This window comes from Gigantopelta aegis, chromosome 14 (assembly GCF_016097555.1).
Source record: "Gigantopelta aegis isolate Gae_Host chromosome 14, Gae_host_genome, whole genome shotgun sequence".
NCBI lineage: Eukaryota > Metazoa > Mollusca > Gastropoda > Neomphalida > Peltospiridae > Gigantopelta > Gigantopelta aegis.
The window spans coordinates 52,994,186-53,232,749 of record NC_054712.1 but is presented as its reverse complement, the minus strand read 5'-3'; the positions used below and the strand labels follow the sequence as shown (position 1 = coordinate 53,232,749).

Here is a 238,564-nt window from a genome sequence, read left to right as displayed (position 1 = left end):
GTTGTTCCAAAAAATAATAGATTTGTACATACTAAATTATTTTAGATGAAAATCAATATTTCAATGTCACTCAATGCGTAGGTTACAGAGATATACATATTCTAAGCAATAAAATATAACTTAATTGTAATTTTAATACCGTAAAATATTTTATTTGCAAAAAAACTTTTAATATGGCAACAAACTCAGGATAGTCCATTTGACCTTCAAACAGAGCCTTATGAATACATGTTGAATCTCAGAAATTTTTTAACTCTGTGCTTCCAGTATTGATCAACATAACAAAAGGTGATAAATAGAGATTATTATACGAGCTTGTTTGTCATACTGATTTTACTAAACAAGTGTCAGGATTCTTGTATTGTGCTAAAAAGGGGTAATACGTGAATCCTGACACTAATCTGGTTTGCAACTCTGGTTTGCATACAATACTCCTGTAATGTGTTTAATTATGCGACACCTTGACTGGGCGAAAACATGGAGGGTGTACACACACATATATACACATACACCCTGTTAACAGACACGGATTATCCTTTCTCATGTACTTTAAAATATAGCAGCATCAACATCTACATTTCATACTCACCCTTTTCAAAGTTCTGTATCTGCCCCTGCCTCGTACAGTAGCTGTTGAATACCATTTTGGTATCCTATTAAGTGTTTTGTTGCAACTTTCAAAGTATTTAGCATTTTTGTTATCGAGATACTTTATTACATAAATACATGTATTAGTGCTATTATAAACTTTTTACGATTTGTTACGATCATTTAATTTGTTTTTATGGAATAGTTCTCCATCAAAAATGCTCCATTTTATAACTACTTAGTCGGTGTCTTTATTTTGATATAACTGTTGTATATTATGCAGTGCACAATTGTGGGCTGGAAAATTATAGTGCTACGAAGACACTGTTAAGATGTATAGCAAGCCAAACACGAATCCAGTGAGATTCGCCACATGCACCAAATACCGGTAAAACAGAAGTATTTACATTTTATTTAGAATATTCATTTTCATATACCTAAAGTGGTTTTTGTAAAACCCCAAAATCCATTTTTCATAATTCTAAAAATACACGTTCGTCTGAGTACTAATGGTTATCGAGACGAGCTCTTGTTATTTTTAACACTATTTCCCCATTGTTGAAAAACAAATTTCAAACATCAGACCTCGCCATTTAAGGGGAGCTATCACTCTTGCTCCCCATCACTCCCCTGAGACTAGTTCAAGGAGAGTCATTTTTTAGCTCCCCTTAGTATGTGAATTTATATTAGTATCAATATGATATCTTAAATGGCTCTCCAAAATGTAAGTTAGAGGAGCAATTAATCATGTCGAGGTCTGAAATATATAATATTGTTATTAATTTGAGGTATTGGTTTACATTTTCTGTTTTTGGGGGTGTGTTTTTTTATTTTATATTTAGTTATAAAATGCCAGAAGGTATGTATTACCTTGAAGCATACTTTAGGAGACAATCAGACAGAGTCCAGTATCAGTTTTCAGAGTGTTTGGCTCGCTTAAACTTGAGTACTGCTATGTTGGTATTTTTGGGGCTGAAATTCTTTTCGGACATTCGGTCCCAATAAGCTAAAAATTCTGCTGCTGCTGAACAAAACATGATTATAAATTATAATCATTACATTAAAAAAAAAAAAAAAAACTTTATGAGTAAGTATAATGGCAAAATAACTGCCGGTCCAACAGGGTGGCAGGTGAAAAAAAATATTCCAGCCCATATTGATGGCACAAACCAGTCGGCACAGCGGTATTTCGATCCTGTTACTATATTAATTCTTTCTGAGATATTTTTTGTAATTACTGATTTACAAGTTTTCTTGTCAACTTTTAAGACTATATTTATCGTTTTGTAAATAATGTTCTCTTCATTTAAGTTAAATAATTAAACAATATTTACATATACATGTATTTATAGTAGTTGTGTGGGTTTATGTAAATATTCTTTTAAAATTTATAGATTGTATGTGATTTTTCTCTTCTTTTTTTTTTTTAAGTTCGTCATTTGTTGTTATAGTATAAATTATATACAAGTTACAGCTAAACTGGTTCATTGAATTGTTTTGAAGTAGCTTTATCCAAGTTTTGTTATAAACTGTTTGTAGTGAGATTTATATATTTTTCTGTCTTTTTATAAACATTTCCAACCATAATCTATAATCAGGAAGCCGGAGGTTTGCTGGGAGATTTTTAGCCATTGGCTGTTGGGCTGTTCGGATCAGTACACTGTTCCAGGGGGGAATGCTATTAATTAGAGTTCAGGTTAAGTATTTTAAAATGTGTTTTTAAATTTAATTTAATTTTGACCTCAGATATAAAAATTGTAATACCCAATATAGAAAATTAGGGCCTAACATGCAGAGAAAATAATTATTTGCTGAAACAAGCAAATCTCTATATAAGTTTGATAATGCTACTTTAATACAGATTGTTTGCAATGTACTTACAGAAGTTTAGAATATGCTTTCATAATATCCACATTCAGATATTTCCATTCACGTCATGTAGCTAGCTGCCTGTCTTTTTCCCTATAAACATTTAGAGACTGGAATTGTAGTTTTAAATTGTTGAAAATCGTTAAATTCATGCCAAATTTATAAAGCCGGGGGGGTTGGTTGATTTTTAATGTAGGTGTTTAAGTATTGTGCTTTATTTTTCTATCTTTATTTTGTCCTTCCTTGCTTTAGTTGAGTTGAACATTATTAAAATGTTCATTTATAAAATGGTGTGTTCAAGCAAAAGTCTATTCTTATTCAAATTATAAAAAAATATTACATGTATAGATCTAATAGTAATACTGTAATAATAATATCCTTAAGATATTACTTGCTTACCTAACTGATCCATTTTTAATAGTTGGTCTCTAGGTTGGTTATTTTGTTTTTATTTTTATACGCCCATCTATGATGGGTTGTTTTATGGTATGGCATTGTCCGTCTGTTCATCTGTTAACGTTTTCTTGTCCAGACCATATCTTGCATCTATATAGATGCATACAGGACCATCAAACCTCACATGTAGGAGCAACTTGGGATGGTGGTTGGTCCAAAACAAACTGTTTATCCATCACATTGCAAAAATTTCATATAATTAGACTTGAATCATACCCATAACATTCATTAATTTAGATATGGTTTTCCATCAAACTCCTGGTGGGTGTATCATGTACCTCACCGGTACTCTTATTCATTAAATATGTTACAAAGAATTGTTGTTATTATTGCAAACAAGAAACAAGTTGAGTCAATGTTAATGAATCGGTAGTTTTATAGCAAATGTTCAGATGGGAGTTTTGGGGGTGTTTTATTATTATTATTCTCAAGGATGTCCTTTTATGGATAAGATTCTAAATATGTTGCAGATAATTGTTTGTTATTATTGCAAACAAGAAACAAGTCCAGGCAATTTTAATGAGTCAGTGGTATTATAACAAATGTTTGGGTGGGGTTTTTTTGTTCATTTTTATTTTATTTTTTTCAGGGGGGGGGGGAGGGGGGAGGTGTTGGGGTTTTTTGTTTTAAATTCTCAAGGTTTTGATGGCTAAGATTCTTTTTCTACAATTATAATCTGCTATTCTGTCAGTAAATGTTTTTCATTACATATAGTACATAACGACATCATGACACAACTTTGGACAGCTTATCATTAACTTTTGGATACATTTTTGCTATTTCACATACTTTTCGTAATATGTTGAAACTATAAAATGTTTTTACTTTCAGTGCAATAAAATTGAGTACCGTAGTCAGAATCATTAATTTAAATGCTCAATAAAGAAAAACATAAAAATAAATATATACATGTATCTTGGTCTTGGTTTTGTGTTTTAATTAATGTACAGTGAAACCCCTCTAAACCGGACACCCTTAGGGACCAAGACAAATGTCTGGTTTAAGAGGTAATCAGTTTAGAGAGTTCTGTTCTGTACTGGTTTTTAAAAAGGGACTCTGTAAAATGTTCGGTTTTGAGGGAATTACGGTTTACAGAGGGTCCCGTCTTTAGAGGTTTCACTGTATATACTTATTATATAACCTATATGGCAGCAGATAGTATATACAAATGTATTATATTACCTGCGCCATATAGGTTACTCCTACCAAATATACATATAACACATTGTCACAGGGATCCTATAATACCCGTAACTGATTAAACACGACTGTCCAAATATCTCTCCTAACTGTATATCTATTAGATCTCTCTGTAACGGGCGGTTATACCCACTTGTGGCTCATCTAGGTATGATCAGAGATACGATCTTATATAAAGTATATATTATTATAGCACGTTAGTTCACTAGAAAACACAACAAAACAATACACTTTGGAATCTGTATTAACCTACGCTGACAAATGTACTGCCGCAGTAGTTAATTAATAACAACAATAATAACAACCCAGAACTGATCACTTAATTAGTTAATCTCTAGGTGTCTAGTTTATACAATATGCTAATCACTTCACCGTGACACAACACCCACACGTGTGATAATTGAGAAACGCTGCCAGGAGAACTTAATTAATAAAGGAATTTACAACTATTCTTGGTTATTTTTAATACCGAACCCTTACTACTCATTCAGTAACCTTGTAACACAGAATCAATCTGGGTTATAACAATAAAGACAATTACAATAGGTCCTCTATGGACTGGTTAAGCTTTTTATAATTATTTATACGTTTTCCAGGTTTCTCCGATAGGCTAAACGAATCGGTGTCAGCGTTGGGTTCCAAGCGCACCATCTTGGCTTACGGTATTGGTACCGTTGGAAGGTTCTGACAAATGGAAACAGTGTCTGGTTTCAACGTAGTCAACTTGTATCGCTGGGGTTTCAAGTCTGCTAGTTTTGGTTCTTGACGTCATAATTGAGTGACTCTCAATTTGGACCGGTAAGTACTGGAAAATCTTTATTTTTTTTTTAGGCAGTCTGTAATAACCTTTTAGCAATTGATGACTTTTCTAACCCTTCAGGAGGTTTTACACATAGTCTCATTAACCCTTGGTGCCACAAATAGGGCCGAAATACCTGTTCTGCAATGGTTTAATGGGAATGTACAGCAGCACCTTATCCCCTGGTTTAAATTCCCGACTCCTAGCCTTTCCTATCAAACACTGATTTTTTTTTGCTCTGAGCATGGCTCATTGCTTCCTAGCCTTCCTATCAAACACTGATTTTATTTTGCTCTGAGCATGGCCTCAGCGTTGCTTCCTAGCTTTCCTTCTAACTCTCTTATCATTAATACTCCCTTGTCCATATCATAACCGACATCTGATCCTCCATCTCATACCAATGTAGTGCGAGCTGCCAACAATTTTGGATCAGCCCCCTGCTCTAGAATTAACTCTTGTCTATTACAAGGTAAAATCCCCTCTATCAAACACAACTGGGCGGGAGATCAACAGGTTCCACCCATTAATCCCTCAGGTTGACTATCTACCATTTTACTGATAACCTATCTCACTCCAATTTCATGGCTCACACATGTATCAGATTACAGATATCCTCTGGGTATCGTGTTACGCCTACTGGTAGCCCTAGTCCTTTTACACACGCAATATAATCTCATCACCTCACACTCTTCTATGGTACATTGATTAACATTGGTCACATTTCGGCTGACAACACTGACTAGTCAAATATACCCACAACAAAATGTATCACAACACCCATAATGACTGGTCCCGTCACAAACTGTAACCGGACAACCATATTTTCTCCAGTAACTAGGTAAAGCCAAACTAGGTGCTGTATCTACCAGCTAAACAACTTTGACGTTATAAATGACTACTCCGGTATCTCTATAGATAGAATTGCCGTAGGACTCAATTCTTGTCATAACAGTGGACACATACGGGTTTACTTTCTCTGCCATACTAACCATACTGCGGAGCTGACCTCACTAAAAACCGCCATGCGCATTATCGCGTTTCTTTTTAAAACAATCCCGGACAGGCTCACAATTTTCACTCCTGTCACGGGGATCCTATAATACCCGTAACTGAATGAAACACGACTGTCCAAATATCTCTCCTAACTGTATATCTATTAGATCTCTCTGTAACGGGCGGTTATACCCGCTTGTGGCTCGTCTAGGTATGATCAGAGATACGATCTTATATAAAGTATATATTATTATAGCACGTTTAGTTCACTAGAAAACACAACAAAACACAATACACTTTGGAATCTGTATTAACCTACGCTGACAAATGTACTGCCGCAGTAGTTAATTAATAACAACAATAATAACAACCCAGAACTGATCACTTAATTAGTTAATCTCTAGGTGTCTAGTTTACACAATATGCTAATCACTTCACCGTGACACAACACCCACACGTGTGACAATTGAGAAACGCTGCCAGGAGAACTTAATTAATAAAGGAATTACAACTCTATTCCTAACTGGTTAATTTTTAATTAACCCTTACTACTCGTTCAATAACGTGTAATAATTGAGAAACGCTTCCAGGAGAACTTAATTAATAAAGGAATTACAACTCTATTCCTAACTGGTTAATTTTTAATTAACCCTTACTACTCATTCAGTAACCTTGTAACACAGAATTAATACTGGTACCTATCAAAATAAAGACAATAACCTACAGTTTACCTAGGTCCTCTAGGATGACTGGTTAAGCTTTTTATAATTATTTAGGACAGTGAGCCTACAGATTACTGCGACAGATGACCGGCAGCACCGTCTAAATAATATTGGTATAATACAGTATTAAAATATTTAAAGTCACATCAATCACATCAAGGTTATACAACAGAGCAGAAAATAAAATTATTTACCAGTCCGGACGGACAGCGATCCCCTGGAGCCTTCCTATGTTTCTCCTCGATATCTCTCAAATCCTAGCTATTTATTCAAAACTCTCAGAGACAGCGAATATCGCCTGGGGGTACAAGGCGGTACCTCACGTATCATGTGGATTTTCCACAGCCACCACGCCGGCATATTTTTCTCTGATCGTCGGACTGGCTGTTGCCATTTGCCAAAATCACGGTTGTAAAAGCCGCACTCGCAGAGGTATTACGTAACTACTGGCCACATGGCCTCCACAGCTGGACTAAGTGCATATTGGAATGCACGGTCGCGCGAAGGTATTACGTAACAAATTGCCCATCTGGGCTAAGTGCATTTGGAACTGCACACGGCCTTCTAAAACAATTAATATCGCCACAGGCGAAAAGAAATTAAGAGCATGTACCGTCACACACATCCTTTATATTATACATGTACCAGTACTGTAGCACTGTTTTGGGAAGAGGGAGGAGAGAAAAAAAAACAGTTAAGAAGAAGATCCATTAAACATTTACCGGTGTGTTATTCAGTATATATGGTGTGGTGGTTTCCTGACTACAAGAGTGAGACGTAGCCCAGTGGTAAAGCGGTTGGTTTGGGATCAATCCCCATCTCACATTTCTCACTCCAGCCAGTGCATCACGACTGGTACATCAAAGGTTGTGGTATATGCTATCCTCTTTATGGGATGGTGCATATAAAAGAACCCTTGCTGCTAATCAAACGGAGTAGCCCATGAAGTGGCAAAAGTGGGTTTCCTCCCTCAATATATGTGTGGTCCTTAACCATATGTCCGATGCCATATAACCATAAATGAAATGTGTTGAGTGTGTCATTAAATGAACCATTTCCTTCCTGACCACAGGTTTGTGTGATGTGTCTAGTGTGGTTGTGTAGTAGGCTTGCAACCTTCTCACTTTCAGCGGCAGCCGCGGGATAGTCTGACAAGGTGAAAAGAGGGCAGATGCACGTAAGTCAACTCTTCCAGTACATAACCTCTCCACAGACAAGACTCCCTCTGTGCTCCCTGCTCTCACAGCTTGGCACACCATGGTAACTAGACCCTCGCGGACCTAGGCTAAATTGAGAGAGGTCTCGGAGAGGCTGGAGCCCCACAACTGATCGGTGTATGGATATGCTCCGACACTCGCTAATCCAGTCACAAATACGGATAAATAGACTACCAGACGGAGGGCGTAAGTTAAGAAAGTCTGTCTGTCTAGGACAAGGAAAACTCCAAATCAACCCTGTGCTTCCTGAGTAGGATCTTGATCCAGGAGTTACATTTGAGGTAACCCCTACAGAAAACCTAAAGAGCTGAAGTCTGAGGTACTAGGCCACTGGTGCTCTTCAGAAAACCATGGTACCAAGCAAAATTGCGCGACGGTCATCAAGCTTTTCTAATACACACCCAGCCCAGGTGCGGAGGCCATGTGGCGAGTAGTTACGTAATACCTCCACGAGTGCTGTTTTTACAACCGTGATTTGGCGACGATGGCGACAGCCAGTCTGACGATCAGAGAAAAATATACCGACTCTGGGAGAGGTGGAATATCAGATGATACGTGAGGTACCGCTTTGTACCCCCAGGCGATATTCGCTGTCTCTGAGAGTTTTGAATAAATAGCTGGGGTTTAGAGATATCTGGGAGAACCATAGGAAGGTATCCCGGGGGAACGTTGTCCGTCCGGACTTTGCTAAATATATTATTTCTGCTCTGTTGTATAACCTTGATGTGATTGATGTGACTTTAAATATTTTAATACTGTATTATACCAATATTCTTTAGACAGTGTCTTCGGTCAACTGACGAAGTAAATCGTAGACTTTTTGTTGTAACATTATACGAGTATTTGGTAATATAAAGCTTAGCCAGTCATCCTAGAAGACCTAGGTAAACTGTAGGTTATTGTCTTTATTGTGATAGGTACCAGTATTAATTCTGTGTTACAAGGTTACTGAATGAGTAGTTAAGGTTAATTAAAAATTAACCAGTTAGGAATAGTGTTGTAATTCCTTTATTAATTAAGTTCCCCTGGAAGCGTTTCTCCATTATCACACGTGTGTGTGTCAGCGTTTCTCAATTATCACACGTGTGGTGTTGTGTCACGGTGAAGTGATTAGCATATTGTGTAAACTAGACACCTAGAGATTAACTAATTAAGTGATCAGTTCTGGGTTGTTATTATTGTTGTTATTAATTAACTACTGTGGCAGTACATTTGTCAGCGTAGGTTAATACAGATTCCAAAGTGTATTGTGTTTTTGTTGTGTTTTCTAGTGAACTAAACGTGCTATATAATATATACTTTATATAAGATCGTATCTCTGATCATACCTAGACGAGCCAACGCGGGTATATACTGCCTGTTACAGAGAGATCTAATAGTTATACAGTTCATACAGTTAGGAGAGATATTTGGATAATCATGTTTTATTCAGTTACGGGTATTATAGAATCCCCGTGACAGTTATTGATACTTAACTTTGTATATACATAAACTCTTTTGGTGATATTTGCTCAAAATGGGATCAATTTAAAAACTGGTAGGCAGTAAGTGTACCTCAAAATAGCCAGTTGTGGAAATTAAAATGAATGTTAAAAGTACGACAGGAAATTTATATATTGGAAAATTTATTTCATCATGTTATATAAATTTTTTTTATCTATTAATCAAAACAGCCAATTTAGCTTGAGGGCTGTGTTTTCTTTTAATACACTTAAAAGGCTTCAAAGAAATTATCAGTTACTTAGTGCACTACACTTGGTGTGCAAGGTGAATACCAAATTGAGCTTTTAGCCAGGTGATTTATTGCCAGATTTATATTTTCAAGCAAATGTATGTACTACATTTTTATTACATTTAACTTGTAGTTTTATGTCATAATAATCTTGAACACAGTAAACTTGTAACAATAAATAAGATAGAGAGAGACAGGGGGAGACAGAGAGAGAGAGAGAGAGAGAGAGAGAGAGAGAGAGAGAGAGAGAGAGAGAGAGAGAGAGAGAGAGAGAGAGAGAGAGAGAGAGAGAGAGAGAGAGAGAGAGAGAGAGAGAGACACACACACACACACACACACAGAGAGAGAGAGAGAGAGAGACACACACACACACAGAGAGAGAGAGAGAGAGAGAGAGAGAGAGAGAGAGAGAGAGAGACAGATAGAGACAGACAGAGAGAGACAGATAGAGACAGACAGAGAGAGAGAGAGAGTACTGGGTATCTTTAACATGCCCATGTACCACTAAGGTTTCAGGCATGTCTGTCACTGCCAGGTCTCTGGATAGCCAGGTGTGATACAAAAAAAAATTAATGCACGGGTGATAAAATATCCAAGAACTTTTAAAGTGACTGATCCTAGTTTTTAAACACTACGGCACATTTTTCACTATTAAAACCAGTTTTAATCATTAAAATCAGATATTGCTAAGATTTTTAGGTTATCCATTTTGATGCAGCCAAATGTTTCTGGTTAATCTGGTGTTTCTAATAACACAAAATGTATTTTTAATATTGTTTCAAACATGTATACCTCTCAGAAGTAGCAGTATAATGGAGATGAGCTTTAATTTAGTTTTTAAGGTTATTTCCTCCTTTTAGTGTCATAAACTCTTTCTTCTTCTTTTTTCACTGTTGTAACTTTATCCAAATGTGATACAAGTTTGTTGATAAACCAAACACAGTGTCCATTTTCATGGGATGAAACTAGGGTTTGTGACTTTACGATTAAACATGTTGTATGTTTGACAGAAGAGTAAAGGAATCGTTTTTAAATAAGATATTTCAGTTCATTTTTCTGCCTAAAATATCAGTGGTTCTATACTAAATGTGTTTCTTATTGTCCTAGTGTATGTACTAAATGTAGTTAAAACTATATTTTATTTCCCAGTATATATTTTTCCATATACACTAAATTATTGGAAGGAAGGAAAGAAATGTTTTATTTAATGATGCTCTCAACACATTTTATTTTTCAGTTATATGGCATTGGACATATGGTTAAGTACCACACAGATATTGAGGGTGAAACCCCAGTCGCCACTTCATGGGCTACTCTTTTCGATTAACAGCAGGTGATCTTTTATATGCACCATCCCATAGACTGGAAAAGGATAGTACATACCACAGCCATTGATGTACCGGTCGTAGTGCACTAGCTGGAGCGAGAAATAAAATTATTGGAAGACCAAATGCAGTTTGGGCTACTTACAAACATTAGAATGATGAGAAATACACTAAACATACAGATGCTGATAAACTGATATTCTAAACAAGAAACTATATTTAGTATGTAAATTTAGTCATTAAACTATTTTTATCAGTTGGAAACATCTCTCACAGTGGCAGCAAACTCAGCACAGTCTCTTTAATGAAAGCAACATCCAGGAAGTTGGATATGATTTAATCTTAAATCTCTGCTTAAATCAACGTTCTCAGCATTAATAAATAATGTCCGAGAAATTATGGCAAATTTGCATTTTGTTAACACTAAAAAACAATTAAATATACATAAATCTGACAGAATATAATAATACTTCCCCCATTCTCTACTTTCACATTACCCACTGACAAGATCCAGAATACAAAGTCTGTTTTGTTTAATGACACCACTAGGGTGTGTTGTAGCATAAACAGAATTCTCTATTTGTGTTTTTAATATGTAACATATCAACCTTGTCCAGTTTATCAGCATTTGTCTTGGCAGAACCTCAACAAATACTGATTAACATATTTTCCATAATAAAAAACCCACCTACTGAATTTTTATTTTACTATTTTCTTCTGTAGATTATGTTAGAATATAATTTAGGTAATGGTAAAATATAAAATATTAATAACACGATGATATGATTTTTTTCTTTTTGCTTAAAGGCACACTATCTCTATCACTGATATTATCAGTTTGCATGTGCTATTTTTTCACCACTTTTACATTATTTAGGTCTAGCCTACTTGTCAGTTATAAGTACACATTTAATTAATCAATCCTACAATTAATCTTTGCATAATTAATGCAAGGATATCAAATTGTAATGTGCAGCCAATTTAATACGAAGCCTCTCAATATTTTATATACTCGTAGAGCCAGGACATAGACCACTGGTAAGGCAATCACCTAATGTGTGGTAGGTTTAATATTGATTTCCGAAATGGGTCCATTGGGCTATTTTTCATTATATCTAATGCTCCACAACTGGTGTAACAAAGGCTGTGGTATGTACCATCCTGTCTGTGGGATACTGCATATATAAAAGATTGCCTGCTGCCCTATCAGAAAGAATAGCCCATTGTGTGGTGGAAGCAGGTTTCCTCTCTCATTATCTGTGTTGTTCTTAACCATATAACCTTACATACATGTATACCATGCATATAATAATAAAAAAAATTAAAATAATATTTGGATAGTGGGCCCCAGTGGGGTGTTATTGTGGGGTTTTTTTCCTTCAAATTACTGGTAGGATATACATATATTATATTTGTTTGCACATAATCACCCCCCCCCCCCCCCCTCCTCCCGGCATCTTTATACTGATTCCAGTAATAATATTATACTATATAAATTATAATGTTATATTTTTATAACATCTTTTATGATTTTGTTTTGCCCTTGTTACCAGTTTGCCAGAGTCATTTCACTTTTTTTTTTTAAAGATTTATAAATAAGGAAAGAAAAGGAACAATAACCCAATAACACCCCCTCCACCCAAATATTATTTTAATAGTATTTTGTGTACATTTGATAGATGTTTGGCTGTGTAAAAGCTGCAAATTTCTTTTCTCACTAGTCCAAGTGCCAAAAATACCATACATGTATGTCAAATACTAAGTACTAAAGTACCTATACTACAGGATCTGCGGAGTCTCTTTAAACAGACATTCTTCTTGTTTCCTATTTGTTGATGCAAAAATAAGCTTAGCTACATGAATTTATTGTCTTATTGGGACAGGAAACTTAGCTACATGGAATAAGAAAACATTTGTATTTATGATAACTCAGTTTTTTTGCATGTTTTCTTAGGTACAGAACTAGTACAGTGTCAAAGACTGTCAGCTAGAAGCCATTCTGGGGGGTTTGTTTTTATGGATTGATTTCTGATTTACTGTCTTTGATGTTGGGACATTTATAAATGGACAAGCAGACCCCCCATACAAAATGGAAAAAATTAAGACATTAATTGGCTTTGTGCCAGGGAGTAGAGAAGAAGGAAGAGAGAGAGAAGGGTGAGCAGATGGCAGACCTTTTTGGGGTTTCACTGCGATGATTGTTCCTTAGTAAAAAAAAAAAGTAACATGGTGTCAGATGAGTCAGATGTTGAAGTTACATGAGATACAAGTGAATATCACCGAACTGTACAATTGCCGAACTTGGAAGTTGGTTTTACAACGGGTTTGTTTTACATAATTGGATGATAATATATTTCCAAGCGATCCTTTGATGCCTTTGCATGTCGTGTATTGGCTATCGGTAATAGTCTTTTAGACATTTATCAAATGCCTTTTCGATGAAGCGTTACCAGTACTCTGAACACGTCTACCAGTCCAGTTTTCAATGAAACCAGGGGCGAGGTACTCAGCTATTATCACTTCGGCATCACAGGAGTAATTTCTAATAAATCCTTTCACTCTATTTTGTTATACAACACATTGATGAAATTTTTAAGTTTGCAGTTACCAAAATAATATGGTAACAGGTCGTTTCGCCCTTATTACTAGTTCACCCAAGTCGTTTTGACCAGGGTTGATTCGTACTCTAACCGAGTCGTTTCGCCCCATGTTTCGATTCACACTAATTTTTATTTTGTTAATAAAGTACATTTATTCATTGATTTGTCCTATATCCATTGATTTTTAGATGTCACACATTGCATGTTTATATTTACAGATAATACAAATAATATTATAATTTTGTTTATTTCCAGTATCATTTACTCAAGCCATATACATGAAATACGTACAGGCCTTAGATAATATATAGACAATGTATTCACATTAATAATTAATTTATGAAGTCACACTGCATGCTACTGATGTGCTGTGGTTTCTTATTAAATATACCGGTACTACATTTCCTTTTAGTGGGGGTGCTGAACTGAACTTGCCTGAATGACATGTGACGGGACCATTTTTTTTTTAGTTGGCGGGAATGGCAGCTGAACTGAACTTGCCTGAATGACATGTGACGTCAAGACCATCCTTGCCCGAATGGCCAGACAATTTTTGCCCGAATAGATACGCTTATGAATTGGCCCATATTGTTTCACTACTGCAATCTGTATTCCAAAAACACTTTAAGTGGAACATTTTAAAAACATTAAAGTATAGTTATTAGTGGTGTGAATGTATATTGTCCCAAACTGTGACCCATGACTGGTATATAAAACCCCACGATATTTGCTGTCCTGTGTGGAGAAGTGTATACTTAGTAATAATGCTGCTAATGGAAAACCGTCAATTACCAAATGGTTGACATCCAATAGCTGATTAATTTATCAATGTGCTCTAGTGGTGTCATAAAGCAAAAATAAATTTTAACTTAAAAGGCATTCACAGCATCCAGGTAAGTTTGAAGACTGAATTTTAATAAAAGGCATTCACAGCATCCAGGTAAGTTTGAAGACTGATAATAAAATGTTCATCTCCAACAAAAAAAATCCTGCTCGCCCCCACTTGGGATTTTGGTGTATCCTTTTTTAAAATATCGACAAGGGAAAAAAAACAACAATGACTACGTTTGTAGGTAAAATAGGTCATGTGATCACTAACACCCATGTATATTAATCAACGTCATCTTTACTGTCTAACATTAATATTTGGGGTGGGGCGAACTGGCTTGGAGAGGAAACGTCTGGTACCCAAGCCATTGACGATAATTTGTTTTAAAAAGTCATAATAAAGTTTTATGTAAATTCACAGACATTGTACTCCACAATGATTATCACTTCTGAAAAAAATATTAATACAAAATAATAATTTTACTCCCATTTTGCAGTTGGTCCGAATTAATGTTAGTCACGAAAAACCGTACCACACGTACACACCTTACCTACGTATATTAAGCATACGGTACAACAAACAAGAAATAAAACAAAATTTCGATCTGCACGTCAGTTTCTACGGAAAGAGTTCCTTATTTTCCCCACTATTGGGGTATTGAATTACTGGATTACGAAATATAAACATTATGTTGGTTTTATAGAACAAATTGTTTTAAAAGATATTGTATATAACTATCGCTAACCCTAACCCTAACCTTAAACTATTTCTAACAAATATTTCTTTAAAATCGTTATGGGGAAAATAAGGAACTCATGCCGTTTCTACTTATTTTTATTTCGTTTCATAATTAATGCAAGTTGAATACGCTGTATTTTGATGTTATTTGTTTATTTTTAATTGTGTACAAAAACTACTTGCTAGACTGGTTTCCTTTTTCACGTAGGACCCTATTTTCGTGTGGCAGGTGACTTCACCTTGAAGCCTCATTGTTAAGTTGACCAACTTTGTCATGATTAGACAACATACAATGTTAATGTTCTGTCCTAAAACATTCCTTTCCTTTCCCTACACATGTATATGTTTTATGCCCAAGATCACTACTCACAGGAGTAATTTTTAGAAACGAACATTCAACACCACCCTAATGAATGTAAAATGTGATCTAAAAATGGCCCCCTCCCTCGTTAGACCCGATCCTTTCTGGCAGTCTTTTTTCCAGCCGTCTAAGGTGCCAAGGCCACACATAGCAGGGCATAGGAGATGCAAAATAATAATAAAAAACCTAAATTTAAAAAGTGCCCTTTTTTGTTTAAAAAGGTTCTTTATTTTTCTTTACATTTTAGCGATTTGGGTTTTTTCCAACTTGAGAAAATCATAAACCATAGTTCCCCTTCCTTCCCGATTATTTTTTACTGCCACAACACTCACACATAGCTATTTTATGCTAGATATGCCTATACAATAAAAAAACACAGCTAAAATGACCACAATTAAAGTTTGTTTTGTTTAACAATACCACTGGAGCACATTGATTAATTTTATCATCGGCTATTGGATGTCAAATGTTTAGTAATTTCGACACATAGTCATCAGAGGACATGCACTTTCTGTCAGACAGGAAAGCACATACCACAGCCTTTGTCCAGTTGTGCTGCACTAGCTGGAACAAGAAAAACCACAATCAATTGAATGGATCCACTGAAGTGGTTCGATCCTGCAACACAAGCACCTCGAGCAAGCACTCAATCGACAGCTAATCCCATCCTCCACCCCCAACCACTATTAAGAAGCCACCTGCATATACAGGCCACTTTGAATCAGTCTAATATAGTAAAATAAATGTACCTGTATTATGCAGCCATATGTTTTTAAAAGTATCATTTTAAAATACAGAAGGTAGCTTCTAAACCAATTACAAATTCCTATATCTCACAAATTGTTTTACAATTGTGAAAAAGAAAAGACAAAATTCTTCATCTGAAACTATTTAATCTCATCATGACAGGCAATGGGTTACAAATGGAATATATATATATATATATCACATAGGTATATCAACTATCCAGGTTCCACATTTGAATATTTGTTATTTTCTTGTAAATAAACAAAACAAAACCATACTATAATTATAACTACAACACAATATTCATGTAGTTGATAATGGTATCATACAAGTACAAGTACAAGTACAAAGACCGGTTGTACCCAGAACCCTGGTAAAACTATCAGACTGTTTCAGAAGGTAAGGCAAAAAATATATATACCGACATCCAAAAGAAACTTTACATACATAAAATTTGAATAATTTGATAAATATTGTTGCTAATTGAAAAGAACCTATTTAGAAACCACATTACAAATACTTTGCATGTATCACATTGTGACGTTTAAATGTTGAACTTCATGATACTTTCCTGGCCCATGGTACCATCTGTTGATTTTTAATAATGTTTCAACCTTGTAAAGTTTCTTTTAGATGTCGGTATATATAATTATATAGTTAGTCTCTGGTCAAACCACAGTGCCAAAATTGATGCTGCAATGTTGTTGGGTTTTTGGTTCTGTTCTGGGGGTTCATTTTGAACAGCATGGATTGGACAGAAAAGGTAGTTATGTTGGGGTTTTTTTTATGTCCTCCTCGTCTGCCTTGGTCTCTCTTCATTGGCCTTGGTTCCCTCTCGTTTGCCTTCATACCATAAATGCTTTTCATCACATTTTCCATATATAACCAAGACAACTAAGGGACATACCTTAGTTTTTAAACACTAAGATATATTTTTGACTATTGGAGCCGTTTTTGATAATGAAATCATACTTTACTTAGATTTTATTGTTTAGATTATCAATTTCCGTACATTCAAAGTGTCTTTGGACATCCTGGTGTTTTTAATATCACAAAATGCATTTCTCTTATTTTTAAAAATGCACGTGCGTCTGAGAAGCAACAGTTTTGGAGTCAAGTTTTAGTCCATTTTCAGAGGGTATTTCACCATTTGAAAGTAACAGACTCATGTTTCAATCAATTGCAACTTTATCCAAATGTGTTTCAGGTTTGTAGATTAACTAAACTTAGTGTTAATTTCCACGAGTTGAAAACACATGTAGGGTATGTCCCTTTAATAATGACTTCGACTTTATCCCCAAATGACCTCATTTGGACCCAAAATGTCAGTGTGTCACAATATTATTAGTTGAGAAGACATATCATTATTTTTGGTACAGATAGTGGTGTTGTAGCTACTGTAAGAAATCTAAAACAAATTAAAATGATGTGCAGTCAAAATCAGCATGTGCACACTGACCAGAGACCAGCAATAAATACATTTTGTGCCTGAATCGTTTTATAGACAAAGTAATGAATATGAATTAATGTTATTAACATCTCATAATCTCTACAGGTTTACTTGTAAGTTGTTAATCGCCTTGAAATGTTCCTGCATTCATAATACAAGTAAAATGAGAGATACTGTTGACAAAAATATATAACAGCGTATGTATATATGAACATGTACATGTATCACCAACATATAGTCCTTCTTATTACAAAGCTGGGCAAAAACTGAGATCATAAAAAACCACAACCATTTAAGCTTTATGTATAGAACATACAAAATGTGAAATTTATAACTGACAATTGGTTTTCTGCAATAAACATCACCATTATAGCAGTGGGAAGCATAAGTAGAACAATTTTTTTTTTTTTTTTTACTATCTTCAAATATTTACCTAGGTAAAGTATTGATGCTTAATTTAACTGATATTGTAACAAAATTGTTATTAAAGTGGCAAACCTACGTTACCATTGTACATGTATAACATAGCTTCCCAATGCAAAATACAAACAAGTAATCATGTTTTCACTATCGGTGTATATGGTCAACAATTTCTTTAAATACAATCCTTAGGCCAAAGAAAAATATATATAGTCAATCTCTGGTCAGATACCAAGGCAAATGAGGGAACCAAGGCAGACAAGGACGACCTAAAAAATATAAAAAACATTTTCTGTGCAATCCATGCTTTAAAACATCCCCATATCAGTTCTGGCCCTGTTCCACGAAGCGATCTTAGCACTAAGATCACATTAGTGCATAATGTAGCCATGCACTTAGGTGATCTTAGGGCTAAGATCATTTTGTAGAACGGGGCCAGAACTGATACGGGGATGTTTTAAAGCATGGATTGCACAGAAAATGTGGAGGTTTTTTTTTTCTGTCCTCCTTGTCTGCCTTGGTTCCCTCATTTGCCTTGGTACCCTAAATTCTTTCCTTCACATTTTCTACACAGACAAGGCAACGTTTATGACCTTGGACTTTGCCTCCAAATGTTTTAAAAAAACAAGCCCTGCTACTCATTTGGAACAGAACCTGTTTTTACAGAGATGATGCATTGCAGTATTATTATTTGAGACCTCACAACATTATTTGTGGTAGAGATGGCAGTGTTAAAGCTAACATGGGAAATTTGAAGAACAAAAATGTAGACACACAGGTTCAGAATCGAAGCAAGCTGACAAGAGACTAGCAATATATATTTTATATATATATATAAATATATATATATATATATATATATATATATTTAGCCTTACACCAAACAGTGAAAAAGGCATCCTTCATTTTGAACACTAATGGTGATTTAAATACATATTCATGTGACCTAGATTAACCAAATAAAATAAGGGAAGAAAAATGTCTAAAATCTATACTAATAAAAATATTAATATATGTACATGTGTTGTATTTATCATTTCATCAATTTGTTCAATTATGCCTTACTACTATAATTTGTTCACTTGTATGGGTGAAATACTGCAATTTAATCAGTAGTTTTAATTAGTCAATAAATCATTAAATTTTTTGATACCAAGAAATGTATTTATCAATAAATACCAATCTTAATATAATAAAAATTGGAATGAATTCTTGAAACCAAGAAATGGATTAAATTTACTTATTATCCCAGCGGTCACTCATAACAGAGAAAATATTTCCCATATTTTCTCAGTGAGAAATATTCTGCATTGGTCTAGCGAACAATACTATCGGACGATTTGACGCCTACAAACCAATGACCTTGTCGGTACTAAATATGACGTCATTATGATTTGGTAAGCACATAAAAGAGTTTGCATTTATGACTCTGTTTTTGGTGTTAAATGTATAACAAAATGTCATTTTAATGCAATTCATTACAGACTTTTTACCAGAATAAAGAGATTTTTAAAAATGATTTATGAACTTGATTAAATTGCAAAGTTATAGCAATACCCAGAACAGTACGTAAAGTGGTTTACATCATTTCTATGTATGTGTTGAAAATAAAGGCTTTTAGAGAAAAAATAGCTGAGGTAATAAATAGATTAATGAACTCAGTACCAGTTATTATAAAATTTATGTTCTTTGTGAAACATTTTTTAGTTGTCACTCGCTACAGCTTGTGATAACTCAGGGCATAAATTTAATAATAACTGGTAACACCGTTTATTATCCTTTATTTAATAAATAGTACACCCAAATACATATAGGAAGTTTGTACTGAGATTCAAGCCACCACGGTAAAACTGTAAAATGTCATCAAACCCTTATTATTCCTTGTAAAATGTAACATTTGTCATGTCAAATGTTAATCTCCATTCTCTGATTGACAATACATATATTTTGTATTACATTTACAAAGACATACTAATATATAATATATATCATAAAATGTTGTATTGAAACTAACAAGGATAGAAAAGGAAAGTTTGTTCAAATTACAAATATTTGGTGTCTCAACTATTTTGACACATGGTTTAGCATGAGAGAGGAAATCCATGTTGCTAAACAGATAATTCTTACCCAAAGGGATCTTTTATATGCATTTCTCCATGGACAGGATGATACATACCACAGCCTTTGATGTATTAGGATGGGGGAAAAAAGCCAAGTTTTACGTTGATCAATCCAAGACCAATTACACCTGAGGCTATATCGTATCTCTGAAATGAACAAATTTAAAGTAGGCATCTGGTATGTACTTACAGGGAATAACTGGTTACTGTCTTAAGATTCAACAAATGATTTAAAGAGTATGTTCATTGAAAATCTACTCACAAATACTAGTCGAGTCGGGCTTATGTCACGTGACCTACATGTATATTTGTGGTCAGTGACCGAAAATCTAGAGAGTTATCTAGTCATCATATCTTGCCAATGAATAGAGTGATTGCAGGATAAATCAGACTACTTGCTACATGTAAACCGAGACAAAACAGCTTAACAATTTAGCATTGTATTTTAATGACATGACAGTTATGTAATTCATTTTGAACAGAAAATCTCCTGTTACTTGTACCTCAATTAAAGAATTAAATTAACAGACTACTTACTATACTAAGGCCCTTCTGTAGGAAGACTGCCATTCCAGATACTGGAATGGCAGATACTGATTAGACAAACCTAAGTCTGCACAAGACAGATCTCATAGCATATTTAATTAGTTGTGTTAACACATGATCAATGATCACTGGTCAAACTGTCCAAGATATCAGGGACTTCTGTCCAACAGTACAGCAACATGTAGTTCAATGGTAGAGCGCTTGCTTGAGGTGCAATACAGTGGCAGATCCAGAAAATCCATTTAGGGAGGACCCCATTGACATGTGACCGAAGGCCACAAACATTCCTGAAGGGGTTCCATGGATTCTCCAATGTATTTTTTTTTTTTTTTAAATAACTCTGTCACAATATTTATGTGGGCCTGGGCCACTGCCCCACCCCTTAGATCTGCTACTGTGATAGGCTGTAGTACTGATCACACCACCTCTTGGATCTGCTACTGTGATTGGCTGTAGTACTGATCACACCACCCCTTGGATCTGCTACCGTGATAGGCTGTAGTACTGATCACACCACCCCTTGGATCTGCTACTGTGATAGGCTGTAGTACTGATCACACCACCCCTTGGATCTGCTACTGTGATAGGCTGTAGTACTGATCACACCACCCCTTGGATCTGCTACTGTGATAGGCTGTAGTACTGATCACACCACCCCTTGGATCTGCTACTGTGATAGGCTGTAGTACTGATCACACTTGCTGGAACCATTGGTGTTTGTTTTGGTCTATGACCAGGGACCACTCTGCCCCACCCCTTGGATCTGCTACTGTGATAGGCTGTAATACTGATCACACTTGCTGGAACCATTGGTGTTTGTTTTGGTCTATGACCAGGGACCACTCTGCCCTAGCCATATTAGCCTATTGCTACTTTTTATATGTAGTGGTTACAACATTTAGTCTTTGGCCAAAAAACATTTTCTATAAATTAATAATAAAAATTCTTTTTTTTAAAGGAAATACTCTATTTGAAAGTGGGCTAAACCAAAATTTGTTGTTCCATCAAATGCTGTGGTATATGTTTTTCTGTCTTGGAAAGTGCATATAAGATTCCTTGCTGTTAATTAAACAGAGCATGCAGAAACAAATGACAACTTTTCCACCAACAACTAATTAAAACACATATTTACAAAGTTTATATACATAAATGTGTAACAGAAATAAAAGTAAATTATTAACATCATGTCATTAAAATACGAATTAGAACACATCAAAATATAACGAGGAAGCACACGAAAATAATGACTGTTCACAAAGGCACTAGTAGTTGGTCAGATTTAGAAAAACAAGTGGATTCAATTGTCATATTGAACCAACTATTGCAGTTCCAAGGTTGTAAAAACTAAAAATAGTTTTTGTTATTACAATGAAAACTCTTCTAAACCTCTCACACGACCAAGTAAAAAAACAGAGAAGGTTTTAAGGGTATCCAGTTTTGAGAGGTTAAGTTCTGCATCAGTATTTATAAAAGGGTTGTGGAAAACATGTTTTGGAGGGAATTCTGGTTTACAGAAAGTATCGTTTTAAGGAGTTTCACTGTATTTAAGGAGTATCACTGGGTTTTTTTAAAAAGCACCATGTATCAATACTTCTCATATTTATAAAATTTATTTCATTTAAGCATACTATTTAATTTTTTGGACTTTAGAAAAACACCCAAATGTGTTATAATGACAGTTTCAGTTGTCCCACATGTCAATTTTTTTTTTTTCAATAAGTAAAAAAATATTAATACTATGATATTGGCAAAATAAAAAAAAAAACAAAAAAAAAAAGCCACCCAAAATGAAAATAAAATAAAAATGAGGTTAACTAAAAAAACCAAAACAATTTGAGCAACATGGAAATTACCCTGGACCAAAAATATGATAAACTTTGAAAGTTTTGAAACAGATGTTACGCTGAGCTTTCCACCAAAGAACAAGTTCAGAAACAGTTTTCGAATAGCACTAAAATCCAGAATTCCGGTAAAATCTGGAAGATTTTTAAATTTCAGCAATATGACTGATCTTGGAAAAAATTAAATTGAGTTCAGTATACTGGCACGAGGATGCCCATGAAAAACAAATGAAATCAAAGGATGATTTACAAACCAGGGCCCATATTTTCAAAGCAATCTTAGCACTCGTAAAAACCATTGTTGGCTGTCACGTCACAATAGCACACACCATATGACAACACTGTCAACAATGGTTTTACAATTTCACAGTGCTAAGATTACTTTTAAAATATGACCCTTGGTAGCCACTGTGTTTATGCCCCACCTGAAGGCAATGGGAGATTTTAGACTGAAGTACCATCTCCAACCCAGAGAGACAGAAAGAGAGTACACTAAATGTAGTCACTGTGTTTATGCCCCACCTGAAGGCAATAGGAGATTTTAGACTGAAGTACCATCTCCAACCCAGAGAGACAGAAAGAGAGTACACTAAATCTAGTCACTGTGTTTATGCCCCACCTGAAGGCAATAGGAGATTTTAGACTGAAGTACCATCTCCAACCCAGAGAGACAGAAAGAGAGTACACTAAATGTAGTCACTGTGTTTATGCCCCACCTGAAGGCAATGGGAGATTTTAGACTGAAGTACCATCTCCAACCCAGAGAGACAGAAAGAGAGTACACTAAATGTAGTCACTGTGTTTATGCCCCACCTGAAGGCAATGGGAGATTTTAGACTGAAGTACCATCTCCAACCCAGAGAGACAGAAAGAGAGTACACTAAATGTAGTCACTGTGTTTATGCCCCACCTGAAGGCAATAGGAGATTTTAGACTGAAGTACCATCTCCAACCCAGAGAGACAGAAAGAGAGTACACTAAATCTAGTCACTGTGTTTATGCCCCACCTGAAGGCAATAGGAGATTTTAGACTGAAGTACCATCTCCAACCCAGAGAGACAGAAAGAGAGTACACTAAATGTAGTCACTGTGTTTATGCCCCACCTGAAGGCAATGGGAGATTTTAGACTGAAGTACCATCTCCAACCCAGAGAGACAGAAAGAGAGTACACTAAATGTAGTCACTGTGTTTATGCCCCACCTGAAGGCAATGGGAGATTTTAGACTGAAGTACCATCTCCAACCCAGAGACACAGAAAGAGAGTACACTAAATGTAGTCACTGTGTTTATGCCCCACCTGAAGGCAATGGGAGATTTTAGACTGAAGTACCATCTCCAACCCAGAGAGACAGAAAGAGAGTACACTAAATGTAGTCACTGTGTTTATGCCCCACCTGAAGGCAATGGGAGATTTTAGACTGAAGTACCATCTCCAACCCAGAGACACAGAAAGAGAGTACACTAAATGTAGTCACTGTGTTTATGCCCCACCTGAAGGCAATAGGAGATTTTAGACTGAAGTACCATCTCCAACCCAGAGACACAGAAAGAGAGTACACTAAATGTAGTCACTGTGTTTATGCCCCACCTGAAGGCAATAGGAGATTTTAGACTGAAGTACCATCTCCAACCCAGAGAGACAGAAAGAGAGTACACTAAATGTAGTCACTGTGTTTATGCCCCACTTGAAGGCAATAGGAGATTTTAGACTGAAGTACCATCTCCAACCCAGAGACACAGAAAGAGAGTACACTAAATGTAGTCACTGTGTATGCCCCACCTGAAGGCAATAGGAGATTTTAGACTGAAGTACCATCTCCAACCCAGAGACACAGAAAGAGAGTACACTAAATGTAGTCACTGTGTTTATGCCCCACCTGAAGGCAATAGGAGATTTTAGACTGAAGTACCATCTCCAACCCAGAGACACAGAAAGAGAGTGCACTAAATATAGGAACTGTAATGAAAATGAAGTTTTGAGTGAGAAATCTTTAAGTACACAAACTTTACAGGTTCGGTCATGGGTGTTTTACAGATGTGTGCTACTTACACCATGGGGTACAATTACCCAGTATATATTTCAGATTTTAGGTACCCAGGGCTCCTCAACTGCTATCATTCAAAGTGAAGCATGGTCCTTTTAAGAAGTCCCATACCTAATGCCAATTTTAACATTCACTTCATTGTTAATGTACAAGTTTTTGATGTGTTAAAAAAACAAAACAAAAACCATTCGACTCAGTTTTACATGTTGGTTGTGTTTTTGGTCCTTTTTTTTTTTAAAGCATGACTAACAAGCACCAACAAAAATGAGATAAATGTTGAAACTTATGAAAATGAAGCTTCAAGACTGCAAAATGACTTATTGTAATATGATTGCAGTATGGAAAAAAAAATGGTTGTAATGTACAACTATGAAAAATGAATTACTGTAATGTATGACTATGGAAAATGGATGATTGATTGTAATGTATGACTAGCACAACAGCAATCAAAAACAAGGACGACCATGAAGAATTAATAACCAGCACATGTATGACATTGAAAGCTTAAATGAAAACAAATAAAGTATATTACAAACAAATCCCAATGTACAAGAGACAATTCATGTATTGTGCATTACGACTAGTAAGAACACAGAAGATAGAGAGCCAACTTGATGTTTTTTAAAAAGAGTTCTTCCAGAGCGGACAACCAGAACTGGTTATGTCCACCGTTTGCAAAAATGTTAGTAGTGTACTATTGTTCCATCTTGTGGTTCTTTTTTCAATGTCGTTTTTATTTTTATTTATTTATTTTTGGTGGGAGGTTTATATATAACAGGAGTGATGCAAAAACGTCATAGATTGTTTTGTTTAATGACACCACTGGAGCACATTGATTTAATAATCATCAGCTATTCATATTCGATATTCTGATATGTAGTCTTAAAGGAAATCTACTACATTTTTTCCATTAGCAGCATGGGATTTTTTTATAGGCAGGATAGTACATACCAGTTGTGGAGCACTGGTTGAGATGGGAAAAACCCAATCAGTCTGCCAAGCAAGTGCTCTATGGACTGAGCTAGACCCGCTCTCTGTGGGTGAATGATGAAAAACTAAATAATTTAAATAAATAAAACAGTTTCCTTTTTGGATTTTTCAGTTTTTAAAACGTTAAAACTTGTATATGTTTTATAAAAGGTTTAAAGTTTGTTAGTTTTGTTCAATGACACCACTAGAGCACATTGATTTATTAATCATCATCGGCTATTGGATGTCAAACATTTGGTAATCTTGACACATTTTTCCATTAGCAGCAAGAGATCTTTTATATGCACTCTCCCACAGACAGGACAGCACATACCATGGCCTTTGAATACCAGTTGTGGTGTACTGGCTGGAATGAGAAATAGCCCGATGGGTTTTCATGAAAGGTTAAGTATGGACATATCCAGATCTGGTTGTTAGCCGTAACATGTAGCTGTGTATTTTGATAAGAGATACTAGTCACAAAGTACACTGAATAATAATGACAGATGTGCGTAACATGTTTTTATATCAAATCGCACCTGAATAGATGGAAACGTAAAAACAAGTAAAAATGTTTCAACAAGGCATAACCAAAACAATGTAAAGTACATAGAACTTTGATGTACTCATGAATAACCAAGTGCATTATGACATAACAACATACAGCTCAAAACAACTTAGTACCTATATTTTTTTATTACATCTTGCATGGCTAAATATTCTGTTTAATGTCAGAATAAGGTTTTGGTTTTTTTTTTAAAATACTTATTATGTTATTGTAACCATGTGGGTTTTATTGTTTTAATGATTGTATTATGCACAACGCACATGCACCTAAACCTTTGGCCATGAACTGTAGGGACATGCATTTACCTGTCTTTACATGTGACCTCTGACCAGGGACAGTGACGATCAACCGATAGACTGGGCAGCTGTGTTTGACCCAGTTGGTGGCTATTCATTGTCCATTCCTTTACCTGTCACGAGCTGCACAGGCCACGCACCACTCTCGATCTACTTTAATCGTACACTGGGATAATTGGTGAATTATATTTCTACTTTTCTAATTCACTTTACTATTTTACTAACATATAAAGTATACTTTATAAATTACAAATAAGGTTTAAATAAATAACTACTTCAATCAATATTTAGGGTGTACACTACCAAATCAAATCCCATAGACAACAATAGTAACATATACGGCTAAAACTCCTACCTGCAACCGACATAAACGCCACGGATATAAATACTACCACCCCTTACACTTAAAGTGAATCAGAAAAAAATGGGGGTCAAGCTGCTCGTTTCTGAGAAAACGAGTAGCGTCTATGACTACCCTAGTTTCACACAAAATTTGAGTACTTTTTTTTACAGGTACCCCATACCTGTTTCAAGCACAAGGCTACTTGACACATTGGTACTAGATGAAATAAAATTGCACATTTATTTTACCCAGATGAAACTATTATTTTTTACAACCAACACACTCACATTTATAACCAATCACAGGACTTGTGGTGTTCACTTCTCTATCAAAAGTTCGGTGCACCTCGAACTTTGACCCAGCCGGAAGTTATTTGGTATTGTACTACCTATACTGATAACATACATTTTTCAAAAAGTGTCCAGCTATGTGTCTTTATGACAACCAGGATCTGGTGTATTCTGACAACCTCACTGAAACTGTTGTTTCTACAGTGCAACCTAATATAATGTACCCCTCAAAAAGCATATATATTGCATATAGTTTTGTACAAATGCAATATGTCATATTAAACAACAAAATGTTTTAAAATAAAACTCCTGAAGATATTTACTTTCAGTTGGGTGTGTGTACTCAGGTATATATGTAGAGACAACAAAGATAGTCAGAGTACCTCTACCCCTTTAAAGAATTCCATTAAAACACATGCACTTGATTGACCCCTAGATTATGAAGACCTTAACAGGCACATCAAAGAAATATCAGTATTAAAAAAATACACTGTCTGAGGAAGGAAACACAAACATGACTGTACCTGTATGAAGTAATGACTTAATGTCCTGCACATCACTGTTGGAAGAAAATCCTGTATGCTGGGTGTGGGTGTCTTCAAGTTACCAGGTGTGGGAATTTCAAATCCATCGGCCATGCTGATTTTCATAATGAACCATCAAAACCAATGGCAGCCACCAATATTCCTGACTATATTTTATTTATAGCCTACTGTAGTTGGAGGTTTTAATAGTTGTGATATCTGGAATAATCATGCAGCTTTAACACATTTATTTTTGATTAATTACCGAAAAAAACTATTTTTAAATGACAAAATTACCCGAACATCTATTTTCTTGCATTATTTTCTAATCCGGATGAATACAATATGTACATTAGATGTATTCCTACAATCTGTAATCCAGCATTTTATTTAGTTAGTAACATTAGGTAATACAGCTTTAACAATAAAATAAATTATCAACTTAATCCAAGGCAGATAATCAAATCTGAAAAAATTGGTTCTGAATCTAGCATAAACTCAAAATGCTCTTCATGAGAGCTAACTAAGTGATTATTAAGAAACAAAAATGATCTGGAGATCTAAGTATATGTTTAACAACCTTATTGTTATGTACAAATAAGAACAGAAGGCACAATAGTGACAACAAATTTAATTATGTTTTTGGTAAAGTTTTTCTTCAAATTTATTTTAAATTTTGCATAAAGCTACAAATTTGTCTAAAATATAACTTAGCACCCTATAAATATGTCAAAATGACAATAAAAATCAACTTCTTTACAAATTTGAGTTTTCAGAATTTCATACATAAAAAATTAACAATGTTAATAGAAACTAAAGACATTAACCCACTATTGGCACATGCTATTTTTAATATAAAAATAAATTGCTATTAAAATCTTAGTTCAGGTTGCCTATATATAATACCATATTTAAGAGCAGTTGTATATGGCAAGTCAAATACCATGTAAAAAGAAATTATTGAAATCTTTACAGTATGAATTATAGGCCAAAACCAACTTTTCTTCAGTGCTAACTTTGATTCAAACTCCATTCAGAGCCATGTACAGAGATTATTGTCAAGGTCAAGGTCATTGTGAACTTGCATGATCGAGTGATGGCTAATTAATCAACCAGTATAGTTTAATTAAATAAAATGACAAAATCATAATATTTTTTATTATGCACTGAATATGTGCTATAGGGTGTACACTACCAAATCAAATCCCATAGACGACAATAGTAACATATACGGCTAAAACTCCTACCTGCAACGTATCAACCGACATAAACGCCACGGATATAAATACTACTACCCCTTACACTTAAAGTGAATCAGAAAAAAATGGGGGTCAAGCTGCTTGTTTCTGAGATAACGGGTAGCGTCTATGACTACCCTAGTTTCGCACAAAATTTGAGTACTTTTTTGTACAGGTACCCCATACATGTTTCAAGCACAAGGCTACTTGACACATTGGTACTAGATGAAATAAAATTGCATATTTATTTTACCCAGATGAAACTATTATTTTTTACAACCAACACACTCACATTTATAACCAATCACAGGACTTGTGGTGTTCACTTCTCTATCAAAAGTTTGGTGCACCTCGAACTTTGACCCAGCCAGAAGTTATTTGGTATTGTACTACCTATACTTTGATAAAGGAATAAACTGAATTAATGTAAGTATTAGAATTTGGGCGTGGAAGTTAGGCTGTAACAATAATGGATATTCCTATAGCCAAGCTATTATTAAATGAGTTATTGTTTTAGAAATGTTTGTGAATAGTGTGTGTGTGTGTATAATAAATTACAATGGTATTAGTTTTATTCTACTTGTTTCTTGTAGACGTTTCGGCGGTTTTGGTGTTACCGCCCTAAAGCCCACAGCTAAAGGTACTGGTATTTCAGTGTCTAGGTAACCGTATTACCTGAGGATAATGTTTTGTGCATCTTACTTTTATTTTATTATACTATATATCGCCATATGTGTACTTGTTATTAGTTGTAAATAATGATTTAAGATTAACAGTGATTGATTAATGTTCAGTCGTTTAACGTACGGTAATTCTTTACTGTATATTATGCCTATATTTGAAGCGATGTTAAATATTGCTCAGTGTATGGTTCTTTCTTTTGTTTAAGTGATATGCTATGATCTGTAGATAGTAACTAGACTGCAGAGTGTATTTATATATATTTTAATGTGTTTTTATATGGTCTTTTATGACTGTTTATGTATAGTTGCGATTGTATTTTAATAATGCCATTTTTGCTTATAGGGTTTATTCGACTATATAACCATATTCTCTGGAATAAAGAACCCTATCTATACCAATCTTCACCGAGTCAGTTGTCTTTTCGGGGAAGTAACATTATTATGAGGTAATAATTATTTTTACATATAATTATCACCAATATGATTCAAAATAACTATGCTTGTATTGAAGTGGTATGTCTGAATTTAGCGGTTATTCATGTCACATATCATCGGATCTGAATAAATGTCACTTTCTTGTACTTTCATGAAAGTGGCGACAGTGGCTTTCCTCCCTCAATATCTGTGTGGTCCTTAAACATACGTCTGATGCCATGTAACCATACATATAATGTGTTGAGTGCATCGTTAAATAAAACATTTCTTTCCTTGTACTTTCATGGGGCCATATTGTTTAAAACTTGTTTATTGGGTCATTAGGACATTATAGTCACTGCCATTTTGGATCAGGCCTGTGTCCATTATATTTATCAGGACATAATTATGATGTGCAATGGAAGTCTGTCCAAGGTTCCATAATTATTAAATAAGAGGATGGACACTCTTCTATCCTTCCATTGTTTAATAACAACCAAAGTTTATGACAATGTTTTTCTCTCTGTTAAGGAGATTACATACTTCTCAGTGAACTGTAGATTCATATTTAGTATTACTTCATAATGACATAATAATTTATAAAAATTAAATTTTGACATTATAACTAAAATATTTAACTGTGCAAGTCGTAATAAAATAATATTGGTGTTCCTTGGATTCTTTTGACATCCCATTCAAATAAACAATGAAAACCCACAGAAAATACAATTTGTAAACAACCTGACACCTTATCAAAAACAACATGCTTTAAACAAAATAACAACATAATATATTGTACATATAAATGCTTGGCATTTCAATGTCTGAATTCACATCATTTTGATTAAGACCTTTAGAGCTGAAGTTCTTAATTGGCCTCATTGGTGCCCCCAATGCCAAATAAACTAAGTAAAAATGTGTTAAGTAAAAATGTGTTGAGTGTGTCACTAATAGAACCTTTTTTCTTTTTTTTTAGTGGTTCAATAGTGTTTCCATTAGACTTAAAGCCAGTCGGCACTGTATTAATGGTGAGTTAAACACAGATATTCAATATCGGACCTGTTTATTAACCATATTTCATATCATCATTACACCATTGACAAGTTGCATTATTTAAATGACATGGGTCAGGGTCAAGTATATTCCAACTACTGGTCAACTACTTCTGTTGACTAGTGATTTTAAAAATAATTTTCAGCCCTGGAGTGCACCACTCATAAAAAAAAAAATATACGAGGCCACTACACAAATATCTCTCTATGTGCAGGGCTCGAACTTAAGAATTTGTTTCCCACAGAAACTTTTAAAAGAACTGCCATGGGTGAAACAACAATTTTGAGCCTGCCAATGGAAATGTTTTTTTAAGTGACATTTGCAGAAAATAAACATGACTGAAAGGTTATTTTCCTGTGTGTAGACATATTTCAAATGTTAAATATTGGCAGATAATATATACCAGGTGTATACATTTTGCAATTATTGAGGAGCTTTACCAACCGCACAATTTATATCTCAATTACGGTAATTGCCGTTAAGTTTGAGCCCTGTATGTGTCTTATTTCCTGAGTTGAATGTCCAGAACAACATGTTTGAAACTTAACTGGATATAAGCATGGTTAAAAAACATATACATAACACAGACATGGTTATACAGTTACACAAAGAAACAAAATGGAAGAACATTTTGAGCAACTGACAAACACTTTCAATACACTATTGTTCCATTACAAATAATGCCTCAAAAGAAATATAATTTTTTTGTGTAAATTTATTAATGCATAATAGTCACAAATTGCATAAAATGGTTTTGCTATGCTACACAATGTGTTTAAACTAAATTAACAACTGTTATACATTGATAAATTCACATAAAAAATAAAGTCTTATTATTATCATAAATAAGATTATATCGTTTGAAATACACATAAATAAGTTTCTATTTTCAATGTCATGATCTATTTTCTGCAATGATGTAATTTTCTCGGGATAACATTCAGCTATTTAGTGAAGTCACCCAGTCAGAATCAGGTGAATTGTGTAACAGCAGACATTTTTTAATTATGTACCACATGTACAGGAGTAACACTACTCCAAAATCATCGCTTTTATTCAACATTTACAATGTTATTCGCCAAATGTAAATTGAGGCTGAAATTGGGCCATAATTTAAGAACAAACTTCATTTGGCCACAAAGCCAAACAAAATTCAGCAACAGTATTGCTTTTCCACCTTAAACCCCACTAATATTAACATTTCAGCAACAATCTTTTAATGATTTTTTTGTTTAATTATTAATTAACCAACAATAAAAAAATTACTTTCTTAATGGAACATAAAAAGAGAGATGCATTTATAACACAATGTAAAAATGTATAATCTTAAATTTATAAATAGTGTATAATTTAAAAATGCTCACAGCCTTTTTTTTGTTTAAATGCACAATTTTCAAGCTCATGTTTGTTAGTGTGTGTGTGTACTTTTAATCAGTTTACTGGCAGTGCTATTAATGTAACTTGTGGGATTTTTTTTTTTACTGTAACTAAGGACAAGTGGTCATTTCCAACAACAGGTGTCACTGTTGTACGAAACTGGGCGGCAGTAAACATTGTGAGAGGTCGACAAGGTCACAAGATTGATGGGCCTCTGTTCCTAGGAACTCTCTTCTCCCGAAACCATAAACAATTTCTGGCCTAGTTTTGTCAGGCTGGCTGCAAAATAAAATCAAACATATGTTTATTCTGACACAAAACAGTTCATAAATATTTATTCTGACACCAAAACAACTTTTAAACATAAATATGGTAAATGTTAAATCCCCAAGTTGTCACTTCTGAAGTCACTCAGGTTTTATGTGTTTTAGTTGATGGGCAATTTTGTTCTTTATTAATATAAACAGACAATTAAGTTAGGCTCTATATAGTTCTTTTTAAGTGGCATTTTAAAAAATGTTTTCTAATAAATGACAATAAAAGAAACGTTTATATAATTATTGCCAAGTGACATTTTCCCACTGTCCTACCTAGTGCACCACAACTGGTATATCAAAGGTCGTGGTATGTGCTATCCTGTCTGTGGCATGGTGCATATACAAGATCCTTTGCTACTAATAGAAAATGTAGCAGGTTTTCTCTATAAGACTATACATGTCAGATTTACCAAATGTTTGACATCCAATAGCCGATGATTAATAAATCAATGTGCTTCAGTCGTGTCGTTAAACAAAATAAACAAACAAAATTTTCAACAAAAAATATTTTTGTAAGAAAAGAAAAGAAAAATATAATGATCTATATGTGCAGAATTGAATCACACTATTAACAAATCGTATTATAATTTTTGATATATTAACTAAAAAAAATATATTTTGCAGGTAGAAAGATAAAGTATGATGGAAATAGTAATAAATTGTGCATTTAAAAAAATATTATTTTACAGGCAGAGAGATAAAATATTATGGAAATAATAATACACTGTGTATTCATTAGCTTAAGATTTATATGCTCTAGTGGTGTTGTTAAACAAAACAAACCAGTAGCTTAACCTAAATAAAGAGTAACCAAATATTTCTACATGAAAATAACTTTAGTGTCAGCATGTTTGCATGGTTTATATTTCATTTTTAACTTGAAAGCACTTTCTATACAAGGTGTCAGAAGATGTCAGCAAGCAGAGGGGTGGGTAGGGGGTGGGGGTGGGTGGGCTGGCTATTAATTTTCCTTTCAAAAGACCACCTCAGCTTCAGAGTTGGGAAAACCAATATCTCGGCAAAATCTGATTCTCAATGAGAAATGCAAGTACAGAGAAACCATCTAAACCAGACACCCAATGGACCAGCTAAAAAGTCCAGTTTTTTAAAGAGGTACCTGGTTTAGAGAGATTCTGGTATGTCCTAATATTTAATAAGAGACCGTGAAACATGTCCGGTTTTGAGGGAATTCTGGTTTACAGTTATGGGAGGTTTCACTGTACATGTACGAGATTCTTGCAGCATGTGGACACACACTGACACACACACACACACACACCACACATACACACATCACATACACCACACACATACACACCACACCACACCACACACAACACATACACCACACACACACATCACACCACAAACACACACACACACAACACACACACAGTGAGATGGAAATTGCAAACAAAACAACAATGTAACACATAGAGAGGGTATCACTGGGTACAGCTCACCATACACACACACACACACAGTGAGATGGAAATTGCAAACAAAACAACAATGTAACACATAGAGAGGGTATCACTGGGTACAGCTCACCATACACACACACACACACAGTGAGATGGAAATTGCAAACAAAACAACAATGTAACACATAGAGAGGGTATCACTGGGTACAGCTCACCATACACACACACACAGTGAGATGGAAATTGCAAACAAAACAACAATGTAACACATAGAGAGGGTATCACTGGGTACAGCTCACTATAGAATACACACTGACACACACACACACACACACAGTGAGATGGAAATTGCAAACAAAACAACAATGTAACACATAGAGAGGGTATCACTGGGTACAGCTCACTATAGAATACACACTGACACACACACACACACACACACAGTGAGATGGAAATTGCAAACAAAACAACAATGTAACACATAGAGAGGGTATCACTGGGTACAGCTCACCATAGAATACACACTGACACACACACACACACACAGTGAGATGGAAATTGCAAACAAAACAACAATGTAACACATAGAGAGGGTATCACTGGGTACAGCTCACTATAGAATACACACTGACACACACACACACACACACAGTGAGATGGAAATTGCAAACAAAACAACAATGTAACACATAGAGAGGGTATCACTGGGTACAGCTCACCATACACACACACACAGTGAGATGGAAATTGCAAACAAAACAACAATGTAACACATAGAGAGGGTATCACTGGGTACAGCTCACTATAGAATACACACTGACACACACACACACACACACACAGTGAGATGGAAATTGCAAACAAAACAACAATGTAACACATAGAGAGGGTATCACTGGGTACAGCTCACCATAGAATACACACTGACACACACACACACACACACACACAGTGAGATGGAAATTGCAAACAAAACAACAATGTAACACATAGAGAGGGTATCACTGGGTACAGCTCACTATAGAATACACACTGACACACACACACACACACACAGTGAGATGGAAATTGCAAACAAAACAACAATGTAACACATAGAGAGGGTATCACTGGGTACAGCTCACCATACACACACACACAGTGAGATGGAAATTGCAAACAAAACAACAATGTAACACATAGAGAGGGTATCACTGGGTACAGCTCACTATAGAATACACACTGACACACACACACACACACACACAGTGAGATGGAAATTGCAAACAAAACAACAATGTAACACATAGAGAGGGTATCACTGGGTACAGCTCACCATACACACACACACAGTGAGATGGAAATTGCAAACAAAACAACAATGTAACACATAGAGAGGGTATCACTGGGTACAGCTCACCATACACACACACAGTGAGATGGAAATTGCAAACAAAACAACAATGTAACACATAGAGAGGGTATCACTGGGTACAGCTCACCATACACACACACACAGTGAGATGGAAATTGCAAACAAAACAACAATGTAACACATAGAGAGGGTATCACTGGGTACAGCTCACTATAGAATACACACTGACACACACACACACACACACACACAGTGAGATGGAAATTGCAAACAAAACAACAATGTAACACATAGAGAGGGTATCACTGGGTACAGCTCACTATAGAATACAGGAATGCAGGGCTTCTAGAATTTGTATAAAATCCACTAGCCATGGGATCAGTAATTTTTAAAACGTACTAGCTCAAATTAAAAATTCACTAGCCCTACTTTACTTTAAGTTAATACAATTTTACTAATAGTAATAATGTCACTTAGAGAGGGAGCTAGAGCTTAAAAACACTAAAACTGGGGATAGGGGTGGGGGGCAGGATATTCATATTTACAAACAAAGCTGAAATGCAGCATTTGACAACTTTTTTTTCACTAGCCATCGGGCATGGGGATAGTAGTTATGTACTAGCCCAACATTGAATATCACTAGCCATGGGAATGGGGCTACCATCTGAGGCGGATCCAGCTTTTCTGATTGGGGGGGGGGGGGGGGGGTCCAAGACAAAAAGGGCACCATAACATTATGAAAAGGCACTATTGAAAAATTACACACGGTTCACATGGATTTTCTTTGGTATAATTATATTTAAAAAATAAAAATAATAATTTTTAAAAACTAAATAAATTTGTAAAAAACCTAAAAATTCTAAATAAGAGAGGCACTTCTCAAATTTGAGGGGGGAGGGGGGTCCGGACACCTTGGACCCCCCACCCCTCTAGATCCACCCCAGACCATAATCTAAAAGCCCTGGGAACGAGAATGGTAAAGCAACAGTGTGTTGCATAATATTTACTGAATGATAACGAGTTTGCACATGTTCTGGATGGTATTTTGAGAAGAAAAAAAGAGGATGACACTTTAGTCTCAGTTAACATTACACTCTCTGTATCATTCTGTAATATATTCTATGACCCTACTTTATCTAAACAAAAACATTATCCTGATCAAAACTGTATCTCTGCACAAGAAAGTCAAAGGGACCTCAACAAGGTTGTGATTTGTTTCCACAAGTGGCTGTCAAGTGCCACTTCCCAGAACATTATATACTTAAACCATCTGTAGAAAGACTGCCACTCCACAAGACAGGTTTGAAAATTCTGTACCTGCACCAGAGCTCAATGTGTGTGCACTTATAAAATCGTAAAAACCATTGTTGGCTGTGACGTCACAATAGCACACACCATATGACGACACTGCCAACAATGGTGTTACAATTTCACAGTGCTAAGATTGCTTCGAAAATATGAGCCTTAATACTTACTGTGTTTATGCCCCACCTAAAGGCAGTGGGAGATTTTAGATTGAAGTACCATCTCCAACCCAGAGAGAGAGAGAGAGAGAGAGAGAGAGAGAGAGAGAGAGAGAGAGAGAGAGAGAGAGAGAGAGAGAGAGAGAGAGAGAGAGAGAGAGAGAGAGAGAGAGAGAAGAGAGAGAGTGTGTGTGTATTCTGTAAGTCCACTACATCTAGGGCATATTACATAATTACTTAATATTTATCTTCTACCCAGTATATTGGAACTTTTTAAACAATAAGGCTGCCAGCTTTTTATTTTACCCTGGTGTCACATTTATTGGTATGATAGACTGAAGTTTAATGGCTATTACACCAACTATGAAACTCATCCATAAAAGGATTCGAAAGGGAAACTAGCCAACTTTAAAATTAAATTCATGGACCTGCGGAGTATGTAGTTTAAAGAAGTGCTTGCTGAACACTCATACCCAATATAAAAGCCATCTTTCAAAAGAATCTTGAGTTAAAAGCAAATAAATGAGCTTTTTAGCCTAGTTCCAAATTGCCTTGACCTTGTCCTTGTCCTTGGGGGGGGGCGGGTGTCACATTTTTAGAACTCTGAGTGTGCAGTTGAAATCTGACTTAACACTCAAACCAAATAGCAAATAAAGTTCTAAACACTAGATCAACGGTATCCTAATTTAAAAGTGAAAATTACTTAACAACATGTCTTGTAAAGACTTTAGGTTTGTTTTTCCGTAGATCAATGGTATCCTAATTTAAAAGTAAATTTACTTACCAACACATTTTGTAAAGACTTGAGGTTTGTTTTTCCACTTGACACCCAATACATAGACCGGTATTCCCGAACACACTATCAAAATGCCCATCCCAGTGTCTTTGGGGGCAGCATAGACTGGTACTATGAGCAGGAAGACAACTGCGGCTAGGAACATTATAGGAATAATCAGTGGAAACTAGAAAAGAAAAACAAAACTGTTGTGAATTTGAACGACTCATCGGGAGGTGTAGGGTCACTACACAACAAACTTCTCTCTCATTAACCACTAAACCTGTTCCTCGTAGACATAGGCAGGGCAGAGCAGGGGGCCACTAGCCACCCCCCCCCCCACCCCCAATAATCATGAATAAAAAATATTATTGGTAGTAAATCTTAAGGCAGAGATTAATTTTACTTGTAGAATGCAGGAAATTGCATTTCACGACATCTTGTTTTCAAAATTTTATGGGGGACCACACCCCAGAACCCCCTAGAAACTTTGCTTTGTGCCCTCGATCTCAGTTAGCCCCCCAATATCTACTTGCTTTCGCTGAGCCAGAGACAGCCTAGATAGCTGACTTGTGTGTCCATTTTATCACTACCATTCCTAACTGCATCAGTATATCAAAAACACCCCGACTTGACTTGAGAAGTAACATGCTTTATATCCAACAAGTCATATCATAACTAAACGAACCCTAAACTGGCCTCGGTGGTGTAGTGGTTAAGCCATTGTACTTAAGGCTGGTAGGTACTGAGTTTGCACCCTGGTACAGGAATTTAACAGCTCAATGGGTAAATGTACGGCCACTACACCAACTTTTCTATCGCTAACCATTAACAATTGACCCCTATCCTGGATAGCCGAGGTGTATGTGCCCAGGACAGTACACTTGAACCGTAATTGGATATAAGCATGAAAATAGGTATAAACACAGAAGAAACATACCCTAATAGGGCGTGGCAGATCAGGCTTGGTGACTCGCAGGTAGACGAGACCGGCGATGGACATCCCCACAGACAGCCACTGGACGAAACTCATGTAGTTGATCAGAGCGAAAATATCCTGAGATATCAGCATCAAGATTGATAGACCTCCCTGTAGAAAAGGAAAAAACCTTCCAGATGTATTGCAATATCTCTCTGTGGTAAGACATAAGATGCAATAACAAACATGATATATTCTTCACTGACAGCATACAAACAGGGTTCACACTAGAACAAATTTGGTTTAGCTAATTTTAAAATCTATAGAGTATTTTCTTGAAAATTATTAAAATGTGGTTCATTTAAGGAATATTTTATTAGCCAAAGAATAAATATTGTAGCCACATTGTATAAAAATTAGCAACTGACTAATTTGGCAATGGGCAGGGCAAGCCCTGTATATATAAAAAACTAAACCAGATATATGTGGCATACTATCTGTATCTAAACTCTTATCTACCAACTTAAGCAGACTTGCAAAAAAGGTGAAGATACCTAATCACATACACTTACAATGTAAGCATTTTAATGGAATAAAAGAAATATTTTGGGTTTTTTTTAATATTAGAAACATACATATTTAATAAAAGTAAGCTAGTTTTAATATTAAATTTTTTTAAATTTCATTTACTTATTTTTATATTTTTTAACCAAAAGACAATTTCAAACTTCAAAAATAAGGAAAGCATAATTATTCGAATTTACATATAAGATATCTTTTAGACATTCATTTCAAACTATTGGTAATAATATATGCTTAAACTAAATAAAATAAAAAATCCATATAACTGTTAACAGTATAAAAACATCAGTAGACATTATTTCTTTACACGATAAATGCATTATCGGGTAATGTTGCCTCATTAACTTACATCAGCAAACTGAATATGTTAAGACCTAGCCACTTAATAAGCTATTTTACATTATTTCCAAAATATGTATACTAATACAGAATAGAAAGTTTAAAATAAATAGAATTTAAGGCCCCTATGTGGAATGTAAAGTCACCAATTTGTTTTTTAATTTATGCCTGAACAAATGTACAAGTCGTGTGTCACAGTACCAAAATAAAAAGTTAATTACTTGTAACAGGCAAGGATCTAGAAAATTTCAATATTTAGCACAATGTGTACCTTAATATTTACCATAATATTATGTATGTGGAACTTAATTGTATATGCAAGAAGTTTTTTATTAAAAAATAAATGTGTTACTGTAACCAGACCTATTATTTTAGTGACATTTTAGAAACAAACTACTTTTTCCCATTAACAGTAATTTTCCAGTCATGTGCAGGGCTAGCACTGGCAGTCGCCAAATTCGCCAAATGGAAATTCTGAAAAATGGTGAAAAAATATTAATTTGGCTAAAGAATTTCCAGTATTAATTGATATTTTGTTACAAAATAAGTGGGTATCTATAAAATTTGGATTGTTTAATATATAATTTGGTAAAATTGTCTGCCGACCCAGAGCTAGCCCTGCATGTGGCACTGGTTAGAATGGGAATAAACACAATCAAAGAATGGGTTCATGAAGGGGGTTCAATCCTAGAGTAAGGCACTCAGGCGAACACTCTACCCATTGAGCACGATCCTGTCACACTGCATTACATGGAAGTATTCAACATTATAAAAATTCTGTAGACTAAATCATGCCTATGTTGGGACACACAAAAGAGAGACTGACCGTGAAGAGCATGGCTGGCAGTGGGGTGAATCTGTGAATGTCGATCATAGCCATGAAATCAGGCAACTGGCCTTCTCTCGCTCCAACAAAAAACAACCTGTCAACAAGCAAGAAAGAAATGTTCTATTTAATAACATTTTCAACACATTTTAATTATGGTTATATGGCTTCAGACATATTATGTTATTGTCACTCTCCTTACTATATCAACTCTAACAGAGAAATAAATTAATTGAATTCAACATTACTGGTGATAAATACCCAAACAACCTTCAACTTACCTTCCAGAGGTGAAAAGTAATCCATTCACTCCACCAAATGTTGATAATGCTACGAAAACTGGGATAATCCAAGCCATAACTCCAAACACTTTGTCTCCGAATGTCTGGAAATATGTCATAAGAATGACAATATAAAAATAAATACATTGTACATTTATTTAAAATAAATAATAATTATATACTTTTTACATATTACAAATAGACTAGAACTTGAATCAATAACCGCTACTTCTCAGACGCATGTGCATTTTAAAAAATCTGAAAAATGCATTTTGTGACATTAAAAACAACAGGATGACCAGAAACACTTCGGTTCTACAGAAAGGGATAATCTAAAGAATAAAATATAAGTAATGTGTGATTTGAGTGATCATAAAGGCTCTAATATTATTAGTAATAGTGATAAATATGCTGTAGTGTTTAAAAACTAGGGTCTGTCCCTTTAAAGTTATAACGCCACTAGATCTAATCCGTGCTATGCACCACAACGTTTAAATGGGCTTTAGTGGCATCATTCATTCATTTTCATTTCAACTTATTTCATTACTTGTATCCAAGTAAGGTTCAAGCACGCTGTCCTGAGCACACACCTCAGCTATCTGGGCTGTCTGTCCAGGACAGTGGGTTAGTTGTTAATATTGTTAGTGGTTAATGAGAGAGAAGATGGTGTAGCGGCCTTACACCTACCCACTTAGTCGTTAAAACTCGCTCTGAGTAGGAGCCGGTACCGGGCTGCGAACCCTGTACCTACCAGCCTTATGTCCGATGGCTTAACCACGACGCCACTGAGGCCGGTATGGCCCTCATTAACTAAGGCTATTTTCAATGCCGCCATTTATATAGACATATCTATGTTAAGTGACAAAGATGGCAGTGTTCAGAGCTGTTGTATTTATGGAATTAAATCTTTGAACACAATATTTGGCATGATGTAAGTATAGCAATCTACTGGAACTGAGTCAAAAATGATCCTTGCGAAGTGTGGCATTGGACAAACATAAAGATGGTAGTCAGCAGTGCAAATCAAAAGTGGAGAACCGGTCAGAATGATTGGAAACTGATAAAACAGCCTTCCGTATTAATGATGATTCAACCAATCAGGATGCTATCTATTTACAAGCAACATTATTTAACCTTTAGGAATACTGCTGTAAATTGTACATGTTGTGCATTTATATGTCCAGTCATCCCTGGCAACTGAAAATAACATTGGACAAATCAAAATCTTATCTAGTGTTTCCTGCTTGATAATCAAAGCTTTGTCAATACATAATTTTATGTTTGGAACCTAAGAATTTGTTACCTACAGCAATTTGAAACGTGACATTGTGTCTGAAAGTGTTTTCAATTTTCGGAATATCCTGAGGCTGGTAAGCCTATCCTATTGTCACTGTTATACACAAATCAGGAGGCATATGTTACCAAGTCGTCAGGTCCTTCACAACATATGGTGATGCTAATATAGTCATACAAGGCATTATTTGTCAGGGGTTTCTGACACAAAAAAAGAAAAAAAAGAAAAAGAAAAAAAGGAACAACTAGTTAATGATGTCGGATATCGGCTTTATCCTGTGAACGTAAGAATGAAAATTTTTGCAAGGCTCTGCCTATTAATGTTTCTGTTATTTCAGCTACATAGTATGATGATCTAGAGGTCAGATGAGCGATTTTGTAATGCAGCTATACGTGTGACGTCACATACGTGACGTCAAGTCATATCCTGTTACTATACGGATATGACTTCACTTTATCCGCCATCATATTCTGTCAGTAGAAACAGTGGTTGCAGGATAAATATATATATATATTTTTAAATCAGGGTTTAACAAAAGATAAAGTTTGTAAGCTGAGGATATTATATTAGTAGTTTAACAGAAAGATACATATTTTTATTGTAATCAAACTTTAAAACGGATGATGTATCTTACTTCTGCATGCATGTTGTTGCTATTGTTTTGTAAGAAAACAAGCAAATAAACAAATGTCCTTAAAACTATATGTTTGACGGATGGACAGACAGGAGGACGGAAGCAAAACCTATAGTCCTATCTGGCTAGATTTGTAATGGACTAATAAAAGTAATGACATAGGTTTTAAAAGTGCAATTTAAGTACTGTACAATTCTATGAAATTCACACCATACAAAAATTGCACAATGAATTAATTAATGAACCAATGAACAAACCAATGAACGAACCAATGAACGCACCAACGAACAAATGTTTAATGACACCCCAGCACAAAAATACACATCTGCTATTGGGTGTTAAACAAAGGCAAGTATATTAATATGATTATTTTCATTAAAAATTTAAATTATCATACAATTATGTCAAACCACAGTGTAAAGAGCTGTGTGAATTGCTAGTCAATGTGTTTGTTTGGCACAAAATGCAATTTTAAAAAACCTCATGGACACCTGCTGATTTAATGGTATGTACTGCAAATGAAAACAAAACGTACTATGTTATAGATGGTAATGAAACAATATTGTGATGACATGTCCACGTGTGATGACAACATCCTAAACTCCCACGTCAACTGATGAATGGAAGTCACTGTTCAAAACAACATCTATTTGCATAACGGTACTCAACGGTTCACACTTGTTTTATCACAGTAATATCTCAATGTTATGAAAGCCTTGCAACACTGTGTGGTTCAATGATTATCCATATGTCGCAGTTGACATTAATTAATAAACTATTAACAGCCAAACAGCTGTCCACTGTTATAAACATCTGGAAATACCACCTGCTATCATAGTGAAGTGGTCACAATAGTATACCATAGTCCTTCCCACAGGGAACTCCTTTTTTCATACTATGGAATTTACTACAAGCTATTTATTTCTGAGCTCATTGTTTTCTAAATTGCACACAAAAATAGTTGTTTTTTATTTCCAAAACACTTTTACTTTCCTTCTTATGTCAAACCAAACTGAAATTATTTTTAAAAAACCCCACATTTTTGTAGGAGGATAGGACAGACTATAGACTTCCAGTGTTTATTTAGAGGGTAATAAACAAGATACTAGTTATTATCAAAGTTAAGTCCAGAGTAGTCAGATGAGCTAAAAACTTTAGGCCTAGACAATTCCTGTCCCGAGTCAGGCCCCCAATCATATCGGAGGTCGGACTCTGGATGGGCGTGTTCGAAACCCTAGTGGTATATGAGCACATTAAACTAGTTACCTACCTACCTACCTACCTATGTACCTACCTACCTACCTACCATTGGCCTAGACTCGAGGGTTCATAATAATAATAAATAGTAAGTAGTTAAAGTTTGGAAACTAACAAATCAGTCACATTTTGTTTTTGTTGTTCTTGTTTAAATAACGGTTAAAGAATTCATTTCAATTTGTATTTGTGTATGTGTGTGTGTGTGTATATATATATATATAAAATTAATTTGTCATAAAAGCTCTAAAATTGAGTTAGGCAATACTAAGAGGCTGATGATATATTGGTATGCTGCACATCATTAATCATCATTATCATTATAACAATACATATTATAATTATAACGGATAGACTTACCACAGCCACAGCATTGGACAGCAGCAGTTCCCTCGGCGATATAATCGTGAAATACGAAACGTTTGTTAAAACATACACAACGGAAACGATTGGAATCGAAATGTAAATGGCACGAGGTAAATTTCTGAAATAATCAATAACAATTTGTTATTAACATAAACATGTATCATTAACATATACAGGTTAGGTTAGGTCAGGTCAGGTCAGGTCAGGTCAGGTCAGGTCATTGGGCTTAAAGGGACATTCCTGAGTTTGCTGCATTGTAAGATGTTTCCGACTAATAAAATATTTCTACGATTAAACTTACATATTAAATATATTTTCTTGTTTAGAATATCAGTGTCTGTATATTCAATGTGTTTCTGGTCTTCTTAATATTTGTAAGAAGCCCAAATTGGATTTTGTTTTCAAATAATTTCTTATGTATGAAAAAATTATATTTTAGGAAATAAAATGAAATTTAACCTAGTGCAAATATTAGAATGATCAGAAACACATTTAATATACAGCCATTAATATTTTATGCAGAAAAATATATTTGATATGTAATTACAATTGTTAAAGTCTCTGTTAGTCAATAACATCTTAAAAACTGCAGCAAACTCGGGAATGTCCCTTTAACGTGCACATTCAGAGCCAGCTGCTGTAGCGTACACCTGTCATGGGCGCAGGTGTCAACTTATGCCAGCTCCCCAGTGCTATTAATTTATAGGTATGTAATTAAATAGGTTATTAATTAAAGGTATGTAATTAAATATGTTATTAATTAAAGGTGTGTAATGGAATACACTTAAACATAAACAACCAGTTGGAACTGATAGCACAGAAACAAAGGAATCTTTGATTAACAAAACCTCAACAGATTTCTAACCATGGCTATGTAGAAGGAAGAAAGAAGGAAGGAAGGAAGGAAGGAAGGAAGGAAGGAAGGAATATTTTATTTAATGACACACAACATATTTTAATTACAGTTATATATGGTTTCAGACAGTTAGACACTGATAATGAAAGATGAAATCTGCAGGTCTATTTTATGTGCATCATCCCATACAGGACAGTACATACCTCAGCCTTTGTTATACCTATTTTTTTTAGCATTTCTGATCAAATCAAATCTACTTTGTGAAAATAAAATTAACTAAAAAAAAAAAAAATGAGATAAAATCAGACAGTAATGGGGTTTTTGGGGGGTTTTTTAAAGCTAAAAAAATCACATGCCTTCATAATACCCCAAACAGCAATTGACCCAATATGCAGGGCTAGCTCTAGCCATAATACCCCAAATAAACAGCAACTGACCCAATATGCAGGGCTAGCTCTAGCCATAATACCCCAAATAAACAGCAACTGACCCAATATGCAGGGCTAGCTCTAGCCATAATACCCCAAATAAACAGCAACTGACCCAATATGCAGGGCTAGCTCTAGCCATAATACCCCAAATAAACAGCAACTGACCCAATATGCAGGGCTAGCTCTAGCCATAATACCCCAAATAAACAGCAACTGACCCAATATGCAGGGCTAGCTCTAGCCATAATACCCCAAATAAACAGCAACTGACCCAATATGCAGGGCTAGCTCTAGCCATAATACCCCAAATAAACAGCAACTGACCCAATATGCAGGGCTAGCTCTAGCCATAATACCCCAAATAAACAGCAACTGACCCAATATGCAGGGCTAGCTCTAGCCATAATACCCCAAATAAACAGCAACTGACCCAATATGCAGGGCTAGCTCTAGCCATAATACCCCAAATAAACAGCAACTGACCCAATATGCAGGGCTAGCTCTAGCCATAATACCCCAAATAAACAGCAACTGACCCAATATGCAGGGCTAGCTCTAGCCATAATACCCCAAATAAACAGCAACTGACCCAATATGCAGGGCTAGCTCTAGCCATAATACCCCAAATAAACAGCAACTGACCCAATATGCAGGGCTAGCTCTAGCCAAAAAGAATTTTTAAAGCTATTGGCTAATTTTATTTTAATCTGGCAAAATAATTTCATGTAATAATTGACATTTTATATAAAATAATTGTCGATTTCTGCAATTTTTTAAGTTTAATGGACAATTTGTGAAATATTTGGCTCACCAAGAGCTAGCCCTGCAATATGCCTTTTAAAATCTCAATATTAAATGATGAAAATATAGAAAGCATAATATGTATTTCAACTGTTCCCCCACTATATGCAGATTATACTTACTTAAATGGTTCTATCATTTCTTCTGTTACAAAGTTTAAAAAATTCCTGAAAAAAAGAGATGTTTGTTGCAAAAAATTTTTACATGTAAAATTATACTGGAAAGTAAAATAAAACAAAGGTTACACTGTACACTGAAGTCTGCAGTAATAAATAATATGTATTTATAACTATATATACTTAAACTTTAAACACTTGATTTAATACTGGTCTGTCTTGAATGTTTCTTGCAGGTGCATGTACATGTGCAGGGAGTCAAAACCACCAATGCTGAAAGCAATGCTTCTTCTTCTTTTTTTCAATATAAATTCTGGGGAAGCGTGACCCAAAATCTCTACAAATTAGTCTAGACATATCCCCACCCCCGGATTATGAAACTATAAAACATTTGCCACATATTTCACTCAAAATGCATATGTTTTGCTATTTGTGAACGTAATAACCTTCTGATATCGACTTGGCAAAGTCTAAAGCTATAACCATAAATCTGTGCCCCATTAAATTATATCTTCCTTGCAGCTGTTTTAAATGTGTGATATATTCATGTATTGCATCATAAAAAACCCACACATCTATTAAACTTACCATCCTGCATATGCAAAGAGCCCGGAGTAGAAAGCTAATGATATATCACCTATATCTGTTTTAGAATTGTCAAACGCATTGTGGAAAAATTCTACTTCACCTAAAAAAAACACGAAACAAGAAAGTGAAAACAAAACTCTGACAAATACTGATTTTGATACATTGATTAATAAAATATTGTTAATTTAATAAGGAAAGGAAAGTTTAATTAATCCACTGTTTAATCAATCTTGATTAGATATCAACCAAATTGTAATTGTAACCATATAAAGATTTTTAAAAAACCCATCAACAACAAAAACTGAGGCTACTTTTTCTTAATTTTGATCTTCTGATTCACATTTCTAACAGATTGTAATGTTTGTAATAGCCAGATACAGACTGTAACAGTACAAGATTATGGTATGTGGCTTGAACATATTGTTACAAACCACTACCGGTACATGTATTGAGCTCATCACAAATAGCTGTTTCATGGGATTGAGATTAGGGAATTATGTAAATTAAAAAAAAGTCAGAATTTGATTATTGTTATTCATCTTGAATGCTTTTGTAGGAGTTGTGATACAAAAGTAAACAAAATGTCTCACCATAAACTAATTTACTGAATAAAGAAATAACTGATGACATAATAATCCAGTTGTTTAACAAAATGTCTCACCATAAACTAATTTACTGAATAAAGAAATAACTGATGACATAATAATCTAGTTGTTTAACAAAAAAAAGTAAAAAACATTTTTAAAAAATAAATTAAAACCCCCCATTAAAAACATTTAAAAAAAAAAAAACTTTTTTTTGTTTATCATGCATTTATAGTCCGTCCCACAGGAAACACCTTTTTTCATATTATTATTATTATTTATTTCTGAGCCGATTGATTTGTAAAGTGCACACAAAAATAGCATTGTTTTGTTATTTCCAAAACACTTTTACTTTTCGTCTTACGTCAAACCAAACTAAAATTATTTAAAAAAAAAAAACATTCTTATAAAATGATGGGACAGACTATAGATGAAAATTCATAGATGTATCTATACTCTTCAAAAGAAGAAACGCAAAACCACATTGTCGTAACATTTGGAGAATTGATTTAATTATTGAATGGTGAGTCCGATAATTACCAAATGTTGCAGGATTGTTCACAATTCATTCTAGTCCATTGTGAGTAAGTGATAGGACACACCACCAAGGTCAAGGTCATCTGGAGTCAATACCGGGTGTGGCCTCCGCGTGTGTTGACAACTGCCTGGCACCGCCTGCCCATTGAAGCAACCAGAGTACGGATGACGTCCCGGGGGATGGTGGCCCACTCGGCCTGTAAGGCTGCTGCCAGCTCGGGCAGGGTCTGGGGCTGTGGTTGTCGCTGTCGGAGGCGTCGGTCCAACTCGTCCCATAGATGCTCAATTGATTTCAAATCCGGTGATATCGATGGCCAAGGAAGGACATTAATGTTGTTGTTCTGTAGGAAAGCCGCTGTGAGACGTGCTGTGTGAGGCCTGGCGTTGTCATGTTGGAACACTGCGTTGGCGTTGGCCATAACTGGAACGATGTGTGGCCGGAGGATCTGGTCAATGTAGCCCTGTGCATTCAGGTTGCCCTGCACGTGGACCAGGTCAGTTCTGCCAGTGTGTGAGATGGCTGCCCACACCATGACACTACCCCCGCCGAATCTGTCCACTTCCTGCACGCAGTTTGCCGCATAACGTTCACCACGACGCCTATACACGCGACATCTTCCATCATGATGTCGGAGCAGAAATCGGGACTCGTCACTGAACCACACCTGTCTCCATCGCAGTTGAGGCCATTGTCGATGAATCTGGCACCACTGCAGTCGGAGTCGACGGTGTTGTGGTGTTAAGATGACACCTCGAACTGGACGTCTGGCACGAATTCCTACCTCACGTAGGCGGTTCCGTACGGTCTGGTCGGATATCCTGCGTAAACCTGGTATTGCTGCGGCTGTGGAGGTGGCAGTAGTCAATCGTTCCCGAAGGTGACGTACCCGGATGTAGCGGTCCTGCCCTGGGGTAGTGACCCGTGGTCGACCGGATCTAGAGAGGTCACGTGTTGATCCATGTTGCTGGTAACGGTCCCACAGTCTGGAGATGGTGCTTGGGGACACATGGAATGCCCTGGCAAAGGCCGTTCTGGATTCGCCTGCGTCTAGTCGGCCGATGGCATTGTTTCTCTGCGGTTCACTGAGACGTGGCATGTCCTGGATTGTCAACTGTCGGCCAGATACAGAGGCCAGGCAAGCGAACACCCTGCACTTTTATACTGTCGGTGTTCATGTTGCACGTGCAGACAACGCAGCAGTGGTGACATGGTTTGCACGTGGCTGCGTTTTTGCGAATATTCACATTTTGGAACTTTATTGTACAGTAGCTGCGTTTTATCGAATGTAACCGTGGGAATGTGTTTGGGACATGCAATGACCTTATATTCACAAAGCATGAACCGGTAGGAAACATAAAATCGGAGTTATAACCCATTTGTACCCTTTTTTTGAAGAGTATATAAACCAGGTTTTATTGGTCTAGGACCTAACACAAAAGTTTAAACCAGACCCTCGACCCGTCAGAAAAGTAGTACATGTCTACATATTGCTTTTGACTTTGTCATGACAAGACAAAAATATCAGACACATCAATGAACCAAACATACAGTACTCTGGTCTAAACTGAAGTGACTTGTACCAATAAAAAATGCCACATAAAATAACATTATCACAACAAATTTTAACAGGCAATGGCATGGCAGATGGTGGAAGGATGTCAATATTTTTCAGTTTATCTTATGAACAAGCATTCTGAAAGTACTGATAAAGCAATACATGTTCCCTACTGGACCCAACACATTTTTGTATTTTCTAAGTTCAAGCCCATAATTTGATACCAGATAGGTAAACTGTCATGAAGGCAGGAAGGAAATGTTTTATTTAACAACGCACTCAACACATTTTATTTACGGTTATATGGCGTCGGATATATGGTTACGGAACACACAGATATTGAGAAAGGAAACCCGCTGTCGCCATTTCATGGGCTACTCTTTTCAATTAGCAGCAAGGGATCTTTTATATCCACCATCCCATAGACAAGATAGCACATACCACGGCCTTTGATATACCAGTAGTGGTGCACTGGCTGGAACGAGAAATAACCCAATGGGCCCACTGACAGGGATCGATCCTAGACCGACCGCGCATCGAGCGAGCTCTTGACCACTGGGCTACGTCCTACACAAATTGTCATGAAAGTCAAACTAGACCGACCGCGCATCGAGCGAGCTCTTGACCACTGGGCTACGTCCTACACAAATTGTCATGAAAGTCAAACTAGACCTGTAACAGTACACAAAATTTCAGCTTATTATCTTGACGCACTGTGAAAAAAAAAAAGTGTCCAGAAAACAAATTAATGTACCTATTGGCTAATTTGGCTATTGACATGGCCAACCCCCAACATGCCTACATTACCTAAAAAACCACACATTTACTGGACACATTATCATAGATCTGTTCATGTAAAGTAAAATGGAGAAAATTGCATGTGTCAGAAATTAATTCCACGTGGCTACTCACCTATGGCAATTAGGTAGAATCCTGTAACTATAATGACGACGAGAGCCAGCAGTTTGGCTATGGTGAACACATCTTGGATTCTGGTGGCCGCTCGCACACTAATAACATTCACAAATGTCAAAGTACCTGAAACATACAAATAGAATTTGTAAGACTTTTTTATGCACCCAGAACCATTCAATATTTTTATTATTTGATACTACACCATTCAATTTTGAACATTCTTCATACAGAACACTGGAATATCCAATCTACAAACATTTACAGAATTTTTTTTCACTCATTTGTTTCATAAATATGAAATGACATAATTATTTTCATAAGCAGCAGTAATGGTAGTATAAAAAATATAATTTTCTAATGCAACCACAGTCCTATTATTTTGTATTGTAAACATTTGGCTGTAGAAAGAAAGCTGTTATGCCATGACAACTTACATTACATCATCTAATGTGTGTACGGTTATATGACTTAATGGGTGATGGCCTTGTTGTAGACAGCAGAAGAGGAATTTTTACATTAAAAAACAGTTAAAAGTAAATAGAATTACTAATTTGCTACAAAGAGTTATGATTTATCTATCCCTCATGAATGGATGTCCTAAAACCCTGTCATTCTCTCAGGACAGATAATTTGTAATTCCTCGTAGTTCATTAGACTAATTATTCTCTAAATCATAAAGCAACACAAACATACCAGATGTGCAGAAAATAATATTCCCCCTCCACCCCCCCCCCCCCCCCCCCCAAAAAAAACACCCTAAAAAGCAAACAAACAAAAATCCAGCAAAAAGTTCCATTATTTTGCTAGGTCATTACAAGCCTAAAATATTGAATGGTGCAGTATCGAATAATAAAAATATTGAATGGTGCAGTATCGAATAATAAAAATATTGAATGGTGCAGTATCGAATAATAAAAATATTGAATGGTGCAGTATCGAATAATAAAAATAATGAATGGTGCAGTATCTAATAATAAAAATATGAAATCGTCATGGCGGGATGTGTGATTACTCGCATGAGTAAATCTAAACAATACTGAAAGTTGCGGACATCAGATGCTTTTTAATAATGTCAGTTTCTCACTCACCAACATTACCGTTTATTTATTGATTTGCATTTTATTTCAGTTGGATTATGCTACATTTTCATTGATGATATATTTGCATATTTGCGATGTGTTTCACCTGGCTAAAGAAAGCACTGTTGCACTGTATTATTTCCTTTGCATTTATATCTATTTGTGTGTCATTTTATTTATACATGTATTTGGGTTGTCCAATAGCTCTAATTTGGGGTGGTAACCTTAAATTAAGTCTTGGCCAATTCAGCCAATAAAACAAATAATATTTTGCATTGTTATCTTTGATAAACAGGTATTATTTTTGCCATTTGGAACACCTTGCCCTTTTTTGTTACCTTCCTAGGTAAATGCCAGTCATCTGAGGTGTACCGATGAGTTTTTATCAAAGAACCCTTTTTTTTCTTTTTTTTAACTTTTTTTCCCTCTCCATTAATTGAAACTTGCATTTGGCTACAGGATTTGACCAATTTCCCCAAACTTACAATTTGAAAATTTTGTTGATGAACTGACATCAAAATCATATAGCACTTAATAATTCTACCCAGATTAAGATATATGAACAAATTTCTTCTGCATTTCTTAGATTGACACCCTATAGCTGATGCATTATTCATGCTGGGGTGTCATTAAACATTCATCCATCCATCCATCCATCCATCCATCCATTCATCCATTCGTACTCCATTTCTGACTTGGGGCGGGACGTAGCCCAGTGGTAACGCGTTCGCTCGGTGGCCCTATTTGGCTATTTCTCGTTCCAGCCAGTGCTCCACAACTGGTGTAACAAAGGTTAGTGGTATGTACTATCTTCTCTGTGGGATGGTGCATATAAAAGATCCCTTGCTGCTAATCAAAGAGAGTAGGCCATGAAGTGGCGACAGCGGGTTTCCTCTCTCTATATCTGTGTGGTCCTTAACCATATGTCAGACGCCATATAACTGTAATTAAATGTGTTGAGTGCGTCGTTAAAAAAAACATTTTCTTTCTTCCATTTCTGACTTAGATTGACATCCTACAGCTGATGCATTATTCATGATAGGGTGTCATTAAATATTCATTCATTCATTCATTCATTCATTCATTTATTCATTCTCCATTTTTGACTTAGATTGACATCCTATAGGTGATGTATTATTCACGGTTGGGTGTTGTTAAACATTCATTCATTCATTCATTCATTCATTTCATTCTCCTGTTCTGACTTAGACTGACACCCTATAGCAGATGTATTATTCCTGCTGGGATGTCGTTAAACATTCACCCATTCATCCATTTATCATTTCCGACTGATGGCGATATATCAATATGTTAAAAGACTTCTGACACAGGCCTCCATGTTAGTGCTTTTATTGGTTTATTCCACCCGCATAGAGACATGCATCAGATAACACACAACCATCTGTTATATATTCATAGATATTAATCAGTTGACCCACCCACCCCCCACCCCACCCCCAAAAAAATAATATCCCAATTTTTTTTACTGGTTATTGATATTGATATTTTAAGTATGTAACCTCACTGAAATGGCTACAAAATGGTATTTCAGGGCCCCTTAGTGTCTTGCACCTTTCCTGCTTGTTTGTTCCAAGAATTCATCTGCTACCCCCCCCCCCCCCCCAAATCCCCCACCCCCACACAAAATCCTAGCTACGGTTATGTGCATCACATCTCAAGCATACATGCATTCTACCACTGGACTACATCTTGACCAATCAGTGTTAAGAGCATGCTGGGATTTCCACATAATTTCCTATTACAACTTTGACAAAAACGGATAGCGCTATAAGCCTTGGAATAAATCCCCCAGTTGATTGCACCCACATAGGAATAACTGACTACGGTGTCGGTGGCAGATCAATATCCACACAGTTACGGACACGTACAAACAGAACGGGTTGTCATCTTTGTCAATGAATCTCTAACCACAGCAAGATCTTTAAATAACCGATCCCCAAGTTTATTCACAACTTAACCTTCTGAACTCAATCATAAAACTATTTCCAACTTCTTATTTCATCATCCGATGCTGTAAATAAGGTTTTACACTCCAAAATTCTTGCATAATGGTAGACTTCACTAGGCTGACTTTAAGTACATACATACATGTATGTGTTATAATAAAACATTATATGAAATTAATATTTTTTTTTTTTAATTACTTTGATACGTTGACTAAGCATAATGTATACCTATGGATTTCAGTTTTGATTATCGATTTTCAAAAACTAATTCAAGAACTAATTGCATATGAGTGGAGTGGTCAGAGGCAATATTTCCTAGTAACAAAAAGAGCTCTCTAATACTGTTACAGTGACACCCCTCTAAACCGGACATGCTCAGTTAATGTCCAAGTTTTAAGACGTATCCGCTTTAGAGAGGTTAATTTCTGAACCAATTTTTAAAAAAGGACCATAAAAAATGTCCAGTTTTGGGGGAATTCCAGTTTACATGGATGGATGGATTGAAGAAAGAGAGAGAATATTTTTAAATGGTTTTCAGTTCTACAGTATATATTATCTTAAAATAAGATGTAGTAGCCCATGGTATTAATAACCATGACGAAAAGTCAAAGAGATATTGTTACTTTAATTGTTAAAAAAAAAACAAATTAAAAAACTGAGACAAACTGAAATAAAAACAAGGAATAAATCAATTAATGTTTAATGTCACCCCAGCACAAAAAGAAAAGGAAAGATAATAAATAATGTTTCTGGTTTTGGTTATCAAGGACAAGAATCCCATCATGAATACAATTGTTAAGATGGATGAGGTCAGTAAATCAATGGCTGCCAAACCCTGGTGGCAATCACAAGACCGAAAACTCATTCACAACAGCTATGTTTTCCATTTGCATGCAAATATCTTTGCACATACCAGAACAGAGTCTGACATGCATATCGTTATCTTTTATTCTCAACCACACAGTTTGACCATTTCATTCTCAAATGGGTGGGAGTCTGGCATGCATATCGTTATTTCTTATTTTTGATCATAGATACAACAATGTGATTATTTCATTCTCAAATGGGTGGGAGTCTGGCATGCATATTGTTAGTTCTAATTTTTTTTTTAACCACAAATATAACTATTTGACTATTTTATTCTCAAATGAGTGGGAGTCTGGCATGCATATTGTTAGTTCTAAAAAAAAATTAACCACAGATATAACAATTTGACTATTTCATACTCATATGAGTGGGAGTCCGGCATGCATATCATTATTTTTTATTCTCGACCACACAGATATAACATTCTTGGTGACTATTTCATTCTCAAACGAGTGGGAGTCTGGCATGCATATCGTTATTTTTTATTCTCGACCACACAGATATAACATTCTTGGTGACTATTTCATTCTCAAACGAGTGGGAGTCTGGCATGCATATCGTTATTTTTTATTCTCGACCACACAGATATAACATTCTTGGTGACTATTTCATTCTCAAACGAGTGGGAGTCTGGCATGCATATCGTTATTTTTTATTCTCGACCACACAGATATAACATTCTTGGTGACTATTTCATTCTCAAACGAGTGGGAGTCTGGCATGCATATCTTTATTTTTTATTCTCGACCACACAGATATAACATTCTTGGTGACTATTTCATTCTCAAATGCAGTTTGACAAATCCGCTAGGCTGACATGTGGGGCTAGTGCTTTTTAACACAGGAATTATTTAACAATAAGGAAAAAATACATCTTGAAAAAACAATTTCATGGCACTGCTGCAGGCAATTGCATGGGTTGAATTTGTACTATGTACTGTATTAAAATATTTCTATGTACTGTGTTAAAATATTACTATGTACCATTTTAAAATATTACAAAGTTTGTTTTATTTAACAACTCCACTAGAGCACATTGATGTATTAATCATCGGCTATTGGATATAAAACATTTGTAATTTTGACATAGAGTCTTAAGAGTAGAAACATGCTACATTTTTCCATTAGTAGCATGGGATCTTTTGTATGCACCATCCCACAGACAGGATAGCACATACAACAGCATTTGATATACCAGTCGTGGTGGCACTGGCTGGAAAGAGAAATAGCTCAATGGGCCCACCGACAGGGATCAATCCCAGACCGCATCAAGCGAGAGCTTTACCACTGGGCTATGTCCCACCCTTAATTACAATGTCCGACTATTAAAAGTGATAATACTAATCCAATAATTATGTAATATTTATATAATTCTAGAAATAATCATAATTAGGAAACATCTTATTAAAACACATGTATTTTAGGATACATTTACTTGGCTTATGTACGTCATTATATTACAGCCTGTGTTCGACATCCACGCATGTTACACAATAATTCACACATACATGAACACAAGCAATGATGGAGCTACACAGTAAGTTTCACGGTAAATCAGTGAATTCTACACAGTTTGTTATATTAACTGTGAGATGGCTATGTCAAAATGGTAAAGGTTTGTGCAGGCAGTACAAGTTTTCCCAGTCATACTAAAATAAGTGCTCAGGACTAGTATTTTTCAATATGACAATGTTAAAATGTTTAAAATGTTTATTCAGAAGGAATCTAAGTCAACCCATGTTGACCCATATCCAACGAAATAAAAACGTTCAGTCAAAATTCCCATGATCTATTAGAGTTGTCTGAAATGTTGGATTTTCTTTAGAAAATCTCATCATCACACCCTTGTTCCGTCACGGTTTTCATGAATATGGACACAATAAACATCAATCAGAAACTCTAAGGAAAGGACATGATAAATTATAATTCTTTATTACCCATATGGTTAAAAATATCTTGGTACATATCAAAGTGATACAACCCAGTAGAAAACCAAGTGGGACGTAACATTTCGACTTCATACGATGACGTCATCGATTGGCGCACTAAAACCTTACAGGAACATCAACCAAACGAGTTGAGTGATAGAAATTAAGATTGATTATGATATGTGCCCCTCCACTTGTGAGCCTTTTAAAAACCTTTTTTTATCACATTAATGTTTGCCATTGTAACCAAAATCCGATATAGTTTGTACCCGATTCGTCAGTGCTAAAGCTTACGACAACTGAAAATTATTTCACTCAGAACATAAACATGATACGAAATGGAAGTGAGTTTAATATCATATAAATATTCAAGGTTGTCTTTAACCTAATATCCTGCCTATCCAGATATATTATATATGTATAACACTGGTAAGTAATGCTTTTATTATAGTTTTATTACACTTTTCAGATTAATAATACTGTAACTTTTTCTGTTTTTTTTTTTTTTTTAAAGGTAATTTTTAAAAAGAATATTTTTAATTTATTCGGTTATGAAAATCATCAAAAGAACTCATTCTAACAAGGAAACTGTTTGAACCATGTGATACGTAATATTGGACGTTTGCCAAACTGTTATTTCATATATAAACAAAGTTGTAATATAAGTGTCATTAGGCGCTAAATCACCCAATAACACAGTACAATATACAAATGTATCTTATTTTCTCTGTGAGAAATTAATTAAAATATTTCCTCATTATGATTGCGCAATGTTGTAACAAAACTAATCAAAACATCATATAATATTATACAAGAGCTACTTTTAGTGTTGTGGTGTGTAAACGGAAGACAAAATAGGAAGGAAGGAAATGTTTTATTTAACGACGTACTCAACACATTTTATTTACGGTTATATGGCGTCAGACAGTTAAACATAAAGCAAAACATGTTCCCTACCAGGCCCAACCAATTTTCATATCTCCTAAGTTCAAGGGCCATAAGTCTGTGAAAAACAAAAAGGTAAATCGCCATGAAAGTCAAACTTGATCTGTAATGTTCCATGATAAAGCTATACACTAAATTTCAGCTCAATATCTTGAAACATTGTGGAAAAAAGGTTTGAAAAACTAATTTTCGTATTGCCCAAGTTAAAGGGCCATAATTCTGTCAAAAAACTAAACAGTTGGTCAGAGAGACAGAAAGACAGACAGACGGAATGATAAGCGGACGGATGTGAAACCTACAGTCCTCTCCGGTTGGACCGGTAGGGGACTAAACAGAACAGTCTAAGAAGAAATAGGATGAATTATGAATGCAGACCATATGTGTTAGCACTGGAATGATAATTGTTTCATTGTGGCAGAAACTGTACTTAACACACAACACTGACCACTCACAAATATAGGGTGTGCTAGTGATGAGAATCGGTTGGAATGTCATCATCGGTCATTGATGATAATTAGTTTGATCAACTTTTGATTATACACAGAGTTACCATTGTACTTGCATAAAAAGGACTTGGAAAGAAAGAAGTGTTTTATTTAACGACGCACTCAACACATTTTATTTATGGTTATATGGCGTCAGACATATGGTTCAGGACCACACAGGTTTTGAGAGGAAACCCGCTGTCGCCACTACATGGGCTACTCTTCCGATAGGCAGCAAGGGATCAAAAAAAAGAAGAAAAAAAAGGACTTGGAATTATTAAGAATAGGGGCTAGATGTAGCTCCATGGTAAAGCACTTGCTTGATGCGCAGTTGTCTTGGATAACTGGGTTATTTCTCGCTCCAGCCAGTGCACCATGACTTGTACATCAAAGGCCGTGGTATGTGCTATCTTGTCTGTGGGATGGTGCATATAAAAGATCCCTTGGTACCAATTGAAAAATTTCCTGTCATGGACAGACGAGCTGATCAAGGCCGGCACATGTGCCCATGACAGGCGTGCACTATAACACCTTGCTCTGAATGTGCACATATACTCATGACCTAGCCTGAATGGGAAAATGTAGCAGGTTTCCTCTCTTAGACTACATGTTAAAATTAACAAACATTTGACATCCAGTAGCCGATGATTAATAAATCAGTGTGCTCTAGTGGTGTTGTTAAAGAAAACAAACATTTTTGTTTGTGCAACTAGTTTAGCTGACCTAGTCAGTGCCCATAAGAATTAAAGATGACTACCCTCCAAAATATATAGTTGTGCTCTTTTCTCGTCTGGTTGGTGAAGATCTTACGCCCTGTTTTTTCTTGTTCGATGACTTCCTAGTCACCCCTTTATTTTACATCAAGCGACATTTTCATTATACAATTTGTTGTACCGACTTATCGCACACAATTTGTCCTGAAAATAAACACATATTCTAATCAGTACGACTTGTTTGATTGTATGTGACAAAGTTGGCATGACTAATTGCATAACGGTATGTCCCTCTCACCACTAGCACATTCTGAGAACACTTTTAAGTTCTTTAAATAATTAAAAAAAAATTAAAAAATTAAAAAATCTAAATGTTTTTGGATACAGGCCTTTCAAAATTATAAACCTGCATAAAGTTTTTAAAAAATGTTTGTTTCTGGGAAACAGACCCTACAAAGAAAAAAGGACCAGTTGATGGTTTGGTGGTGGGGTTTCAAAAAAAAAATAAAAAAAAAATAATAATAATAATTTGTAAGTGAAAAAAGTAAAAAATAATTAGTGACAAAAAATATACACAAAAGCTGGATGTCAAACATTTGGTGATTTTGACATAGTCTTAGAGAGGGAATCTGCTACATTTTCTATTAGTAGCAAGAAAATCTTTCATATGCACTACCCCACAGATAGGATAGCACATACTATGACCGTTAGATATACCAGTCATGGTGCACTGGTTGGAATGAAAAATAGCCCCATGAGTCCACCGACAGTGATCAATCCAAGAATGACCGTACATCAAGTGAGCACTTTATCACTGGGCTACATCCTGCCCAACAATTGTTTTAACGCTTAATCATCTCTGCACTGTAGCCATGGATGACGCAAAATTACTGTCATGCATGGACAGCAATGAATCTTCCAATCTAGCTGCACTGGATCCTAATTTGACAGATTCATGTTAGACTACATGCATTTGTATTCAGCAGCAACATCCAGCTGCAGGGCCAATTGCCGACTGCTCTAAACATGTTAAAAACTTAGAAAGGAAATAAAAGGAATGTTTGTTGAATGACAAAAGTTGACACCACTACAGCACATTGATTCAGTAATCATTGGCTATTGCATGTCAAACATTTGGTAATTTAGACAGAGCCTAAAAAAGGAAATCTGCTACATTTTTACATTAGTAGCAAGAGATCTTTTATATGCACCATCCCATAGACATACCACTAGAGCACATTAATTTATTAATTATCAGCTATTGCATGTTAAACATTTGGTAATTTTGACAGTTTTAGTGAGGAAACCTGCTACATTTTTCCATTAGTAGCCAGGGATCTTTTATATGCACCATCCCACAGACAGAATAGCACATACTATGGCCTTTGATGCAATTTTATTTGCCAATATGAATTTAAAGTGCCGCTTTTAACTCTAAAAAAGTAGTTAAATAGTCAAAGAGTCATGCAATAACAAAATAAAGATATAGTAACTAGAATATAATGGGAAAAAGAATGTTTGTTTTGTAAGTTTGTGTTCACAATCCAACGATGATGGTATAGCTGTTGATGAAAATAAATAAATTATGATCTTTTAGATTATATTTTGTCGATAACTTTTCTATTATTTCATCAAAAACATGATGCCATGATATAATTATATGACGCCATGATATAATTGTTTCGGAACACGTGGAATGCTCACAGAAAACATACTTGACCATCACAGGGACTTGTCCAATAACCGGCTAACAGTAGGGTACTCTATTCACATAACCATATTTACTTCAGGCAAATCTGTCTTGCAGATGTCATGGTGTGCTGGAAAACCAGATGAGGTCACAAATCGGTTAACTACACCACAAGTAAGAACCCTCACTTTACCCTGTATACCATTTGTCAGAGTGTGAATTAAGACAATAACAAATGTTGTGGCAACCAGAGCAGATCTGTTTACACAAACAACACAACAGGGCTATAGTAATTGCCTTCGTTTCTCACCAATTGCCACAACATGTCAACTGCAAGGCGGGCAAAAAGTCTTCAAAGCCATTCCGCAGGTACATATACTCTACTCATAAACTCTTCAAAGCTACTCTTAATTTATTTCTGCCCAAGACTGCCAAAATGCCATGGTAATTAACTTTCTTCATTTAACATCAAAAGACTTCTAGATTTTTATTATGTTCATATCCAGCTAGGGTTCAGCCATGGTGTCCTGGGCTCAGACATTAGTTTGATTGAGTTACCTGCCCTGGAAAGATATTAATGAGTGCATACATACATGCACAAGTATGCAGAAGGAAACTTTGACTGCATTTATTACACAGGCAGGGTTTACATACTGTTACCTACTAAATTCCTCGACTATTTAAAGGCTCTTTTTTTTCTTGTGTTCAGGGTAAATTAAATCTTTGTGAATAGTGAACACTTTTTCAATCCTTATGGTTCGATGCCAGCACTTGTGTGTCTTATGCAAAATATTTCTGTGTGGGCAAAAAAGGGCTCATCTTGTTGCCTTGATAGATATTAGGTAAATCTAACGACACATTTTGTTTTTCACTTAAACACTGAGAAATGATGTAGGAGAACAGTTTATTATCCATATGGTTCAACATAACCGAGTTAATAATAATCATACGAAGCACATGTGTAATGATGTAAGTTTATGAAGTGACGTCATAACATGACGTTGCTTCTCCAGTCCTAGCTCAGACTGTGCATTTGAAATATGACTATTTCTCGTTTCAGCCAGTACACGACTGGTATGTGCTATCATGTTTGTGGGATGGTGCATATAAGATTCCTTGATGCTAATCGAAAAGAGTAGCCCATAAAGTGGCAACAGTGGGTTTCCTCTCTCAATATCTGTGTGGTCTGTAACCATATGTCCGATGCCATGTAACCGTAAATAAAATGTGTTGAGTGTGTCATTAAATAAAACATTTACTTCCTTCCTTCCTTACACACGAAACCTGCTACATTTTTCCATTAGTAACAAGGAATCATTTATATGCACCATCCCACAGCCTCTGATGTTTAGTCATCCAATTTAAGGCAACACATGTTACAATGGCAGCAGACTGGATGGTTCCTTCAACCAATGGAGTCTGCAGAATGTTCTTGCAGGCATCTACAAACCACACCATGCTTACAGTGTTCAGCATCTCCTCATCTCTCTTAAAGGGACAGACCCTAGTTTCAGCCCTTGAAAATGCACACTAAGTTCAGTTAATCTACAAACCTGTAACGCATTTGGATGAAGTTACAACTGAGTCTCAGAGTATGGCAAATATTTTGAAAAGTCACTAGCCACAGGACTAGTGGGTTTGTGAAAACCACTTGCCCACCAAGATAAAGCACTAGCCCAAATTCCTGATCAATTATAACTGGATTTTTATAAAAAAAAAATTAACATTACACATTTACGAGTATAACAGTAAAATAAAACAAACACTTAAATCATGTTGTAACTTTCAGTTTTGTGTCGTGTTGTACGTTTGATTTTTTGTCAAGTGTGATCCATCGTCATTCGCGTTTGCCCTCCCCCAGGGGAAAAATAATTGAGCAAACTCATGGTTCATATCTAAACCCACTATCAAAATAATTAAATTTAAATGAGGGTACGACAGTGTGACACACAGTAATAGATGGTTCAGTGTATTTGGTAGTTGGTTATATATTTAGGGCCTTCTATTTATGTCGCCAGAAACGGTGATGCCAATTGTTCAAAATTATTACAGGGCATTATCCCGTGTCAGATCAATATCAAAAGAATATAACGGCGACATCAAATCCGTTGTTAATTGATGAACAAAAAAGGTATCATCTTGTATCGGCAGTTGTGACGCATTATCCAGACAGATACACAAATAGGTCAAGCAGAGTCGTTGCATGTGTGTTACCATTAAAGTATATTGTTTTCCTGATTGCCGATAACCACATGTCAGCAAAGTGTAAAATTAGAAAACAACAGGTAAATAAAACAAACACTGAAATTCAAAGCATGACCGGGGTTTACTTGATTGAGAGTAACCTGTCGTCGCAATTGGTGATTTCCAAGTTCATATGTGCGAGATTAACTACCACGTGACGTGTCCAACCAATCAAAACACGCATGTCATTAAACTTATTCCTGTGCCAGAAACTTGAAAGGGAAAAGTAAACAATGCATGCTGTGACTGTGGCGATGTAGAGATAGCATGTTACTGCAGTTTGCAGACCTAGTTCAAGTGGATTATCATTATATACTGATTGCGTTGTTGATATTATTCGATGACAAACGTCACAATCAAATTTATTAAACGAAATTTCAGCCGAGAGAAAAACAAAAAACCACACAAAAAAACCATGATCGAGCGATAAGGAGGGGGGTGGAAACCAGTGGTTTTGCGGTTCTCACTAGCCCGAACTTAAAAACCACTAGCCACGGGCGTCGGGCTAGCGGATTTGTCGAACTCTGAGTCTGTGACTTTGAAATGGTGAAATACCCTCTAAAATAGACTAAAACTCGACTGCATTACTACGTTTTAAAAAATATGAGAAATGCATTTTGTGATATTAAAAACACCAGGATGACCAAAAACACATTGAATGTATGAAAATGGATAATTTAAACAATAAACTAAGTAAAGTATGATTTCAGTTATCAAAAAGGGCTCTAATAGTAAAAAATATGCATTAAGTGTTTAAAAACTAGTGTATGTCCCTTAAGTAGCTTACTGCCTTCTGCCACACCTATTGTAAAAAATTATCCTTGATGGACTTGGGTTAAAACTTTCTAACTGGTATATACTTATAGATGTAATAATATATTGACATCCAAAAAAACCTTTATAAGGCTTGAAATTGTATTACAGAAAACCACCAAAAGGTACAGTGGATATGAAAGTATCATAAAGTTCAACAACTAAACGTCACAATGCACTTAAAAGTGTTTTAACCTTCTGACTACTGCAGGCGAGATATCTCGCCCGACGTCACGTCAGTCGATATACTGTACACTGTATACAGTGCATTCCCCAATTCATATTTCCCACCGTTTTGCACATGACACTCACCGGAAACGGAAATATAATTAAAGAAAAAAGATTTTTTTTTTCAAAATGGTGGCTTTTGTTTTGATTTTTTCAATTGAAAATACCTTGAAATTTTGAGTTCAAAAAGTGGTTTTCGGCAAGTATTTTCGCTTGACAACAATGGCGGCACGTCGCGGTCATTTTCAGGGATCGATAGCTGATTGTGACAGCTAATTTGATAATAAATTTGATCGTTTTACCAACAATGAAAATTACCAAATATTGCAATATGAATCTTAGTTCGGGTTTAAAAAAAAATTCAGGTCAGAAAACCACTGTTATCGGGAATAATGGACATAAATACTGGACAGCTGGCCACAAATGCCCGTAAATAAACACAACTTTTTCGATTTTTTGCCTAATTTTAATCACCATTAGCTGATCTAAAATAATAAAAATTACAAAAAAAGACACGAAAATAATACTTACCGATTCATATATGAACTTTATTTCATGTATTTATAAAACATTTAAGTGAATATATGTGAGTAAAAATTATAAACTTGTACCCACTCAACGTGGTTTTTGTTAAAAATTAATCCAGTAGTCTAAAGGTTAAAGGTGGTTTTTAAATTGGTTCTTTTTTATTAGCATATATATTTATCAAATTATTCAAATTTTACGTATGTAAAGTTTCTTTTGGACATCAGTATATATAATATACAGAAGCTAGTTTCCAAGTGAGAAGTTCATTTCATCACAGTTTGTTTACAACCAACTTCATTATCTTCCCTGACAGAGAACACATGTCTGTACACTCTTCACGGACTTAGCTCACACTAGTAAGTGAGGCAAGAGTCCATAAAAATTCCAACAAGTAATGTAAGATTACTTGACATTCCTGGACATTCAGTTAATAAAATGGAACAGCGGGAGTAGGACGAAGCCAAATAAAAACAGTGTGTTCATTAGTAGCTTTATTTTGTGGCCATTACTTGTAAACTGCCCCAGCACCACCATCAGTTGGAAATTTCATCATGAATCAGTTCAAATGTCTTCATGAATCATCACTTATAATCGGTTGGCACGAACCAATCAACTTTTCAATTATACGAACAGTCTGAATCACATGGCTGTTAACTGTCCGTCGTGCGACGGATTTCCGTTGTCAGAAAAATTGTGGAAATAATTTTTTCAGTCAGGTTTTTTTTTTTTTAAATGAGAATCACTTCGGCCGTTTTCGGTTTCCGTAATGTCAACCCGATCGCTTCGGACGTTTTCTTTGCCCCACTGACCCCCTTTAGGGACCCATCCCAGGGTATAAACTACTATACATTTTGGGGCCGGTGAACGGCCCCATTCCCCTAACGTAAATTCCCAATCCAATATCAAACTTTTCCCCAATTAGACCCTTCAACCCAACAGTTTTTCCCAATAAAGATTCCCAAAGTTGCTCTTATCGTGGACACTTGAACTCATAAAAATGTTTATAAATTTAGCTAATTGTATATTTTTTTTTAAAAAGACATTGAAAAAGTTTCGTTTTGGTTTTCCGATCGATTATGAACACGTGACGAACAACTCTGACCTGGATATGCAAATTAGGTGTATCCTGTTTTTATAGTCTGCTGTATCGTAGTTTTTAGTAATAATGCCTACATTGTCTGATATAATATATTTTTGGTAGAAGAATATAACTTTTTGTTTTAATCCATCCATTTGCGTTTACACATATTTGGGATCTATCGCAACACGTCCAATCCTAGTGGTATATGGACACGTTAAATTGTTATCTATCTATCCAATCCGCTATTTACGGATGTAGAAAGTAAAAGTATTGACTTAATGTGCATCCTGCACTACCATTTGCTGTGCTATTTTAAGCAGACGATCTTATTTTGTAAAAAGGTGTGTACATATGTTTCGTACTTTATTTTTCAGATATTTTATTATTTTTCAAAAAAATTAAAATCATGTTTGGTACGGTTTTTGTAATTAAACCCCCCTAAAAAAAAACGTTACTACAGTAGTTGTAAATTAAGTGAAAAAAAACCCCTAATTTAAATGTGCTACTCACTCCCTTTGAAGTAATGGCCGTACCCGATGTCACACCATGTGACGAACAGCACGTGCGAGTTTGAACACTGTTACAATGTAATAGTTCTGCTGGGAGATTATTAGATTGCGTATTATAGATATTGAGATTAAATAAAATTGATCCGGTGAAAAATTTACATTTGCCGACCAGCGGTATGTTACTTCTTTATTATTTACGATTGAATAATAGGGTCATTCGAGAACTACTCAACGTGCACTAAGGAGAGTAGGAATTATGAGATGTGTGACAAAACATAATTGGGTGTGTGTGTGTGTGTGTGTGTGTTATTGTGCAACATAATGTTAATTAATAAAGTATGCAACCAGTCATTGCCATTTTATTTTAAAAATATATGTATTACTAAAGACCCCAAAGTAAAAAATGACATGGTCACAAAACGTTACACGAGCGAGAGGGGTATTAAAACTGCAAGATTTTGCGTTACGTATTGATAAATGGACACAAAGATCAACAAAGGACTATTCAACGTTAGCGTAATGCAGTATCAGACATTGGCTTTTACCCCAATTTTTAACGACCATAATGAATTTGCAATAAGACTACGGCGACCCGATGTAAATGTATTTGAATATTTGATTTGCCGTCCATTAGCAGGCGGTCAAGCCTAAATAAATAATATCAAGTAATAATGCAAACTTTAAAAAAAATGTCCGTAGCTTGTGAAAGAACACCCCAGCAAATGTCAGCCTAATAGGACTATTTTTATTAATATAGGTTCACTGCAGGACCCATCAAATTAATGTTTTTGTCCAATAACAAAAAAAATAACAGGGTTTGGGTTGGGAGAAATACATGTTTAAAGTGGACTACAATTGTCATGTAAAACACTACCATTTTGAATGGTGATATAATCATGACACTGACATCCGCCATCTAAACCCTCAACCAGGGCAATGCCCTGTACCTTGAAATTTCAGTCACAACATTTTACTTTTGTTAACAGCCATGGAATCATATGATCTTCTCATGGATTTAAATTACCAGGACCGTGCATCCACCTACTGATGGGTTATTTTAATGCATGCTTTTATGAGGTTTACTGCAAAAATTCGGAAAAGCCTGATGTTGATGTGATCGTAGGGGGATCATACATTTTTAACGGCACATCATCCACACAAAATGCATCAAATTGTGATTAAAACTGAGTCAGAGGATGTGTGACGAACACTCATGGACATATGGAAAGGGTACAATAAGTTTATTAGGAAAATGTTTTTTTGCATGTGATGGATGACGAATGGGAAAACTGTACATATGGAAAGCCAGCCTCAATCTAGTTATTATATCACAACCAATGGTCACATATGCGACCAAATCAGTGGCAATGTAGAAGAAAACAGCTGTTGCCAGGGAAACACAGTTAGAACATTGACATGCTTCAGTTTTGTTTTAATCAAACAGATGTTTGGCTGCCTAATGGGGACCATTTAAATATTCAGGGATCACCCTACATGCAACGTTGCCAAATTAGCCATTACAAAGCAGCTATAGCATTTCAGCATTTGGCTATTGCATTCAGCATTTGGCCTTTACACTGTGATTTTACATAAATATATATAAATATTTTCATATAATTACCATTTGTGACACCCAATAACCGATGTGTATTTTTGTACTGGGGTGTCTTTAAACATTCATTCATTCAGCATTTGGCTAATAAAATGTTGTTTAAAACAGCCATTTTAAAATAACTGTCAGGAAATTCTGTTCTATTTTTTTTAAAGTGTGAGCCCTCAGATATGGCTGAACCCATTCCACAATTTTTTTTTTATTAAGACCAGCATAATTGGATGTGTACTACACTTGACTGTACTTGTCCTACATGCTAGAGTTAATGTAGAGCACCGAGTCGTTTTGTTATCTCGATATTGTAGAGACCAAAGCAACAAGTTTCAGATGTCGGTGCTTCAAAATACACTGTAACACATAACAGTTGTTGATGAAAATTATGACAATTACTTGACCTTGAGATCTCTTTGGCTCTTAAGATTACAAAGGTCATGAGAAAAACGTCCGACTGTATATTTTTTGCCTGTACCACCATCATGTAGATGGGTTACCACATTTTAGGCAGGGCTCGAACTTAACGACGTCACTGACTGCAGTTACCGTCTTTGAGATATAAGTTGCCATGGGTAGACAGCATTATCAATGGCACTTTTATCTACCAATATTTAACATTTGCACGTTGGAAATATGTCTACATACAGCAAATTAACCTTTCAGTCAGGTTTATTGCTGCAAATGTCACTTTTAAAAAAAATTGCCATAAGCAGGCTCAAAATTGCATGGCAATCATTTTTTTTAATTGCTATGGGAGACAAATTCTTAAGTTCGAGCCCTGTTTAGGTACCTGATAGCAAGTACTCTGTGATGTCATAAAAAATAGAAATGGAAATAAAAATTTACCCTGCTACATATTACTGTCTGATATGAATGACTGATGACCTAAACAAGTTGATACCGAAGCCTAAGAATGCTGCAATTCCATCTTAAATATTAACACCATGCATGCATTAACTAGTAGCTAGTATTAATGCAAAGTTACCAACATGCACACTCGGTTGGGAAGCATATATTCTTTGTAATTTTATACCAATTTTGTTTTGATTAAACAAGCTGTGAAAAATGGCTTGCACTGCCAATTAATGACATCTCTGGTTCTATCTAAAACCATCGACACACCAAACAGCCAAAGTGTGTCTTGGACAGAACTCTATTGGAGAAGTCAGTGATTCGAATTCCAACCTACAGCATGGTTTTCATGTTAATTTTCAACCCTGTAGCAGATGGTAACAGCCGCCTAAAATTTCCAATATGAAATTTTTAAACTATGCTCAAATAAACTTGGTATGCCAGGAACTGAATACTGATCTAGTCAGATACTATTTCACATGCAGAATCATCCAGTAAATCCATTTTGAGTGGAAATCAAATCTTAAATCATAATGTTTGTTTTGTTTAATGACACCACTAGAGCACATTGATTAATTAATCATCGGCTATTGGATGTTAAGCACTTGGTAATTCTGACATGTAGTCTTCAGAGAGAACATATGTTTCCAGTAGCAGCATGGAATTGTTTATATGCACTTTCCCATAGACAAGCCAGCACATACCATGGCTTTGATATTTCTTTGGGCACTGGTTGGGATGGGCAAAAAACCCAATGGGTCTGCAGATGTCGTCCAACCCTACAACCAAGAGCACTCCAGGCAACACCTCTACCGACTGAGATAGTGTGAGGACAAAAAACAAATCACAAATCACTTAATTCAAATGTGGACAAACCCCTTGGAAGCAATTTCATACTGAATTTATTACAAAATAAGCAAAACTAGTTGTCATTGCACTGGTTCTTACACAGGTTATATTTAAACCTGATTCAGATGCCAACACCTTTTAACAATTGCTGAACGGTCTTGTGTGCATGATGCTATTCATTGCACATAACTTGCTGTATTCATTAACGGTGGCATCACTTGTGTGGATGTTCACCGATCTGGTTCTGTATAAGTTGGGGCGGCATTTAGCTCAGTCAGTTGAGTGCTCGCCTGAGGTGCTTGCATCGTAGTATCAAACCATCTTGCTGGATCCATTTAACTGATTGGGTTTTTTTTCCCCGTTCCAATCAGTGCACCACAACTGGTCAATGGCTGTGGCGTGTACTTTGCTGTGTGTGGGAAAGTGCATATAAGAGATCCCTTGCTGTATTAGGAAAAATGTAGCAGGTTTCCTTTGATGACTACGAGTCAGAATTACCAAATCTTTGACATGCAGTGTAAACTGATGACGAGTGTGTTCTGTATTGTGATTGGTTAATTACATTATTTTTCCAGGATCAAATTAAAATAATACCCGGAAAGCTAATGACATCATTAGAAAGTGATGTTATTAGCAATTGGAACAGGCCAAGTCGACGGTTCAAGTGTCTACAGTTAGATTGTAGCCAGGGTTTTTTTTCTCTCAAGAAATACCAAATATGCAGTTAGTTCCGTAGAAAAATGATTCAATTTACAATGGACATAACCATATGGAGGTTTTAGATTTGCAAGTGTTACTGTCTATTTGATCCTGCAAATGTTTAATTTTTAACCTCAGGCTAAAGCCTTCGTTCAAAAATTACATCTGCAGGATCAAACAGACAGACAATAACACACGCAAATCTAAAAACTCCATATGGTTATCTCCTAAATAGCCGATGATTAATAAAGCAATGTGCTCTAGTGGTGTCATTAAATAAAACAAATTTTAACTTTGTACTAGTTGTAGCATACAACTTTTACAAGTCACCATTATTAGTATGGTTTTGGGTCATACCGGTACTCATGAAGTGCAGTGAGTTTTATTTACAATTTTAAGCCTCTTTCAAACTGAATTTAATCCATGAATAACGCTATAAACAAGAAATGTAAGAATCAAAGGTTAAACCACAGGATGTAGATTAAGTAATACTTACTAATGCATATTGCAGCTAACAAGCGGACGGGAATTTCTGGTGGATCACAGTCTGGGAAAATAGGCTGAAGAGCGTAATAGGCAAACGTAAGAGCCACTATTGCTTGGGCGGTCGGACGAATTATTATTAAATTAACCTGAAATGGAAATAAAATAGAAATCAGTTTTGTGGCAAAATAAATCAAATGTATTTAATACTGATATGGAAATGAAATTTACAAAAAGTAGTTCCACAATCTGCAAAATTTTGAAGTGTGTGTGTGTGTGTGTATGTGTGTGTGCGCAGCTATTTTATTAAAATGTAAATTTTTATTTGTTTGTCTGAAATCCATAAAAAGTATTTGATGAGAAAAACACACCACTAGATTTATCTATAAAAAGTACTGTACCAGTATCTAAATGTTTGAGCTACTATTGTCAAACAGATCTATTTCTTTTCGTCAAATTGTTTTCTGACAAAAAGCCTATATAAGGTCAGTTATCTCACCGTATAGGGAGCTATTACTCCTGCTCCCCAACATTCCCCTGAGAATAGTTCAAGGAGTTATTTTTAGCATGTGAATTAATAATACATCAATATATAATAATATCACAAATGACTCTCTCATAATCTTTAACATCATGACAATGCCATACAAACTGTATGCATGTGACATCATTAGAGATGGAGTGTGGACTCTATAAAGTTATAAGTACATGCATAGGTCTCCAAGGTCTCCTGGCAAAAAAAGTCCCCAATCAAGTACAAAGAAAAGTCAAGACACATACCCATAGCTGCAGAAATGCTAGGAAAGGTCCAAAAGCTTCAAGAATATAGGCATAGTCCCCTCCAGATCGGTTGATGGTCGTTCCCAGTTCCGCATAACACAAGGCACCAATCAGAGACAAGAGACCACAGCCTGTCCACACTATTAGAGATACACCAACCTGAAAAACAACAAGAAGAAAGAATAATTCAGTTCTCTAAGCCACTGTACCTCAGCTGAAGGCACCTTAAAGGTACAGACCCTAGTTTCAGCCCTTGAAAATGGACACTACGTTTAGCTAATTCTACAAAACTGTTACACATCTGGATACGGTTACCTCAGCCATACTATAATCCAACCCATCATAGACAGGTGTACATAAAAACTGCTCCAATAGTGAAAAATATACTTTAGTGTTTAAAACATAGGGTCTGTCACTTAAAGCAAATATTTCACCCTTTAATTCACGGTTCGCATTTTACCACTGCCGGTGTGCTAAAAACAATTGGCCATTTTCAATGCCAGGAAAATACTTTGGTGCCCTATCTGGTTTGGCAATGTACTATTGGTAATATGATAAAAGGCATCTGTGATAAACAGTTTGTTTTGTTTTGTCCAGAGCATTATCAGTGAACTTGTTATAATCTGGATATGTTGCATAATATTACAATCACGATGTTTTGTACTCCACTTCAGGAACAAAGGCACGGTTTACAATGACATAATATGCAATCATGGAATGTATCTTTGACCACTTGCTTAGAATGGAGGGATGGATGAATTAACAAACATTCTAAGAGAACTGCTAAAGTAATACATGTCAAGGTAAATTTAGTTTTTAAAATCGTGATTAGTGATAGTTCTAGTCATTTGAAAATTTATTAACACTGTTTAGTGTTTAAAATTGTGTAGCGATCTCTGAAACTTGTGTAGCAAATCACGACATGATACTAAACAAAATGTTCCATGCATGTCCCTTACTGTGAAAAATGGGTAAATTGCCATAAAAGTAAAACTCAACATCTGTAACAGTACATCATAAGGGGCGGGACGGAGCCCTGTGGTAAAGCGTTTGCTTGATGTGCAGTCGGTCCAGAATTGATCCCCGTCGGTGGACCCAAGGCTGTGGTATGTACTATCCTGTCTGTGGGATTGTGCATATAAAAGATCCCTTGCTGCTAAAAAAAAAAAGAGTAGCCCATGAAGTGGCGACAGCGGGTTTCCTCTCTCAATATCTATGTGGTCTAACGCCATATAACTGTAAATTAAATGTGTTGTGTGAGTCATTAAATAAACATTTCCTTCCTTCCAGTACATCCTAAAGCTATACACAAAATTTTAGCTCAATATCTTGAGGCATTGTGAAAATAAGTCCCGAAAAGTAAATGTGAGGCAAAAGCAACTGTGTAGACAGACAGAGGGACAGACAGACAGAGGGACAGACAGACGGTGATAAAACCTATAGTCCCACCCCACCCCCGGGCGGTATGATCCAAAACATTAATTACTAGTAATTACACAGCACTGGAGATCAATAAAAGTGATTGATCTTATGACCCCTCACACCTTAGACAAGACGTCACCATCAGTTATAAGGCTGGTAGGTACTATGTTCACAAGCTGGTACTGGCTCCCATCCAGAGCGAGTTTAACAACTCAGTCAGAGTCAATAGGTAGGTGTACTTAAGGCCACTGCACCACCTTCTCTCTTATTAACCACTAACCCATTGTCCTGAACAGACAGCCCACATAACTGAGGTGTTGCCAAGGACTATGTGCTTGAACCTCAACTAGATATGAAAACAATTATAAATAAAAGAAATGAGATGAAACCTAAGCAAGGTTTTTTTTCCACTATTGCTCCCTTGAAGGGAGGTCTGGTCAGGTCAGACTCTTTCACACACCCCCCATAAAACCCCCAAAAATAAATAAATGTGGGTTTTTTTTTAATATGCATGAACCTTACTTGGAATTAATTAATATGGCATGTTACGGTACATGTATCCATCTTCCCAGTAAGGAGGTCATACATCTTTAATTAGTAAAACATGTTCCACATCTCATGTAATTGTATATGAGGAAAATCTGATTGTTATTGTGTACAGTGGTGACCGATATTTGTGCCAAAATTGACGCAGAGCCAAGATTACATCAATGCCCAAACCGTGACTAGAGCGCTGTCAACAGCTATTCTTGAAAAATCATTGGTCAAATGTAAAGTTATGAATTCTTGAAAAAATCATTGGTTGAGTGTAAAGTTATTGTTGAAAAATCATTGGTCAAATGTAAAGTTAGTCTTGAAAAAATCATTGGTGAAATTATTTAAAGTTATTGTTGAAAAATAACTGGTTAGATGTAAAGTTATTAAAGTTATTCTTTAAAAAATTATTGGTTAAACGTAAAGTTATTCTTAAAAAAAAAATCTTAAATTATTAGTTACAAATCAACAGTTATTCCTGAAAATATTATTAGTTAAAAAGTAATATGATAACATATGTTATATTTTTATGAATAAGAGGCACCAAAATAAGCAATTTATATCTGGTACCCATGTACATATTGACACTACAAAATACAGACCCGGTAACCTATAAATTACAACACATTAGTTTTTCTGTCAGAAAGAAATTTTTGGGTATGGCACTGTGGAATTAAATGCAACCACAGTCAACAGGGGGGGAGGGGGGGGGACCTCCCCCAGAAAGAAAATGAGTTAAGTTTAGGGTTAGGGTTAAGAAAATCATACAGAAATGATGAGAGTAATTAATTTTGTCAAAAGGTTAACTTAAAAAAAAAACAATCTGCAAAACAATTTGGGTATGGCACCATACGTTTTACCCTTTGGCAGAAACCCTGACGTCACGTGTATAAAATTTCCAATATTATTATAAAAATCCCTCTACAGACACTGATAAGTACTTTGTTATTCATTCATGTCACTGTTGTAACTGTACTGATCAATACTGTATACATAAATACAACTGATCAAAATGTAGGTGGTGTAGAGAGAACAAAGTATCTTATTGACACGCGGTGACCTACATGTACTGGTAACCTGGACAACCCATCTCCACTTATTTCAAAGACTGAACAACATCCTGTCAAGAGGGGGTTAGGTGGAAAGAAAAGGGGGGAAAAGTGTCCATTTTAGTTTTTTTAAAACTTGTCCTTTTTTTTTTGCTAGAGAAGAAAAGAAAGAATGAAATGTTTTATTTAACGACGCACTCAATACGTTTTATTTACGGTTATATGGCGTCAGACATATGGTTAAGGACCACAGATTTTGAGAGAAAACCTGCTGTCGCCACTTCATGGGCTACTCTTTCCGATTAGGGCCATTCCGTGGTAATGATTTAAGCCAGGACGTGACATTCTGACTCTTATGATCTCCTTAACTAAAAATCCTTTTTAAATGGAAATGCAGTTTTATCATTTATGGGCTCATTACATATAGTAGTATTAGCATGTCAGGCCTAATTTAGTTTTTTGTAAAAAAAATTGACTTATAAAGTGAAAAGTAAAATGTGCCAGGACGTGACAAAAATGGACATGACTTTTTTTAACATTGCAGTAAATTCCAAAACTCTGCTCTCCTGGTAGAATGTTTGCTTATTGAAATACACTGTTTAACACAATATCCAGTCTATTTCTAAATGGCATATAGCAATTTACTAAAAAAATATTCTTTATGATGTAACATACTTTTTAAAATTTCAGTACAAGCCAGGACGTGACTTTTTGTCCAGTTCACTTATACAACTAATAAATGATATGTATATCAAATAATACTAATGAAACACTGTTAGTTTATGAAAGCAATGATATTTACTGGTTTTAAGTATTTTTATCATCAAAATAATGCATAAAATCCCAAATAATTGATCTGTTATGCAAAAAAAAAAATTCTCATACAATATTCATATAATATACTTTTATAACCCGTAACAATATCATTTGTCAACAAGATTGCTTATCCTGATGTTGCTAAGTCTGGTGATTTTTGTCCTACCTGTACAATACATGTACAAACTAAAAAGATGAAGTATCTACCGTAGGTGTTACTTTTTCGTTGGCTGCAGCATCACTTTTGCATTTAGCTCAACATTGATTGTACAAATGTAGCTTCATTTCTTATAAATCACAAGTGACATGTCCTGCATCAGTAAAGATTCATTTATAGTTCCATCTATGAATGTTCTCCTCAATGCACGTCAAAATTTGTTTTTCAATTTTATTATTTAAAAATTTTAATTTAATGTTTTGAAGTTTGATTTTTTAAAAATGTTTTAAAAACATTTTTAATATGCATTGAGATGGATATCTACAGATGCACTATCAATGACACTGAATAAGTTTATGGTAGGCAAGACATTTAATTCTGAAAAATTCTTGTTTGCAATTTACCACATGTTTTAGAATTAAAATATATTATATTTTGCCTTTTGCTGGTATTTTTATGATCATCTGATTTAATTGGAATTCAAAATATGAACCCCAGTCAGTATAGAAATTAGTTTTTGGACAGTTTCTTCTTTCTGTTTATCATTATCTGATAGGCCAAACTGTCAACAATGTATATTAATATAAACTGTTGATGGTTGACAATAGCAAAAATCTCAACAACACAATTGATTTGAATTCCTCCAACCCAAGTTTTATGATCAACATGTATCTTTACCAATTACATCCTTCACTGGAGAAATGTTGGTTTATATATTCTAATTCATGTTTGGATGGACCCGTATCTGCCAAGGAATAAACTTAAGATTTTAGCAGAACATTCTATTTGAACAATTGATACAATATTTATTGTATGTGTACACCAGTTTGGATTTACAAAATGAAAAATTTAGTATAAATACAATATTCCTTAAATTGGTAGATTATCAATGATTCATTGTTTGGTCAAAACATAGAAGCATAGAATTGATAATAGTATTTTTTTTATCATAGTATTTTTTTATCTACATAAATCCACGTTAAATATTCGAACATGCTCCCCCGAACGTCCACTTTCTCTGTTTCTGATTCTTAATGGAGTCTTTGGAGAAAGCAAAAATATTGAAAATAAAAGTAATTTCTTTTAGGTACATGTGCATTATCTAGTCAGTTTTGCCAATTTCTTTATATAGAGAGATTTAATACATTTTTAATCTTTACTAAATTTAACCTGCCATCTTGAATGTCATTCCTGGCTCAAAGTTTGAGGTGGTTATTTTAATCATTTAATACAGTCAGTCATCATTATACCTTTTATTTATACTTGGAACATTGAGAAGGAGGAGGATTAAAAAGGATTTTTATTTCTGAAAAATAGTTTTTAAATAAAACTAACTTTTATATTTCAAATCAGCCAGGACGTGACATTATATATTTTGAAAAATAATTTAATATACTAATTATGATATGAAAGAAGGCAAAGTAGTATTTTCATCATATGTAGTATATTTTAGATGTGATGTCCTGATACCTAATTTTTAAATTTGACATAACATAAAAAAATGTCACGTCCTGGCTTACAAAAATTCTTTTTTTTAATAAAACCGGCATTAAAACCCATAAAACTTAAGTAAATTGGCCATAAAAGTATATTTGTATGTCTTTAAGGGTGTTAACTTTAAGTTATAATAAAAATTTAGTTTAACTGATCATTTTGAAATTTCCACACCCATGGACCAAATACCATGGAATGGCCCATTAGCAGCAAGGGATCTTTTATTTGCGCTTCCCACAGGCAGGATAGCACAAACCATGGCCTTTGTTGAACCAGTTATGGATCACTGGTCAGTGCAAGTGGTTTACACCTACCCATTGAGCCTTGCGGTGCATTCACTCAGGGTTTGGAGTCAGTATCTGGATTAAAAATCCCATGCCTCGACTGGGATTCGAACCCAGTACCTACCAGCCTGTAGACCGATGGCCTAACCACGACGCCACCGACAGGATATGCACTTAGGATTTTTTTTGACTGGCCAATCGGGCCACTCACAGCAACATTTGAATCGCCCATACAACTTTTGAATGGCCCGCGACCGAATTTCGTTTTGAATTTTTTAAACTTAAATTGCACTTTAAAAACATGTTATCATATCATACAAACAATAATAACAACACAAAAGAAGGAAACAGAATTTGTTTTAGTTTTACTACAAACTGTTGTAATTAAATTCTAATTATTGTGTTGTCACGGGACCCACACAATCAAACATCTGGAATGTTTTACCAAGGTTCGGTCTACCTACGAATACATTTACGTGGTCGAGGTTTTCCAAATACATAATCAAAACCGGCCGAGGCATTCCGAATGGTTCTAGACTGTTCGATATACTGGGGAAGTGGTCGCTATTATGTCCTATATGGGTTTGGTTGTGCAGATATTAACAGGAAACCAGTTGAACTAAAAAAAATAATAACTTTCCGATCTCTTACAAAATTAGTTATTTGCATTTTGATACATAATACAATATGCGGAAAGTGCACACCCTGCACCGTTGCTAGAGAAGAAGACCCTATATTACTGTTACTATGATGCCATGATTAATGTTGCAATTTCATCATCAATCATTGATTATAATTGATTTACACCAACCACTAATTTTTTTGTATTTTATACATCAAATAATCAATCCTTACATCTTCACACTGAGCCATAGGCATAGGAAGATGGCAATAGTTGGGGGTGGGGGGGTAGGGTGCAGCTATATACTAATTTCAAGTATGAGAAGGCAATGCAATATCTTCAAAGTTGGGTGTCCAGTGCCCCCTACCACCCCCACCTCCCAACATCTATGTGAACTATTAAAACTAATTTGAGGGGAGGAAAGTGGAGTGACACTGGATTGTGATCCGAGTGCAGGCGCGGATCCAGAGGGTCTAGACACCCCTGCTCAGGACAACAATTTTTCTGTCCATTTATTTTAATGAATGAGTAAGTGAATGAATGAATGTTTAACGACACCCCAGCAATTAGTTGCATATGACCCCCCTGCAAAGATTTCTGGATCCGCATCTGTACCAACTTTAAGACTAATGGGTTAATATAATAACTATTAACTGTTATATTGACTTATGGATGAAAGAAATAGAATGTGTGTTTAATGACACCTCAGCACATTTTCAAACAGTGATTATGTGGTGTCTAACATATCGTTATTTCAACACTTGGGCTGGGAGACAGGCTGCAAATCTGCTACTGCCACAGGCTACTCCCGCCAAAAAGGTTAGGTTTAATGTGCACATTCAAAACAAGCTGCTATAGTGCATGCCTGTCATAAGCACAGGTGTCGGCCTGGGCCGGCTCTTCCGTCCAGGACAGGAAACGGGTTTGGGGTGGGTGGGAAGAGAGGACCGCCTGTGCTGGCAAGTACAAAAGAGCACCAGCAGCCTGGCCAGTGTCGGTAGCAGGCGGGTGCCTGTGATGGAACATGCTCTTATCTTTTCGCCTGTGGCGATGTTAATTGTTTTAGAGGGCCGTGTGCAGCTTGGTTACGTAATTCCCCCGCACGACGGTGGTAGTCCTGCATCCCAATATGCACTTAGACCAGGTGGGCACAGTGGTTACGTAATACCTCCAGTAGTTCGGTTTACAACCGGGGTATTTCTAGCGACCTGGCGACGGTCTGTCTGGCCATCTAAGAAAATATACCGTCTTGGTCGCTGTGGAAAAATACACATCATAAGATTCGGTCCCGCGTACTGTCTCCGGACCAGTCTGGGATTTTTATAATAAATAGCTAGGATTTTAGATATATCGAGGAGAAACATTGGAAGTATCCAGGGGAACGGACGTGGTCCAACTGAACGAACTATATCAGTTCAGACCGGACTTGGAAAATACATATTTCTGCTCTGTTGTATAACCTTGATGTGATTGATGTGACTTTAAATTTTTTAATACTGTATTATACCAATATTCTTTAGACAGTGTCTCCGGTAATCTGACGAAGTAAATTGTAGGCTTCACTGTTCTTATATTTTTATACGAGTATTTGGTAAGATAAAGCTTAGCCGGTCATCCTAGAGGACCTAGGTAAACAGTAGGTTATTGTCTTTATTGTGATATGTACCAGTATTAATTCTGTATTACAAGGTTACTGAATGAGTATTTAAGGGTTAATTAAAAATTAACCAGTTAGGAATAGAGTTGTAATTCCTTTATTAATTAAGTTCCCCTGACAGCGTTTCTCAATTATCACACGTGTGTGTGTTGTATCACGGTGAAGTGATTAGAATATTGTGTAAACTAGACACCTAGTGATTAACTAATTAAGTGATTAGCTCTGGGTTGTTATTATATTGTTGTTGTTAATTAACTACTGCGGCAAGTACATTTGTCAGCGTTAGAGTTAATACAGATTCCAAAGTGTATTGTGTTTTGTTGTGTTTTCTAGTGAACTAAACGTGCTACATATATATATTTATATAAGATCTTATCTGATTACTCCTAGAGCCGGGCCACTCGGGTAGTAGCCTGCCCGATACAGATAGATCTAATAGATATACAGTTAGGAGAGATATTTGGATAATCGTGTTTTATTCAGTTACGGGTATGATAGGATCCCCGTGACAGTGCCAAAAGCTGCAAGTGATCTATTATATGTATTTCCCCACAGATAGGGAAGTTCATAACACAGTCTTTGATGTACCAGTTGTGGTGTACTGTCTGGGATAGAGGGGTAGGGGATACATGTAGTTCACTGTGGGCGATTGACCAATCCTACCTCATTCACAAGTCAATTGAGTTTATCAACAACGAACATGTATAAATATTTGAATGGGGGGGGAGAGGTGACAAACACATTTTTTTAAAACACATTTATCGTCCGGGGGGGGGGGGGGGGGGGGGGGGGGGGGGGGCAGAAATGGCCCTCCTTCAATTACACTTCTTTTTGGCCACTGTTATATATTTTCCTATTGTGCTATAACATTTAATAATGTGGCTGGCTTGACTCCCACCCCCATATGTAACATCCTAGCTACACCAGACTAGTGTTTTTGAGGAGTTATGTATACATGTGTTTAGCAGGACCATTCAAGTCAATTTTTGGGGGTTTTAGGGAGGGGGGCATAAGCTCTCGCTCCCCTCTAGTTTCTGTAGCACTGTTATCCACTGATTGAGCTGCATAGACCCTACACATGGGCGTACATGGGGGGGGGGTCGACCGAACCCCCCCCCCCCCCCGAAATCGCTTTTTTTTATAATTTAATATATCTGACATTGATATCTGACATTATTATATTTACTCAAAATAGAAATATATGCCCAATATCTCTGCAATCTATTTTGGAACCCCCCTTTTCAAAATCCTATGTACGCCCGCCCATGCTACACCTTCAAGCTGGTCAGATGATGCAACACTCCTGCAACACTGTCAACAGACAATGCACAGGAAATGTTTGACAGTTTTAACAGATGTCATTTATAAGAAAGAAAATATTTTTAGTATGAAGAAAAATTCTGATGTATTTATATTTTAAGCTGAATACTTACCGATCCTGTATTTTCTAAGACACCTTTCGGACTGACGAAAATGCCAGACCCAATAATAGATCCGATGATAATGGCACATCCGTTTAAAAGAGTGATTTTTCGTTTTAGTTCCACTTTGGTGTCATCAATCTCTACTTTGGGTTCATTTCCATTAGTAGAATTAACGGAGTTGATATCCTTTCTCGTCATAACTGCTAAATGTCAACTGTCCTACATGTATCGAGAAAGTAGTGACAGCTACACCAACTACCGCGCCAGCTACACGTGGATATCTGCTACACAAATATCTTCCTTGCCGCTAAGTGTAAATTACCGGTATCCAGGTCGAGGGTGGTACTGCGCAAGCGCAAATGATACTAACACAATAAATAGGCCTATCGAGTCATTGTATAAACGAAATAAATTAACACAGTAAACAATAACAATAACAAACAGTGATGTATATTTTTATTGAAGCGAAAGACTAGAAATGTTTTGGGTTTTTTGTTGTTATTTTTTTTTTACTCATTACTTTTAGTTTGGTCATTATTATCGATATACAAAATAATTTTCTTGTACTCGCGAGCGATTTGATTCGAGGATCATTCGGTGCGCGTAAAAAAAAAAAGGAGCGATTTTTAAAAACACGCGTTTTGAAGTTGGATGGAGGTTATTCAAAGGGATCTATTCCAAATAAAACACCACAGTTACTTTAACAGTTCAATATGATTTATATTTATTTTGTACAAATAATGAACCATTGCAAGATACGTTCGGCTGGCTTCGTTTACAAACTTACATTAATGGTTGTAGGAACCGCCGAGTAAAATTTCACGCAGATAGAGCGGGAGCGGGAGTGCTATTTTATAAAACGAGCTTGGGAATTATTCCCGAACTCGTTCCGTATGGCACTCCAGCTCATGCAATAAGCTATTATATCCACACACACACACAGACACACACACACACACACACACACACGAATCGCCCGCAACTTGCAAACTTGTCACGATACGTTCTGACTCCTGAGCTATCGAGTCATCATTATTTTTTTATTTTTTTAACGACACCACTAGAGCACGTTCATTTATTAATCACTGGCTATTGGATGTCTGACAAGGGACAAGGGCATTAAAAAATAAATTACAATCTTTCTACAAAAGTGTTTGTTTTTATTTTTGTGTGATCTGCTTTGCCTACAGTATCTTGAAATGACAAGTGACCATAGGAGTACGGGCTCCCATTTTTGCAGGGGCAGGCTGGTTTTGGCCCGAATTAAACGAAAATGCCCGAATCTGGATGACAACTATTTATTCATATTCAAATAGCTATGAGGGTTGTACATAAACGAATCACAACGCATTTTTGCATACAACTAATTTTGAGGGTAGAATGATGGAAATACATTGTAAAAAGGTCTCAGGTTTGCACATTTTGCCCGAATATTTGTATAATGTTTTGCACTAGGTGCACCCTACGCTTATACAAGTGGAAGGTGGTTTCGGTATAGCAGACTTGCCACGATGCGTTCTGAGCTATCGAGGCATCCATAAAATGGATGCTCTTTAACTCAACCACATGCATGGGGCCTACAAGTTACGCGGTCGATCCCGCTTACGTGCATAAAACAGTGGGTAATCCTGGTACTGTCTAGTATATATTGATGTATGAATATCTATGTATTTTATGTACGTCGAGGTTGACTATTACATACATAGATATTAACGCACTCAGTGGATCCGTTGATGGCGCAGCTCGATTGTCAGATGCTTGTGCGATCTACCAATGGCTACGCTAATTACAGATCCATTGCTGGCGCAGTGCGATCAATCGATGCTTGCTCGATCGACCGACCGACGATTGCGTTATTTATCAATGGCTACGCCAATGATGGCACAATGTGATCTATCGATAGCGCATGACATATAGATGTATGAATGTCTTTATACGTGTTACGCATGTTACACAACATACGAATACAGAGCATCAGTTTTGGTATTGCTGCTTTGGAGTCCGGGTCAACACCCGGAGTATTGGTATATGCAGGAGTTTATATTGGGCTGGGGTGGTGGTGTGCATACTTACTATGATTCATGGGTAAGGGCAAAAGGCAAATCTAAAAAATAATAGAAAGTTAGTGGTTGGAGGGAAGACGTCATTGGGAAGGGGTGGGGGCATGAATTCTGTTGCCCCACTGGTTTCATTGGATGGCGTGACTTTGAAGTCTGGGTCAACACCGAAAGCATTGGCATATCCAGGATTTTATAATGAGCTGGGGTGGTGGGTGATGGTGCCCATACACAATATGATTCATGTTACAGGGCAAAAGGCAAATATGAAAAATACTAGAAAAGTAGTGGGTGGGGGGGGGGGGGGGGGGGGGAGAGAGAGAGAAAGACGTGTCATTGAGATGGGGGGGGGGGGATGAATACTAGTGATCTTCACTTTCATGCCAGACATGGACACCACCATACATTGCATCCTAAAGACTACTGACCTTGACCTCTTCGTGCCAAACATGGACAGTACCATACATTGCATCCTGAAGATTACTGACCTTGACCTCTTCGTGCCAGATATGGACACAACCATACATTGCATCCTGAAGACTACTCACCTTGACCTCTTCGTGCCAGACATGGACACTACCATACATGGCATCCTTTAGATTACTGACCTTGACCTCTTTGTGCCAGACATGGACACAACCATACATTGCATCCTGAAGACTAGACCTTGACCTCTTCATGCCAGACATGGACAAAAACATACATTGCATCCTGAAGATTACTGACCTTGACATCTTCGTGCCAGACATGGACACCACCATACATTGCATCCTGAAGATTACTGACCGTGACCTCTTTGTGCCAGACATGGACACCACCATACATTGCATTCTGAAGACTACTAACCGTGACATTTTCATGTCAAACATGGACAATACCATATATTCATGACATCCTGAAAACACAGAGATGGCAGGTGGGGCTGGGCACCCACACTGTCTGAGTCATGTTATGGGTCAACAGGCAAAAACAAAAGGTGGTCAGAAACAAAAAGTTATGATTGGGGTGAAGCATGGACTCCATGGACACCACCACTATATACCCTGAAGGCCTTACTGATCCGGACCTTCATGCCAGACATGGACACCACCACTATATACCCTGAAGGCCTTACTGATCCGGACCTTCATGCCAGACATGGACACCACCACTATATACCCTGAAGGCCTTGCTGATCCGGACCTTCATGCCAGACATGGACACCACCACTATATACCCTGAAGGCCTTGCTGATCCGGACCTTCATGCCAGACATGGACAACACCACTATACATCACATCATGAAAACTCTACTGACCATGGACTTCAACGGTCTTGTCCCATGACTTTGATCATTCTCCATGCAACTGCCAACCCTCTCTCGTCGTCTAGTTTTATGGACCTTTCCTCAAAAATGTTTTGTTTTTGTCTTTAATTGTTTTTGGCAGCATGTTTAAAATTGATCAACTCACCTGACTCTTTTGGTTTTTTAATCCAATTATGACTAATTTTAGCTTCTTTACAAAGTTTCTGTTCCAAATTTCATCCACTCCAACCTTACCTAACCTATCCACTTCTTTCCAGATTTGGTCATTTGCAAACTCTGATTCAGTGGCCAAGGTAGACATGTCTTAACTTTGAGAGGATATGGTTGTTAACAACAGTTTGTTTGTATTTAATGACACACCTAGAGCACATTGATTTATTAATCATTGGCTATTGGATGTCAAACATGTGGTCATTTTGACACAGTCATAGAGAGGAAACATGCTACATTTTTCCATTAGTAGCAAGGGATCTTTTATATGCACAATCCCAGACAGGATAGCACATACCACAGCCTTTGATATACCAGTCGTGGTGCACTGGCTGGAACGAGAAATAGGTTATGTTAACAGTTCTCATTCCCAAACCATCTGATACCAATCGATATTTTGACAACAGCCACCATGCCAAGACAGACTCTTGCATGCTTGAAGGAGCAGAATGTAGCCCAGTGGTAAAGCACTAGCCGTATTTGTGCTTGAGCACATTGGCTATTTCTCATTCCAACCAGTGCACCATGACTGGTAAAGCAAAGGCTGTGGTATTTGCTATACTGTCTGTGGGATAGTGCATATAACAGATTCCTTGAAAAATTTAGGTTTCCTCTCCGATGTCAAAATTACCAAATGTCCGATATCCAACAGCCGATGATTAATAAATCAATGTGCTCTAGTGGTGTTGTTAAATAAAAACAAACTTTAACTTCAACTGGCAAGCTTGAGAGAGCTGTAGAAGAGTGACTTGCATGTGGGTACAACACATGGACAGTGGGACAGTAACAATGTTTAGCATCCAACTGTAAATGGCCGTCATTTTACAGCAACAAGGTGCACAAATTAAAGTTAGTTAGGTTTTTTACTGGAGAACATTGGTTTATTAATGATCATCAGCTATTGGACATTTTGTAATTTTGAAGTATAGTCTTAGAGAGGAAACCTGCTACCGTAGCAGAAAATATCTTTTATATGCACCATCCCACAGACAGGACAGAACATACCGTAGCATTTGATATACCAGTTGTGGCAAAACAATTATTCCCAAAGACTAATGTTTTCATATCCTATTGTCCAGCTTTTCTCCCATGATATTAGTGTAAACAAATAGCAGCTAACCAACATGGTAATGTATACTTTTTAATTATAAATAAAAATAAAATAAGATAATAAAATATATGAATAAAAGTAATTTATTTCCCATGATCTATATTTAAAGTATAAAAATTAATATAACCTCAGCACAAACACTAGGTTTAAGCTTCGTTTTGTGCAGTAAAACTTGATGATTATTAAAATATGAATCAATTTTTAATTTGTTTAACATGCACTAAGTCAAACATCCTAGTTTCGTTGGACTGGGACTGAAATTAGTAAGAAAAGATGGATATCAAGACTAATGAAGAGGTAACACAAAGTGATGCTGTTGTCACTTATAACTTAACATTTTGTCTTCATCAATGCACCTCCCCCCCCCCCCCATGCCCCCCCAAAAGAAACAACAACAATAAACCCAACACCTGAGCCAATTTGTGCCTAAAACTACATTGTATTACATGCATTTCATAAATGAATACCTGCAAGTTTGTAAAAAAAACCTTACTATATGGGATTAAGGGGAAATAACTGCCTAATAAAATTAAAAACAAAAAACACACCAGTGTTGTCTCTAGTATATACATGTACAAAAAGGAAATTATTTTTTCAATTTAAAGACACCACTAGAGCACATTGATTTATTAATCATTGGCTACTGGGTGTCAAACATTTGATAATTTTTTAGGAAAGTCTTAGAGAAAATCCACTATCTTTTGATTAGCAGCAAGGGATCTTTAATATGCATTTTCCCACATAGGACAGCACATACCACAGCCTTTTAAATACCAGTCATGGGGTACTGGTTGGAACAGGAAAAAAAAGCAATCATAGAATGGTTCAATCCATCAATGTACTTTAGGCAAGTACTCTACTGACTAAGCTAAATTCTGCCCCATATTAATTATCGGTCATTTAATTCTGATACATGGTCTTTGGAGTAAACTTGCTACATTTGTTTTTCACTATCACCAAAGGATATTTTATAGGCACAGCTTATACCATGACCTTTGATTTAGGACAGGAAAACTGCATGGGTCTGCCAATGGAAGTCGTTCCTGCGACCCAAGTACATCAGACGAGTGCTCAATCAACTGATCACGATCCCGCCCCTATACGTACAAAATGTATCAAAATGTTCCCAAGAACATCTGTGGTTCAAGGACCTCATAGGCACCTGTACAGGGCTTGAACTTACCGATGGCACCAACGACAATTGCCGTCATCGAGATATAAATTGCCATAGGTAGAGAGCATCACTGAGGCACTGTTGTGCCATCAGTAAAGTTCCTCAACAATGGTAAAATGTATACTGCCAATATTTAACATTTGCACGTTTGAAATGTCTACATACATATTTTCTGCATATGTCAGTTTAAATATTGCCATACACAGGCTCAACATTGCCGTCAGTGGGTCGTCTCACCCATGGCAATTCTATTAAAAATTGCTGCGGAAGACAAATTTTTAAGTTTGAGCCCTGCCTGTATATACCATGTGGCTTTGTGTTAAAAGTATCAGTTGTTACATTATAATTTTATATGCATTTCGTGCCACTTGAATATTCATAAATCGGGGGGGGGGGGGGGGGGGGGGGGGGGAGAAGAAGTGGAAAGTCTGCTTTATTATAATTTAACAAAAACAAAAACAAAATTAAAATTAAAAATTGAGTCTCTTAATACACTCCAGCAACTTGCCTCTGAACTACAGCTTTCTGAAGGCAGTATCAATACTTAAGTGTGTTCCCAGCAGCCCCCTTCAGAAATTTTCATGTATCTTAATATACATCATTATCCAGGAGCAGAGCACTGAATTTATTGTTAAGATCACAGTCAGCAATAACATCATACATAGGGTCACTGTCTGTGTTCACATTATCATCAGCATCATCCACCAAGTCAGAAGCTGTAACTGTTCCAGCTTTCTTTTTTTCACGCTTCCTTGCTGTTTTCTTTCTCTTACTCGCTGAATCTTGGAAGAACTCTGCAGAAATTGCTCCTAAAATGGCCGTCTGCATTTTGGTGAACAAGTCGGCAAGAGGAGAACCTTTTATCAACATCCCTTGTATGCAGTGGTTCGCATCTACCCTGGTATGAAGATCTCTACAGAAGTTGTACAAAAAGGTGCAGTTCAAAAGCTTTGTCAGACAGGGTTTTGAAAAGGGATACTGTAAGACCTGATTCAGATGGATTGTGTCCAAGAGGCAAGCCTGGAGTTGTGAAAACCCATGAGTAATCTGAGGCTCAATTGGATTCGTATTCGTTACTTTCTGCATCTCCCGGTGGTGTTTGGAAAGGTTATTGCACACCATGACCAGTTCCTTTTCTGTAGCAACATCACAGCTTTCTGAAACACTCAATTGGCTCACAGGTTCCGAAACATCACAATGTCCATTTTTCTTACTTTCATGCGTTTCATCTTGGTTTCCTTGACTAGTAGGCAGCAATGACAAGCACCCCCCAGAACGACTGCTTTCAAGTCTGGCTTTGACATGGAGAAATATGATGCAAACAAAGACAGCATCTAAATGATGCCTTGTCACCTTAGGTTCAGCATTATTAAGCCAGAAAATAACAGATGCCATGATTAGCTGCAGGTCATGAGAAAAGAGATTAACAAAGTCCACACTCAATGACAAACTTTCAGTAAGAATTTGCCTTTTACGTGTTAGTGAGCAGTGTGGAATGTCACTCACTCCTGGGAGTTTCCCATACTCTGGCAATTCCATTACTGGGTCAACAAGGGTCTTCTTCAAATGTTTGCGCTCTCTCACATATTCCTCAACAGCCTGGGCTTTAACCGTTAGACTTTGCTCTTCGAGTGACGAAACATCTTCCTTTAACAGAATACCATACATCACCTTCCTGATCCTCTCAGACCTAACATATGTCGAGGGCTGTCTCAGGTCTTCAACCTGGGTCTGCTGGACAATTCGATGCAGAACTATGGAGTTCTGTATGTAGAATCCACAACAATCTCCACACCTGAGAGACTGGACAAACCAAGTAGGAAGTGATGTTCCATTATATGCCTTGCATGTATCAGTGTACAGAGCAGCTTCTGCTCTTGAGTCACCTTCAAAATACTTCTGAAGGTCAAATGATTCAAAGGTTTCGGGATCAATGTAAGAATCTATAGACCTGGTTATTATCTTTTGAACACGTTCTTTACTTGCAGAGCTGAAGTATGCAAGAAGGGATTCAACAGCATCAGTTATGTTGTGGTTGTGCTTCAGCCAATGTAAAATGGCAACCATTTTAGAAAACTTCTTGGACATTATCAGTTTATTCTTTTTAGATTTCTGGCAATATTTAAGCTGAGAGAAGAAAGGTTCAAAGACTGTGGCATCAACAAAGTCGTTTCCCACCAAAGTTGCAAAAAGAGGCATGCATGACTTATCAACACCGTTGACACTTTTAACAAAATGCTCGATGTGAAACAACTGGGAAGATACATATGGAAATGTTTTGTGCGTGTCTTCATCTTCACCATAGGTTATTCTGAAGTCCACGTAGTCTAAAATGATAAGCCCAGCTTTCAAATTGAAGATGAAAAAATCACTGTCGTTACTGAGGACTGGACAGTTCCAAAAATTGGCTAAAGTAACCAGTTGTCGATCAGCTTCAAAGTCACATGTCACGTGAGGAATTCCCACCAAGTCTAGTGTCGTCTTGAAGGTTTCGTACGCAAGAATGGGAAGGACTTTCCCACGTTTTCCATTGGAAATCAATCCAGCAAGGTGAATTCTTTCTTTTGCTCTGTAAAGGGTGGTTTTTAGCTTTCTTCCATCAGTTTCATACCCACCATCAAACACAACGAAAGGTTCAATGTTACATGATTTCAATGTCTGAAAAATCTCTTTGACCTTTTTGGAATACTGGTCATAATCCCCACCGAACTGATACCTCACATGGCAATAGTAGTATAAAAAGTAATAGAAGTTGTTCCCATCTATCACTAGTTTACTGTCATGGAAACGGTAGTCTTGGAGGAAGTGAGGATTGCTGTCAATGTATGATGTGAACCCATGAACGCCCATTGTCACAACTCTAATATTCTAACATCTTTCAAACTGATTAATTAGAAAAGTTGATATCAATATGTCATTCAGATTGTTTCCTGCTGTCACGAATTTGGTACCATGTTTATAGCAAGTCCTCAAGTGAAGTCTTCTGTTGATAAACAGTGAAATCCCATTGCCTGTTGATCCTTACAGCACAAAAAACAGATCCTGCAAGGAAAAAATAGTATCTATGTGTAAGAACATTGTTGTTAAGTTCCATATTGTCAGCCTTTTGGCATAATTGCCTAGCTCATTTTCAGAGCTTTTGAGACCAATGGAGAAAACTTATTTTTATACGAATTTTTTTTATTTTGTTCAAATTATTTTAACAACAATTAAGAAGAACAAATGTTGTTCTTGTTTTAATCAAATAATCTTTAAATAATTAATTTCTGTGTGTACAAAAATCAGTTTATTCCACTAGTCTCAAAAACTCTAAAACTTGAGTTATATGAATATGACTAATCAAGACATTTTATGCAAATGAATTCGTTGAACAAAGTGCCTTTTTTTTTTTTTTATCACTACGTGCATTCATACACTGTTACGCTGTCAGCTAATCTGAGGTCATGACCTCTCAAAATGCATATCTTGCAATGTCGGAGACCAAAAATACCCCATGCATTATAATAAAACAAGGAAAGACACATTATAATAAAACAAGGAAAGACACATTATTTTACAAACCTTTAGGCACAACACCACGATTTGTCACCTTTACCTTTAATACTAATTCAGTAACTGATAACAACTGTACAAGTGGTATACTTCCACTTGTAATAGTTACAAGTATAATAATGGTCAGCAACATGAGACGATTTGTCACCTTTACCTTTAATACTAACTGATAACAACTGTACAAGTGGTATACTTCCACTTCTAATAGTAACAAGTATAATCAGTGTTCTCGCTGGGTGAAAATTAAAGGAGGGCGGCCGCTCGGCACCACACCCTTCAAAAAAAAAAACCCACACCAATAAACGAAAAGCAAAAAAAACAAAGGGGGGGGGGGGGGGGGGGAAGACAAGTAGTTTGGTTACCATATTGTTTTGTGTTGGTAGACTTTGAAAAAACGACATACTCCTTATTTTGCCTACAAAAAAGTGCAAAGGGGTTTATAAAAAGACTCGTCTTTTAATTGAACCGAAGATGATATCGGTCTGACATTCACGGGCAGTTCCGGTTTTGCTGGACCGATCACAGTTTTAATATTATTATTTTTAATAAAGATTTCAAGATATACAAAAAACAATAAAGATGTCTGTAAAGTGATCTAATGTCAGATACATTTTTGTTATTTCCATCTTCATCGAATGAATCGATCGCTGTGATAAAATATCGCCAGCTGATAAAAAGTAGTTTCGTTTTTGTAAAGACGGTGTATATATTATTTGGCACTCAAGATAAATGACTTTAATGATAAACACTACCACTTCCGTTGTTTTTATAAGCGTTCATATTCCCTCAAAATTAAAAGTTTACAATATTTTATAAAGAACTACTGAATAAACAGAATAACAGAAAGTAAAAATCATCAGTTTCAAGCAATTATATCTGCAACTGAGGACAAAATATCAAACGATAGTTAGTGGAAACAAAAGACAGAATGACCGTTCTGATCACGTGACAAATTTGGCGCCAAATAAGAGGGTTTTTTTTTCAATCGGAGATTGCCGAATCCGTAAATTTAAATAAATGTTTTCATTGCTTACATAAAATATAACTTTTATTGTGTCTGTCAAACATACAAATGAATACACATATTAGACAAAATAGAGGCTGTTAAAAATACTGTTAAATTACGTTACGGTAACTGTCGTAAATGTTTTGTCAATTGCTTTTTAATACACAATGCGGCTTGTTTCTTTTGATGTCCAGTGTCAGTGTGCAGATTGATCGTGGGTTTTTTTGTGAAAAAAAAAGTGCATTTGGAAATAGCAGAGATAGGTGCTGGAAAATAAAGAGGGGCGCTCAAAAATAAAGGTGGGCGGAGAACGTGAAAGGAGGGCGGGAAAATGGAATAGTATAATATCCGCCTGGTACCCCCTTTTAGGGCCTTTATTATTTTTAGTTAGGGTTAGGGCTAAGGCTAGGGTGAGGGGTTAGGGTTAAGGCTAGGAGTTAACGATACGGGAGAGGGGAGGGCCTGAGCGGAGTAATTAATCATGGTGTGCAACCTTTAGAAGCTGCATTATTTTTCGCTATCATTTAAATTTTATCATCATTTAATTAACGAGAAATAGATTCCTCGTGAAATAACATGTTTTACCTCAAACACTTAAGCACATCCATGCGTAGACAACCAACTAATCACAACGTAAAGTCGAAAAATATGTCTGATTCCTATCCATGTCATACCACCTGCCTTATTATGTTAGAGTTATTTCCCTTGCAAAACAAGAACAACAAAAATTGTCTTCATGTTTGGAATTTTGTACGCTAGTTATGCAATGAAGTAATCACGTACAGCTTTGCATTTTAAAAATAAATTATTTGAATTTTAATTATAGCATATGTTAGTATTTAAATCTATTGTTGTCCGTTTTTTTTCAGTTAATTAAACTAACAATGTCGGTAACAGAATAATTCATGTAGGGCCTAGTTGAAGTGCCATAATGATAATGATCATGATAAAAATTGCTTCTTTCAAACTTGGTTTCTAATTCATGACTAAAATAACAATTTCGGCCTGTTATTTAATTATTATTTAAACATTAATTGGAAGTTCAGTAAATGTCAACACATTAAAAATACCCCCATCAATTATCTCCCAACCACCCCCCCCCCCCCCCCCCCCCCCCACACACACCCGAACCCTGACCATAGACATTTATTTTGATGGATAAAATAGTGTATGATTCTATGAAGCTTAGTTTTAAAGCAGACCGTAGACATTTATTTTGATGAATAAAATAGTGTATGATTCTATGAAGCATTGTTTTAAAGCAGACCATAGACATTTATTTTGATGAACTAATTTGATTTTATGATAAACTTGTAGTGCATTTGTTTATTTGTTTTTGAAACAATGTTTTTCATGGATATAACTGTACATTGAGGGAAAGAAATAAAGATTTTGAAATAAAAAATTAGTTTAACATTACATTTTTATTTGAAAGTATAATATCTTAAGATAATATCATTTAATCCAGTCTTTCATATCTAAGGTGTGCTTTTACACCCAAGTTCACTTAAATTGATCTTGGAAGCATTTTTATCATCTACCTAAAGATGTGGTAACAACGTGCTGTTTGACAAGCTGCTGCTTTTACACCCAAGTTCACTTAAATTGATCTCGGAAGCATTTTTATCATCTACCTAAAGATGTGGTAACAACGTGCTGTTTGACAAGCTGCTGCTTTTACACCCAAGTTCACTTAAATTGATCTCGGAAGCATTTTTATCATCTACCTCAAGATGTGGTAACAACGTGCTGTTTGACAAGCTGCTGCTTTTACACCCAAGTTCACTTAACTTGATCTCGGAAGCATTTTTATCATCTACCTAAAGATGTGGTAACAACGTGCTGTTTGACAAGCTGCTGCTTTTACACCCAAGTTCACTTAAATTGATCTCGGAAGCATTTTTATCATCTACCTAAAGATGTGGTAACAACGTGCTGTTTGACAAGCTGCTGCTTTTACACCCATGTTCACTTAAATTGATCTCGGAAGCATTTTTATCATCTACCTAAAGATGTGGTAACTACGTGCTGTTTGACAAGCTGCTGCTTTTACACCCAAGTTCACTTAAATTGATCTCGGAAGCATTTTTATCATCTACCTAAAGATGTGGTAACAACGTGCTGTTTGACAAGCTGCTGCTTTTACCGTAGCCAGCCTCGGTGTTTGAATATCATTATATAGATTCAGTAATTATTCAATGTTTCTATTCAAAACTTACACAAATCACTCACATGGAGATTACGGTGTGAGTTATTTATTTATAACTCGTCTGATCTTTTCAAACTTGAAGGACTGTTTAAACACATGGCAAAACATGTAAAGTGGAATGTTTAATCATTTTCTTACACACACGTTGGTGTAATAATAATAATATACACACGTGTAACAACAATTTAAAGACTGGCTGCTACTAGGTGATGACCAGATCACTACTGCCATAAGAAAAGCACAGTCGAAATCAATTGCTTTGTGACATATTATTTAACATGAAATTGATTTTCTATGACACATAAGTTAACTGCAAGTACAAACACCATAAATAGGTTTTAGTCAGAAAAGACATTTAAATTTATTTTAAACCAGGTTTCTTGAGGATATAATATTATAAGAAATAAAATATTACATTCGTATCTATTAGATACCATTTATCTTACTTTCGCTTGTTGGATACATTTTAAAAGAACTTGTAAGATAAATGGTATCCAATGGCCACTCATGTAGAATTCTCTATTTATTAAGCAAGTTCTTATTTTTTATTTTCAGGTGACAGAATGCTGAAGTATTATCTGATAGCCACATTGGCTCGACTGGGTCTCATTGGTTATGGACAATGGCAGGACTCCACGATGGCCGTTAAATTTACAGATGTTGATTATTATGTCTTCACGGATGCCACTGCATTTGTGGCTCAGGTAATAGCAAATAATTTGTTGTGTATCTAGTCCTAAGGTGATAATGAATTATATTTGGGTGTATGCCTGACATAATAATTAATGACTTTTGTGTGTATGCTTATTGAAATTTGTGGCAGGATTTAGCTCAGTCGGTTGAGTGCTCGCCTGAGGGGCTTGCATCACAGGATCGAACCACCTCAGTGAATCCATTCAACTGATTGGGTTTTTTCTCGTTTCAACCAGTGCACCATAACTGGACAAAGGCCATGGTATGTGCTTTCCTGTCTGTGGGAAAGTGCATATAAAAGATCCATTTCTGCAATAGGAACATTTAGCGGGTTTCCTCTGTCCTCGGTTGACTACGAGTCAGAATTACTAAATGTTTGACATCCAAAAGCCGATGATTAATTAATCAATGTGCTCTAGTGGTGTCATTAAACAAACAAAACTTCTTATTGAAATTTTACTATGAAATTTTAGGTAGTATTTTTTTTAAAACTAAGTGTGACCTTATAATTGTTTTCAGAATTTTGAATCAAATTGTCAAAAATACGGTCAACTTTCAGTGAAAAAACAGAAAGTAAGAAAAACCTAAATATAAAATTAATAAGTCAGTGTTTCTGTTGTGTCTAAGATTTTGTTGAACAGTACATAACTTTCAAAATTGTTCAGTGCATTGAACTTTCAAAATCTTATAGTGCATGTAACACACTATTTTGAAATTATGTTTTTATGTTTCAGGGAAAATCACCATACGAAAGATCAACATATCGATACACACCACTTCTTGCATACATTCTTCTTCCAAATATGTGGACTCCAGTATTTGGCAAACTACTCTTCGTTTTCTTTGACATCTTAACTGGAATTCTTATTAACAGACTTCTGCATTCGACAGGCTGTTCAGCTAAAATGGCTGCCATATGTTCTAACCTGTGGTTGCTGAATCCTTTAACAATGACTGTATCGTGTCGCGGAAATGCTGAATCACTCATGTCATTTTTAGTGATTCTGACTTTGTTAATGCTTCATCACCAACAGACATTCGTTGCCGCAGTGACTTACGCTATTGCAGTTCATTTTAAGATATACCCTGTGGTGTATGCCTTACCAATCTATCTGTTGCTTGGAAGAGGAGGTGGTACCAAAGTGGATCCCCAAAAGAACCTGAACAGTATTTTTAGCAAGTTTCTGCTCCAACTACTGCCAAACAGAAACAGAGGCGTCTTCCTTGCAGTGGGAGTCGCTATCGTTGGAGGATTAACATCTTTATTTTATAGTTGGTAATTAATTAATTCATTTCAACTTATTTTCGCGCTTATGTCCAATTAAGGTTCAAGCATGATGACCTAGGCACACACCTCGGCTATCTGGGCCGTCTGTCCAGGCATGATGACCTAGGCACCCACCTCAGCTATCTGGGCCGTCTGTCCAGGCATGATGACCTAGGCACCCACCTCAGATATCTGGGCCGTCTGTCCAGGCATGATGACCTAGGCACCCACCTCAGCTATCTGGGCCGTCTGTCCAGGCATGATGACCTAGGCACCCACCTCAACTATCTGGGCCGTCTGTCCAGGCATGATGACCTAGGCACCCACCTCAACTATCTGGGCCGTCTGTCCAGGCATGATGACCTAGGCACCCACCTCAACTATCTGGGCCGTCTGTCCAGGACAGAAGTAGGCCTAGCTCTGGGTGAACAAAACATTTCACCAAATTGTCTATTAAACTTTAAAAATTGCACAAATCGATAGATAATTTCTTTAAAATTTCAATTATTGCATGAAATTATTTTGCCAAATTAAAATAAAATTCTCCAATTGCTTTCAAAATTCGCAATTGGCGAATTTGACGAGTGCCAGGGCTAGCCCTGATGAAGGTTATTTGTTATTTGTTAGTGAGAGAGAAATCGGTGTAGTCGTCTTGCACGTATCCACTGAATTGTTAAAACTCACTCTGGGTGGGAGCCGGTACCAGATTTCAAACACTACCTACCAGCCTCATGTTCGTTGACTTAACCACGACGCCACTTTAGTCCAATGATAGTTGATAAGGACCTTGAAATGTAATAATTATGGTAACAGGTGTATGTGGTTACCTCCCCTACATCAGTGATGCCCTCCTCAAGCTCTTCGCTCTCTATTGTTATTTGAAGTTATTTGAAGACCAGTGTGCGATTTTGAGAAGAGTCTGGGAGCCCGAGACTCGCAAAAATCATATAGGTCTCTCTAGCTTGGCTAGCATACGAGCCCACATGGCTTGTAAAAATTATTTGTACAAATTACATTGATTCTTCGAAATGACACGGTCAACATATATATCAAAATCCTGGGAAACCACAGTCTTGAATAGCAATCTTTTCCATAATTTCATGCAAAACATGTTGTGTATCTTCTGTTCTATTGGAGACACATGGCAGGGCTCGTTGGGTTGGTGGCGGGCTCTAAAGATTTGCATACAGGGAGACCTGATGACACTTAAATTTGTTAAACCACAATTGCTCACTGAAGACTTTATTTTATTGTTGGTGAACTCCGACATTTGTATTATTTTACAATATGTAGCTACTAAAGAGAAATATAATAATTATCAGGCATTGAAATAAGCATATAGTGTGTGGTAACCCACGTATATGTACAAATTACTATAAAATACAGATTTGGTGACCTACAGTTTGTTTCGCATTTATTAAGTTTACAATTCCTGTTATTACTGCTTTAAAACCCTCCATAGACCCACTCATACTTTTTCTTCATTCATATCACTGTTGTAATTGTATTGATACTTGTTTTTGAATAACACACAATTGTTTAAAATTTAGGTGGCTTTAATAAGATTTTGTGGACAATGAAATACCGTTCTCAACTTTCTTGACATGTGTTAACCTCCTAGTAACCTAAAATGACCATTCTTGACTTATTTCAATTCCTGATTATGACTATACTGTAATAGATGTACATGCAGTTACTTCCCCTACACCAGTGTCACTTCCTCCTCCAGGCCATAACTTTATATTACTATTCTTCAAGGACGTACTCCATTATTTTATAGTTGAGAAGATCAAGCTCTTATAATACTGGCTATAATTCCACATGTTCAATATCCAAAAGCTGATGATTAATAAATTAAGGTGCTCTGGTGGTGTCATTAAACAAAACAAACTTTTGAATTAAAGTAATTTTAATAGAGCAATATTCTGCCTTATTTTTGTATACCGGTATTTACAAATTTACTATTATTACATATACATACACAGAACATATCAATATCATATTCAGGTATATATGCTAAGGGGTCTTTTCATTATGCAATTAGTTGCATGTGATTGAATCATACTGTGAGAACACCTAAATCGGAACAACTTTAGTCTTGTACGTTTTGATTTTTGGAGGGCTGACAAATCGTATGCAACAAACTAATCGCATAACAAGAACACTGCTTAAATTATATATTCAACGTTTTGTGTTATTTCAGGTATGGATGGAAGTTCCTTTTTGAGACGTATCTCTACCATGTAGTGAGACGAGACGTGCGGCACAACTTCTCTCCGTACTTTTACATGCTGTATCTGTCTGGGGAATCAGAGACGTCTCTGCCAGTCAAAGTACTGGGATTTCTTCCACAAATCCTACTCCTCTTAATAATATCATGCAAGTTTTATAGAGACCCGTCATTCTGCTGGTTCCTCAACACCTTTGCATTTGTGGCTGCTAATAAAGTGTGTACAACACAGGTAAGCCAAAATATTAGTATTTTAAAGAAAAATAAGGAAAAAATTATAAATGGAGCTTTATTTATAAAATTGGCTCAGAAAATGTTTTCACCTCCTCCTTCAATGAATAAATTTCTAAATATCCCTGATTTTTAAATTAAATTTTTAAAACAATTTGCTTTAGGTTTTTAAAAATTTATTTCAAGAAACTGCACACTATGTTGTGTTGGAACTTGGTTGAGATAACAAAATCAGAATTCCAGTATGTCTGTATGGCCATTTTCAAGTAACATGGTAACTACATAAGATTTCCTATTTATATTTGAAATTTATGTTATAGTAATCATATATGGATATGTTAAAGCCAATACTATCATCTTATCCAACAAGAAACCTTTCTTTTATATTAAAATTAACAAACAGATGAAATTGTCCTATTTATTGTTCAACATTTTAGGTAATTTTTGACACTTACACCTTTTAATATTTTTTTTTTTTCTTGCAGTATTTTCTTTGGTACCTATGTTTGCTGCCTCTGGTGGTACCTAGAATAAAAATGAACCTCGGCAGAGCAATTTTTCTTACATCTCTATGGTTTTTATCACAGGTTGGTACACAGTCATTTAGTTAATTAGTCAAATCAACTGATGTCACCATGTTTTTACCAATACAACTTCAGAGAGTCTTAATGACAGTTTTGGACATCTATGTTAAACCATCCAGCCAAAGATGTTTTATTATAATGCTGATTCTATTTTAATTAATGTACTCTCATCCTGTCTATTAATTAGAAAGCAAAACAGTTTTCTGGTTTACCCAGTATTGTTGTTAACTCGCAAGCTCGACTTCTCGGTTTTATACCTTATTGGTTTGTATGCTCACCAGTTTGGTTGTTCTCCTGAAGATGTTATTTTTTCACTAACAAAATGTCTATTTTTATGTAAATTTAATTTTAAGCCGATTTCAGTGGAAACAATTTTGTTTTAGTTTTATAAATTTTTTAAAATTAGTTCAGTAAAAGTAGTCTCATGTATGGAACTAAAATATATATATTGTTATAAATGGTTATTAAAGACAAAAATTACCAAATTGATGTTTTTTTCTTCATATTTTCTTTTCTCAGGGTTTATGGTTGTTGCCAGCATACTACCTCGAGTTTCAAGGATTGAACACATTTCTTTTCATATGGATGGCTGGACTTGTATTTTTTGTTGTTAATATGTATATTATGTACTCACTAATTGTGTGTTATAAACCAGAGGATCAGCCATTTGTGCAGCTCAAATACATAGAAAGCGGACAAAGAACATGTTATTAATAATATAAAAGAAATGTGCAACTGTACAGGTTTGAATGGGTATGTTGTGATTTCAGAAATATCCATTAAAAAAAACAATTGGTAATGGAAAATGACTAAACAGTTAAGTGTTATTTCAAAGTTGAATAATAGCAGCTACCCATAAATATTATATATTAACCTTTGTTAAAATATTCAACCGATAACCCACAAAAAATGCTCCGTATGCGAATTTGGTATTACAGTAAATTGCAGCTTGATATCTTTATATTAAATAAAATTACTGACATTAAAAAATCGCTCGAAACCACTATATAGTTGCAATTGTAAAATATAGGACAACCTGGATTTCTGCCAGAGGGTAAAACGGGTATGTTGCCATACCCAAATATGTTTGCAGATTATTTTTTTTTAAGTTAACCTTTTGACAAAATTAATTTTATCATTACTGTATGATTTTCTTAACCCTAACCCTAAACTTAACCCATTTTATTACTGGGGGAGGCCCCCAATACCCTGTTGACTGGGTGCATTCAATTCTATAGCGCCATATCCAAACATTTCTTTCTGGCAGAAACACTGGGACAACGGACCCTGCATTTGATCAGCTATATGCTTTAGATATTACTAGTGCTTCATGACTGGTATGTCAGCATCTGTGGTATGTGTTATCCTGTAAGAGAGAAATATTAATAGCCATATTAAAGATCCCTTTGTGCTAATTAGTAAAGCTGCTCATATTGCAGTGGTTTCCAATTTCTCTCTAACACTGGCAGAAAGTAGCTCAATGGTTAAATAGCTTGCCTGATTTGCAATGGGTTGTAGGATCGATCCCCTCGGTGGACCTGATGTTTCTCATCCCCACCAATTCCATATTAATGGTATATGAAAGGCCATGGTATATCAGCACTGTCCTGTCTGGAGGGAAAGGTTTATAAAATGTTCATCAAGCAGCAGTTTATTATCCTGCCCCAGTGTTAAAATAACCATATGTTAGAACACCAAATAATGTTGTTAACATTTCTTTCATTTTGTCTAGAAATTCAGTTATATTATCATCATCATCATCATCATCATCAAAAGCATGAATGTATATAAAAGAAATGACAAACATAATCACTTCAGTTTTTTATATTTCAATAAACTGATCACATGACATAGAACTTGGGGTTTTTTTCAATTAAGATTATCACAGCTGTGGCATTAACCCCCCAACAACAACAAACAAAAACACAACAATTATTTTTAATTTATAGTTTATTGTATATCACAGTTTGCAGATATTTTATTGTATCATGTTAATGGTGGTGTCAATGTTGTTCCTAAACTGATCACACAGGGTGGGAATGGAGGCAGTTTCTTTTTTGTACAGTGAAACCCCTCAAAACTGGACCCTCTGTAAAGCTGAATTCCCTCAAAACCTTTCTTTTTTCAGTCCCTTTTTAATTATTTGTACAGAACAGAACACCTCTAAACAAAGACAAACCCCTAAAACTAGATTTAAAAAAAAAATTGGTGTGTGGTTTACAGGGATTTCACTGTTAACATACCATCCAAAGTTCAATTTTATTTAAATCATGTATTCGTAGGGGGAAAACATATGGCAGACCCATCAGACATAAAACAATTACTGTGCCTCCATCCTTTCTCATGCAGGCCCATAAGAACTGGGGAGGGAAGAAGGGAGATGTGCAAAAAAATGGCTTGTGCCAAAAATACCACACTAAAGTACTAATCAAAATTATACCCAGGTGATTTTTCAGTCTTATATATTAGTTATGAAAATCCCTGGAATAAAAACCATAAAAATGTGTCAGTATTATCATGACCTGTTATGGTATTCAAACAACCGGTACCTAAAATGACAATAAATGACCTGTTACAGATAGAAATATGAGATTTATTTACAATTTTACTGCAAAACCTATGTAATTTGGAACAGACTATAACACCCAGGTTTATATTGATTACACTTGACAGGTCAAGTCACAAGTACTAAGCTAAGCAGAGAGGTGGTCTCAGGTGTGTTCAATATCAAACTGGGTGTTATAGTCTGTTTCATATTACATATGTTTTGCAGTAAAATTGCAAATAAATCTCATATTTCTATCTATAACAGGTCATTTATTGTCATTTTAGGTACCTGTTGTTTGAATACCATAACAGGTCGTGGTAATACTGACACCGTTTTATGGTTTTCATAAATAATATATAAGACTGGAAAATCACCTGGGTATAATTTTGATTAGTACTTTAGGTGCTGTGACCCCTATTACTAGAGATTTTGACCCTCCTCCCAAAATGGGATATTGTTCCTACGTGCTTGCCATGTTGTCACTTCTGGAAGCCCTACAATCCAAGGACTGAAAACCCCCACCATATGCTTGCCCAAGATGATTATTTCAAATGTTAAAATTCTATATTGAACTATAAAAACCAGTTTAATTTAAACACATGCCCTGTATTTTTGTTACACAGGGACACGTTAATTTTTTTAATGACAAAACTTAAATTTTATCCATTTTCCATCAGTGGTAACAATTCATTGCTTAGAGTGTGTCGAACACCTTTCCACGTAAAATGAGTGGGTGGGTTCATCTCACCATTTTCGAAGTCGAAATATTTGCTCAGTTCAATGGCCATATTAGACTTGATCAATCCCACATCTCCTTGCTTCGGCTGTGCTGGGTAATATATCCTTCCAGAATGAGTGAGCATGCAAACCTTGTGTGGTTCGAACGGGATGGTGAGAAGCTCTCCAGCTCCACCGTATGACAGGCGATCGGGGGTGTTCGAATCATCTGAAGGAATAATACTTGTGTAAACAATAGGGCGATCGTCACATCGAATAAAATTACGTTCACGCCCACACGGAGAGAGGTATGGAAATTCGGTGTACCGATCCATGTAGTTGATTTTCAGTCGAGTGAAAAAAAAGGCAAGAAACTTCTTCTCTGAAACAAAAAAGAGTAGCATTTAAAAGGATCTTTACGTATTAACACTTTCAATGCTATGAACTAATTTCAAGCAGATAACCCGAATGTAAAGAAAAGTCGAGAAAACTGATGAATGTGATATCGTCTAAGTTCAAGGGACATAACTCTGTCAAATGGGCAAATCCTCATGGAACTCAAAAGGTTTGTTTTGTATAACGACACCACTAGTGCACATTGAATAATTAATCTATCAGCTACTGGATGTCACACATTTGGTAATTCTGACTCGTCATCAGAGGAAACCTACATTTTTCCATTAGCAGCAAGGGATCTTTTATATGCACTTTCCTACAGACAGGAAAGCACATACCACGGCCTTTGATCAGTTGTGGTGCACTGTATGGAATGAGAACAATAACCAATCAGTTGAACAGATCCACCGAGGTGGTTTGATACTGCGATGCAAGCACCTCAGGCCAGCACTCAACCGACTGATCTAAATCCCGCCACACGAGACTAACCTAATCTGTAACTCTACATGTTTACATTTACATAGTCGATTTTTAATTTTTGAGGGGCACAACAAGTGTTGCATTTGGTTTAATATTAGACATAAGGGCACCAAGACTTGTTATAGGGGAACCAAGACAAACTACCTTCAAAATATGGGTACAACTTTTAGTCTATCAAGTTTGATCAGACAAAACTATTTCACCCTGATGCCTTGGGCTCTAGCCTGTGCAATTTGTTCAGGTCAGATCAGGTCATAGGGCTTAACATGCACATTTGGAGCAAAGTGTTGTAGCACACGCCTGTCATGAATGCAAGTGCCGACCCATGCCTGCTCCTCCGCCCAGGACAGGAAAGGGTTTGAGGTGGGTGGGAGGAGGAACAGCCCACACTAGCAAGTGCAAGAGAACACCAGCAGCCTGACCAGGGTAGGTAGCGGGCGGATGTGCAGCTTGTTGGATATAGATGCATTTGATCATATTGCAAATGATAGTTTTACTATTTCTTATATACACCATCTGGAATAAATGAAAAGGTCAAGATGGCAAACCAGGTAGGGCACCATAGCATTTCACTTGCTGCTGACCACTCAAATATTTTTGGCAGAATGGCAAGTAATGAGGGAAACCAAGGCATTTGCCACTGTTGCCTTAGTAAAATTTGAACCCTGCACATCAGCTCAGTATCTTGAGACATTATGAAAGAAAAGTCTGAAAAACCATATGTAGGACAGACAAATAGACAGATGGATACAAACCCTATAGTCCCCTCCAGTTGGACTGGTAAGGGACTAGTAATCTGATAATGATTTACCTTTAAAGCAAGATGTAAAATTCTTCATCCTGCAGTCATCAAGAAATAACTGAAAAAATGAACTTTATAAAATGAGATGTTAACATTCGCAACAGGCAGGTATTATGAGAAATTTGCTATTATGACATATCACACATCAATTTCAGTAGGGTCAACTTAGAAACTTTGAGAAATACAAATGACTTCTATGTATTAAAATTGATTTAGTAATGACATTGGGAGTAGGTCAACTCTCCCCAAAACCAACTCACCCCACACTGGTCAGCTCACCCACAAATGTTACCAAGTCGCCCCAGTGGTTGGTTAACTTGCCCCAAATGCACTTTATTATGTTCAAAGTTAACGTAAATTATTATATTACATTTGATGGTGTTTTTACCCATGGCAAAACTTTAGAAAAAAAGAGAGGAAAATTAAAGCACTACTCCAGTACTTGTTCATAACTGTCCTGCTTTGAACAGTAAAATAACCAAGAAGAGGACATTCCTAAAAAACCACCTGTGATCTTCAAGACAATGTCATCTATTGTACATACACTAATTACAGGTAGGCCTACAGACTAATAAACAATTCATTGTAATACCTTAAGTTTATAAAGGTCAATAGTCAAGACAGAGAATAATTATATAAAATACACCATCAAACTGTACAGCATCATTATTATATAATAAGATTATTGTATATACAATATTAGGACTTTCCCAATATAAGACCAGTGTTTGAGATTAACAGTATCCCGATATCCTGGGGATACCAGAATTTTAGTTTGGATACCAGATTTCAAGAACCTTGTATCCCACCGTGATACCATATAATGTTGTTGGTTTTTTAATCCTGCTTTTTATTTTTCGCTGAAACAATGAAAGTTGTCATTTACTGGTAAAGTTAACAGTATTTTCGAGCTCATACCCAGTCTAATGCTATGCCGTAACAACATCTCCCCCAACTTGTACCCAGTCTAATGCTACACTGAAGCAATAGCGGTGTAGCAATAGACTGGGAACTGCTAAGTCGCTATTGTTTTTGTTTCCTCCCTTAAAATTTTATTTGAGATATTTATTCCACATCTGCAGAAAATTGAAGTAGGTATGTTTATCATTAGTAATGTCAGAAACTGCTCAATATTGTCAGTATTACTCAAAAGTAGATGCAGCAAATCTTTTTGCTGATTCTGTTTGCAAATTTCACGAATTCCGCGATGTCGATTGCGGCTTAGCAATAGACTGAGAACGGGAACAGTGTCGTCCAAGTTTGTTACGATGTTATTTATGAATTTCATTTAAGTGGGATACTAAATTCTCAGGTGGGATAGCAATTTTGAAATGTTAGTCTCGAACACTGATAAGACCATTTTTAATGATATCGTCAACATTTGTTATGGTCAGTAAAGTTGAAATTGGGGAGAGTTGACCAAACACTGGAGTGAGTTGGTAACTTTTGGGGGGCGAGTTGGCCAACCGTTGGAGCGAACTGGTGAGGGCAAGCTGCTTCCGGGTGAGATTACCAGCATTCAATGATTCATGTCATTCCCTCAGTTATTTTACAACTTAATACATATTAATTTCTCTCTTTTTCACTGCAACCCCAAACACCATGTAAACAAAAGTGGGCAAGACTTCCAAACGTTTTAGCATTCATTTCATTCAGGCTTAGGGTTAGGGTTAGTGATAGTATTAGCATGCATGTTGGAACGTTCGGACGTTTTTCCCAAAAAGTATGATCCACATCATGACCTCCACCACACACACCAACAAAACACTTTTAATTATACATGGTATTTGGTTTTGCGGTGATTAGAAGTTTGAAATTACATAACATAACCACACAGTTTGACCTTGTAATGTCGTTTACCTGTCCTTGGTGATCAATAAAATAAAAGTATTCTCTAATTCTAGGTTCTGGTGACTGGCCTTGTACATAATGTACATATCTGTAACATGACATAGGATTTTTACAGTTATTTCCAACGTTCTTTTGCCACAATCTTCCAAAAAACAATCTGACGCATCCCATTTTTGTTTACACCGGAAGTGTTTATTGCGCATCTCCACAGCACCTGTTCCGGTATGACAAATGTGTCACGTCAATTTATTGGATACTTTTGACAGATTCCACCAATCAAAATATTGTTTATATAAGTTTAGGTCATAGTCATGAAGTCATGAACGAAAATGGTTGTAGTGAAATAAACCGTCAAATTTCTTCTAATTTCCGTCCAAATGTACAGACATATAAAACAATACGTTAGATACACGTGACGTTAAAGTGGTTTAGATTTAATATGGCTCAAACAAAAAGATCATGGAAACTTCGTAAGTATAATTATTTAGGTGTTACTTTTCTGCTTGCTCAGCTTGGTAGTTCATTCTTTTTCTTGTCAATTTAATAAATCTGCTTATTCAAGTTATTGACAGCTTGCATAACATCAAGATATATGAATTACCAATAAAACCTCCCTCTTGTCCCCCTCTCTCCCCCCTCTCTCACACCCTCTCCCTATCTCTCTCTCTCTCTCTCTCTCTCTCTCTCTCTCTCTCTCTCTCTCTCTCTCTCTCTCTCTCTCTCTCTCTCTCTCTCTTGCTATTCACTAACAACAATTAAGAAAATGTCCACAGCAAAAAAACATGCCACTGAAAAAACTTAATCAATATAGTCCATGGCAAAAAAGTGCCGTGTAGAATTAAAAACTCCACGGCATTGCTGATTGCCGTGGGCAGGGGTTGTTAATAAAGATAGACAATATGATGATATTAGTCAAGTTTTAAAGTATACCTTTTGTAATAAACTTATTATTTTAAAGCAAAACAAATTAGTGTTTTTTGGATGTAGGTAAGTTAAGCAAAGACATTGTTAATAATGATTTCAGTACTAAGTTCAATAATGATAAAAGTGATTACTTAATATGAGATTCCAAGGGTGCAAAAAGTACTCGCTTGCTCGCCAAATGCGAGTAAACATTTTGATGGACGAGTTAAACAATATAACTACTAGTCTGATGGGCGATCTTGTTTTGTTAATCAAGGTGTGGTGGGTGGGTCTTTTTTATTTCGTTTGCCATGTGATATTGATCACTTGGCCAACCAAGTGTTATTAATAATGTTGTTATCAAATTTAAATCCATCATTTGAAGTGTATAATATAATATTGTTAAACAATAATCTTTCGATCTATGGGCTGGCAGACTAGTAGAAATCTTGACGGGCTAGTACATTGTAGTTGGTTCTGGTCCAGATGGCTAGTGAAATATTTTCCATTTCTGCAACGCTGGATTCAAATGAATAAACTAACGGATAAGTAGAGTTGGTTGATATTAAAATTCTAGGATTCGGTATTAGTATTTTTTGGGTGATTTACCTCAGTATTCGGTATTGACACAGTACCGATATGGAGCAGTTTTTTTGGTATTCTTGGCTTTGTTTGCATGCCCCATTTAAGGTTTATCTCTTTTTCAGTCGATTCTGAAAAAGAATGATGCCCATTCGCTCTTCTTTTCAGCTATTTTGCGATTGTCGGATATATTGTTACATATAGTGCTTTACTAAATTACAGTATTTTTATGTTTGCTCTGTACGGTAAATTGGTATTGATACCAATACCAAACAGTATATACTCCTAGCTCTACTGATAATGCAGTTTCATATTTTCTTTTCAAAACTTTGATTAGCAATAATTGTTGATTGAAAATATATTAGCAAGTAAGTACTATTTAACATTTAGAATTGTGTCGTGATCTCTGAAACTTACAAGTTTCATAGTGAATCATGGTGAGATACTGGACAAAATGTTTTCTGTGACAAAAGTTGCAATATTATGGTATATTTTGGTACAAACTAGGCATTTCCAGTCTTGGTATAAGCTTTGAAGTTTGCAGACAATCTTTGTGATACAAATTACAACCCACCAACATTTTCTGTTTTTTCCTTCTGATCAAGACCTAATTAACCTACATTACATTTCCATTTGTATTTAATTTCATTTCATTTGTCTGTTTTCAGAGGAGTTTGTAGCTCATGGGGCAGATGTCCACTGTCTGGCCATGGGTCACAAATCTGGCCGTGTCATGGTGACCGGAGGAGAAGACCGGAAAGTCAATCTATGGGCAGCAGGAAAACCTCACTGCATTATGGTTAGTCTTGGGTGCATGTTCATTTAAGAATTGAATGTGATAATGTGGATGTATTAACCACAAATTGTTTCAGTAGAGGTTGACTTCGTTTTTAGTTAGTCTATGCCAGCTAGATTGAGTGCGACTTTTCAGAATATGACTATTGACCATCTTAAACAGGGATTTATCCAGGCGTTCTGTGGGTCCGAACATAGGCCCCTCCTCAAAAGAACGTAGCACTTAAAATTCACAATTTCTGTATTAAAAATTTCCAAAATATATATACTCTTCAAAAAAAGAAACGCAAAAGGGTACAAATGGGTTATAACTCCGATTTTATGTTTCCTACCGGTTCATGCTTTGTGAATATAAGGTCATTGCATGTCCCAAACACATTCCCACGGTTACATTCGATAAAACGCAGCTACTGTACAATAAAGTTCCAAAATGTGAATATTCGCAAAAACGCAGCCACGTGCAAACCATGTCACCACTGCACGTGCGTTGTCTGCACGTGCAACATGAACACCGACAGTATAAAAGTGCAGGGTGTTCGCTTGCCTGGCCTCTGTATCTGGCCGACAGTTGACAATCCAGGACATGCCACGTCTCAGTGAACCGCAGAGAAACAATGCCATCGGCCGACTAGACGCAGGCGAATCCAGAACGGCCGTTGCCAGGGCATTCCATGTGTCCCCAAGCACCATCTCCAGACTGTGGGACCGTTACCAGCAACATGGATCAACACGTGACCTCACTAGATCTGGTCGACCACGGGTCACTACCCCCGGGCAGGACCGCTACATCCGGGTACGCCACCTTCGGGAACGATTGACTACTGCCACCTCCACAGCCGCAGCAATACCAGGTTTGCGCAGGATATCCGACCAGACCGCACGGAACCGCCTACGTGAGGTAGGAATTCGTGCCAGACGTCCAGTTCGAGGTGTCATCTTAACACCACAACACCGTCGACTCCGACTGCAGTGGTGCCAGATTCATCGACAATGGCCTCAACTGCGATGGAGACAGGTGTGGTTCAGTGACGAGTCCCGATTTCTGCTCCGACGTCATGATGGAAGATGTCGCGTGTATAGGCGTCGTGGTGAACGTTATGCGGCAAACTGCGTGCAGGAAGTGGACAGATTCGGCGGGGGTAGTGTCATGGTGTGGGCAGCCATCTCACACACTGGCAGAACTGACCTGGTCCACGTGCAGGGCAACCTGAATGCACAGGGCTACATTGACCAGATCCTCCGGCCACACATCGTTCCAGTTATGGCCAACGCCAACGCAGTGTTCCAACATGACAACGCCAGGCCTCACACAGCACGTCTCACAACGGCTTTCCTACAGAACAACAACATTAATGTCCTTCCTTGGCCATCGATATCACCGGATTTGAACCCAATTGAGCATCTATGGGACGAGTTGGACCGACGCCTCCGACAGCGACAACCACAGCCCCAGACCCTGCCCGAGCTGGCAGCAGCCTTGCAGGCCGAGTGGGCCACCATCCCCCGGGACGTCATCCGTACTCTGGTTGCTTCAATGGGCAGGCGGTGCCAGGCAGTTGTCAACACACGCGGAGGCCACACCCGGTATTGACTCCAGATGACCTTGACCTTGGTGGTGTGTCCTATCACTTACTCACAATGGACTAGAGTGAATTGTGAACAATCCTCCAACATTTGGTAATTATCGGACTCACCATTCAATAATTAAATCAATTCTCCAAATGTTACGACAATGTGGTTTTGCGTTTCTTCTTTTGAAGAGTATTTTTAATTATGTCTGTCGTAATAAATTAATTTAATTTAAATTCTCCATATATATTTCTCATTTGTGGTGAGATTCTTAATAGGATGTTAAAAACCAAAAATAATATAAAAGGTTTAACAATTGGAAATATAGAATTTTTATTAACTCAATTTGCAGACGACACAACAGTACTTTTAGATGGAACAGAAAAAATCCTCTATGGAGTTCTAAATGTATTGGAGATTTATGCGAGATTTTCGGGCCTTAAAGTTAATGTGGAGAAAACTAAGTTAATATGGATAGGTTCTAAGAAGAGGAGTAGATACAAATTATGTAAAGAATGGAAATTTGATTGGACACACACGTTTGATTTATTAGGTATAAAATTTTATATTGACTTAGAAATTATGGTACAGATTAATTATAAGAATAAATTAAACTCAATAAAGAATTTGTTAAAAATTTGGTCTAGTAGAACTTTAACACCATTAGGGAGAAATATAATATTAAAGAGTCTTATTTTACCAAAATTAAATCATCTAATTTCAACCCTTCCTAATCCACCAGATGACGATATTCAACTACTACAGAGACAGTTTTTTTCTTTCATATGAATGGGGAACCTGATAAAATTAAGCGTATTCAAATGTCAAAAAATATGAAAGATGGTGGTATTAAAGTTACAATAGTCAAAGAATTTATTAAAGCACACAAAATTGCTTGGATTAGAAGATTAGTTATCACCGACTCTAAATGGAAGGGATTGATTATTTATGAGTATAAATGTTTAGCTAATATAATGGATTTTGACTCTGAAGAAATAGGAAAACACTGTCAATATATTTATAATTATTTTTGGAAAGAAATATTAACAGCATGGGGAACATATCTTAAAAAATGCAAATCAAACTCAGTATTTGAAGAGATACTGTCAGAATATATCTGGAATAATAATGACATAAAAATAAATGGAAATTCAATATTCTATAGAGATTGGTTTGAGGGAGGGATAAAATTTATTAATGATTTAGTTAACGAAAGAGGTAAATTTTTAACTTACAATGAATTAAAACTAGTTTTTAATATCAATACTAATTTTTTAACTTATCAAGGTGTAATTAATGCGGTAAAACAATATTTTAAATTGTGTAAAGTTGAACTGAAAAATAAACTGCCGTTTCCCATATTACCATATAATATTAGAAAGTTAAATGTAACAGTTAGAGGAAGTAAACATTATTATAATACTTTACTAAATTCGTCATTCTCAAAATCGGATACAATTTAAAATGGGAAAACATTTTTAATTGTACTTTTTCAGATTCTGATTGGAAAAAAAAAAAAAAAAATTCTTTATGCTGTACTGATAGTAGTGAATTGCGCTGGTTTCAGTTTAAAATAATTCATAATATACTTCCTGTTAATACCTTCATTTATAAAATTGGTTATATTTCTTGTCCCAAGTGTAATTTTTGTAATTTAGAACTTGGTACAATTACCTATTTATTTTGGGAATGCACTTTAGTCAACTCAATTTGGAATGATATTCAGAACTGGATTAATGTAAAAATGGGTAGCAATATTAAATTTAATAAAGAAAATGTAATTTTGGACTTTAAAACTAGAAATAATGATCCCATTAATGCCATTGTACTCGTTACAAAACACGTAATATTTAAAAGTCATTTTAATGCATATGTACCCAGTTTGAAATGGATCCAAAAAGATTTGACGGAGTACTATTATGTTACAAAATCAGTGGCTTTTTCCGCGTGCAACTATGATAAATTCATCAAATTTTGGTCAGTTTGTCACAATATATTTAAAACCTAGATTGTATTTCTTCTCTTCTTTTTTTGGATACTTATTATGTCCTTAGTCTCGTTTTGAATTTTTCATACATGTATGTCTGATTGTCAGTCACATATATTCGATCTTAGCTAAATATCTCCTTAGCTACTTCGTTTTTTTTCATGTGGATCTTTTTATCATATGTACTGTATACATCTGTGTGTGGATATCATGTCAATAAAAATGGGAATAATAAAATAAAAAAAAATAAAAAATTAATTTAACGGGTGTACTGCATCATTCAGTGGCCTGAAAATTTATCCCAAGTATAAATCCCTGCTTAAATATCCAGTACTATACACTAGATGTATTTCAATGATCAATTACAACAAAAATTGATCCGTTGACCTGTACTGATATACTGCAGTAATGATCGATTATAAAAATCCATAATCGATTATCACAGGAAAGGTTAACTATAATGTTTCTATAATTTAAATGATGGAATTATGTAAATTGTACTGGGGTTTTGGATTTTGTATGTACCAAAAACATATATTGAATTGAGGTATTAAATCTCAAACTAGCATTTTGTAAGGTCAACATGTCCATATGAAAATCATTTTTAAGTTTGTATATAATCAAAACTTGATTGGTTGGTGCATACTGATTATGACTGATGATTAATTATGAAATTTTAACTGATTCCCAACACTTATATTATTAATAATGTATATGAATACTGAAAAAGCTAGATGAAACAATACTGTCAGTTGTCACTGAGTCATGCTACATTATGTATATATGTTTGCATGCAAAAATTAGTGGCGAAAAAAGTTAAAATGTATATACCTGTATATACACCATGCCTCACACAAGGTCAAAATCATAGAGTGAAGTCACTTCTCTCTCAAACTTTTGAGAGGGCAAAGTACAGTCAAATATGTCTCAAGTGGCCATACAGAAGAGTAGTCAAAACTGACCACTTACAACAAGTGGCCTCTGAATACAGGTAAAACTTTTACAGTCTGTCTGTAATTTAATTTTTTTTTTACCATCTGTATTGCTAATTGATGGATGTGTGCTCTTGAGTTTTTAAACAAATGACCTTTCCACATTTTGCCTTCTTCAGAAATAATTAAATGTAACTAAAAACACTAATTTAAAAGTTTGTAATTCATTCTCTAACAAGTTTGTCTTCTCTTTTCATTTACTTACTACACCATGCAGAGTATTGTCCTACTAAATAAATCTACCAATGTCAAGCTTACATTACCCAGAGGCAATCAGATGCATTCCACAGGCACGATTTCTTAATTGATACACAGTGGAGATGTCAGACTGAATGGGTATCTAGCCACTCAGCACTTAATTATTAGCTATGAATAGGTGTTCCTGAAGTTCATCACCATTCATCTGTGATTGTGCACAAGGCAAGTGGTGACTATTTTTAAAAGGCGACACCGACTCACGTGAGCCCTGGACACTCTTGTGCACACTAAAATAACAGTGCACACCTTGCCTGTAGACCTTTGGTAAAGAGACAAGTTCCAGTAATAAAATGTATTCAGGGAACATTTTCTTTTTAAAATCTTGATTAGTGATATTTCTAGTCATTGTTTAATGTTTTAAAATTGTGTAGCGATCTCTGAAACTTGTGTAGCAAATCACGACGCGATACTAAACAAAATGTTACCTGGTATTTTAACTTACAAACAATATTTAAAAAAAATTATATAAAATAATCATAGGTAAACTTATTGATGCATCAACTAAAAAATTTAATAAATTTGAGTAAGTTAAAATTTAATTTATTAAAAAATTTAGTATGCTAAAATGAAATGGGAGAGATAATGAAGTAAGCAAATTATTAAATGAATTAGTAATTAATGAGGGGGCGGGATGTAGCTCAGTGGTACAGCGCTTGTCGGATGCACGATCAATCTAGGATCGATTCCCGTCAGTGGCCCCATTGGGCTATTTCTCGTTCCAGCCAGTGCTCCACAACTGGTGTAACAAAGGCCGTGGTATGTACTATCCTGTCTGCGGGATAGTGCATATAAAAGATCCCTTGCTGCTAATTGAAAAGAGTAGCCCATGAGGTGACGACAGAAGGTTTTCTCTCAATATGTGTGTTCCTTAACAATATGTCCAATGTCATATAATCGTACATAAAATGTGTTGAATGCGTCATTAAATAAAACATTTCCTTCTTCTTTCTTAAGTAATTAATGAATAACAAAGAAGTCTAAATACACCAGCATATACAGGTAATTTACAATAAAAACGTGATAAAATTTGGTATAAAAGTTGTATAATTCTTGCTATTTTATTTTGGGTATTACGTCATATATGACAAAAATTGCTGTTTTTGTTTGAATGATGCATTATTTAATTAAAACATTGATCTTGGTTTTCAGGTATAAATTTTGTGAGTAAAATATAAATAGTCGTGTTTCATAAATTAATTATATTCTTCTTTGGTCTGGGAAATATACCCCACCCCAGATTACAACAATACTTCCTACTATCTGGATCTAGCTATATATGGTACCATGTATGTGAGCCATACAGTGTTTATATTACCTGCAATTGGAGTATGTTGTTTATTACATACATGGTCTGTGTGTTAAACAGCATACCAGGAAGGTCATCTTGGTTGACATAAGCCTTTTATCAGTGAGGTCGGCTGCCAATTAGACCCATGAATTGACATTTATGTCAGGATCTACATACACGTGCCATTGTCAATAAAATCACTTTTAATAATCTTGTGTTATAAATAAGTGTATTCATCCCCAGTGTTTCTGCCAGAATGAAATTTTTGGGTATGACACTATGAAATTGAATATTTACAATGTGTGTGCTGAATGCAACCCGAGTTGCTAGGGGGCATAAGGGGCTTCTCCTAGAAAGAAAGTGGGTTAGGTTTAGGGTTAAGAAAATCATACATAAATGATAAGAGTTAATTCTTTCAAAAGGTTAACTTTAAAAAATTTAATCTGCAAAAATTTTACTCTTTGGCAGAAACTTTGACCCATGAAATTTCTTGTTTTGACCCATGGAATTTCTGGTTCTCAACATTGTGTTATCTAATGATCTCATGGTATGGTAGTTCAGGCCCGTAGGAGCCGGGGGGGGGGGGGGGGGGGGGGGGGGGCAGTTTTTATTTCGGGACTTCAAAATGTCTTATAATGCTAATACGGAAACCACCATAAAAATGAGCCCCTCCACTTTGAAAATCCGTCCTACGGGCCTGTAGTTAAGCCATTGGTCTTAAGACTGGTAGGTACTAGGTTCGTACCACAGTACCAGCCTCCATCCAGCACATTTTAATGGGTCAGTGGTGAAGTGTAAGGCCTCTACACTGATTTCTCTCGCTGACCACAAACAACTAAACACTGACTGACTGTTCTAGACAGACAGCCCAGATAGCTGAGGTTGTGCCCAGGACAGCATGCTTGAATCTTAATTGGATATAAGCATGAAAATACATTGAAATGCAATAATGTGTTACATGTATCTACCTGCTGATTTTCATGACTGATTAAATTTCTGTGTATGAATAAGATCCAAGATGACAAGTTTGTAATTGTTATTCTATATTATATATAACATATTCATTAATATAGATATGATTTTCCATCAAACTCCTGATGGACGTATCATGTACCTCACCGGTACTCTTAAGTCTTGTTAATTTAGTTTAACCAGTATACTCACATTTCTGTCCACTAAGTGAATTTTTTTATGCTAAGCTACCGATACAATCGCTATTTCGCAGTATTATAATTTATTACTCATATGGGCTCAAATATACAGGGTAATATTTTTTCGATCTCTGCACAGTGTGCAGATTGCTTTTACAGCCACTTAAAAATCACGACGTTTGGTTGGTTGCTTGCCATGGCCGGAACTTCACTTTCATTCATATAATGTTTCCATCCATGAGTCAGATTAAACATATGTTATACGATCTACAAAGATTTTCAAAAACAAATGGACTCATTTGTTTCATAAACATGAAATGGTATATTTTCATAAGCCAAAGGCTTGGGTTTACAACATTCATTCACTGAAGACGGATAATTCATAATTCCTCATAGCTCGTTAGTTATTCTCTAAATAATTTCAGTTACCACAATGTTAATGCAATGGTAAAAATAACCCTAAGTAATTGCCACCAGTATACCTTTAACTGTTTGGTGTCAAACAAAGTTTTGCAAGAATGGGCAATTCCACGCTAAAGTGGACATGGAGTGAAAAAATCAAATCATGTTATTCCTTATATATTAAGATTGTTTTTAATGTAAAAATGTCTGGAGAATCCAAATCTGATAAATAAAATATTGTAAAATAAATGGATGTGTTTGACTTTAACTATTTTATGAGGATACCGTCACACTAAAAATATGACACTTCCGTAATACACACTATGAATTTATGTACAGCAGCCATGTAATTGAAGGTAATATTCTTTTTATTAGTGTTTTTGTTTTACCACTAACAAAGTACTACACTTCATAATCCACTTTAATGGAAAAAAAAATTTGTTTAGAACTAGGGGAAATTAGAAAACATAGAATCAGTTTGTAATTCCGTTACCGAAAACAAACAAAAAGTTAGACTGTATTATTCATTTATATGTAATCAAGGAATCAACTCATATTCTCTGAGTATATGTTAATGAACATAATCAGACACATTTACTTTCAAATTCATACATTATTAGTAAAATTATATAGCTGTAAACATATGTAATTCCGTTACCATAGGTTTGTAATTCCGTTACCGTCTTTGGTATATATTGTTAAGAAACACTTTAATATAAAGCTACATAGTATTAAAATGCTATACTCTTATCCATATACACCAATACATCAAGTGATGTAACAATAGGAAGATATACAAAATCTTTTTTAAAAATCCATATGGTAATAGTACTAGTAGTGGCTCCAAATGCATTTGCGGAACACCCATAGCAAATATAAATGTCATCCATTAACAATATAGAAATTAAGGAAATCTTATCAACTTTAACCAAACAGTACTACTTAAAAGCTTCATTATGCTGACTAAACATCTGCAATATCCATGACAAAATTCAAGTTATAATCGAAACCTACTAGAATTATATCGGGGCTCAAAATATGAAGTAAAATATGGCCTGCCATTATTATTTTTTAAATAGCAGGCAAAAAGAAATATGGCCTGCTGTAAAACAAAAATGGCCTGCTGGAAATAAGACAGCACAATGTGAATGTAGGGATTGGGACAATGTGTGGAAAATTAGGATCTCTGATATGTAGTTTAGAGCATTATAAAATTAAAAGTAACAGAATCATGAGCTCGGCCTCAGCTAAATAGAAGATGAGATGATCGTACATACATCTGTTTTTTGAAAAATTACGTGACTTTGAGTTAATTTTAGCAGGTGAATGTTTATTTCACGTGCAAGATTTAAAAATAGACTTCTTTTCACTTTTTACAGGCCACTATTTCCTGCCCTGTACATATATCTTTAAATATATATAGGGTCCAGAAAGTGGAAATGTAACATAACATATCTACTTGAAGCAAACTTTAATGTTACTTTATCCAAAGGCATTTATTGACTGTATTTAATAATTTATATTTAAATGACAGGATATCCAGAAAATGGAAAGTATCATTCTAATTACCAACATTATGCTTTTAAATGTATATAATGGACAAAAAGAAAGCAACCGTTTTATAGTGTTAATGCTGTCTGTACAAGGAAATCTAATCTGAGTAAAATTCTTAAAATGGAAAGATGGCATGTTTGGTTGGCCAAAAAGGAAAATACTGGTGTTTTGAATGTTGTCATGTATGTTACCATAACCTCAGATAGATGAGGAATTTTATTATTAGGCATAATATCTTTCACACCATAATACAATCTAGATGTTTGACGGTCAGTCTATATAATTTTAATTGGCCTGTGTTCCTCTGACCTGGTGTAATTCTCTTTGTTATTAACAATGTCACTGTTCAAGAATTTTTTTCAATTGCTGTCAAACATTTTAAACATTTACTATGTAATATGTACACAGTTTAGTGCTAGTTTAAATCTCCACTCATAATATACATCCACGTGTACATGTTACCGATATTGAAACTAGTTATCATTTGAAATATTAGTATGAATGCTTAAAACAAGTATACTGAATTATTATTTAACTTATAAAATTATGCAACATATTTGCAAATCAAATTTAAAGTAAATAAATATTGTTTTTCAAAAGTAAATTCAGAGCGGTAATTCCGTTACCGAACTGTGTAATTCCGTTACCGGCATTCAATGTTGTACAATAAAATTATGAAGAGATAATTTGTAATATAATTTCTATTTTGTTAATCACAAGTCATTAGTCATCATTTCATCATGAAGATAAATAATTCTTTCATCATACTTCACAGAGTTTGTTGATGTTTTGCGGTGCCCGTAAAAATGGTGTCCGTTTTTACGTAATTCCATTACCAAACTTTAATTAAGTACTCATGCACTACACCTTGCAGTAGGGAGTCTCACTTCTGCCCATGACAAGCACTAGTGCAGTACTAGTGTATTACATAGTTACATCATTATGATAATTTTTCTTATGTGGACTAGCTGAGTTTAATGCCTGAAATATCTCTTCAACTCGTAATTCCGTTACCGTGGAATTGCCCGAATGTTGCTACAATTTTTATTCCACAACCCGTTTCAGTACATGAACTGGCACATTCTTGTATGGTCCAGATCCTTGTGTGGTGGTCTTGCTGTTGATTACCCTCTTATTTGAGCAGACCATCCCACATGTTTGTAATCGCCCCACATTAACCTTTCACGCCAGAGTCCTTTGTAGTACATCGCCTGACAAACAGGTTTTTAAGCGAACACAGCATTTGTTGTTGGTACTACGTGCTTCAGTTACATATCTTTGACATTTCACATTTGTTTATTTTTTGTCATATGAATTACATACATTGTATAACTTCAAACATTTCAAAATACAGCAGAACCTTCCGGTATTATAGTGGATGGCAGTTTGATTAAATTTTGCCATAGTCATCTAATTAATATACCTGTAACAAGTATTCACCTATCTAAAACTATTAGCACAATTCTTCCACAGTTATGTAATATTAGCAACAATGAAAATGAAGTAACTTGTGTTAAGAGGGCACCTTACAATAAAACATATCTAACAGTTAAAATGGCCCTGTACCACCTTATTATACTTCTGAATTGTACGATCTATAGTACATGTACTGTTACGTTTCAAACCCTTACCAACTTGCATAATATTAAAAAATCAATTTTAAAAATGTAAGTAAATAAGTACGGTCCTATATTTTCGCTGATCATCTTTTTCACCCTTCTTATCAAGTTATGGTGTCAAGAAAAATGGAAGTTGTTGGCAAACTCGTTCCAGGTTTTTGGTTGGTTGAACTTGATTTGTCAAACGTTACACAATTACACCCTTGTGACACTGTTAAACATGCATTATTTTCACTAATAGCAACAGATAAACAAAAACAAATTGTTCCTTGCGGCCACGTTTTGAAGTTAAATTTAACTCATGACTACAATGGTGTAACCGTGCATTATTTGTTACATCCTGCTATGGTGATTAATACACCATGTATTTATACTGTTATAAATCATGTGTTTGTGTATTACAAGCTATTCAGTGTCTGTTATCACACAATAGGCCTACACATACATATACTCAAGAACTGACTCACTTGGTGTTAACCCAAGCAACAGAACGTAGCAATACACCCATCTTTTTCAGCTCCAGTGATTCTTTATTCTATTTAGAAATTTACAGCCATGTGTAATGTGCTGTGTATGTTAATGATGATGGTCCTGGGTACTGTTCACTCTGTTTTATGTGTTCATCTGTCATCAAGTCTTAATTAATATACCTCAAGATTGTTCCGCTCCACTCATAAGGGAATATTAGGTTGTTATGTATTCATAGGTAGGAGGTCTGTTAGGTGTATGTCTGAACATATAATTTTTATATTTTAAAAAGTGGGTATTTCAGCAAACCATAGCATTATTTTTTTTATTAAAACCCCTGGAAAAAAACAAAAACAAACAACAGCCAGAAATATGTCAGGTTTTTTTCCACATGCCACTAATTTAGGCTTTAATTGCTGTTGATAATTATTAAGAAGTGATACCATAGTTTCACATGATGCTCTTGATGCAAGTTACTTCATATTTAGGTTTGTATTACATGTACCTCAGGTCACTCATTCATTGACACCAGATATGTTTGCACTTTGAATATTATAATAAAGCAAATACCCCTCCTCCCCCCAACAAAACAAAACAAAACAAACAAAAAGAAACAAAACAACAACAAACAACAAAAAACAAACAAAACATAAAACAAACAACAAAAAAACAAAAACAACACACAAAAACCCCTAACAAAAACAAAAATCATATTCCTTATTGCTGGGTATAGCTTCTACCCACACCCAATAACTGATGTATTTTATGTGATACTGATTTTATGAAACGAGTGTCAGGATTTTTGTATTGCCCGAGCGATAATACTTGAATCCTGACACGGGTATCGTAAAATCAGTATGACTCACAAGCGAGTGTAATAATTTCTTTATTGTTCATATTATTATTATTGTTATTTTTTTATGAATAACAAAGACCGTCTCAAAAGTTTTCAACCACAACTAGGAGATGACAAAATGACATCATATTCCACATGCAGTCTGAGCTAGGACTAGGGAAGCAATGTCATGTTATGACGTCACGTCCAGAAATTACGTTTTTAGTATGATTATATTGTTATTAAACATGTGCTTCGTATGGTTTTTATTAACTCTTGTTATGTTGAAGCATGTGGATAATAATACATTTTCATGCCTTTCTACCAAATTATATAATAAGACATACTTTAAAGCTTTTCTTTGTAATTCATTTATTGTACTTATTTTTTAAATTATTTTAATTTTGTATCTAAATGTTACTATTTTCTTTTCATTTTCTTTTCTTATAATGATTTGGTATCCTTCTGAAAACTTCATGCATAGCTCTTTGTTTATGCAATTGCATAAATATATCTGTGCATATATCTCTGAGTTAACTATACGGTCTCACACCAGGATAATGTTTTCCCCACCAAAAATTTGCAAAAGAAAATAAACCTTTTTGTTGAAATTAATATTTTACATTCTGCAACATGTATGTATAAATGTATACAAATTTCAGTGGAACTGTACAGTTTCAATTTAATTAAAAGTTAACTTTATATAAGAATTGTTTCTCATTTTTTAGGAATTTATCGATTTATAAGTCACAAATGGTATAAAATCGCGTAGCGTAGCGAAGCGATTTTATACTACATTTGTGACTTTTATACATCAATAAATTCCTAAAAAATTAGAAACAATTCTTATAATTACAAACAGTACAAGAAGTGTACCTTAAAACACTCAAAAATAATTTCTTTCGTTCTTACCGTCAGCCATGTTCTGTAAATAAGCGTAGGAATACATGTATACATACTACTGGATGTTTTGGGGTGGGTTTTTTAACAGAACAAAAAAACAAAACAAAAAAACAATATTGTAATTTTTTTTTTTTAATGAATATCTCATCCAGTTTCCCTTATTTTTTTAATTGAGAAAACAGGTCACTTCCTTGTTCTATTTTTAAAATGATCACCGAACTGGGTCATTGGGCTTCTCGCCCATCCAACTAAAAATAGTTTCAATCGATCTTGGTCTTCCATGATGACGTATTTTTATGAGGTTTATGGAAGGATAACGCTTGGTTTTTTAGTGACGTCAGCCAATCAGAATACAGTAAATCGTATAAATTCGGAAAGTTTGTAATTATAATGAAATAAAAAGTTAAAACGAGAAAGAAAAAATGTGTTTTGCCAAGTTTTGGTCAACTATTAGAATATGACATTGGATAGTTTCCGGTACTGTGTCGGTAGCGTGTGGGTAAAATCACGGAACCGAAATATTATTTCCCGTGATTATTATATTGAGTATGACAATTCAACGGTTCCAATGTAAAAGCACTGTGTCGGTAGCATGTGGGTAAAATCACGGAACTGGAATTTCGTTTCCCAGGATTATTAAATCAAGTATGACTATTCAACGGTTCCAACCTAAAAACAGTTTCTGATGGGTTCCCATGATCACAAGCAGGGAACCGAAAAAGTGTTTCCCATGAAATTTGAAATCGTGTGGCCTGATTTAAACCATATAGCTCATAGTATTATACAGTTAACCTTTAATGTTTTTCAGAGCCTTACAGGACACACAATGACTGTGGAGGCAGTGCGGTTTGGCCATGCTGAAGATATGGTTGTAGCGGGCTCATTATCAGGGGCACTCAAGGTGTGGGACCTGGAACAAGCTAAAAGTATGAGGCATTGTTTCACAACACTTTCATCTCTTGTAATTATATGGGGCTGAATTTACAAAGCCTGTTTTAGACTTACACACATGTAACTACATGCATTTACAATGCTTAAACACCTGTTTTAGACTCACCCATGTAACTACATGCATTTACAATGCTTAAACACCTGTTTTAGACTCACACCCATGTAACTACATGCATTTACAATGCTTAAACACCTGTTTTAGACTCACACACATGTAACTACATGCATTTACAATGCTTAAACACCTGTTTTAGACTCACACACATGTAACTACATGCATTTACAATGCTTAAACACCTGTTTTAGACTCACACACAGGTAACTACATGCATTTACAATGCTTAAACACCTGTTTTAGACTCACACACAGGTAACTACATGCATTTACAATGCTTAAACACCTGTTTTAGACTCACACACATGTAACTACATGCATTTACAATGCTTAAACACCTGTTTTAGACTCACACACATGTAACTACATGCATTTACAATGCTTAAACACCTGTTTTAGACTCACACACAGGTAACTACATGCATTTACAATGCTTAAACACCTGTTTTAGACTCACACACAGGTAACTACATGCATTTACAATGCTTAAACACCTGTTTTAGACTCACACACAGGTAACTACATGCATTTACAATGCTTAAACACCTGTTTTAGACTCACACACATGTAACTACATGCATTTACAATGCTTAAACACCTGTTTTAGACTCACACCCATGTAACTACATGCATTTACAATGCTTAAACACCTGTTTTAGACTCACACCCATGTAACTACATGCATTTACAATGCTTAAACACCTGCGTTCAAGAAAATCAGGCATCGTAAATTCGGCCTATAATGTTTATCCATTTCATCTGAAAATGGGATTCAGGGTTTAAGTTGGCATTATTCCTTTTTTTTCAGCAGTTCTGCAAATTTATTAAAGAAATCTGTAACAAATTCCATTTAATTTTTTTTTTAAACTGTATCAATTATTTCACAAATACATTGATGAAAAGAATAAAATTTTAAATATAAAATGCATTACCGAACTTAGTTTTTGTAGTACATCTGTGATGATTAAAAAGAAAATTCTGGAATGTTTTACAAGTAAAGAGCTGTGTTTGTAATAATATTTAAAAAGTGTAATTTTAATGTGTATGTTTCACAAACTGAAATATGTGTTAGAAAATGTCTTGATGACTCCACATGGAGACTAATGCTAGGGTCAGACTACCAACTGCCAGCACAAAGTTGGCCAACTTTCTGCTGTCATGACTTTTACGACGGTCCAGTTGCTAGTTTGAGTGTTCTTACAATTCGATTTTCTTCATATAACCCTTTAGTTGTTAATCTGAGCGCACCCGTCATAAGTCGGGAGTTGGGGAAATTACAACACAACTGTCAAGTTGGCCAACTTTATGCTGGCAGTTGACAGTCTGAGCCTAGCATACATATGTCTGTTGTTTGATTTTTAGTATTGAGAACCTTGACGGGACATAGGGCAGGAATTACTGCTCTTGATTTCCACCCATACGGGGATTATTCTGCATCAGGGTCAATGGATTCCAACATCAAAGTGAGTATAAATTGATACTTTTAGCTAGGGGTTTTCTTTTTCTTTTTTTTTTCTTTTTTCTCGCTTTTTAAAAACAAATTAAAACATGAACACATTTTGTTTTAGTGCAATGTTTCTTTTATTTTGTCTAAAACACTTCTTCTTCTTATATAATAAATGTTTATGAATTATTATTAATTGTGAAAAAAAGATGCTCTGAATTTTAGAACTGTATCATTACATAGTATATCATTTATGCATATATTACGAAAACAATTTTGTTTTTCTTAATCAGGTTCTTTAAAATAGTTAATTGTAAAGCATTTTAAGCTGACTTATCTTTTTATTTTCAGTTATGGGACATCAGAAGGAAAGGTTGTATATTCACATATAAGGTTAGTTGTCATTTTTTCTCTCCACTATTTATTTCATGCATATAGAATAATTAAATTTCCATTATATTTGTTACAATTTAAATGAAATGTTTTGTTTAACGACGCACTCAACACATTTTATTTACGATTATATGGCGTCACACATATGGTTAAGGACCACATAGATATTGAGAGAGGAAACCCGCTGTCGCCACTTCATGGGCTACTCTTTTCGATTAGCAGCAAGGGATCTTTTATATGCACCAACCCACAGACAGAATAACACATACCACAGCCTTTAATATACCAGTCATGGTGCACAGGCTGGAGCGAAATATAGCCCAATGAGCCCACTAACAGTGATTGATCCCGTACCGACCACACATCAAGCAAACGCTTTACCACTGGGCTATGTCCCACCCCTTGTTATAATTTAACATCATCCAGTCGTAGCAATACAGGTTTGTTCATTTTTTAAACAACGTAGAAATGATGTCGTCAAGGAACGTCGTATCTGATGATGTCACTATATATTGGTACTTTGTAAGTTTGTCTTATTGAGCGTTATTGTTTACGAACTAAAGAAAGAAATCAAAATAGAATACATGTGTGAACTTTAAGCGTTATTATTAGTATTAGTATGTCTGAAGTTTAATTCGCCCATTCATACAGTTTGCAGATGTCTTTTAGTTTGTTCAAATCCTGTTAAACGTAAAAGAAATAACAGACAATCATTAAGTAAAACATTGACTTCATTGGATAAGGAGTTATTTCCCTTTAATTGTTCAGTGCCTTTTGAAACATTGATAAATAATATATTAAAATGTAAAAGAACATGTAACAGATGTGTAATGTCAGTATATGCTAAAGGTATATGAATATGTATTTATTAGTATGTTGATCTGTTGGGGTTTTTTATTTGCTAGTTATAATGTTCATGCAATGTATTAGAATTTAGGTGGATGCTGTTTTTTCTATTTACAGGGCCACAATAATGGAATTAACTGTCTCAGGTTTAGTCCCGATGGAAGGTGGATATCATCTGCTGGGGCTGACTCTGTCATTAAGGTAGCTAATGACAATTCACTTTGTCACTTTTTTGTTAATATTTTTTTGTTCTATTCTATCTGCCCTTAGTGTGTCATTCGCACATTAATGGAACAAGAAGTAGCTCAGTAGTAGAGCATTCAGTTCATCAGAGAAATTGCAGAATTCATTCCATTTGGTAACCATGCTGATCTTTCCAGCTAGAGATCCGTACCAGGCTAGGGATTTTCAAAGCTATCTCGGCGCTACGAAATAGTGAAACCATCGTAGGGTATGACATCACTACAGCACACATCATAGTGATGTCATAATTTACGATTCCGTAGCTCTTGAGTAACATCTCATTGTTCTTAAAGTTGTTTTGCATTGCATTACGTAATCACAAAGTTAGAAATAATTAATGAATTAGGCCCCAGTCTTGTATTGTAGTGGTTAAACTATGGGCATAAGGATGGTCAGTGTTATGTTCATATTCTGGCACTGGCTATAGTCGCATTGGAGAGATGTAAAGCTGTTACTTTATTAAATTTCTCATTATAATTATCCACTAGCCAATAACTTCTGTTCTGGATGGACAATCCGGATAGCTGAGGTGAACCATTCATTAATAAAATAAAGTTATCTATCCCTGGAACAATTTATTTATATAAGCTAATGGTAGTCTAATGTTTGTTGTCTAATATAGATGCTTGTAGCCAGTAAATTATATAATTTGTTGAATATACCACTTAAACGCCTTGATTTATTCCCTTTTTGCAGATATGGGATTTAACAGCAGGGAAGCTGATAACAGATCTCAAAGGCCACAAAGGACCGGTGAATGTGGTTGAGTTTCATCCAAATGAATTGTTGCTGGCATCCGGCAGTGCCGACAGGTGTGTTCGCTTAATGCAATCTTTGTCAGCAAATCGTAAAAAGCAGTGATTTCTGGTTTATATATTGAACCCTGTTTTGTCTCTCTTCTGTTTCTGTTTCTGTTTTTGTCTCTGTCTCTCTCTCTCTCTCTCTCTCTCTGTCTCTGTCTCTCTGTCTCTCTCACTCTCTCTCTCTCTCTCTCTCTGTCTCTCTCTCTCTCTCTCTCTTTCTCTTTCTCTCTCTTTCTCTCTCTCTCTCTGTAATAAATAAATAAATTGGCTGGTACAATAATTAACATTGCTTTGATTAAAACCTTGTTATTTTGTGCTTATGTTGGAAAAAATTGGTTTATTATTTGACAATGATATTTAGGAAATAGTATATTATCTTAACCTTTAGACTACTGGATTAATTTTTAACAAAAATCACGTTGAGTGGGTACAAGTTTATAATTTTTACTCACATATATTCACTTAAATGTTTGATAAATACATGAAATAAAGTTCATATATGAATCGGTAAGTATTATTTTTGTGGGTTTTTGTAATTTTTATTATTTTTAGATCAGCTACTGGTGATTAAAATTAGGCAAAAAATCTAAAAAGTTGCGTTTACTTACGAGCATTTGTGGCCAGCTGTCCAGTATTTATGTCCATTATTCCCGATAACAGTGGTTTTCTGACCAGAATGTTTTTTTAAACCCGAACTACAATTTATATTGCAATATTTGGTGATTTTCGTTGTTGGTAAAAGTTCTGAACGATCAAATTTATTATCAAATTAGCTGTTACAATCAGCTATCGATCCCTGAAAATGACCGCGACGTGCCGCCATTGTTGTCAAGCGAAAATACTTGCCGAAAACCACTTTTTGAACCAAAAATTTCAAGGTATTTTCAATTGAAAAAATCAAAACAAAAGCCACCATTTTGAAAAAAAATCTTTTTTCTTTTATTATATTTCCGTTTCCGGTGAGTGTCGTGTGCAAAACGGCGGGAAATATGAATTGGGGAATGCACTATATACAGTATACAGTATGTCGACTGACGTGACGTCGGGCGAGATATCTCGTCTGCAGTACTCAGAAGGTTAATGCATCTTTCTTTTTCAGGACTGTAAGGTTCTGGGACTTGGAATCATTCCAGGAAGTTAGTTCCACAGAGGGTGATTCAACTCCAATCAGGTATGGCTGTTTTTCTCTTTATTCATTCCGCTTGTTTTGTCACATAAGGCTGAATTATAAAATTGAAATGTGACATCTGTGCAGGCTCCCCAAGTCCGCCAAAGAAATAACAAATAACCTGTATGAGTAGAAGGATGTAACTTCCAACATGGCTCCGAAATTGAGCTCTTGCTGTCCACCACCACACCTTTTTTGTTTTATAAATTTGACCATAGCTCCATATTTGATGCATTCTGGTGATATACAGAATTGAATGTGCTTTTAAATTGTGTTCTCATGAAATCAGCTTATCCAAATGTCCTTTCCTTTTTTATACACCTGTCTTTGACAGGTGGTCTGTCTCTATGTCCGTAAAGGTTTCATTTCTGGCGCATATTTTCCTTATCAATTCATATGTGATCATCAAACCTTACATGCATGTACAGCTTGGGATAGTGGTGTGTCGTATACCATAACTAGGTAACTGTGACATATTTTTCATCAAACTCCTAACAGGCATATCATATTATGTTCTCTTGTTGTTTAATGATAAGTAAATGTGTCTTTAAGTGCTTGTTTTTATAGTGCCATCACAAATAAACTATTTTGTATAATTGTACAGTGTTCGAAATAATCACTTGTCCGTTTGTCCTGACAAGTGAAAATTTCTTCAGACAAACAAAATGTACCTTGGTGGTTGTCCAGTGCACAAGTAAAAATGTTCAGTGCAGTTACATTTTGAGCAATCACAAACAACATCCTGGTACTTGAATAAAAGAAACCATTTATTTGGGCAAGTAAAAATATTGGCAGACAAGTAGATTTCTAGATGTATTTGTCCGGTGGACTAGTAAAAACATTCTGCTTATTTCTATCACTGTTGTATAGTAACCATGTGTGTGAGTACCCATTCTGGAATTATTTTCAGGACCATAAAATTTCACCCTGATGGCATGTGTCTGTACAGTGGAAGTCGCGACATGCTGAAGGTCTACAGCTGGGAGCCTATCATGTGTCTTGATTCTGTCCCGGTCAACTGGGGAGAGGTGTCCGATATGGCTATTGCAGAAAACCAGCTGGTCAGTTCACCTGTGTGGCTTAATTATTTATTCATTCATTTATACTTATTTTCGTGCTGATGTCCAATTAAGGTCAAGCAAGTTGTCCTGGGCACACACCTCAGCTATATCAACTGTCTGTCCAGGACAGTGGGTTTGTGGTTAGTTATTAGTGGTTAGTGACAGAAACAGAAGTCGGTGTAGTGGCTGAACACCTACCCCTTGAGTTGTTAATCTCGCTCTGGGTGGAAGCCGGTACCGGAATGTGAATCCAGTACCTACCAGCGTTAAGTCGTGATAGCGTAACCACAACACCACTGAGGCTGGTTTAATTTAAAAAAAATTCTGTTCAGCTTAACCTGAGGTTGTTATCGTGTGACTAGGACCCTGTTCCACAAAGCGACCTTTGCGCTGAGATCACTTTAAATGCATTAGGTAGTTACTTAATTAAGGTGATCTTAGGGCTAAGATCAATTCATGGAACGGGGCCCAGAATAGTAAGCAGAGGACTTGCAGGAAGATTTAAGCAATTTCATTGGCTGTTCTGATGTTTAGACCAATCTATTGAAATATGGGAAAATGTCAATGATGAGAGGTCAGGTGAAGTATTTTATGAAAAGAAGAAACAATCCAAGTTTTTTGCATTTCATTGTTGGTAAAAAAAAAATTATATCTTGTGCTGCATTCTGTTTTTTGTCATCTCTTGTTTGGTACAGCGCTCGCTCAATGCACGGTCAGTCTGGGATCGATCCCCGTCGGTGGGCCCATTGGGCTATTTCTTGTCACAAGCCAGTGCACCACGACTTGTATATCAAAGGCTGTGGTATGTGCTATCCTGTCTGGGATGGTGCATATAAAAGATCCCTTGCTGCTAATCGGAAAGAGTAGCCCATGAAGTGGCAGCAGTGGGTTTCCTCTCAATATCTGTGTGGTCCTTAACCATATGTCTGATGCCATATAACCGTAATTAAAATGTGTTGAGTGCATCGTTAAATAAAACATTTCTTTCTTTCTTTCTCTTGTTTGGTTAATGTTATCTTTTGGTTCTTTTGGGGGGGTTTTGCCACAACAATTGTACAAAAATAATATCAATAAAACCCACAACTCAAGTGTGGGGTTTTTGGGAGGGTTTGTGGGTTTTTTTTTACCAATTTAATGCTAAAAATAATAGGTTGGGTGACACCAAATCAAACGTTCTTTTTTTTTAGAGTTATCCTTATTTTTCAAACATTTTCACCTGTTGTAATAAAATTATTTTTTCACTGAAATTATTTCAGGTTTGTACAGATTACTTTTACTAATTACATACACTGTTGTTTTAGTTTAAAGTTACTTGATGACACAATTTAATGTAAATGTTTTTTCTGTTTTGTTTAGATAGGCGCATCATTTTTACACAGCAGTGTTTCCAGTTATGTGATAGCTTTAGAGGTGAGTAAAATCCTATTTACAAAAACATCTGAAACCAAACCGAGACCATGTTAATAATGTTCTACATAATCCATACATTACATGACAGTTTTGGTCACAATTATTTGTTATTAGCTTCTTGTTATTAATTATTATTATCAAAAAGTAAAATGCATCACACATATTTTCATTGTTTTCTATACATAGTCTTTAATTATGGAGAACTAACAGGGAAGTGACCAAATGCAGCCTTTGTCATAAATATGATAATGTTGGCATCAAATGGCATGCTAGCTATATTTTGTTCACAGTACCAGACGTAACCAAACAGAGGGGGCTGTGTCTCCCCTCCCAATAATTTTTCCCCTGTTATTGTCCTCAAGATTCTGAAAATGACATATTTGAAACCCATGAAATCAAAATGTTCTTGGAGGAGCATGTCACCAAATCTCTCATAACAGGCTAAGAGCTTTTGGACTCTCAAATTTCCATCCTCCAAGCCATCTCACTGATAGTGGGACCCCCCCCCCCCCCCCCCCACCCCTCCCTCCACTTTCAAATGCACTTCACAGGTTGCAAGTACTTCCTTATAGATTCTGCACAATCATATTTTTATTCATTAATCGTCAGGTATCAAAAAAAAATTCCGATTCATATTTGGCATCGTGCATGCAGTGCATGTTGGCAGCTCATTGACATTAATTACTTTTAATGGTGACTTCATTGTCACAAAAGGCACAAAAAAGTAGTCCATAAAGTGTTTCGAACTGTTGATATCGGTGCCTAGATTTGTGATCCTATCCCTTAAAATTTGCATTTACCATAGTTTGACACCCAATAGCCGATGTATTTTTCGTGCTGGGGTGTCGTTAAACATTTATTCATTCATTCTCTTAAAATGTTTTCTTTTTATGATTTTTCAGCGTGTACAGCCAGTGGGTGGGGTTACCCAACAGGAACCATCCCGTCATTTATCCAGGTAGTTTTCCTTGGAAATCATTTCAATTACAGAAATTTTATTACAACATTGATTTTCTGCATTTTTTTCAGCAAAGGAAAATATGTAATTCTTTAGTCTAATGAAATTCTGTATTCGTAAATAAAGCCACCCCCAACAGTCACCTTAACAAACACGAAATTGCCTTTTAACAGTAGGTCATACCTCCCATTAAATAAAACAAAAAGACAATATTACCACCAGTGAGGTGTGTTTGTTTTCAATTTTTGCAGTATGAAGTATCCAAGCCCAAGTATGAACTAAAACCAAATTACCACCACAATAATTTTAAGTAAATATATTCTACTTAAGAATATGGGAAGATTGTCAACATATTTTTATGTGTGTTTTGTCAGAAACGTGTGTAGACGCTCTGTGTTGTGCTGTTGTTTTAAGAGCATTAAAATTATTAAATAAACAGTACGTATTTGTAACATAGAAGGTGTGTTTCTGATAATTAATTAGTACCCATGTCTTAATAAAGCCCCCCTCCGTTTTGATAGCAATTAATAGAAATGCTAGAACCTTTTTCGTCTTCTAAGTTCATTTAAGTATTTCGTTATTTTATTAAATAAAAAAATTGCAAGTTTGTCTCAAAGTTCATGCTTAAAAGGTCTTACCCCCTGGGCTTATTTCCGGTCAAATTAAACACAAATGTATTACACAATGATTTTACTGCATTTTTTTCAGCAGAAAATAGTAATCTTTAGTCTATGTGTAGATAACAGTAAGTAACAGACCTTTTAACAGTGTTAACCATAAAATAAAAAAAGAGAATTTATGTGGGCAGTTTTTCTTTTAATGTAGGAAAATTAAATAATTTTAGTATGTCAACTTATAGGGAAAATGTCAACATATTTTTATTTGTGTTTATCAGCCGTGTAGATGTTCTGTGGTGTGTGTGAGCAATTATTCTACAAGTATATGTTCTATTTGTTTTTAGTAGTCGCAAAAATTATGGAATGGAAAGACCTGCAACACAGTCAACAAGACAGGCCAGGTGAGTTGTGTGTGTGGGTTTTTAATCTTTTACATCATATTCAGTCTGCAGACCTCTCCATGACAAATGGTCGCATTTACTGTATTAAATTTTAAAAATAATTCTTTCCACAGTAACAGCCTTATGGTAAATACAAACTGACTTCACATTGTGATAGTAAAACTCCAATATCTTAAAGAGAAAAAAGATAGCTGTAGTTTAAAACATATTAGTGTGTCATTTAAACAGACATCCATTTCCTTTCCTTTTTGATGTCAAAATCTTTGTTATTGTTTCGAATACGAATACTAATAGAAATATGTTTATTTGGATTGCCAATCATTTCACAGCGTGTTCCAACACATAAATACGTGCCAATGCATATACATAAATACACATCTAGTTAATTAACATTAATGTTAAAAGTTAATTTAAAATAGAAATAAGAAATGTCAAATAAAGTATATACTATGTTGTCTGACTGTTTGAGCCTTAGTATAAGCTTAAATTAGTACAGTAATGCACATTTCAAGCGTTTAGTATTAATAAACATAATTTAAGTTCATCATATTCAGTGATTGTGGCTTTTTTGCAATTGTTTGTTGCTGGTGTTTGTAGTTTTCCGAAAGAGGATGCCGATGAGCCTGCGAAGAACCAGGTGGAAGAGCCGGGCAACAGCGTGTCGGCTGACATTCAGAACCAGGACGACTACCGCGAACTCTTCCAGGTCAACTGTCGACGAATCGGTCAGTTCACCTGCTCGCACTGTGCCGTTGTGTGTGATAACTAATTCTGTAGTTTACCATTCTTAGTTGTGAGATTGTGTGTGATAACTCTTTAATTGTGTGGTTTAGGCCAGCGGGGAAACAATACAGTGTTTGCTGTGTCTCTTTCTCACCTCTGTGTGTGACTGTATTAACTAATCGGGGATTTATCCAGACAAATGGGTCTGAAAATAGGCCCCTTTTTAAAAAAAAGAAAATTCCTCATATATATAATATACTTATGGTAAAAAGAAACGCAAAAATTGTGATAGTTATAACTCCGATTCTTGAAGAGAAAAACCGGTTCATGCTGTTGTGAATATAAGGTCATTGCATGTGTCCCATTTAAACAGAAAACGCATTGTACAATTTCCAAAATTGAATTTGCCATGTGCAAATCATGTTGCATGTTGTCTGCACGTGCAACATGAATAGTATAAAAGTGCAGGGTGTTCGCTTGCCTGGCCTCTGTATCTGGCCGACAGTTTCCAGGACATGCCACGTTCAGTGAACCGCAGAGGAACAATGCCATCGGCCGACTAGACGCAGGCGAATCCAGAACGGCCGTTGCCAGGGCATTCCATGTGTCCCCAAGCACCATCTCCAGACGTGGGACCGTTACCAGCAACATGGATCAACACGTGACCTCACTAGATCTAGTCGACCACGGGTCACTACCCCCCGGTTAGGACCGCTACATCCGGGTACGCCAAATCGGGAAATATTGAACTGTCAAATCCAAAGTAGCAATACCATGGTGTCTGACTGATTCCGACCAGACCTACGGTATAAGCTTAAGTGAGGTAGGAATTCGTGCACGTCCATTTCGAGCGTTCAGTATTAATAAACATAATTTGCCAGATTCATCGACAATGGCCTCAGCGATTGACAGGTGTGGTTTTTGACAGTCCCGATTTTGTTGTCATGATGGAAGATGTTGTATAGGCGTCGTGGTTTTCGGCAAACTGCGTGCATGAAGTGGACAGATTCGGCGGAAGTAACCATGGTGTGGGCAGCCATCTCACACACTGGCAACAGCGTCCACGTGCAGGGCAACCATTCAGGGCTACATTGACAGATCCTACCGCCACACATCGTTCCAGTTATGGCCAACGCCAACGCAATCATGACAACGCCAGGCCTCACACAGCACGTCTCGCAACGGCTTTCCTGAACAACAACATTAATGTGTGTCCTTGGCCATCGATATTCCGGTTTTTACCAATCTGAGCATCTATGGGAGAGTTGGACCGTGCCTCCGACAGCGACTCCACAGCCCCAACCCTGCCCGAGCTGGCAGCAGCTTGCAGCGAGGGGCCACCATCCCCAGGGTTTCATGTGTACTCTTTCTCACCTGGGTGTGCGGTGCCTGCATTGTCAACACACGCGGAATCGGGGATATGACTCCAGATGTGACCTTGGTGGTGTGTCCTATCACTTACTCACAATGGACTAGAGTGAATTGTGAACAATCCTGCAACATTTGGTAATTATCGGACTCACCATTCAATAATTAAATCAATTCTCCAAATGTTACGACAATGTGGTTTTGCGTTTCTTCTTTTGAAGAGTATATATATATTTAATATATGTCTGTTGTAATTAATTAATTTAACAGTGGTGTACTGCATCATTCAGTGGCCTGAAAAAAATATCCCAAGTATGATTTACTTGTGCTTTTTTCCCCAACCCCGTCAGACATGGGACCCTAGTAAAAAATCCTGGATAAATTCCTGTTAATTCTATAGTGTACTTTAGACCAATATTACAAATAAGGTATTCCAATGTTTGCTGTACCCCTTTTGCACCTAATTGTATGGTGTGATTTTGTGTGCTAAGTGTAATTATGTAGTTTTCTTTGGACCAGCCTTAAACAAAAATACTATAATTTACTGTACTCTGATCATCACATAAAGTTCTACTTTTTTGTTTTGTTTCCAGCCATAATTTTGTTTTAGGTGTACAGTACATGTAGTTAAATGTTTTAAATGAAGCATTGACTAGGTTTACGGTCGTGTTTTGTCAAGTTTTCAACTTTGATTTTTAGTTTGTATTTCGTCAATATATTCCATAAAAAAAATTCTCCAGAAAAGGGGTGGGACATATTTCTTGTTCTAGCCAGTACTCAACAACTGGTGTAACATAGGTCATGATATGTACTGTTTGGGAAAGTGCACATGAAAGATCTCTTGCTGCTAAAAAACTAAATTATAGCCCCCAAAATTTTAGAATTGGTATGCTTAACAAACTTTTTTTTCTTTTCTTTTTTGCTTCTTGTTTGGTTAAAACAAATTACATTTGGCCACACATTTTCAAACCCAAACCTTGAAAATGGTTTATCACATTATGGCAAAACATTGTAAACTTTAAAGATGACGTCAGTGTGAATTTGATATCAATTGTTATCCTCAAAGATCTGTTTTGTGCAATCATTCTTGGTCTTAATTTACAACTAAAACTGATATAACCTGCAACTTTGAGCAAATTTAGGCACACGTTTAAACAAATCTGATAATTAAAGCTTAGATTGACTCTTGTTTGTTGGTTTGGTTTTAAAAAGCACATTAACATTAAACTAATTAGTATCCGCTATATATACTAAAATGTTATGATTTTAAATGATGCACGTGAAGAATTTCTAGTGACTTTGTACTAGAAATTAATCACAGTTACTAACTTGTTTTGGATTCATGTTTTTCTCACGTTTATTAATTGAGAAGATGTGTTATTTTCACCCTACCATTTCCAGATGACAAAAACACATGGCAAGTTGGGAAAAAGGCCAATAAGGGTGAGAATATAGCACTACGGTACTGCACACTGTACACATTATACACATATGGTGCTGGCTTCAGTTGTATGTTACATAACACTTATAATGCTGTCTTACAGTGAAGCTTGTCTTGGTGGGGCTACAGTATACAAAGCACATCTTGAATCATATTCAACAACTGTGTCGTGCTGGTATATGTCATCAGACCGGCCTCGGTGGCGTCGTGGTAGGCCATCGGTTTACAGGCTGGTAGGTTCCCAGTCGAAGCATGGGATTTTTAATCCAGATACCGACTCCAAACCCTGAGTGAGTGCTCCGCAAGGCTCAATGGGTAGGTGTAAACCACTTGCACCGACCAGTGATCCATAACTGGTTCAACAAAGGCCATGGTTTGTGCTATCCTGCCTGTGGGAAGTGCAAATAAAAGATCCCTTGCTGCTAATCGGAAGAGTAGCCCATGTAGTGGCGACAGCGGGTTTCCTCTCAAAATCTGTGTGGTCCTTAACCTTATGTCTGACGCCATATAACCGTAAATAAAATGTGTTGAGTGCGTCGTTAAATAAAACATTTCTTTCTTTTTATGTCATCAGAAGCCCATTGGTATGTGCTATCCTGTATGTGGGAAAATGCTTTTGTCTCGCCTTTAGGTATTACATTTCCAACGGTGGGGGGGGTATAGGGGGGGCGTAGCCCAGTGGTAAAGCGCTCACTTGATGTGTGGTCGGTGTAGGATCGATCTCCGTCGGTGAGCTCATTGGGCTATTTCTCTTTCCAGCCAGTGCACCATGACTGGTATATGAAACGCAGTGGTATATGCTACCCTGTCTGTGTGATGGTGCATATGAAAGATCCCTTACTGCTAATTGGAAAGAGGTAGCCCATGAAGTGGTGACAGCGGGTTTCCTCTCTCATTATCTGAATGGTCTGATGCCATATAACCATAATTAAAATGTGTTGAGTGCGTCGTTAAATAAAACATTTTCTCCCAACGGTGCCAGAGGTGGCAGCGATGGCATCAACTTTTGCATTAAAGTTTAACGTTAAAGATTTGCATTTAGATCAGGTTGTCCCAAACTATACATCCTAGGTCAGTGAAACTTGGTTTATGGTTGCACCTATGGATATTTATCACAGTGCACGTAAAAAAAATTGTTATGGTAGGCAGGTAATTTAATTCCACAGAATTGTTGATATAAAAAGTAATTCTTGTGCCTCTTTGGAAGAAGAATGGTGGCAGCTGCTTTTGTAGTTTTTTAATTTGTTTATTTAATGTACGAAAAAGATATTTGTGTATTTTGCGTGAAGGCAGTTGACAGTTGTTGTTGATATTTTAACACAAAGTTTTATTAAAGTGGTATCTGTTATGCATTAGTCTATGCCATCATAATATGGAGAGGTGAGATGTCCACCAAGACTGGCTTGTCTTAATTAACGTAATTGAGAATATGGTGAAGGGCTTACACATATATACCAATAGGCTTTCTGTATAACCATTTAACTGCATGCTTACTCATCATTTACACATCAGTCTTTAACTTTATACCTGTATTAATGAGCTCAATGTACTCACTGTATTATAAGTACGTAATTATAGTGTACATAGTAAGGCCTAAAACATACCGAAGCTTTGGTCTGGATCCGAGTTCTGGCAAGTGTGGCAAAGACACCATGTCTGGGGCCTAATTCACACAGCTCTCTTAGGCTCACTAAAGCTCTCTTTGGCAACATAGCATCGTCCTTGCAAGTGTTTTTGCATTGCACTGCGAGATCGCAAAGTTGCGAGATCGCAAAGTTGCGAGAATTTAGCGTATATATCTATCAACATATCTATCAACTGTAATTTTATCTTTAGATGTATTTTCTTCTATAAATACCAACAATAATTATGAGAATTTCACATTGATTAATATAATTATACCTTTTGTGTTTAAAAAAAATGAAAAAGTAAGATTCGAATATTGTTCAGTTGCCAAAATATATCACATGATCTATTTCATCTGTTGCCACATCTGTAGTTCCAGCACAGCACAGATGCAGTGTGTTTGTTATATTCGATTTCCTTTTTACTTGGAGGGATGTGGTAAAGTGATCACTTGGTACACGGTCGATCTGGGATTGATCCCCATCGGTGGGCCCAGTGGGCTATTTTTCATTCTAGCCAGTGTACCACAATTGGTATATCAAAGGCCGTGGTATGTGCTATTCTGTCTATGGGATGGTGCATATAAAAGATCTCATGCTACTAATTGAAAAATGTAGATGGGTTCCTTTCTAAGACTATCAAAATTACCAAATGTTTAACAGCCAATAGCCGATGATTAATAAATCAATGTGCTCTAATGGTTTAGTTAAACAAAACAAACTTTTACTTTTTCTTTTTTTACTGTCTCAAGGGTGGATAACTGAAAACTTTTGTCATCGACATATTGATTTTTTGCGTGGTAATTCAAGTAGGACATGTCTTATTTTTCACAGAATATATTTTAATAAAGAAATTATATTGAAATGCATGCAAAAATGAATGGTGGTACATTTATGCAGCCTGTGGGGTTGATCCCCCTCAGTAAACCCTTTAAATATTGTCCTATCCCAACCACTGGCTAGTGCTGTCTTATCTGCGGAGAAGTGCATGTTATGGAACCCTTGTTGCTGTTTGGTAGCTGTTGCCTATGTGGAGGCAGGAGATTTGTTCTTTCGTTATTTGGTCCAAGTTTTTTAATACCAATAAGCTCGCCACCAAATGACCATAGTTCAAAATGCAGTAAGATGTTAGATATTCATTGCCTTTCTTGTCGGTAAATAATGTTTTAAATAAGAGTTAAAAATGGAGATATTTAAGAACAAGTATTTTGTTGACAGATGATGATAGTAAGTAAAAACATGAATTTATTATTCATATTAAGATAATTGTATTGGTTGTTACCAGAAAAAGGTATTGATTAAGATTATTAAAAGGTGATGGAGTCATTTTAAATTAAAAGCAGAGAGGCAGTTTAGTTGATTTTCAGTTATGTTTATTGATCATAGAGGATGGATCTTTTTTTATATTAAAATATCTTGTTACATTTTGAGTGAAAATTATTGATTACATCTCATTATTTATTCACCACACTAATCACACGCTCAATTGTAATCTGATCGTAATTTAGTTTTTCTCTCTCGTTAAATGGAGGGGTCATGTGTAGTATTTTTGTTGTCTTTTCGACTCAGATTTTATTGTTTTACCGTGTGATGGATTTCTTACTGCATGCTCGTCTGTTGTAACCTTGCAATGTGTGGGAACATGGCCAGGCTGGTTTATGGAATCTGGATGAATGGGATTTTGTGGGGTCAGTCTTATTTAATTAAACTCCAGTTTGTAATATTTTGAAATAACATTCCACAGACAGTACTGTGGCAGATTTTTGTTTTTGAAACATGTAAGCATGACCATGCCCTTGCATGTTTTTTATATTCAGTCTAGGGGATGCACCCTTTTTAAAAAAAAAAAATGGCACTTCCCTGCTAACACTGTTTAGTTTGAGAAGTGCGACTATTCGAGGAGAGCAATTGTTTTTGCTCCTTGGTTTTTTTAAACACTGAAAGTCTCTATAGACTTTTTTTAGCAACTAATATGCAAAATTTAATAGTCTAACTATGCCCCATCAACTCAATTTCTCTTCCCTGTGTACTTATGTTTGTACAGTGATACCCGTCTAAACCAGATCCTGAACAAACCAAAACCCTGTCTAAACCAGCCAAGTTTCATGGTCCCAAATTTTCTCAATTCTAAAGCACGACCCTGTGAACACCGGATCCTGTCTTAAATCTTATAAATATTACGTTCCTGACGTGATCCGGTTTAAACAGGTTTCACTGTAATTGGTTTGCTCTGAAATTAGAGTGAGCGTATAATATGTTGCTTTAGATGTTAAATGCATGAGAGCTTTCTGGTATGTATGCCAGGGATGAGAACATTCAGTGTTTTCTCTTCTGTGGACAAACTCAGTTACCTGTGACTTTTTCAAGTCCCTGTAGCTTTTCAGATTTTTTCTTTCCATTGTCACTGTCATTTCTGATATGCTGTATTCAGTACATTTATTAGTGTTTTATGTCATGATAATTAAAGATATTGACCAATAGTTGACTAGTTAATATTGCATTTTGTAGACCAGTCATCTTATAGTCCTTCCCAGCCTTCATAATCATTGTTTTTTTGTAAATAATTAGTTTGATTTGACAAAACAAGGAAAGTAAAAGTGTTTTGAAAATAACAAAACCCCTACCATTGTTGTGTGCAATTTAGAAAACAATCAGCTAAAAAATAAATAACTTGTAGTAAATACCATAGTAAGAAAATAATGTCCCTGTGGGAAGGACTATATAGTCCATCCCATCCTCCTAAGTAAGAAAACAATGTCCCTGTGGGAAGGACTACATAGTCCGTACCATCCTCCTAAGTAAGAAAACAACATCCCTGTGGGAAAGTCTATATAGTCCATCCCATCCTCCTAAGTAAGAAAACAATGTCCCTGTGGGAAGGACTGTATAGTCCGTACCATCCTCCTAAGTAAGAAAACAATGTCCCTGTGGGAAGGACTGTATAGTCCGTACCATCCTCCTAAGTAAGAAAACAATGTCCCTGTGGGAAGGACTGTATAGTCCGTACCATCCTCCTAAGTAAGAAAACAACATCCCTGTGGGAAGGACTATATAGTCCGTACCATCCTCCTAAGTAAGAAAACAACGTCCCTGTGAGAAGGACTGTATAGTCCGTACCATCCTCCTAAGTAAGAAAACAACGTCCCTGTGAGAAGGACTGTATAGTCCGTACCATCCTCCTAAGTAAGAAAACAACGTCCCTGTGGGAAGGACTGTATAGTCCGTACCATCCTCCTAAGTAAGAAAACAACGTCCCTGTGAGAAGGACTGTATAGTCCGTACCATCCTCCTAAGTAAGAAAACAACATCCCTGTGGGAAGGACTGTATAGTCCGTACCATCCTCCTAAGTAAGAAAACAATGTCCCTGTGGGAAGGACTGTATAGTCCGTACCATCCTCCTAAGTAAGAAAACAACGTCCCTGTGGGAAGGACTGTATAGTCCGTACCATCCTCCTAAGTAAGAAAACAAGAGATCGCTGTGGGAAGGACTATATAGTCTGTACCATCCTCCTAAGTAAGAAAACAACGTCCCTGTGGGAAGGACTACATAGTCTGTACCATCCTCCTAAGTAAGAAAACAACGTCCCTGTGGGAAGGACTATATAGTCCGTACCATCCTCCTAAGTAAGAAAACAACGTCCCTGTGGGAAGGACTATAATTATAGTCCGTACCATCCTCCTAAGTAAGAAAACAACGTCCCTGTGAGAAGGACTATATAGTCCGTACCATCCTTCTAAGTAAGAAAACAACGTCCCTGTGGGAAGGACTATATAGTCCGTACAATCCTCCTAAGTAAGAAAACAACGTCCCTGTGGGAAGGATTGTATAGTCCATACAATCCTCCTAAGTAAGAAAACAACGTCCCTGTGAGAAGGACTATATAGTCCGTACAATCCTCCTAAGTAAGAAAACAACGTCCCTGTGGGAAGGACTGTATAGTCCGTACAATCCTCCTAAGTAAGAAAACAACGTCCCTGTGGGAAGGACTATAATTATAGTCCGTACCATCCTCCTAAGTAAGAAAACAACGTCCCTGTGGGAAGGACTATATAGTCCGTACCATCCTTCTAAGTAAGAAAACAACGTCCCTGTGGGAAGGACTGTATAGTCCGTACCATCCTCCTAAGTAAGAAAACAATGTCCCTGTGGGAAGGACTGTATAGTCCGTACCATCCTCCTAAGTAAGAAAACAACGTCCCTGTGGGAAGGACTGTATAGTCCGTACCATCCTCCTAAGTAAGAAAACAACAACTGTATAGTCCGTACCATACCATCCCTAAGAAAACAACGTCCCTGTGAGAAGGACTACATAGTCCGTACCATCCTCCTAAGTAAGAAAACAACGTCCCTGTGAGAAGGACTACATAGTCCGTACCATCCTCCTAAGTAAGAAAACAACGTCCCTGTGAGAAGGACTACATAGTCCGTACCATCCTCCTAAGTAAGAAAACAACGTCCCTGTGGGAAGGACTGTATAGTCTGTACCATCCTCCTAAGTAAGAAAACAACATCCCTGTGGGAAGGACTGTATAGTCTGTACCATCCTCCTAAGTAAGAAAACAACATCCCTGTGGGAAGGACTGTATAGTCCGTACCATCCTCCTAAGTAAGAAAACAAGAGATCGCTGTGGGAAGGACTACATAGTCTGTACCATCCTCCTAAGTAAGAAAACAACGTCCCTGTGGGAAGGACTACATAGTCTGTACCATCCTCCTAAGTAAGAAAACAACGTCCCTGTGGGAAGGACTATAATTATAGTCCGTACCATCCTCCTAAGTAAGAAAACAACGTCCCTGTGGGAAGGACTGTATAGTCCGTACCATCCTCCTAAGTAAGAAAACAACATCCCTGTGGGAAGGACTGTATAGTCCGTACCATCCTCCTAAGTAAGAAAACAACATCCCTGTGGGAAGGACTGTATAGTCCGTACCATCCTCCTAAGTAAGAAAACAAGAGATCGCTGTGGGAAGGACTATATAGTCTGTACCATCCTCCTAAGTAAGAAAACAACGTCCCTGTGGGAAGGACTACATAGTCTGTACCATCCTCCTAAGTAAGAAAACAACGTCCCTGTGGGAAGGACTATATAGTCCGTACCATCCTCCTAAGTAAGAAAACAACGTCCCTGTGGGAAGGACTATAATTATAGTCCGTACCATCCTCCTAAGTAAGAAAACAACGTCCCTGTGAGAAGGACTATATAGTCCGTACCATCCTTCTAAGTAAGAAAACAACGTCCCTGTGGGAAGGACTATATAGTCCATACAATCCTCCTAAGTAAGAAAACAACGTCCCTGTGGGAAGGATTGTATAGTCCATACAATCCTCCTAAGTAAGAAAACAACGTCCCTGTGAGAAGGACTATATAGTCCGTACCATCCTCCTAAGTAAGAAAACAACGTCCCTGTGGGAAGGACTGTATAGTCCGTACAATCCTCCTAAGTAAGAAAACAACGTCCCTGTGGGAAGGACTATAATTATAGTCCGTACCATCCTCCTAAGTAAGAAAACAACGTCCCTGTGGGAAGGACTATATAGTCCGTACCATCCTTCTAAGTAAGAAAACAACGTCCCTGTGGGAAGGACTGTATAGTCCGTACCATCCTCCTAAGTAAGAAAACAATGTCCCTGTGGGAAGGACTGTATAGTCCGTACCATCCTCCTAAGTAAGAAAACAATGTCCCTGTGGGAAGAACTGTATAGTCCGTACCATCCTCCTAAGTAAGAAAACAACGTCCCTGTGAGAAGGACTACATAGTCCGTACCATCCTCCTAAGTAAGAAAACAACGTCCCTGTGAGAAGGACTACATAGTCCGTACCATCCTCCTAAGTAAGAAAACAACATCCCTGTGGGAAGGACTGTATAGTCTGTACCATCCTCCTAAGTAAGAAAACAACATCCCTGTGGGAAGGACTGTATAGTCTGTACCATCCTCCTAAGTAAGAAAACAACATCCCTGTGGGAAGGACTGTATAGTCCGTACCATCCTCCTAAGTAAGAAAACAAGAGATCGCTGTGGGAAGGACTACATAGTCCGTACAATCCTCCTAAGTAAGAAAACAACGTCCCTGTGAGAAGGACTATATAGTCCGTACCATCCTGCTAAGTAAGAAAACAACGTCCCTGTGGGAAGGACTCTATAGTCCGTACAATCCTCCTAAGTAAGAAAACAACGTCCCTGTGGGAAGGACTGTATAGTCCGTACAATCCTCCTAAGTAAGAAAACAACGTCCCTGTGGGAAGGACTATAATTATAGTCCGTACCATCCTCCTAAGTAAGAAAACAACGTCCCTGTGGGAAGGACTATATAGTCCGTACCATCCTGCTAAGTAAGAAAACAACGTCCCTGTGGGAAGGACTATATAGTCCGTACAATCCTCCTAAGTAAGAAAACAACGTCCCTGTGGGAAGGACTATATAGTCCGTACAATCCTCCTAAGTAAGAAAACAACGTCCCTGTGGGAAGGACTATATAGTCCGTACCATCCTCCTAAGTAAGAAAACAACGTCCCTGTGGGAAGGACTACATAGTCCGTACCATCCTCCTAAGTAAGAAAACAACGTCCCTGTGAGAAGGACTACATAGTCCGTACCATCCTCCTAAGTAAGAAAACAACGTCCCTGTGAGAAGGACTATATAGTCCGTACAATCCTAAGTAAGAAAACAACGTCCCTGTGGGAAGGACTGTATAGTCCGTACAATCCTCCTAAGTAAGAAAACAACGTCCCTGTGGGAAGGACTATAATTATAGTCCGTACCATCCTCCTAAGTAAGAAAACAACGTCCCTGTGGGAAGGACTATATAGTCCGTACCATCCTCCTAAGTAAGAAAACAACGTCCCTGTGGGAAGGACTATATAGTCCGTCCCATCCTTCTAAGTAAGAAAACAACGTCCCTGTGGGAAGGACTATATAGTCCGTACCATCCTCCTAAGTAAGAAAACAACGTCCCTGTGGGAAGGACTATATAGTCCGTACCATCCTCCTAAGTAAGAAAACAACGTCCCTGTGGGAAGGACTACATAGTCCGTACCATCCTCCTAAGTAAGAAAACAACGTCCCTGTGGGAAGGACTACATAGTCCGTACCATCCTCCTAAGTAAGAAAACAACGTCCCTGTGGGAAGGACTATATAGTCCGTCCCATCCTTCTAAGTAAGAAAACAACGTCCCTGTGGGAAGGACTATATAGTCCGTACCATCCTCCTAAGTAAGAAAACAACGTCCCTGTGGGAAGGACTATATAGTCCGTACAATCCTAAGTAAGAAAACAACGTCCCTGTGGGAAGGACTATATAGTCCGTACCATCCTTCTAAGTAAGAAAACAACGTCCCTGTGGGAAGGACTATATAGTCCGTACCATCCTCCTAAGTAAGAAAACAACGTCCCTGTGGGAAGGATTGTATAGTCCATACAATCCTCCTAAGTAAGAAAACAACGTCCCTGTAGGAAGGACTATATAGTCCGTACCATCCTCCTAAGTAAGAAAACAACGTCCCTGTGGGAAGGACTGTATAGTCCGTACAATCCTCCTAAGTAAGAAAACAACGTCCCTGTGGGAAGGACTATATAGTCCGTACCATCCTCCTAAGTAAGAAAACAACGTCCCTGTGGGAAGGACTATATAGTCCGTCCCATCCTTCTAAGTACGAAAACAACGTCCCTGTGGGAAGGACTATATAGTCCGTACCATCCTTCTAAGTACGAAAACAACATTCCTTGTGTGAAGGACTATACATTTGACATTCAGGATTTGTATTGATGTACCATTAGACACTGATTTCATTCGAACAGCCATTTTAGGTAAAACATTTTCACCTGTCTGTGGTATGATCCTTTCTTTCTGTTGACCGACTAACATCTGTGTTCTGGTTTTGAGAGTGTCTTGCATGTTGATCTTTATCCTTTCAGCCTTGTCACAGCCAAAGAAGGTGGAACCTTTTCGCCCACCGCCAGATGACCGTAAGTCATTAGAATGCAACTTCATACACACAGCTGTAAAATACATAAACATGCACCACCATTGTGGCGTCAAAGCCTATGATAATTTTACGATATTTTAGTGCTAAGATTTCCTTCGAAAATCTGCACCCAGGAGAGTACATATATAAGTTATTTAAGATACAGTGGTTAGAATTCAACAAACCTCATTTAAACACTATCATAAATAGTCGAAATGCAGTCACTGAAATACAACGTGTAGAATAATGACAGGAATTCATCGTCATAAATTCCTGTTACATTAATAGCCACTAATTAAACAATGTGCTGGGGTGTTGTTAAAACAGTGCATTCCTTTCTTGAGGGTGGGATCTAGCTCAGTTGGTGGGGTTAGCCTGAGATGCTTGCGTCGTAGGATCGAATCACCTCAGTGGACCCATTAGTTTTAACCCACCCGTCCCAACCAATACCCCAAAACTTATACATTAAAGGCAGTGGTATGTCCTGTCCTGTGTGTGGGAAGGTGCATATAAGGGATCCCTTGCTGCTAACAGAATAATAGACCCCATCATACGTGGTCATATAAAAGTACACCCGAGGTGTTGGAAATTTCGACCTGGGACAAGGCTTGCCAAGTCACAGGGTCGAAATTTCCACCATCTAAAACTAACCAACTCACATTGATATAACATCATATATTACCAACGCCATAATACTCCCCATGTTATATTCAATGACGTCATAGCCCATGCAAGACTGATTTATTCCGCATGGGCTGACGTTATGTAACAACATGTAAAAAATTATCACGTTTGAAATCCAGTAGCCAATGATTAATAAATCAATGTGGTATTGTTAAACAAAATAAACCTTTTTTCCCCCTCTTCTTCAGCTCCAGCTGAGCCAGAGCCAGTGAAACAGAGGGCTCCAGTGAAGCCGGTCGAGCGACGAACAAACACACCCACGGAACGCAAGACGTCGGCCGAATCAAAACGACCAGTGCCACAGGCAGATAAACCTGATGATAAACCTTCTGGTGTGGCAGCTGAGGATTTCCTACCAGTGAGTGCAGATTGTTTGAAAATAGAAAATAGTATCATTTTCATTGTTACATGCATTTCAGTTGATTGTGGTTCATTCATGCTGCCCAGGGTATTGGTGATGGGAATCGGTTGAGATTTCATCATCGATCACCGGTTATAATCGGTTGGCACCAACGGATCAACTTTCGATTACACAATCGATTAGAATTCCATGACCATAAAAAGGCTTTGAATTATAAGGACCATGTACCTATTGTAGTGTGCACCCTGCAAATGGCTACTTGTACCTTTATTAACTATTTAATATGTTTCTTTGTGTATACATGAAAACAAACTCAAACCACTGTATTTTTCCATCAATTTCATCATCTAAACTAGAGGAACAGTTAATTTAACATTTTCCCACACAATCGATTATGGATTTTATAATTTGATCATCACATTGTATGAGCCAATCCGATAAATTTTCGATTATAATCAATCATTGGAACACCACTACCAGGTATATTACATCAGCTACTATCAGGGTTAATGGTTAGTGATTGATGTGAAAGAGACACAGACAGACATAATGGAGGGATCTAGCTTAGCGTGCTCACCTGAAGAGCTTGGGTCGTAGGATTGAATCCCCTCTGTGGACTCATTCTCTTATTGGGTTTTCTCTCATCCCAACCAGTGCCCCATGACTTGTATATTAAAGGCTGTGGTATGTGTTGTCCTGTCTGTGAGAAAGTGCATATAAAAGATCACACACTGCCAGTGGAGAAATTGGCTGTTGGGATGTTCGGACCAGACTGCTATTTCCTAGGTGAACATGCAATTTATTGAGGTCAGGTTAAGTATACTTAAAAGAGAAAACAATCCCAAGGTGGGGTTTTTTACATACTGCCAATAGAAAAATTTTATGGGTTTCCTCTAAGACTAAAAGCCAGAATTACTAGATATTTGACATCCAGTAGCCCATGTTCAGTGTGCTCTAGTGGTAACTTAAAGAAAACAAACTTTAACTTTTAACTATCAGACTCATTAACCAGAGAGTCATCAAGAACAGTTGTATGATAAAGGAGAATTGTAAAATAGTGGCTGCTTATCAAATGTGGCTACTGGAGTAGGTTTGATTACACTGGTACCTGCAGGCCTTCGGATCTCCCCAATTTGGGCACAACAGGCTTTTTATCTGTTCTAAGCATCCCAAGATCCGTTTAATAGTGTTGTAATGTTATTAATAGCTGGTAAAGGAGTTGTTTTTATTCAGAAATGCATTTGATCTTATTTTAATCTAATTACAGCTTAACGTTTCATTGATTTTAGAGGTCAAATGTTTTGAGGTTTGGGCTTGCTTATTTTGGGCTTTGCTTATTTTGGGCTTGCTTATTTTGGTCTTAGTTATTTTGGGGCTTGCTTATTTTGGTCTTACTTATTTTGGGGCTTGATTATTTTGGGCACACTCGTTATTGCCTCAGCATTGGTGCAGTCTAAAGCCCTGGCCTGTACACATAACATGTTTCATGACCTGTGTGTTTCTCTGTCATGTTTTTCACCAGAAGCGATTTGGCGGCATGGATAACAACTGTAACCTGACTGAGTCTGACGTGCTCGGGTCGCTGCAGAAAGGTCACGCCGCCATGGAGCAGGTGTTGTCCAACCGTGGTCGCAACCTGCAGATTGTCCGAGCCATGTGGACTGCGGGCAACACAAAGGTAATAACACCCACCCTAGGTCCAACCTAACCAATGTGTTCGTTAGAGCTGGCCGGTATACCGTATATACCATTCGGTATCGGTATTATGTCGATACCGATTTACCGTACTGAGCAAATTTCAAAATAACTAAATTTCGGTATTGAAAAATATTTCCCGGAAAGCATTAATAATATATCTGATGAACGTAAAATGGGTTGGTATAAATCAGACGAGAGCCTTGTGTATGGAATTTAATTGTATTTAGATGAAATTAGCGGGTGAGCCATAACACAGGCATACATTTAAAGCCGAGTATACCGAAAATAGTGCTTGATTTCGGTATCATGTCAATACCGAATACCGTACTGATACTGAGGTAAATCACCCCAAAAATACTGATATCGATACCGAACCTCAAATTTCAATACAGCCCAGCTCTAGTATGCATTGAGTTTTAGAGTAGGAGTCTGGAGCTGTTTGTCTGGAGTAGGTGGCTGTGTTCACTACTGTGCACTACAAAAACAATGTAGTTAAAGATAAGAAAATATGACAGCTGACCTACTAAACGGTCCAATAAAATATACTGGGAATTTGTCAAACAATCATTCGTTCATTCCTGAAGTAGTAAACAGGAGGTGACACAACAGCTTGAAAATACCTAGCTGTATGGTGTGACATTACTTGTCAGCAAGTTCGAGAGTTATGTCCCTTGGACTATTCGGTTCAATACTTTGTGGGTGAGATTACTCAATGATATTGGAAGCAGATATCGGGACTGATTTTAAGGTTGCGTATATTTGTACAGCCTTTAAAGACTGGATTTAATTTAATTAAATTTATTGTCCATGTGCCTGTAAAATATCCAAACATTACCACCACCCCCCATTGTTAGAATTAGAGTGAGGTTTAGGGTTAGGTTTTAGGCTAGTTTTTGGGTTAGAGTGAGGTTCCCTCTTTATAAATGTATCAATATAATGGGGGGTAACAGGCAGAAATATTTTGATTATTTCCACTTGAATTCACACTTTTTCAAAATATTGTTAATATATTATATTCTTATTTTTTGTCTTGTATGAAACACAAGTTTACTTTGATTTTGTTTTGTTTCAGACTGCTGTTGATTCTGCTATAAGTATGAATGACCCAGCTGTAATGGTGGACATTCTTAATGTACTGAACTCTAAAACGTAAGTACTGAAAATTAACTCGGGGTCTTATCTCTCAAACTGACCTGATACCCATGGCATTAGAATATCGAAATGTTTGTAAAAAAAAAAAGAGTAAAATAAAAAGAGAAAAAAGCAGCACATTATGCTGGAGACCAACAGACTACCTTTGTAAACCAAAGTGGAAAGCTTGTAAGATTCAAGTAATTTTTATCTATTGTAGTTTACTAAATTTTGCAAACATGGTTGGATTTGCATTAAAGTGCTGATATTGCTTTACTTTTTAAAAAAAATATTTATTAACGTTTGTATTAACGTTGGGCATTGACCAACAGCTGATGCCTATATTAAGGTCTCTCCCTACATTTTACAATTACAAATACTACATTTTATTCAGAACAATATAAATAAAGGAAATTTTTATTATTTTTAAAAAACATATTTGTTTTATTTAATTTTTCATCTCTGAGTGATGTTGTTGCTATGGAAAAACATGTTATAAGAGTTAGTATGATCATCTTACCCGCTCAACATAATAGCATACTGATTGTTTTGCCTTTTCCTTCAACTTGGCCTGACCTCTGACCTATTGCACATTCCATCTGAACTGGTCTCTATGATTTTGTAAAAAAAATTGTATGTACATGTCTTTTTTGTCTTTTTCCAGTGCTCTGTGGAATCTAGATCTTTGTACAAATTTGTTACCACAACTGAAGGAACTACTCAGCAGCAAATATGAATGGTTTGTAATTTACTGCATTTACTATACAGCTGGGATAATGATAATTATATCATCTGATTGCCAAATATTGAGTTTTGTGCATGTATCACTATTCCTAAGAGCTTATTTTACATAGTAATACTGATATTGTGCCCTGGATTGTACATTTTATAAATAACAAAGAACATGCATACATGGAAACCCACATTTTGTTTCCAATGTGTGTAAAAGGCTTCAACAAACTGTAAAAGTCACAATTGATGCCTTTAAATATTGACATTTTTGCCACTAAATTTTAAACACATCGAACTATATATGTTGATTTAGCTTGTGATCTGCTAAAATGAAGGGTCTTTTGACTTAGAAACGGATGATTTAAAACCAATATATATATTTCAGTTATGTTGTCACCACTTGTGCATCCCTGAAGTTGATTCTGAAGAACATGGGCCCAGTGATTAAGGCCAACCTGACAGCTCCACCCAGTATAGGAGTTGATATATCTAGAGAGGAGAGGTAACACATGTATTGTTTATTACAGCATGTCATTTAAAACATAACAGAGGCAGAGCGTAGCCCAGTGGTAAAGTGCTCACTTGATGCATGGTCGCTGTAGGATTTATTTCTGTCGCTTAGCCCATTGGGCTATTTCTGGTCCCAGCCAGTGCACCACAACTGGTATATCAAATGCCGTGGTATGTGCTATCTTGTCTGTGGGATGGTGCATATAAAAGATCCCTTGCTACTATGGAAAAATGTATTAATTTTCCTTTCTAAGACTACATGTCAAAATTACCAAATGTTTGACATCCAAAAGCCAGTGATTAATAAGTTGATGTGTTCTAGAGTTCTAAACAAAACAAACTTTAACATGCTCTCTCTCTCTCTCTCCTCTCTCTCCTCTCTCTCTAGAGGGCCCCCCCCCCCCCCCTCTCCCTCCCTATCTCCCCTCCCTCTCTCTCCCTCTCTCTCTCCTCTCTCTCCTCTCCTCTCTCTCTCTCCCTCTCCTCTCTCCCAATCTCTCTCTCTCTCAGAGATCTCTCATCTCTCTCTCTCTTCTCCTCTCTCTCTCTCTCTCTCTCTCCCTCTCTCCCCTCCCCCTCTCTCTCTCTCCCTCTCTCGCTCTCTCTCCTCCCTCTCTCTGCTCTCTCTCTCTCTCACTCGTCTCTCTCCTCCTCTCCCTCTCTCTCTCTCTCTCTCCCCTCCTCTCTCTCCCCCTCTCTCCTCTCTCTCAGATCTCTCTCTCTCTCTCTCTCCCTCCTCTCCTCTCTCTCCTCTCTCACTCCCCATCTCCCGCTCTCGCTCTTCCTCTCTCTCTCTCTCTCTCTCTCTCTCTCCCTCTCTCTCTCCTCCCCCCTCTCTGTCTCTCTCTCTCTCTCTCTCTCTCTCTCTCTCTCTCTCTCTCTCTCTCTCTCTCTCTCTCTCTCTCTGCTTTCTCTTTCAAATAATTTTTGTTTGCTTTATCATGTAATTAATTTATAAATTACCAGTCGGGAAGTATTTATCTGTATGTTACACTATTATCTATAGCTGATATGTTTTTTGTCATTGTTCAAATTGTTAAATATGTAGAAGTTTTGCAACACGGAAAAAAGAGATAATTATAATATTACATCGTACAAATGTTTTTATTTTGTTTCACATGCTATATTGTATTTAAAACGGTGGTGTTGTTTTTTTCCGACAGATACAAAAAATGCAATGCATGTTATACCATACTGATGTCAATAAGAAGTTCCCTGGACAAACAGCAGAATCTTCAGGGCAAACTGGGAAGTACCTTCAAGGAGTTACAGATTCTCATGGGAAATGTATTATAATGGAGACAGTACATTTCACCTATACGACTGAACTGTTCATTATAATGGAGACAATACATCCTAGCTATATGACAGTACTGTTCATTATAATGGAGACAGTACATTTCAGCTATATGACTGTACTGTTGATTATAATGGAGATGATACATCCTAGCTATATGACTGTACTCTTCATTATATTAGTGACAACACATTTCAGCTATATGACTGTACTGTTTGTTGTAATAGAGACAAAATACATCCTAGCTATACGACTGTACTGTTCATTATATTGGTGACAACACATTTCAGCTATATGACTGTCCCATTCATTAAACTACACTTTTTGTAGATCTGCACGCCACACACAAAATTTCTCAAGTTGTGAAACAGTTCATCTACTTACATTTGTCGATTAACCCTTTCAAAGCCTCCGAATGACCTTTGGACCTGACTGTCAGTAGGATTAATAATGTGCTGAAGAAAGAACCCTAGGAGAGAAAGGGTTAATTAAACACTGGTTGTTTGATGCTGGTGTACAGAGGTTGTCTCTCTTACACTGTGACGTGTCTTGTGTCGGAGGGGGAGTGAAGGTTGGTTTGTGTAACTGCTTTGTGAAGATGTTCACTGTACCGTGACCGGTGTGATGACGGAGTGTCACCTGCGACGATGATGTGTTGGCCTCTTTACTGAGGACTTTATTCCTATGCACCAAAAAGTTTACTTACATTCCATCCATCAGTTTATTAGTTTTGCCTTTTTAACCATTTCGGAGAAGAAAACCATCTTACAGATACAGATATGTTAAATCTATAAATATATATAATGTATATATTTTAAAAAACATCACCACCACCAGTGTAGATATATAAAATAAGTGCTTGATGCATATACCACAAATGCACCAATTTTGAAGTGAAAGATTCATGAAGTGTTTTCTGAAATGTGTCGTAGGAGAAAAGTTTAATTTTCAACAGATTAAGGATGATTCCGACCTTCTATGGAACGATGTTTGACCAATGTGTGTGAAATCAATGGAGCTAACTTATTCTCCAAGGATGACTACTGCTGTTGATCAACCTTCGTGAAAACAGTAGTTTGAATTATTTGTTTCTAGATTATAGCATTAAACTTAAAGGCATTGAACTTGGGTCTTAATGTACAATCATAAATTTATTTTACCTCATAGACAAGACACCAATGAATATAATTAAAAAATTGGAAATATTTCTTGAAATCCAAGACATTACATATTAATGTTACATCAAATTCCACGCTTATTTGGCTTAGTTTATTTTTAAAGAATGTAAAGTCAACTAGTCTTTAGATTGAAACTAAGTAAGAGAAGATATGTTGATATAAGATTGATTTGTTTTTAGTTTATATGTTTATTACTAAGCTCTTGTGATTTGTGATGGCCTCTCTGGGGGTTTTCTTGCAGAACACCGATTTAAGGACAAAAATTTTTTTTACCACTTGCACCTATTTTGTTTTAATTTTCTTTGAATATGCACAGAGAAATTTGGTTTGTTTCTGTTCACAAATAAAAATGCAACAATTGAAGATGAATTATTGCCAATTTTCGAAGTATTACATATACAGGGATGTGCTTAAGCTGGGCACAGCTAGCAATCATCCCAAATTAGCACACTGCACTTTCAGCCAAATTAGACTTTTTGCCTCGCATTAATAATTTGATAAGCGGGACGTAACACAACAGAAAAGTGTTCCCTTGATGTGCGGTTGGTCTAGGATCAATCCCCGTCAGTGGGCCCACTGGGCTATTTCTCATACTAGCCAGTGCACCACAACTGGTATATCAAAGGCTGTGGTATGTGCCATCCTATCTGGAATGGTGCATATAAAAGATCTTTGCTACTAATGGAAAAATATAGAGGGTGTCCTATGTAAGACTATATATGTCAAAATGACCAAATGATTGACATCCAATAGCCAATGATTGATAAATCAATGTTCTCTAGTGGTTAAACAAAACAAACTTTAACTTTTGATAATTTGATACAAAAAATCCTAAATGAAATAACTTTATGGCAGTTATTTTTTGAGAAGATAAATAGAGAAACAGTGATTCAGAATAACCCAGATATATGGGTTAGCGTGCCTGCATGTATTTGCTAAATTCATCTTCAGTTCAAATTTGGTAATCAGGATCCAGATTTCCGAAGCTGTCTTAGCGTTATGATATTGTAAAACTGTCTATGACGTCACTGTGACACTTGCTTTTGATGATTTCATGATATCGTAGCATTTGGATTGCTTTGAAAGTATCGGCCCTAACTCTTTAAATACTGGAGAGAAAAAAGTTAACTTGTGACATTTTAATATTATCATATTCCCTGAAAGTTAATATGTAGGTCTAGGAGTCTGCAATTATATGGCCAATACAAATTTTAAAATATATATTCTACAAACAAATCTCGACTTCATTCCATACATTGGCACAAAATTTTATTCATGAAGTGTTCATAAATTGTTACGATCATTCACATAATAATGTAAAGCACTATGAAAACCGTTCATGTTGTGTTGTAAAAAGTAGAGGAACAAAATAGCTCAAAGTATTATAAATGTTAGCACAATAAACAGCATTATAATACATATGGCATTAGATACCGGGGCCTAATTCATTAAACTCTTGCAACTTTGTTATTTCGCCGTGCAATGCAAAAACACTGGAAAGAATATCTGAATAATGCAATACTGTTTAAGAGAGCTTCGTTAATTAGACTCCTGGCTAGAAATATTCAGACCTATCTTAGCACTGCGATATCGCAAAACCATTGTAATCTATGATGTCATCACCTGGTGTTAAGATATAGGAGTGCTAAAATAGGTTTGAAAATATTGTCCCAGTTTTGTAGCCCGTTTGTTACTAACTGTAACTGTTGTTTATGAAAAACTGCAATATGCTAGCCTTTGGAATGCATGTTTATTTCGTGCTTGTTACACACTATATGTGCATTTTTGTCATCATTGTTTTATCATATATTTTTCTTGACTGCACAATAAGACTGGATTTGAATACTTTTTTACATGTGGTTGAATGTGGATTATGTTTGTTGGCGGAATTTATTTTTAATAGCAAAAAATGTATAGACTAATTAATTTAATTTGTAAATATTACAATAAGTACTGTTAAACAAACAGTTCATTAAAAAAAATCAAGTCTATATCACCTGAGACCAAAAATAACTACATGTACAGGGCCATAATAAAATAAACCCTAATTTGTATCACCACCCACCCTGATGATAGAGGCCCACTCCCTTTTTCATATGGGCCGAAACATTTTCTTTTCTTTTTGGTCCTGAAAATCTAAAATAAAATAAAATAAATTTCACCCCTGTCCTCATTTTGAAAAAACATTGTGTGAAAATCTATTATTTAATTGATAATGGTCCAACTGAGAGAGGATTGAACTCTGGGATGGAACAGTTTTGGTGTATTTTAATATTCTAAAGTTATAGTACGATTACTACATGTATTCTAGAATTCAGTTATTTGACTTCAATAATCAAGCATAGCATGGGTAAAGTAGATTCCTGTGCACGCCCATACATTCGTACATAATATTACTTACAGTGGTAAGGCACAACATGTGCTATGGTTAATTTTGTTAATATTAAGGAAATAGTGTTTTACATGTAAATGGATGTACATTATTATTTGAAAGTAAAGTTAACCTATTGTTCTGTCTTCGTGATAACCCAAGCCACATCCTTACCACAAAATGTTTGAGAAAATTAACTGGTTTAAATTATATTTTTGTGTGCCTTTAAGAATACAAATTGTTAAACACAAGGGCTTGTTGCAAAGGTGCTGCATTGGACTTGTTGAAAAAAAACTAAATATTTTTAAGTTGAACAGATATTTTCAAACATAAAATAAATTTGGGAGAAAGGGGCATCTTTAAAAAAAGAAGAAGAGTAAAACGTATACATTCTTTGATGAAATTCCTTGCAGCCAGAACATGGTTCTGTTTTTAGACTCTAGTATAGTATCATAGAAACTGCTCTCAGTTAATACAGCATTATATCTCTATTGTCCAAGTAAATTAGAGTTGGGAGGAGTGGGGGTAGGAAAAACAATATTTGGTTGATAATACCTCGGCACATTTTAAACTGGTTATCGTATACGGTTATTTTGACACTTGGTAAACAATAATGGAAACCTGCTGCTGCCACCACAGGCTACTCCTGAAAAGCAGCAAGAGTTCTTTTATCAAAGTCGCATTCAGAATCTGGGTGTAATAACTACTGATGTGAACTTATATTGCAACAAAAGCCAATGATGTGAATTAATGCTGCACCATAAGGAACCTGTATCTTTGCTGTTATTTATATAATATATAGCTGCCTTACATAATGAAATGAAGCGCCTTCATCTTGTATCCACTTGTATAATGATGTACATATTACTATGCAAAGCGATCACCATATATTCCTACAAGATGTTTTTATTGGTGTATTTGTGGATCTCTCAGTGTTACATATGGACTGTATTTACTCGTCTTGTTTCCGCATATGTAAATAGCTAATAACAGCTGTAAGTGCACAGCTTTGAATGACATTGGTGTTCTGTTTTTTATTTTTTGTGTTTCTTAATATTAACACTGTGTTTATATTAGTTCTACATAGACATTTCCCGTTACCAATAATTTTCTTTTATTTTGTGGCAGTACTGAAGTTAATCACATTGGTGGGGAGAGGGTTGGTACCTTAATTATGTTATGCCTTGTGGGTCTGCTGTATTTTTGTTTTTTAAAGGACTGAATACAATTGGCTGCTCCTAGATGATGACCACGTCACCGACCATGTCTTCCAATGATATAAGCACAATTGAAACTAATTGCTCTGACATAAAAGTTCATCTGATACTGACTGCTCTGACACACAATTGAATTGCAAGTAGTAAAAAAGAAACCCATTTTCTTTACTATTCCTGATCAGTAACCTGTGTTCTTTCATGTGTGAGCAGGATTTAGCTGTCTGCCTGAGGAGCTTGTGTCGCAGGATCGAACCACCTCGGTGTATACATTCAGCTGAATTGTTTTTTTTTCTCATTCCAATCATTGCACCACAACTGGTCAAAGACCGTGGTATGTACTTTCGTGTTTGTGGGAAAATGCATATAAAAGATCCCTTGCTACTAATGAAAAAATGTAGTGGGTTTCCTCTCCAGGACTCTTTATGTCGTAGTTACCAAATGTTTGACATCAAATATCCGATGATTAATAAATCAACGTGTTCTAGTGGTGTCGTTAAACAAAACAAACTTTTTTCTTTCTTTTATCTGTATTTACTGTAGCTGGGACTCCACATAGCACAACAGTGAATCGCTAGTTACGTAGTATTACTATATGAGGATGAAAATAACACTAACAAAACAAAAATAATCCAGAAAATTTACTGTTACTTGAAAAACCATGAATTGAATTGGGTTAAAATTGAGAATTCTAAAAAAAAATTCATCTGAGTCGGGGGTGGGAATTCTCCTCGGATCCGTGGTTTTCATCTCATGGGACATTGCGTTTCCTTGCATTTTAATTGTCCTTTCCTCCAAAATGTGTCAGATGGCACAGATTTTAACCTAGGATTTCAAGAATTTCTGGGACCCCTCTAGATTTCCTCTGTTTTTTACAGTTTACCAATTCCCACCCCTGTTGAGTACAAGCTGAACAACACAAACGAGACAGTCCACCACGAGAGATTGATCCTGAGTGGATGATGTCAGGGCTGCGTTCACCTAGAGTGGGAAAATGTTAGCTAGACTCGTTCAGTGTTACATTTCCCTGTGTATGTTTTTCGTGAATTACTGAAATCATGTTTCTGTCATGTCTGTGTGTCCATGCTATCCATGTATGTGAATATGGAATCTCTTCTCGAGTGATTTTTCATGGATCAGGGAAACATGATGGCATCATACTGTTGCTGAAAGCAGGGCAAGTGAGTGCTCTACCACTGCAATGCATCCCACTCCTATTATACAGACAAGATTATATTACCAAATATAATTCGGTAAAACTATAAAATATAATTCAGTAATAATTCAAAACAGGTGGATGTTTTTTCATGTTTTTATTGAAAATCTATATATTGTTTGTGGTTTGGTTATATTATGTGACAAGATGACAATGATGCAACATTACTGACTAGATTTCTGAACATCGAACAACTGACTTCTGCTTCAAATCTGGCACAAATGTACACACCATTTTGTGAACCATTGTTTTGTATATCACCCATTCTTAGAGAATTCTCTCTACAACATAGGAATGTAATGAAAATTAACATACTTTTAAAGCAGCTACTCTGTAATGCAAAATATACAGTAAACAAAACAAAACATACTAATGAACATACAATTTTTTTTTTTTTTTTTTTTAAACAAAACACTTCAGTAACAATGAAAGGTTTTGTGGTTTTTAACATTTTGGCACCAAATGATATCGGTTTAAAATTGATTGGATGGCTTACTATTCCATAAATTAAGTCACTGGACAGCTGGGATTTTACCAAAATTGGATTTTATATGAAAAAAAAAAAAATCAACAAAGTCTACGTTTTTAGTTTTAGTTTTATGTATGGGAGTCCAAAAGAACTTCAAATTAATATTTAATAAATTTTTTCTTGTTAATGTCATTGCAGCAATTATTGTTTTTAATATTACTATACAGTAAACTGGACATCTTTTAAGTTAGTATCGACCAATATATACGGTAATACAAATCCACAACTAACAAACGACAATAGCACTAAATATCACTAAACTAGTAGAATACTGTCTAGTTTTCGCCAACACTACTGAGTTTATATCCATTGCATTGGACTGCATTGCTCTTTGCTACAAAGTAAATGTAACAATATTGCACAAAAAAACATGAGTAAATAAATATAAAGGTGGTTTGTTATTACAAACTTACATAAATGATTATGACAACCTATTACACGGTTCATACACAGTTTGGAAGGCAAAATCAAAGCACTTTTTAAGCACTTTTCATTGTAAAATTACTTTTCAAGGACTTTTGGATTCATTGTATTCAGTTGGTAACACTTGGATGTGTATATTTCCGTAACAGTGAATCTAACAATTTTTGACACCTATTGGTAAAAACTGTCAAGTAATTCCGGCTGACAAATTTTGGAATTACAAGAAATTAAACTTGATGCAGGTAATGTTTAATATTAGCAGGAATATATGCAATTGGAGCACACTTTTAAAGATGATTTTACCAAATCAAAGCATTTTTCATGGGTTTGACATATTCAAGGGCTTTTCATGATTATCACTCAAATTCAAGAACTTTTTTACTCTGTATGAACCCAAGAGTGAGATGTAGCCCAGTGGTACAGCACTCGCTTAATGTGCGGTCGATTTGGGATCGATCCCCATCAGTAAGCCCATTGGGCTATTTCTCGTTCCAGCCAGTGCACCACAGCTAGTATATCAAAGGCCGTGGTATGTACTACCCTGTCTGTGGGATGGTGCATATAAAAGATCCCTTGCTGCTAATCAAAGAGTAGCCCATGAAGTGGCGACAGTGGGTTTCCTCCCTCAATATCTGTGTGGTCTTTAACCACAATGCCATATAACCGTAAATAAAATGTGTTGAGTGCATTGTTAAATAAACCATTTCCTTCCTGTATGAACCCTGTACTAAGATTGTATTGATGACCACACATAATTTTAGTGTAGCAAAGATTCTACTGCATACAGTCAGTGTTCAAGAGGGCCACATTGCACACTTTCAAAATTTTAGGTGACGGACCTAAACAACTACATGTACTCTGAACTTGCATTGAAATTAATTATCTTCTGAAGTTTGCAAGTTTTAATTTAACAGTTTTCATTTTTAATTTAACGCCGATTGATGGTTCCAGTGAATTTAAAATTGTGTAACCAAGATGGGCAATACTTTGGCCTGTTGCCAAGTGCTTTTTTCTCGTGGTCAAGGAATTACAAGAATACTATCATATCAATGTTCTATATTGCTGTCATGGGCATAAAAATGGTCTGATTTTATTACACAAAAGACAGCATTAGGCTCTTGATGGAAAATCTATTTCCACTGCATAGGTTACTCTTATCAGCTGATGAATCCTTTATACGCATATTCCCTACCTGTCCTCAACATTTTAAAATCTAATTCCACTACCATGAACAGTTTCAAAATCACATTGGTGCACAAGACTGGGTACAATGAATGTTTAGATTAGATTGTGACTTCACCTTTGCTTGTATTTAGGAGGACTGCCACTCCCAGGCACAATACATCTTTAGGACTGTCGCACCAAAACAATAATATTAAGAGAACTAGCATTCCAAAACAATACATTTTAGAACAGCTCTAAGATGTATTATTTTAATGACATTACAAAAATACATCTTAGGGATGTCATTCCAAAACATGTAGGAGGACTGCCACTCAAATACAATAGATTTTTAGGAGGATCACCAATCCAAAATGGCAATACTTTACGTTGAACTTAGAATTATTAGGTTATCTATTGACAAATGGCTGCCAAGAATACCAACAGCAGTTGAAGAATTTACTACGCTCTAAATTTCAGGGTACTGAATCCAATATTTCTACCGAGTTTCTTATTACTGAATCCAATATTTCTACCGAGTTTCTTATTACTGAATCCAATATTTCTACCAAATATTTTATGCTGAATTGGCTGTCCCTGAGAAAAGAGATCAATACATGTCTCGAACAAATGGACACCAAAAAATGAATTTTGGTTACACAAAAACACAGAGAACATCTAGTTTTCCAATATTACCACATTCGATAATAATAATAAAAATAAAAAGGCACAATATATTTAAGATACAATATCAACAATTTTAACTTTGTTTTTTGGTTTACTTCATACAAATTCACCGGGGTCACAGAGCACAGTATGATAGAAAAGTATGATAGAAAAACACATTAACCGTGCAGATACAAACATATAAATTGAAGTTATGCATACGTATATCTAAAAAAAAAAAAAATCCAACAAAAACATTTGATCTTTTAACTACATTGTCAACACAAATAACCAGCACATAACGAATAAACTGCAATTATAGCGACTTGTCGGTATGTAATGAAATTAATATTATAATCGGACAACACTGAATTTGTTTCACGGTTTGACAATAGAATATGAATTTTATAATTTTAAGTAAACAACAGTCAAATGTTACACACAAAAATATAAATACTCGTTAATGACAAAATGCCAAAGTACAAAAACTATTTTCTCCATACACAAATGTGATTAACAATATAAAAAATGGGTTGATATTTTATGAATGAAAACATGTAGTTGAAACAAAAATATTAGCCATGAAATATGATGCACAAATGTGAAATACAATATCTTCTGATGGTTATCTTTGAAAAAAAAGAATATATTTAAAACCCCAATCCAAGCCTTATAAACTAAAAACCCTGCCTATTATTGAATGTAAAATCGTCTACTTAAGTTTCACTGCCTTTATTTATATACTGTAAAGAGATTCAGCCATTTATGATTTATGAACAAATGGTTGTAATACAGAGTGGCCTCAATAGGAGGTGCAACAATATTTGTGTATTACATCGGGAAGCTGTTGGAAGTGGGGGACAAGATATCTTGAGGGTCTTGAGACATTGGTATTGTTGGTTGTACCTAAGCTAAAATAATTGGAGAGCTGAAATGGAAGGAGTGCGCAATAATAATATAGTGTCTTCTCCAGAAACAAAGTGCACTTTCAATCTAAAAGCACTTTAAGAAAGAAAAAAAAAGGAAAACCCTGCCCCCTTCCCCACCCATTAGGTACGACCCTGGGATATCCTCAGGTACAATTTGTAAACATGTGGAGAATAAATTCTGAAAGTTTGTGATATTTAAAATGTTATATTCTTTCTATGTATATTGGGAAGGGAGGTGGGATGCGTGTGGGATGCGTGTGGGATGCGTGTGTATGGCCATGGCCCCATTCTCTTTTCCTCCCCTAGGAAGCCTGCACTGAATTACTAAGGCAATCAAATGTGAAAAAAACAATCATCCGGTGGTTAACCACATTTCTTTAGAGAGCGGCATAGCGCGACAACATGCACGTATCGACATACGAAGCCACCCACCAGAAAGTTAAATACATCTGCAGTAAAAGACAAACAGGCATCAGTGTCGACAATCACTCCGCACTAGTGGGAACACATCAATGGACTCGAATGTATTGATTCGTCATTCACTACAATGGCTTACGTAAACTACAGATATATCTCGTATTGACTGAAAGAGGCAGCTATTTTTAGACTGTGGTTCTAGACTGAACTGCATGACGTCATCAGATATGACCATAATTAGCTGCAGGCAACATATTTCCAACCGCTGTCTTAATTCCAACCAAAGCGCTGAACTTATAGGGAAGATTTAAGTGGGTGGCACAATATCACTTGATCAGCTTTGTAGTTCATTATCGTCTTGGGTTGCAAACAATATTTAGATAAACAAGTTTATGCAGGTTCTATATTTATGTGTTTACTCGTGTTTCTGTGTGACTAACATGAGTAGTAAAAAAAAAAATGTTTTTTTTAAATTTGTATTTTTGAAAATGATGATGGATTTTCAGAGAGTGTGACATTTGGTTGTTTTGCTGCATATAGACTTGCATTAATATTTAAATTAATTAATGACATTATCAAAAGATTTTTTTGGAGTTTTAAATATTTTATATATTAAAAACATTAAGATAGAAATAAAAACATCTTAGTAACAAGCCATCAGTTCCTTTCAATAGTGGTGTATAAAGGTACACGGTATGTACTGCCCTGTCTATGGTAAAGTACATGCTGGCATAAAAGGTCCCTTGCTGCTTTTTCGAAGGATGAATGAATGAATCTGAGCAAGAAGCCATTAGTTCCTTTCTATAGTGGTGTATAGATGTACATGGTATGTACTGCCCTGTCTGTGGTAAAGTACATGCTGGCATAAAAGATCCCTTGCTGTTTTTTTCAAAGGAGATGTCTGAATGGAAACAGTGGGGTTCCTCTCTTTTTGTTTTGTCGACCAGGTGTTGAAATAACCATACAAATAAACAAAGACACTTTTATATTAAACAAGGAATAACTAGTTAATGATGTTGGATATCTGCTTTATCCTGTGAAGGTAAGAATGGGAAATCTCTACGAGGCTCTGCCGAGCGGAATTTCTCATTCGGCCTGAACAGGATAAAGCAGATAACCGACGTTAGTAACTAGTTATTATTTTTATCCTACTGACCATAAAAAGTAAGGGGAAAAGCTATTGATTATTTCTGTTATTTCTGCCACATTGTACTATGACCTAGAGGTCAAATGAGTAATTTTATAATGTAGCTATGCGTGTGACGTCATATGAGTGATGTCAAAAGTCAAACTGCTAGTATACGTTTATGACTGCTTTAAAGGGTCATCATAATCTGTCGGTAGAAACAGTGGTTGCAGGATAAAAAGCCATACACTGCTAATGATTAAAGTACTGGTATTAGTTCATTGACACAGGAAGTGTAGGGGGATCATTACCAACCCCCTCCCTCAACTCTGAATATTCATTGGGCCCTCCAGTTGAATGGCAAATTAATAACTTCCCCACCCAATTGCTGGCATTTTCTGACACCTAATCACTTTAATTTGTTTGAGTAACACAGCTTATATGGTTAACAAATATATGAAAACACAATCTAGACATGACACACAGCAAAACATTTGAAGCAAAACATATTTTTTTAAAAACACAAGCAAACAAAACACATACAAAACAAAATTAAACATAAACCGATAATACTTGACGGGCTGACTAGATTCAAACAGATGAGACGAAAGAACACAGGTGACGTGGAATGGAGATCAATGGAGTGTTGGTTCTTGTGGAAATCTTTGGCTCAAACCACTGACAATACATGAATATATATATACACACCTATAGTTACAATCAAATGCCATAATTAATTAAATTAAGTACACACCAAAACTGGCAGAACAAAAATATTTGACACATTGTTATATGATGATGATGATGATGATAATGCTGCTGCATTTGTGTTACGTATTATATGAAGAATGATAATGATGAATGAAATAAATTTTATGAAATGACAAATATTGTTGAATGGTTTCGACAATATTGACAGAAATTACTACAAAATGTTATATTGATTAATCCAAAAACTAAAATTTAATGATCATACAAAATAATTTAAATATTAAAACAAAAACTGACAAAAACATTAATATCTGAATGAAACAATGAAAAAACCTAAGATTACTGCATATTATAATCTGCAAGAAGTGATTTAAAAATGATTTAACTGAGTATTAAAACAATGCAATATATCTGTCATTAAAATTTATCAAACCAATACAAATATGCTTTGTGCAGACAACAGAAAAAAACGAATACTATAAAACTGAGCTGTCGGCTCAAAAAATTCAATAAAATAATATTCCTTAACACAATGAGTTGTGATGACACCAAAAATATGCATATTAGTACACGGCAATCATTTCCTTTAAGACGTACAATAACATTTATTATTTGTGCCCAATGCCATCACATTGTTATTCAACCAATCACACAATGTTTATAGGTTTAAAAAATAATTTCTTATGCTGTATATATTAAATTTGTTTATCTTCAATATAATATTGACAAAAGTGGACATAAAAATAAATAAGTTAGCCTCTTTAGGAGGTATTTATGTTACATTATGTACATCCTCTTCTTCCAAGGTAAATGCTTATCATTCGCTCTCACTGGTTTCTGTGGGACTGACATTGGTACTTCTTTGTCGGTTCTGAAAAACAGAAAATAAATATTCACATAAACAAAAGGATTAACAGTTTTTACATGTCTGGAGATCTGGCGCAAATGAAAACTCGTGCCCATGATGGACGTGCATGAACCTTCAATGGATATGGGCACATTAATTGAGCTTTTCTTCTTTCCTTCCTACCTACATGTCAGACATAGCTACTTCTAGGCACGCTTAAACGGCAGGCTTTAACTTCTAGGCACGCTTAAACGGCAGGGTTTAACTTCTAGGCACGCTTAAACGGCAGGCTTTAACGTGTCGCTTGCCAAATTGTCAAATGAGAATTAAAGTTGAATTTGGAAAATATGTTTCATTACTAATTCGCAAAAAAGCTAATTTGAAAATCATCTGCAGTTCATAGATGTACCGCCATTTTTTCCATTTGGCTAAATGAAACTTGAATTTGATGACAGATTTTTTTTTGCAAAGTTGCCAAATTGCTAATATTTTATAGGTTTCAGCCTAAACACTGAAAACAAAACCACTTTTTGCAATGAACTATTAAAATTCATGGCTAATATATCTTCTTTTTTTTCTTTCTTTCTTTTCAAAACCCCACCCCCCCCCCCCCCTAAAAAAGAAAGATAAAAAAACCACAACCAAAAAACCCTCAGAAGTGTTAAAAAGTTTTTTTAAATTATTTTAAAATTATTATTTTTTATATCTTTTTTTTTTTTATACATATAGACACTTATGAACACAGACCACTGGCCTCAGTGGTATCGTGGTTAAGCCATCAGACATAGGCTGGTAGGTATTGGGTTCGCAGCCTGGTACCGGCTCCCACCCAGAGTAAGTTTTAATGACTCAGTGGGTAGGTGTAAGACTACTACAACCTCTTCTTTCTCACTAACTAACCACTAACCAACTAACAACTAACCCACTGTCCTGAACAGACAGCCCAGACAGCTGAGGTGTGTGCCCAGGACACTGTGCTTGGACCTTAATTGGATATAAGCATGAAAATAAGTTGAAATGAAATAAAATGAACACAAGCCTAAAAGTGATGCTCAACAAGTATATTAACATACAATTAGTTTGATTATTATATAGTAAAGAAAGCCACATGAAACAAAATTAAAAACAACAAGGACCCCCCCCCCCCCCCCCCCCACACACACACACACATACACACACACACACATAAAAGCAAGCAAAAAAACCCCAAAAAACCTTGAAGCAAATGTCAGGATTATACATAGCAAGAGTGTTAACTTCGGACAATTTTTATTACAACAAACATCATTTCTTAAGGTTAGCCTTTAGAGAACAATGAAGCCATCAAACGTCCAGACTCAAGGCCAAGAGTGACCGATCCTTTACTGTATTCGATAACCCAGAGCAATAAATCACCAGCAGATCAAAGTAAGCCACTTTGTAAAAAGACCACACAAGCTCCCCACTACGATGAGATTATCACGTAGTGTAACAGCTCTAATCTGAAAGACAACATCAATGGAATACCTAGCACTCCACTCCCTCAGCCTGGCCTCCAATACCTGCCTCTGACTTAATTACCATGACCACAAGACAAGTGGCTAACAATTCATCGCTGGTAGGTATCACCTTGGAAGCCAGTGATCGCTTTGCAGTGCATGAATATGACAAGGGTGCCAGCTGGAAACCCTCTTTACAAGGTTATATAGGACCACTCCTAGATGGTGTGGGTCTATATGTAGCTTGGTACGGCACATTGTGTATATATATATATATATAGTTTGTGTCTGTAACATTATAAAACACCATGGGGACTAAATGGTTTATTTATAGTATACAACAAAGAGAGATAAAAAGTAAGTTGGTGTGGAAAGATGAATGGATGGATGTGTGCATCATTGAATGGATGGATGGACGAATTAATGGATGGATGGATGTGTGCATCAATGGATGGATGGATGGATGGATGTGTGCATCATTGAATGGAGAGATGGATGGATGAATGGATGGATGGATGTGTGCATCATTGAATGGATGGATGGATGGATGGATGAATGAATAAATGGATGTGTGCATCATTGAATGGATGGATGGATGGATGTGTGCACCACTGAATGGATGGATGCATCCCGAGATGAATGGATAGATGGATGTGTGGATGAATGGATTGATGAATGGATAGATTCGATCGATGGGTGGATGAATGGATTGATGAATGGATAGATTCGATGGATGGGTGGATGGATGGATGGATGGATGGATCCATGGGTGTGAGGATAGATACATCCATGAATGAGTGGATGGATGGTTGAAAAATCATCTGCAGTTCATAGATCACATAGAAAGAATTCTGTAAATGGGAAACCCCCCAAGCCCACCGAGTGTGATCAATGTTATAAGCTATTATATCATGGACAGGTGTTCTACCACTGAGCTACTATAATTAACTAGACATTAAAATAATAAAAATATCCGATATTTTATCAACAAGTATGATAATGCACCTTTAAAACTTTCTTGTTTTATTCAGTGCACCACGACTGGTATATCAAAGATCGTAGTATGTGCTATCCTATCTGTGGGGTGGTGCAAATAAAACATCCCTTGCTGCTAATCGAAAAGAATAGCCCATGAAGTGGCAACAGTGGGTTTCCTCCCTCAGTATCTGTGTGGTCCTTAACCATATGTCTGACACCAGCCATATAACCGTAAATAAAATGTGTTGAGTGTGTCGTTAAATAAACCATTACCTTCCTTCCTTCCTTTAAAATATAACTTGTACAATCAGGTCACATTTTCTTACATAAGGCGCAGCACTAAATTTGCTTTTAAAATTTCAAACCAGACCTTTTTTTTTTCTCTCTTTTTAAAAAAGAACAAAAAACAAACCTTCACCACATTCATAAATAAAACATGCAGAGAGATGAAAAAGCTGCTCTGCTGAATGAATACATGCTCAAATACCATGAAGGTCCAGGATGGGCCACACAGTTAAAGATTCTGGTATCTTTTCACGCGAAGCAAACGAACTGTTATTAACAGCCACAAAGAGATTTCAATGCAACCGTTTGAGGTAAACCACATCTCTAGCCATGTATTATTCCCCCTGAACACTGGAGCCTGCCATCCCCCCCCCCCCCCTCCCACCCATCTCTTGTGGTTTGGAATTCGGCCACTTCCTGTCACTTGAAAAAGACTCCTTAAGGAATTTGTGGCATTCCACAACATCTTTATGTAAGACCCCCACTCCTAGTTAGTAATCGTTATTCGGTGCAGTCACTTTTATTTGTATTTTTTTTTGATGGTTTAAACATGAACAGAAACTGAATTTATAAACTGCTGAGTAATCATTTTTTAAAAACAAATTACGATTTAAAAAAAAAAAAAAAAAAAAAAAAAAAAAAACCCACATTTCAATGCTTTCAAATTTTGCATAATTTTTTTTAAATGTTTAAAATTTTACATTATAAGGGTACGGGTAAGTCTTGCATTTAGAAGATTAGACTCAGTTGAGTCTTTAAAAGGTATTTTTGAATAAAATATTCACAACAGGTTCAATTCAGAACATTTGACAAACATTTGTTTTAAACACTGGTGAACAGAAGTGAGAAAGTACACAAATAATTATAAAAATATTCTCCCACAACAGTAACAAGGTCAATGAATGATACATGTGAAACAAACGGTTTTGACAGAAATGCAAAAACAGAAAAGCTATATTTCATATACTACTAGAGTACATTGATCTATTAATCTTCACCTATTGGATGTCAAACATTTAATAATTCTGACATATAGCCTTAGAGAGGAAACCTGCTAAATTTTCCCATTAGTAGTCAGGGATCTTTTACATGCACCATCTCACAGACAGGATAGCACATACCTTTCATGTACCAGTTGTGGTGCAGTGGCTTGAATGAGAAATAGCCGAATTAAACCAACCACTCATCAGGTATGTGCTTTACCACTGGGCTGCATTCCTCCTCCCTCCCCTCCTCAACATGAAAGGCATGATTAGCTATACCTGCAGACATTCCAACATTCTACGCCTACCTGAGAATCGCCATCTCAAACACCTTATTTAATCTATATCTGCCATTCTTAATATTTTTTCCTAATTGTGATATGACCCTGACATAAGAGCCATGAGTACCAGTAAGTTACACAATGTCCATGCAATCCACAAGTCTAGGTCAGCCGGTTCCATTGATAAAGTGTCTAGTACAGATTACCCAATGAAACCTGTTATAACACTCTGACCTTTCACAGGGGCAATGTTGTGATGTCATCTTACATCATGTTGCGATGTACAGTTACATCAAGTTATAGTGTGCTGTCCCCAGGTCACAACATTACATCACATTATCTCCACTCATAGTTATGAGGTTACTGAGTGCACAATATTTTAAACTGCAATCTCAAGTATATATACTAAGACAAAATATGTTGAGTAATTTGGTAAATAAATTTGCTTAAATAAAAAAAAATCCCGGCCTCAGTGGCGCAGTGGTTAAGCCATAGGACTACAGGCTGGTAGGTACAGGGTTCGTAGCCCGGTACCCGCTCCAAGCCAGAGCGAGTTCTTAAGGACTCAGTGGGTAGGTGTAAGGCCACAACACCCTCTTCTTTTTCACAAACTAACCGACTGAAAACTAACCCACTGTCCTGGACAGACAGCCCAGATAGCTGAGGTGTATGCCCAGGACAGCATGCTTGAACCTTAATTGGATATAAGCAAGAAAATAAGTTAAAATGAAATGAAATAAAAGAAAACTTGTGACTTTCAAAGATAAACCAGAAACTTGAATTAACTGATGCGTTATTTGTCAGTATAAGTAACAGGAGATTTTCGATACAAAATCAAATGTATTACTGTCATGTCATTAAATGTGTGCTATCCTGTCTGTAGGAAGTGCATATAGAAAGATCTGTTGCTACTAATGAAAAAACTGAGTCGGTTTCCTCTCTAACACTGGCGTAGGAAGTGGTGGGGGGGGGGGGGGAGGGAAGACGGCAAAGGGGGCACTTTTCAGATATTTTGCTTTATATTTGCTTTATACGGGTAATAGTGCTCCCTCATCACATTTTGGCATCTTCCTACGCCACTGTCTAAGAATATACATGAAAAAAAACACCAAATGTTTGACATCTAATATCCGATGATCAATAAATCAATGTGCTCTAGTGGCGTCGTTAAACAAAACAAACTTTAAATGTGGCTTGTATTTTAAAGTACAATGCACTAGTAGCAAATTGCTAAACTTTTATGTCTGCATAGAAATAAATGTTTGCTTATTGACACCTCACAACACACTGACTACTTGGTGTCCAAGGTATATGGTTATTTTGAAATATGGTTGAGAGATGACAGGGAATCAATTTCTGCCACAAGCCACTCCTTCTAAATAGCAGCAAGTGGTATTTTTATATGCACTTTTCATTAGGCAGGACCACACATACCGCAGAATTTGATGTACCAGCTGCAGGGGTACCTGTCTCTCTTTTTTTTCTCTCTCTCCCCCTCTGTGTCTTTTTATTTGTCTGTCCCTTCCCTATCTATTTTAAATTCTGTCTGTCTGTCTCTCCTCTCCCTTCCTCCATCCCCCTCCCTCATTCCCTCTCTCTCTCTCTCTCTCTCTCTCTCTCTCTCTCTCTCTCTCTCTCTCTCTCTCTCTCTCTCTCTCTCTCTCTCTCTCTCTCTCTCTCTCTCTCTCTCTCTCTCTCTCTCTCTCTCTCCTCTCCTCTCCTCCCAACCTTGTTTGGAACGAATCAAATAGACATAGTTTAAAATGCACTGAGATCACATTAAACAAATCTTTCTTTCCATTTTTTCCTCACAGAACTGCTAGTGACTATAAGGTATGTAATATAATGTAACTGCAACACACTGTAACCACATATACACAGCTAAATGAAAGGATCTTTTACATAAACTATCCAATGGATAGGACAGCACATACCACAACCTTTGATTTTAACACCATCAAAATATTTTTTTAATTAAGCATTCCACTATTCAATCCCAACTCCAGTTTACCTCCCCAAAACCTTTTCTAGATCTGCCATCAACAATTTGTAAAATCAAAACAATATTTCACTGAATAAGGTGATGAGCATAAATTATGTTAAATATATGCTAGACAATAAGATAATCAAGGTTACAGACATGAGGAACATAACATCTCCTGTGTTATGACATATTAACCCATGTTATGACATGTTAGCACATGTTACCAGTAGTTGCAGTATTTCAGTGGTGACAGGCCACAGGTCACCCGGTGCAGAGCTATTTAAATATGGCTGCCAGTCGGCCATTAATCACAATTGACTGATTAACCAAGTGCGTGGTGGATGGAGTCAGGACAGAGGTCATCTGGTGCAAACTTCTTTGTTTCTTTTTCTTTTATAATTTTTTTATATATATATATTAAATCTGGTTTATAAATGTCATTTGAAGAAATCTTTATTTCATATAAACTTTGAGTTTCATACTTAAATGCAAAACATCTGTTACAGTTAAATTGGGTTTAGGTTAAGTAATTATATTTAATGTGCCTATATCTAATCAAGGTTCAGGCACAAAATCTGGTTTATAAATGTCACCAGAAGGCTTTGAAGAAATCTTCATTTTATATAAACTTGATTTTCATACATAAATGCAAACTTTGAAACAAAAGAGAGTAATAGCTTAAGTACTGTGCCACATAGAATCAAACACACCTGGTAGACCTATTCTCTGATTAAGTCCCCCTCCCGACCCACCTAGTGTATCAAAATATGTGGTATGTGCTGTCCTGTCTGTGAAAAAAAGAAGAAGACGTGTTTTATTTAACGACGCACTCAGCACATTTTATTTACGGTTATATGGCGTCAGACATATGGTTACGGACCACACAGATTTTGAGAGGAAACCCGCTTTCGCCACTACATGGGCTACTCTTCTGATTAGCAGCAAGGGATCTTTTATTTGCGCTTCCCACAGGAAGGATAGCACAAACCATGGCCTTTGTTGAACCAGTTATGGATCACTGATCAGTGCAAGTGGTTTACACCTACCCACTGAGCCTTGCTGAGCACTCACTCAGGGTTTGGAGTCGGTATCTGGATTAAAAATCCCATGCCTCGAATGGGATCCGAACCCAGTACCTACCAGCCTGTAGACCGATGGCCTGCCACGATGCCACTGAGGCTGGTGTGTCTGTGAAAAGTGCATATAAAATGTTTTGATGCTAATAGAAAAATGTAACAGGTTTCCTCTGACTACATGTCACAAAGACCAATGGATGGGTGGGTGGGTGAGTGAGTGGGTGGGTGGGTGGGTGGATGGATGGAAAGGTTGGTGGATGGGTGGATGGGTGGATGGGTGGATGGATGGATGGATGGATGGACGGACGGACGGACGGATGGACAGGTGGACGGGTGGGTGGATGGGTGGACGGACGGACGGACAGATGGATGGATAGATGGATGATGAATAAAAATAATACATAGTTCAACAAGGAACCAGTCTGTGTAGGATGTTTAGTACTGACCTCATTTTAAGCCCATTTAAAAAAAAAAATGCAAATTAAGCCACATTATTTAATTTTATTCTCTAAATAATAGACACTTGAATTAAAAAATGAAATGACTACCTCCCACCTACCACCCCCAGACTGTATTCATGTCTGTAACAGCCTCTTGTTATACACTCCATGGGCAATAAGAGTTTTTATTGCACGGGAAGACGATCGTTTCTCCTCCACATGTTTCTTTAGTCATCGCCCACCTGTTTACCTGACGGTTCCATTACCAGCCACTATCAAACAGGACGATGAATTTAATTCATAAAGCAGTTATGCTACAACCTACATACGGTACTCCAATCCCACAACAAAAAGATAAAAAATCAATTAGCTTGACTCTGATATAAATATGACAAGCACATTAGTTAAAAATAGACTAGTACTTTAAAAAAGAAAGAAAAAAAAGAAGACACTCCCCCTACAAAAACCAAGAAAACCTCACTAAACAACCCCAACCTAAATGCTAACATTTAAAAAAAAAAAATTCTGTAAAGAAACTAAATGGCAAAAATTGCTTTGATTTATTTTTTAAATCTTTTTTTGCTTCAGTCATAATTTTTGTTTCTTGTTTTCCATTTTCTTTCCAATTTTTATTAAAAGAAATATTTTCTTTTTATATCAACAGATCAAGGTTATAGTAAACATTAAATTCATTAAACGAACTGTGGCAGGGTAAATATGAAAAAGCAATTTCAACCACATCATTTTTTTTTTTTTTTTTTATAGTCACTTAAAGTTCAAGCATATTATCCTGGGCATATACCTCACTATCTGTTAGTCTGTCAATGGTCAACTGTCAGTTGTTAGCAAGAGAGAAAGTTTGATTTGTTTAACACTAGAGCACATTGATTAATTAATCATCGGCTACTGGATTTCAAACATTTCGTAATTATGACTCGTAGTCATCAGAGGAAACTCACTACATTTTTTCATTAGCAGCAAGGATTCTTTTATATGCACTTTTCCACAAATAGGAAAGCACATACCACAAGCTTTGACCAGTTGTGGTGCACTGGTTGGAATAATAAAAAAACCCATCAGTTGAATGGATCCACTGAGGTGCTTGAATCCTGCAACACAAGCACCTCAGGCGAGCACTTAACCGATTGAGCTCAATTCTGCCCCTATAATCTTAGAGAAAACCCACTATATTTTTCCATTAGTAGCAAGAGATCTTTTATATGCACCATCCCAAGGACAGGATAGCACATACCACTGCCTTTTGATATACATGTCATGGTGCACTGGCTGTAATGAGAAATAGCGCAATGGGTCAACAGACAGGGATCGACCCCAGACTGACTGCACATAAGGTAATGCACTTTACCACTGTAGTAAGAAAGAAGTCGACGTATTGGCTTTACACTTTCTGCTACTAGTTTCTGCAGGTCAGATCAGGTCATAGGGCTTTACATGCACATTCAGAGCAAGCTGTTATAGTGCACACCTGTCCTGGGCACAAGAGCTGACCTCGGCCAGCTTCTCTGTCCAGGACAGGAGTTTCTGCACGGCTAGTCTCACTTAAATACACATACAATTACTTGTTTGTTTTACTGTTAATGTCAGTTGTAATGATATTGGTATCAATATACTGCTCCCTCACCGAGTACATAACCAAGTCGTAAAGAAAGGAAATGAGTTGTTTTTATAAGAGTACTAGCGAAATAGGAAAGTGTGAAAATAGACATTTGTTCATGAAAAGCTATCCATCAATACCCACACTCAACTTATACAGGTTTCTTGCAGAACTAGAATATCATCAACGGGAATTTTAATGCTGTGTCAAAAGCATAAATCAAGACTTATATTTAAATAATGGACATACTGAATAGACATTTTTTATAAAAGAAGAAGAAAGAAAAGTTTATATATTCTTATATGCCATGACACTGCAGAATTATAAAAAATAAAAAATAAATGAAAAATGTTTTTTTTTTTGTTTTTTTTTTTTTTGCTTTGCTTTGCATTGTTTTTGCTTTTGTTTTGGGTTTTTCAAATAAAAGTTTAAATTCAAATAAAATTATTTTAAATCTTTTATTAAATTGTCAAAATTATTTATCTAAGTACTATATTTAGAAGGAAACTCTTAATACCAAGATCATAAAGACAGTGACGACTGAAGACATTTTAACTGCTACGCTATACAAACAAAATGTCAAATCTTTTAAATGTATTTTATTTACAAAGACTTTTGAATTTAAATTAATGTATTTTTACTCAGTAAACAGCAAGGAATTGTTCTTTTAAACACCATTATTAATTACAAATTCACTTCGATGAAAAAATGAAAACCTATACCCTTGTTTATGAGGTAACACGAACCCCCAATAAAAAGAAATAATTTCTCCTTAAACCGAACTTTCCGTCAGAGTGGGATTAATCTGGAAAGAAGGGGAACACAGTTCAATGGACAGATGAAAAGGTACGACCCCCGGTCGGAGAAGTTGGTGCACCCTTAATTTAATTGCCATAGCTTACACTGATTTCCATCTTAGGCAGATGGTGGGTTTTTTTATTTTTGAGACAATCCGTAGGTTTTTCGAGCCCCTTGTTTGCACTATAAGATAGGAGTGTTCACTTGAAATGTGTCCCTGTAGGGGTGACATAAAAGATTACCTGTAATTACATACCGGTACATGCCCTGCTAGTCAGCCATGTCCACAACAAATGCGACATTCATAAATGACCTGAAACCGAACACTGAACGTACGCCCTTGCTCACACTGCCACGCGTACTTACTCTAAACTTTCTTTCCCTGCGTACGTCCTATCACATAATACCGTAATTTCTAGACACTCTCAATCTATGGTGGTTGTTTGAAAATCTTGGCATAATAAATAAATTGTGGGAAATGAAACCTGCGTGTTGTTTCATAAAACATACATGCATGTTTAGTGGAAATCGTAAAAAAATAGAAGAAAAAAGAAAACGGACAAAAAAACCTAAGAAAGTCGTGTGACTGTGTTAAAATGTACCTGCTTAAACCCTTTGTGATGGGATTATTTTATTACAGGGTTTAAATCCTTTATGCATTTCATCGGGTTTATATCTATATAAGGGTATAATTACCTTTTTATTATGTTTTTTTTGTGTGTTTTTTTGTAAATCATGACAGTGTAATCCCACTCTTTATTCAGATTTTCGATTTTATTATTAAAGGAAAATTGATGTTGATGATGTTGATGATGATGATGATGCTGATGTTGATGATGATTATGAGGATGATGATGATGTTCATTATGATGATGATGATGGTGATGAAAGAAATTTTTTATTTAATGATGCACTCAACACATTTTTGTTACGGTTATATGGCGTCAGACATATGGTTAAGGACCACAGATATTGAGAGAGGAAACCTGCTGTCATGGGCTACTCTTTTCAATTAGCAGCAAGGGATCTTTTATATGCACCATCCCATAGACAGGGTAGCACATACCATGGCCTTTGATATGCCAGTTGCGGTACACTGGCTTGATGATGATGTTGTTAATGGTGAAAGGTAAAGGATTTTTAACTATGTAACTCAATACATGTTTTTGCAAATATCAATTATATATCTTAGTGCATGTACTAAGTGCTATGATTAAGTATTTAAATATTTGAAAATGCAAAATTTAGTGGTTTCACTCATAATATGGAGAAATAGCATCAGTGAAAAAAATAAATAAAATGCTTATTTTTTTTAGACATTATATTGAAAGTTTCAGCACCATATTATTAGAATAAAAGGATACAAGTATTACTTATTAGTTCATACAGTATTACAAATGAAAGGCAGGTACCAGATATTAGAGCTGAAACCACACTGCTTCCACATACCGAATAGCAGCAAAGGAAACGGAAAATTTTACACCACAACTTTGGGTATACCACTGGTGGGTTGGAAACTTGATTCAAAAACAAGGACGACATGGTTATTGATTACGTGATGTCATTCATGTTTTCAGTACGTCATTGCACAGCTGCAGTCGGGGAAAAGCCTCATGAATTACGTCACTATTTTAGTGTTGTTTTTCTTTTCAGTCAAAAAGCAATTTTAACGTAGAACTTTCAATAAATTTTATAAAATTAAAACAGCCTTTATTTGAAATGAAAAAATACATGTCATCTTCTCATATTTGATTACAATTTGGCAAAACTTTTTTTGGGGGTCTGATTTTAACTTTATTTTATTAAAAAAGTTAACTTTTAAATAATCAACACATTTTTTTTTCTAGGATCAGGTTGAAATGGTTATTTGTATTTTTATTTCATATCTAATTTTATTATTTTTCAAAATCTGTCATTAAAAAATTATTTCATCTGCCTAGACAAAAAGATTTGAAAATCTTGATCTTGATGGTAATTGTTAAATTTCTCTTGTGTGCATGTGTTGCTATGCCTGAAGCCATAACCACTAATTGATGGTCTTAAACAATTTAGACATATAATTAATTCACAGGATTATAAAAGAAAGTAGAAAACAGTCTATTCTAATTTGTTTCAATACACACAACGTAACAACTGCTAATTAGCTTTCCTATAAATCTGTTATCACCAATACAGAGAGGTGCTGTTCAAAAGAAATGGAGGAAAAATGAACAAGAAGAAGATAACAAAAGTTCTGTCTCATAAATAATTCAAACACGTTAAGAAATCTGAAAAGTTTACCGACTGCACTACAAATTAAAATCAAAATTAATTGGAGGACATTTTGTGTCGTGCAATTTTCTCATCAAAATTTTGTTTTCATCTCGACCGAATTTCACACTTTTTCATAGGTCATTTTCACTGAATAATGTGGCACAATAAAACTTGAGTTTTTGTATGGTGCCACATTAACCTCTGACAGATGCTTTTACTTTGTGTGATTTGCTAACAAGATATCAACTAATTACGTTCAAGCCCCATTAAATGCAAGTCTGAACTGTCCATCAAAGTAACTCCAGCATATAATTAATTAATCTCTCACAAATAAAATGTTGCTATTGAATTATTAACACAAAAAAATCTCCTCTTAATTTAAACTTGTTTAATAAGGTGCCACGAACAGGTGATGTATGAATACCCCCTAACCTGACAAGAAATGATTTACTTACTACAGACCTAAGGAGTTTATAAAAGCCACTTATATAATGATAACATAATTAAATATTTGTGCAGCATTATTACGACGAAGCCTTTGTTGTCAGAGTCATTACTTGTGGACACATGACCAGTTCAGAAAGGTGTCAGATTCTTTTAAAAATAAAATCTCACCGTTTATAATCGCAGACAAATATTGCTTTCATTCGGGCGTCCGACTCGAGTCAATCCAATAGCTGTGACAGAGGTGATGGAGAAGGTCACATAAAGGACCACGTGCCCGGGACCCCCCTGTATGCCCACGGGGTCGCGTGCCCGTCAATCGCAGGCCTTGCGACCCCACAATGGCCCCACAGAGTAAAGCACAGTGTTCAGTAATCACAAATGATATGGAGTTACGGTGATGATTGGCACAAGACTCGTCTTTTCCTTCAGCGCGTGGGCTCGACTAACTCTGCAATTGCCTTAACATAATAAGTCAACAATTTTAACCAACTTTACAATATTCTTTTGTAAGGAGTAATAACATACACACACACACATGAGAAATCTTGCCCACGGACAAAGGCCATCCAAGTTTTTGAAGCCAGTGAAGCTCGAGTGGGGCAACATTTAGTATATTGCGTGTCGACGATAAATTAAATAAAGACTTGATTCAACTATCATGGACTGTGAATAGATACCCATTTGTGTTCTCTCGTGTCAGTTATTCAGATGTTAGTACTGTGAAAAGCAGGTGGTGTTAAAAAACACACCCTCTGACAACGTTGAAGTAGATACGTAAAAATTGAGCTGTTAGCCCAAACTGAAATGTTAATAAACTTAAGTGTCCACTCAACAAGACAAGTTGGATCCCATGGAAATCATCACCACCATTTAAGCCGAATGTTGTAAAACATAATATATATGACAAAGAAACCACAATTACAATAGGAATTGCAGAAAACCCTTTAAGTCTTATGTTGAGAAAAAAGTATTCATGACACATTAATCACAAAATTTTCTATAAAAATAGTAAAACATCCTTTAAGCTGTATCTTGTAAAAAATAATATTTATGGCACAGCTATCACAAAATTGACTATAGAAATAGTAACAAAATCCTTCAAGCCTTAACTTGTAAAAATAATATTTATGGCACTCATCCATTACAAAGAACATCGTAATCACCCTTTAATCCACATGTTATAAAAAAATATATAATGTAAATACAGAAGACAAATTGCAGTTACAGTGGATATCGTAAATGCTTTTTAAGCCTGATCTTATAATAATAATATATATGTTAGCGGAAAGTTAAACTCCTGAGAAACCCACAGGCTTAAAATATTGTTTGTTACAAACCAACCGGGCTTAAACGTAAGATTATCTAATTCGGAGATATGGCCAAAAGCACCCGTATGGTCATTGGTGATAATCACAAGACAAATGGGATCATGGCCCTTGGGACCGACAGACAAAAAACGCTGTGACATAAAGTCAAATCAACCATGGCATAATTACGGGTCATTCTTTATCAAGATGAGGGTCGACATCTAAATTTAAGAGTGTTTGGGATGAGGGGCGTGTGAGGTCAGGGCAGAGCAAGAAAGGGCAGCGGATGTGCTCCAGTGCTCCATCATATTTAAAAACCTATGGCTTTGTCGCAAGAGTAAATTTACACTCTGTTCTCCAAATTGCCTTTCACCTTTGATCACGAGTGAACAATACGCAATACTCCAGCTACGAAACAGTTGCTAACATTAGGTATTCAACGTTTTCTGACAGGACCCTTTTAAAACTAAAATTAAAATGTTCAGCTCTCCATTGATCAAAGGAAAGTGTGGCATATGTCCACATTTTTGCTATTTGAGATTTAAAAAAAAAAAAATTATCGATAAGGCTAATTTTATTTTCACACTTTGATCAATTGAAAATCTTTTATTTTCTAAATAGTGTTAATAAACAGAGATAGAAATTTGTCCCAATTATTTCACTCGTGAGTCTGCATACATTTAACACTGGTACTATTGCTACAGTATTTGTGTCGGATATTAAGTAAATAGAAAATAAAAAGCTATGATTTATTTCCCCATATGGAGACAGATTGGGGTGTGTGTGTTTTTTTCTTTTTGTCACTTTTTTTCTATACATTTTCCTGGCTATTTTGTGTACATTAAAGCTACTAGTATTGTATGGAAGATTTTAATTAAGTACAGATCTTACAAAAAAGAAAAAAAAACTTCTATTTTTGATAACATTACATTAAGATATATTTCTATATTTCTCTCAAACCTTCGTGATCTTTCTTACAACAGGTGGCGTGCTAACAAAATAAACTTAATTAACTGTTATATAAATGAAAAATGCATAATAAATTAAGCACACAGAATTCTTAAAGCTTAATTAATATTATGATCTAAAAAAATCTATATTAATTACACGACTCCAGGGAGATTGGACCTTTAAGGCAATGACCCTAGTTATTAAGTACTTTCCACTTCACAGCTTTACAAAAAAATTAAAAAAATTATAGTAACTGAATGTGTAGCCATTATAACATGTTTTTGACCAGTATGGCACTTTAAATGTTTTTAAACATTTAACAATTTAAATATCCATTCCAGTCACAGGACACAATACAGCTCATGAATTTGTAGCCATTGTAACATGTTTTCAGCCAGAACCTAACTTTAAAAAAAATTTCAACATTAAAATACTGTGAAACCCCTTTAAACTGGACACCCATGGAACCAAGTAAAACGTCCTATTTTAAGAGGTTTCTGGCTTAGAGAGGTTCTGTTCTGTATTGATATTTAAAAAGAGACCATGATAAACATCTGGTTTTGAGGGAATTCCGGTTTACAGAGGGTCTGGTTTTGGGAGGCTTTACTGTATATTCAAACTGTTCTTGCTTTGAATATGAATATTTATATATGCAATGCAGTTTTTTGTCCTGGGGTGAGATCTAGCTCGGTCAATAGAGTGCTCGCGTGAGGTGCTCGCGTGAGGTGCTTGCATTGTAGGATTGAACCTCCTCAGTGGACCCATTCTAGGACTGGGATTTTCCCCAATCCCAACCAGTGCCCCACGGCAAGTATATTAAAGACCTTAGTACGTGCTGTCCTGTTTGCTGGAAATGCATATAAAAGATATTTAATGGGTTTTCTCTGAGACTATGAGTAAAATATTATCAAATGTTTAATCAAATGTGCTCTAGTGGTACCGTTAAACAAACAAAACCCCTCGTTATCTTAGAGAGGAAACCCACTACATTTTTCCATTAGTAGCAAGGAATCTTTTATATGCACCATCCCACAGACAGGATATCACAAACGACAGCCTTTGTTATACCAATCATGGTTCATTGGCTGGGGCGAGAAATATCCCAATGGGTAAGGATAATGCCAGACCGTCCATGCATCAAGTGAGCTCTTGACCACTGGGCTATGTCTCACCCCCACTGTAGTAAGAGACAAGTTGATGTAGTGGCCCTACACAGCCTAGCTATCTGGGATGTATCAGCACCCAGGACAGTGTGCTTCAATGTAAGGATGGATGAATGGATGCATGCATGGATGGATGAATGAGTAAGAGACAAGTTGATGTAGTGGCCCTACACAGCCTAGCTATCTGGGATGTATCAGCACCCAGGACAGTGTGCTTCAATGTAAGGATGGATGAATGGATGCATGCATGGATGGATGAATGAGTAAGAGACAAGTTGATGTAGTGGCCCTACACAGCCTAGCTATCTGGGATGTATCAGCACCCAGGACAGTGTGCTTCAATGTAAGGATGGATGAATGGATGCATGCATGGATGGATGAATGAGTAAGAGACAAGTTGATGTAGGAGCCTAGCTATCTGGGATGTATCAGCACCCAGGACAGTGTGCTTCAATGTAAGGATGGATGAATGGATGCATGCATGGATGGATGAATGAGTAAGAGACAAGTTGATGTAGTGGCCCTACACAGCCTAGATCTGGGATGTATCAGCACCCAGGACAGTGTGCTTCAATGTAAGGATGGATGAATGGATGCATGCATGGGTGGATGAATGAGTAAGAGACAAGTTGATGTAGTGGCCCTACACAGCCTAGCTATCTGGGATGTATCAGCACCCAGGACAGTGTGCTTCAATGTAAGGATGGATGAATGGATGCATGCATGGGTGGATGAATGAGTAAGAGACAAGTTGATGTAGTGGCCCTACACAGCCTAGCTATCTGGGATGTATCAGCACCCAGGACAGTGTGCTTCAATGTAAGGATGGATGAATGGATGCATGCATGGATGGATGAATGAGTAAATGGATGGATGCATGGATGCATGGAGAATGGATAGATGAATGGGATGGATGAATGATGTGGATAGAGATGATGATGAGATGGAGATGGATGGATATGATGATGGATAGAATGGGTGGATGAATGATGATAGTGGATGATGGATGAATGATGATGCATAGATGAATGGATGAATGAGTGGATGGATGAATGAGTGGATAGATGGATGAATGAGTGGATGCATAGATGAATGGATGGATGAATGAGATGGATAGATGGATGGATGGATAGATGAGTGGATAGATGGATGGATGGATGGATGGATGAGTGGATGGATGGATGGATTGATGAATTAGTGGATAGATGGATGGATTAATGTATAGATGAATGGATGGATGAATGAGTGGATAGATTGATGGATGGATGGATGAATGAGTGGATATATAGATGGATGGATGTATAAAAACGTGAAAAAAGTTAAATAATGAAATGGCTTTTCATTTGACACTCAATGAAGTGATGCATGACGACCACTAAACTGACTTCTCTCCGAGACACTCATTAATTAACCCATGTCCTGGTCATACAGCCCACATTCTAGTGGCATCGTTAAATAAAACAAACTTTACCTTACTTTTTACAGCCCACATAGCTGAGGTTTATGCCCAAGACAGTGTGCTTGAATCTTAAATGGATATATAAGCCTGTCATCAAGTTGTAAAGAAGGGAAAAAAAGGATTCTGTAATCTCAGATAGTAGACAATACTTGTCAGGTGGACCAGCGATTCCCATACAGGTCAATTTTTCTTTTCTCCTCTCAGTAACGGCAGCCGACTTGTGACACGGCAGAACTTGACGAACTGGTGTCTACCAACCATGCTGGTTAATTTGCTTTCTGCGATGACTGGTCCTTTTGCCGTGTATTATACTGCCGGGATAGGGGCCCATTTTGATCGGTAATTAGTGGCGTATTAAGTGAAAAACACAGAAAAGATCCTCACTGCTGCAATATTAACCAGTTCTTTCTTTGAACGCCTCAATCTGTCAAAGACTTTGGTGCGCAGATTAATAGTGGAATTAACAGCAGAATATACAGTTTCATAAAATTGCGGATATCATGATAGTATGGTTTTTCAGTGGAAAGTTTTCCCAAATGTATAATTAGTAACTGAATTTTGCTTTCTAATAATATTTCTTAAAAAATATTTTTCTTCATTAAAAATTAGTTAAGCCAATTAATTTAATTGTTTTGAAATTATTGTTTAAAAAACCCCCTACTAAATGTACAATGAATAAATAAATAAATAAATAAATAAAAAATTTAGAATAAATAAATAAATATACAACAGCATATTTTTATTTATTGATTTAGAATTCTATTTTTAAATTATTAGTAGATAAAAATATACAAATATCAGTGGAAGCATATGATTTTAATAATAAAATGAACAAAATGCTAACGATTAACTGATAAATGGATGAATATATCAAATAATAACATGCATGGATGGACATATGAATAAAGTCAATGAAAAATCGATGAATGGATTAATAGGATACATGAATATAAGGATGAATGGATTAGATGGGTGGATGGATGGATGGATGGATGGATGGATGGATGGATAAATTAGTGGATGGATGGATAAATAAATGGATGAATGGATGGATGGATGAATGGATAGATGGATGGATGTATGGATGAATTAGTGGATGAATGGATGGATGGATAAATTAGTGGATGGAGGAATGAAGAGATGGAACCAAAACGAAAATGGATGAATGGAGAAAGCCTTTAAAAAAATAGATTTATTAAAGGATGGACGGATGGACAGATAAAATATCTATTCGCCCATGCTGCATTGACAGACTGTGGGATAATGAACGACAAAACGTGAACACAAAAGTCAAGTAAGATACTGACAAGTCAACCAGATTGGATTCTAATCACGAGGAGACACCCCAACAAAAAAAACACACACAAAAAACCCTCCAACATTCTCTCTGTGCAAAGCTTTTCAATGATGGCGAATAATCAACGTTCGGTATAAGGGTATTTAGGTTATTCTAATCTGCCGAGACCTTTTCTACGGCATTAAACAAACAGATTACACCACAACAGAATAAGCCAGGGGATCATTAAATCAGCTGATACACAAAGGGCTAATTGAATTTGAATAAAAGTGATCAGGCGCGGAGAGGAACATGGAGAGAAAATCCTTTCACGTGTTTCATAAGGCAAACCAAGATGTCCGTTACACGCAGAATGAGGCCGCAAATTCAATAGCCGTGAAAACACTTTATTTAGTGAGTCACTGCAACCTATAAATTATGCACTTGTTAAAAAAATAGACTCAACTTTTTTTTTTTCTTCTTTTTTTTCCATTTAATGTGATGCTGTGGCAGGTTAAGAAAATTGTGGTTAACCGCCATGAAATTTCTGAAGCCACAAATATGCAAGCTCTACTTTTTTTTCTTTTCTTTTTTTCTTCTTTTTTTTTTTGGTTGGTTAATCTTTTTATTTCTTGAATCTTCTCAATAGCTATGGTTTGATTTCTTACTGCGGGTATTTGAGGAAATATTGGCGTAATTTCTTAGTATGTTTTGTAAGCACAAACAAGCATTAATTAATTAGCTTATCGAAATACTACGGATGTCTACTTGTAATCATCAGAGAAAAATTTGAAAAGGGATTTTAATATTTTATATAATTATAATTATAATTATAATTATATATATATATATATATATATATATATATATATATATATTTATTTATTTATTAATTCATCATATAATATATTACATTTTCAATGCAATCAAAGTATGTGATATTTTTTGGATCATATACTTTAAAATTTTTATAACTTTGCAAATTAGATGTAAATTAATCAAGGTCATGGCGCTAGGTTTATTGACATACACATACCGTGAACTTTGATATTTCAGCAACAAGTAACTTCAACAACTGAAGGAAATCAAATCAACATTATGCATCAGTTAAAAAAGTAAAACACTTTTTCTTTTTTCTTTTTTAATGACACCACTAGAGCACACTGATTTATTAATCATCGGCTACTGATATACGGTATAGTCTTATGCTTGGGTTAGATTACCAACTGCCAGGACTAAGTTGACCACTTTTCTGCTGTCTACGACTGTCCCGTTGCTCTTACAACTTGCTACTTATTATATAACCCATTATTTGTTAATCTGAGTGTACCCATTGCAAATCGAGAGTTGGAGAAATTAAAATGCAAATATCGATTTGGCTAACTTTTTGCTGGTAGTTGGTAGTCTGAGTCAAACATAAGTGAGGAAACCCGCTACATTTTTCCATTAGTAGTAAGGGATCTTTTACATGCACCATCCCATAGTCAGGATAACACATACCACAGTCTTTGCTATACCAGTTGTGATGCACTGGCTAGACCAAGAAATAGCCCAAAGGGTTCACCAACATCCTGTACTAAATAAAGTCTATCTTGTAACACAGGCAACCGTTTTTAAATTAAACACAAGAGCTTTTTAAATTGTCTTTCCAAGACAGGATACCAATATCATATACATGTAGTACTAAAAAAAAAAAATTAAATTTAAAAAATTGAGAAATTAAAAAAAAAAGTTGGAAAAAGAAAGTATCACATATTGTGTGTGACCTTTGATATTTCTGTCACAATTCCAACTCCAACAATCAAAGAAAATAAATTCTACATCTATAGTACAACCTGACAGATGCTCTAACCACTGTGCTAAAAAGCCAATTTCCATTGGCCACGGGACACCCTGAAACACAAACACAGGTTACCCGTGCACACTGACAATATTTCTGAAGAAGGGTGTTCATATTTCAGTCTTTTGTCACCCCACTGTTGACCCCCATGACCTTGGTCACTTGTATCAACATGTAACAGAACTGCCACGGGCACAACTCTCTAAACTCTGACGCAAAACAATCGCTGCAAGCAAGACGGGCCTCGTGTCTCTATTCAAGTAGAATTCACGGAAGAATATCCTCCTAGTTAAAACACTTATCGATTTGGCCCCAACTGCCCCCTTTAGGGATCTGGGGTTTAAGAAATGGCCACGCTACAGCTCAAACAAAACCGACTGGGCACTGAATGGTCATTGGCGGGTCATCGAACCATCTGCCCGCCCGTAATTCCTCCGACTAACAAGCAAAGTGATGGCAGATTTAAACAGCGGCAATAAACTTGTTAAACAATGCCCTCCCACTTCGTGACAGTGGACTAGATCTTGTACAAATAATTACCCATGACAACCTCTTAAACAACAAAAAACAAGAAAAAGAAAAATGTGCCATAACAAGTTTAGTAATCTGACTCTTCTGATCTTGTAGTTTGTTGAAAACTGTAGACAAATCATTTTCTATGAAGAGATCGCCACTTCTACGACAGTTGTGTTTGTTTACACTTATATTATACAAAATGATCCACGCCTCTCCGAGCACAGCCTGTGATGGCAGATTGTCGTTGAAAGCAAAATCTTTTTTAATATAGGATCGTTCAACGAAAACATTGCTTTATGTTTACATAGCTGTCTGTCGATCAAAGCTGGACACGTGGACGTGACAACAGCAGCATCATGCATAACGGCAGCACCATACGCAGAGAGAAACATCTCCACGGGATGACAGACAGATCTCTCTTGTAATGGGTAGTTTATACATCTTTTCATGCATATCAAATTGCAAGTGACAATAAAATAACCTGTTAAAATAGTCTCTCTCCATAATCAATGGCCAATAATGGTAACATGATCTAAATTGAAGAATATTCAGACACAATCCCTTAGGGGATATATAAACACAGCTTAAACTGTTCGGAAAATATTTTCTAATAAATTTGGTGAATTTTGAGCATTTAATTTATTGTGAACTGTATTGACCAAATTGTATAATGGGCATTTAACAAGGTTATTGGGCCTTTATGCATGATTTCTTGGGAGGATATATAAAAATATTAGGAAAAATCTTCAATAATAAAGCTAAAGGTTGTTTCTTTTTCCTTTTTTGATTATTTTTTGAAAGTAGACTTGCAATGTTTTTAAAAATCCATGCAGGGATACATATGCACCCACAGCATACACCCCACCCTGGTTCAGGGCTGGTAACTAAACTTTGCTTAGAATCTGGTAATGGAAAATTGGTGTCACCATACAAGCTACTTCTACTGATCAATATCATGGGACGTTTTAAAGCACTTTGCTACAGACAGGACAACACCTACTATGGCACTTAATATACAAGCTGTGGAGCACAGGCTGGAATGGGAAATAAATCAATGGGCTCACCAAGGGGGAATTGATCCTATAACTGAGTGTACTTCAGATACTGCCATGCCTCTAAGATGTCTCTCATTATAATCTTGAGTGCTTGGAATTGTATCTTTTGTTTTAAAGTGGGCCCAACCAAATACTACAAGTGCTTAGGTTTTCCTCCATCATTTTTCTTTACCCAAATAAAACAGACTGGTAAGTGTCCTTTTAAAGATATACATAATTTGAAAAATACCCTCCAAAAAAAGAAGAAAAAAAAAAAAGAAAAAAAGAAAAGAAAAAAAAAAAAGAAATAAAAACAAACCCTAATAAATGACCAAACACATGAAATTATGGGCTGAAAGTTTTTTCTTAACAATGATCTCAAAATCAATTTTGGAGAAATGGCACATCTGTAAGTGAAGGTCAAGGTCAAGTAAAGACAGTTAACTGAGAAAAACAGTGTTGATTTTTCAAATAATAAAGCAAACAGAATCATATTTTGAAATATCTTTTCAATGTTGTTATAAAGCTTCAATTTTATTTCATCCAAAATCTTGCAACAATTATTTTTCTCCAATTTCACTTTGACTGCCTAATTAAAATCAGCAATTTATTCCATTATTCCATTTTTTTTTTTTTTTTTTTTTTTATATATATATTTTTTTTTAACTCCTTGTTTTCAAATTGGATGTCCCATTAAAATTAGCAATTTTTGTTTAAACCATTTAAGTAATTTACTCATTGTTCACTTTAGGACACAATATTTAACATATTTCTTTAACAATATGAAAGGAGAAACCTGATTATTGCCACAAATTAACCTTTATTCTGTAACCATTATGTTCATTTTCAACAAACAATCATTTTGGAAGTCTCACTGTGGTTTGTGTAATTTCTTCCATACAATTCAAGAACACAAACAGATTTTCTTCTTTTTTCTTTTTTTTTGCTTGTAGCAATTTTCATTATTTCACACAAAACATCCTTAAACTATTATATACCTTTTATGTCAAACGCAATGAGTAAATAGTTATTTGTGAAACCTAACGCCTTTTTTTAATTATTATTATTTTTTTTTTTATGAATCATTGACATGGCTGCCTTGTATGTGAGTTATGACACATGTAGCACAGGTGGATTGCTCACCTTTCGATCCAGCCATTCCCCACAAATTAACACAATTAAAAAATCCACATCTTTTCATATCTCAATCTCCAGCTACGGAGAAGAAGAAAAACGCCTTTTTGGTGAAAATCTTTACAACAGAGAATCAATGAAAAGAAGTGTCAGATTACATTTTCTTTTCTTTTGTTCATCCTTTTTTTTCTTCCTCCTCTTTTGAAAACCCATCTCAGAGTATTGAGACAGTTAGATGAACCTGCGATGTCAGCCAAAAAGAGCTTCGTATAAAGACCTATGAATTGTCAAGTGGCTTTTTATGTCAAGAGAGGGCCACAAGTAAAAGTTCTGTCAATACGGTGTCATTGTTCGTACCGCGGACAGACAGAGCAGAACAATGGGCCGCAAGGATTATCGAGCACCAAGGAACACGACTGTACAGACGAATGATGGATGGACACCTCACAACAGTTACCCGGATGAACGCACAAGTTATATCGGAGACTCTTAACTAACATTGGGGGATCGACTTCCAAACACTGGGGGAAGAGGGGGGGGGGGGTCTTCCCCCACGTCTACCAAACATCTATGATTATGAAAAAGAAGCAAGGGCCAGATGTGATGAAACACAAATTACATCCTCTTAAGTATCTCACGAGTATATCTTTTGATACGAGTCCCCAACAAAGGAGGTCCAATAAAACACTGCTAATCTCGAATGAAACAAGACTGTCGGTTAACCTTTCAGTCAAAGGTGTCTTGTGGTCTCACTCGACAGTTGATAAATGAAGTGAAAAACAACAGCAGTTGCAAATGAAAAGACAAAAGTTGAAGAAAAAGGAACAAACACTTAAACCAATAAAAGGGTGAAGAAAAAGGAACAAACACTTAAACCAATAGAAGGGTGAAGAAAAAGGATAACAAAAACTTCAGCGACAGTGATAAATTTGAAAATTGTCACAAAAAGATGTTAGAAAGCATTTCGTAGTATTATTAATTTTGTTTTGGTTATAGTGGAACAATGAAATGACATTTTGAAAAATGAAATACTGAAAATGTGATATAAAATGTATGCTTGAGCCATTAAACTGAAAGCTTTGTATATATTGTTAAAGTGTCATGATCTTAATTAATGTAATTATATCTTATTCATTTAAACATTCAAATAAACTGATTTCAAAAATAAGATTTATAGTTTTACACATATTGTCCTGGACAAACTTAGGCTGTTAATTATATTCTAACTATAATCCGTCCCATCCTCCTATAAAGATGTTTTTTTGTTAATAATTTCAGTTTGATTTGATTTAAGAAAAACAGTGAAAGTGTTTTAGAAATAACAACAAAATACTATTTTGTGTGCAATTTTAAAAACAATTGGCTCAGGAATAAATAACTTGTGGTAAATTGCACAGTATGAAAAAAGGAGTTCCCTGTGGGAAGGACTATATAGTTTCTTCAATGAAGATGAAATAAACACAGGAACATGTGCACAGGTTTTTGGACATTGCTCAAAACAAAATTTGTAAAAACAAATTCAGTTTGTTTGTTTTGTTTAACGACACCACTAGAGCACATTGATTAATTAATCATCATCTATTGGATGTCAACCATTTGGTAATTCTGACTTGTAGTCATCAGAGGAAACCTGCTACATTTTTCCTAATACAGCAAGGGATATTTTATATGCACTTTCCAATAGACAGGAAAGCACATAACAAGGCCTTTGACCAGTTGTGGTGCACTGGTTGGAACAAGAAAAAACCTAATCAGCTGAATGACCCAAAACCACCTAGGAACTCCTCGCCAGTCTTGACCACACCCATTTGTGTTTTTTTTTTTTTATAGTTTTAATACAGTTAAATTTGTCTAAGTGATTCAATCCAAAAAAAAGAGAAGAAATTATATTTAAAATTATTTCATTTCAAAATAAAATTTTGCAAACTAGAAAATAAATGTAGGCTTGCAGCTTGTTATCGAGAGGGTGGCGGAGAGGATACATTGGATGCACCACGATAAATGATTTTAGAAATGCACAACAATATGTCCAAAAAGAATACCTTTTGCTGGTAATGATCAAACACAGCCACACCCAAATGTACAACCACACAGAATTTGTTATTACTATTTGGTGTCTAATATATAAAGAAGAAAGCTTGCTGCTGCTGCCACATAGGTTACTCCTGTGAAACAGCAACAATGAATCAGTTACACACACTTCCCCACTGTTTGGGATTGGAGAAAAAACCTGATGCACAAGCACTGCAGGCAAGCACTCTTCTGACTAAGCTCAATCCTGCCCCCAGTTTCTGTGAATGCTGCCTAGACCCACGTTTCTGGTGTTGAACAATACAGAAGAATATAACAAGAGCCAAGAGTAAGAAAGAAAACTAATCCATCTCCAACAGGAGAGAAATAAAGCTAAATATAGCCAATTGAATATATTGCCTCTCTACAGCACCTATGATCCGGACAACACGTCATAGAAACTGAAAATCATTCAACAGCCAACTTGAGCTAATTTACAGGTGACCAAACAATTTTCACTTAATTTTCAAGAAGCCCACTTGCGTTATTTACTGTCACGGTCCTCCGACTACTAATAAAAAACAAACAATACTTTCATCAGTCTCTGCAAAGCCAAGTTCCAATTATATTTGAGCCGCTATTGAAATGAGACTTGTGCCACGGCGACCATATAATGACTCCGGACTTCTGTCTGTGACACAATGCGCTTTGGTCCACTGTCTTTCATGCATGGGTCGCCGTGTTCACGAGTTTTTGATTGATGGAGCTGGTAAGGTCATTGTTGGATTCTGTGAGGTCACAGTGATATAGTCAATATCGGTCTTGGGTACATTTCCAGGGCAGTTTGGTGAATTGTGACATGACAAATGTGCCTGAACCTTCAGCAGATGTAAAAACTTGTCAATGGTTGACCAAGTGATTGCCCATGACAAATGTGCTTGAACCTTCAGCAGATGTAAAAACTTGTAAATGGTTGACTCAGCGATTGCCCATGACAAATGTGCTTGAACCTTAGTAGATGTAAGAACTTGTCAATGGTTGACTAAGTGATTGCCCATGACAAATGTGCTTGAACCTTTTGCAAATGTAAGAACTTGTCAATGGTTGACTAAGTGATTGCCCATGACAAATGTGCTTGAACCTTAGTAGATGTAAGAACTTGTCAATGCTTGACTAAGTGATTGCCCATGACAAGTGTGCTTGAACCGTAGTAGATGTAAGAACTTGTCAATGGTTGACTAAGTGATTGCCCATGACAAATGTGCTTGGACCTTTTGCAAATGTAAGAACTTGTCAATGGTTGACTAAGTGATTGCCCATGACAAGTGTGCTTGAACCTTAGTAGATGTAAGAACTTGTCAATGGTTGACTAAGTGATTGCCCATGACAAGTGTGCTTGAACCTTAGTAGATGTAAGAACTTGTCAATGGTTGACTAAGTGATTGCCCATGACAAATGTGCTTGGACCTTTTGCAAATGTAAGAACGTGTCTATGGTTGACTAAGTGATTGCCCATGACAAGTGTGCTTGAACCTTAGTAGATGTAAGAACTTGTCAATGGTTGACTAAGTGATTGCCCGTGACAAATATGCTTGAACATTCAGTAGATGTAAGAATTTGTCAATGGTTGACTGATTAAGCGATATAGTCAATGTTTTAGAAACCTTTGTTTTAAAATCACATACCTAAGCTACATTAGTGTAATGGTATAAAATGAGGGAAATTATAAAAGAATAAAGAGCAATATAGTGTCCATAATGTTTTGTTTTAGTTTCGGATTCTGATTGTAGAATCTAGTAAGAAGTTTGTTTTGTTTAATGACACCTAAAGTCTAGTAAAGTCATGGAGAGATGTTACCCAACCAAGACACAATATGTGAAATAGTTTTTGAAAAAATAGAAAAAAGAACAATATACTTTGCAAAGTGTTAAGTCCAAAATGTTTGTTTTGTTTCTTCTTCTTTTTTGTTTAATTTGAAGTCTTATTTTACCTAAAAATAATTTTATAAGCATTTTAAAAGAAAACTAAGAAAAAGTAGAAGAAAACGTAGAAGAAGAAAAAGAAGAAAAGGTAGAAGAAGAGAAAATAATTCAATGTCCAAAGTGCTCTCAAGACTAGACTGAATGCTTGTCAAATTTATCTGATAACTTTTTCTAGCTATTATATCATAAAAGATTTTAAACGAAGCTGAAAGAAAGCAGAAGTGGCTAGATAGGGAAGAAATTAGTTTCAAAGGAGAAAATGGAAAGAGACCCATAATTAAGAAAAAATCCTGAAATGTATTATAATAAACCTGCATAAAGCAACTGACTGTCTAAAGAAGCCAGTTTTGAATGGTCAGGGATTTATCTAGACAGTAGTGAACACAGGACAAAAGGAAAATTCCAATTTGATGGGTAAATTTTTTTCATATATGTCTGTTCCGATAAGTAATGGCACATTGCATCATTCAGGTCTAAAAAGATCCCAATTATGATTAAATCATGCTAATTTTCATCACAAGAACCTAACAAACAAGAAATAAAACCTGAATACATCTCTGGTGGTTTTGACTACACATTCTATCAACTCTGTAATGACATAAAAAGCTTAACAAATTATGACCCACATATTGTAAGAAATCACACCGGGTTAAGGGCTAAAATGATTAGAAAAATCACCAGCCGCGTGCTAGAATCACAGAACAGGCGACTATGACTGGCGGCAGGTCATCAAGGACCATGCAATTACACTGGTCGAGTTCACAAACCGACTGCCCCAGTAAGACCAGGAGCCGTTCCAACACTCAACTCCTGGTGAAGGGTTCTCCTGTCAAACGAAGCGACCAGTTGACAATAAGAATTGGACCAAACAGTCATCTGTAAACGACGGCACGCAGACCAGGTGACACAAGAAAACAAATGTTACAGAATAAAGCCAGATTTTTTTAAAAAGTTGAATATTTGTTGAAAATTAAAGACAGAGTATTGTTTTTAATTATACGCTAGAGGCTATAAGGTGTTAGACATATGGTAACTGTGGTAATGGTCGATAGATGAGAGAAGAAGAAGAAGGCTGTTTCAGAATTCACTTTTAACCTAGCAATTTGGCTCTGATATGAATACTTTTCCACATATAGTTTTCAGAAAGCATTTTTAAGACAGTTTCGGTTGTGGTTGTTTTTACCTTTGTGTATACACACATGCACACATTTTGTATATAGATGACATTAAATGGAACATCCAGAACATTTTACAGTACGTAATAGTATAAAGGTTTTTTTAAACAACATTAGAGAACATTGCTTTGTTAATCATCACCTACTGGATACTAAACATTTGGTAATTTGGACATATAGTTTTAGAGAGGAAACCCACTACATTTGTTTCCATTAGTAGTAAGGGATCTTTTATGTGCACCATCCCACAGACAGGATAGCACATACCACAGCCTTTGAGAGAGAGAGAGAGAGAGAGAGAGAGTATGTGTTTGTGTGTGTGATTACAAAAATTACTGGCACTGGAGATATCAGTCTTCAAATTCAATTCAATAACTATATAATAAGATCTTCACTTTATAAATAATCACCATACTACGAAAAACAAATCTTGAAAATATATATGGCAAGATGCAAATAGACATTTTTGCAACTGACACATGGAAGAATGGACCGATGCATACCACATATATAATCTTATAAAATATACCACACAGTGAAGAAACAAGCAATACCAATCTGTACACCAATGGTCTACAAAATCTCATTTTAAAACATTTTTTTTTATATCAACAATCCTTGTAAATAACACTTAACAAAATACCAAAAAAAATTTTTTTTTAAATCTGACATAAGTAATTACCATCACATAGACAAGTAATTACCATCACATACACAAGTAATTACTGTAGGTTTTTAATATGTGTTTTATGCAGTTTCGACCATCAAACAAATGACGAAATGAATGATCCCTTACTTTGAAACGAACTTCTCCCCATCTAGGCTTCTCTTTGATAAAAAGCCGACAGGTTGGTCCTGCTCCGATGAATTTGACAGACTTTGAATTTTGCCACCACTCACTCTTAAATGGTTTAGGTAGCCCTGTCGACATAAAATAGGACACTATAAGGGTGGGCCACACTCATAAAGGATATTAGTTTTCTTTTTAGCAAAAACAATATTAATGAAGTAATAAATGACTTTTTGGTAACTAATGCCACAACTTAAAAGTTTAGATTAATAAAAGTTCCTTTTCTACAGTAAATAAGTGTTAATAAATAGCTTTTAGTAACTTGTATTATAAATTAATCAATGGTTTATGAGTGCAACAGTATTAATACAAAGAAAGAGAGAAGTGTTTTATTTAACGACGCACTCAACACATTTTACGGTTATATGGCGTCAGACATATGGTTAAGGACCACACAGATTTTGTTAGAGGAAACCCGCTGTTGCCACATAGGCTACTCTTTTACGACAGGCAGCAAGGGATCTTTTATTTGCGCTTCCCACAGGCAGGATAGCACAAACCATGGCCTTTGTTGAACCAGTTATGGATCACTGGTCGGTGCAAGTGGTTTACACCTACCCATTGAGCCTTGCGGAGCACTCACTCAGGGTTTGGAGTCGGTATCTGGATTAAAAATCCCATGCCTCGACTGGGATCCAAACCCAGTACCTACCAGCCTGTAGACCGATGGCCTGCCACGACGCCACCGAGGCCGGTGTATTAATACAATGTATGTTAATAAATAGCTTTTAGTAACTAGTGTTATAAACTAATCAGTGGTTTACTAGTAAATAGTATCAGTATAATCTTTCAGTAACTAGTATTTTAAATTAAAATAGAAATGTTAGAATAAAATATTTTCCATTTTGGTCTCAGTTTAACATATTTTCAGTATATCTTTCCAAAACAACAATATTAATATATATTTATAGAAGTAAACAGGTCATTAATACTTGTGTATTTAGAATACTAAAAATAATTGGAAATAACAGGGACACATTATTTATGCTATAAATGATGACAGTGTCATTTACAGAACACATCACAACAAATTTGGAAACAGTCATTTTTTTTTTTACAGCAATGACAAAATGTTCCAAAATTGAATTTTCTGGTTAAGGGATTAAATTAGTGGGTTTTAACACAAAGAACAAAAAACAAAAAAACATGCCAAAAAAAAAAAATACTCTGTGATGACAATAGCAGGTAGACCATTGGTGACAAACTAAACACAACAAGAAGTGTTCAAACACAAAACACAAACACAAGTTACCACAGCTAGACGTCGTTGACTTGTACACAAAAAAACCTCTGTATCCCCATAATATCCTCATAATATTTTTAACTTATCTTTCATAAAACTTAAGAATAAATAAAACAACAAGTAAAACCAAAAAATGGACAATCAGATTGTATTTTTAGTTGTGTTTGTTACATGTTTTTCAGTGACAATATTTACGTCCAGTATACATTCAAACTCAAGTCAGCTAACTGGGTTTTCTCTTGACAGTAAACATTAATGGGTTACTCCTACCTACAAGTGACAAGGGATCTTTTATAAGCACCTTAAATTGCAGATTATATACAACAAATACCACATCCCTTGATATAATAGCTGTGGAGCAATGATTGCTATGTGTGGTTCAAACTGCTTCACTAAGCTAAGGAGGAGGAGGAAATGTTTTATTTAACGATGCACTCAACACATTTTATTTATGGTTGTATGGCGTTAGACATATGGTTAAGAATCACACAGATATTGAGAGGAAACCCATTGTCACCACTTCATGGGCTAATCTTTTTGATTAGCAGCAAGGGATCTTTTATATGCACCATCCCACAGACAGGATAGCACATACCACGGCCTTTGATATACCAGTCGTGGTGCACTGGCTGGAACGAGAAATAACCCAATGGGCCCACTGACAGGGATCGATCCTAGACCGACCGCGCATCGAGCGAGCTCTTGACCACTGGGCTGCGTCCTACACAAATTGTCATGAAAGTCAAACTAGACCGACCGCGCATCGAGCGAGCTCTTGACCACTGGGCTACGTCCTACACAAATTGTCATGAAAGTCAAACTAGACCTGTAACAGTACACAAAATTTCAGCTGATTGATCCGAGACCGACCGCACAACGAGGGCACATTTTACCACTGGGCTACGTCCCACCCCTTGCTGAGCTAAGGAGTACATTCTGTGTTGAGTTGGTATTGGGATGTCAAACGACACCTATCAGCTTTAAACTCGATGATATGACAACTATTCCACTGATGCACGTTTTACAAACTGCATATTATTTCTCTTTTTTTTCATGTGAATACCTTGATTTGCTAAAAAAAAAGTAAAGATAAAACGATAAATATCTTCACATAAATGTGAAAGGAATTTATTTTAAGGTGTTCAGATTTTGCAGATAAATATTTTCTGTTACCATAATCTTGTTAATAAAAACCCGTGTTCAACATTTTTATAAGAGTGAAATATTCTTAAACAAAACCAAAAGAGAAAAACAAAGGGCGATAAAAATATTTTTCAATATAAATATTAACTTTCGATAAGAAAAAAGAAAAAAAAGAGAAAGAATTTAAACATCTTGCAAGTACAGTTTTACAACAGTCAATGAAAATTATGTTGAAAATTTTATTTTTTACTAATGTAAAAAGTTCTTAAACAAAATCAAAAATGAAAAACAAAAGGCGATAAAAAATATTTTTCAATGTCAACACTATCTTAGAATAAGAATAAGAAGTGAAAAAAAGGAAAAGGAATTAAAACATTTAGCAAGTACACTTCATTACACATGTCCTAACTACACTGAAGGTGAACTTCTTAAAAATGAAATTTGATCTGCACTTCAATCTGAAATGCAGCACCTGCCCTGTAAAGACTACAACAATGATAAAAAAAAAAAATACTAAAACGGGATTAAGCTCATTCAAAAGTATGTCTGGTTGTGGGACTGTCTGACTGTCATTATTATTTTTTTTTTTTTCAAGGTTGTTACAAATGAAACAACTCTTTCAAAGAGTGCAATGAAATGTTCAAACCATACTACAAATTGTTTATCAAACAAATTTTGAATCAGATTTAACAGAAATAAATATGTGGGTATGACTAACACAATAACAGAAGAGGTTATGATGACTTGTGTCCATTTCAGGGTTTGTTTTATGTCCCTCCTTTTCACTGTTGCACCACATTAAAAAACAAAACAAAATTTGTTCAAACAAGCCTGATAAAAGCTGACAAAAAAGCAGGGTACAAAACATATTTAGGCAGACTTTGTAATAAAGCTACAAAGAACAATAACCTCATAATGCATTTTTCTTATGAACAAAGAAAAAATATTTAGCTGAACATAGTTTGTTTTGTATTAAATGGCAAATAAATGAAAATTCAGGTGGCTAAATGTTCCCCCAAAAGACCAACTCTTAATCCTACTTTCCCACCCAAATTCACCATTTAACACATTATGCAATAAAGCCTTAAAGAACAATAATAACATAAGGCTGTAGATGCATTTTTCTTAAGAACAAAGAAAAACTATATTTTACTGAAGACAATTTGTGCTAGATAAGTGTAGATTTAGGGGGAGTATGGAAACCTTCCTCCAAAAGACCCATCTCTTCATCATAATTTTCCACCCAAATTCAGCTTTTGAAAACTGCAGCAGACTTTGTATAGAGCTGCAGATTAAGCAAGAGCAGATAACTCCCATTTTTTGTCCCCCAGTATTGATTTTTTCCTCCATTGTGAAAATACCAACAGTTGTTCTTGTTGCATGAGAAGGCCAGAACAACCAATGTAGTGCTCTTAGATTTTGGGAGGAGTATTAAATAACACACTAATTCTTGACCAGTTACAAACCATACTCAAGCAGAACAGAATAAAACAATAGAAAAAACAAGCTGGTTATTGTTTTCTTTAAATTTATTTATAAAAATATTATGAAACAGATATAAATCATCTTTTATAAAGAAAACAACTTTTGTAGATATTTTATTTTTTTAAATGGAAGTAATGTTATATTGTGAGTAAAACCAGTTAATTTGCTTATTTTATAGCATTTTCATACTAATTTGTGAATAAAAATGAAAAACACTGAAGAAAAACATAAAAACAAAGGTTACATCTATTTGTCATGACTAGAACAAACATATATCCCTGATGTTTTCCCAATAAAGGATGCCACATAAACTTTTAAAACTTCTTAACAGTTACATCACCATGCTGACAGAACTATGTACAAAAATATCTATAAACATAAAACATAGTATCATACAAATTATCACTGACAGAATCTTTTAACATGAATAGCTGCAGACTCACAAACAATACTTGAAAACATAATTAACAGAGCATGCAATACAAAAAATTGTCCACAAAAGCAGACAAATAATAAACATGCTAAACAGAAACAAAAAAATATATGGAATAATTTTCTTCAAACTTAAAATCCGTAACACTCTATAAAACATATCTATTACAACAATCCAAAAATAATTTCTCTATTGTGCTTCACCGAAACATATAACAGTAAAAACACCTTTGACATTTTGGCACCAGCCTGCAACTTCTTTCAAAATATGTAATATAGAATAGTGGACTCTGATTCATCATTGACACATCTAGATATATGTACATGTTATATACACACAAATAATGTTAATATAATTTTACTCTGTTAAATGATAAATTATACAGATGATCAATTTTCTCCATGTTTTTGTTACTCATAAGCATGAATGACACAATACTGGATGACTCAGTGATGCAGAAAGGTTCCATGGGTCATAAAATGAACACGGTATTAAATACACTGAGACAGACTTTGGCAAACTTTGTAGTCCCATACCACCAAAATGAGTCATAAAAAAACAACATCAAATGCATGCAAAACAAAAGTGGCTTAAATGTTATCATATCACAGCTTAGTATTGTTCTTAAAAGACATTTAAAAAAAAAAACCAAAACGCCAAAAAAACGAAGAAAAATACAGATTGCCAAAATTAATGAAAGCTGTCGCTGACAGGGAGGTGTGTTGAGATATGAATCTCATCATGGTTAAGCAGTGTAATGTGGGTGCACACACCAATAACGAAGATGCATGCGCGGCGCATGATGCATTCATGGTCATGAGTTTTGGCGTGATTGGTTTTTACAGCTGTCGGAAATACACAATAAGGCTTCTACTACCTCTGCTTCAGACTCTGCCTGCCGTTCCCTCTGCTCCTGTTGGTACTGCCGCTGGCGGTCATCAAAATCATGCAGTCGCCGTTGATATTGCTCAATCTGCTCTCGTAACATTTGGTCTTCCACCTGCAAGTGTTAAGACAAAAAAAGAGAAAAACTAACAATAATGTTCAGCTGCTGTCATAAATAGCTTTATTATATGGAATCAATTGGTCTATTGATGTAGTAACAATGTGCTTGCACAGGGTTGTTAAAGATTACGTGCCACTTCTGTGACGGACGATTACGAGACCGCTTGCGACAAGCAGGTGAACACTCGCAGCAAATAAGCCCATATCTTTCTTCCCATATTAATCAGATTTAATTTCCTCCCTGGCAGTTGTCAGCACTTCAATTTCCTTAGCATGCAGTGTGAACAGTTCTTTTTATTGTCTCAGAAACAAGCTCAATCACCTGGGCTTTTTCGTATGTAATTAAACAAATCTGAAATTGTTAGATCACTAGAAAGAGGTGGTGCAGGCAGTTGGTACCCAGCAGCTGAGGGGAGCCCCACAAAAGGCCAGGCCAGGGGTGTGCAGAAAGAAGGTCGACAAATTAAGGAAAAAACACCATCAGCTGCCAGTGGGAGCACTCTAACAAAACAACTTTTAATTGGTTTGGCTGGCATAATGAGCCTGTAGCCCCAAAACACTGGGTGCATATGGTTCCAACTGAAGCAGTTGCAGACACAGGGCTTACAAACCAACTCTGTGATAAAAAGGGTGGTAAACCTGCACAGCTGAGGTTCACAAAAAAACTGCTGCCTGCTCTGCTATTGATTTTTTCTGTCTCTTTGTCTTTTTTGTTTCCATTGTCTAGGGGAAAGTTTTAATTTTCCTCTTCTGCCAGACCCAACTTATGAATTTTATGAGAAAAGGTTGCCTGTGCCAGCCCCAACTGCCTGTGTTCATTCTGGTGCTTTCTGTGAGGTGCTTTCACAGAAAAGGGTTCCTGTGATGAGACAAGTGCCACAAGTACCCCTTTACAGCTTGTGTAATCCTTTGTTTCCATTGTCTTATGGAGGAAGCCTGCTTCTGTGGCAGATGGAATGGACACAGAGGTTAGATCTGCAAGTGTGGAGAAAAGGACATGGGTGAGATGGAGAGAGGCAGCACTTAACTTCACCCCTGTCTCTGCTGCATCAATGAGCAGGCTCCACAACAAACCGCCATCAACATTCTGTGGAGGTTTTTTCCACGTTTTTAATCTTCTGAAAATGCAACATATGGCATAATTAGGAGATTACACAAGAGGCACATGCATTTCACGATGGGTGATGGAGAGGATGGAGGGGGGAGCGGCCAGGATGTGGCGGCGCTGCGTGATCTCGTGAGAACGGGGAACCGTCGGCTGAATAGACCGTGGCTGAGCCCAATGCTTCCATCTGCCACGTGATTAACGCTGTGTTGAGTAATCAGACATCATCGGTGCTAAAGATCACCGCTAAGCCCATATCTCATGCCATTATGGTCAGGCAGTCCCCTATCGGCCATGCCGCAGAATTATTAATAATCACTGTGGCTTCAGGCTGAGCCCATCGCTGCTAATAGTCGCATCATAAACCAGTCAGTTGTGAACATTGCAAGATGGGTCCTCATCAAGAGATTTCAACCCCCCCCCCCTTCTCACTAGGTTTCATATCATCATCATACACTCTGTTCTTTTATATGACATTGATTACATACTTGGTAAACTTTATCTACAAATCTATTTTTTCCAAAATAAACTGTGACGTCAAACTGCAATTCATTTTCATAAATCAACAAACATCAACAACTGCAAAATTAAGCAGACTTGACCAGTGACCTATTAGTAACATCAGAAGTCAGTGAGGTCAGCCTTATATTTATACTTTTTTTCTGCAATGCATATAATTAATAATATACTGATGACTTGAAACTTAATTAGAAAAGGTCATCATCTGCTATGACCTCCGAAATTTTGCTAATAAATTGTTATTCACAGTGTTCTTTTAACAAGAATGGTATTCAGGTTAATTTTGTCACTGCGTTGAGGACGCACACGGTGAAGATGTGATTTAAACAAATTGCCGTTTTAACCCATATTGTGGAACTGCGACCGCGCTTTGTGCAATTTATCGATGACAGGCCATATGCCATGTGGTTGCACAAAAATTCCAATTAATGTCACAAAGTTCCGCAAACAGCCATGACTGTCTGTGTGTTTGCATTAGGGTTGCCCAATAACTTTTCAACACCGACGCCACATTAGCGCATCAACCGAAAACGGAACTTTTAAACAGATTGCCTCTGAGACTGTGATGAAGATGTTTGCATTATTCATGTGTTCAAATCATATTGGATGTAAATTTTATTGTTTTCATTAAATATCACCAAGGAGTGAAAATTTGACAAACCACACCAATCAAAAAAGAATAAAAGGCTTTTATTATTTTCAAGCGAGTAACGAATAAAAATGATTTTCACCCATCTGTCCAAGATAATGTTGATATTTCACACGATCTGAATAGTGATAATAAAAATTAAATTTATTTTTCTGATGTTCATCTAATTTATTCATATAATTGTTAACTTTGCAAGTTTCAAATGGAACATTAAATGGTAAAGTTGAATTTCTTTTCATATGGTACAAATTAAGACAGATTTTATTGCGCTATTTAAGAGTTGGATGCAATATGAAGACAAATTAGCAGAAGGGTTTTTGAAACAAATTTAATGACAGCTAAACTCTCTGAAGGTTTGCTGTTTGTCCAAAAAGAAAAGTTTCAAATAAATGGACATAAAAAATGGAAATAGAAAACCAGAGGCACCAAGAAAAGTACACATTGGAATTTAAACGTAGGCCTTTGGAAAGCTGCATTCTGTTTTAATAAAAAAAAATCTATTAACTTTTTTTAAATACAATATTATTTTTTCTGCAACTAAATTTGATATTACTTTAAAATCAATTGATTAAATTAATTTTTTTAGCAAATGTTAATTATTTTTGGGTCATCCTGGTTTGAATGCATTTTATGTAAAATAGAAAAGGTTCGTACCTTGAGAATCAAGATCACAGATTTTAAGGAAAATTTTCCATGAATATTTAATCAATTGTTAATAATTTCCTTTTCAACTAGATATCTTTGATGTAATGATTAGCTATAAAAACATATGTCAAATCTAAATTCAAAATGTTCATGGTGAGCAGAATGAAAGAAAGAAATGTTTTATTTAACGACGCACTCAACACATTTTTTATTTACGGTTCTATGGCGTCAGACATATGGTTAAGGACCACACAGATATTGAGAGAGGAAACCCGCTGTCGCCACTTCATGGGCTACTGTTTTCGATTAGCAGCAAGGGATCTTTTATATACACCATCCCACAAACAGGGTGATACATACCATGGCCTTTGATATACCAGTCATGTTGTACTGGCTGGAACGAGAAATAGCCCAATGGGCCCACCGATGGGGATCGATCCCACACCGACCGCGCATCGAGCGAGTGCTGTACCACTGGGCTATGTCCCACCCCTGGTGAGTGGAATGAGGTAACTCTTTTATAAATTCAATATAAAAAGCTTCCTACAGAAATATATCATTATTAAACAGCAACAATTAATGTTTATTGTAAACATAGAACAAGATTAGTTGTTCAATATTTTAATCACAAATATTACAGATGTTTTAGAATTCTAAATTTAGATTTTCAAAAAACAGACACACAAACTAACAAATTTTACTCTGAAGGACAATAAAATTTTTTATCTTGGTAAATCTAAAATAATATAGAAATGTTTATTTTATTTTAGGTATTGTGTTGTATTGTATTGTGTCTCACTACACTATTAGGGTTTGGGTTTGACAATCATGGCTGCTTCACATTTTCAATTCAGAATTTGTTCCCTCATTATTATCATGTTCACATAAAAATAAGATCTTGACTAGAAAACTGAACACATAACATTCTTATGACTGGGCTTCCTGGTTCACATCTTTTAGTATTCTACAAATTACTGTAGCGTCTTTTAAAAATAACCATTCAACTAACTTTTCTACAAATTAATTACTTTAAAAAATGTTTTATTCCTCTGGTAAAATGTTAACATATATTTGGGTAAATGTGCAGTTGTGACACTAATGGCCCCAAAATAAGGGATTCATCAATATTGTGGATATGAGAGCATCAAAAATGTAATTGAATAATTGTGTTGTTTTTAGGATAAACCCTGCAGGGGCTGGTGTTCATAAAGCACATTTCAATCCCTGTTTGATATTTATAACTCCCATCTCAGCCCTGTCTTCATCAAATTGCAAGGACTAACACAACTGAACCCTGCAGAGGCTGGTGTTCATAAAGCACATTTCAATCCCTGTTTCATATTATGACCCCCATCTCTATCTTGTCTTCACCAAACTCCATACAACCCTGCAGGGGATGATGTTTAAAAAGCAAATTTCAATCTATGTTTGATAATTATGACTCTCATACATGCCCTAACCCTAACCCTAACCCTAGTTAACTCCATCTAACTCTGCAGGGGATGGTGTTCATAAAGCACATTTCAATCCCTGTTTAATAAGTAATGACTCTCACCTCAGCTCTGTCTTCGTCAAACTGTAAGGACCCGACTCCATCCAACCTATGTAGATCTATCCATCCCCGCCAAACCACACACACGCCATTCATTATAAACTGTGACTTCAGATTTACCTGCAACAAGTAAGGAGGCACAATGTAAAATCTACTTAAATCAATCATCATTTTGAAAACATATATATACTCTATAAATAGAGATTATTATACAAGCTTGTGTGTTGTACTGATTTTACGAAACGAGTGTCAAGATTACTGTATTACTCTAACGAGAACGAGGATAATACATGAATCCTGACACGAGTTTTGTAAAATCAGTACGATTCACACACAAGTGTAATAATTTCTCTATAATCCACATTATCCAAAATAATATTTTCACTAATAACAAACTAGGACCATGTCAGAACGTTTTAAAGGTTACTAAAACGAAATGACGAAACGATGTCATTTTGATAAGCGTTTACACTGTGGAAGCCGCATTAAGTTATGACATTGCTTCATAAAATGACGTCACTTGTTGTGCATGTGAAAACATTATGACACACGTGGGTCATACTGGTTATATTTCCCTGAATATCTTGAACTATGTGGATAAATAAAATGAATTAAGAATCAGTAAACTTTAGATGTACCTCTAACAAGCAAGAAAGCACAATGTAAAGTCTACTTAATAGCAAGCATTCTGAGAGTACTGCTAAAGCAATACATGTCGCTTACCTGGCCCAACAAATTTTTGTATCTCCTAATTCAAGGGCCATAACTCTGTAAAAAATGACAAATCACCATGCAAGTTAAACATGGTCTGTAACAGTACATGATAAAGTTATATACAAAATTCCATCTCAATATCTTCAAGCATTGCAAACAAAAGTCTCGGAAAAAAATGATGGACGGGTAGTTGAATAAGATTATATATATAATCAACAAAATTAATAAGAACAAGTGGACTTCAGATGCACCTGCAACAAGCCTGGAATCACAATGTAAGATCTACTTAACAAAAACATGGCTTGAACTTATGATGGCACCAAAGTCTTGTAAATTAAAGTCAATGCAAGAGAATAGGTGTAATTGTGTTTTTATGTGTGATAAATTATTTTGTCCCTAGACGAAGGGAACAGAGAGACTGCAAAGTTTGTTTAGAGAGAGAGAGAGAAAAAAAAGAACCCAGGAAAAGAAAGAAAGAAATGTTTTATTTAAAAATGCACTCAACACATTTTATTTACGGTTATATGGCATCAGACATATGCTTAAGGACCACACAGATTTGGAGAGGAAACCCGCTGTCGCCACTACATGGGCTACTCTTCCGATTAGCAACAAGGGATCTTTTATTTGCGCTTCCCACAGGCAGGATAGCACAAACCATGGCCTTTGTTGAACCAGTTATGGATCACTGGTCGGTGCAAGTGGTTTACACCTACCCATTAAGCCTTGCGGAGCACTCACTCAGGGTTTGGAGTCGGTATCTGGATTAAAAATCCCATGCCTCGACTGGGATCTGAACCCAGTACCTACCAGCCTGTAGACCGATGGCCTGCCACGATGCCACCGAGGCTGGTAAAAGAACCCAGGAATGTAAAAAAAACGCACTCCTTAAAATATTGAGGAGTGGAAAATTGCACTTGTCTCAAACCAAAGTTTCAAAAATAATAAATTTTAGTTTTTCTCACACATACATGTATCGTACAAGCCATTCATGATTTTCATTTGCTGAAAATAAGAAATACTTTAATATCGGTATACCAGTCAACTTATAAATAGATCAATAAAAGAAATCTACTTATTCACTTTCAGGGCTTGAAATTAGGGACTTGACTTATAGCCAGGACTGACTTAAAGGCGAAGATATATGGTAACTGGCCCACACGCAGTATTTTTAATGGAGGAGGGGGTGCAAATTCCTTGTGATGGGACCTACATGAGACCTCCTGTTTGAGATATGATGGTGTTACAGGCACAGTGTGGTTTGTGTGATGGGCATGCTTGGACAATATTTCAAAGTTTAACAACATCACTAGAACACATTGATTAGAAATTTATTAAATGTTTTTACTCAATCTCAGAGGAAACCCACTACATTTTTCCATTTGCTGCAAGGGATCTTTTATATGCACTTTCCCAGACATCACAACACATGGGGCACTGGTTTGGATGAAAAAGAACAAAACAATTAAAGAATGGGTCTACCGTAGTGTTTTGATTCTACGATGCAAGCACCTCTGGCGAACGCTCTGCTAACAGAACTTCATCCCCCCCCCCCCCCAACCTACAATATTTCAACATTTTTGTTAACAGGAACTTGGTGCACATGATTTACCTAGGTAACTGATTGTTTGGTTATATAAATTATATTTGTGTTACCTTCAAGTTACCAAACTGTAACACATTTCTATAACAGTTCTGTACTACATTGACATTCCAAATGTATTTTAAATTAAATTAATTGAGTTTTCAATAAGATAGTCAAAACTGAAAAAATGTCCCCTCTTTGATGCAATTTAGCCTATTTTCCGGTCAGCAGCACTTCTAAACTAAAAGGGCCTCTTTTTCTCATTGGGGTAAAAACCAGGGAACAACGGCGGCCAACTTTAAAGAATATGCCTGATCCCCCCCACCACCTTTTTTTAGTTGAGAAGCAAATTAAAACATACCTCCCCACCCCTATTGCTGGCATCTTCCACTACCCATATTCACAGGCCTATATCATTAGCAAGCCCCTATGAACTGGGGGGGGGGGGGTGGAGGCTGTTCACTACCCACCCCCTTCCCCACCACTTGAGGATGGAAATGTACTTGTTTTTCTACTCCATATAAATAATAATAATCTGGCTTGTGCCCTCCCAACCCCCCCCCCCCCCCCCCGAATGTGCTCCCTCACTCCTTTTGAGGGAGTAGCTGCTGTCCCATTTGCCTCCTCTAGTTACAACCCAGACACCCCCCCCCCACCCCCTCATCTAAGTTAAACAAAAAATAATTTCTTTTACAACACTACTAGAGCACATTGATTTATTAATCATCGGCTGTTGGATTGGTAATCGATCAGACTCATAGTCATCAGGGGAAACCCACCACATTTTTCCATTAGTAGCAAGAGATCGTTTATATGCACTTTCACACACACACACACACTCACACAGGAATGCACATACCACAGCCTTTGACCAGTTGTTTGTGTACTGCTTGGAACGTGAAAAAACCCACCCCAATCAGTTGAATGGATCCACCGAGGTGGTTCGATCCTGACGCAAGCACCTTAAGCGAGCTCTCCACCGACTGAGCTACCCACCCCCTTCCACTCTCTGATAACAGTTCTAGAACATGTCTTAATCCTGTAAATTAATGGCTATGTGTCAAACTAACAACAGACATACAACACAACAAAAAAGGTTTCAGGGAAGATATATATCGGTCTAGTAAACAAGCCGACGAGGCGTGAATGGAAGCCGTCTCAGCACTTCAAACCAACCGCACTCAACAACCACAACTAAAAAACATGTAGGCAAAAACCGCTCTTTGAGTTGTGACCTGGCGACAGATTTACCATGTGTTGCCACCATCCCTACACATTCCTGGCGGCTTACGAAGATTCCTGGCTTGTCCGAGCCAAAGTGTGCAGTCATTCGACCCCCGCACTGGACCTGGCAGTCGGAGAAACCACCACCGGCAAGGCCCTTCCTCGTTGTGTCATTCTGGGTTTGGTCGGATCAAGGTCACTACGTAAAGCCACGAGTGGGATCCATTGACCGAGAGAGAGATTTTGACCCAGATTTCACACAACGCGTGGGCGGGGGTTGTACATTTCTCCGCAAAATCTATCTATAGGGTCACATGACCGATTCACGATGAGTCATGTGACCAGCTGGTCAAAAAGACTCGCACGCACGTCGTCGGGTTATAAGTTCAAGCGTTTCTCCGTACCTATACGAATTACAGTTACGTTAACCTACTTTATTTGACCCCCCCCCCCCCCCCACACACACACACCTTATTCCGAAGGTTAAAACTACGCTGCTACTTTCTGCTGAATCAGCTACATCGAAATAAACATTTATAATAATGATATATGCCACAACGAACTGCCTACGCTAGTTGTACCATTATCATTATAGAGTCCATGTAAACTTTCAGTTGCAGTTCAACCCACACTGTTCGCCTGGATCCATATGATGATACATCACTACACTGAATCACACAAATATAGCCTGATGACATCAGTTTAAGCTATTTTCTTTATAAAGTTGCTAACCCTAACTTCCGGGGTATGTACCTTTCTTGTTATAAATAAAATGAATTTGGGTTATTACAAAGAAAAACAGGGAAAGGGGGCGGGCACCCCCCCCCCCCACACACACACACACACACGCAAACTAGTTGAAAAGCGAATAAATATGACATCTTACAAGGCCTACCAAAATTCATAATTGTAAGATGCTGGTATATGTATCCTAATTTGTGGTTTTGTCGCGATAGTCAAAGATATTTTAGCTCTGCCTAATTAACTAATAATTAAGGTCAGTGCCTTTACAGAACAGTTTGGTAAAAGGTGTCCATCACCTTAGCCCACCTGGTCATCACTAAAGCATTTGCGCCTACAATCAACTCCCCCACCCCCTTACGGATTACCCACCCTCAACCCCCACAACTGACATTACCCTTTGTATAGGATATGGTGTAGTCATGATGTTACCTTATTTCATATTCATAAATTCGTCACTTTTAGTTTTAAAAACCCCAACAAAACAAAAAACTTTACTGGATGAACTGCTTTATTCATTGTTTTTGTATATTGTAATTTGCACGTGTTAATAATAAATAAAAAAAAAATTAGGATAGGCCAGGTGATGAATGCGTATGCTATGTGGTATACCATGCACAAATAAATATACAGTCACTCCTTCCTAAAACGGTGGCGGCATGTAGGTGTATATCCTAAATCTAACACGTGTTTGATATTAAACGTGCGCAGAATAAACCTCCGACAGTTGTAATATTATTATATAGAGTAAGAGAAAGTTAATAAGTACCCCATCAAAAAAAAATTAATAATAATAATTAAAAAAATAGTAATAAGAAAAATAATAACAGCAGTTAAAACAACAACAACAAAAACAACAACAAAAAAACCCAAAACGACAACATAAAAAAAAATTAATAATAATAAAAAGTATGCTACGTCACCGGGCGTTCGTTCAGAGTACGAAGCTAACCCCTTTTCGGCGATGTGTTTTTTGTTGTTGTTGTTTTGTGGGTTTTTTGCAGTTATTAGTTTTAAAAAAATAATTTAAAATGATCCATACACTTTACTAGTTTATTAAAGAAACGAGCCCATTTCAAAAAGCCTTGGTAAAGCCCATGCAAACATTGTTTTCAAAAATGGTGTAATAACTCAAACAGATATGGTCTGATATTGAAGATTGGTAAATGAATGTACTGACACTGCCTTCTGAGAACTGAAAATAGCCCCACACTGATATAAAATCATATATTCTTGCCTTCTTTATATTTCACAACTTAAAGTTTGAATAATAATTATTATTAACAAAACAGTGGCTGTATATTAAAAGTGTTTCTGATCATTCTAATATTTGTACTAGGTTAAATTTTATTATATTTCCTAAAATACATTGAATATACAGACACTGATATTCTAAACAAGAAAATACATTTAATTTGTAAGTTTAATCGTAGAAATATTTTATTAGTCAGAAGCATCTTACAATGCAGCAAACTCAGGAATGTCCCTTTAAAACCACGAGATAAAAGTTTCAATGTTTCGTTAACTAAATGTTGAAATCGTGAGGCCTAACTAAACATAAAACCTGGAGCGCAGCATTTAAAACCAGGAGTATAAAAACAGTTCAAATGAAAAACTATAGAGTTAAAAGGATTAACATCACAAAATAAGCTGACTGGGAGAATTAATAAAAGAAAAGGTATAAAAACAGTTATTATGTTCTATATGATTGGGGTTTTTCCTGTGGTTTTTAAAAGGTTATTTTAAATTTCTTGTTATTTTGTGCATGGTGGCGAGTGGTAAAACGGATTAAAAGACTCACAACAAGAAAGAAAAACAGAATAATCATGTGCTTAGCTCATTGAAGTGATGCCAACCCAGTCGTGCAATAATTAGCCAAAATACACTCTAATGTGTCAACAACAAACAGCACATTCCCCGCAGTTCCAAGCCACAGATGCAACTGGTACACACACGATGACATGCCAAGAGCGAAAAACTACCCGCAAATGTTTGTTTCTTGATGACATTAAGTCCGGTTCCGTTATTTTATGTTGACTTTTTCCTCTTTTAAGGATTTAAATTTAGAACACGAGTGACAAATATGTTCCCCTTTGATGGATCCACAATCGCACACACGCAAAGGTGTAAGCTTCAAACAGAGTAGTTAAACGCATTCAACACCCAGAGACCAAGAACTGTTTTATTAAACGACACACTCAACACATTTTAATAGATAGATAGATAACTACTTTAACGTGCTCATATACCACTAGGGTTTCGAACACGCCCATTCAGAGTCCGACCTCCGATAAGATCGGTGGCCTGACTCGGGATGGGGGGGGGGGGGGGTGTAGACATTTTAATTGCGGTTACATGGCGACGGACCTATGCTTAAGGACTACAGAGATAATTAGAGAGGAAACCCGCTTCCGCATTTTCATGGGTTACTGTTTTCGATTAAATAGCAGCAAGGAGCCTTTTATATGCACTATTCCACAGACAGAATAGTTCATAGCTCAGACTTTGTTACAGCATTAGCTTGTGTGGTATGAGACTAAAAATCGAGAATTTTTCAAAAACATACTTGAACTTCTGAATATAAAATGGCGGCCTTTGTTTCAGCATTAGCTTGTCTGGTATGAGAATCACACCAAGAACTGTTCAAAATCATACGTCTGTATACAAGACATGGGCGGATCCAGGAAATATTTTTAGGGGGGGGGACCAAAAAAGAAGGGCACATTGACTCGTCAAAAGGGCACCTTACTACAAGTTTTGATATTTACAATTAATATGAATTCCTACAGTTCTACGTCATAATATACTAGCAATAATGAAGTAAATTGGCGTCACTCGCGTTAGAACCTCAATGGGGCCCCATTGAGACTCAATAACACAGACACATATCTGCAAGCTTGCGCATGTACACGAAAATCTTGATTTCATTTATCTACAATATAATTATTGTTTACTTAAAAAAAAAAAAATTCTACAAACAAAAAGGGCACTTGGACATTTTGAGGGCACTTGAACAATTTTTTTGGGGGACGCGTCCCCCTGGTCCCCCCCCCCCCTTGGATCCGCCCATGCAAGACGGCGTCTAAAGAATATTGCAGTAACTCAGCCAAAAGGAAGTGATTTTGTACACATGTATATATAATTTTACAGGGGCGGAATTTAGCTCAGTCGATTGAGTTCTCGCCTGAGGTGCTTACGTTGCAGGATGGAACTACATCGGTGGATCCATTCAAATAATTAGGTTTTTTTTCGTTCCAACCAGTGCAGCATAACTGGTCAAAGGCCGTGGTATGTGCTTTCCTGTCTGTATATAAAAGATCCCTTGCTACTAATGTAAAAAAAATTACCGGGTTTCCTCTCTAAGACTGTCGTAGTTACCAAATGATACAGACAAGAAAAGGCATGTGCAACGATACGATTTTGAAACATTTAAAATAGTTCCGTTATTCGACTATCAAAATTCGTAATTATAAAAAAACATTTATGAAAATGAAAAAAGATGCATTTATGAATAGTCGTAAGTTATAAATATAATGAACACAAAAAAACAAAAAACAAAACCCGAAAATCAGTAGAACAGGTTTACTTGATTACAGTGATAGAAATAAGCAGAATGTTTTACTAGTCCAACGAACAAATAAATCTAGAAATCTACTTCTATTTTCACTTGTCCAAATAAATGGTTTGTTTTATTCAAGTACCAGAATGATGTTTTTGATTGCTTAAAATGAAACTGCATTGAACATTTTCACTTGTCCACAGGACAAGCACCAAGGTGCATTTTGTTTGTCGGAATAGTTTTTCACTTGTCAGGACAAACAGTCAAGTGCTTATTTCGAACACTCGATTACAAATACTCATTTCTGTGGTTGGGACGGGAGGGAAAACAATTAGAGAACGAGTCCCCCGAGGGGGTTCAATCCTGTGTTATAGCTAAACATTACATTCGCGTTTTATTTGGTGTTTAGTATAATATCGGAATCCAAATTGCAATGAAACCCCCTGCGCGTGCTGTAACCTCACCGTGGTGCAGGGTGTAACATTCTCTTTGAGAATGGCCAATACAGCACAAATCCCCTTGTTTTCTTTCGAGATACAATTGAAATTTTGAGTAAAAGTCTGTGATATTTGTATTTTTGCACAATTCTTTACACTGTTTTTATTTAAATCTTGAATTTTTATATTGATGTTGATCATCACTTTATTTGTTTGCATTACCATAGTTTGACACCCAATAGCCGATGTATTTTTCGTTCTGGGGTGTCGTTAAACATTCATTCATTCATTGCAATGAAACTGAGCAACAAAAATAAAAATAAAATTAAACTTAAAAAACTACGACACTGTTAATCAGTTCGCGTGCACGTCGTGATTATCGGGTGACTGCGACCACATCTGAGACGACGACGTCAAGTCTGCGAGATTCCTGCGACTAGCAGAGCGGTGTGTGCACAGGTGACTGTGTGTGAACAGTGGCGGAGTCGCGCGAACTCTTTGACGGATAACACTGGGATGCATAGTTGAGATAAACCACACCTGGTCGACAAACCGCAAAAACTACACCGCCAAAAACGCTTTCAAATGTATTTTTTGTTGTGTTTTTAGATCATGTTTTAACGTTTCTTTCAGCGAATGTCTCCATGTAGTAGTCACAAATTGAAACTTATTATATGTACCATAAAACTAGAAACTAGTATAGGTATAAACAAAAAAATATACATATGTATACAATATACATAATTGTGTGTGTGTGCGTGCGTGTTTGCGTGCTTGCGTGCGCGTTTAGTTGTTTAATATCAGTTACCTTTTGTTTAGGAATATACTTCATTCAAGTCCGTTAGAATTAAAGAAAGTTTTAAAGTTAGATATATCAGAGACCGGACTCGGGATAGGCGTGTTCAAAACTCTTGTGGTACATTAAAATATTTACTTACTTAAAGTTGCATACGTTTTTAAACATAAAAACGAATGTAGCCTATTTTATTCTTTATATATTCACAACTACAAAAAACCCAAAATCCCTCAGGTTTAAAAGAAATCTAATTACATCTTTTCTAACTAAAATTTACCATGGAGCTGTTAATCTTTAAAACGATTTCCACACCCGTGGGATATTTCTATGTGAAACCACAAAAATTTCACTTTTACAACTTGTTTTCGACAATGAGTGTGTACGAACATGCAAATATACATAATCTTACAACGACGGTTTTAAAGCATTTTTCTTTTAAATGTTTAAAAACTTTCTTTACATAGCAGGCGAGTGTTCGGTGGGGGGGGGGGGGGGGGGGGGGGAGGGTCGGTGTCTAAAGCGAATATTCTTTCTTTTTTTAAAAAGTATTTTCCTGGGAGCATGACTCGACCTCCCCCTCTCCATAAAATTCCGTTCGCCACAGTCTATACCCCCACCCCCAACCCCCGCCTAAATTCCTACACACGCGCCGGCGTATCTTGGGTCAATTATTCCTACGAATGTGATTAAAATTGTTTTTCAGTAATAATTTGGAAAAGGGAAACACTACAATAAGTTTTGTTAATTTTTCAATATGGAAATAACAAATCTTTGGCAGACGGAAAATTAAGGAAAGGAAAAACAGATTCTTTTAAAAATGTCGTTTAAAGACTCCCAATTTGTTTGCGCTACTTAACGCGAAAATATCCGTATTTCGCCACTCTCCGCAACAAACGGGAGGGCGTTAATAGTTGCTAATGCAGCGTGCACTTCTTCGACTTTTACACACCTGGGAGCGAAAGACACCGAGCACGAAGTTGCCGATGAAGGCAAACGAACAAATCTCTTCAAGTGAAGCATTTCCAAAAATACTGTCTGTGTAAGATGTCGTGACCTGCAGAGTTTAGGCGCATTTCGCCGGATTAAACACGACGTGCACACCTGGCAGGTAGAAAACCACAAAACGTTTCATACCTCGGGAAGTCACAACCACAGCATAATAGTGCCGTTAGCTGGAGTTAAAGTAGCAATCTCGAGTATATTTAAAAGTAAAATAAAAATTAATGCAACCATTTAGAATAGACCATTAACATTAATTTTTCTTATCGTCACACGCCATTCTTCGATATAAAAAAGAAGTTATAATCTTTACTTTTGATCACATAAAAATGTATTATTCTCTATTTTAACATTTTCCCGCTGTTTTGTGCTACATACTGCAGTCGTCCGCGGCAGTCGACAATGCCGTGGGGATTGCCGCGGATTTTTTTTTTTTTTTTTTTAAATTCTTCTTTGCACTTTTTTTGCCGTGGTTTATATCCTTTTTTACAGCATGTTTTGTTTTGTTTTGTTGGGGGGTTTTTTGCGGTAATTTTTTTTTTCATTTCAGGGGTTAAGTATCATACTGGATGTATTAAAACAGCGACAAACGTATGAAGGCACTTATCGGTAATCGTTGATTGAGGCACACAGGAGTTAATTAAAACTGAAGATGTGTTTGTATTTTTTATCAGTAAACGGCGCTTTAATATGGTGCGGCGAGTTACAGATTTAAGATACTCATTTGTATAGGTTCTGATTATTTACCAATTTAATGGATGACACGAAAGAAAATAACTAAAATATAAAAATGATATTATATACGAATGGCATTTATAACGGACAAAATAATTGTGAAGAGAAACGATAGACCTAAGACACGGTGATTGAAAGCTGCATATAATATCACTAGCAGAATGTTACTGTGCATCCAGAATTATACTATATATTTCACCCTTTATATTTCCATCCTTTACCACTAACAACAGTTACAAAAGTACTGAGATTAATTTTGTTAAGCTATCTAGACAAATGGTTGTTACAAACTGAGCATACCCAGTTCGCTATAGGTTTTGTACACTTATTAATAGAGATTCAATAACGGAGACGTTAAAAGTATATACACATGCGGTACCAAACACAGTTGGCCTCAGACCACAATTAATTTCGCTATATGTTTCTATATAGCCTTAGTGGCTATAACATTTTTATTAATATCAGCAGGCCCGTGAAGTTTTGTATGTACCTTTGCCTGCATGGGGGACACATACCCTGAAAAGGACAACCCCTGTTGTCCAGCTCTTTCTCCCAGCATATTGGTTTAAACAGACACACCCTCTAAACCAGGCCGGAGTACACCCATTTTACAGAAAAAGCACTACTTTTGCATGGGCCGGAATTACCACAAACAAGTCTTCAATGTCAACAAGTTACACATGTTTACAAACTACATGCTATCCCCTGTCACTTCAGTCAAACAGTTGCCACTTCATAGCTGTCTGCCATGAAATAATCACAGTCAAACAGCAGACTACTTGCGCGGTGAAACTTCCGGATTTTGGACAACCAAATGGGAAGATAACTGTAATCTGAGGCCAGTTCTGTGTACAGATCTGCTGAAATTGAGAAATCTAATTTCAGACTTGATCAGTTTTCTTTTCTAGTTTCTTGTATTTTCTTGTATTCTTCGATTTCTATTTGTCTTTTGTGAAGGTTTGTCTTACATTCTTCGATTTCGTTTACATGTGTTCCATTTTCTGTTAGACATAATCATTAAAACAATGTATAGTCCTAGCCTACGCTAACTATATATATTAAAAATAATAGATTTAAATAACGAAATTTATAACCATTTGCCAGTAGCATCATACAACAAGAACTGCGCCTATTTTATTTAGGTTGTGTCCGCTTTAATAACGTATCAATTTACGTATGTATGACGACAATAATGTTAAAGGTGGATAAAGACTTGTGGTGACTATTAAAGCAAGCAATTTGTTTAAAATAATTTTTTTTTTTTTTGTACAAAAAAGATCATGTTTTAATCGTTTCAAATCCATGACAACTTGAAAAGTACATCTGTAACTCAAAATGTTTGGATTTATTGGCGTTTTTTTTTTCTTTCTCAAAATACAGTCAGTCGTGGCATTGTTACAAACCGTTAAACACACTCTGCGAACACACCTTTATGAAAGCCAGAGCAAGGTACGTAACTTGAGGCCATCAAAGTCACCAAGTGTGAATCCAGCGATTATGATAACAATATATTTCGTCTCAGGAAACATACACATGTTTATGAGGACATGACTACGCAATAAAAACGTTTCAAGAACATTCATTAAAGGGTGAAAAGGAATGAAAAATGAGACGGTCGAGCAAATTTCGCGTTTCACACAGTGTCACGCACATGTGGTGTATACTTAACCCTTGGCGTAAGCTGTCAGGTAAAAACCCCAACTCAACCAGAAGTGATTAATGAGTACTGAATAAAATAATTATACTAAAGCTGCAATCTCACGAATGTGTAAAACAAAACATCAATACGGATTTACTTCCAGTGATAACAAGTGTGTCTGCATGGGGGAGGGTTCGGGTTTGACACTTCCACCCCACTCAAAGCAATATATATGTATATATGACATGAGGTGGAATGCCAAGCGAACTTAGGGGGTCGTTTTTGTTGTTGTTGTTTTTTGGGGGGTCGTAAAAAACTGAAAATTAATATATAATAAAATTATAATTGTCGCAAAATTTACGGGGGGGGGGGGGGGTGGCCACCTGGGTGCCCCCTAGATCCACCTCTGATAACCATGTATTACAAACCATGACGGAAGACATGTTTGTCGTATCAATACACATGAGTTTATTAAATTTGGCACTTGTATTTGTATTTTGCATTAGAAAACGATGTTTTAAGATGGTTGAAACAGACAAACATGAAACTCGAGGGATATGACTGCAGCTTTAAACTATACGTATCATATTAATCCACATTCACACTCAGTGATGTTCATTCAGTAATTATTTTGGTGTTATAAATAATCAAAAATACTAATTATAAATTAATATAGGACTAAATGTTGTTGAAAAAGTATGGATACATGATGGTTCATGCAAAAATTATGAGTTTCTGAACTTGTTTTTGATGACTTTAAGAGGTCGTTAAGCGTAGCCTCTAAATTTCTCCGTGATTTTTCCATTTCTCTACTACTACTACTACTACTACTACTACTCAATATCGGACTTTGTAAACTATGATATTATAACTTTATTCATGTTGAACAATTTATAGTATATATTGTTTAACCATAAATAAAATTATAATGCATGCATACTGTATATATCATGGTACCCATAATATTTATGTCAGGTCAAAGTGGTTTCACATCCCAATAATTATGCTAATTTCGCTTTGTTTACCTTAAAGCCGATTTACAACGTGCAAATTTGACAAAGTTGGCGATACCACGTGCACAGCAATTTACATAATGCATGTAAGCATTGTTGTGGGGTCGGTAGCTTATTACTAACTCAGTTTGCGTAAAATCTAACCGCGGAAGTATTTAACAAATAGTTTAAGCCTAAATCCGGACAGAACAACACACGCATGCCCCTGTTTTAATCGGACTTGTGTCTTGAAAGACGCAAAGAAAATGCAAACAACAACAAAAATATATCTCCTGTATTAAATTGGCGAGACTTGGTTTAAAAACTATGGCAGTGTTAAAGGCATTGGTCCTGGCTTTTTAGGCAGTATAAAATAGTTTCGGTTATTACAGCTTTTGGGGGTTTTCAAAAATTTATTTATTTATTTATTTATAGTATTTTTCCATGTGCTACGATTTTGGCATTGTGTGCCCGTACAGTGCGGAATGAGGAAAACCGATGCATCAAGGAGTCATTTTATTTTTATGGTTATCAATCATAACTGTGATTTCACACGAGCCATCGTCGCGCCAGAAATCTTGCACATAGAAAACGATCCTCAGTGTCAAGTAATATATTTAGTAAAATACAGTAAAGTAAAATGAATTAAAAACGAAAAAAGAAAAGAAAACGAAAAAAAAAAAAAAAAAAAAAATATTGTAAAAAAAATATTTACATAACTCACCCCCCCCCCCCCCCCAAAAAAAAAGAGGAAAAAAACCCCCAACAAACAAAAAACAAAGAAAAAACAAACAAAACAAAAACAAACAAAGTCAAACAACAAAAACAACCCCAAAACATCTAACAGTTGACAACAGAGACCGGGCTTGGGGTGGACGTGCCTGAACCTTAAATAGTATATGGGCACGTTAAAAGAGCATAGGACCAGCCCGTAAATGTTGCAAAAGACAGTCCACTCCACCCTCCTACCACCACCACCAGCCAAGACTTTAATTACTTGTGACAACCACGCTAAAAAAACCAACACCCCCGAAAAAAAAGAGAAAAAAAACAACCTTAAGTATAACTGAAATGTCCTGACATTCCACAAACACGTGTGTTACCTCTAAAACTATTTTTTATTACAGAAGTTACTAAACTGCAAATTAGACGCACCTCTCTGGCAATCTTCTCTAGCCGACCCTATACGCGTGCTGGCTTTATGACAAACAATGAAATGCGACAATGCCGTGAAAAATCAGGGATCGGCATGGCGCTTACAGCTTTGCCCAGGGCTTAATGTCCAGGGTCAATTGCACAATCACTTAGATAAACAACAACATCCTACAACAAATAACCCAGTACTACTGCCAGCTCCCGAATTGTTAAAAAGATGCTCCTGTGCAGAGAGACATTGCAAACTGATACATAGGTAACCTCTATAAAGCGTACGTCCATCTGCCCATTGCGTTTAACTGATTTTACAGTTTAGCTTAATAAACAGTCTTAGTATCCATTAACATGTACATATAATTTGATTTAAAAAAATCCAAATAAACTTCTAGATTATCCTATCAACTTTATTTTTAAAATACCTCTTTCTCAAAGTTTTAAAAGAAAGGGAAAAAGTTATGAGTATTATTATCATTACAAATTGCATCTGTGTCACTTTAAATTTTGCCGTTAAGCTACAGTAATAAATAAATAAATAAATAAATAATAATTAACTTCGACTTCAGTTTAAAAGTCAAAGACGGAAGAAAATAACCTCCTATATATAATGAAGAAAAACCTTTACATCAACGAACTTCGCAAGCTAATCTATATGACGACTCAGTTTATGTATATTATTTGCATTTCTAAACTAAACGTCCCGCGTGTAAACAGTGTGCGGTATTCAACACATTACCAATTGAAGTTAATGATTATATTTTAAAATATCGACCGTCAAAATCGATCAAATAACCATTTTAACACGCTAATTAGTGAAAGTAGCATGTATTATTTAAAACAGATAGACGTTAAGAAAACAACACTAATTTACATTTATATATGCATGTTTCTCTTGATGCATGTAAGACAACTGCTGAAAAATGTAGCGGGTTTTCCCTAAGACTGTCAGAATTATCGAATATCTAACATCCATTAGCCGATGATTAATCAATCAATGTGCTCTAGTGGTGTCGTTAAACAAAACAAACAAGTATCTCTTCATATTGAGTTACATTAAACGTTTTTAAACATACATAAATCATACATTATCATTTATTCCAAGACTAAATAATATATTATTTATTTATTTATCTATCTATCTATTATAAGCGAAAACTAATTCTTCTGCACGAGAAGGTTACTTTTTAGTCTTATTTCCTCAGATAATTCCATCGTCTGTCATCGGATATTATATATCATTTAACTTTCATGTCACGGACGAACATACATCATATTATGTAACGAAAACACTAAAACAGACTAGACGTTTAACTTCTTGTAACGTTTAGCTAAGTAATGGCTAAGTAATGGCTAAGTAATGTATATAAAAATTAAAAACGCAAAAAACAGGAACTTTAAAAAAGGTATGAGGTAGAAAAATATACATTTTACTAGGAACAGTCTTAGTATGTTCTTTTCCAAATATATGTATGTATGTGTGTGTGTGTGTGTGTGTGTGTGTGTGTGTGCGTGCGTGCGTGCGTGCGTACGTACACACCTGCGTGCGTACATCATGCGTGTGTGCTTGTGTTTGCCCTAATACACGCCAAGCGTTACTATTTATTTCACATATATTTTATTTATTTATTTATATTTATATTACTTTTTCTCAAAATAACCGTACAGCGTCACTGTATACATGTATGTATGTATGTACATACGTACGTACGCATATGTGTATGTACTCAATATATTTATTCATCAGTTAGTTTGATTTCCTGCTCATCTAGTGTATGTTATGTGTGATAATATATTGCTACTTAAAACATTTGACATTCTACCGATTTTACAGTTTTCAGTAACATGTACATATAATACGTTAGGGGAACTACATTTTGACATTCAAGGAAGTAATGCAACTGCAAACGTAACAATGGTAACAATTATTTCCTCATAAAAGAGTTATTATTCAGCCAAAAGAGGATGATGTCAACGCAGTCTCAGAGAGAGAGAGAGAGAGAGAGAGAGAGAGAGAGAGAGAGAGAGAGAGAGAGAGAGAGAGAGAGAGAGAGAGAGGACAGAGAGAAAGAAAGGACAGAGTGATAAAGAAAATACAGAGATAGAGAGAGAAATGAAGAAAGGACAGAGAGAGAGAGAGAGAGAGAGAGAGAGAGAGAGAGAGAGAGAGAGAGAGAGAGAAAGAGAGAGAGAGAGTCACATAAATATGTTTTTAAGTAATCAAGGGCATATTCTATCCTATGTCATCGGGAGAGTACAGTAAAAAAGTAAAGTAAAAAATGGAATACGTTTTAGACTTTAACAAACAACAGCAATACATTGAATTATACTATGACGCCATAAATGTATCTTTAGCTGAGAAGTTACAATATAAACCCACTGTTCAGTATCAGTAACATAGTGCGTGAGACGTCACAATTTAAAATATTAAATTACAAAAAAATGAGTATTGCTTTGTTAACACAGACACCACCACCACCAACAAAAAGACCGTGTTTTAATATATCACTGTTACTGTTGTCGAAGGGTGTTATGGACATGTTTTGTATATTTTATCTATTATTGATATTTCCTAAACAGTACCATGCACACATGCTAAACAGCAATAAAAAAAACAAAATTGTGTATTTTATGTATATTTTGTAAAATATATTTAATGTGCTGTAAACATTTCTAAAACAACCATACACACTCTAAAATAGCAATATAAAATATATTTAAAAAACCACACATAAACAATGTAAGATTATATAATATGATTATAAATGAATGACAAGAAATGAAACTGAAATCTTACCTTGCCCCGGTCCATGTCGAAGTTTACAAACTCCTGTGTCGGTACCCTATCCTCGGGTTTGTCTGACCAGGCGTTAGAAGCAAAACTAAGCTGTAGATTAGTACCCGTCCCCACGAATGCCTGAAAATTGTCGTTATAGAGTAATTAATACTATTATAGTAGCTAATGGTTTCAGAATAGAATAGAAAACACAGTATAGAAAAGAATCTCAAAATAACAAATCTCATATAAGGACATTCAAAGAAAAAAAAACATGAGAGAAATATATAGATAGACGAAAGGAGGGTGAGAGAGAGAGAGAGAGAGAGAGAGAGAGAGAGAGAGAGAGAGAGAGAGAGAGAGAGAGAGAGAGAGAGAGAGACAGAGACAGAGAACGAGAGAGTTTAACGTATTTTTCTTTATTACATGATTTTAACTTTACATTAAACCAGGAAACTGCACACGGTTATTTGTGAAAACTTATCAGGGTTACGCGATAACAACAATATCTTATCCGTACTTTGCCCTTATCGCGTTTGAAGTTTTAGTAAAACTTGACATTTACAACTTTAAATATGATAGAAAACTAATAGATTTAAAGTAATTTATCGCGGGGAAAAGGGCACCGCGTGCTACGGACTCGAATGAGTAATCACGGGGGAAAATGGGTTTGGCCCGAACTAAACGAGAAATACGTTCATCGAGGTAAAAGAGCTTTAAGTGCGTATGTGTGTATATATCCACTCACTATATCGGCATGGCCCTCACGACACTCCGTTTGAAATCTTAGCTGCCTTTCTTCTTGGGGCCTGTCCCTGAATCCAGTATATCTCACCTGAAAACATAAACAAAATACACCTCAGAACAAGTTATATCCACTGTGAAACACGTGAAGACTTTTACTTCCAATAGTACTCCAACTTCTTACTCCACGGTGGTTAATAAGTAAAAACACGCAAAACACTTCCGGGTGTTATCAAGTGAAATAAAACTGCTAACCTCACATTCTCGACTAAGTTTTCTAAATAGTTCATCATTTTCAAACTTTCCTCTCTGGTCCGTCACAACTCTAGGCATCTTCAGTGTAAACTTCTCCCTAACTTTACTACACAACGTGTTCGGAACAACTGACAACATGTTTTCCGTACTCTGTTCATTCATCAAATACACAACAATAAGCGTGACATGTCTATCAGTGCTCTACTTTTCTGATTGGCTGAACGATTATGACAGAGGTGACCCCCGAACATTCCCGAAGCTCGCCGATTCCCTTATAAGGTAGTTTTCGACATCGGAATCCAAAACGTCACATCTCGTCGTTGGTTCGTACATTCTTATGCTAAAAATATTTATAAATATTCAACGACAACCCCATATATGGTAGTGTAGGTCACCGTAATGAATTATTCATCATCCGTATAAGGCAGTCGGTGTCCTAGTTTCTCAATAATACGGCTTACTAGAATATTGAAGTTGGCGTATCCAGAAAGAACAACACGTTATTGATTTCTGTTCTACTACGGCTGATTTACCGTTGAAGTCATACACAGCGGTGGCGGAGGGTTGTCAACAAAATGGTCACGTACTGCAGAAGATAAATTTAGCAGCGAAAAAAATAAACTGATACGAGTTTATTGATTTACGTGCTAAATATAAATCCCACCGCTCTGGTAATTTAGTGTTTGAGTAAACACTTCCAAGTTAAATGAAATATTGATGAAATAAACATTGCTATTAATTAATTGACTTTTATGAATGAAAGCGATGTCAAAACAGAGTGAAACAAACATGATAAAAGGGTAAATAAAATATAATAAAGATATAAAAGCGTATTTACTGCTCAACAAAATAATAAAATAAACAAGCAAGGAAAAATAAAATTTAGCAGAAAAATAAATATGTTATTATAACAAACTTAAAGATAAAATAATAATAATATCAACAACAAGAACATAAAAGTTCATAATAATAACAATGTAAAAGTTCATTCTGATAAACATTTCAATGAAGAAAATTAAAAGTTTTTGTTTAATGTTTCTCCGGGTTTTTTTCTTTTTTCTTTAATTTATATTTTCTTTGGTTTAAATCTAATCAGCACTGGGATAGATAAAATTTTCACCTTGCATATATTTCGATGATAACATTTTAAAATGATTATATTGCTTTACAAAAAGTGAAGCCAGATTTAAATTGTTGTGACAAAGGAATTAATTAAGACGGAAACAAGTCAGCATAGGCGTACGGGGGTTATTATTATTATTAAATTTTTTTTAAAGAGACAGAGTGAGAATTAAAGTTTAAATTTGTTTTGTTTAACGACACCAATAGAGCACGCCGGCTATTGGATGTCAATCATTTTGTAAGAGACGCAGTTTTTACAACCAATTGAATTGGACAAAGCTTCTATCAATTTTGTAAGATTTCTAGAGTATGAAGACGGTTAAAATATTTGTCAGATTTGTTGATAGCTACGTGGGTGAGTTGGGGTGGGGGGAAGAGAAAATAACTGTTTATTTAACGATGAACTTAACACTTTTATTTCCGGTTATATGGCCTCTGACAGTATTATAGTAATCATTTGAATGCGTCAGAATTTGAATGGTACTGGATTTTTGTAATTCTTTACAATATATATATATATATATATATTAAATACATGTTAAAACAAACTACATTTTAGTCACAAAATTTAATATTTATTTAATATTCTACAATATTACCAGAGGAGCGAATACCTTTAATGCGACTGTTTTGATTGCATTTATATATACTCCGCGTCAACAGTTTATTTTCTATTGATGACTTGATTCGCATTTTATTGCTTCTAAGATAAGAGGATTAAGTCCATGTTTTTTTCAGCTTACCTAGGAGAGGTGTTTTTAAGACTCAGAACTATTTGGCGCAATTACCTTATGGGCCTGTCATGTCCAAAATGATAAAAACAAAAAACAAAAATATTTAATAAAAACTATTACAAAGGAGAACGTTTGAAGGCTTGCATTAAGTTATAAGAAGCGCGTGGGTACATCGCTTTTTCTGTATTAATATTAAAACCGCATTTGTCTACGATCCTCTGCTAGACAATATGAGATTATGAAATCGTCCATAATACATTACTATAGTTGCAATCTACTATAGGAACAGAACAGAATAGGCTAATCAAAGGAAGAATGAAGCAAAGTCTATATACGTTTAAAAGTACATCAGTATATTATATTTAAAGGGGCTGATCCTAAAAACGTTTTTAAATGTATTTTTGTTTACCTATATTTTATTAATATATAGATGAAAAGAATAACAATGCAGTTTAAAAAAACACACCAACACCTACCCAGTGCGAGTGCGAATAATTTTTACATGCTCATATACCACTAGAGTTTCGAGCATGTCCGTCCCGGGGCCTGTCTCTGGATAGCCAGGGGCTTGTCCCGGGACAGAAAAAGAAATTAAGCGGACAATTTTGAAATTTACATCCAAAAATTAAATAGTAGGCCTTTAAAATTTTGATGCGCATCTCTAATTAACATAATTAATAAAGAAAATTCTACTCATTAAATTTGGTCGCTAAGTTAGATAGGGTGGTCAAAAAGAAATTAGATAAGATCGGTGGCCTGACTCGGGATGGAGGGGGGAGGGGACACCTACCCACCTAATTTCTTTCGACACGCACCCGGAAGCATACAGGGCGGGACGTATCTCAGTGATACAGTGCTCGCCTGATGCGCGATCGATCAAGGGTCGATCCCCGTCAGTGATATGTACTATCCTGTCTGTGGGATGGTGCATATAAAAGATCCCTTGCTGTTAATCGGAAAGAGTAACCCATGGAGTGGCGACAGCGGGTTTCCTCCTTCGATATCTGTGTGGTCCGTAACCATATGTTTGACGCCATATAACCGTAAATAAAATGTGTTGAGTGCGTCGTTAAATAAAACATTTCCTTCTTCTTCCCGGAAGGACACACTGTTTTTATAGGGGCGGGACGTAGTCCAGTGGTAAAGCGTTCGCTTGATACACAGTCGCTCTAAGATCGATCCCTGTCAGTTGACCCATTGGGCTATTTCTCGTTCCAGCCAGTGCTACACAACTGGTGTAACAAAGGACGTGGTATGTACTATTCGGTCTGTGGGATGGTACATATAAAACATCCCTTGCTGCTAATTGAAAAGAGTAGCCCATGAAGTGGCGACAACGGGTTTTCTCTATATCAAAATCTGTGTGGTCCTTGACCATATTTCTGACGCCATATAACCGTAAATAAAATGTGTTGAGTGCGTCGTTAAATAAAACATTTCTTTCTTCTTCCCGGAACGACACACTGTTTTTTTTATTATTATTATTATTATTATTTTTTTTTTTTTTAGGCCACGCTGCGGTGTGATAATTTAACAACAAAATGTTTGGTGTTCATTGACCACAAATACTTGTAGACACATACATCAAACCACACAATCTGTTATCTCAGGCCCTTGTATAACACACGCGTGTTAAACCGGTATAGTTCGTGTCGTCATACGATGCCGTAAACTGTCGCCAATATTGATGCTAATGTATTTTATATAGTGGCACAGCAAAAACATCCAGATCATGTTCTGTATTATTGTATCTCATATGTAATCTTTTGGCAGGTGCTTCAATACACCCACTCACTAGACTGTTGTCCCGGTGGAAAATAGTATTATGCAGAGGCGACAGTTATAATTGTATTATATGTTAATTTTTTTTTTTTTACGATCCCCCCTCCAAACCTCCCCCAAAGTTCCCTTGACATTCCGCCTCATGTCATTGCCCTCGCCCAAATGGATTTTCTGGATCCGCCACTGTTATGAATTAGATCGAGACAGGTATACCTACACGTTACGATTCACGCACCCTGTTACTCGTATAACCTCTGACTTCGCATGTGGATAAATCCGGAACAGTTCTGTTTTGGTTTTGTTTAATGACAACACTAGAACACATATCTTTTTTATTTTATTAATCATTGGCTACTGAATGTCAAACATTTCGCAATTTTTGACACGAAGTCTCAGAGAAAACACACTACATTTTCCCATTAGAAAGAAAGAAAGAAATGTTTTATTTAACGACGCACTCAACACATTTTATGTTACGGTTATATGGCATCAGACATATGGTTAAGGACCACACAGATTTTCAGAGGAAACCCGCTGTCGCCACTACATGGGCTACTCTTTCCGATTAGCAGCAAGGGATCTTTTATTTGCGTTTCCCACAGGCAGGATAGCACAAACCATGTCCTTTGTTGAACCAGTTATGGATCACTGGTCGGTGCAAGTGGTTTACACCTACCCATTGAGCCTTGTGGAGCACTCACTCAGGGTTTGGAGTCGGTATCTGGATTAAAAATCCCATGCCTCGACTGGGATCCGAACCCATTACCTACCAGCCTGTAGACCGATGGCCCAACCACGACGCCACCGAGGCCGGGTTTTCTCATTAGCTGCAAGGGATTTGTATATGCACTTTCCCACAGACAACACATGGCCTTTGATGTGATAGTCGTGTGGTATTGGTTTGGACGGGGGAAAACAATTAATGAATGGATCCACTACTGTGGTTCGATCCTGCGACGCAAGCACCAACTGGGATAGATCCCGCACTAGAATATCCGCAACAGAAAATGTGAACGGACCAAAAAACACAAAAACAAAAAACAACAAAAAACATTACATTTTCAATATCGTATCTTTGCACAAGACAGAGACAAAAGGATATTTTTTTTCTACTTTGCCTGGCCATGTCTTGACCCCACGATCTCAATGATTTTGACCTTAATCATGTTTGATGAAGTGGAAGCGGAGGTGTTACAAAAAAAGAAAGAAAAAAAAGAGAAGTTATTTTTTTAGGCTGGACATTTGTCTTGCATTTTCGTGCTGGGGTGTCGTTAAACATTCATCCATTCTTTCATTCATTCATTCATTCATTCATTCATTCATTTTTCTTGCATGTTTTTGATAGTCTGTAAAACTCTGCAGAGAAATCCAACACTAGTAACGATGTCACCACAGCCATAGCCTACTCTGACTGTGCTAGTCTAAGGAGGACTGCCACTTTCCGGTCCATACACGCATCAGCCTATACCTGAAAGAGAACTGCCACTACAAAGACTAGTAGAGAAAACCTAAACCTGCGCAAGACAGAGCTCATTGGATATCAAAACAGTTGTGATGACGTGTAGTTATAAATTGTGCTTACGGTGCACACAGTAATGGTACCAGGACCGGCCTCGGTGGTGTCGTCGTTAAGCCATCGGACATAAGGCTGGTATGTATCGTCTGCCACCCAGAGCAAGTTTAACGACTCAGTGGGTATGTGTAAGGCCACTCCACCAACATCTCTCTCACTAACCACTAACAGACTTTCTAGATAGCTGAGTGTGTGTCCAGGACATCGTGTTTGAACATTAATTGAAAATGACTACAAATGAATAAATGAATGAAAATGGTATCAAGTAATCATAACCTGCCCCGACGGTAGCACCAGCCATAAGCACGGCATACAGTTGTCAAGTCACAGTGTGAAGACTATGCATGTGCGTGTGCGTGTGCGTGATGGATAGATAAAAAGGGGTCAAGCGATTTTGTTTTAATGTTGGGGGTTTTCAGGCGAGCATGAAACGAACTGTGTGACAGCAGCAAATTTTTTCTTTTATTTTTTTTCTTTTAATCAAATGTCTCATTAAAATGTACTAGGGTGTCGTTAAACAAATACAACATATATACCTGTCCTTTCTCTCTGCAGTATAAACATACGGGCTAGGACCATTTTTTGTCGGGGGGGGGGGACGGGGGGGGGGGCAGGCAGACTGATTTTTTTCACCGAATTAAACGAAAATGCCCGAATCTGAATAACAACATTTATTCATATTAAATAAATAACGTTGCAAACGAATCACTTTACATGGATTACAACTAATATTATGGGTAGAATGATGGAAATACATGGTAAAAAGGTTTCAGGCCAGATAGTTTTGGTCGAATAGGCCTATCAATATCGTGTTTGCTCCAGTGGGAGGGGCGGGGAGGGGGCTTATTTGTGTAATAATTTAAGTATTGTATGTAGTACTTTAGCTAAGCAGGCGCTTGTGCAATAAATTGTGAAGAAAAGGGGTTAGACTGGAAAATATATACATTCGACACACACACACACACACACACACACACACACACACCACCACCACCACCACCATCATCACCATCACCACTGCACACGCGCCTGCGTAGACATGTACATCGTTTACACCAGACAGCAACCAATCCAATTCGAAAGACTTTTATTACGTCATTAAAATAAATATGAACTGAAGTTTGAATGACATACATTAATTAGTACATTTGTGCTAACCACTTGGTAACAAAAAAACGATTTTTCACGTGATGAATTTTATACTCAGTACGTGTAGTATTCTTGCACGTATGGTGGCATTTTAAAAAAGCCTACGATTTTACGTTTGTCTTGTTTAACGACATCACTAGAGCACATTGATACATTTTGGTAGAGGCAACTTGTCCAGGTAAGTTTGGTTACAGTGAAGAAACGCTAGACTGTGACGTTCTGGACTGATGGCGCACAAGAGTACCATTTCCAGGGCCGTAGCTAGGATTTTTTTTATTTGGGGGGGGGGGGGGCAACTGAGTAGTTAATAGTCTAAAACTCCTTTTCTTTAAGTTTCTATAATGCTTTGCGAATTTTTTCGGGGGGGGGGGGGCAATTGCCCCCCTTGCCCCCCTGCTAGCTACGGCCCTGATTTCAGACATGCAGGCCTTACCAGGAATAGTGCAATGAATGTGTAGGCTATGCACCTACTTTAAAAAATGTTTTATACATTTTTTTAATAATTCCCCCCCCCCCAAAAAAAAAAAAAGAAGAAGAAAGAAGCCCATCCAATAAACAGACAACAAACAACAAGTTACAACAACACCCCCAAAAAACCTCAACCGAAAAAAACAAAAACAAAACACAATAACAATAACAAAAACAATCAAAACAAAAAACAAGACCCCCCACAAAACAAGCAAAGCAGAGCAAAACATACAATAAAAACCAACACCCTCTCCCAATCCCCCCCACCCACATGCTCCAGCAAAAACAACAAAAAACAAACCAAAAAACAAAAACGAACAACAACAAAAAACATACACCTTAGGGGGCCTATTACTTCCACTTCCGCCCCAAAAGAAAGAAACAAAGAAAGAAAAGAAAAGAAGAAAATAAACAAAGAAAAATCCTTTGGAATTAAACGAGAGAATTGTGGACAAATTTTGGTTAAATTATTTTAAATAATGTTTTTTTTTTTCTCTCTTTCTTTTTTTCCTTTTTAACTTGTAGGCCTATGTTGCTGCATGCTTATTATTTAATTGTTAAAACAGTCTTATTTAATATATACAAAACAACAATATACAATTTATTCACGAAATAACAACAAAAAACCCCAAACAAACAACAACAACTATGACAACAACAGATGGGATAATTTTATGTTGTTGCAAGGGCCATATTTCTCTAAAAACAAAATTCTACATTTTTTTTTCGATGAAATAAATAACTAGGCTATAAATTAATAATTCAACGCTTACTTATTTTAATTTTATTTTATTATTACTTTTACACACTTAAGAAAGGAATATCAAATTTGTAATATGCTGCCCCTGGGCAATATCAAATTTGTAATATGCTGCTGCCCCCATGAATATCTGAAATTCATTGCTGGGGGTTAGGTTCCCATTTTAAAGCCGCGGTCTCTTGTATATTTTTAATATTTAAATAGAACAGACGATCAGCTTTTGTTTACTTCATGTGACACGCCATTCATCAGTTCTTTTGCATCTTATTTGCAATAAAGGTCAAATTCAAATACACTGAACGTAAAATAGTCATCGCGCGAGCTTTAATATTAAAATTAATTTTGTTCAGTATTTTGCATGAGTAAAATCTTAGGAAAGACGTGGATAGAGAAAAGAGAGACTGCAGCTTTAAATCTGCATTTTAAATAAGCTTATTGTTTGTTATAAATATATAACAACATCATGAAATAACTAGTGGGTCAATACTGCTTTTATGTCATCAGTGTATTCATTATAAATCCATAGAAACGTGTTTTATGACGCAAGCAGACGAATTTTTCTTACAAAACCGGAAGTGGTTTTATGCGCACATTATTTGGGCACCACAACAGAAATGGCGTCAAATTGTTGAATTGAATGTAAACACTGATGAAAATGTCATCATACAAGGACTCACTAACTCCAATTTCACTCAAATGACTGTCAACGAAGTGGTCTAAGATTAAATAATCATGCTTGATCTCGAAGTCGTTCCAGAAAGATCTTTGGGTAACGAACAATGGGAATTCGTCTTGGGTAAGTGAACGATCTTTCACAGACTATTTATGCACATAACGTCATCAACTGGAAATAATGATCGAGATATCACAAGCTACGTATTAATTTAATAATAAAATTTAACTTTTCCTAATACTAATTAAAGAAAGTACGTGTGTTAAAAAGTAGACCTTAAATAAACTTAAATAAGAGTAGATCAATGCAGAGACAGTAACACGTAAAAGCTAGACAAGATTAGTTGACCCAGATAAGGCCTTGTTTATTTCGATCAGCTGACTGGTCATCAGTTCCATTGTTCCACTGTTGGACAGTGGTGGGTGTGTACACTTATTAGTAAACAACACATTTCCCCCACACATTTATTTTTATTTTTGACTGTTAGGAACACTTAAGTAAAATGGATTATATACAATTATTTACAAACCCTACATGTAGGCTAGTTTCACATCTGCACCGATACACAGGCAACATTTAACATAAATTTATAATAGTTCTTTATTTGGCAAATTGAGAACAAAAGAAAATGGACTTCCATGTACACATATGTGATAATGATTGACATAATATACTGGTAATAAGAAAATAAATTTTCATGTATTTAAGGCTTCAGTTCTGAAAATAATTTATGTGGCAGTGCCTGTCAAAATTACCCATGTCCATCAGTTTGACCCAGTTATAAATAAAAATATGGCTGTCACCAAATCAAATGTTCAATTAATGTTACTGTTAACTTTAATAATTATGTACCGTTACATATTATTATATATTACATTGAAACCCTCTAAGTCAGATGGGCCCAAGTAAAAAGTTGGGTTTCGATGGGTATCTGGTTTAAACAAAATTATAGGGGTTTGGATTGAGACAAAATCCTTTGTTGTGTTCTGTTCTCTATTTAACATTAAAGAAAGTAATAAAATTGTCAAAAAACAACTAAGTTAAATGTGGATAAAATGATGCATTTATAAGTTCTTGGGAGAAATTCTAACTTTTTCATCATCAACAAATGATATTTAAACAAGTTGATATTTTATTAGATTTTCCAATATGTTGAAATATCATTTGAAAATAAAACACAGTTGACGTCTTTCCACAAACCACTTTTAAATACATGTATAGCATTTGTGTTAGACAAAATTGGCGCTAGTATTAAGTTTGTAACTGTCAAACATTGTCTTGGACAGGACGTTTATTTCCATGCTTAGGCTAAAAACTAAGCACACTTGAAAGAAAACTTTACAAAAAATGTAGGTACTGGCTGTAAACCATAATGCAAATTGAAAAACGGTGCCTCAGACTATGGGCCTAAAACAATGAATATTATGAACTGTGATTAATTGTCGCATCCCTAGAATTCCTTCTTCACATCTAGATCTATGAATTGAGAACAAAGTGTGTGGAGCAGAGAGAACAGTGTTTCCAACTTTAGAATATTTAAACTTGGAATTTATACAGAATTTACTGAGTGTATCAATACAGATGGGGTTATCGTAATACATATATTAATTACCTTTTAAAATCACAATATATTGGTATACCAGTAATACCGCACATCCCTACAGGGAACATTTTGTTCAGTATCGAGTCGTGATTTGCAAGTTTTAGTGAGCGCTACACAAGTTTAACCTATTAAACAGTAATTTGCTAATCAGTTTTCAATTGACTAGAAATATCGCTAATTAATCAAGATTTTGAAAACAAAATGTTCCCTGCCCTACTGGTAACCCATGTTAAGTATGAACTGGGCCTATATTTTTTGAAGCTATCTTAGCTCTACGATATCATATAACCATCGTAGGCTGTGAACTTACTATTGCATGTGTTATAGTGACATCATAGCCTATGATGTTTTTACGATATCGAAGTGCCAAGATAGGTTCGAAAATCTATAGCTAGTTAACCAACACTTCATGACATGTTTATAAATCAAGTTTACATTTATCATTATTTTTGTCTCAGCTTTATGATGTTTAAAAGGCGAGATATAGGTATTACTTATTGGATTGCGAAGGGTGATGACGTCATCAACTTTTGTGTTTAGCTTGACATTAAAGGGACATTCCCGAGTTTGCTGCATTGTAAGATGTTTCAGACTAATACAATATTTCTACGATTAAACTTACATATTAAATATATTTTAATGTTTAGAATATCGGTGTCTGTATATTCAATTTGTTTCTGATCGTCGTATTATTTGTAAGAAGCCCAAATTGGATTTTGTCTTCAAATAATTTCGTATGTATGAAAACTTTTTTTGGGAAATGAAATGAAATTTAACTTAGTATGAATATTAGAATGATCAGAAACACGTTTAATATACAGCCACTAATATTTTATGCAGAAAATTATATTTGATATGTAATTACAGTCGTTAAAAGTCTCTGTTAGTCGATAACATCTTAAAAATTGCAGCAAACTTGGGAATGTTCCTTTAAAATTTTACAACATTAAATGACCTGCATTATTTAGCAGGTGTATTTCTATTTCACCTGCTACATATGGGTGTAAAAATGGACTGTTTTTCACTAGAGCTGGGCGGTATTGAAATTTCATGTTTGGTATCGATATTGGTATTTTTGGGGTGATTTACCTCGGTACAGTATTCGGACATAATTCGGTATTGATATGATACCGATATCGAGCAGTATTTTCAGTATACTCGGCTTTAAATGCATGCCCAAGTTAAGTCTCACCTGCTAATTTCATCTAAATAAAATTAAATTCCATACACAAGGCTGCCATCTCTCTCTTCTTCTCAGCTATTTTGTGTTTGTCAGATATATTATTAGTGCTTTACTGAATGACGTAAAACATTTTTCAATACCAAAATTTCGGTATTTTGAGATTTGCTCGGTACGGTAAATCGGTATTAACTTGATACTGATAGCGAACAGTATATACCATATACCGCCCACCTCTGTTTATCAATTTCCGCAGGCTGCTGTTTTAAGCCCAGCATTTTATGACTAATTATTGAGTGGGCTGTTTGTGGTTTGAGGGAACATTTTCTTTTTAAAATTTTGATTGTGACAGTTGCTATTTTATTTGAAAAATTGATTAGCAGCTATGTTTTAATTAACAAAATGATCCCTTGAGATTATATTATTATACATGTACATTTTACTTTTGAAGTAAAACGGGTATGGCGACATACCCAAAATTTCTTGCAGATTTGTTTTTTGATGTTAACCTTTTGACAAAATTAATTACTCTTATCATTACTGTATGAATTTCTTAACCCTAACTCTAAATGTAACCCATTTTCTTTCTGGGGGAGGTCCCCCATACCCCCTGTTGACTGTGGTTGCATTCAATTCCATAGCACCATCCCCCAAAAATTCTTTGTGGCAGAAACACTGGAAGTATAAAACATAAAACAAAGGTTACTGTAAAGGGGACTAAAGATGAAAGAGTACACTATTACATTATTAGAGATAGTGCCTGAAATATGGTATAGTAAATTAAAACAGATGTGGCCAAATGAAACACCATTTGATGGCAACAGGTTCTGTGACATAGGCATGACGTGAGGTCTTTATTATCCTCTACGGGTCCAACTGGAGAGGACTATAGGTATTCGCAATGCCTCCAGATATAGAGCTGAAATATTGTCAGTAGCTTTATCATGTACTGTCACTGATCAAGTTTGACTTTTAATACTGATTTACCCATTTTTCAGTTATGAATCTTGATCTTAGGAGATGCAAAAATTGGTTTTCCAGACTTTTTTCTGCAGTGCCTCAAGATATTTAGCTGAAATTTTGTTTATAGCTTTATCATGTTCTGTTACAGATCAAGTTTGACTTTAAAAGCGATTTACCCCTTATCCCTTGAACTCAGGAGGTACGTAAACATGTGTTGGGCCTGGTCGTGGACACTTTTTGCTTTAGCAGTTCTCCCAAAATGCTTTTTTAAAGCTACCATCAGAGATAGATGCACTTCAAACTTTGACCCGGTGAGACGCTGTTTGCTATACCAGTACTCCTACCTCCTACCTATAGACTTATAATTCAGATTATTCCCTGTGTCAAGGCCAGTAAAACACATCGTTTACCCCTCTATGGTAGAATAAGTCTTGGACAGCCATTCAATATATCGTATTGTGTGGGCACCATAATACTTTAATATACTGGTTGTTTATTCACCATAAAGATTAATGGAAGAAGAAAAGCCAACAATAAAAAATCCTTACCATTCATGATTGTATGCTGCCACATAAACTGCTGCTAATTGGAAGCAGCAAGTGATCTAATGTCATGCACAATCTTTTGTGTGCAGTATAGCACAGGTGCAGCATAGGTCTACTTGTATAGCAATCAAGTAGCATATGTGAGTCATTCACAGGCAATTAGTGTTACTCAGATACCAATGTCATTACATTAAAAAGGTTATATTATTAATTTGTAGCAGTATTAAGAATAATAATATAAAATGCTTTTGAAAAAAAAGAAGAAAAACCCCCAACAAACCTATGATCTGTGAGATTTTTTTTTAGGAAAACCGATAGAATACCTTCATTCTGTTGCTGGAACCTGTCCCCTTGAAAACACAACTACAATAAAAAAAATATTTAAAAAACCCAACAACCCCCCCCCCCCCCCCCCCCCCCCCCCCCCCCCCCCCCCCCCCCCCCCCCCCAACCCACATCCAACAGCAATAAAAAAAATCTACCATATCAACTTCACAACAAAACCATTTTTGAATCTTGCTACCCCACGTCATCAGCTTCACAACAAAACCATTTTTGAATCTTGCTACCCCACCCATCAACTTCACAACAAATCCATTTTAGAATCTTGCTATTATATCATTTTCTGATCCAAGTTTTAATGAAAATAGGCTTTGTGAATTTCATTTTTTTTTTTTAATTTGATTAATTTTGACTAGTTATGAAAAGTCAGTTTTTACTGAGTTGTTAGAGCTTTAGTTTTCCATCCAGTAAATTATTATTCAAATTACCCGTTGGTTGTGACACAGGGATGTTTTTTCACACTGGAATATAATTACGGTACACGTGTAACCACATCAAAACTTGTGTTCTTTAGATGTGGCTGTACAGTGTAAGTAAGTTCCCTTCTGCAGTCTTGAACCCAAATCTGTCAGTCATGGAACCCTGAGATTTATAAGTGTTAATCTCCACTTTGCTCCATTTATTGTACAGCATTTGGTCCTTCCTAATTATTTACAAAGAGGACACATATCATGGCCTCAGAACCTTGAGCACCGCAAGTGATTCTATTTCATCGGTGATTCATAAAACTGGCTGACTGTCGGCAAGGAGTTCCAAATGAATACACTTAGACCTCATCAGAACTCTGCATCTCGTTCTACAAATCAGATCAGAGAATCGTTAATCAATCAGTGTCATTCAGAACACCTCGCGTAATTACGCTGTCACTGGAACTTAACCTAGGTTGTATGAGTAGTAGTATTTTGTAGAAATATTTTCTAGGTTTACCTCTGTCTTGGACAGAACCCTCTGGCAAAGTCAGAGATTGTGTCCACCACAGCCGTACTTGAACATTTATCTGATGGAAACAAACCAAAAGTTACCCACAGCTCTTGGATAAAGAAATGTTTTATTTAACTCTTTTCAATTAGCAGCAAGGGTTCTTTAATATGCACCATCCCACAGACAGGGTAGTACATACCATGGCCTTTGATATACCAGTCGTGGTGCACTGGCTGGAACGAGAAATGGTCTACTGATGGGGATCGATCCCAGACTGACCGTGCATTGAGCGAGCGCTTTACCACTGTGGGCTCCGTCCTGCCCCCCAGCCCTTGGATGTACATGTCTTTATACACAGCAGCTGCCTACTGTTGTTAAAAATCATTATTTAATTATATCGTATGATGTACATGTATTCCTAAGTACTTTTAACTGGATATTAAACCCCCCCCCCCCTCCCAGGCTTAATAATCTAAACACTTGCTTCAGCAGGAGTATTGATCAACTGAGACTTGAATATATTGCTGACTGTAATGTGTCCAAGGTTTGATTAGTAAAATTGGCTGAGATCTTCTAAGAGTGGTCAGTGTTCGTTTTCAAAAGGAATGCATCGACTTCCAATTATCAAGAATAGCTTACTTCTTCTTCCAGCAGTTCTTCCTGGATCAACATGTGCTTTCGTTTTTGTTTTGCACACAGTTAATGTGGGTACATGGCAATCTGATTAAAATTAGCTGTACTGGGTCTACCAGTAGATCTAACAGCATTGCATGGACTCACATGTCCAGATGACATTTCATCTATAAATAACAATTTAAATATCGACCAATTACACTTCGCTTTTATATCGTTATTCAGGATCATACAACTTCTAAAAATATCGGGCGAGACTATTTATGCAATAGGCGAACTTGTTGGTCTATTTCAACATTGAAAAAACAGGGGGAAAAGTGCAGTAATAAACTCTGGATTGTATACTAGTATAAACAGATTATATGGCTATACCATCACGTTTTTTTTTCTTTCGTTTTGAAACAAATTTTATATAAACTTTTATATTGCAATTAGTTTCCGGCATACTTCGTAATTCACCCGAATCATTTCATATACCTCGGCATAATCCCGAATGTTTTCAAATTCTTTTCAAATCACTGGCATGATTTTGCAAGAAAGGTTTTGATTGGTCGAATGAAAGGTCAACTGGACATGAGCTCCAACAGGCTGCTGTTACTGTTAGATCCATATGTAATAGTGGAGCTAATTTTAATTAGATTGGGTACATGATTTCCAAGTGTCAAATAAGAAATATATGTACATGTATGTTTTAATAATTAAATTTCCGTTATTTTCATTATGATTTAATGCTATCCCATTGGTCCAGACGTAGCAAAGCTAGTTTGTTCATTTCTCGATGAATGTAAAAAATAACGTTGTCATGGAATGTCATAGCTGATGACGTCACTATATATTGGTACTTTGTCTTACTGAGCATTATTATTTAGAACCAAAACAATAATTTAAAATAAAATATGAACTTTTTGTTTCATTATTAGTAAGTATGTTTCAAATTTAATTGTAAGTATTGTCTGTTATTTCTTTTACGTTCATCTGGGTATGAACACACACAAAAAGGATCCACAAATGTATGTGTGAACTGCTTTGCTGATGTTTAGAAAGAAATAACAGATAATTAAATATTTGCTGCTTGCAGAAAATGCTTTAGGTACACCTGTATATAATTAAATTCCCATTATACTAATTACAATATAACGTTATCCCATTTGTCCAGCCGTAGCAATGGGTGTTTGTTAATTTCCAGATGAATGTAAAAATTACATTGTCAGGGAACGTCATACCTGATGACGCCATTTTTTGTTGGTAATTAGTCCTACTGAGCGTTATTGTTTTAACCAAGAAAACCTTTTATTGTTGTTATTATTAGTAAGTATGTTTCAAATTTAATTATAAGTATTGTCTGTTATTTCTTTTATGTTCATCTGGGTATGAACAAAAAAATCATCCGCAAACTTATGTGAGAATGGCTTTGCCGATTCACACAGTTTGCAGATGATTTTTTTTTTTTCATACCCTGATGAACATAAAAGAAATAACAGACAATCCTCAATTGAAGGTGAGAGTGAGTATTCACTTGTTTTTCCTGGTGGAGACTGATATTGGTATAAGAAAGTATGCATAACACATTTATAAAAAAACCCACTAATACACTCCCAGCCACCACCACCAATCAGTTGGTTACGGAGCAAAAAAAATCCTTGAAAAAAAGTCATGTGAAGTAAGAAATCGCCTGAATAAATAAGTGTATGGCCTGAAAAAAAAGGGGTACTACTTAACCACAAAGGCATTCTTTTTCCCTAATAGCATCAATATATTTCATTAAGTCATATTAAGTCAGGCAAAGATGGGATTTAGCTCGTTCGGTTAAGTGCTCGCTTGAGGTGCTTGCATTGCAGGATCGAACCACCTAGGTGGATCAACTGAACTGATTGGATTTTTGTTCTCGTTCCAATCAATGAACCACAACTGGACAAAGGCTGTGGTATGTACTTTTCTGTCTGTGGGAAAGTGCATATATAACAGATCCTTTGCTGCATTAGGAAAAATGTAGCGGGTTTCGTCTGACTACATGTCAGAATTACCAAACGTTTGACATCCAATAGCTGATGATTAATTAATCAATGTGCTGACAAGAGTATGATACAGTCACTATGATTATTATATACCTTGGTAAGTGAGCCATGTCAACTGTCTATCTCATTCAGCTGACATACACAAGTCCACGGCCCAGTTTTATGAAATGACCTTAGCGCTAAGATCACAGTAAGTGCATAAGTTGGCTGTGCACTTAAGATTATCTTAGCTCTAAGATTGCTTCGTAAAATGGGGCCGTGAAGTCTTGATTTCTGGATGTCAGTGTGGCAGTACTTGGGCCATCAGATAACTCTGGTTGGTACTGTTTAATATATACTCTTCAAAAGAAGAAACGCAAAACCACATTGTCGTAACATTTGGAGAATTGATTTAATTATTGAATGGTGAGTCCGATAATTACCAAATGTTGCAGGATTTTTTACAATTCACTCTAGTCCATTGTGAGTAAGTGATAGGACACACCACCAAGGTCAAGGTCATCTGGAGTCAATACCGGGTGTGGCCTCCGCTGCCTGGCACCGCCTGCCCATTGAAGCAACCAGAGTACGGATGACGTCCCGGGGGATGGTGGCCCACTCGGCCTGCAAGGCTGCTGCCAGCTCGGGCAGGGTCTGGGGCTGTGGTTGTCGCTGTCGGAGGCGTCGGTCCAACTCGTCCCATAGATGCTCAATTGGGTTCAAATCCGGTGATATCAATGGCCAAGGAAGGACATTAATGTTGTTGTTCTGTAGGAAAGCCGTTGTGAGACGTGCTGTATGATGCCTGGCGTTGTCATGTTGGAACACTGCGTTGGCGTTGGCCATAACTGGAACGATGTGTGGCCGGAGGATCTGGTCAATGTAGCCCTGTGCATTCAGGTTGCCCTGCACGTGGACCAGGTCAGTTCTGCCAGTGTGTGAGATGGCTGCCCACACCATGACACTACCCCCGCCGAATCTGTCCACTTCCTGCACGCAGTTTGCCGCATAACGTTCACCACGACGCCTATACACGCGACATCTTCCATCATGACGTCGGAGCAGAAATCGGGACTCGTCACTGAACCACACCTGTCTCCATCGCAGTTGAGGCCATTGTCGATGAATCTGGCACCACTGCAGTCGGAGTCGACGGTGTTGTGGTGTTAAGATGACACCTCGAACTGGACGTCTGGCACGAATTCCTACCTCACGTAGGCGGTTCCGTACGGTCTGGTCGGATATCCTGCGCAAACCTGGTATTGCTGCGGCTGTGGAGGTGGCAGTAGTCAATCGTTCCCGAAGGTGGCGTACCCGGATGTAGCGGTCCTGCCCAGGGGTAGTGACCCGTGGTCGACCGGATCTAGGGAGGTCACGTGTTGATCCATGTTGCTGGTAACGGTCCCACAGTCTGGAGATGGTGCTTGGGGACACATGGAATGCCCTGGCAACGGCCGTTCTGGATTCGCCTGCGTCTAGTCGGCCGATGGCATTGTTTCTCTGCGGTTCACTGAGACGTGGCATGTCCTGGATTGTCAACTGTCGGCCAGATACAGAGGCCAGGCAAGCGAACACCCTGCACTTTTATACTGTCGGTGTTCATGTTGCACGTGCAGACAACGCACGTGCAGTGGTGACATGGTTTGCACGTGGCTGCGTTTTTGCGAATATTCACATTTTGGAACTTTATTGTACAGTAGCTGCGTTTTATCGAATGTAACCGTGGGAATGTGTTTGGGACATGCAATGACCTTATATTCACAAAGCATGAACCGGTAGGAAACATAAAATCGGAGTTATAACCCATTTGTACCCATTTGCGTTTCTTTTTTTGAAGAGTATATGT

General features: G+C 36.2%; 7 protein-coding genes across 9 annotated transcripts in view; 3 read left to right on the top strand and 4 right to left on the bottom strand.

Moving 5' to 3' along the window:
- Window positions 1-30,970: 30,970 nt before the first annotated feature.
- On the bottom strand, window positions 30,971-80,676 carry LOC121388763 (large neutral amino acids transporter small subunit 2-like). Its single transcript, XM_041520256.1, has 12 exons — window positions 80,381-80,676; window positions 70,913-71,071; window positions 70,146-70,281; window positions 50,564-50,689; window positions 46,975-47,074; window positions 46,393-46,437; window positions 44,177-44,300; window positions 40,635-40,738; window positions 40,354-40,450; window positions 38,628-38,777; window positions 37,697-37,874; window positions 30,971-32,633 (listed from the first exon to the last, which is right to left on the bottom strand). Exons 1-12 carry the CDS (start codon window positions 80,567-80,569, stop codon window positions 32,575-32,577), a joined length of 1,467 nt encoding a protein of 488 aa, XP_041376190.1. The 5' UTR covers window positions 80,570-80,676; the 3' UTR covers window positions 30,971-32,574.
- Window positions 80,677-85,071: 4,395 nt separating this feature from the next.
- Window positions 85,072-91,475, bottom strand: LOC121388695 (protein asteroid homolog 1-like). Its single transcript, XM_041520151.1, has 2 exons — window positions 91,373-91,475; window positions 85,072-89,271 (listed from the first exon to the last, which is right to left on the bottom strand). The coding sequence occupies exon 2, from the start codon at window positions 89,077-89,079 to the stop codon at window positions 86,818-86,820; it is 2,262 nt and encodes a 753-aa protein (XP_041376085.1). The 5' UTR covers window positions 89,080-89,271; window positions 91,373-91,475; the 3' UTR covers window positions 85,072-86,817.
- Window positions 91,476-91,509: 34 nt separating this feature from the next.
- On the top strand, window positions 91,510-99,850 carry LOC121388365 (GPI mannosyltransferase 1-like). Its single transcript, XM_041519663.1, has 6 exons — window positions 91,510-91,558; window positions 93,552-93,700; window positions 94,424-94,965; window positions 97,160-97,418; window positions 97,903-98,004; window positions 98,521-99,850. Exons 2-6 carry the CDS (start codon window positions 93,560-93,562, stop codon window positions 98,713-98,715), a joined length of 1,239 nt encoding a protein of 412 aa, XP_041375597.1. The 5' UTR covers window positions 91,510-91,558; window positions 93,552-93,559; the 3' UTR covers window positions 98,716-99,850.
- A 754-nt stretch (window positions 99,851-100,604) lies between these two features.
- Window positions 100,605-104,971, bottom strand: LOC121388316 (UPF0598 protein CG30010-like). The gene is made up of 3 exons (XM_041519607.1): window positions 104,805-104,971; window positions 102,954-103,002; window positions 100,605-101,648 (listed from the first exon to the last, which is right to left on the bottom strand). Exons 1-3 carry the CDS (start codon window positions 104,964-104,966, stop codon window positions 101,209-101,211), a joined length of 651 nt encoding a protein of 216 aa, XP_041375541.1. The 5' UTR covers window positions 104,967-104,971; the 3' UTR covers window positions 100,605-101,208.
- Window positions 104,972-105,125: 154 nt separating this feature from the next.
- Window positions 105,126-151,872, top strand: LOC121388315 (katanin p80 WD40 repeat-containing subunit B1-like). Of its 2 annotated transcripts, XM_041519605.1 has the most exons (21): window positions 105,126-105,265; window positions 106,949-107,079; window positions 120,910-121,027; window positions 122,530-122,630; window positions 122,963-123,004; window positions 123,968-124,051; window positions 124,790-124,905; window positions 125,996-126,067; window positions 126,975-127,125; window positions 128,482-128,535; window positions 129,438-129,493; window positions 130,455-130,511; window positions 131,109-131,236; window positions 134,004-134,045; window positions 143,587-143,637; window positions 144,509-144,678; window positions 146,204-146,359; window positions 147,452-147,528; window positions 148,175-148,249; window positions 148,628-148,744; window positions 149,916-151,872. In XM_041519605.1, exons 1-21 carry the CDS (start codon window positions 105,235-105,237, stop codon window positions 150,046-150,048), a joined length of 1,962 nt encoding a protein of 653 aa, XP_041375539.1. In that variant the 5' UTR covers window positions 105,126-105,234; the 3' UTR covers window positions 150,049-151,872. The 2 variants fall into 2 exon arrangements, with proteins under 2 accessions (XP_041375539.1, XP_041375540.1); XM_041519606.1 differs by lacking the exon at window positions 134,004-134,045.
- Window positions 151,873-162,460: 10,588 nt separating this feature from the next.
- Window positions 162,461-220,430, bottom strand: LOC121388882 (core-binding factor subunit beta-like). 2 transcript variants are annotated; one of them, XM_041520411.1, is made up of 7 exons: window positions 220,277-220,430; window positions 220,026-220,112; window positions 219,299-219,418; window positions 201,935-202,051; window positions 197,334-197,456; window positions 192,099-192,223; window positions 162,461-162,861 (listed from the first exon to the last, which is right to left on the bottom strand). In XM_041520411.1, the coding sequence occupies exons 1-7, from the start codon at window positions 220,412-220,414 to the stop codon at window positions 162,768-162,770; spliced, it is 804 nt and encodes a 267-aa protein (XP_041376345.1). In that variant the 5' UTR covers window positions 220,415-220,430; the 3' UTR covers window positions 162,461-162,767. The 2 variants fall into 2 exon arrangements, with proteins under 2 accessions (XP_041376345.1, XP_041376344.1); XM_041520410.1 differs by lacking the exon at window positions 192,099-192,223 and having other exon boundaries at window positions 220,277-220,415.
- Window positions 220,431-228,470: 8,040 nt separating this feature from the next.
- The window catches only part of LOC121388599 (UPF0183 protein C16orf70-like), a 60,055-nt gene continuing 49,961 nt past the window's right edge, over window positions 228,471-238,564 (top strand). Inside the window, exon 1 of the mRNA XM_041520001.1 lies at window positions 228,471-228,660. Within this exon, the coding sequence (XP_041375935.1) occupies window positions 228,597-228,660 (64 nt within the window). The 5' untranslated portion in view covers window positions 228,471-228,596. The remainder of the gene's footprint in view (window positions 228,661-238,564) is intronic.

Excerpts from the sequence above, each read along its gene's own strand:
- LOC121388365 (XM_041519663.1), top strand. The coding sequence starts at position 93,560 with ATGCTGAAGTATTATCTGATAGCCACATTGGCTCGACTGGGTCTCATT. Across the intron at positions 93,701-94,423 it reads CCACTGCATTTGTGGCTCAG|GGAAAATCACCATACGAAAG; the intron begins GTAATAGCAAAT and ends TTTATGTTTCAG. Across the intron at positions 94,966-97,159 it reads ACATCTTTATTTTATAGTTG|GTATGGATGGAAGTTCCTTT; the intron begins GTAATTAATTAA and ends GTGTTATTTCAG.
- LOC121388763 (XM_041520256.1), bottom strand. The coding sequence starts at position 80,569 with ATGACGAGAAAGGATATCAACTCCGTTAATTCTACTAATGGAAATGAA. Across the intron at positions 47,075-50,563 it reads ATTCTACCTAATTGCCATAG|GTGAAGTAGAATTTTTCCAC; the intron begins GTGAGTAGCCAC and ends TGTTTTTTTTAG. Across the intron at positions 38,778-40,353 it reads TGCCAGCCATGCTCTTCACG|GGAGGTCTATCAATCTTGAT; the intron begins GTCAGTCTCTCT and ends CCTTTTCTACAG.
- LOC121388315 (XM_041519605.1), top strand. The coding sequence starts at position 105,235 with ATGGCTCAAACAAAAAGATCATGGAAACTTC. Across the intron at positions 105,266-106,948 it reads AAAAAGATCATGGAAACTTC|AGGAGTTTGTAGCTCATGGG; the intron begins GTAAGTATAATT and ends GTCTGTTTTCAG. Across the intron at positions 148,250-148,627 it reads CTCAGCAGCAAATATGAATG|TTATGTTGTCACCACTTGTG; the intron begins GTTTGTAATTTA and ends TATATATTTCAG.
- LOC121388695 (XM_041520151.1), bottom strand. The coding sequence starts at position 89,079 with ATGGGCGTTCATGGGTTCACATCATACATTGACAGCAATCCTCACTTC.
- LOC121388882 (XM_041520411.1), bottom strand. The coding sequence starts at position 220,414 with ATGTTGTCAGTTGTTCCGAACACGTTGTGTAGTAAAGTTAGGGAGAAG. Across the intron at positions 220,113-220,276 it reads AACTTAGTCGAGAATGTGAG|GTGAGATATACTGGATTCAG; the intron begins GTTAGCAGTTTT and ends TTATGTTTTCAG. Across the intron at positions 192,224-197,333 it reads AGGCAGAGTCTGAAGCAGAG|GGCTACCTAAACCATTTAAG; the intron begins GTAGTAGAAGCC and ends TTATGTCGACAG.
- LOC121388316 (XM_041519607.1), bottom strand. The coding sequence starts at position 104,966 with ATGGGATGCGTCAGATTGTTTTTTGGAAGATTGTGGCAAAAGAACGTT. Across the intron at positions 103,003-104,804 it reads TTATTGATCACCAAGGACAG|TTATTTCTTGATGACTGCAG; the intron begins GTAAACGACATT and ends TCATTTTTTCAG. Across the intron at positions 101,649-102,953 it reads TTTTACATCTTGCTTTAAAG|AGAAGAAGTTTCTTGCCTTT; the intron begins GTAAATCATTAT and ends TTTTTGTTTCAG.